The sequence below is a fragment of the Capra hircus genome, chromosome 21, assembly GCF_001704415.2.
Source record: "Capra hircus breed San Clemente chromosome 21, ASM170441v1, whole genome shotgun sequence".
NCBI classification, from domain to species: domain Eukaryota; kingdom Metazoa; phylum Chordata; class Mammalia; order Artiodactyla; family Bovidae; genus Capra; species Capra hircus.
Window position 1 is genome coordinate 25,875,878 of NC_030828.1, and position 287,039 is coordinate 26,162,916.

Genomic DNA, 287,039 nt, shown 5'->3' on the forward strand with positions numbered 1-287,039 from the left:
CTCTTCTTTTCACAGCTATTCGTAAGGCCTCCTCAGACAGCCATTTTGCCTTTTTGCATTTCTTTTCCATGAGGATGGTCTTGATCCCTGTCTCCTGTACAATGTCACGAACCTCTGTCCATAGTTCATCAGGCACTCTGTCTATCAGATCTAGTCCCTTAAGTCTATTTCTCACTTCCACTGTACAATCATAAGGGATTTGATTTAGGTCATACCTGAATGGTCTAGTGGTTTTCCCCCCTTTCTTCAATTTAAGTCTGAATTTGGCAATAAGGAGTTCATGATCTGAGCCACAGTCAGCTCTGCTTCTCCATCTTTGGCTGCAAAGAATATAATCAGTCTGATTTCGGTGTTGGCCATCTGGTGATGTCCATGTGTAGAGTCTTCTCTTGTGTTGTTGGAAGAGGGTGTTTGCTGTGACCAGTGTGTTCTCTTGGCAAAACTCTGTTAGCTTTTGTCCTGCTTCATTCTGTACTCCAAGGCCAAATTTGCCTGTTACTCCAGGTGTTTTCTTGACTTCCTACTTTTGCATTCCAGTCCCCTATAATGAAAAGCACATCTTTTTTGGGGTGTCAGTTCTGAAAGGTCTTGTAGGTCTTCATAGAACCGTTCAACTTCAGCTTCTTCAGCGTTACTAGTCAGGGCATAGACTTGGATTACTGTGATATTGAATGGCTTGCCTTGGAAAAGAACAGAGATCATTCTGTCGCTTTTGAGATTGCCTCCAAGTACTGCATTTCAGCCTCTATTGTTCACTATGATGGTTACTCCATTTCTTCTAAGGGATTCCTGCCCACAGTAGTAGATATAATGGTCATCTGAGTTAAATTCACTAATTCCAATCCATTTTAGTTCGCTGATTCCTAGAATGTCGACGTTCACTCTTGCCATCTCGTTTGACCAATTCCAATTTGTCTTGATTCATTATATGCAGAGTACATCATGAGAAATGCTGGACTGGAAGAAACACAAGCTGGAATCAAGATTGCTGGGAGAAATATCAATAACCTCAGATATGCAGATGACACCACCCTTATGGCAGAAAGTGAAGAGGAACTAAAAACCCTCTTGATGAAAGTGAAAGAGGAGAGTGAAAAAGTTGGCTTAAAGCTCAACATTCAGAAAACGAAGATCATGGCATCTGGTCCCATCACTTCACAGGAAATAGATGGGCAAACAGTGGAAACAGTGTCAGACTTTATTTTTTTGGGCTCCAAAAATCACTGCAGATGGTGACTGCAGCCATGACATTAAAAGACGCTTACTTCTTGGAAGGAAAGTTATGACCAACGTAAACAACGTATTCAAAAGCAGAAACATTATTTTGCCAACAAAGGTCCATGTAATCAAGGCTATGCTTTTTCAGTAGTCATGTATGGATGTGAGAGTTGGACTACAAAGAAAGCTGAGCGCTGAAGAATTGATGCTTTTGAACTGTGGTGTTGGAGAAGACTCTTGAGAGTCCCTTGGACTGCAAGGAGATCCAACCAGTCCATCCTAAAGGAGATCGGTCCTGGGTGTTCATTGGAAGGACTGATGTTGAAGCTGAAATTCCGATACTCTGGCCACCTGATGCGAAGAGCTGACTCGTTAGAAAAGACCCTGATGCTGGGAAAGATTGAAGGCAGGAGGAGAAGGGGATGTCAGGGGATGAGATGGGTGGATGGCATCACCGACTCAGCGGACATAGGTTTTGGTGAACTCCGGGAGTTGGTGATGGATAGGGAGGCCTGGCATGCTGCGGTTCATGGGATCGCAAAGAGTCTGACATGACTGAGCAACAGAACTGAACTGAACTCTTATATATCCATGCAAATTCTAGGAAAATGTCTGTTACAAAATACAAGACAAGGTCAGCCTAGAAAACTCTCACCAGGTCATTGCCCGCTGTCAACTACAAACTGGCCCTTGCCAAGGGCATCTGCCGTCTGCGGAGACTGAACCATGTCCTGATGCAACTCTTGACCTTTGATATGCCCTGGAGGGAGTTCAGGATGGAGAGTAAGGTACTCTGTGCTCCAGAGGAACTGGTGGAACAGGTCTTTCTAGATGGTTAGATATTTTCAGAAAGTCATTTGACCCCAGTCCTTGCATCTCTTCTAGAAAAGTACTAAGTCCTTTCATGGTGACATCAGCTCCTTGTGACTCCACAAAACCTCTTGTAAAATAAGTGCTTGATTGTGTGAACTCCACCTTCACCAAAATCATCTATATTGAACTTCCCCCACTGCCTCTGTGGAGCAGTCTCTCAGAGCCATCTGAGGTGCCATGTCCCAGGCTGCAGTCCTCATTTTGCTGCAAGTAAAACTTACCTGGCAATTCTCACATTGTGCACCTTTTTAGTCGACATCGCCTTCTGTTTCGGGTTGAGAGGGTTTTTTTTCTTTTTATTACCTATAGCTTAAATGAGATATAACTGACATACAACACTGCACAAATTTATGATGTGAAATGGGCTTCCCTGGTGGTTCAGTTGGTAAAGAATCCACCTGCAATGTAGGAGACCTGGGTTCTATCCCTGGCTCAGGAAGATCCCCTGGAGAAGGAAATGGCAACCCACTCCAGGATTCTTGCCTGAGAAATCCTATGTGCAGAGGAGCCTGATGGGTTATTGTCCACGGGGTTGCAAGTGTTGGACACAACTTAGTGACTAAACCACCACCAAGGTGTAAAATATGGTGATTTGTTACACGCATATATTATGAAATACTTATCATAATAGAGTTAGTTAATACCTCCACCACTTAGTGTACTTTTGTGTGTGTGTGGTAGGAATATTTAAGGTTTACTGTTTAGACAAATTTCAAGTTTATAACACAGTACTGTTAACTATGGCCCAGGGATTCCCAACCTAAAGCCCAGGGGTCCCCAACCTCTGGGATCTGATGCCTGCTGATCTGAGGTGGAGCTGATGCAATGATAGAAATAAAGTACACAATAAATGTAATGCACTTGAATCATCTCAAAACCGTGCTCCATACCTCTGACTGTGGAAAAGTTGTTTTCCACAGAACTGGTCCCAGCTTCCGAAAAGGTTGGGGACCACTGCTATGGCCAGGCTGTATGACCATGTGTTTTCATTGCAAAGCTTCTCACAATGGCATGATAGCTCCAGTGCGGGATGCCGTTGAAAGCAAGAGAGCATCTACATTTAGCACAGACGGTCAGAAGGAAGCCTCTAAGTAGGACAATGTGTGTGTACTAAGTCGCTTCAGTCATGTCTGACTCTTTGTGACCCTGTGGGCTATAGCCCTCCAGGCTCCTGTGTCCATGGATTCTCCAGGCAAGAACACTGGAGTGGGTTGTCATACCCTTCTCCAAGGATCTTCCCAACCCAAGGATCGGACCCATGTATCTTATGTCTCCTGCATTGGCACTAAACCATCCAATACATGGTTTAACTTTTGACTTATTTAAATATGAAGAGAAATCTAAGCACTCTTTGAGTGTCAACGATTCCAGCCTCATCAATTAGATACAACTATAGTAAACGCATCTGATAGCATTTAAGCTATCCTTTTTTCTTTTTGCCTAATTGTAAAGCGAGGGGCTAAAATCATTCGCTTTGATTTAGCCAATTTCCTACCGTCAAATGCTTGCCTGATGTGATTATGTTAATGTGCTAATTGAGTTTGATGTCCTTCATTGTACATGCTAGTTTCAGCAAAATAAGAAAGTAGTTCTGAAGTATGTTTTCTTTGACAGTGTTCTGGGATATAAATAGAACAAATGCCTTGTGAGAGCAGGAAATATTATCTTTGGGGTTGAGCTGGCTTAGGTATAATTTAATTTAAATAATTGAACATATTTATGAGGTGCAAGAGGCAAATTAAAAAAGAGCATTTGAGCTGTGTATTGTGCTTTTCCTTCACCGTTTGAGCTGCAATAACAGTGAGCATGCTGCTATGTGGGCCACAATGTTTTAGGGGGAACACAACCCGAGAATATTCTGCTTATGTGCCCCTCAAAGCCATCTTTTACTTGAATTTATATTGTGTTCTAATTTCTCCTGACTCAGCTTACACAGACATTTTTGTTAGCTTGCATGTTAATATTACTTCTGATTTTCATTTTGAAATCTCAGAAAAAGACCTGAGGCCCAGGTCTTGTCTGAGACAAGGAATATTTCTTAAAAGAGACTGAAAGAATCCATTGTTTTCATTTGCAAATAGTCTCGGGAGTAGAAAGAACTCAGGAATGCCAGGTCCCTGCTCCCAAGATCATCTCTATGGGCTTGGGGATTTTTCTGGTGTTGACTTAAAAAAATGTACAATGTGAGAGTTGTGAGTTAAGCTTTATTCCGGACAAAATGAGATTGATATCCCAGGAGAACAGCACCTTAGAAAGCTCTGAGAAACTGGTCCAGAGAGGCAGTGAAGGAGGTCAGCATAGATGTGATTTGGGTGAAGTGGGCGTACATGCAAGCTAACATGTATTTTTTGCAGGAGGTTATTGTTAGTCACAAGGAGCAGTAGTCACCATGAAGGATTTTAGTGCTTTTCTACATGTGAGGAGATACAAGAATCTGAAATCAGCTCCTGAAAATATATATCTAAACACTTGTCCTGCCAGTTTTCCCAGAGCACAGAGTGCCTCATTTCTGCTCTCCAGCCTGATTTTCTTTCCGGGGGTGCTGAAGGTCAGCAGCTGCAGTAGCACCTGATTTAATCCTTGTAGAGGTAGATGGCAAGTGCCAATTTATAGTTGACACTGGTTAACCTGTACTGCCTCAAGACAGAGCCAAACATCTGTGTGTGAGTACTCTGTATTAGAAGACCTGTAGGGCAAAGCAGGTGGAGACCATAGCATCGAAACCAGAGCTGTGAACAGTGTGGTGCGGACTGCCTAAGAGCTGATATGTGCAGTCAGACCTTGGATCTGTCTCTTACTCGCTTGGTGAGTTACTTAATCACCCTGAGCCTCTACTTACTTATCTGAACAATGGGAACAACACTGTATTTCATTGACACCATCAATTGTAAAATATATTTATTTATTTATCTATATATTTATTTATAATTGATTTGTGTACCACAGCAAAAATTACACACACATAAGAAACACTTGGGTTTTCACCATTTCCATAGGTGTGTGGCCGTGAGATGTTTCTATCAACATTTCAAAAACTACCCTGTGTGATACTGTAATAAGAGATGAATGTTTTTATATATTTGTTAAAACCCATAGAATACATACCACCAAGAGTGAACCATGATGTAAACTATGGACTTGGAGTGATTATGATGTATCAGTGTAGTCTCATCAATTGTTTTTGCTTTAAATGTTTATTTTTATTTATTTGGCTCTCCTGGGTCTTAGTCGAGGCAACGAATTCTTAGTTGCAGCATGAGGGACCCAGTTCTCTGACTAAGGATTGAACCCGAGCTCCTTGCATTGGAAGTGCAGGGTCTTAGTCACTGGACCACCAGGGCAGTCCCTAGACTCATCAGCTGTGACACAAGTATCACTTTGGAGTATGATGTTGATAGTGGGGAGGTTGCACTTGTGTGGGCTCTTTGTACTTTCTGCTCAATTTTGCTGTGACTCTTAAAACTGTTCCAAAATATATTCAGTCTACTAAAGAAAGAAGTGGAAACATTTCTAGATTAGAGGAAATGACAGAGACATGGCAACATGTGATCTTGCACTGGACAGAATTTTTTTTTTTCTATAAGGAACACTTTTCGGGTAATTGGGGAAAAATAAGTAGGGTGTGTGGCTTAGATAATTATTTAATCAGAGATAACGTCTCAATTTGAATAATTATAATGTGCTTATATAAGACAGAGTCCTTGTTCTTAGGAAATACACACTGAAGTACTCAGCAGGGCTTCCCAGGTGGCGCTAGTGGTAAAGAACCCACCTGCCAATGCAGAAGACTTAAGAGACGTGGGTTCGATCTTTGGGTCGGGAAGATCCCCTGGAGAAGGCAATGGTAACCCACTCCAGTACTCTTGCCTGGAAAATCCTGTGGACAGAGGAGCCTGGTAGGTTGCAGTCCACGGGGTCACTAAGAGTCGGACACGACTGAGCGACTTCACTTTCACTTTTCACTTTCCTGCATTGGAGAAGAAAATGGCAACCCACTCCAGTGTTCTTGCCTGGAGATTCCCAGGGATGGGGGAGCCTGGTGGGCCACAGTCAATGGGGTCACAAAGAATCGGACACGACTGAAGAGACTTAGCATGTATTCAGCAGAAAGGGCTGTCATGTCTCCAGTTATTCTCAAATGGTTCAGAAAGATAATGTGAAGATGTATACAGAGAGAGGAAGTGAGAAAGCAAGTACTGTGAAATGTTAACGATTGGGGTGAATGGCAGGTATCTCGGTGGTAAAGATTATCCACCTGCCAATGCAGGAGACATGGATTTGATCCCTGGGTCAGGAAGATCCCCTGGAAACAGAAACGGCAACCCACTCCAGTATTCTTGCCTGGAGAATTCCATGGACAGAGGAGCCTGTCCGGGCAATAGTCCATGGGGTTGAAAATGAGTCAGACACAGCTTAGTGATTAAACAACAACAACAGATACAACAAGCAGAGAGAACTGGAAAATTTCAAAGGTTCACCTCTAAATCATATACTAGATGGGTTTTCAAGTTCCCCTCTAGAAGTCTGTGACCATGATTAAAACAGGTAGATATTCAAAAGACCAAAAGCTAACCCCTCAATGAGGGAGACTAAACATTCCCAGGAGAAGGCAATGGCACCCCACTCCAGTACTCTTGCCTGGAAAATCCCATGGACGGAGGAGCCTGGTGGGCTGCAGTCCATGGGGTTGCTAAGAGTCGGACACGACTGAGCGACTTCACTTTCACTTTTCACTTTCATGCATTGGAGAAGGAAATGGCAACCCACTCCAGTGTTCTTGCCTGGAGAATCCCAGGGACGGGGAAGCCTGGTGGGCTGCCGTCTATGGGGTTGCACAGAGTCGGACACGACTGAAGCGACTTAGCAGTAAGCATTCCCAAAATAAATGTTCTTGAACAGAAACAGATTTCCCTTGAACACTGTGACCTACAGGAAAGGAAATTGTTGTCACCTGCCCTTTATTTGTGGTCATTTGCATGCTAATGGTTGAACAGTCACAGACCAGTTGGCTGGATAATGAGTTTGGTCTAGACATGTCGTATCAGAGGGACCACTGTGGATGCCAACAGAATTTCGAATATCACCCGGAAAGAGAGATTGATCATTAACTCTGTTAATTCACTGGGCATTTCTAAGCAAAAATTACCTCTGTAAATATGTAACATGTGAGAAGACCCAATGCACACAGTATTATCTGATAAAAACATCCAGAGAATCTGGTTATGCTGAAAAAGAAAATTGTCGTTTGTGAGGTGGTTTCCTAAATGGATTAACACAAACAGGAAAGTGATTATCTAACAAAATATTATTTTCACATGCTGAATTTCTTCATTTATAAGACCAAATAAAAAATGCCCTAGCTTGTGAAATAGTAGTGTCAGAGTGATGTGAGAGTCAGAAAGTGCTGTACATAGAAGGGGAGTTGTTATAATTCCTACTAGAAATGGAATTATTACAATCCTTCTCATGCACTGGGAAAAAAGGAAGACTTACATGGGCTTTCCTGGTGGCTCAGCTGGTAGAGAATCTGCCCACAATGTGGGAGACCTGGGTTGGATCCCTGGGTTGGGAGATCCCCTGGTGAAGGGAAAGGCTACCCACTCCAGTATTCTGGCCTAGAGAATTCCATGGATGGTCACAAAGAGTCGGATGTGACTGAGTGACTTTCACTTTCACTTCACTACATGGCATAGAGCATTGAGCTTTTGGGTGGAAGACCTTTTTTCATACTCATTTCCCTCTTGTTCTCCAAGAGTAACTGATGCAGCTTTTCATATGGATCAAAACTATAGCAGGAAATTAAAAATAAAAATCCAGCCTAGAGAAGTTAAAAAATAGAGGTTCTCTATCACTGGAAACGTGTGAGATGTTATAGATAGAAGCAACATTTCATTCTGTGTATCCTATCAAGGAGGGAATAGTAGGGAGGCATGGTGGATTACAGGCTCACTCATGTCTGATAAGATACTTAACCACTCTTTCCATGAATATTAGAATACTTCATAAAAAAAGAAAAAGAAAAATAGTCACTCAGTCATGTCTGACTCTTGTCAGCCCCACAGATTATAGTCCATCAGGCTCGTCTGTCCGTGCAATTCCCCAGGCAAGAATCCCGGAATGGGTAGCCACTCCTTTCTCCAGGGTATCTTCCCTACCCAGGGATTGAACCCAGGTCTCCTGCATTGCAGGCAGGTTCTTTACCACTTGAGCCACCAGCAAAGCCCCAGAATGCTCCCTAGGGGTCAGGATATGAACTCGGTATAAAAGGAAAAAAAAGATAAAGGCAGTAGCTCACAGCTTAATGAAGCAAAACATAAAAAATCAATCCCAGTGTAGAGAGATATGTGCTGAAGGAAACGAAGGAAACGGAGGGAAATGGAGCCCCTCCATGGGAGAAATCATGAAGTCACTGCTTTTAAGTGAGGAGGCAATAATGGTAAGAAGGTCATGGGTTGCTATTGTTGTTTAGTCACTAAGTCCAGTCTGACTCTTGGCAGCCCCATGGACTGTATAGCCTGCCAGACTCCCCTGCCCATGGGGTTTCCCAGGCAAGAATACTGGAGTAGGTTGCCATTTCCTTCTCCAGGGGATCTTCCCGACCTAAGGATCAAACCCATGTCTCCTGCCTTGGCAGGCAGATTCTTTACCACTGAGCCATTAGGAATGGGGGCAGGGTGGGGGGCAAAGGAAGCCTCCTGGTGTGTGTAGGAAATAACAAGTCCTGAACTTCACTAGAACGTAATTGTTGATGGGGAATGGAGATAAAGGTCCTTTCCAAAGGCTCAGCCCTTGGACTAATTGGTAAGTGCTTCTTTTGTTGCCTGCTATCTCACTTTCTGCATTTCTCTTTGTTAATTTTTTCCCCTTCTTTCATTTTCTTTCACTTTGCAGCAGCCATCTGTGCAAACGTCTTCCTAGCCATTCCATCCTTCTCTTGGAATGGTAGCCCCGTGCTCTTGAGCGCTGCTTCTTCATGGCTCCAGCCACAGGGCTTCATCAGGAGCCTCATTCTTCTTACATGATCAGGCCTCCTATCCCAAGAAGGGACAGTCAAAGTCACCTGCCTCATGGGCACAGCTGGCGTAGAGGCAGGCATCTGAGCCAGGGCCAGCCCCAGCCTCTCTTTGTTCATGGGGGCCACAGAGAGTTTCAAGAGTTTGAGGGCATCTCCCAAGAGATGAACATCTCCAGGGAGGAAGATTATGCCTTTCCTATACGGTCCAGTCACTGTCTGCAAACCCACTGAATCACAGCCACCCTGGGGGCCAAGTAACTCTGGCCCAAGCTAAGAGGAAGAGTTTCAGTCAGACTCAGGAGCAGAGTCTTAGGGTCCCAAGTTACAGCCAAGAGTAAATAATAAACTTCAAACCAGCATGTCTTATAGTTGCTTTTGTTGTTATTCTGTCAACAACCAGAAAAATCTTAGCGAAAATCTGTACTGCCGCTGTGATTTTTGTCAGTTTCTTCTTGAATTCCATTTCATATATATTTTTAATTGGAGTATAGTTCCCTTACAATGTTGTGTTAGGTCCTGCTGTACAACAATGTGAATCAGCTATACTTATACATACATCCCTTCCCTCCTGAGCCTCCTTCCCATCCCACCCCTCCAATTTCTTCTTGAATTTCTAGTAGCATCTGTTGTATACATTTTCATGCCATGTGTCTGCATTCCTGGCCTCTTGCCATCTTAAAGTTAAAAGAAGATAACAATTCCTGGGATGTTATGCATCATACAAAAGGAAGCCCTGTCTCTCATACCAAAGGGATACAAGCAGAGTCAAGGTGCTTGCTTTCCCCCACTCAGTCTTATCAGCATTGTGTCTGGCAACCCAAGTCATTTCTGGGAATACCATACCCAGAATCACATGCTGTGGGTCCCATGGGTCTCTGTGTGTGTGTGTGTGTTTTAATGCAAATCTCAGCTTCCAAAGCAAGAGCCTCATTTGGAATTTAAAAGAGTTCTAGGTTGTTTAACGTTTGAGTGGAATTCCTGAGCCTGTTAACTGGTCACAGTCTACTAGCTCTCATAATTAGCAAGAGACACTGTATTATGCAAACGCCACTCAGTATTCAACAATGACTAACTGCTCTGTTTCAGACTGTTTACTTAAGAGTGGGGTTTTCATCCACAATCAACGTTTCTGGGTAGTTCCTTATTTAACAATGAGAGACGAGAGAGAGGATGAGCACCCAAATTGCTCATTCCTCTACTACTTCCCAACAGCCTCCTCATTCCACCGCCACCCCCTCACCCCACATCCTGGCACTGCGGGTGACTTGGCTCCAAGTCTTATCTGGCTAGAAATACAGATCCATGGAACAGGATAGAAAGTCTAGGGGTAAACCCACGCACCTACGGTCACCTAATCTATGACAAAGGGCTTCTTTGCCTGGTAGCTCAGACAGTAAAGAACCTATAATGCAGGAGACCTGGGTTTAATCCTTGGGCCGGGAAGATCCTCTGGAGGAGGGCATGGAAACTCTAGTATTCTTACCTGGAGAATCCTATGGACAAAGGAGCCTGGCGGGCTACAGTCCATGAGGTCGCAAATAGTTGGACATGACTGAGCAACTTAGCATAGCACACACACAGCACAATCTATGACAAAGGAGGCGAATGCATACAATGGAGAAAAGACAGTCTTTTCAGTAAGTGGTGCTGGGAAAATTGGACTGCTACATGGAAAAGAATGGAATTAGAACACTCCTTAACAGCATACACAAAATTAAACTCCAAACAGATTAAAGACCTAAATGCAAGGCCAGATACTATAAAACTCTTAGAAGAAAATATAGGCAGAACACTCTGACAAAAATCATAGCAAGATCTTTTTTGATCCACTGCCTAGAGTGATGAAGAAAAAACATAAACAAATGGGGCCTAATTAAACTTGAAACCTTTTGCAGAGCAAAGAAAACCATGTAGAAAACAAAAAGACAACCCCTATAATGTGCACGGTGACTGCAACCATGAAATTAAAAGACGTTTGCTCCTTGCAAGAAAAGTTATGACAAACCTAGACGGCATATGAAAAAGCAGAGACATCACTTTGCCGACAAAGGTCCGTCTAGTCAAAGCCATGGTTTTTCCAGGAGTCACGTACGAACGTGAGAGGTGGACCATATTGAAGACCGAGTGCTGAAGAACTGATGGTTTTGAACTGTGGTATTGGAGAAGATTCTCCAGGGTCCCTCAGACTCAAACTAGTCAGTCCTAAAGGAAATCAACTCTGAGTATTCATTTGAAGGATTGTTGCTGAAGCTGAAGCTCCAACACTTTGGCCACCTGATGCGAAGAGCTGTCTCACTGGAGAAGACCTTGATGTTGGGAAAGATTGAGGGCAGGAGGAGAAGGGGATGACAGAGGATGGAATGGTTGGATGGCATCACTGACTGAATGGACATGAGTTTGAGCAAGTTCTGGGGGACAGTGAAGGACAGGGAAGCCTGGCATGCTACATGCAGTCCATGGGGTCTCAGAGAGCCGGATACAACTTTGCGACTGAACAACAACGACAAATTATGGGAGAAAATGTGTGCAAATGAAGCAACTAATAAGAGATTAATCTCCAAAATATACAGTTCATGCAGCTCAATAGAAAACAAAACAAAACACCAAATCTTATCTAGCTATCGAGCTGTGTGACCTCGGGAAAGTCAGTTCCCTGCCCTGAGTCTCAGTTCCCTCATCTGCGAACTCTGGGGGCTGAATTGGGTGATGCCAAAAGTCCCTTCCACCTGGAAGGTGTGGGGATTGGGGGAGAAGATAAAATGTCTCCTTCTTTGTTAAAATTCAAATATGTTTATTACTTACTAAAAACCACAGCACCACAGACTCCAAGCAGACTATGGGACACAAAGAGTCCCAGTGTCCTGTAGCCGTCCACATTCTAACTTTTATTGCCATGGACAAATGCAAGAAGGACTAAAGATATTTGAAAGTAACATTTTAGAAAAACGGGGAGAAGGCAACAGCACAATTAAGGTTTCCCCAGTGGCTCAGACAGTAAAGAATCCACCTGCAATGTAGGTGTTTGATCTCTGGGTCAGGAAGATCCCCTGGAGAAGGGAATAGCTACCCATTCCTGAATTCTTGCCTGGATAATTCCATGGATAGAGGAGACTATTGGGATACAGTCCATGAGGTCGCAAAGAGTCGGACATGACTGAGCGACTAACACTTTCATTTTTCACTTTTCAACAGCACAGTTGAATATATGTGTGTGTGCGAGCAAAACCGGTCATGTTCGCTACAATTTTAGTTTTTTAGGGAGACTATTAAAAATATGTTTGGAGATAATACCAAAATGAGCCACATGGAGGGGCTGACATGTGAATGCCAACGAGAGAAACTAGCTTACCTCTAAGGGCTGTGGGAAGTTGGAGAAGGGAAAGAGTTTGGTGGTAGCAAGGGTACAGTGATGCTAGGGGCTATGTGAAGATGCTCTTACAGAGCAGAGCCTAAAAAAGAATCATCTGGGCAGCAGAAGCATTTAAAATGGATTTTTACCTTGCTTGAGATGGAGTGAAAAATCTTCAATCAAGTATCTTTGTTGTTCTTGATTAGGCATTAGTCATGTCTGACTCTTTGTGACCCCGTGGACTGTAGCCCCCCCAATTCCTTTTTCTATGGGATTTTCCAGGCAAGAATACTGGAGTGGGTTGTTAATTCCTCCTTCAGGGGATCTTCCCGACCCAGGGACCAAACCTGTGTCTCCTGCATTGGCAGGTGGATTTTTACCACTGAGCCACCAAGGAGGCCGTGTGTATTTGTTAAGTGCATGGGGCTATTTGAGTGTGCTGCCATTTGGGAGGATGTGGAAGAGAGGCTGAGCTCTCATTTAACTGACGTTGGGAAAATCAGGCGCAGCGACTTGATACAAGGATGGGGTGGTCCCAGCTGATACCCAAGCTGTTCTCTCTCTATAGCTCATTATCTGTCTAGGCCTGGTCCACTTTTTTTTTTATTATTTTTTAATATTTATTAATTTATTTGGCCGCACCTGGTCTTATAGTTGTGGTACGTGGGATCTAGTTCCCTGACTGATCTCAGGTAACCTCGGCCTGCAGTGGTTTGAAGTGGGGCTTCAGTTCCCCACCAGAGGTTGAGATGGGGTCTTAGAGATAAGAAGACCTAGCCACTAGTGGTTAGTGACAGGCCCTTCGGCTTTGCGGAAAAGAGTTCCCACAGAGATAGAAAGTCGTGAAACCAGTATTTACTAGAGTACAGTTGGTATGGCTAGACACACAGGTGGGCTCAGTGAGAGAGTCATGCCCTGGTGGTAGTTTAAATCACTTTTAGGGGGTATTTCTTCCCGGTTTCCTCTGGTCAATCATTTAGATTTGCCTGATACTGAGTCTGTACTTGGTGTATCTCAGGATCCCTTCAGTGTTCGCGTGGGCATCTTTTAGCCAAGAGAGACTCTAGTGAAGAGGCCTATGGGTAGGTTGACATCACTTACTAGGGTGGCTGCTGCTGCTGCTGCTGCTAAGTCGCTTCAGTCGTGTCCGACTCTGTGCAACCCCATAGACGGCAGCTACGAGGCTCAGCCTACGAGGCTCCCCCATCCCTGGGATTCTCCAGGCAAGAACACTGGAACGGGTTGCCATTTCCTTCTCCAATGCATGAAAGTGAAAAGTGAAGTCGCTCAGTCATGTCCGACTCTTAGCGACCCCATGGACTGCAGCCTACCAGGCTTCTCTATCCATGAGATTTTCCAGGCAAGAGTACTGGAGTGGGGTGCCATTGCCTTCTCCGACTAGGGTGGCACCACCTCCCTTTTTGACCACCATGGAGCCTTTCTGTGCATATATAGTTGGGGAGGCCTCCTTAACTTTGAGAATGAGGACTATGTGGTCTTTTATGTCTTATTTGGGCAGGGCCCAGGGTCCTCCTTGGGCTTCCCAGGTGGTGCTAGTGGTAAAGAATCCGCCTGCCATTGCAGGAGACATAAAAGACTCAGGTTCGATCCCTGGGTTGGGAAGATTCTCTAGAGAAGGGCAAGGCAACCCACTCCAGTATTCTTGCCTGGAGAATCCCATGGACAGAAGAGCCTGGAGGGCTACAGTCCATGGGGTCACAAAGAGTTGGACACAACAGAAGTGACTTAGCAAGCACAGCCTTCTCTGTCATCTTGTTTTTGTGGAATTTCTGCTATTTTAAAAAAAATAATTTTTATTTGTTTATTTTTGGCTGGGCTGGGTCTTCCTTGCAGTACGTAGGCTTTCTCTAGTTGCAGTGAGCAGGGGCTACTCTCTAGCTGCAGTGCTTGAGCTTCTCATTGTGGTGGCTTCTCTTGTTGGGGAGCATGGGCTCTAGGGCATGCAAACTTCGGTGGCTAGGGCACGTAGGTTCAGTAGTTGTGGCTTCTCAGCTCTGGAGCACAGACTCAATAGTTGAGGCGCTAGGGCTTAGTTCCCCATGGTATGTGGGATCTTCCTGGATCAGGGATGGAACCCTGGGTCCCCTACATTGGCAGATGATTCTTTACCACTGAGCCACCAGGTAAGCCCCGGGATTTCTGCTATTATGGAGTTTCTGTCTATAGGGGAGAAACTGTTCAGTGTGGGGCCCCTCTATCTCCTGCCTCATGACCAAGGATGGAACCCAGGGGCACCCTGCATTGGGAGGTCAGAGTCTTAGCCACTGGACCACCAGGGAAGTCCCACCAGCCTGGCCCACCTTGGTGCTGGTTGCATTCATGCCCTAGTTTTCCCTTGAAGAGTCTTTCTTTCCACCTCTCCATATTCTGCTCATTTTTTCAGAATAGTGTGCATGTTCTTGATCACTTTGGCCTCTCTCTGCCCCCATTCATTCATTCACCAGTGACCACACTGAGCCCCAAGCAGCTGTGTGCTTCTGGAGTACAAACACCTTATTCTGCTGCCCTCATGGCCACCCAGACTAGAAGTCCAGGGAGGGCAGAGCCCCTGTGGCTCTCTTTCCATGGTCCACCCAATACATCGCCTTGTCCAGGCACACAGCAGACATTCAATTTCATGGAATCGATAAACAAATGAATATCATTAAGCGCCTATTAGTCAAATCAATAGCGACAAACACTCCCCTGGAAGACAATGCTGATTTGAAAATAACGTCCCAAGCATTTCTTCTCTACTCGCCCCCTCCCTCTCCACCAAGTGCTTCTTTGTAAGGATTTAAGATAGTCTGATGTTTTTGCAAACGTGTTCACATTAAGAGGCCGTCTTGCCCTTTGTGGGTCTCACCTGGGAGGGGTTCATTCTTCAGTGGAGCCTTCTCAGTGGGTGCCATCTCCTTCCTATGCGCAACCGTGCTGTCTGGCGAAGAAACAGCCCCTCCCAGCTCCCTATGGCTAACTTCACCAGGATATGCAAATAAAAGCTCTCAGAGACTCCTAAATTCTCAGGTGGTTGTGTAAAAGCTCCTGCAACAACTTTGGGTGATAACCAGTCACCGTGCAGAAAGGAAAGTCGAGCTGACAGCCTTTCTAAGGGCCGAATCCTGCACAGTTTCCCGGGTCGGTGCTCGCTGGGTGCCCTGGGCAGCTGTGCTTCCGTGCCCGTGGCCTTGGAGGAGCCGGGGACCTGAGGAGTCTCGGCCCTGGGAGCCGGGCGGCGCGGCGCCGGCTTGCTAAGTGGGCAGCGCGGGGGCGCCTTTGTTTCTCTCCATCTTCCCTCTGAATCTTAATGGGCGGCCCTCCACCCTCTCGGGCCCGGCCCCCTGGCCCAGGGACAGCGCCCCTTCGAGCTGCGTCCGGGACCCCCGGAATGGGGGTGGGCAGGGGGAGACTCGGACCCGGAGAGCGGGGAGGGGGCGCGCCTCCAGCCCGAGCCTGGGCACCTGCGCGGCCCCGAGGGGGCGGCCCCCGACTCGGGGGTCCGGCCGCCCGCCGCCCCAAGTCTCGCGGTGCTGCGGCCCGGCCCGGGGAGCGGCGGCCGGGCGCCCCCCGCGTGTGACAAAGGCTGAGGCCGGAGGAGGAGGCCGGGGAGGGGGCGGAGGCGACAGAGGCGGGGGCGCGGGCGGCCGGGCGGCGGGAGAGCGCGGAGCAGCGCCCGCCCGCGCCGTCCTTTGTGTGGAGGCGGAGGGGCGGCGGAGGGGCGGCGGCGGTGGCGCCTGGGCCTGCGCCGGCCGCGCTTGCCCCGGGGGGCGCCCGGCTCCGCGCCGCCCCCGCTCCGCGCCCCCGCCCGGCGCGCGCCCAGCCTCCCGAGCAAGATGGCAACCCCGGCGGCCGTCAACCCTCCGGGTGAGTAGCGGCCGCGGGCCCCGCCGCAACCCGCGGGCCCTGCCGGGGGACGGAGCGGGCCGGAGGGGCTGGGCGCGCCGAGCGCCCCCGGGGACGCGGCGCAGGGGAGCTCGACACCCCCATCCCCGGGTGGGGTGAGGGGGGGGCGCTGTCATTCTGCGCGGCAGCCTCAGCCTCAGCACCAGCTCCAGGATCTCCATCCCAGTCTCTGCCCATCCCGGTCTCGAGGATGCGTCCCCTCCGATCCGCGGGCGGCGCACGCCGGCCTCGCATCCCTGGGAACCAGCAGCGCCTGTCCGGGATCCCCTGAAGTTCCGAAAATACCCACCTTCGCCTTCCCTATCCAGCGCCTTTTTCTCTTCCGGCCCCGGCCCATGTAGCATCAGGCGTCAGCCGGTCCGGACGGGTAGGAGGGTACAGCGCTGACGAAGGGAAAAGTTCGGAGCCAGGATTCAACAGGGTGGAACTCCGGGACGGTCCCCTCAAGCTCTGGTCCTTTGATCCCCTGGCGACTAGCTACTGTGTGTCCCCATATTTAATGGACACACATGCACACAGCCTGTAGAAACAGCGTGGAGAAGCCCAGGCCAGTTCAACGTCCTCTGCTTTATAAGGCTGACCAGCTCCCAGGGTGCGGTCTATGATAACTATGCTTACTGGGCAGATTTCAAAAAAATGAGACGAGGTCCTGATCAAGTGGGAATAACGACATGGCTTGGAATAGTAGCAGAGAAATTCTATTGTGTTTGGAGAAATGCTCTACCTTGTGAATAGGACGGACGGAAAGGTGTCCGAGAATGGAAAGGCGGACAGCTGGGCTTTCTGCTACAAAGTTTTGGGTGCTGTGCAGTGACTGCTATGGCCGTGGTGTGGTGTTCGGCCCCTGTGGAGGTTGCCGGGGAGTCTGACAGAGGCCAGCCCTCGGGGAATTCCTGGTAGCCGGAGGTCGTAGGGTGGAGGCGGCGGGGGGTGAGGGGGGGCGAACACACGCAGTGTCTAGCAAAGAAAAAAAAAAAAAACCGAAAGGAAGATTCCCTTCCATCTGAAGTGGTAAGGCAAAGCTTTTGGAGACTGGGCACTTTAGAACTGGACTTTGAAGAGTTGGAACACAGACCCAGGTGCGAAAGCCACTTGCAGGTGGAAGGGATGGTGTGAGTCACGGCGGACTTACTCTGAGCTTGCGCAGATGCAGTGAGTGTTGGGGCTCTAAGCCCGAGAATTTCACACCGAGCGGTTTGGCAGTGACCAGACTTTCGAGTAGGAGGAGAAGGGGACAACAGAGGATGAGATGGTTGGATGACATTACCGACTCAATGGACATCAGTCTGAGCAAACTCCAGGAGATAGTGAAGGACAGGAAAGCCGGGCCTGGTGCAATTCATGGGGTCACAAAGAGTTGGACAGGACTGAACAACAACAACAAGGCTTTAGAGTGGACGGACTGAGGAGTATGGACTCCCTCATTCCACATTAAGAGTATTCTCTATGGTATTGCACACGGAAGTTACATGATCACAGTGCTTCTGGAAGATTAATTTGTTAGCTCAGGTTTGAGGTAACATAGGAATGAGGGAGCAAGACTGGAAACAGAGAGGCCGGGTTGAGATGAGGCAGGTGCTGGGGAGGAGAGACTTAGTGGTCCTGGCTTGGAACACAGAGAGGAAGGACAGTACTGTTGGGCAGGTGGAGGAGCTCAGACTTGCACCTCTTAGATTAGGGGGAAGCCTAAAGGAGACACAGACACAGAGGTGAGGGGCCTGAGTAGCTCCAAGGACAGAGGTTCCGTTTGCAGAAATAGGGAGTCTAGGAAGAAGAGATGAGTCTCCTGTCCAGATGCTGAGTTTGAAAACAGCTTTGCCTGTTTGCTTGTGATTGAAGCCTGCAAGTTTACCTGTTCAGCTACTTAAAGATCAATGTTAAGTTGATGGATTTAAATGTTATATTAGGAAAAGCAAAGGATGTTAAATGAGGATATTTTAGTCCAATATAGGTTTATAATGGAAATAGGAATAAAGTCAGAGGCAATGTACATTAATATATGTAGGCTGTGGGGTTTCCCCGCTCAACCCACTCAAGTATTCTTGCCTGGAGAATCCTGTGGACAGAGGAGCCTGGTGGGCCATGGTCCGTGGGATCCCAAAGAGTCAGACACGACTGAGCAGCTGAGCATGCACGTGTATACACACACACACACACACACACACACACACACACGGATACATACATACACAGCATAACATTGCTGTTTAATACATTTTGTGTATCACATTGTTCCGTGAGCCAAATGCAATAAATACAGGGCAACTGCCAGCCTTGGCCGTGCTGAGCACATGACTGCCTGTGCCTTAGACTTTGGAACACTTGAACTGTGCAAGTGCAGGGAGTTGTTTTTATTATTTATAAACAATAGATGGGGAAACAATGGAAACAGTGTCAGACTTTATTTTGGGGGGGCTCCAAAATCACTGCAGATGGTGATTGCAGCCATGAAATTAAAAGATGCTTACTCCTTGGAAGAAAAGTTATGACCAACCTAGATAGCATATTGAAAAGCAGAGACATTACTTTGCCAACAAAGGTCCGTCTAGTCAAGGATATGGTTTTTCCTGTGGTCATGTATGGATGTGAGAGTTGGACTGTGAAGAAAGCTGAGCGCCGAAGAATTGATGCTTTTGAACTGTGGTGTTGGAGAAGACTCTTGAGAGTCCCTTGGACTGCAAGGAGATCCAACCAGTCCATTCTGAAGGAGATCAGCCCTGGGATTTCTTTGGAAGGAATGATGCTAAAGCTGAAACTCCAGTACTTTGGCCACCTCATGTGAAGAGTTGACTCACTGGAAAAGACTCTGATGTTGGGAGGGATTGTGGGCAGGAGGAGAAGGGGACGACAGAGGATGAGATGGCTGGATGGCATCACTGACTCAATGGCCGTGAATCTGAGTGAACTCTGGGAGTTGGTGACGGACAGAGAGGCCTGGTGTGCTGCGATTCATGGGGTCGCAAAGAGTCGGACACGACTGAGTGACTGAACTGAACTGAATTGAGCTGAACTTGCTTGCTAGAGACAGTGGGTGTCTGTCTTTTCTCTGTTGGCAGTGATACCAGAGATACTGAGCATGATGAGATCTTCCCAAGGGAAAATTTCTTTAGGTGGCTAACTTTTCTCTTACTCACCCATCTTTTCTTTAAAAAAAGAAATTATTTGTTTGGCTGCGCCAGGTCTCAGTTGGGCACTGAGGATCTTAAGTCTTGTTGCAGCATGCGGGATCTTTAGTGGCGGCATGTGGGATCTAGTTCCCTAACCAGGGATCGAACCCTGGCCCCCTGCATTGGGGAGCACAGAGTCTTAGCCACTGGACCACCAGGGAAGTCCTTCACCTGCCTTTTCTCTGAATGACCCTCCGCGATAACCCTCAGGTCTGTGGAACAAGTTGTTTTTGCAACCCTGTGAATCTTGAACTTCTCTGGGGAAAGGGTGTATTTCCTAAGGGAGACAACTAAAGGTTAGAGCCCAGAGACAGGTTTCAGATTTCTCTGGCAATTTACAACCGAGAGAGGCAAGGTGCCTGAGCTGGGTACCCAGAGTCCACCTCTCCTAGGCACAAGTCACATGATGCTTCTTTGAATGCCCCCTCCTCCTTCCAGCTCACCTCTCTCTCCAGATGTTGTTTTGCCAAGAATAAGAGCTTAGTAAACACAAGTGGCCTGGGAGGCACCCGGTGTTTTTTCTGATGCTTATCTCTGTTCAGGGTACCAAGGTGACAGGCCATCACTTCCCCACCCCACCCACTTGTTCCTTTTTTTCCAGTTGAGCCCTGCAGACCAGCAGACCCATTTGCAGTGATGCTTGTCTGTGCTGTATGGTAGGGGCACTCTAGGGACCAGGTAATATGAAGTTGGAATCTTCCTAGTTTCGTGTATTCAGGAGATCTGAGCCAGGTTCACACTCTAACCATCTGCCCCTTCTAGGTGCCCTGTTTGGGTTTTGGATTCTACCAATTACTCAGAGAGGAGGAGTGGTCTTTGGAGCAGGATGGGTTTGGCCTCCCGCTCTTCTCATGGTGTCTGCCACCGTAGTCCGTGGGTTTAGCTCCCGTCTCCTGGGCCCCCTGACCCCTCCCTGCTGCTGCTGCTTGGTTGCTTGTTTGTCTCTGACAGTTTTTGACCCCATGGACTGTAGCCCACCAGGCTCCTCTGTCCATGGGATTCTCCAGGCAAGAATAATGGAGTGGGTTGCCATGCCTTCATCCAGGGGATCTTCCCAACCCAGGAATCAAGCTGTGTCTCCCGCTTTGGCAGGCAAGTGAGCCATTGGGGACCCCTCCCTACTTCTAGGTCATTTGCAGTCCCTGTCTTGGTTGCTGATACTATGGCAGTGGCTGATTCTTTTAAAATATATTATTGTTATTTTATTTTTGGCTGCACTAGGTCTTCATTGCCGGGTGGGGTCTTTCTCTAGTTGTGGCACCTGGGCTTAGTTGCTGCATGGCATGTGGGATCTTAGTTCCCCACCCAGGGATAAAACTCACGTACCCTGCACTGAAATTCTTAGATTCTTAACCACTGGACCTCCAGGGAAGTCCCATGTCTAGTGTCTTTACACACTGCATTTCATGGTATCTAGAAGACTGTTGATGGCAAGATCAGTTCAGTTCAATTCAGTCGCTCAGTCATGTCTGACTCTTCACGACCCCATGGACTGCAGCACGCCAGGCCTCCCTGTCCATCACCAAACTCCCAGAGCTTACTCAAACTCATGTTCATTGAGCCTGTGATGCAATCCAACCATCTCATCCTCTGACATCCCCTTTTCTTCCTGCCTTCAGTCCTTTCCAGCATCAGGGTTTTTCAAATGAGTCAGCTCTTCACATCAGGTGGCCAAAGTATTGGTGTTTCAGCTTCAACATCAGTCTTTCCAGTGAACACCCAGGACTGATCTCCTTTAGGATGGACTGGTTGGATCTCCTTGCAGTCCAAGGGACTCTCAAGAGTCTTCTCCAACAACACAGTTCAAAAGCATCAATTCTTCTGTGCTCAATTTTCTTTGTAGTCCAACTCTCACATCCATACATGACCACTGGAAAAACCATAGCTTTGACTAGACGGATCTTTTGTTGGCAGAGTAATGTTTCTGCTTTTTAATATGCTGTCTAGGTTGGTCATAACTTTCCTTCCAAGGAGTAAGCGTCTTTTAATTTCATGGCTGCAGTCACCATCTACAGTGATTTTGGAGTCCCAAAAAATAAAGTCAGCCACTGTTTCCATTGTTTCCCCATCTATTTGCCATGAAGTGATGGGACCAGATACCAAGATCTTCGTTTTCTGAATTTTGAGCTTTAAGCCAACTTTTTCACTCTCCTCTTTTACTTTCATCAAGAGGCTCTTTAGTTTTTTTTCACTTTCTGTCATAAGTGCGGTGTCATCTGCATATCTGAGGTTATTGATATTTCTCCCGGCAGTCTGGATTTCAGCTTGTGTTTCATCCAGCCCAGCGTTTCTCATGATATACTCTGCATATAAGTTACATAAGCAGGGTGACAGTATACAGCCCTGATGTACTCCTTTCCCAATTTGGAACCAATCTGTTATTCCATGTCCAGTTCTAACTGTTGCTTCTTGACCTGCATACAGATTTCTCAGGAGGCAGGTGAGGTGGTCTGGTATTCCCATCTCTTGAAGAACTTTCCACAGTTTGTTGTGATCCACATAATCAAAGGCTTTGGCATAGTCAATAAAGCAGAAGTAAATGTTTTTTTGGAACTCTCTCACTTTTTCAATGATTCAACGGATGTTAGCAATTTGATCTCTCGTTCCTCTGCCTTTTCTAAATCTACCTTGAACATCTGGAATTTCACAGTTCATGTACTGTTGAAGCCTGGCTTGGAGAATTTTGAGCATTACTTTGCTAGCGTGTGAGATGAGTGCAATTGTGTGGTAGTTTGAGCTTTCTTTGGCGTTGAATTTCTTTGGGATGATGGCAAGATACATCATTATTTTATGAGCTTCCAAGAAAGAAAACTAGCTAATTCAGCTCTGACATACTATCAATTGTTAAATGCTCCTCCATTTCAGTGATGTTTTAGACAATCACATTTAGAACCAGTGAAATACCATGCCTTAAGAAAAAGTCAGTTTTGCTTCCTGACCACTTGTAGGCAAAACAAATGGTCTTTTTTTTTTTCAATAAAAAATCTATATAAAGTGTACCCTTTCAGCATCTGTCAGGGAGCCTAGTGATGAACCAATACCCTTTTAGCTTCTGTCAAGAAACAGGAGTGATATCTGAAAAAGAGATATATTTATTTTTCCATCATGATTTATTGAGCAACTAGTATGTGTCAGTTGCTAGGTGCTGTGCTAGCTTGAAGTTGGGAAGAGCTGGGCTGGTTTGAGGATCCAGAAAAGCCCCGGGTGGCCAGAGGACAGTGGGTGAGTAGGGGTGATGGTGATGTGGGAGGTTGGAGAAGGGGGTAGAAGCCACTCATGGGAGGCATGGATCGGGATAAGGGGTTGAGATTTGATGCTAAGAGCAATAGAGAGCTTGGAGGGTCTTGAGCAGTGGAGGTACGTGGCACCACCTGCAGTGACTGCTGTATGGAGAGCGGACTGCACAGAGGCAAGAGGAGAAGCCAGCATCCCGTTAGAGCTTGTTTACATGGACAAGGGCGGCGGTGAGCATGGAGGGAAGCGGATGGAGCTGAGATCTATCTGGAGGCCAGACTGCTATGCTGAGCAGCTGCAGAGACACCAGTTATATTCTTGGCCACATTGCCTGCAGCAGCCCTTCTTTTGGGTTAGCACCATATATGGTGTGGGGTTGGGAGAAAGAACAGTTGAGGTTGACTCCTAACACTTGGGTGGTAGGAGATGATGGGGATATAGTGAGGTGCCTGTGGCCGTGAGGTGTCCATGAGGCTCCTGCACTTAGCACTGGGGTGGAGGTGCCTTGGAGACACTGTGGGGGAGCCGCTGGGAAGGCCATGGATTTGAGCAACCAGGGCTGGAGATGTAAGTGAAAAGTGGTGTTTGCCAGCCTCTCAGCAGCTTCTCTAAGCCCTTTCCTTGAGGGATGTGAGCTCCCCGAGAGTGGAACACCTGGGCCACATCCCCTGAGCCCCCCAGCGTCACCTCCATAACTGCCTCATCCTCGGCCTGTGCTGAGATCCGTGGGGAAGTCAGTTCTGTATCTTTTCCAGAACTACGACTCCAATGCGAGTGTCAGCTGAGTGCTGGGCTGTCCTTCGGAAAGGAGTGTGCAGTAGACTTGCCCGGGGTGGGGAGCTGAGGACGTCCTCATACAGAAGCAGGTAGAGCCGCTGTCACGCAGGTCAAGCTGGTGGACTAACTGCACACACAGAACTTGTTCAGTGAAGAAAAGCAGGGTCTCCCACTTCTTGTCAGGCCCTTTCCCACTTGAGGGCTTTAGCCTGTGCTGCTGTGTTCTCTTCTGAGGATGAAGAACTGCTCACCTGTCCTTCCTGCCGTCTCCTGCCCACTCCCCACACCTAACCATTTTCCCCCAGGCCACTCCTTTTGTTTCCTTCTGGTCTCAGCTTGAATTCTTACTCCATTGGAAGAGGTTCTCCGGATCCCTTTATCAGTGGCTCAGTGATAAAGAATCCGCCTGCCAATGCAGGAGACCGGGGTTCGATCCCTGGGTTGGCAAGATTCCTTGGAGAAGGAAATGGAAAGAAATCCCACTCCAGTATTCTCGCCTAGGAAATCCCTTGGACAGAGGAGCCTGGCGGGCTCCAGTCCATGGGGTCACAAAGAGTCAAACATGACTTAGCAACTAAACAACCACACCACCACCGCCGCAGAAGGAGAACAGGTCAGACTGGTAGCAGCCTGGGGACCAACTGGTGGTCTTGGAAGACCCGTATCCCCACCAGATTCCCTGTGGAAATCCCACAAGGTGCTCCCCTTCCCAGGCTTCTGCTCTGGGTATGAAACTGCTGCTCTGTCTTGTGTGACTACCAGCAGTCACGGATAAGGCCCCCTGGGCTGGTTCTCATTCACCTGCCTCCCCCACCCCGCCAACCCAGGGGTCGACACTGGTCTCAGGAAGGCGGCACTGAGGACTACTGGCTCTGCAGTGGGAAGCGAGGCCCTTTGCAGATAAGCAGAGCCTGCATGGTTTTCCAGACTGTGACAGTTGGGCCATTTTCCGGACAAATTCATAGAAAAGCAAAAATGTTCACCAGTAAGGAGTTCTTGATTTTGGACATCCGTGGGGCATTTTTTACTCCTTTGGTTATGTTGTGAGGGCAGCTGAACAGAGCCTGGAGGGGGTCTTCTCCCTGCACCCTTCTGAGGAATTCGCTTCTTTCTTCCCCATAATCACTTTTTCCCTGAATACAACAAGAAAGATAATGTGTGGATTATAAGAAATTTGGAAAATACACGAAAGTGTTAAGATAGTTCTCCTACCCACTATTAATATTTTTGCATATGTTGTTACAGACTTTAAAAAACATTAGAAATTAATACAAAATAGAATTTTAGTGTATATTACATATTGTATATGTTGGAATAAAATACACAGTTTGCCATTTCCTTCTCCAGGGGATCTTCCCGACCCAGGGATGGAACCCATGTCTCCTGCATTGGCAGGTGGATTCTTTACTGCTGAGCCACCAGGGAAGCATTTTATTCCTAGTTATTACCAGATGCTATTCTCTTTCTTATTTGAAGAGACTCTGACTAAGCCAAGTGGCAGAGCATCTAAGAACCCAGACATGGGGGCCCAGAGATGTGTCCATACAGTGCTTATGAGCTGCGGGGGGGCATTCCTGGTTGTCACAATACCAGGGTGGGTGGGAAGGTGGAGGGGAGGTGGCATCTTGGGAGTGGTGGCCAGGGATGCTGGCAAACAACCTCCAGAGCACAGGGCAGCTCCCACCACAAAGAATGATCCAGCCCTAAGGGTCACCAGTGGGAGGCTGGGAAACCCTCGTCTACAGGGACAGGACTTCTCCTGGGTCTCTGGGCAGTGGCCACTGGGAAAGGAACCTGAGAGTTACAAAGAGGCTGGCCCCCGAGGCCGCCACTTGAGAATAAGAAACCACGGTGGCTTTAGAAACAAGACGGTGCTTTTTGGAAAATTATGATATCCGCAGTGAAAGTGAATTTAAATGTGAAATAACAGAACTGCAGGATTTTTTTATTATTATTTTTAGAACAGCATTGCTCTTTCTATCACATCAGCAAGTTCGAAATGAGGCCTCGTCTGGGTTCATTAGCTGTAATTTGATATGCTTGATGGATTCCAAGCCCCCCAAAGAATGAAATGAATGAATGTGATCAAGGATCACAGCTGTGTTCTTTCTCTTTGAAAGCATTTCAGACCAGAAAACTTCTAACTCGGTTCAGCCAGCCTTCCCTGGGCACCCCTGTGCCCCCCTGTACCGGGTTCTGGGCGGGTAGAGAGATTCCGAGTGAAATAGGTTGGCTGCACTGTGTATGCAGCTGGTCTCCTCAACAGGCAGCATTGGGAGTCTCACGGCAATGACCGGTGGACTCTTACGGACAGCCGAGAATGGACCCCCACCAGCTCCTCCTGAAGGGCAGAGAGAGAGAGAGTTACAGGAATGGCTTAGAACAGGGGCCCCCAACCTCTGGGATCTAATGCCTAATGATCTGAGGTGGAGCTGATGTAATAATCATAGAAATAAGTGAGTGAAGTGAAAGTCGCTCATCGTGTCCTACTCTTTGCGACCCCATGGACTGTAGCCCACCAGGCTCCTCTGTCCATGGGATTTCCCAGGCAAGAATACTGGAGTGGGTTGCCATTCCCTTCTCCAGGGCATCTTTCTGACCCAGGGATTGAACCCAGGTCTCCTGCATTGCAGACGAATTATTTATTATCTGAGCCACCAAATGTAAGGCACTTCAATCATCCCCAAACCATTCCCTCTACCCCTCTCCCTGTCTGTAGAAAAATTGTCTTCCATGAATCCAGTTCCCGGTGCCAAAAAGTTTGGGGACCACTGGCTTGAGGGTGCACAGCTCATTTTAGCACCAGAGTGTATGCCTTTTCCTAACGTCAGCCTCACAAACCACAGGTCTCTATTTCCTGCTGCCCGCCCAGCATCTCCATCCACGTGTCCCCCTCATTTTGCCAAGCCAGTACCCCCTCCCCAGGTCCCCTGCAGCAGTGAATGGCATCACTCTCCATTTACTGGTCCAAGCCTGACATTAATTATTTTAATTGCTTATCCACCTAATTAAGCAAATATTAATTGAATGACAACTGTGCATGCACAGCAGTGTGCAAAGCCAGGCGTGGTCCCCACGCCCACAGAGATCCCTGCGGGGAGGACTGGTTTTTTATTAAAGAGTCATGAGCAGGAGGGTGTTATTAAAGTAAGTATTAGGGGAAAGAGGTGTCTTTGTATCCAGATGCAATAGGAAGCCATTGAAGTGTTGTGAGCAGGAGGCGAATTTTGAAAAGACCTCTCTGGCTGTTGAATCAGGCCTACAGGCTGAGGGCGTCCTTCCCCATGGTCCAGGGAGGGGACTGCAGAGGCCCTCTCTAGGTGGCAGTGGACATGGAGAGAAGCAGGTGAATCCCTGAGATGAAGCCAGCAGAACCAGATCAGAACCAGATGATGCATCAGATGGAGCTGATGAGCACAACAGTGGCCAGGTTTCTGATTCAGTCCCTGGAAAGTCAGGGTGCCATTTCCCAAGACAGAGGTTGTTGATGAAGTCCCAGTGTTTGCGGGTATTTTGGTGGAAGGGGCAGGGAGGTGATGGATTCAGTCCTGGACCTGTTGAGTCTAAGGCATCAAGAGTTCAAGGCATGTAGGTGGGGCTTTGCCAGAAACCCCAAGTTGCTTCATTTCGCTTAGAGCTGAGATTTTCTTTTTCACTGTAGGAGCCTCGATGTTAGGGGCTTCCCACGTGGTTCAGTGGTAAGGAATCTGCCTGCTAAAGCAGGAGACATGGGTCAGGAAGATCCCTTGGAGAAGGAAATGACAACCCACTCCAGTATTCTTGCCTGGGAAATCCCATGGACAGAGTAGCCTGGTGGGCTATAGTCCATGGGGTAGCAGAAGAGTCGGAAACAACTTAGCAATTAAACTACAACAACATCTCTAATATTATTGAATGAATGGATGGATGGGTGGTTTGGTCACCCAGTCTCCGACATTTAAAACCAATGCAAAGCAGCGTGACCGTGACAAGGTTCGTTTTTTTGTTTTTAGTAACTTTTATGCTGCAGTAATTACAGGCTTACAGTAAAGTCTTGAGAAGACTACAGAACTCCTGTGTTCCCATCATCTAGATTCCTTAAGTGTTAACATTCACGTTTGTTTCATCAGTTTCTTTAGGTTTTTTTCCTCTATTTTCTGAACAATTTAATACCTGGTAGACAAAAATGAAAATGAAAGTGTTAATTGCTCAGTCGAGTCTGACTCTTTTGTGACCCCGTGGACTGTAGCCCACCAGGCTTGTCTTTCCATGGAATTCTCCAGGCAAGAATACTAAAGGGGGTTGCCATTTCCTTCTCCAGGGGATCTTTCCAACCCAGGGATCGAACCTGGGCCTCATTTTAATTCTAAACACTTGAATGTGTGTAAACTGAAAATAAGTACATCCTTCTACAGAACTGCGATTTATGAGCAAGATCAGGAAGTTGGCATTCATATAACAGTATATTCTAAGCTGCAGACCTTATTCATATTTTACCAGTTGATCTTCATAGCCCAAACCATTTTCTTGGCTCTAGATTTAATCTAGGATGACAACTTATGATGCCTCTTTAGTCTCCTTTATTTGACTGCTCCTTTAATAACTGCTCTGGTTCCCCACGCCCGCCCCCACCACCCCCGCCACCCATAACAGTTTTACCGAGTACAAGCCAGTCACTTTGTAAAATATCCCACAATCTGGTTTTGTTTGACATTGCTGCATGATGACCTTGGGATTGTGCTTTTAAACTTGTCTGTTTTCAAGGACAGAACAAAAGTGATGTTATATCACAAGGCTGTTTTTAGCAGGCGTTACTTAAAAAGCAAGTCTCTGGGTTGGTGAGTCAAGGTCTTGTGCAGACAAGGCTAAGCAAAGGTGATCAGCGGTTCCAGATGCCCTTTCCTGTGTAGATGCAGAGAGTGTGTTAGCTGCTCAGTCATGTCTGACTCTTTGTGACCCCGTGGACTGTAGCCCGCCAGGCTCCTCTGTCCGTGGAATTCTCCAGGCAAGAATACTGGAGTGGGTAACCATTACCTTCTCCAGGGGGTCTTCCTGACCCAGGGATCAAATCTGGATCTCCTGCATTTCAGGCAGATTCTTTACCATCTGAGCCACCTGGGAAACCCTTCCCTGTGTGCTCGGCAAACTTCTGTGGGGTCTGTACACCATATATAGGCAGCTTCAGGTGTTCCTTGTCAAGTACAAGTCCCAGGTTTTTTTCTATTTTTTAAAGACTGTAAGGGTAACATTTTCCTAAATAAGTATCGACTTCATTTGACAAATAATTGTAATCTAACTGTGTAAGGATTATCATATCTCTAATAAAGTCAATAGGGAGTTGAAGAGTTTAATTACCAACTTTCCTGACATACAAATTGGAAAGCTTTTCAGGTAAGTTGCTCATGTGGAATTCCTGAAACGTGTTGCAATTAACAGATCTCCATTCAAACAGTAATTAGTGTATGATTTGACCTGTTCTTTGTGGCTGATGCGTATCTAGGGTTACATAGGTATTTGTGTTTATTTTAGGAAGTGAATTTGCTGCCTTTTTTTTTTTTTTGGCTGCGCTATGTATGGAATCCTCCACATCCTGCACTGAAAGTATGGAGTCTTAACCACTGGACCATGAAGGAAGTCTGCTGCTGCTTCTATGGTCCATTTAAAAACACATTTGCATTCACTGTAACTTCCTAAAGAAAGACCCAGTAAATCAGATTTGGGGGGTGAGTAATTTGCCTGCAGAAACTTGCTGAGTTTTTCCCAAGGCCCGAGAATTCCCCCTCCTTGCTCTCTCCTCTCTGCTCCCTTCCCTCTCCTGTCTGCTTCCTTCTTTCTTCCTCCCTCTGTCTCTTTCTCCTCCACCTCTTCCTTTCTTCCATTTGTCCTCCCTCCCTAGTCCTTCTCTCCCTCCCCACTCCCACTTCTCTTTCATCAAAGACCCAAAAGAACCAGACAGGGTGGAAATGTTCAGATCACCCCAGCAGTTCATGCTGGGTCATCTTGCTGCAGGTATGTAAAAACCCAGACTCTGACTGTGTGAGTGGTGACGATGTAAACACCATCTGCTGGGAGACGGTACAGGTGAGGGTCTCCGTCTTCCCATCTGTAAAATACGCTGAATTCTTGATCATGCACTGACTGTGCTGTGTGCTCAGAATTCAGAGATGAGGAGGACACTGCCCTCTGGGGTTGAGACAGGCCACGGCCTACCTGGTGTCCGTGGCTTGTGGGCTGGCTGGTTACCCCCTCGTTTCCACTGCTTCCTTACCTGTATAGTGGGGCTCCTCCCTGGGCTTTGATGAGAATTAGATGGTTCTACTTAAGAACTTTGGGGATGAGGCTTGGCACATGGTAAACACTGGCTCAGAAGGGCCTTTGCTCCTTGTCGGGACATGGAACACAGCACAGGGTTCAGGAGTGAAGGACAGCGTTCCAGCTGGGCGGGAAAAACTTGGGGAGCAAATAACCAAATGAGCTTATGAAAGAGATGGGGTTCTTGTGCAGTAGGCAGTCTGGGTTGCTGGGGCTCTTCTAAACATGTGGGTGTCATTCACTGTCCGTGCTCCAGTATTCCTCCTCCCAGGCTCAGGGCTGAGAAAGCCCTGGGAAGAAGGCCATCAGCCTTGGCGGCAGTCCCCGCCCCCGCCCTGCTGGACTCCAGCTTTCCCCTCCTGTTGTGCTGTGACTGTCCTTCCTGCCATCCCTCCCTGTTTGCTAGACTTCCTGCCCCCTGAGTGCAGACCAGTTCATAATGCCCTGTCACCCTCCTCTCTCCTCCCTCACTGGCACAGTAGGGTGGGGGGGAGGGTCCCACTACCCTAAGACGAGTCTCCCTCCTGCCCCCTCCATCCTCTAGACAGACTGTGATGGGCTCCCCACCCAGGAGGGTCCCCCGTTGAATGCCCAGGGCTGCTGCAATTGTAAACATTATACCTGGATGCCTGGAAGTTGCCGCTGCAGGCAGTGGCTTGGCACTCTCTCCCACCCTGTCTCCTTCCACCTCAAACCTGGCTTCACTGGGCCTCAGGCTGCATCTTAAGAGGTTTCAATTTCACAAACACTTTGTGGAAAGAATAGGCATTAAAACGTGTGTCTTTTTATATTTATTTGTTCATCTTCATATGTTCAACCGGTATTCATTAACTGTCTGCCTTTTATTAATCATGGTGCTTAAGTGCTGGGATTATCCTGGTTAGAAAGCACAGCACAGTCTGTGCCGTTGAGCATCCGCAGTCTCCATCCATAGTCTGCTAGCAGCCGTTCCTTCCCTTCCTTGGTCATTCAGGCTGGGTATTCTGGTCCTTTCCCAGAGCATAGGCGCTGTTGTGCCTATTGACCACTAGGTGGCGCGGTCACACAGGTAGCTCAGTCACTGGAATTAGACCTGCTTGTTAATACTCAGTGCTGGCTAGAACTAGCCTCTAGCCCAGTTCTAGAGGCTCTGCCCATAGGCGGTGGTCAAGTCGGAGGGAGGTTGGCCTGGCATTTGTATTTCTTTATTTTTAAAGAAAATTTAAAATTTATTTATTTGGCTCTGCCAGGTCTTAGTTGCAGCGCTCAGGATCTTTAGTTGCGGTGTGCAGGTTTTTAGTTGCAGTATGTGGGATCTAGTTCCCTGACCAGGGATGGAACCTGGGCTCCTTGTTCCAGTGGCTAGGACATCTGTTAGTAAGATGCAGACCTCCTGGCTTGATTCTCTATCTCTTCTCTCATTCCCTGGCTCCTTGATTGTTTTCTGTGTAGGGGGTATATTTCTTTAGAAAACAAACCTTCAGTCTCATTCCTTGGGAGAAATGTCGGCCCGTTGGCATTAGGGGTTAGAAGTTGGTTACCATTGAGGGGGTGGTGTTGGGAAGGTAGAGAGGATGAGGCATATGTCATTGTGCTGCCTTTAATTGGAAAACAGTGGCTTTTATTTTCTTTTTCTGTTTTGGACTGTGCTGCACGGCATGTGGGATCTGGCAGTTCCCCAGCCAGGGACTGAACCTGCTGCACTGGGAGCATGGAGTCTTAACCACTGGACCGCTAGGGAAGTCCCAGAAAATAATGGCTCACTTTTTCTTTTAAAAGATTTTCTAATTGGGTAAAACAACAGAAGCCAAACTATACCATTATGTACTACTATTTACAACTTGGAAAAAGTGATTTAAAGGTTTGAAAATAGAAGGACCAGCCTTGGTGTATCAGGCCAGTGCAGACAGAAAGAAAGCTGTGGTCACAATGTTAAAATCAGTCAAAATGAAACTATTGTCAAAACATCTAATGGTAAGAAGAAATTATTACCCTGTGATTTGTTGGTTTTGATCTTAATGCACCAAACAACATTTTATAATTGATATGAATTTCTTATCACTTGCAGTGAACACCCATCTTATTGCTTTATTTTTAGCCATCAAATTAAACCTGCCTTATCCCTTCCAGCTGGCTGTTGGAACATCCAGTTTCATGTTTCCTGGGGAATATGAGCCCCATCCTTGGTCATTTGTGACGCCTTTGGCCCTTACAGCACTCAGGAGATTTGGAAACAGGCTGCCTATTGTTTAGTTCAGGTGGGCCATCAGGAACTTACAGTGCCGAAAAATAAGCAAAATTAGGAAACTGGTGGATGAATTACTTATTTATTGTTAACGCGTAGTTTGACAGTCTTTGTTTCCTAATCCAGAAAACTGAGTCCCTTTATTGGGACCATTTATATGTACAGACTTATTTCTTCCACTTTTTTTCCTTTTTGTCCCACTTTTTCTTTTTCTCCCTCCCTCCTTTATTTTATTGGAGATGAGGGTCATATTTACCCTTCTGTTCTTTCTTGCTCTGCTAGTTTGGAGGTCATATATAGTATGCGTGTTAATTACCACTTTGGAAGCATGATTACGCACACTCAGCAGACTTTAGTAATACTGAATGGCCTAGCATCACTTCAGATCACCCCATGAAGCACATGCTAGTATTATTTACTTATAGTCAATACATAGTTATATTTATTCTGTGTTCATCACTCTCTTTGCTCAGTAAAGCAAAGAGAGTCCTCCTTGTGCCTGAGACCTTCCATTTGGGGTTACTTTGGTTTCCTTATCTGTAAAATGGAATAATAACAAATACCTACCTTCAGGAGCACGCGAGGTGAGCTGTTGAAATGAGACGATGGATGTAAGGTGCTTAGCGGTGTTTAGCGGTGTTTAGCGGTGTTTAGCGGTGTTTAGCGGTGTTTAGCGGTGTTTAGCGGTGTGCTGGACGGTGTGCTGGACGGTGTGCTGGACGGTGTGCTGGACGGTGTGCTGGACGGTGTGCTGGACGGTGTGCTGGACGGTGTGCTGGACGGTGTGCTGGACGGTGTGCTGGACGGTGTGCTGGACGGTGTGCTGGACGGTGTCTGTGCTCCGTATATGTTAGCTCTGCCTATCATTGGAGTCATTGTGGCTCCGAGGACCATTTCCACAGGGATCTGAGAAATGATTCGTAATGGATCTGAGCAATGGCAGCCTTGAGCAGTAAGCGTGGAAGCACACAGCAACTCCTAACACCAGGAACACAAACCTGTCAAAGCAGCGAGTCCCATGATCAGTTATGTCACATGTCCTTTTCAGTGTCTAGAGATAAACTCAGGGTTTTTTTTTTTTTTTTTTACTTATTTAAGCTATTAATAGATCTCCTAATGGTGAATTATCTGCATCTTCCTGGAATAAAAGGGACATGGTAACACTGCACGGTTCTTTTAATATTATTATTGTAAGATAATGCTGGATTTGATTTACTAAGATTTTATTTAGGGATTTTCCATCCATATTAACGAGTGAGGTGTTTTTGCAAATACAGAATTTGTAGTGTAGTTGGTGAAATGTGCTTGTCAAATAATTCATATATACAGATTACAAATATTCATTGTGTCTGTGAGAGAAGAAGGAGAAAGAGGGGAGGGAAAAGGAGAGAAGAAGGAGGAGGGGAAAAAAGAAAGACGGGGAAGATGAAGCAGGGGAGGAGGGGGGCAGGGGAAAGAGGAGAGTAGGAAGAAGAGGGAGAGGAGACACAGAGAAAAGGAAGTCACGATATATTTGTCAGGATTATTTCACTCTCAGAAGACATCCCAGAGACTTCCCCAGTGGTCCAGTGGTTAAGACTTCACCTTTTAGTTCAGGGGCTATGGGTTCGATCTCTGGTCAGGGACCTACGATCCCACATGCCTGGTAGCCAAAGAACCAAAACTATAAAACAGAAGCAGTATTGTAACAGATTCAATAAAGACATCAGAAATGATCCACATAAAAAAAAAATCTAAAAAAAAAAAGACAGCCCAATTCAAACCAAACAGTAATTGTTCCTAAAGTTAAGATAGCCAGGTGGGCATTTGGCTGCAGGTAAAGATCCAGAGGTGCTAGCACTGTACCCTTCATGCTGCGTATCTTCACTAGGTCCTCTCACCCTCCCTCCTGGTACTGGTTTTAACCTCAGGCAGAATCCCCCTAGTGCTGGTGATGTTACATCTCATCAGCGAAGCTCCAGCAGAAGTCAGATGACTTTGCTGAGCCAGGACCTCTTGCCAGGGCACGCAGTGCTCTGAACAGACCTGGGCATGTGCCCACCTTTGGGAAGGAGAGAGAAAGGCTCTCTGTCCAAAGGGAGTCTCCATCACAGCTTTAGATGTTTTATCTGGCCTCACCTTGTCTTGACTTTAACATATCTGGCTCTGTGTTTACAGGTCTTTTCTGTTTTTCCTTTTTGGCTGTGCTCCATCTGTATTGCAGCGCTTGGGCTTCGCAGTTGTGGCACTTGGGCTCTCTAGTTGAGGTGTATACATTTGGGTCCCACTTGAGCCACACAGACTATGAATGGAAGGGGGGACATACCTGAGATGTGGTTCTCAGCACTGTCACTGAAGTGAAGAAGGGGACGTCGGGACAGGCAGTACCGGACATTCTGGATTATCCCTAATTGATCAGGTGCTTTTGTGTGTCCCAGATTTCAGTTACTTCATTTGGCTTGCACAAAACTCCCATGAAGTTTGTGTAAAATACTGTCTAAAATATTTATTTATTTATTTTAGGCTGTGCTGGGTCTTCTTGCTGTGTGCAGGCTTTCTCTAGTTGTGGTAAGCAGGGGCTACACTCCTTGGTGGTGTGCGGGCTTCTCAATGCAGAGGCTTCTCTTGTTGCAAAGCACGGGCTCTAGGGTGATTGGGCTTCAGTAATTGCCCCATGGCATGTGGGATCTTCCCGGACCAGGGATCGAACCCATGTCCCCTCCATTGGCAGGCAGATTCTTACCCTCTGGACCAGCAGGGAAGCTCCCATGGAGTTTTATTTGATATCATCTTCCTCCCTGTATTTATGGAGGAGATGCTCAGAAGCGTTCCCGCTTCAGCAGGACGATTGAGTGGGACAGTCAGTCCTGAACGAGGACTCCTCTCCCTCAGTGGGGCTGCATCTCCAGTCAGGATGGCCCGTGCCTCCTCTTCCAGAGCATCCTCTCGGGCAAGCCACCACTTGTGTCCCTCGTGGCTTCACCACAGCATCGTCTCGTCTGTAACAGTCAGGTGAAATCTGCCTGCAGGCGGAAGACGAAATGCCTGTACCCTTACTGCTTCACTGTCACCTAGAACCTTTCCTTTTCAGTCGTCTGAGTCATAATTTTCCTTTGGTCGATTGATAAAGCAACTCTTACTTTCCCCCCACCAAACAGCCCTAAAAAAACCAAACAGGCCAACAAAGAATGGATTTGTAGAAGCTCACAAACTCAGGCTTCCAGGCACTGAAACCCAGAATCTCTGCCTCAGAGATGTGAGTGTGCAGCTCTCTGCCTGTGGTTGCTTCCAGGAGCCTGACGCGAACTTTGTCAAATTCCTTGTGAAAAGCAAATCTTATTTTGCAGCACAAAGTGCTCAAGTTGGAGAATCACATAAGACATACAGCAAATGAGTGGTTAAAGTAAAAATGTATCACAAAGGTATTTTCACAAAGTACCTGGGATTATTAATCCATATCTAGTTGCTCTTAACCAAAATTTGACACATTGGGTTTTTTTTTTTGCTTAGTAGTCAACATCGAGTTGCTCTTAACCAAAATTTGACACATTGGGTTTTTTTGCTTAATAGTATATTCTCTAGGGGACCCAGGCATCGAACCTGGGTCTCCTGCATTGCAGGCAGATTCTTTACTGTCTGAGCCACCAGGGATGTCCATTCAAGGTCTTCTTAGAGTAGCCTTGCTTCTGTCAAGATGAACATAAATGAAATAATCAAGATGAAGATGAACAGGTACTCAGAACAGGGACTTGAGCCTTTAAATAGCTCAAGACAAACAAGAATGTCCTTCCTGGGAGCCTGAAATGCTGTGTAGTCGTTGACTTTTTAAATGGATAGACTTCATGCTTCTGCACATGTGGCTCTCTGAATGGCTGTTTTAAACTCTGAAGTCCTAATGGGCACGTTTCTTTTCCACTCTTTCCCGTGAAGATGGCTAAATCAGTAGCATCTCTACAGGTTGACCCCTGAGGATCCTGGTCTTTGTTGTTTAGTTGCTCAGTCGTCTCTGACTCTTTGTGACCCCGTGGACTGTAGCCCTCCAGGCCCCTCTGTCCATGGAATTCTCCAGCCAAGAATACTGGAGTGGGTTGCCATTCTCTTCTCCAGGAAATCTTCCTGACTCAGGGATTGAACCAGGTCAAAGGTCTTCTGCATTGTTCTTTACCATCTGAGCCACCAGGTAAGCCCATGATCTCTATTTCAGGTTCCCTAGTCCATCCATGAGGCTCTGTTGAATTAAGTACTTTAGAACTGGAGGTTTATCATTTTATTGGTATATGTATAAAAGAGAAAAGATGAAAATGTGATTGATTGCCTCGCTCCTTCTGTGGCCAGGAAGGTAGATTCTTGAGGTCTGTGCTTCTTCTCAAGATAAATGTTGGTTTTTTATTGGTAGCTTCTAACAGCTCCTGGGTCATGCTGGTCTCCGTATTTCCTTTTTTTTTTTTTTAATTATTTTTCTTGTAGACCATTTTTTAAAAGGATTCCCAGGTGGCTCATTGGTAAAGAATATGCCTGCAATGTAGGCAGTATAGGAGACTCGGGTTCAATCCTTGGGTCTCAAAGATCCCCTGGAGAAATAAATGGCAACTCACTCCAGTATTCTTGCTGGGAAAATCCCATGGACAGAGGAGCCTGGCAGGCTACAGTCCATGGATTCACAAAGAGTAGAACCTGATTGAGTGACTGAGCAACTGAGCACTTTTTTTTAAAGTTTTTATTGAATTTGTTACGATATTGTTTCTGTTTTCTATTTTGGGGGTTTTTGGCTTTGAGGCATGTGGGGTCTTAGCTCTCCGATCAGGGGTCAAACCTGCACCTCCTGCATTGCAAGGTGAAGTCTTAACCACTGGACTGCCAGGAAAGTCCTCTTGTCCCCATATTTTCTACTTTGAGCATAGCTGGATAATAGAGTTGGGTTTTAGGATATCATCTTAGAGAAGACGTAAAACAGTGATCATAGGAGCACGAGGCTGCCACCAGAATTTAGTTCCTCTCAATTTTCTTTCAATCAGAGCAAAACCCAACTTCTTAATGGCGCCTTTCTCCCAAGGCTACTACATAGAAGGGGCAGGGCCAAGGAAAGAAAAGATTTGGTGAACACAAGGGTGTGGTCATCAGTCATTGGGTGATTTTCTCTCCGTCTTCACGAAGAGGAACAAAGTTTTCACTTCTCCTAACCTGGTTAAATTATCTTGTTTATTTTTTAAAAGAATATTTGTTTGGCTGTGCTGGGTCTTAGTTGTGGTTTGTGAGATCTTTAGTTGTGGCATGTGGGATCTAGTTCCTTGACCAGGGATTGAACCTGGACCCCCTGCATTGCGAGTGTTAGTCCCTGGAGCACCAGGGAAATCCCTAAATTATCTTGTTTAGAACACATTTCACAAATGAAAGGCATTCTTTTTGACACAGTGCTGTTGAACAGCTATCTTCGCTTGGGCTGTGATAACGAAATACTGTAGACTGGGTGGCTGCAACAGCAGAAATTCATTTTCTCACTATTTGGAGGTTGGGAAGCCCAAGGTCAAGATGACGGCCTGTTTGGTTCCTGACAACAGCTCACTTCCTGGCTTGCAGATGGCCATCTTCTTTCTGAGGCCTCACAGGCTGGGAGCAGAGAGACAGGGAGAGGAAGCTAGCTCTCTCCTATCTCTACTTAAAAAGAAACTAATTCCACCATGAGGGCTTCATCCTTACGACCTTATGACCTCCCAAAGACCCCACCTCCAAGTACTGTTCCATTAGGTTTTAGAGTTTCAACATGACTTCCAAAGGGACACCTTTCAATCCCTAGCATTAGCACAAAATTATTTTTAGGATATGCATGTGAACTTCATCAAGTCCGACTCTGCAACCCCCTGGACTGTAGGCCACAAGGCTCCTCTGTCCATGGCATGTTCCAGGCAAGAATACTAGAGTGGGTTGCAATTTCCTCCTCCAGGGGATCTTCCCGACCCAGGGATCCAACCCACGTCTCCTGTGTCTCCTGCATTGGCAGGTGGATTCTTTACCTACTGAGCCATCGAGAAGCTCATTGTAGTGATCCGTGTTTGGGGTGATAAGATCCTAGACTCCGGTGGAAAAAGTGAGAAGAGGACACCTGACCTGCAAGGTGGGGCTCTGTGGCTGTGGTTGTTCTGCTGAGACCTGAGCGTGTGTGCTTTGTGTCCCTGTCCGCCTATCTTCTGAGACATTTAAGAGTGACTTCTTGGTTCACCGCTCAAATTGATTCTGCATTGAACCACCCCACTCCATTCTCGTTTGTGGCAGTGACTGGTGGTACCTGATAGAAGACGGGTGCTCAGAAAACCCTAGCGGAAGGAAAACAGGGAGTTTTGAGCCTCAAGACTGAAAACAAGTGAGGTTCTGCTGATGCAAAGACTGGAAATCAGCTTACCAGATGGTCTGGGAAGGAAAAACGGAGTTCCATTTTAGACTGTGGAAGTGTGAATGAAAGTTGCTCAGTCGTGTCCTACTCTTTCCGATCCCATGGACTGTAGCCCGCCAGACTCCTCTGTCTATGGAATTCTCTAGGCAAGAATACTGGGTTGGGTTGCCATGCTCTTCTGCAGGGGACCTTCCTGACCCAGGGATTGGACCTGGGCGTCCTGCATTGCAGGCGTATTCTTTGTCATCTGAGCCACTGGGGAAGCCCTTGAAGCCCGGAGGCTGAGGTTAGCTGTGATGCTGCTGTGGTGGTGGGCTAGTTGCTAAGCTGTATCCAACTCTATGAGATCCCGTGGACTGTAGCCCGCCAGGCTCCTCTGTCCATAGGATCCCCCAGGCAAGAATACTGGAGTGGGTTGCCATTTCCTCGTCCAGGGGATTTTCCCGACCCAGGGTTTGAACCTGCGTCTCCTGCATTGCAGACAGATTCTTTACCACTGAGCCACCTCTATACATTATTGCCAAGTAGGTGAAGATCACATAGTCATACATCTTAGGAAGATAAAAGTCCTTTGTTTTAACCCTGTAGTCATGGCAGGGATCCCCAGGATGAAAGTGTGGCCCCATAGCACCCCGAGCCCTGCTTGGCACTCTCTTGATGACTTGATCATTTATAAGGCATTTAGACAGTCCCATCCTGTCTCATGGAACGTTCTCTGCTGCTCTTCAATTCTACTACAATTCCCCCTTATTCGTGAACCTGTCTTCTGAGGGATTGCAGTCTGCATCTATTAATAGCTTGGGTCTTCGCTGTTGCTCGCGGGCGGGAGCTACTCTCTAGTTATGGTGCATTGGCTTCTCGTTGCGGTGGCTTCTCTTGAGCACAGACTCAAGAGCATGGGCTCAATAGTTGTGGGGCTTCGTTGCCACTTGGCATGTAGGGTCTTCCCACAGCAGGGATCTAACATGTATTCCTTGCATTGGCAAGTGGATTCTTAACCACTGGACCACCAAGGAAGCCCCATATATCTTATCGGGAGATTTTCAACCTTAGCTCATCTAGAATGCCTGTGTACGTTTGAAACTGAATATTTGGAGAACAGTAAGTTCGTGTGGCATGCCTTGTCTTGGGATTGCTGTTACTATACTATCAATGTAGATATGATGATGACCCATGTGATCGTAGGGTCATTGATCACCCACAAGTTCAAGGATGCCAGAAATGATCCTGAAATAGGTATTTCACTGCTTCACTATTCAAAGGTTGAGCCATTCATTCAGAAGCCAGGGCCAGATGCTAGGGCAAATATTGTAAAGCTGAATTTCATCGGATCCCTGACATCTATGTCTGCCTCTAAGCTTTTGTATCCTGCCCTACCTACTAATGTACCCTGAGCATTTTCCTGTGGCATTATTCTTTAAAATCGTGATATTTAATGGCTGAGTGAGTTTTATCTGTGTGGGTGTTCCATAATTTATTAGCTTTTAACTTTACGTCAGATGTTTTAGTTCATTTGGTTTCTGTTCGACTTCAAACTGTATTTGGACAGTCAGCATGCATCTGAGTCATTCATTTTCCTCTTATCCTTCATATCCTTGGCCACCATGTCAAGGCCTTGGCAATAATCAAGAAGTGGCCTCTTTTGCTTTATACAGGAAGGTGTCTTGCATATTTGAAGACAGTTTCATGTCTCCTTCTGCCTCAAGGACTCTTCTTCAACCTGGGTTTTAAGCGAGGCTCCCTCTAAGACCTTCTCAGCGCAACCTGTCCATTGATTGACCCCGAGCCTGCAACCCGGGTGACCTGCCCTGTATTCTGCCCAACCCATGAGACCCACTTTCCTCTGATGGTCTCCGGCTGTTGATTTGACTCAAGCGTGAGATGATCCATGGTGGAGGCACCCCCTGGGGTTAAAGACAGGAGCCTTTGTTTGTCGTCTCCCAGAGGGGGCAGATTTGAGTGCTGAGTTCACACTCAACTGTCTTCCTCTAGAGTTGTTACCTTACCAGTGACCTCCCGACCTTTCTTCTGCCGTTATTGGTTACCTGTCTTCTCCCTGGGGCTCTGGGTTTTGCCCTTTTTATAATGTTCAAGGTGAGCTTGGACAGAGCAGCAATACAAGTGCTGACACCCTAGTAGACTCTGGTCAATGTCCGCATTCCGAAGGGCACAGCACGGCCCAGGCGGGCCAGGGAGCAGGGCTCTGCATAAGCAAGCATCATTAGCTGAGATGGGAGGCCATCTCCCAAGGCTGCCTTGGGAATGGTTCCAGTTCCCTAACACCAAACCTGCCTGCCAGCGAGAAGTGACTCAGGCCTGCAGCCAGGGCTCTGTGTCCAGGTGGGAGGCATCAGCTGATGGAGGCAGGACTGGCCTCTTCTTCTTCTCCTGGGTTCGTTGGCCATCTCTTACCCTGTCCAGCACCTCCTGCCCTGCTGCAGAGAGCACCTTCCCCACTCCCTCCCACCCCCCGCACTATTGCCTGTTTGTGGATGAAGGCTGCCTTACAGAGGATGTACAACAGGTTAAAGTCTAGAAAGGGCCTGGAGTTAGAGTTCCTTGCCTCTCACTCTGATGGCTTTTCTGTACATTGTTTTTGTTTTGTTTTGTTTTGTGGCCACACCTTGAGGCCTGCAGAATTGTCCCAGACCAGGGATTGAACCCATGCCCCCTCCATTGGAAGTGCAGTGTCTTTTAACCACTGAACTGCTAGGGAAGTAAGTCCCTTTTCTATGTTGAGCTGTGCTTAGTCACTCAGTCGTGTCTGACTCTTTGTGATCCCATGGACTGTAGCCTGCCAGGCTCTTCTGTCCATGGGGATTCTCCAGGCAAGAATACTGGAGTGGGTTGCCACACCCTCCTCTAGGGGAGCTCCCCATCTCAGGGATCAAACACAGGTCTCCCACATTGTAGGGAAGTTCTTTACTATCTGAGCAACCAGGGAGGCCCAAGAATACTGGAGTAGATAGCCTATCCCTTCTGCAGGGGATCTTCCCAATCCAGGAATTGAACCTGGGTCTCCTGCATTGCAGGTGGATTCTTTACCAGCTGAGACACCAGGGGAGCACCCCTTTTCTATACATTGTGCTATAAAAATCCCACCCTCCAGAGGATCTTTGGGAGTTCTGTGCCTTGCCTTCCTTCCAGAAGTGGAAGGGACCCTTTCTCCCTTGCTTGCTAGGAGGACTCCTTTTTGATCTCTCGCTGAAATATTTTGATAACAATCTAGAGATTTCAGTATAGACTGTGGTTGCACAAGAAATCCAAGTCACCAATTTTTCAGAACCTAAGCAGTTAACATTAGAAATTTTGCTGCAAATAAATTGATCAGTATGCAAGACAGTTGTCACGGCTGAATCATGGTCCACAGTTAAGGTAAACAGATCTGTGATGACATTTTCTGAGCGGAATACAAATGTAACTCATTTCCTCCCAGAGCTTTCTGACATTTCTTCTACACGGATAACAGATTCTCCCAAGAAGGTGTTGGTCACAAGGAAGAAAGATCTTTGTTTAATCCCTCTGTAAAGGTATGGCTGTGATATTTGATATGCTTTCTTTGAAAAAAAAATTGTTCTAAGAGAGATGAATAGTGGGCAGAGCATTTTTCTTTGGTTAGCTGCCCCTCACTCCCTCCCAATCGTGGGGGGAACCCTTTTGGGTTTTTGCTTATTTGAATGGTTATTAAAATATTACATTGTCGTATTGTGAAAGTTTGCATGTCATTAATCTTTTTTTTTTTTTGCAATGTGACAATCAAGGGATATTTTTCCTTATTTAGATTCATATGAAATAGTAGTGAGGGGAGACGAAACAGAATGTTTTTCCATTTTCTCACGTTCTTTTCATCTGTAATGCTCTCAAGTTTCACATTTTCCCCCAGGTTTTCGCTGCCTATACTGTGTTTTAGAAATTCTGTACACCGCCTCTGCATTTGAAATGTGAAATAGTCCTTAGCTAGATGCTGCATCGTAAGCCAGCTCTGTGTTCTGTGTTATGATGAAGCTTTCAAAAGCCTCAGCTTGTGCTGATGTTGAAATGAGCTGAAAACCTGCAGCTCTGGGTAAGGGTGGGCAGAGAGTCATTCCACTCCTGTATGTAACAGGAATCAGAGTTTCCTGGGGTGGGGGGGTGGATATTGGCATCTGGGGTGGGGTTGCTCTGGATAGAGCTGTGCATGTCTGTCTGTGCATTCGTCGTCGGCTACGACCAGAGATCCTGAGTGAGGAGCTATGCCGGCGGGTTGCATTTGAGCTGGGGTTTCATTCTAGATCCTGTTGGGAGTTGCATTTGGGAGAAAATACCTGAAAAGATGTGAACAAGAGGGCATGCCCCTCAAAGCAGGGGCGTGCGTGAGTCTGCTCAGAAATTATGGGGCAATAGAAGGAATCCATTGCAGAAAAGGTCATCTTTCACACCATGCTTCATTCCTTCCCGAAACATTTACAGTCCTTGGCCAGGATAGCGCAGGTGCAACCTCCTCCAGGAAGCCTTCTTGGATCTCCCTGGCCATACCCACCACCCAGGGTCCAGTCTTTTGCACAACTCACAGCTCTCAGTGTGAAATTACCCAGCTATGTGTCGTCACACTCAGGACTGAACTTGTCAGTGGCAGGATGGGGTCTTTTCATCTCCAGCTCTCCCACCTGAAGCACAGTTCCTGGCTCAAAATCAGAGCTTTGCAAATGCTGTTTGTAGTGGGTACAGGCCCTGTTTTCTTACAGCAGCTTCTGCATAAAGAAGGGATGTCCTGATTAACCCCATTTCTTAGTTGAAGAATAGATGGGGAAACTGAGTCTCATGGCAATGAAGCCAGAACTGGAAGCAGATGCCTCTTGAGTGCGGAGGAAGGTGTAGACGCTCATGTCTCCACTTTTCTCCAGAGTCCCCACATATCAAGTGCATGGAGTGGTTGATGTAAATATGCGACCGAACCAACCACATTTTTCTTCCTCCTCCAGAAATTTTTTGCCCTGTGCAGTCTCAGTGTAGGAGGATCAGGTGACCAAGGCTTTTTAGAATCTTCCTTTCTGGGCTCTGACGATGACACATCATGTATTCTGAGGCATTGACATCATCTCCTTCCTCCTGAACGCCCTCGTGGTGGCTCCATCATTCAAGCTCTGTCATCTTTCACCTGGACCATCGTGACCTTCATTCATTCACAGGCGAAGTGCAGGTACAAGAAGAATAAATCACCAGGGACCAGACCTAGAATGGGAGGGGCAGGGACTGGCCAAGGACAAGCTTCCTTGGAAAAGTGACGTTTGAGCTGAATCTGAATGAGTGTTCGGAGTTAGCTTGGTGAAGAGAGAACTTTCTGGCCACAGGACACAGCGCGTGCAAAGGCCCTGAGGTGGGAGGGAATGTGGTGTGTTCGTAAAACTGATGGGGCAGTGCGGCCAGAGCCCACGAGGCAGGCAGGAGAGGTGGATGGCAGTCTGACCACCCAGGGACTGGCTGGGAGCTCCACATTTGTGCTGAGAGCAGAGAGAAACTGCTGGGGGACAGAAAGAAGCAAAGGCTGGACCGGTCAGCTCCAGCTCCCCTGTGAATGATGCGGGGGAAGAATAGAAGCAGAAAGGCCAAGGGAGGAGGCCCTGCGACAGGCCAGCAGCAGAACCCAGGGACAGAGGGGCTGCGGGGACGTGACGGCACGCCTTGGTGGCTGGGTTTGGGAACTGCCGTTGAAGAGATGGTATTGATGCCACTGCCTGCGTGAGCTCACCTAGAGAGAGAGCAGAGCAGAGGGGGCTGTGGAAGCGCCTGGAGGCCTAGAGGAGGGGCAACTGGCTGAGAGGAGGAGGGGCCTGCGAGGCTGCAGGGAGAGGATGCGGCCCCTGGCAACCAGGAGAGTCTGGTGATGGAGTGGGCAGCCGCGCCCCGCAGAGAAGGGCAGGGGCAGAGACGAGACCCCCATGATGATGGCAGCTCCCTAGCAGCGTGACAGAGACACAGGCCTGATGGAGGGGGATTGAAAGGAGCCTGGGGGGTGAGGAGAGCCTGAGGGGCACGCGACGGGGAGCAGTGACTTGCCCCGTGTGACAACTCTTACTCTGACGAGTTCTTCATCTGCTTTTAGGGTCGATTTACATTTTGATATGTGGTGTTTTGGTCAGTAGGATGCGTTCATGTTTCTGTGGCACTCAAGCCTCTCAGTTTAAAAATTTATTTATATATTTAACTGCGCCGGGTCTTTGTTGTGGTGTGCAGGATCTTTAGTTTTTCTCCGTGTCCACGAGGAGGAAAGAAGTTTTCACTACTCCTACCCTGGTTACATTGTCTGTTTATTTGGCTGCACCGGGTTTTAGTTGCGGCACTTGGATCTTTAGTTGTGGCCTGGGCGCTCTTAGTTGCAGCCCATGGGATCTAGTTCCTCGACAAGGGATGGAACCTGGGCCCCTGCACTGGGAGCCTGGAATCTTAGCCACTACCCTGGACGTTCAGCAGGGGAGTCCCAAGCCTCTGGTTTTTCTTTTTTCAAGGTGCTGACCATGACCTCCATACACCTCTCAGTGGAGTTCCTTTGCCGGTGCCCGCTTGGGACGCCCAAAGAAAACGAGAGTGGAAAGGATGTAGATGGTTCACCCAGGATTTCTGGGCTCCCCTGCTGGGCTGTGTGAACCCTTTGAAGGCCGAGTAGAGCTGTGTAGGGCCGTGGGGTCCCAGGGCTGTGATAGGGGCACGTGCACCTCTTCAGGTGAGGCTCTCATGGTTGAGAGCATGGCGTCGCCAGGAGGGAGTCGTGTCCACATTGGTTCAGGGTGGAGGGTGCGTGGGTGAAGTCCTACAGGGACCTTGGGAGAGTGGAAGTTGGGGGCAGCCAGTGGACGTACTCTCGGGGCCTGTCTGCTGACCCTCCTCTGGGGTATGGGGCAGACCAGCCAGGTTAAAGGCAGAACTCTGGGCAGGAAGCTGGTGTAAGGTCAGTGAAGGACAAGAATCCCAGCTCAGGCTCCCTGGGCTGTGGCAGCCCCTCTTGGCCTCCCTTTGCACGGGCATCACCCTGGAGACACTTTGCGTGGGAGCTGCAGAGGAGTCAGTCGTATGGCCAACTCCCTTCTGTGGCCCCTGTCCCCTTTCCTGCACTCCTGTGAGACATAGCCATAAAAACCAAATTGCAGAAGTGATCTAATTCCTTACAGAAAGAAGTTATACTAAGTTTTGTTAGTGTCTATGTATATGTTACCTGGCTTCCCAAGTGGCACTAGTGATACGGAATCCGCCTGCCAGCAGAGGAGATGTGGGTTCGATCCCTGGTCCAGGAAGATCTCCTGGAGAAGAAGGAAGTGGCAACCCACTCCAGTGTTCTTGCCTGGGAAATCCCATGGACAGAGGAGCCTGGTGGGCTACAGTCCATGAGGTCGCAAAGAGTCAGACACAACTGAGTAACTGAGCATGTGCACGTGTGTGTTACTCAGAAAACGCTTAGACGTCCTTTTGTGCTCCAGACATTATGCTAAGTGCTTTACAGATGTTAGCTTTTTTAATCGTCATAGCAGTGTCGTGAGGAATTTACTGCTTATTATTATGGCCATTTTCTAGACAGAAGACTGAGGTATAGAGAAGCTAAGTTTTGCTCAAGGGTTCTGGAAAAGTACAGACACGCACACACAATATCTGCTTTAAAAAGCATTCTTGTCTTGGGGGGAAGTAAAAGGAGAAGAGGGACCATACCTTCTGCCAGGTATCTGACATAAGGGATCTTCCTTAAGCGCCACAGTAACTGTGGATAATGTGGGCCTTTTCGTTATTTATAGATGAGGAGTCTGTTGCTTAGGGGATGATGGCCGCAGGGCCATCTGCAGGGCCGCAGGGCACTCTGAGGCCACAGGGCATAACTTGCCTGTGGCCGCAGAGTGACCCCAAAGCATGGACACTTTCTGCACGTCACACCATGTCCACCTGGCTCTGTGATTTAGAGGCTGGATGTTACGATGCCTCCTGTTGCCCCCCCTCCCCTGCCTGGGAAAGGGTCTGCTGGCTGCCCAGCCTCTGCCTGGGCCCCTTGAGGAGGCGAGGGCCCTGCAGGGGTGGGACTGACCCATGAGAGCTCACTATCCCCCTTCACAGCCCTGTAGCTGGGGCATGGCACTGACTTCTCTCTGCCCCAACTCGCTCGCGTAAAATGGGCTGATTTATGCCTCTCTTGTAAGCTGGATGTAAAGCTCATGTGAAGAGATTAGAACAGAGGAAGCACCTAACGTAAATCTTTTAGGGAGATCTATGCCTGTTAGCTATAGGTATACATTTAGCCCCTCCTTTTGGGATTTCCTTCCCATTTTGGTCACCATAGAGCACTGAGAAGCTTCCTGCGCTGTACAGTAGGTTCTCATTAGCTATTGATTTCATACGCAGTGAAAGTAAAAGGGAAGTCTCTCAGTCGTGTCCAGTTCTTTGCGACCCCATGGACTGTAGCCTACCAGGGTCCTCCGTCCATGGGATTTTCCAGGCAAGAGTACTGGAGTGGGTTGCTATTTCCTCCTCCAGGGGATCTTCCTGACCCAGGGATTGAACCCGGCTCTCCTGCGTTGCAGGCAGACGCTTTACCGTCTGAGCCACCAGGGAAGCCCTAGTAAGTGTATATATGTTGATGTTTATCGTCATCATTAAGCCAACCCATTCCATTGTTGGACTCTTTTTATTAAAAAGTCATCCTCTTCCTTTGACTCGTTTGTGCACTGCTTCCAGCTCTCCAGCTGTATATGCTTTCCAATGTGTCTTACAGTGAAACCCTTTAAAAATATTTATTTCTCTATTTGTGGTCATTAAATTAACACATCATTTGATTATTGTTAAATTAGCACAAGTTATTTGGGAAAAAAATTCTAGTATATTCAAAAATAAAAAGAGCTTTTAGGAGAAAACAAAACCCACCTATAATTCCCACAACAAAAATAGCCAAGTTTAACACATTGGTGTACTTGTATCTGCCTTCCAGTCTTTTTCTGTACATATAGCAAGTACACACACACACACACACACACACACACACACACTGCCCTTGCATCCTCTTGTGTATGCATGCTCAGTTGCTTCAGTCATGTCTGACTCTTTGAGATCCCGTGGACTGTAGCCCACCAGGCTCCTCTGTCCATGGGATTCTCCAGGCAAGCATACAGGAGTGAGTTGCCATGCCCTCCTGCAGGGGATCTTCCGGACCCAGAGATGGAGTCCTCATACTCCTGTGGTTCCTGCATTGCGGGCAGGTTCTTTACCGCTGAGCCACCAGGTCAGCCCTTGTGAGGCATGGGTAATTTGATGTCTCTTGATGCATACTGCCAAGTCCTCCTACACAGAGGCTGTGTTCATGCACACCTCAGGGTATGACTGTGGCTAGGTCGTCACCTGTTAGGTATCTGATGATATTGCCTGTCTGCCAAGTGCTATAGTCAAGGTTCCACTTTACTTCCTTTTGAAGTGAAATTCAGAAACCCTGCACATCAATAGTGTACTCACAGGACTGCTTTCCATCTAATTGAATAGCTTTTTCTATTCCACTTAAAACCTTGCTCTGCCTTGGAGAGCCTCACCTCTGACACCAGGTGAGTGAACTTTCTCTGCTCACTTTTCCTGGATAGATGTCCTAGGAGCTTTGCTAACTTATATTCAAATCATATGGAGAAGTTGCCAGGTTTAGGGATCAGGTAGTCGCTTATCCAAAGAAGGCTAACCGCGGAACAGTTGGTAGATACGGATGTCGATTATAGATGAGAGAGATGTATTTTTTATATTTTTATTTGAATGTATTAAGAGTGGTTTTAAAAGACGTTAGAGAAAAGTTTAACCTTTCAAGTGAATTTTGGTCTCATTGATTGCATATTTCACTTGGTTTGTTTGGTATCTAAAACACTATGTTAGTTACCACAATGATATTTGGTAAAATGAGACATCCATTCCATGAATCAGTTAAGAAATAGGAAAGCAGCAGATTTCCTTGACGTCATAAAATGTGTTTGTCTTAAACCCGCAATTATATTCAAAGACCAAGCAAGTTTACTTACCATCACCATAATCATGATCATTTTAATCATTGCTGCTTGAGAGTTTTTTCCCTTCCCGAACACTGTTTGAGGCTCTTTATAAACATTATCCTGAATTTTTCAAGTGATCCTTTAAAGTAGATTATTATTAAGAAGTTTTTGGGTTGTAATTTTAAACCAGATATGTTTCACTGCAGAACCCAGTGGCCTTTCTATTCCCACTTACTGGTCATTGTTATCAAATATCTTGGAAACTCTGGCCAATGAAACAAGACTTGAAAAGAAATCAAACATTTAACTATTTAAAGTGAGAAAATAGTATTATTTGTAGCCCAAAGGCTTGGTAAAATTAGAAAATTCATAAGACTTAATGACAAATTATTAGAGCAAATGTGAAAATTTGGTGAAATGGCAGGACACATGGCAATGGCCCTAGAAACTCTTTATCCAGGAATTCAGATTTTGAAAGGATAATACATATACAGAACAGCAAGGGAAGGGAGGGCAGCACCTCTCTTAGCTGCTGGTCAAATCGGTTGACATCACTTGCGAAGAGTTACCGCAGCACAGTTGTCGTCATAGCTACTAAGCAATCAGAAAGTATCTGGGAAAGGTGATCTCATTCACGCTGGTAGCAGTGATCACAATACACTGTCACATCATAGTAACATCGTAAAGTAGAAATAAACTGGATGCTGGGACTTCCCTGGTGGGCCAGGGGCGAAGACTTTGAGCTCCCAGTGCAGGGGTCCCAGGTTTGATTCCTGGTCGGAGCTAGACCCCACGTTGCCACAAGTAAGAGTTTGCATGCTGCAACTCTAGATCCCATATGCTGCAACTAAGACCTGAAGCAGCCAAATCAATAAGCAAATAGAATGAAAGTGTTAAAGAAGTTAGTCATTATTTAAAAAAAAAAAAAAAAAAAACACCTTATGGGGAAAAGGAAGGACTAGAATAAATGAGGTTAGGACAGTTGGCCTTTTCTTCTGCTGTGGACTGAATTGTATCTTCCCAAAATTCGTTTGTTGAAGCCTTAACACCCCAGTTGACTGTTTTGAAGATAGAGCTTATGGCAGGTAGTTAAGGTTAAATGAGGTTATGAGGTCATGAGTCTAGTGCCCTAGGATTGGTGGCCTTATAAGAAGAGAAAATGTGACAACATGGAGGGAAGGTGGCAGTCTGCAGTCCAGCAAGAGGGTCCTTACTGCAGCCAGTTTGGCTGGCACCTTCATCTTGGACTTCCCATTCTCCAGACTGTGTGGAAATACATTTCTTTTGTTCAGGCTGCTCAGTGTATGGTATTTTGTTATGGCAACTGGAGCTGACCAATACATTTTAAACTCTACCTCTTAAGGCTTTATCTAGTGTTAAAAAATCTTTCAACCTAAAAAAGCAAGCAACAAATTTGGAGAAAGATTAAGTATTTTCAGAAAATTTGGCAAAGCTTCAGTATCTGTCATAAAAAGCATCTTACAACTAGATGAGAAAGAACACCTGAAACTTAGAAGAGAAGTGGATATAAGATATACAAATGCAGGGGGGTGGGGGGGCCCAAGAGGGAGGGGATATATGTATACCTGTGGCTGATTCATTTCATTGTACAGAAAAACTAATGCAACATTGTGAAGCAGTTATCCTTCCATCTAAAAAAATAAAGATAAAATAAAAAAATATACAAATGCAATTTACAAGAGAAAAGTAGAACTAGAATGAGCCACATTTTCTTAGAAATGCTTCTTGAAAATGAGAAAGAAATCTAAAACAGAGGGGATATGTGTATACATATAAGTGATTCAGTGTGCTCTACAGCAGAAATTTAACAATATTGTAAAGCAACTACATTCCAACAAAAACTAATTAAAAAAGAAATGCTTCTTGAGCTGGGGAGGGGGTAGTTTTGGCCATTGTGACGGGTGAGCCGACATCCATATGTATTGTTTGGGTAGCCCTCTTTGCTGGGGATGCGTTTGTGCCTCTCAGTCTTCAAATTCTGTTAATGTATTTGCTCCCTTGCTCCTCTCCCCCTAAAGCCACCATGCCCTGGCTTTATGACACACTCATGTCACATGTGAAGATTGCAGCCGGCTCAGCGTGTCTGTCAGGTGCCCTTCACGAAGCATACGCTTTCTCCCTGGTAGAAACTACTGTATCTACCTGCCAGCTCACATTTGGCATCTTGCACCACGCTGGGAGGGCACGAGAGTATACCCAGCGGGTGTTGATGGAGGCAAGCTGGTTGTGGACCTATCCTCACTGGCCCTTCTTCTGGGCCGATGAAACTTAATCATGGGAAATGGTCACTCAGAATAAGATGACAGCAAGTCTGGGCCCTCCCCGTGGCCCGGCCCCTGTTCCAGGGGACGCACCTCGGCAAGTCACTGAATCTCTCTTTCCTTGCATCCCTCATCTCTCTGAGGAAAGGACTGGACTTTCCAAACTCCTCTGCCCTTGCCCCATAGACAGGGTTTCTATGGAGCATTACAGTCCACAACTTTGTTTTCCCCACATAGAATGGGACAAATATCATCTTCTTTCCTAACTGCACATTGTCTTCCGTTTTCCACTCCTTCCTCCTCCTTGCCAACCTCTGAGCCAGAAGGTGACTGCAGGTGGGTCTTTCCAAGTCTGCAGACACAGGTGAAGATCTCTCACAGCTTGACATGTCCTTAGTTCAAAGGCAGGAACGAGGTAGTTGACTTTAAAAAACTAGAGTCACATGAAACATTATTTGTTCAGAAAGTGCATTTTAGGAATCTCCACATGGACTTCCCTAGTGGTCCAGTGGTTAAGAATATGCCTGCCAATGCAGGGAATACTGCATGGGTTCGATCCCTGATTTAGGAAGATCCCACACGCAGCAGACAGAGCAACTGAGCCCGTGCGCCAGAACTCCTGAGCCCGCCCGCAACAAGAGAAGCCTCTGCAGTGAGAGGCCCGCACACCGCAACAGAGTAGCCCCTGCTCGCTACAGCTGGAGGAAGCCTGTGAGCAGCAATGAAGACCCGGTGCAGCCCCCCAAATTAATTAATTAATTGATAAACATTAATTAGAGACCTTTATGGTATCTGGGATAGTCACAGTTAAATAAATGTCCTCCTATTAGGACTTCTCAGTCTATTTTGGGGGAACTTTGGAATCTTGGAGAAGGGAATAAGGGTGTGGCTTTTTCCTCGCCTGTTTGACCACGGAACCCTTTTCTTGGAAAATCTTAAGGGCCTGATGTTCTGTGGGACTTACTTTGGGAAGTGGTGACTTTTGTTTTTGCCCGTGTTTGCACGGGCAGTGACTCAGCCTTCAGTTTGAGGCCTTAATGGACTTAACCTGGTTTAGCCTCCGTTTCAGGAAAAAACACAAATTTCTTATCAGAAGCAGGCAGATGTCAGATTATGAGGTCGTTGCTGGTCGTACTGCCTAGCTGCCACAAATACAGTACAGTCACTGTCTACAGTGGAGAGGATTGCATTAGTTGAAAGAAAAGCCTGATAGCTCTCAAATTTGTGTGACTCCAGTGGAGTAGCTAAATTAAGATTGTGCCTGTTAGTACTGTGAGATTCTTCTTCAGAAGTTTCGAGGGGACTAGTTCAAGTTGACCTTAGAATATCTGTATTAAACACAATGTCTTTGGGCATAACTGAGGATCAGATGCCTCTGTGGTTTCTGGGAGGAGGCAGAGCTGTAACTTCTGAGCATCACCAGCATTCCTTCACTGACAAGGGTCCAGATTTTCATATTTATCCGAGACTGTCTTTCTGAAATGAGTTTTGTAGACTCTTGCTTCCCTTCTGCCCTGGATAAGAGTCGGGCTGAGAAAATCGAGCCCTGTGCAAGTCATTCACAAGAGCAATAAACAGGATCAGAGAGGCCACTGGAGGATTGCTCTTGCCATTTAATGGTCTGAGGACAGGGCGTCTGAGTTCACAAGCTTGCCACAAAGTGGGAAGGAGAAATTCTTTAACTGTGGTTTCTTTGAAATGTAGAATGCTGATCATTGCCTTAACAAGCTTCCAAAAGTTTCTAGCTGGTAAGAAATAATATATCATGGTAACGAAGCACAGGGAAGGCACTCTCATCTAATGACAGACCTACTTATGCTTTAAATTAAGATTTCTGCCTCGGAAGGCGTGGCTGTAGAGAGCCGCCATCACTGGCTTACCGTGCAGCCTGTTGTTGTTCAATCTCTAAGCTGTGTCTGACTCTTTGCGACCCCAGGGACTGCAGCACACCAGGGTTCCCTATCCTTCACTATCTCCCGGAGCTTGCTCAAACTCATGTCCTTTGAGTCGATGATGCCATCCAACATCGACTGTTGCCCACTTCTCCTCCTGCCCTCAATCTTTCTCCGCATCAGGGTCTTTCTAATGAGTTCACATCAGGTGGCCAAAGTATTGGAGCTTCAGTTTCAGCATCAGTCCTCCCAATGAATATTCAGGGTTGATTTCCTTTAGGACTAATTGGCTTGGTCTCCTTGCAGTCCAAGGGACTCTCAAGAGTCTTCTCTGGCACCACAACTCAAAAGCATCAGTTCTTCAGTGCTCAACCTCCTTTATGGTCCAGTTCTCACATCCATACATCCCTACTGGAAAAACCATAGCTTTGATGATATGGACCTTTGTCAGCAAAGAGATGTCTCTGCTTGTTAATACACTCTCTAGGTTTGTCATAGTTTTCCTTTCTTGTGGCCTGAGGGGGTGTTTTTAAGGCCCTGGGACCTCACGGTCCTCATCATGAATGGAGGGCCAGGAAGGACTCTATAGTCAGGGATTCTGAGTCCAAATTTAAGCGGGGAGCAGAGTTTCTGCTTGAACACAGATGCCCAGCGTGAGGTCGGAGCATCTGTGATGCTGCTGCAGGAGACTGGCTCTCTAGGTTTGCCCCAGTGGGCTACCAGTATTTGGGACCAGCAGTGGTTCTTTCCCTGTAAGCTTTTGCCATGTGCCTGAACTTCTGAACATCTTACCTGCCTCCAGGTGACAGGAAACAGGAGTTCTTTATGAATGCTGTTAGCTGTGAGAACTTTTTTTTTCCTACCCACCGAAACTAAATACAGGCATGCTGCCTGGCATGTTGTTTTCCAGAGGAGAAAGGCAGAGCCTGGACTAGGGAAGGGCTCAGTTGGGTCACATGACTAAGGAAGGGCCAGTACCCAGGTCCCCTGGTTCTCCTCCCAGGTGGTGCTTTTGCTCAGCTGGACAATTTTTCTGCTCATTCCTGGACTTCTCTGTCATTAACAAAACTTCTCTTTGCCGAATTACAGAAATGGCTTCAGACATCCCTGGCTCAGTGACGTTGCCCGTCGCCCCCATGGCGGCCACTGGACAGGTGAGGATGGCGGGGGCCATGCCTGCCCGAGGAGGAAAGCGGCGATCTGGGTAAGCCCCCTCGGCATTTCTGGGAACCGCGTTGGATATGCATTGCACAACATTCTTGACCTGTTAGGAAAATATTGTCTCTCCCTGTCCCAGAGAGTAAGAGCTCAGCAGTTTGCATCCTGTTTATTAGATTCCGCGGGATTCCTAACCAGGCATGTGATCGCCTCTAAGTGTTTTTGGGCCTCGGCACCCAGCTGGGGACTTCTGTTTGCTTGTCCTTGCTGTGAGAACGGCTCTGTAGTCCTGCTGGGCCTTGCTCCAGCCATCTCTCTCAGGGAGGGGACTCACCCATCCGCCCACCTGAGCCCACCAGCCAGAGGCAGCCCTGAGGGTCGAGCCTCAGCTCCTGTGGGCAGCAAGGATCCCTCTGGTGCTTTCTGTTCTTTGCTCTGGCTACCAGTCTTTGCCAGGTGCTGTGCAGGAATTCCTCTCAAAAAAAAAAAGAAAAGAAAAAACCTGGCTCTAGTCCAGGATCTAAAGGCTGGGCAGCTTCCACTGTAACCTACTCTGCTCGTAACGTTGGTAAGAGTGATCGGTTCTGGTGGGACCAGAAAGACCATCACTCTTGAGCCGATGGAACCCCAAACAGCGTCTACTCATGACGTACCACGTCTGAAGCTGAGTTACAGCCATCACAGGTCCCTGCAAGAAGAGCACAGTCTAAGAAGAGCACTGTCAGACTCTTGTTTATCAACCAGCTCCTTTTCTTCATTGAATCAACTTCATTTTCAATGAAATATTCGATATACAGAGTTTCTCACGTAGAGTCAGTTTGTCCTGTGAATGCATTTTCCCACAACACAGGTTCTCCCCAGGAAGACAAGGCTCCTAATTTGTAAAATGGTCCAGCATTTTAAACCCTAGAGTTTCCTCTTAACCACTGTAATTCTTAAAGGCGCCTGGGCTGGCCCCAGCAGGGGTGGAGGTGGGGGGCAGGTGTGTTTTGAGGATCTAGAATGGAATAGGGTAGGATGAAAAAGCGCCTTCAGTGTTATCATTTCAGGTGGTGAAAAGACTGCTGCCTGTGTGCTGGTCTTCAAAAGAGGGGCTAAGATTTTGGTGATTATGGAGGGGGTTATGGAGCCTGGTTCCCCACTTTCCTTTGGTTCAGCTCCCTCCCACCCCTAAATGCAGCCAGAGTTCCATATTTATGGTGGGACCCACTGAGCTGTTGTGATCAGTGGGGTGCTTGGGGCCACACTCCTCAGATCAGCCTGCCTCCAGGGCTTACTGCAAACCCAGATATCCTCCTTTAACCAGCTCTTCTTTCTAACTAGGTGCTAAGCTCAGTGGAGTCTGGGTTGTTAAAAGAATGCACTTGCTGTCAACATATCAGCTTACTGCATGTTTTTTTTTTTTAAAGAATCCAGGTCTTTAAAAAATTATTTTAAATGCCTTTGCTCTCTCACATCCATTCCCTGGGGACAGAGCCTCAGTGCAGGCCCAGTCCTTTTTAAGAAGCCGGCACAGGACTCTCTAATGCAGGAAGGTAGGGCTGGGCCAGGCACCAGGCAGAGGTTGGAGCCCAGTATTGCGGGGAGGGAAGTGGTCTGTGAGAGACTCTGCCAGGAGTCTGTGCCACTCCCTGCCCCCACTCTTGCAGGGTGTGTGCTAGGCTTCAGGGAACTGAGGCTACTCCCCTCCTCTGCCCCCGAGTTCCTGGCCCTGGCCTGACGTCTGGACCCTGACTTCTGCTGGCTCCCTGAGCTGATGATCGGACAGTGGACTCAGGCTTCTTTGTGAAGGAGTCCTCCCAGCTGCCCCGTTCCCTCCCAGATCACGTATACTCGGTGTGACTCTAGAGGTGGAAAAGGACCTTGGTGGGGTGAGACTGAGACACAGCCTAGAGCAGGGGTCCCCAACCTGCTGGGTCCCCCACGGTACTGGTCCGTGACCCGTTAGGAACTGGGCTGCAGAGCAGGAGGTGAGCAGCAGTGAGCAATGGAGTGAAGCTTCATCTATACTTGTAGCCACTCCGCATCACTCACATCACCACCTCAACTCCACCTCCTGTTGGATTGGCGGCGGCATTGGATTCTCATAGGAGCTCAAACTCTACAGTGAACTGCACATGCAAGGGTTCTGGGTTGCCTCACTCCTTATGAGAAGCATCCCGAAACCTTCCCCTGGCCCCCATCGGCGGAAAAATTGTCTTCCATGAAACTGATCCCCAAAAAGGTGCCAGAAAGGTTGGGAACTGCTGGCCTAGAGTTCTACTCCACTTAGAACCAAGGAAGCCCAACGCCAAGCAAAAATATCAGAGGTTCAACGGGATGAGCAGCAATTGCTGGCACACCCTCCCAAGCAGAAGGAGGAGGACGTACACCCCTGGAGGCAGATCAGGGAGCCAGCCGCCTCCCGGAGGCCTGTGCTTCATTTTCTTCATTCTTGGAGCCCTACACCTGCCTCCATTTCCCGCTTCAGAGGGAGCAGCCAGAAAACTGTGCTTCCTTCTGCTAAGCCCCTGGGACTCACGGGGGCAGCTCTGTGTCTCAGCCCTTTTCACAGGGAGGTTTCCAGAGTAATTCTTACCTCTGTATTGTTACACGTTTTGCTGAAATTCTGTGATGGAGGCCATCGCTGTTGTAGAGTAGCCACAGCAGTGATAAGGCTCCTCTGCTCTCAGCCCCCGTGCTTGTACCAAGGAGACCCCGATGGAAGTCACGTTCCTCAAATAGCGGGTCACCCCACTCGGGGTCCCCACCCGTGAACTGTGGCACATTTACACATGCTTCCCCGTCTCTGCCACCTTGCCCCCATCCTCCTTCTCTCCTAGAGTGTTTGGCACAGTTGGAGACACAGGGAGGGGGAGAAAAAGAGAGGAGAGGTGGGCTGTGTTGTTGTTCAGTCGCTCAGTCGTGTCCAACTCCTTGTGACCCCAGGGACCGCGGCATGCCTGGCTTCTCTGTCCTTCACTCTCTCCTGGAGTTGCCCAAACATATCCAGTATTCTTGCCTGAAAAATCCCGTGGACAGAGGAGCCAGGAGGGCTACCGTCCGTGGGGTTGCAGAAAGCTGGACATGACTGATGTGACAGCATGCTAGCGCACACGTCCATTGAGTCGGTGATGCCCCAGCCATCTCATCCTCTGTTGCCCCTTCTCCTTCTGCCTTCAGTCTTTCCCAGAATCCGGGTCTTTTCCAATAAGTTGGCTCTTCGCATCAGGTGGGCAAAGTCTTGGAGCTTCAGCTTCAGCATCAGTCCTTCCAGTGAATATCTAGGGTTGATTTCCTTTAGGACTGACTGGTTTGATCTCCTTGCTGTCCAAGAGGTGGGCTGTGGCAGGTGGAAAGGTCCTTCCTCCCGCTCCTCTTCCCTACCCAGGTCTTCCCACTCTGACTTGGTTATTCTGGTGGAGGAACTTGTCCCGATTCCCAGGATAACTACCCAGCCCTGGGGTTTCAGAGCCAAGTAGAACTGACCCCTAGCGGGTTTGGCTCCCCTGGCCACATGCCTGGCTGGCTGCCGAGGATCCTCTGGCCCGAATGTTCCCTCCACTCCCCTGACAGCCTCTCCAGTACACGTCTTAGCAAGCTCCGTGCTCTGCGGGCAGTGGGGACACGAGGTGAAGGTTCAGAAGTTTCAGATTCTTTGCAAAGTGATTCCACATGTGTGGGAGAAGGAAGCAGAAGCCAGTCACCTGGGCTGCATTTTTGTAGAGAACTCCCTGATCCCGGTGAGGGGGTGGGATGGGGCTGGGGGGCACCCACAGGGCACACTGGGTTCTTTTCAAAAGACAGGGGAGTGGGCTGTCATCAGGTTGTGCCCGCTCCGGAGTCAGCCCCTGTTGGGAAGGGGAGGTAAGGGTGGTGGGGACCAGGAGTCCTAGCCCCTTCCTGCTGCCTTGGAGTCAGATGCTGGGCTTCTAAAGCATCACCATTGAGGAGAATGATTTCCAAATCGAGTGCAGCCAGTACACCGGCGTCTCCCTGCAGCGTAAGCCCATGGCTCCTGGGATGTGGGGAGATGAAAGGCATATTACATAAGTACATGTTTCCCTTGGTTCGGATTTATGCAGTGGTGATGCTGTCATCTGGCCTTTGCTGGCACCCATGTCCCCTCTTCACCTTTTGTCAATAGCAGCTTCGAGCTGGCCCAGGGTTGCTCCTTTGCTGAGCTCTACAACCAGCCTAGCGGGCGCAGCCTGTCATCTTTTCTCATAAGAGCAAAAGTGGATTCTTTGATGACTCATAGTGGATGATGCATGATTATTATTACACAACCGCTGTGAGGCCGATTCACATTGCTCACTCTGAACCAGATGCAAGCTCAAAAGTGGCTTTCACGACTTTTTATTGAGGGTAGAAATCATGCTCAGAACAGGAAAGTGAGGCAAAAGGCATTTTCAGCCCACCTTTGGAGGACTCTTACCTCATCCACTGATGGTACCAAATTCTTCAAAGTGAACACAATAGGACTTAAAAGTCATATTTTGATTTCTCTCTTTTATTATCCAGATGCTGTGGTATAATAGAGATACATAAAAGATATAAAACAAGGATGATTTACTTGGCGTTTTTATAGCAGGAGAAATAAACAGAGCTATGGGAGTCATATTTAAAGTGGAGCATTTGAGTTGGTGGCAGAAGACCCAGAGGCAGGGTCTTGGCAAGGAGTCCTCCAAAAGATCCTTCTGTCCTCAGAAGTTGCAAGTTTTCTGTGTGGCTGATGAGCAGTTAGTCGTTTTGGGGTCACGTGAGTTACCCTGAGGGTCTGAACAGTCGTTTGTGTCCTGTTTTTTCTCCTGAGTTCACCCCTACATAATATGTTTCACAATTCCTACATGTGATTGCAGCTTATATGTGATCACACACCTGCATTGGTAGAAAGGTACAGATTTGTGGTCCCTGAATTTTCATAGAGAAGTCCTGCTTCCTCAGTTTTTAGCAGGCTTCAGAAAACTGCCTCCAGAGCATGGCACTCCGTCTCTTACACTCTGCTTGATTGGGTTGACGTGATCCAGACTGGGACCATTTACCGTAAGGCTCTCCTCTCTACCCGTCTACCGCTTGAGGATGGGGTAAGGAACTGAGCTGTCTTTATGAAAACGAGGGTGACGAATAGTTCTGGTTGGCCCGGGGCTTCTCCGGTTTCAGCACTGAAGTCCTGTACCCCCACGGATCCCCTCCTTCTGGGAAAATCAGGACGATGGGTCACCCTCAATACCCCAAAGATCCTGCAGGCTGAGGAGGGCCGGCTGATTAAAAAATGGCATCTTGCAGGAGCCAGATGATCACACTCCTATCAACTGGAGCTGAAAGGCATTTTAAAGATAACTGATCATCTCACACCCACTTGAGGTTTTTCTAAATGCTTGCATAAATCCATTGGAATTCTGAAAATGCAATTTCTTTTTCTTAACCACTGAGCTGTTTTTGACAGCCCAGGGGTGTTAAGTAACCTTTCTGTCTGCAGCAAGTCGCTCTTACCCATGATGAACACTAGGTGACAGTGTGGTTCTGCAGCGCTGCAGAAGCCCAGAGACAGGCTCTTTGGTGCTTTCTTCTCCCAGATGTCGGAGAAGGCAGTGGCGCCCCACTCCAGTACTCTTGCCTGGAAAATCCCATGGACGGAGGAGCCTGGAAGGCTGCAGTCCATGGGGTCGCTGAGGGTCAGACACAACTGAGCGACTTCACTTTCACTTTTCACTTTCATGCATTGGAAAAGGAAATGGCAACCCACTCCACTGTTCTTGCCTGGGGAATCCCAGGGACGAGGGAGTCTGGTGGGCTGCTGTCTATGGGGTCTCCCAGATGTAATTTTCAGGAAAGGTGAGACGAAGCCTTAGTAGCTAAGCAGCATATAGGTGACTTTCCTTCATTTAGAAAGTTGTGCGTTCAGCCTTCATTTTCCCACAACGTAGACAACTCTGCTGCTGCTGTTTGGTACCCTGTTACACACTCTGCATTGCGGGGGGTCCTTGTCTCTCTCTCCCAGGGATGTTTTAATTCTGTTTCTCCTTTCTTATAATTTTTCTTCGCTGCCTCCCCTCCTCTAATTGTGCGCAAGTATTTTTGGTATCGTTACCATCATCTCTTCAGTTACATAACTCCTTTTGTCCCTTTAGTCTGAATGCAAGCCCTCATGTCTGGAAACTGGGGGCTCTAGATGGGCATAAAACCCATCAGGTCATCTCAGATCAGAACTCTGGTCACACTGCTCATAAAACAAGATAAAAATAAACAAGTGATCGTAAAAAAAAGACAGTGTTCCTTTGCCCTGTGTCATCCTAGTCCTTTGGTTCCCCAAGTAAACCCAAAGCCTCGAGAGTTTACCTCTTTAGGGGCCTCTCCCATGTGCTTGTGGAGTGATAGCTCTTCCCTTGAAAGTTGGCCTGGGAGCCCCGAGCCCTCCCTATATCACCACTACCCCCTGCGCCCCAGCCTGAGAGCTGCGGGTGGGGTCATATCCCCCATGACGCCAGCAGCCGTGGCACCTGTAGTATGGTTCTGGAGCACACCCGCCATTCTTGTGGCAAGCTCCTGGCCACCAGGCAGGCTGGACTCCCTTCTGCCTGGGGTCCATGGGAACTGTGTCCCACTCAATCCATCAGGCCCCCTAAGAACAAGATGGGGAGTGCAGAATGCCTGAGACGTTCTTCCCCAAGGAAGCCTACTCCCCGTGAATGTCCGGGAGAGTCAAAACATCTGTACTGTTTCTATTTTGTTCCCAAAGACTCTGGGTACACCTCGTACTAATTAACTGTTCTGCCCTAACATCTTCAAGGAGTAAAATTAATTGACATTAGAGAGGGCTGCTTTGTTGTTTTTCTTTTTTTTTTTGAGAAGGAGAGTTTGGGATATCAGCTAAACAAATATCAGTCATAGCTTTTCTATGTTTGTTTGGAGAGACCCAGTAAAGTGGGAATCTGAGTATGTCTTGGGTGAGTTTCCATAAGCAGACGGCCATTCTGACTAGCTCAGGCACTAAACAACTGTATCTCCTCCCACGTCCATTTACTTGGACCCAGAGTTTATAGGGTAATGGCCTTAAATGCCTTTTCACTTAGACTCATCGAGGCCAGCCAAGTCGTCACATGGCACAACCAGCAGTGTGTCTTCTTTGCCTCTAAAGCTTCTTGTTTCCAAGCTCCCTGGAGCTCTCTCCATCTGTTAATATACCAGTAGATAGTCAAAGGAGGAAGTCCAGTGTTGATACACGACGTGGAGGGGTGCAGGTGTCCTCAGAGATGGTGGGGGATAAGGGGTGCTGACTTCTCCAGCGCGGCAGCCTGTAAAGGGTTCCTGAAGGGTCGAGTCAGTATTTCAGCACTGTGCAGAAGCCCTCAAGCGGGTGATTAATGACGCTGGTACCGTAGACCTTTCATTTTGCCTTTTCTTGTCCCAAACCTATTTGAGGACTGTGTAGAGATACTGTTTATTGCACTGTCAAGGGCTGGGATTGTTGGAGAGCAGTCTGACCAAATCAACCCCACTCTGAGGCAACAGCTCATATGTCCAGTTAAATGTTCTACTTCTAATGAACGCTCACTTGTGAACTTGACTTTTCCAGAATGGACTTTGATGATGAAGATGGCGAAGGTCCCAGCAAGTTTTCAAGGTGAGTTTCCTTTATGTTCCCTAGATTTAAAGAAGCCCAAACAACCAGTTATCACCTTATTGAAATGTACAGGGGTTTGAATGTCTTTTGTCATTGGAAAAGACCATTGCCTGTTACATGGCATGGGAGGGGAGTTTGGGGGGAGAATGGATATGTGTATATGTATGGCTGAGTCCCTTCTCTGTGCACCTAAAACTCACATTGTTAAATGGCTGTACTCCAATACAAAATAATTTTAAAAACTTTAAAAAAAATAAGAAAAAAGCCATTGCCTGTAGCTTGACCGCCTTGTCCTTCATTCTGTGCTTGGCTCAGGGACAGGTAACTCTTAGCAAAACCTGCCATATCCCAGCCTAGATTTTCAAAAGTTAAGTATTAACAAGTGATTGACTCTGTTAGCTTTTTAAATTAAACAGACTGCCAGTTTTAATGGATCCCTTTTTAAAAGACAGGCCTAGAGTTCAAGTTTAGAAAAACAATCAAGGTAAAGCCTCTTTTTCTACCATGGGAAATAAAAGAGAAATATGAGAAACCTGGGTGGCCCTGTTCTAGATGCAGAAAACTGGACCTTAAGTTCCTAGGAGCTATGTCACTCGCTGGCCACGTGACAGCATCTCCATCTAGGCTCTGCAGGGCTGTCTGGAGTGCAGACTGCCTTCCAGAAGGATGCTAGCCCGTGGGGGCTGTGATGGTAGGTGCATCACTTACATGAAGGGTGAGGCGTGCCCTGTCCCGTGGCTCTTTATTATTATTATTATTATCTTGTTTTAAGTTACGGGAGAAAATTTGGCAATGTTGAGAAAAAGAGCAAAGATCATTCCATCAATCTTAGCAAACTTCCCATCTACTTCTGTTTACTTATGAAAGGACCTGCCTTGACATTCCTCTCCCCTCCATCCCCCCACCCCCACCACTGCCCAAGAATTCCTAATTCTTGGTTGCTGATGAAATTGAAAACCTACCGTGGGTGATGGGTACCTTTCTCTGGTATGCACAGCCCACAGTTTGGACTGACAGCCTCAGTTATTTTATAAAAGTTTTTGAGGACTTCCCTGGTGGTCCAGAGGCTAAAACTTCACCTTCCAATGCAGGGGTGTGGGTTCAGTCCCTGGTCAGGGAGCTAAGATCCCGCATGCCTCGTGGTCAAAAAACCAAAACATAAAACAGAAGCAGGATTAGCAGTATTGTAACAAATTCAATAAAGGCTTTAAAAATGGCCCACATTAAAAAAAAAAAACAACAACAACAACCTTAAAAAAATTGTTTAGAAGAATGATGTCTGTATTGAACCTTGTACCCATGGCCTCCCCGTTTGCTCCTTCTCATGGAAGTCACTTTTGGTTGGGTTCCTTTTACCTGTATTATAGGTGTGAATTGAGCATCCTTTCCCCAAACCCAAGAGGAACAGGCACCTAGTTCCTATTCCTGGGCTTCCCCAGACTCTTCAGGTCCATGAAAGTCTCGACCTGGATTCACTTTCCTCCCTGAAAACTGAGTTCCATCCTCCACTCAGTTCCGGTGAGACAGGAGCGAGGAAGTGGAACCCTCTTTGATGTCTGATGACCCTTCTAATCAAATCAAGACACAGGTTTCAACAACAAGAGTATGTATTATTTTCCCCTGGGTGCAGACAGAACCCAAGCTTGGATGCCCACCTCTTTCGTAGGATACATATGAATAGCAGGGAGCACTGTGTTCCTGAAAGGAAGCTGGCCTGGGAAATAAGGGCACATGTCACCCCAGCTTGGTTTGTGCCAGCCTTACACAGCCTCCCTTTGTGAGGAAACAAAGCCTTGTGATTCCTCTGGATCAGTATTCCCCTGGAGACAACGTTCCATAGCGTGTTGACCTCAGGAAGCAACGGTTGCTGGGTCTCAGAAGAGAAGGAGGAAGAGAGAGATGAGGAGTGACATTGGCTTGACATGGAAGATCAGTGTCAGTGCTGAAATAACAGTGCAGGGACACAGAGCACTCATTGTCCGGGGTCCCACCAGGAAGAAACAGAAATCCTAGACTCTGCTATAAGCCTGCCCTTGAGTCAGGTTGTACATAAGTCAGGGTTCAAACCTGGACTTCTGTGAACCCCATCCTTCCCCCTCCCCACTCATGAAAAATAAGAGGGAAAGATGAGGTGAGCTTACAACATGTGTTGGTGCCGGTGGGAGCCTGGGGCCGCTTCAGTCTGACAGCAGAAGGGTTGATGGACCCGTCGGCTGCTGGGGACATCTGAGCTGCTCCCAGCTGGGGAGACCACTGAGTCCACCCCTGCCTTCGCTTTGCCAGCTGCGCTGGCCACCATCCAGAGGCAGGTCAGAGAGACTGCTGCAGGCTGTCTCCCTAGGCGGCAGGCATGGCATGCCTTGGGTCGGCTTCTGTTTCCTCCTCCTGTGTTCACAGTCAGCCGAGGGAGCCCTCAGGCCAGGTGTCGGAAGAGAGAGGGGCTAAGAGGCAGGCGTCTCGCCAGCAGAGTTTGCTGTCTCAGAACCCGGGCAGCATGCTGGGTCATGGTTTGTGTCACCCTGAGCTACCCTGGTGGCTCAGACGGTAAAGATACCCCCTGCAGTGCACGAGACATAGGAGACAGTTTGATCCCTGGGTCCAGAAGATCCCCTATAGGAGGGCATAGTAGCCCACTCTAGTATTCTTGCCTGGAGAATCCCATGGACAGAGGAGCTTGGTAGGCTACAGTCCGCGGGGTCACAAAGAGTCGGACACGACTGAGTGAACCAGTAGTAGTAGATGTGTGTGCAGCCAGCTTTCCCAGCTTCTCTTGAGGGTGGTCCCAAATTCAAATGTCCCACCTGCTATCAGAGGTCATGTCTCAATTTTGGATTTGGGGAATATGGTCACATTCACATAGGAGGTACATTGTAGCCAATTAGATTTGCTTCCTATGTTCTCACAGCAGGTCTCAGATGTTAAGCTGCTTGCAGACCACACAGATGTGCACATATGCATTTTTAAATAAATAAAAGAGGATTTATTTATATATGTGTGTGTGTGCTAAGTCTCTTCAGTCATGTCTGACTTTTCGACCCCACGGCTATAGCCCTTAAGGGATGGGATCCTCCAGGCAAGAATACTGGAGTGGGTTGCCATTTCCTCCCCCAAGGGATCTTCGCAACCCGGGGACTGAACCCATGTCTCTTGTCTCTTGCGTTGGCAGGTAGGTTCTTTACCACTATCGCCACCTGAGAAGCATATATATATATATATATATATCCCCTGCCTTGATCCAAAAAATCCTGATGGTGGCTTAAAAAGGGATTGCAAAAAGTTTTTTAAAAGCTTATTTATTTTATTTGGCTGTGATGGGTTTCACTGCTGTGGGCAGGCTTTTCTAGTTGCAGCCAGCAGGGACTACTCTGTTGTGATGCGTGGGCTTCTCATTGTGGTGGTTTCCTTTGTTGCCACCACCATGAGAGAAGGGCTTGTGGGCTCTAAGCATGCAGGCTTCAGTAGTTGTGGTGCATGGGTTTAGCTGCTCCGAGGCACGTGGGATCTCCCCAGACCAGGGGTTGAACGGGTGTCCCCTGTGTTGGCAGGCAGATTCTTAACCACCAGGGCAACCCCAAGTAACTTTTTGAAAAATGTTCAAAGTCTTAAAAAAATTACTCTTCCCCTAGAGCTAGCTGCTTCCAAACTTAATATTTTGCATGTTTTCTCTCTCCTGCTCGGTGACTATATTTGCTTCTTCTTTCTGCAGTTGTCGTCTTATAGCTGATCTTTGCTGATTTGTCAACAGATGTTTTACTTTCAGTTTCACCAGTTCTGGAGGAACTGTGTAGGGGTACTCAGCTGCTGGGCACATGTACACGCCTATGCACACGCAGTGGTGCACACACAATGCCAGGGCCAGAAATGCCCCGAGACTCGCTTCATCATCCCTGTCTCAGACTTCCCTCCCACGTGCAGGTGATGCTGCCCTGGGGGCTGTGACATGCAGGACAGGGCTCTGCTGACCACCGTGCTCCCCTCCCCACACACAAAGTCAAGGGCAACCTGAGGGGCAGAAGCCGGTCTGCAGGGGCCAAGGAGTAGACTGGGGGTGAGGAACCGAAGACCAGAGCGGACAGTTTATTGAGCAGTTTGTGTCCAGTTCAGTCACTGAGTGGCGTCCGATTCTTTATGACCCCATGCACTATAGCCTGCCAGGCTCCTCTGTCCATAGGATTTCCCAGGCAAGTATACTAGAGTGGGTTGGCATTTCCTCCTCCAGGGGATCTTCCCGACCCAGGGATCGAACCTGGGTTTCCTGTGGCTCCTGCATCGGCAGGCAGATTCTTCACTGCTGAGCCACATGTATTGTGTAGGGGTCATTAGAACAGAAGAGTGGACACATGAAATAGAGACATTCTTAAATGTTGGGTTTACTTTTTCTTTAATCTTTGGCCATGCTGGGTCTTCCTTGTGGTGCCCAGGCTTCTCTAGTCACGTGGGCTTTAGTTGCCCCATGGCATGAGGGATCTTAGTTCCCCGACCAGGGCTCAAACCCTGGTCCCCTGCATTGGAAGGCGGATTCTCAACCACTGGACCACCAGGGAAGTCCCTAAATTTGGAGTTTATATCTTAGGAACACGCAAGTGCTCACTCCCAAACCTTTCATTTTTGTTGCTATGTGCTATCACTCTGATTTTTTGCTGAGTTCCCACTCATTCTGCATCCTTTCTCGGAAGACTCAGAAGGTCTGGGAAGGAGTTCTCATACCTGTTGCTCTGAATTCAGCTACAGTGCATGGGGCCATCTGGAATCAAACCTGGAATCAAAAGACCTGGATGGGTTTTATTAGCCTCTTTTCCACCCCTTCCTTCACCCTTCACCTTTTGAGGACCGTCTCTGACCTTCCCAGGGTTCCACCTTTAATCTGTATGACTTTCAACTGTTCCCTTGGACATGGTCGAACCCAGTGGCATTAGTCCATAAGGGGTCGTGATATTTCGCAGGGTTTCGCCAGTGAACTGCTAACATTATCTAAAAGTAAAGCTATCCATGATAGGAAGGTTTCCACAGGATTTTTTCCTTTTTTATCACACCCATTTTGACATTTTCCTCTTGGTTTTATGCAGTATTTATGCTTGTGGACATTTTTTTTTCCTGTCTCTTTGGGTTATGATGGTATTTTCATCTTTCCCCCTGAATTTATCACCTGGTTTATTTAGAGCTTTGACCATCAAAACCCCATTGATAAGGGGGAAACATGCAATGTGGGCGTGTCCTTCATTTTCTTCCTGGCAGAAAAAAGAACAAGATTGTCATTTCACAGAATTCTCAGTGTGCGTCTTAGCTTAGAGAGCCAGGCATTTTGTTTCAAGGTGGGGGATGTTCAGAGTACTTCTCATGCAGAGAGGATGGCCAGGAGGGAGCAAGGATTACCCTCATCTCATCAGTCACCTTGTGGAGGACACCCTGACTTAGCCATGTGGATTCTGTTTAGAGTAAGGAGAATTTCAGCTGAGCCTTCTGACACTGCCGAATAAACACCCAGATGAGCACTCTCAGCCTTTCCAGACACTCTCCCTGCCTCGACAGCCTTCGTTCCCTTTTTTTTTTTTACTGTGATTTTTTTCTTTCCTTTTTTTAATTGGAATATAGTTGCTGCACAATGTGTTAGTTTCTGCTGTACAGCAAAGTAAGTCACTATACGTCTATCCCTTCTTTTTTGGGTTTCCTTCCCATTTCAGTCACCACAGAGCACTGAGTAGAGGTCCCTGAGCTATGCAGTAGGTTCTCATTGCTGCTGCTGCTGCGGCTAAGTCGCCTCAGTCCTGTCGGACTCTATCTGTTTTATACACAGTATCAATAGTGCATATGTGTCAATCCCAGTTTCCCAGTTCATGCCACTCCCCTCCTGCCTTGGTAATTAACAAACTTGGTAAGTTTGTTCTCTGCATCTGTGACTTGAATTCTGCTTTGCAAGTAAGTTCATCTCTACCATTTTTCTAGATTTCACTTGTAAGCAGCATTAGAGAACCTGCCTGTCAATGCAGGAGATATAGGAGATGTGGGTTTGATCTCCGGGTTGGGACAATCCCCTGGAGGAGGGCACAGCAGCCCACTCCAGCATTCTTGCCTGGAGAATCCCCATGGACAGAGGAGCCTGGCTGGCTACAGTCCGTAGCGTCACAAAGAATTGAACATGACTGAGCGACTTTGCAAGCACATACAACATTTGTTTTTCTCTTTCTGACTGTCTTCACTCTGTATGACAATCTCTAGGCCCATCCATGTCTCTGCAAATAGTACAGTTCTGCTCCTTTTTATGGCTGAGTAGTATTCCGCTGTATGTATGTACCACAGCTTTATCCATTCCTCTGTTGATGGACATTTAGGTTGCTTCCATGTCCTGGCTATTGTAAACAGTGTTGCAGCGAACATCAGGGTGCATATGTCCGTTAGAATTATGGTTTTCTCCAGGTGTATGTCCAGGAGTGGTACTGCTGGGTCATATATAGCTCTGTGGTTAGTTTTTTAAGGAAACTCCACAGTGTTCTCCATAGTGGCTTTGTCAGCCTTAGTTCTTATGAACCAGAGAAGTCTGGCAGAGCACCTGGGTGTAGTTCTCTGAGGAACAGTGTAGCCTGTGAGGAACCAAATTACCAGGGGAGATAGCTTGAGACAGTCTTGTCGTTTCGGTGGGCTAGAGCTGAGAGTAGGGCTGGAAGCTGTGGGATTAATGCTGCGTCGAGTGGAGACAGTCCTCTGCCATCAGGCCTGTCTGAGTCAGTGACGTCTTCACAGCTGTTTGACTCTCAAGTCGTCAGCTTCAATTCTGATGTCCTTCTCTCCTTGTTCAGCGACTCCAGTTCCTTCTGTTCTCCTGCAGAGGTTAACCTTTATGTGAAGTGACCTGCATCTCCTGCACTGCAGGCGGATTCTTTACCCGCTGAGCCACTGGGGAAGCCAACAGTCCTGCATAACCCCAGGCTTTGTGGGGAAGAGGGGATCGTTTCTGGAGGCATAAGTGGCCCCAAGCTGTGTCTGTAGAAGCTACCAGGCTTCTCTTCCCCGTCGAGCCTTAGGTGTCTCTGCCTGTCTGTCTCCCCAGTGTTCCAGCTCTGACTCTGGGACCAGACAACGCTCTGCTGGGGAGCTGAGTTCAAGTCCTGGTAAATCAGTCCCTCTCTGAGCCCCAGGGTCGTCCTCCACAAAGGACATTCCTGAAGACAGTGTGGGATGGACTTGGATCCCACTCTCTGGCTTCCCTTTGCAGACCTCCGGACACTGAGTTGGCAGAGAAGCCCGAGGCAGCGTGCAGCTGCAGCTCCTCCTCCTTGCCCTTGGCTTCCGCAGCTGTGTTCCCGGGCCAGGCGGTGGGCCCTCTGGTCCCAGCAGAGGGGGCACGGCTGATGCTGTGCTGTGTCCCCAGCGGTCACTGCTGCAGGGCCCCCGCCCTGGCGCCCATGTGCAGAGGGGCTCATTGTTTTATTGATGCTGCATGTGGGGCCCACGGAACTCAAATGCTAAGTTCACAGGCTGCCCCTGCAACTCCTCCAAGCAGGTCCCCGTCGCTCCGTACCCTGTGGAGGAGGTGGCTTTGGTCCTGGAGACACTTCCTTCTGTTTTCACAAGATGGCATTGTTCCTGTTTCTTGCCTCCATGACCCTTCAAAGGAACTATATATATATACATATTTCATTCAAAATGAAACCATATATATACATAATTTACATATATTTTAATATATTCAATAGCTATACTCACTTGTTTATCAGATCCTGTTGCTAGGTAATTTGCAGCTCTTCCTCATTTTGACCTTCTGTTGGTAACTCTTTCAGTCTCATTTCATGAAGCAGAGCGTTTTCTGCACTAGCCAGTCAATACCGTTTTAAACAGTTGTCCTCGTGTCTCGCTCAAGCCCCTGTTCTTGTGAGTTGGGTTGAATCAGCATGGTGATGAAATTGCTTTAGATCCATTTTAAGAATGTCACAAAGACTCTTTTTCAGATGTTTTACAAAACAAGTTGGTCTGTGGGTCTTTTGCAAATGGGATCAGAAGTAGGCATGCCCTAGTCCTGCCTTGGGGGGTCGCCGTGGTAACTAGCAGGAAGCGGGGAGGGAGGGGGCTTGGACTCTACCCTGTATATTTGGGGCATGCCTGAAGGAATGGAGAGGAAGGTCTGGGTCTGCGTTTTTAGGAATATCCGCAGGATCACAGCACACAGACTGAACTGAGGGCCTGTCTGCTCCTGCCCAAAGGCTTCACCCCAATTCCAGCCCTTTCTTTGATCCCACTGATGCTCTTCCTATAGTGCACCCCCTTTACCTACTGCCAGGTCAGGGCCAACTGCCTCTCAGCTCCTCCTCCACCCTCTCAGCCCCTGTCACCCCCAGGACCACCTCCTCCTCTCCTCCCTTACTCTCTCCTGTGGGCTTTACTTTCCATGTGCCTCTCAGAGCATTTGATCACTTCTGCCTTCATTTCCACTCTTCATGTTTTAATGTCCTGACCAAACGCTTCGCTCCTGTAGAACAGGAGCGGGACATTCCTTGGTTCCTTTGGCCTGTCCTCTCTGGGCACCTGGCTCAGTGCTTTCCGTACAGAGGTGCTCACCAGGCCTACCCAGGTCCACTCACTTCAGGCTTTTATTTTTTTAACATTGATTTACTTATACTTATTTGGCTGCACAGAGTTTTGGTTGTGGCACACAGGATTTTTAGTTGAGGCATGTGGGCTCTAGTTCCCGGACCAGGGATGGAACCTGGGCTCCCAACATTGGGAGTGCCGAGTCTTAGTCACTGGACCACCGGGGAAATTCCCTCACCACAGTCTCACTCCCGCCGTTTTGTTAGTGTGTTCATGTGAGACCTGCCCGCAATCAGGCCCACTTGGCATCTGCTCCTGGCCTGGAGGGCAGGGTGTGCAAAGTCCCATGAATGCCAGCAGTGTGTGAGGCAGCGTTGCCCAGGGCTCTTCCTTCCTTGCTCTCACCGTCACCCTCATGCTGTGAGCACCGTTGAAGCCCTAAATCCCGCCGCAGGCATGTGCTGTGTTTTTAGACAAGTCTTTTACCCCATGTGACAGCCTTGTCTCCGTGTCGTGGAACTGGCTTGGCTGTTACTCCCTGTCAAGCCTAGAGGTGATCATTTCGAGACAGAAACACTTTCCTGTCCCTTCTGTTCGTTTTTCATCTTAAACACGCCCCTGAGTGTCGCTTTCAGAATTCCTGGCAGTACTGGGATTTTTTAGTTGACTCCGTTGTTGGAGAGCAGGTACACATACTCTGTTACTAGGCTGTAGAAAATGCTCTGTCGAGCAGGGGCTTGTTCACAACGTGATGGGATGTGGGTCTGTGGCGTGGCTGTCTGCTTAGGGATGCCAGGAATGGTGAGGAGGCTAGACGTGTTTCTCATTGTGGGTCAAAGTAAACCATTTGTTCAAGTCGGTGGTAACTATTACGTTCAATGTGTGTGTGGATATTTGTGCAAGCCTAGCATTTGTGGGTGCACTTGGAAAGTGTGTTTGGTTCACTTTGGACACCTGAAGGGTCATGTCTTCAATCTTTATGCTTATTAAAAAGTATTAATACCTAGGTACATGGGAACAGTGAAAGCTTTGAGAACATATTCAGAGATGAGACTGCGGTATCTGTGGAAGTCTGTTCCCACCCCATGCCCTGAGACAGAAGCTTGCTAAGGTGTCCAGAAGCTGCTCTAAGATGTCTTCAAAGCATGAAGATTCCTTAAAAAAAGTAAAAATAGAACTGCCATATGACCCAGCAATCCCACTACTGGGCATGTACCCAGAGAAAACCGTAATTCAAAAATACATACACTCCCCAGTGCTCATTGCAGCACTATTTACAATAGCCAGGACGTGGAAACAAGCCAGACGTGCATTCACAGAGGAGTGGATAAAGAAGATTGGTACATATGTACAGTGGAACATTACTTGGTCATAAAAAGGAACAAAATTGGGTCACTTACAGAGATGTGGATGGATCTAGCCTGTATACAGAGTGAAGTCAGAGAAACAAATATGTATGAACACATATATGTGGAATCTAGAAAAATGGTACAGATGAGCCTATTTGCAGGGAAGGAATAGAGATGCAGACACAGAGAATGGGCATGTGGGGAGGTGGGACAAACTGAGAGAGCAGGACTGACATACATCCACTTCCTGTGTGAAACAGATGGCTGGTGGGAAGCTGCTGCATAGCACCTGGAGCTCAGCTTGGGGCTCTGTGATGACCTAGGGGGCGGGATGGGGGAGGGGTTGGGAGGCCCAAGAAGGAGGGGACATATGTATACATATGGCTGATTCACGTGGTTGTACAGCAGAAACGAACACCACATTGTAAAGCAACTATATACCCCACCGACACACACACACGAGGCATTGAGTGAGCCATCGCGAGTTCGTCTTTTGGCGACTTCGTGTGCCGTTTTACCCCATTTGATAGTAAGCCCTGGTCTGATCCGTCTCTCTTCCCCCACCCTGATCTCGTGCTTTCGGGAAGAGAGAACCACAGTGAGATCGAGAGGCGGCGGCGGAACAAGATGACTCAGTACATCACCGAGCTCTCGGACATGGTCCCCACGTGCAGTGCGCTGGCCCGGAAGCCCGACAAGCTCACCATCCTGCGCATGGCCGTCTCTCACATGAAGTCCATGCGGGGCACCGGGAACAAGTCCACGGACGGCGCCTACAAGCCTTCGTTCCTGACGGAACAGGTACCCGTTCACTCCTCGTCTGTGGTCCTTGCTCCCCTGGTAACCACATTCCTGGGAGGGCAGAGAGTGGCGGGAATGACTGTGTCACCAAGGTGAGATGAACTGCGTGGGGTGAAAGGCTGAGGTGGGGACGAAAGCAGAAACTTTCATCCCTATGCTTCGCTAGGAAACTGTCTTCTGGGGACTGTCTTTCTGAGTTTGCATCCTCTCCTTTTTTTCCCCCACCATGTACCTTAATAAGACAGGCTTCCCTGATGGCTCAGTGGTGAAGAACCGGCCTGCCAGTGCAGGAGATGCAGGTTTGATCCCTCAGTTGGGAAGGTCCCCTGGAGGAGAAAATGGCCACCCACTCCAGTATCCTTACCTGAAGAATCCCATGGTCAGCGGAGCCTGGCTGGCTATAGTCCATGGGATCGCAAAAGAGTCCGACACAACTGAGTGACTGAACAACAACCACCTTAGTAAGATATCACTCAAAGCAAAAAGAGATATTGTGCTTAGCACATGCTCACCCAGGAAAAAGGCAGCAAACCCAGTTCTTCTGTGCTAGACTAGCAGTGATGGTCATCATCATGATGAAAGTTTTGGTAGATGTCACAGCAATCATAGTGACAAGGACTTAACAGGCAGCACGTAGCCAGCCTCTGCCCTGAGCCCATTTGAAGTCATGTCCTTTCTGTGCAGGATTTCACTGAGTCCTTATTCTGGCTCCAGGAGGAAGCTGCTGTTATTCATCCCTGCTTTAGAGATGAAGAAGTGGAGGCTTCAAAAGTGTCTGCTGCTCAGTGGAGACCAGGAGTTGACACAGGGTGATCAGACCCCAGAACCATGTATTTTAACAGCTATCCTGGTCTTTGCAGAGTTGGAAACAGTGAACCCGAGAGGTGGCCTGTGGGAAGTATTGATATATTGTAATTTGACCATTCCACGCCCTGGAAGGCCTGTGTTCTGGGTCCTTGTTCTTCCCCATGCTGGTCAGACATTGTCAGCTTGTGTTCACTCATCTGTAGACAAACAGGAGCTTTCTGCCCTCCTGACCCTGAGGGCTTCTGCAGGATAAAGGGGACAATGGACTTGGTGCCGGCAGGGGGACGGGGAAGTGATGTGTCGTCAGGGACACAGGCAGGAAGAAGTGTTCAGGCTCGTCAGCGGCTGCCCGGGACAGAGTCAGCGCTGGCCTGCTGGGAGGGAGCCCCACATATGCGCAGAAAGAGAGCAGAGGAAGGGGTTCCACATGGGGAGACTTGGGAAACCGGTGAGAACAGAGCCTTGGAGGAAGGGGTGAGAAGGTGTGTCCAGAGACAGAATCGTGTGTTTTGCTGGAGTGAGGAATCTAAGCATTAGGTTTAGAAAAAGAGCAAGGAAAGAGGAGCTCACATGAATTCCTGTGTGGCAGTCTTTTTAGCAAGGGACTTTTGTCATCCCATTGCCCATGTGCTCTTCACCTCAAGGTGTGAAGAGGTGTGGCAGTGGGGTGACCCTCTCTGGGAGCCGTGGAACACTGTAGTCCAGGGCAGAATACCCAACCCATTTCCACCTCTGTAAAAGGGTTAAGGTTAACACAGCGATGGCTCCCACCTGGCAGGGTTGTGGAGACAGGTAAGGGAGGAAGCAGAGTAGAGTGTTTAACACGGGGCTGAAGTGGAATGAAGGATGACTAGCTGGTGAATAGTGTGAAAGTAGTGTTAATCGTTTAGTCATGTCGGACTCTGTAACCCCATGGACTATAGCCTACGAGACTCCTCTGTCCATGGAATTCTCCAGGAAAGAATGCTGGAGTGGGTTGCCATGCTCTCCTGTAGGGGATCTTCTCGACCCAGGGACTGAACCCACGGTCTCCTGCATTGGCAGGCGGGTTCTTTACCATCTGAACCACCAGGGAAGCCTAGCTGGCAGGTAAGCAGACAGAAATGCATTACGCACGTCCTGACCACTAGGGTTAGTAAAAGGCTTTTCCTCTACATTTCTTTAATCCTTATAACAAACCCTGTTGGGGTCCATATTTGACATTAATCTCTTTAAGTGACGAGGGATTAAAAACGTGGAGGGACTTTCCTGGTGGTCCAGTGGCTAAAGACTCTGTGCTCCCAATGCAGGGGGCCCAGATTTGATCCCTGGTCAGGGAACTAGATCCCGCATGCCCTAACTAAGAGTTTGCAGGCTACAACTGAAGATCCCACATGCCGCAACTAAGACCTGGTGCAGCCAAATTAATAAATATATTTTTAAAATGCTTTTTCAAAAAGAAAGAGAATGGAGAGAAGAGAGAAGGCAGTTATGTAGGTCACATGCATCCTCTCCCCCAATTCATCTCTCGGTTCCTTGGTAGGCTGTTGATGATGACAACAGCCACATATGTTAAGTACCTACTGTTCGCCAAGCCCTTACTGAGTCCTTCACATTCAAGATCTCATTTAACCTCACAAAATCTTCCCCCCGACCCCAAGAAAAAGGCATGAAAACAAAACAAAACAAAAACAGAAGCCAAAGATATTACGTCTGGAGCCCAGACTTGCACAGTGAAGTGGAAGAGCTGGAGCTGGTGGTCTCCTTTGACTCCACCATCTGTGTTTTTAGACCTTCCTGTTGGCTTAACTGGAGGATAGGGGCAAGGCTGCTTCTGGATTCAGGGCACAAGACCTTGGTCCTGAGTGGGGTGCTCCCAGAAGATGAAAACCAGAGGGGAGGGTGTAGAAAGAGGGGCTCGTAAGGAGGGTGAGCTCTGGCCCATAAGCCCTTCCCACAGTCCCTAAAAAGGGCTGAAACTGTGAAAATATAAATGGAGTCAACTTGTCCACTTCCTCTCCTTTGGAGACACAGAATTCTCTAATTTCCCAGACAACCTGTTTTATGTGTTACAGTCCTTCCTGTTGGGAAGACCATCTCAACACTGAAAATAAAACTGCTGACCCAGTCTTCTGAACTAAGTCATCATCAAGAGGGATGGCACAGCGGAAGTGCGAAGCAAGACAAAGGGGGAAAATAAACGTTTCTTTAAAAAATGATTGTATAGACCGCTTCCGCACCCAATTCCCAGGCAAAGGATGTTAGAGTTCTGACTCAGCCGAGGGCTCAGAGACCTCCCTGGATTCTGCTCATCAGCTGACTCACGTTTCCTGGTCTTTGAGCTTTTGGGCGCCCTCAGGTCGGGCACCAAGGGTGGGGCCGGTTGCTCCAGGCTCCACACAGGTGGCCATTTCTCTGTTACAGCAAGGCTCCCACCTACAATTTTTGTTGTTGTTTAGTCACCCAGTCGTTTCCAACTCTTTGTGACCCTATGGACTCCTCTGTGTCTGCCAGGCTCCTCTGTCCTTGGGGATTCTCCAGGCAAGGATACTAGAGCGGGTTGCCACTTCCTACTCCAGGGGATCTTCCCAACTCAGGGATCGAACCTGAGTCTCCTGCTTTGGCAGATGGATTCTTTACCACTTGAGCCACCAGGGAAGCCCACCTGCAGTTGCACAGAAGCAAGGCATTTGGGGCTTCCCAGGTGGCTCAGTGGCGAAGAATCCCCCTGCCAGTGCAGGAGGTGCAAGAGCTGTGGGTTCAGTCTGTGGACAGTCCATGGACAGAGGAGGCCTGCGGGCTACAATCCGTGGGGTCACAAAAGAGTCGGACACAATTTAGCAACTAAACAACAAAACAGCAGAGAATTCCCAGCAAGAATTGTTTGCCAACCGCTGACCAGAAGAATCCCATTTTTCTTTGGGGCCTGAGCAGTGTGCGAGGTGGATGAGAGCTGGCTGTGGACTCCGGCACATATGGAAGAGTCGGTCCCCAAGTCCTGCAAGGACGGAGCCCCTTGCGTTCAGCAGGAAAGGGGCCCTGAGCCTGACGGGGGAGACAGCTGCGCCTGGGCTGCCTGAAGGCACTGCAAAGAAAAGGCATCTCATTTGGACAGAGTTGATCCTGCCCACTCTGCATCCCTCTCGGGACGTTGAGGGCTTCCTGCCGCCCATTCATCCTTCCTGCCGGCACCAGCAGTCATGAGCTCTGTGAGTCAGCGTGACCCCAGGGCTGGCACAGCTAAACACTCTTCTCACCGCCAAGGGACACGAACAGTGTTGGTATCCCTGCCACCTCCTGGGATTACCCTGGGACTCTGTTGAGATGTCGGCTGTCACAGAGTTCTGGGAGTTTGGCAGACAGTGTAAAGTGGTGCCCTCACATCCACTGCCAGCATTCAGCTCAGACAGGAAGAGAAGAGGAGTGAGAGCGCTGGCAGCACGGCAGGCGGTGGCTGGGGAGACGCCTGGTGCCTTTCCTTCTCTCTCCCCACGTTCCCTTGGGCCTCCCCTCCCTTCCTGGATCATCTTGTGCTCCAGTGACATGACTGCAGTTTGAAAATGTAGGAGAGGTCATTCGCACCTCTGGGACCCAATACCTTCTGATTCCACTGGGCTGGGAATTTCCTCTTTCCTTAAGAGAGAGCAAGTTAAGGGACTTCCTTGGTGGTCCAGTGATAGAGACTTCGCCTTCTAATGCAGGGGCTGCGAGTTTGATCCCTGGGCAGGGAGCTAAGATGCCACATGCCTCATAGCCAAATAAAAGCATATTTTAAGAAATTCAGTGAAGACTTTTAAAAATGATCCACACTTTTTAAAAGATCATAAAAAAGAGGACTAGTTAAAGACAGTTAACTGTGTCTGGAGCAGCTGTATCTTAGAGCTTAGTATGAGCTTTCTGAACTTCTTTTAAAAAAATAACTTGCTCATTTATTTTTGGCTACACTGGGTCTTCGTTGCTGAGTGGACTTTCTCTAGTTGTGAACAGCAGGGAGTACTCTTCTTGTGTAGGGGCTTCTCACTGCAGTGGCTTCTCTTGTTAACGGAGCATGGGCGCTAGGCGCATGGGCTTCAGAGTTATGGCGCACAAGCTTAGTTGCTCCTTGGCATGTGAAACCTTCCTGGGCCAGGGATTGAACCCATGTCCCCTGCATTGGCAGTCAGATTCTTATCCTCCGTACCACCAGGGAAGTGTGCTTTGTGCACTTTTAAAGCTCATTTTCCAGAAAAAAAAGAGTTCCCCAAAGCATTTGTGTATCAGAATGAGCTTCTGAATGAAAGTTGAAGGTTGCTAATAAGACTGTTTACCTGGTTTGTCCATGTCGGGTCCTCATCGTGATCTTCTCTTCCCAGGAACTGAAGCATCTCATCCTTGAAGCGGCTGATGGGTTTTTGTTTGTAGTGGCAGCAGAGACGGGCAGAGTGATCTACGTGTCCGACTCTGTCACCCCTGTGCTGAATCAACCCCAGTCAGAGTGGTTCGGGAGCACCCTCTATGAGCAGGTGCATCCTGACGACGTGGAGAAGCTGAGAGAGCAGCTGTGCACCTCAGAAAACTCAATGACAGGTTAGTGTTGCTCTCTCCGAGGAGCTTTCTCCCTAGAGAAAGTCTTCTTTCCTTAAACATACCAAGGAATAACACTGGAACAAATATATTACCATATGTAAAATAGATAGCCTGTGGGAGTTTGATGATGATGAAGGGCACCCAAAGCTGGTGCTCTGTGACAGCCTGGAGGAATGGGGTGGGGAGGGAGGTTGCGGGGGGGTGTACAGAATAGAGGGGACGCAGGTATGCCTACGGCAGATTCACCCTGATGTATGGCAGAAACTATCACAATATTGTAAAGTAATTATCCTCCAGTTAAAATAAGTAAATTTTAAAAGTACTGGGAAGTTTGAGGTCAGAAAATGTTGCCTACAGGTGAAGGATATATTTGACTTAGCTTGTTTAATAGCTTCATTTATCCTGTAACATGTTAAAATTTCATTTTTAATGCATGATTTTTTTCCTATATTTTACCTCCAATTATGGGATGTTGCCACTAGGAGGCATTGTTGACACATTAGCCACAACCCACTCAAGTGTGTGATTATTTGTGAACCTAATCATAGGTGTTGATTTTCCAGGCCTTACTTATGGGAAATGAAATTTCTTATTGAGACATTTAAATACAGTTAGCTCTGCTATACCACAAAATAATGTGTTATAAAAATCACTGCAAGAAACAAAATCATGAAATAAAAACCACAGGGCTTGGGAGGGGAAAGTGGGCTAGCCATGACACTAAAAATTTGTCAGGGACAAAATGTTTAGATAAGAACAAAACTAGGAACCTAATAAAAATGAGAGCATTGTTTGACACATTAAGTGATTAAGAAATTTATGGCACTTGACCTTGAAACCCGACTTGAAGTTGACTTGTGTAGTAAGTGAGCATCAGAACTTGGGTGTTGGTGTGAAAATGGTCCAAGGACCATCGTATGAAGTCAGGCAGAAATCAAGCACTGAAACATAATACATGGATAGTTGTGGCTCATAACGCACGTGGTAAATCAGCGCAGCCTCTGTGTGCCACAGTGTGTACATTTTGTGAATTCCTGTGTGGCTCTATTCAGCTGGGTGCAGTTTCTGTGTTCATGTAGTACTTCTTACAGATAAAATCCAGAGTAAGCAAACACAAAATTCGCATTCTGATCAAACTGTCACCCAATGTATCTGTGGCACTGGAGCAGAATTGCATTTTTAAGTATTTTGTTTATTTATTGGGCGGTGTTGTGTCTTAGTTGCAGCATGTAGGTTCTTCGTTGTGTCATGCGGAATCTTCTGTTGCAGTGCACAGACTCTCTAGCTGTGGCTTGAAGGCTCAATAGTTGCAGCCCATGGGCTTAGTTGCTCTTTGGCCTGTGGGGTTTCAATTCCCCAACTAGGGAATGAACTGCCTGTGGGGTTTCAATTCCCCGACTAGGGAATGAACTCGTGTCCCCCTGCGTTGCAAGGCGGACTCTTCACTGCCGGACCACCTGGGTAGTCCCAAGATTTGCTTTTTCAAAAAAGCATTATAGTAGAGCCGATATACCATGATAGGGCTTCCCTGGTGGCTCAGACAGTAAAGAATCTGCCTGCAAAGCAGAAGACCCAGGTTTGATCCCTGGGTCTGGAAGATACTCTGGAGAAGAGAATGGCTACCCACTCCAGTATTCTTGCCTGGAGAATTCCATGGACAGCCGAGCCTGGGGGGGCTCTAGTCTATGAGGTTGCAAAGAGTTGGACGTGATTGAGCAACTAACACTTCATGCCATGAGCCCTCCGTTCTGCTTTACAACAGATCTGTTTGTGCAGCGTGTTCTTGCTGCCACACCGAGAGCCGCTGGAGTCTCATTTCCTTCTGTGTCTGCCTAAAGTACCTCCTTCAATGCTCGGCGCACAGTAGGTGTTCAGCAGAAGCCTGGTGAACAGTGAGGCAGTGCTTTTGTACTGTAGTAATCTGCTAGGGTTGACATAACGAAACACCACAGACTGGGTGGCTTAAACCACTGTCATTTATTTTCTCACAGTTTTGGAGGCTGGAAGTCCAAGATAAAGGTGTTGACAGGTTTGGTTTCTGGTAAGAGCTCTCTCCTGGGCTGCAGACATCCACCTTCTCACTCTGTGTTAGGGTTAGTTTCTCAGTTGCATCTGACTCTCTGCAGCCCCATGGCCTAGCGCTCCTCTAGGCCAGGCTCCTCTCTCTATGAGATTCTCCAGTGAGAATACTGGAGTGGGTTGCCATTCCCTTCTCCAAGGGATCTTCCCGACCCAAGGATCAAACCTGGGTCTCCTACGTTGCAGGTGGGTTTTTTACTGTTAGAGCCACCGGAGAAGCCCCTCCCTCCAAAGGGCCCAAATCTCTGGATAAGAGTCCCATGTCCAATCTTCTCACCACTCAGGATGATCTGGGTCTACACTATACTCCAGTAAACCAAACTACACCCCAATAAAATTAACTTTTAAAATGGTCTTAAAAAGCGACAGGAGTACCGCTGTTTCTGGACAGTAATAGTAATTTTCTCAGTGTGGTTACAGTGACGCACACAAAGGAGGAAGATAATGAAGGATTAAGGTATGTGGACAGTCTGCGATGTACGGGGATGAGCTCTCCGTATGCGTGAAACAACGGTGCCGAAACAGACTCAGAGAAAGACATGGTCTGCCATCGCACAGCTGGGACTGAGTGAGAGAACTCCCTACAGACAGCGTAGGGGACACACCTTGGGAAGTTAACGATCTTGGAAGGGATGTGAAAGGGGGAATACATCAGCCAGGAAGTGTTGGTTTGACAGCTGAAATCACCTTCCCTGAAAAGAGCTGTCTTTTTTTTCCCCGACTCCAGTATATGAACACAGGATGTGGCTTTATGAAAGCAGTCAGGAGACCCAGCTGGGGCAGTCAGTGGGTGGGGGAAGTGATGGTCAAAGGCAGGTCAGTTTCCGGATCAAGGGTTTAACAAACTAGCTCGCCAGAGTTGGGTGGACACTTCTGTCTGTGGGAAGTCTTAATGTGTATGGCAGTGTTGAAAGGGGCAGCGTGAACCACATTTGGAAAGAAAGGTCCCTGGAGTGGATGCTGGATGGTGGCCTTGGCAGCCAGAGCTGGTGTAGTGGAGTGAGTCCTCCAGGACACCAGAGAAGAGCCAGTGAACCCTGAGTGGCTGGGCTCCATGAGGTCGGGTGGAGAAGGGTGGTGAAGAGGACTGGGTCTCTTCTGGAACCAGAGAGTGTGCAATGCGAATCTCCCAGGACACACAACATAAAAGCGTATTGATCCAGTGCAGGAAGTTTGGGATAGCTCACAGCAGCCAGGCTGCCGCTGGCCTCAGGGTTTTGCTGGACCAAGGACTGGGAGGGAGCTGGGCTTCGTAGCCAACCAAAGCGCAGATGTAATGAAAACTAGTAATAAAAAGCCACAGGGATGATATGATGCCTTCAGTGATTGGACTAGGGTTTCTCAACCCTCCTGTCCTTAGGCATGGCGGGTTTCAGGCCCAGAGAGAGATGACATGGCCCATTGGATGGGGCATCAGGGTGGGAGGCAGGGTGTGGGGGCAAGGAGCCAGGCAAGGACTGCTGCGGGGGAGCTGGTTTAATCAGGGCAGCCTGGAACACTTGACCCAATGAAGTTCCCCTTCTCTGAGCCTCCCAGTCAGTAAAGAGTCCCTCTTCCATGCATAGGTTTTGCAGGGCGGCCTGGACTGAGCATGTGGGGCCTTGCATGTGCGTGGTGACCGGGGACAAGACACCGAATGACAGTGGGGCCTGCAGACGCCCATGCTGATTTGAGGATCCCAGAAAAACAATGCTTGCACAGAATTGCAGTCCTGGGGGTGGTGGAGATGAGGGAGTTCTTCTTTGTGGAATTAAAATTTTCCCCCTGGCTGGAGAAGTGGTGACAAAGAGTGGGAGGAAGATTCACAGAGTCTCCTTAGAATGGAAACCAGGCGTCATGGAATTGTTCAGTTGCTAAGTGGTGTCGGACTCTTTCTGACCCCATGGACTGCAGCACGCCAGCCTTCCCTGTCCTCCAGTATCTTGGAGTTTGCTCAGATTCATGTCCATTGAATTGGTGATGCCATCCAACCATCTCATGGAGTGGTATGGACCAATGCAATGATGTGACTTGTCTGTGAATAAAAGCTGGGGTTTATCCATGTGAGGAGGGGCTAGGGGAACCCTCACCTAGCAGCAGCAACGCTGCTCATAGAGAAAGTGCTGGGAGGGCCTTGGGAGCCCCTTGCTGGTTTGCACTCTGCGATCTTGGCTGGTTCCTTTCTTCTCTGCCTCTTGTTCTCCTTATCTCAGCCTAGGACATTGCTAGGCCCCTTCTAGCTCTATTCTGCCCTCTTGCCCAAGGCCCCGGTATAGAATCTAATCCACTGATTGGAGAAATGGTAGGAGGTTGGAGAAGAGGAACTAAAAGCTGCCACCAGGTTCCTGGCTCAGGGCCACACCCACAGGCCCCTCTGGGCCCCATTCCCATGAATGCTTCCTTGTAGGCTGTCACAGCCTGGAGGGCAGGATGGCAACATTGGCCCTGGAAACCCAAGAGCTATGCAGAACACAGGACATCAAAAGTAAGTGGGGAAATGTTTTCAGATATCTAAGAAAAAGTTAATTGAATCTTAGCTTTCCATGAAAATTAAAATTGTACTTAAAGTATTATTTTTAAATATTGTTTTAAAAATGCTACACAGAGACATGCATCGTGTAATAAGGGTGGAGTTTTCTGTCTCTGAACAGTTATATAAGTGGATTTTGAGTAGAAGGAAAAGAGGTCGAGAAATGACTGAAACTGTGTGCATGCCGAGTCTCTCAGTCGTGTCTGACTCTTTCTGACCCTGTGGACTGCAGCCTGCCAGGTTCCTCTTTCCATGAGATTCTCCAGGAGAGGGTTGCCATGACTTCCTCCAAGGGATCTTCCCAAGTCAGGGATTGAACCCACGTCTGTTTTGTCTCCTGCATTGGAGGGTGGGTTCTTTACCACTAGCGCCACCTGGGAAGCTTGGCTGAAACTGTAAAGGAATTCTCAATGGCTAGGATCCTATCAATTGAAATTGGATAGCCAGTAACCAGCAGATTTTGCACATGCAGCTTCTTAGGTTCGAATCAATAAAGTTCCCAAAGGGAAAAAGAAGAGCCATAGAGAAAGCATATTCATTCTCCAGGACTCGGATTGGCCGTAGCTTGAGGGGGATCCTGCTGAGGAATGTTTACTCACAAGAAGAACCCAGCTCCTTGTGAGAGCTTGTCTTGGTAGGAGGGTCAAAGGGATCTGTCATCTCATGCTGAGTGACTCTGGATGTAAACCTGGAAAATCTCTTGGCAAACAATGCCTGGGGGCTGGGGGCGGGCAGTGCTGAACTTTCCCTTTGCAGGGGTCATGGGGATGTTGAGGGTTCTGAGGCTAATGAGAGGGAACCAGTGCCTTTCTCCCAGAGACCTGAGTGCCAGTAGGAAAGAGCAGCCATGGAACTGGCCTGGTTCAAGTGACAGAAGATCAGCTCCAGGGGATTGAGTGAAAAAGGAAATTCATTGGCTCATGGAACTGAAAGGGATGTGTTGGCTTCAGGCTCAGAAGGATCCAGGTGATTTGAACCCTGCTAGCGAAAGCACAGTCAGTCTCTGTTATTCGCACATTCAGTGTTGATGAATTTGAGAGTAGCAAAATTTACTTGTAACCCCAACATCAATACCCACGAAGTGTTAGAGGTCATTTGAGGACTGGCACAGAGGCCAGGGTCACACGGGATAACACCTTGCCTTCTGGTCTCAGCCCTCATAACTAGAAACACGTGCTCTTATGTTTTGTCCTGTGATGTTTGGTCTCTTTGTGCTTTCTGTCGGTAATTTTGCTGTTTAACGCGACCCTCTAGAGCAGTGCTGAAGTCTCTCTAGTGTCCTTAAGCACAGGGCTGTAATGTACCCTCTGGAGAGAAGACATGTGTTGGATAAACCTCGTTCAGGCATGAGTCATAAGTGCTGTTGACTGTGAGTTCAGTGTTATGAATCAAAATATGTTAAAGAAAGTGTCTTTAAATAGCAACACAGAAAATAAGACTCTGCGTCCATTGATTAATAAGAGCGTTGTGACCAGAGGCTGGCGGGAGCCTAACCCTCAGTCTCCCTTAGGAGCAATGGCTCGGTGTTTGCTCACTCACTGTTTGCAGTGACTCCACAGAACAGAACTGCTGCGAATGGCGAGGATCAGCTGTGTGTCTTTCCTCCTAGCTTTGCTTGTTTTTAAAGCTTTATTGAGGCGCAATTGATATACCGAAGATTGCACATGTTAAATGTATACAATTTGATGAGTTTGGACTTAGGCCCACACCCATGATACCATTACCAGCTTCAAGGTATTAAACATAACCTTCACCTCCAAAACTGGAGAAGAGAATGGCTACCCACTCCAGTATTCTTGCCTGAAAAATCCCATGGACAGAGTAGCCCAAAAGGCTACAGTCCACAGGGCGGCAAAGTCAGTCAGACACAACTTAGTAACTGAACAACAAAGCTTTATAACACCAGCAGAAGTAGGTTGCCTTTTCAATACTTCCAGCAGAAATCCTAGGACTGGCTCTCCTGGATCAGTTTGGGCCACCTGCCTTGCCTAATTTCAGTGGCCAGGGAGGCTGAGCTGGCCTATGAGGCCAGCATCTCCACCCAAGAGTAGGGGACCCAAGAGTAGGGGAGATGTGATTTCCTGGAGGAAGTTAGTGCAGTCACTCAAAGGAAGAGGGGAATGCCGAGCAGGCAGTTGGTGCTGGCTGGGAGAGCCAGGCTCACGGTGATGCTCCTGGGGAGGGGTGGGTGTTCTCCCAGAGAATGGGGAGCACCTCCTCTTACTGGGAATGCTGGGGACACTGGGGTGACAGGACTCTGAGCTGAAGATGGAGCCAGTGTCAGGTATGAAGGAGGGCATACTTGGTCAGGTAGAAGTCTGATGGAGGGAGGGCCCCTCCATCAAAAATAATTATTATGGATCTCAGAGTGACCTGAGCCCCAGCTCACTGTGTGGAGGGAGAGCAACCAAGGAGAGGTCCCAGTGGTACCAGAGTCTGTGACTGTAACAGGATGCGCCTGAGGGGTGGGGCTCAGAGGGCCAGCAGTGCAGCCAGCTGCCCAGGAGAGCACAGAGGGGGCAAGCCCTTCTCTGTGTCTTACACCATGTAGCCCAAGACCCCTCCCATCCCCCAACCCTATCCCCCAACCCTGTCCCTGTGGGTACTGAAATCTGGACAGCCCTGGTCCTGGCTAGCAGACACTGGAGACTCCTGCTCAGTGACCTCGAGCACTGCACTGTGAAGTGCCTGGATCCATGGACTTGTCAGACTAGGTTTATCGGTCCCTTTCCCCACTTTGATTTTCTGTGGCTCTGTTTCTGCTTGGCTCTTCCTTCATTCAGAGAATTGGGTCAACCTTTTGGTTCAATATAAGAAAAAACTTTGCAGTTGTTAAAAGTGTCCAAAGGCAGAGAGTATAAGCAAGGCTGGATTATCTTTCTTCTTCCCTCCTTCCTTCTTTCTTTTCCTGTCTTCCCTTCTTTCCTTCCTCCTCTCCCTCCCTTCTTCCCTTTCTCTCTCTCCTCCTCCTCCTTCCCTTCCTTTCCTTCCCTTGTCTTCCTTCCTTCTTTCCTCTCTCCCTCTCTTTCTTTATCCCGTCATTACTTTTTAAAAGTCATGTATGTGGGACTTCCCTGGTGGTCCAGTGGTTAAGACTTCGCCTTCCAATGCAGGGAGTGCGGGTTCGATCCCTGGCCAGGGAGCCAAGATCCCACATGCCTTGTGGTCAAAAAATCAAAACATAGAACAGAAACAGTATTGTAACAAATTCAGTAAAGGCTTTAAAATTTAAATCATGTATTCATTCATTCATTCATTCAACAAATACTTGTTCTGCATGGTTGTAGAAAGCTCATCTTGGACACAGCCTCTCCTCTCATCACCGACAGGCGTTTCCAGCTGTTGTTGGATGAATGGACCCCCATTTCCTAACTGTTCCGAATGATTTGTGATAATCTGGGGCGAGCCCCAGCAGGGTTGCTCCCCAAAGGCGTTAGCCGGAAAGCTCCCGTGCGTGATTCACATGTCCCAATCAGCTGTGGTTAAGCTTCCCTATCCTCCCGAGAGCTTTGCCGAAGTCCAGAGATGCTTTCAGTCTTGGATCACCGGGTTTGGCCAGGCCGCGGTCGGGCCACAGGGAGCAGCTCCCCGGGAAGCCTGCTCAGCCAGCTCGGCTTGAGGACCTGTCATCACACCGCCCCTGGGAGGGGTTAGGATGCTTCATAGGCTCTGCAGTCTCCCTGCTCGTCTGCGGGAGGGGACGACGCCTGCGGGACTCAGTCTCGTTTCACTTTTCTTTTCTCACCCAACCCCAGCAGTGAACTATTCGTGCTGCTGCTGCTGCTAAGTCGCTTTAGTCGTGGCCGACTCTGTGCGACCCCATAGACGGCAGCCCACCAGGCTCCCCTGTCCCTGGGATTCTTCAGGCAAGAACACTGGAGTGGGTTGCCATTTCCCTCTCCAATGCATGAAAGTGAAAGTGAAGTTGCTATAGCAAACTCTTCTACCTTTTTAAATTAATTAATTAGCTAATTGATGTATTGTTTTTGGTTGTGCTGGGTCTTCCTTTCTGAGCACGGGGTTTTCTCTAGTTGAGACGACTGGGGGATGCTCCCTAGTTGTGGCGGCTTCTCTTTGTGGAGCACGGGCTCTAGAGCATGCAGTCTCTAGAGTGTTGTGGCACACAGGCTTAGTTGCTTCGGGGTGTGCGGAATCTTCCCGGACCAGAAGTCAAACGTGTCCCTGCATTGGCGGGCGGATTCCTAACCACTGGACCACCAGGAAAGCCCCTGTCTTACATTCGTGTAGCACGTTTCTACCCTATGTTAGTAGAAACGTGCTGCAGATTAGACCCAATCATGTGAGGAGAGGTGACCAGTACACCTGCCCAGGACTGGGGGAAGGTGTTGGCACTGGTACTTTATAAAAGCTTTCTGGTGACTCTGATGCACAGGTGGGCCTCAGAACCCTCACTCCTCTGGGCCTGAGTGCAGTTCTGTTCATGGAGCGAGGGCAGGGGGTGGTGGTGTTGAACTTATTTCACAGGTGAGGAGCATGGTGCTTGACATCACTGGGAGCTTCCCAGGACCACACAGCTGAGGCCCAGCAGCTCCTACAGACGGAGCTCGTCCTCAGTGTAGACAAAGCGTCTGTTTCTTCGGAGGCGTTGAGATACAAAGAAGCCTGGAAAGCCTTGGCCTGGCCTGATGCGGCACATACAGAGCAGTCCAACCCTGGCCTCTGGGCCCTGCTCAGAGGGAAGACAGGGCAGCAGTCCAGTTCAGGGCCGCATGAGTTGTAGATGGTGTCAGAGCTTTGCGACCACATTCAGATTCCCCAGGGGTCTCCAGGGTCCCCTGGTCTAGCACAGTGGTTCTCAAAGTGTGGTCCCTGGTCCAACTGTGTGAGCATCACTTGTGAACTTGTTAGAGATGTCAATTGTGGGCTGAACCCCAGACCTACTGAATCAGAGGCTCCGGGGGCCCAGTAATCTGTATTTTTTCCCACCCTCCACATCATTCTGATGCACGCTGAAATCTGAGAATCATTGGTTTCCGGAAACCATCCTGGAACTTGAGTTCAAACCACCCGAATTGAGTCCACCTCTATTTTGACCTTGTCAAGCTCTTTGATGTCTTGAGTTTAGCATTCCTCCTCAGAAAGATGGGGACACATGGTTTTATAAAGTGTCTTATGAACAATGAAGCTGAAGGCACATGTGTATTTGACCTTGGAAGGTAGACTCTAGTAAGATGTAGTAAGTGTGCTCTGTGAGACAGCAGCACCTTTGTCTCCTGGGAGCTTCTTAGAAATGCAGTCCTAGGCCCCATCCTGAGCCTGCCAACTCAGAGTCTGTTGGGTTGATCAAAAAGTTCATCTGGGTTTTTCTGTATGATGTTATGGAAAAACATGAACAAACCTTTTGGCCAACCTAATACATTTTAATGAAATGTCCAGGGGATTTATGTGCATAGTCCAGACTGAGAAGCCCAGAACTAAAGAATTCAGCAAGTTGTGGTTGGGGGCTTGCAGCAGCTGGGGTCAGGGGCATCCTCTGACTGCTAGGCATGGCTGGGTGCTGGCAGGAAGTGGTGGAATTGGCCCCAGCAACTTTTTTTTTTTTTAAGGCTTTTTTGATGTGGACCATTTTTTAAGTCTTTATTGAATTTGTTACAGCATTGTTTCTGTTTTATGTTTTGTTTTTTTGGTCCTGAGGCATGTGCGATCTTAGCTCCCTGAGCAGGGATTGAACTCACACCCCCTGCATTGGAATGCAGAGTCTTAACCATTGAACCACCAGGGAAGTCCTGGCCCCAGCAATTTCTGCTGACCAGCTTGGATTTGCCCAGCTCTTGGGTCCAAGGCCAGGCCTTCAGGGAGAGCAGCTGGAGGAGCAGCCTTTGGAGGTTTGCAGCCCTGGGGCCTCACTCAGTAATCCACACATGGCAGACTCTCCATCAGTGTGAGGAGGTTTGTGGGGTCGGTGGTTAGCATCCTCCACCGGGGAAGAGGAGGGGAGCAAGGAGATGAGGATGGCCTGTGAGGACCCGGGCTAGAGCAGAAGCAAACCCAGCTATGAATGACGCCACAGATGACAGCAGGCACGCCTGGGAAAAGAGCCAATGGTTGTCAGCATTGAGCCTCACCCACCGAGCCAGCTGGGCCTCCTTCATGACACTTTGCACGGGAGGGCGAGGACAAAATTGTGTCAGACTCAGCCACACAGTTGGGTCCTTCAGGGAAGAATGTCAGGCTGATAATTGGTCCCACAGGGGTCCCTGAACTAGGAAGTCCACCCCGGTGGTATCAGTTCTGGAGAAAGATGGTCTGTTTCCAAATGCCAATCATAAAGGTAACTTCATGAAAACCAGACTTGAAAATCTATAGCTTATTTTCCTTGGAATACCCAAACTTCATCTTTGGACTGATGCCAGACCCTGGAATCCTAAACATCTTCAGCAGTCTATCTGTTTGTTGCCATATTAGGTAACGTCAATACATGTGCCCCCTGCCAAGAAAAAAAAATCCCCACTTTATCCAAGTCAACTATGAGCACTGTTATAGCATTTCTGTTGTTTGAAATCAAAATAAAGTGTGTTAGTGGCAAGAAAACCATGTTTATTTAATTGCAGCTCCTTAGAAATTGCCCAATTGTGTAATAAACACTTAGGCCACTGGAAAAAGCGTTTAGAGTTGGGTCGCCAGAGGTGCTTGGTGCATGCACGTGAGAGTGAAATCTGAACCTCCCGGGCTGGCTGTTTTCAGGTCTTCCTAGTGCCTTTCCCACTGGAAACCACAGCCTGCTTAGATGTGTTACCCCAGATGTCTCTCTGGCGCCTGTTCAGTTCTTTCTCATTGTTAATATTTATACAACCTGCCTTGTTTTGCTTTCCTGTGTCCATAGCTTGCTGATGCTCCTCAAACATTGGTGTTTTTCTCTCCTGTTTATGGTGGAAGTTATTTCATGAATCTGGACAGGTTTCCAACTGGGTCTGCTGGGTTCATTATCACTGTGGTGTCACAGCAGATAAAGGGCTCGGGCAGTGTTTGCACATACATCCACATATTGTGGCTGGAGAGTCAACTTCTCTGCCAGCAGGGAGAACAGAGAGAGCTCCCCCAGCCCGCGTGTGTGCTCACCAGGGTGGCTGGAGGATGACGGGGGTGGGCATGGGGGTGAGGTGAGGCCCCTGGGGCTCATGGAAGGCTCCCTGCATGTGGAGTCGGATGCACCTGGCGACAGTCATGGTTCTTGAGCCTTTATTTTGGGGAGTGACTTAACCCTCCTGGGCTCAGTTCCTCACCTGTAGATACAGACCTACAGGACTGTGGTGAGGTTTGCACGACATGACACACGCATGCGTGCTAAGTCACTTCAGTCATGTCTGACTGTGACGCTATGGACTGTAGCCCGCCAGGCTCCTCTGTCTGTGGGATTCTCCAGGCAAGAATATTGGAGTGGGCTGTCATTCCCTTCTCCAGGGGATCTTCCTGACCCAGGGATCGAACCCGCATCTCTTATATTGCCCGCATGAGCAGGTCGGTTCTTGACTACTGGAGCCACCTGGGAAGCCTGACATGACACGTGGGATAGCATTAGTGATTGCATTTGAGAACTGGGGAGATTTCGTTCACTTTTTAAAAATTATTTACTCATTTTTGGCTGTGCTGGGTCTTTGCTGCTGCAAGTGGGCTTTTTCTGGTTGTGGCATGCAGGGCTACTCTCTAGTTGCGGTGCTCAGGCTTCTCATAGCAGTGGCTTCTCTTGCTGCAGAGCAGCAACTCCAGAGCACAGGCTCAGTAGTTGTGGCACAGGGATTTAATTGCCCTGAGCCATGTGGAATCTTCCCGGACCAGGGATTGAACCCACGTCCCCTGCGTTGGCAGGTGGATTCTTAACCACTGGACCGCCGTGGAAGTCCTCATTCACTTTTAAATAATTGAAAATTAGATTCAAACATCTATCTGAGTCAGTGGTTTTCCAGACTGTCTTGCTTGCTTTATTCCTCTTCCTGCCCCAGGAAGTGTCAGTTAGGATTTTGACACTGTTGGCAAGGGAAGGCAGGTAGACTGTGATCTTTATGAGTTTTGTCCAGCTCTGAAAGGATGGCTTCCTCCTCCCACCCTGTGCTCTAGATCATCTATTGCGCATTCAGGAGGAGGGGGTGTGAAGATGTGCATGCTCTCTTTCTCTCTTTGTTCTGCTGATTAATTCGTTCATCCAGCACGTATTTATTGAGTACCTACTCACTTTGTGCAAGATGCTGTGCTGAGTGTTGGGGATACATGTGTGATCTGTTGCTTCAGTCATGTCCCACTCTTTGCGACCCCAAGGTCTGTAGCCCACCAGGCTCCTCTGTCCATGGGATTCTCTGGGCAAGAATACTGGAATGGTTTGCCATGCCTTCCTCCAGGGAATCTTCCCAACCCAGGGATCGAGCTCGTGTCTCTTACATCTCCTTCAGTGGCAGGCGGGTTCTTTACCAGTAGCACCACCTGGGAAGCCCCACGAAACTGATGCAGTCTGTACCAGACTGACGCTCTCATGGGGGTTACAGTTCAGTGGGGAAGAGAAACAGCAAAGAAATGGTCACTCGCAACACACTATGACAAGTGTTAAGAAGGCAGAGGCCGGGGGTCAGGGAGAATGAATAATATAGGATCTGGATCATCGGGGCAGGCTGGAGTGGGCTCCTGTGAGTGTGTGAGGCCTTGGGAGACCTGGCAAGGAAGCTGAAGGCTACCCACGGAGAGGGTGGTGGAGGGTGAGGAGCATGGATACTTATTCCCAGAGCAGTACATACCCAGGTCACTGTAGGTCTTTAACCAGAAGAGTCCTGGCTTCCATATTGCTTCTGAGAAGCTCATTGCAGCTACAGAGTGGAGAACATGTAGGGAAGCCAGCCTGGGGTGTGGGAGGAGTCACGGTAATGAGGGTGTTGGAATTGTCCAGGGGAGGTGATGGAGGCAGGGGTTAGGATGGTGTCCTTGAGTTGCAGTCACAAATCACTGCAAACTGAGCAGCTTAAAACAACAGAAATTGACTGTCTCCCAGTTCTGGAGGTCAGGAGTCCAGAATCAGGATGTCAGCAGGGCTGAGTCCTTCTGTAAGCTATGAGGAGACTGTACCAGGCCTCTCTCCTGCTTCTGGTGGTGGCCAGCAATCCTGACATTCCTTGACTTGCAGACACGTCACTCCCATCTCTGCCTCCATCATCAAATGCTTGTATGTCTCCACGTCCACATTTCTTCTTCCTATAAGGATGCCGATTGTATTGAATTAGGAGTCTCCATGATAAGAGGATGACCTCATTTTAACTTGGTTATAGCTTGATTGGGCTTCCCCAGTGGCTCAGACAGTAAAGAATCTGCCTGCAATGCAGGAGACCTGGGTTCAATCCCTGGGTCTGGAAGATCCCCTGGAGAAGGAACTGGCAACCTACTCCAGTCTTCTTGCCTGGAGAATTCCATGGCAGAGGAGCCTGGTGGGCTACAGTCCATGGGGTCACAAAGAGTTGGACATGACTGAGCAACTAAACAACAACAACACAACAATACGTTTTCCATCCCATTATAAAAGCATGTGAATTAGACTTGAGAACTCTGAATCTTGCTTCACTCTGAGATTTCACCACATAAAAGAACCACTGGTGCATTTCTTTGAAACTAAGATCACCTCCTAAAGATCTGTTTTCTACAGGCCCATTTTTGTATCCTGGCTTTTCTTGAACCGAGGAACATCCAAGAAGTGCTTGAAACACAACCACTTTGTAAATACATTTTTAAAATTCCCAGCTCCTGAAACAGTGGTTCTCAAATCTCCATGCACATCAGAATTTCACTGGATATTTCAACAATTGTGATATCAGGTCTTCACCCCATTTCTCTGGATTCCACTGTGTCAAGCCCCGCATCTGTTTGTAAAAGCAATCCTGGTGATTTCAGCATGAACTAGATGCTGCACCCTGGGGCATCTCCTGCCGGCTAAAACCCCATCCAATCAAATAATACAGCCTCATCTGCTTTACACCAGGAGAGAGAGTTCAGCAAGATCAAACCCACAAGGAAACAAAATATTAAAAATGTAAGCAGTTAGCAACACCATTGGAAAATGAGCAACGCCAGCATTTTTGAACCTCTTTGCAAGAGTCTTGATTTCCTTTTATTTTTTAATGATTTTTTTTTTTTTTTTGGCTGCGCCAGGTCTTCATTGCTGAGCTCGGGCTGTATCTCGCTGTGGCAAGCAGGGTCTGCTTTGTATTTGTGGTATGTGGGCTTCTCAGTGCAGTGGCGTCTCTTCTCGCGGAGCACAGACTCTAGGTGAGCGGGCTTCAGTAGTTGCAGACATAGGCTCAGTAGTTGCGGCCGTGGACTTAGTTGCTCCAAGGCATGTGGAATCTTCCCAGACCAGAGGTGGAACCCGGGTCCCCTGCATTGGCAGGTGGATTCATATCCACTGGACCACCACAGAAGTATTTCTTAATGAAGTATCTTTTGTCCTAACTTTGTGTCTTTTTTCTTAAATGTATTTATTTGGCTGCAGGAGGTGTTAGTTGCATCATGCAGGATCTTTAGCTTTGGCATGTGAACTCTTAGTTGCCGCATATGGGATCTAGTTCCCTGACCAGGGATTGAAACCAGGCCCCCAGCACTGGGAGAATGGAGTCCTAACCACTAGACCATCTGGGGAGTCCCTTTTGTCCTAACTTTGATGCTCAAGAAATACAGACAAGGACCCTTTTCCCCCTCCATTGTATCAATATAAGAGGTAAATATAAAAAAAAATAACCCAGAGTAGCATTGTTTTTGGACAGATGAAATTATCTGGACTCATCGCTTCCTGCTGGTATGATTTCAGTTTCAGTAATATTCTCACGTGATGGTCATATTTTGTAATGCTTTGGTTAAAAATAACTCAATTGCAAAAACCCCAGTGTGATCAAGAAAATTAAAATAGTTTCCTTTCACTTCACTAAAAAAAAGAGACACATTCCCCTCTGAAAGGTTGTGACTCACGCCTAACGGTTAAAGAAAAATGCACGTTTAGCACTGATCTTTCCTGTTTATTGCTTGCTCAGGAGACGTTAATTGAGGAAAACATCTGCATACGGTTTTCCCGTTATTTTTGTAGATTCTTTTCTTATCCTCCAGTTTTCTCAGGCAGCCATCCGGGTTTCAGTTCTCTGCTCTCTGGTGATGACGTGAATTACTCTCCAGTGAGTAGCTGACAGTGTCATTCTTTAACCTTGAGTTGAAGGCTTATATGCTGGGGACCTAGAGTCACCAGAGGAGTGTGCTGTGTGGACCCCAGAAGTCACAAGGCCAACATTTCTCTGGGTCACACTGCGCCTTCCAGAACACACCTACTCTTTGAGGAGTGTCCACAGGGGCAGAGCTGATGGCCTTGGCAGTCAGTCCCACCGCTCTGGAATAATATTCTTGTGCTCAGCCAGTTTGGTCACCTCTGTGGTGGTGGTTTAGTTGCTATGTCGTGTCTGACTCTTTGTGACCCCACGGACAATAGCCTGCCAGGTTCCTCTATCCGTGGGATTCTCCAGGCAAGAATACTGGAGTGAGTAGCCATTTCCTTCTCCAGGGGATTTTCCCAACCCAGGGATTGAACCTGCGTCTACTGCATTGACAGGTGGGTTCTTTGCCACTGAGTCATCTGGGAAGCCCTAGGGCCTGGAGTGGCAAGCATTCCCTAGCCATGGGACTGACATGTGCAAAGGCCCTGTGGCACAGAAGCTGCTGTAGGGTTTGGGGAGGTGAATAAGGCCATGCAGTGTGAAGAGGGGAAAGACCAGGCCACGGTAGCCCTAGAGGACAGTTATGCACTAGAATTCAAAGCATGTGCAAGAAATGGTCCCTGAAAGCACATTCACATAATCTGTTCTTCATTTTTATGCCTTTTTTTTGCTCCAGGGAAGGAAATGGTTTCATTTGGAATCCAAGAATGAAGGGAACTAATGTATAGAGAGATGCTCTGTGAAGTAACTTCACAAATATTTCTCATTTAATCGTCATGACAAGATGTGGGTTTTGGAGTTTGGTTTTCTTTTTTTTTGCATATGGATATCCAGTTGTACTTTGGTCACCCGATGTGAAGAGCTGACTCATTGGAAAAGACCTTGATGCTGGGAAAGATTAAAGGCATGAGAAGAGGGTAACAGAGGATGAGATGGTTGGATGGCATCACCAGCTCAGTGGATATGAGTTTGAGCAAACTCCAAAAGATAGAGAAGGACAGGGAAGCCTGGCGTGCTATATAGTCCACGGGGTCGCAGAATTGGACTTGGCAGAGTGACTGAACAACAGCAATCCATTTGCTCTAGCACCTTTGTTGAGAAGACTGTCCCTTTTCTACTGAATTTTCATATAGTTTTTTTTTTAATGTGGGCCATTTTTAGTCTTTATTTAACTTGTCACTGTATTGTTTCTATTCTGTGTTGGTCTTCTCTGTCAACTCTGTTTTGCAGTTCCTGTGATGATCTGATGATTCCCGCAGAATGTTAGATGTTTGCTTGTCACACTCACCTCCTTTTTCTGTTTTTCCTATAACTTATGGGAAAATTTCTCAGTGGGTCCTTCTAATTCATCAACTGAGCTTTCAGCAAGGTCACTTTGTACTGCCTCCGCTTGAGTTTTCAATGCCGAAATCGTGTTTTTCATCTAAAACTAATCTTTGCTGGTCTCAGGTTGTTCCCTTTTTTATTTATAGAAGATCTCCTCAAATATCACTGAGATTTGGTATTCTGAAATATTGTTTTCTTTCTCAGAATGTGTTTCTTGGAGTGGCATGGTATCCTTCTAACTTTTCAGATCAACTTCCTTCCTTTTGGAGTATAATTTTTTCATCTTTTAACGATTTTCATCTATTAAGCTAACCTTGCCCACTCCCTCACCTTTTTAATCCTGGATTCCTAACATTTATTAAGACTTGAAATGATTCAAGTCACTGTATATTTCTTTGAAACTTTATATGTTTAGGTTGAGGGCCTGGCTATCTGGGAAGGGCTGAGGTTTTGCAGGCAGTGGCAGCTATGTGCACTGGGCAGCCGTAAGCTGGCAAGAGCGTCGCCCACTGCTCTAAACAAAATGCTGCCCCTTGGAAGCAGCCTCTCCTCTTTATGGGGTAGGTGGCTGCTGTAAGTCAAGGTAGTGTGAGAGCTCTGCCCTTGGCCTTTCTGGGTCCAGACCCTGGGCAACCTCTCCTCTGCTTTCTGACCCCCTGTCCCTTTCCTGCTTGCAAAATTTGTTGTTGGTCAGTCACTAAGTTGTGTCTAACTCTTTGCAACCCCATGGACTGCAGCACGCCAGGCTTCCCTGTCCTTCATTATCTCCCACAGTATGCTCAAACTCATGTCCATTGAATCGGTGATGTCATCCAACCATCTCATCCTGTCACCCCCTTCTCTTTCCGCCCTCAATCTTTCCAAGCATCAGGGTCTTTTCCATAGAGGCTTCTATTAGGGAACTCTTTCACGTCCTTCTCAGGCAGCCCATTCCTTTGCAATTGTTGGGCTACAAGACTGCTCATATCCATTCCCATCACATCCTTAGATGTACAGTTTCTTGCAGAAATCCCTCCATGTTTCTGATCCCTCCATGTTTCAAGGCCCCTTCCATTGTTTTTCTACATAGGTGCAATTTTCCCCTGCTACTTTTTTTTTTTTCCCTTAGGTTTTTTTTTTTTTTTTAATTTTTGTTGGTGTATGATTGCTTTACAATGTTATTTTGGTTTCTGCTGTACAGCAAAGTGAATCGGTTATATGTATACATATACATTCATGCATGCATGCTCAGTTGCCTCAGTTGTGTCCGACTCTTTTGAGACCCCATAGATGGTAGCCCACCAGGCTTCTTTGTTTTGGGGATTCTCCAGGCAAGAATACTGGAGTGGCTTGCCATTTCCTCCTCCAGGGGATTTTTCGGACCCAGGAATTGAACCCAGCATCTGCTGTATTGCAGGCAGATTCTTTATTACTGAAGCCCATACGTATACACATATGCCCTCTCTTTAGATTTCCTTCTTATTTAAGTCACCACAGATCGCTGAGTAGACTTCCCTGTGCTGTACAGTAAGTTCTCTTCAGTTATCTATTTTATACATAGTGATGCATATATGTCAATCCCAATCTCCCAATTCCTCCCACCACCACCCCCTTCCCCCTTGGTGTCCATACCTTTGTACCCTGCATCTGTGTCTCTATTTCTGCTTTGCAAATAAGATCATCTGTACCAGTTTTCTAGATTCCACATAAAAGTGACAGTTGTTTTTTTCTGACTTACTTCAATCTGTATGACAGCCTCTGGGTCCGTCCATGCTCCTTTTGTACTTCTCTCATCATTTCAGGAGCAAGTTTCAGGGCAGGTGATGCATGACCTGCATTTGCCTTCTTGAACTGCGTGTCAGCCTGGGCTCTGTTCACACCCCAGGCAGAACCTTCTCCAGCCAAGGACAGAGAGTAGGGTTAATCATTCCCCTTTGGGCTTGCATTTCTGGCATTTTTGTAGCATGATACCCTGAGAGGAATGTATTTCTTTAAATCACACTCCAGCATATTCCAAACAAGATGAGGAATTTGTACTTTGTCTGCAGATTAAATAGCAGAAGAGGTTCTGGCTGCAGGGGGGCTGAGGGGTGACGATTTTATAATGAATAGCAGAGCCTGGGCTGAGCACGAGGCACTCATGTGATTCATGTTCGGAATGCAAGCACTGGAGAAAGTGGTCAGGCTCTTGGTCTTTTCAGGGACTTCTGAGAACTGTTATTCGGGTGACTGAGGTTGATGTGGCTAGTCACTGGTGTGGAGCTCTGTGCTTTGGATTTACCCCAGATGTTCTGGTCTTGGGCTTGTTGTTGTTGTTGTTCAGTAGCTAAGTCGTGTCCAACTCTTTGAGACCCCATGGACTGCAGCATGCCAGGCTTCCCTGTCCTTCACTGTCTCCTGGAGCTTGCTCAAACTCTTGTCCATTGAGTCAATGATGCCATCCAGCCATCTTATCTGCTGTTGCTTCCTTTTCTTCCTGCCTTTGTTTTTTTCCCAGCATCAGGGTCCTTTCCAATGAGTCAGCTCTTCACATCAGGTAGCCAAAATATTGGAGCTTCAGCTTCAGCATCAGTCCTTCCAATGAATATTCAGGGTTGATTTCCTTAAAGATTGACTGGTTTGATCTCCTTGTTGTCCAGAGGATTCTCAAGAGTCGTCTCCAGCACCATAGTTCAAAGGCATCAATTCTTCAAGCACTCAGCCTTCTTTATGATCCAACTCTCACATCTGTACATGACTACGAGAAAAACCATAGCTTTGACTATGTGGACCTTTGTTGGAAAAATGATGTCTCTGCTTTTTAATATGCTGTCTAGGTTTTTCATAGCTTTTCTTCCAAGGAGTCTTAATTTCATGGCTGCAGTCACCATCTGCAGTGATTTTGGAGCCCAAGAAAATAAAGTCTGTCACTGTTTCCATTGTTTCCCCATCTATTTGCCATGAAGTGATGGGACCAGATGCCATGATCTTAGTTTTCTGAATGTTGAATTTTAAGCCAGCTTTTTTACTTTCCTCATTGCACACAGTGATTATCCCTTTGATGCCCTCCTTTTGCAGAGATGTCACCTACTCCCGCCTAGTTAGTGGCTCATTAGCACCTTCCCCAGATGGTGGAGTGGGGGGAAACAGAAAGACTGACATGAAAACCAGACTGCCTGGCAGAGAGGCTCCTTCTCGGTGTCTGCTCAGAGCCTCTTAGTTACTGCTCTCAGTCCTTTTTGCCAGCTCTAGTCAACGGTTCCCATGAGCCCTTTTTTTAATCTCCCCGTTTTACAGCTACAGGCTAGAGTTATAACCCAAACTCAGTCACTAGTTCCCTCAGTCCAGAAAAGCTAGAGGGCTCAGAGGATCGATGTTACCCCTCAAAACTATCTCTGCTCCAGAAAGCAGTCCACTCTGGGGCTGCCCAGGAGATGGTTCTGCTCAATGGACATTGTTCCTGTTGCCAGTTACTTCTCAGTGTTGATTTAGGAAAAAACAAAAAACACAACTTAAAGGTGAGAGTTATGTTTTATCCAAGGACCTTACTGAGGACTATGGCCTGGGAATCAGCGACTCAGATTGCTCTGAGGAACTCCTCCAAAGACATAAGGGGCGAGGCAAGATAATCAGGTGCTTCTGTGCTCAGGCACTAACTTGTGTCTGACTCTCTGTAACCCCATGGGCTGTAGCCCGCCAGGCTCCTCTGTCCGTGGGATTCTCCAAGCAAGAATACTGGAGTGGGTAGCCATTTCCTTCTCCAGGGGATCTTCTCAACCCAGGGATAGAACTTGCATCTCCTGCGTTGGTAGATGGATTCTTTACCACTGAGCCACCAGGGAAGCCCCGGATATATAGGAGTTTTTGCGAAAAACAAAAACAAATGCAGCCAGATAGTTGAACACGCAAACATTTTCATTAATCACAAAAAAACAGACATCTCAAAGATGTTAGTCCTTTCTTTGTATGGGAAGATGCAAGAGTCTTGGCTTAATGAAATCATTACCTCTGATCACATCTCCACTATCTGGGGCCAGTATCCTGTTTTTCTCCATCCTGAATCCCCTCAGGGCACACCATCAGGCGGCTGCAGATGCTGATGGCTTGATGGCAGGCAACATTTGTTGTTTACCTGAAAGACAGGCGACAATTTTCTGTCTACACCAGCCAGCTTTTTCGCTGCAGACTGAATGCTGTCTGGGGAGAGCTGAGGCCATGGATCCCCAAGTCTGGCGTCTCTCTCTCCCTGAGTGGCAGAGGTGGGCAACATCAGAGAGTCATGCTCGCCTTACAAGTTTTTTGCTTCTGAAATTGAAATGATTGTTATTCTTGCACTTAAAGTACAAATCATATGAGTTTCCCCAGGCAGTTCTGGGGCAGTTAGAAGGTTTGCTTTTTCAGTATGATGTGGCCTTTGCAAAGCATGTTCAGTATCTGTTGCCAGCAACATCAGAGCATGGGTGGGTCTGTACGAAGCACATTTCCTAAAATCTGGCAACTCTGGCTCCTCTGCCTCTGTGTGAGAGATGGCGGAACAATCCTGAAGGCTGGGCTTCTCTGTTCGCTCCTCTTCATGCCTTCCTGGCCCCTATGGCTGGGCCTCAGCCTCTCACATTGAGGTCCATCCGGACAGGACTGCAGCCCTTTTGCAGCCCCTCAGTCCACTATCCCTGGGCTTGGGGCATCCCACCTCTCCAGCTCCACCTCTCTGGACCTCCAGGGCTCCTCTTCACACCGCCTCTTCCAGGAAGCTTCCCTTGATACGCCTTGGTGCTCTCTAACATGAAGCACTCTCTGCTCTGTGCTGCCCTTGCATTGTCTGTCTGCCTTGTCTGGACTGTTCCTCCTTAGTTGAGTCGGTTGAGTAGCTGGATGAGAATGGTGTCTTGTCTCCCCCTAACTGTGAGCCTGCTGAAACCTGCACTTGGAAGTTTCCATCAAGTGGAGCCGATTTGTAGATTCCTGCTCTCTGTGAGCTTCTAGGTGTTCATGCGCTTTCATGCACCTTCTGTTGACAATATTATTTTGACAAAAAACTACTGTGTGGTTTATTTCCACTTTTGGGTAATTGGGCTGCCTTTTGTAGTCCATTCCTGTCCCAAACTCATTGGATGGCTACCGCCCTCCTCTCCTCTCCTTCTGTGAGTTGTGAACACTGGATGTGATGTGGGAGAGCCTGCCCAGTACATGGTCTCGATGGGCAGCGTGTAACTCTAGCTGGGTAGAATGGCTCCCTTGGTTGCTGCCATTAAACCTGTGTCCTTTCTCATAAAACACCTTCCAGAGTCAAGTGGCAGTGTTCCCAGTAGATAAATAGCTCTGAATGGGCTAGTGTGACACTCACAGCCTGCCATTTACTGGAGAAGTGGGTTTGAAGGAGATACAGCTTTGATCCCTGGGTCAGGAAGATTCCCTGTGGGAGGAAATGGCAACCTGTCCCAGTATTCTTGCGTGGGAAATGCGGACTTCCTTGGTGGTTCAAAAGGTAAAGAATCCACCTGCAGTGCAGGAGATACAAGAGACAGGGTTCTATCCCTGGGTTGGGAAAAGCCCCTGGAGAAGGAAATGGCAACCCACTCCAGTATTCTTACCTGGAGAATGCTACAGACAGAGGAGCCTGGTGGACTACAGTCCATGGGGTCGCAAAGAGTCAGATATGGCTGAGCACCTGCACATCCAAAGCTTTGTTCTCAACCATTCCCTGAGCTGTAGGGGATTCCTGGAGGAATAAGAAAGTGTCCCTTGTGACTTCCCTGGTGGTCCAGTGGTTAGGACTTCTCCTGCCAAAGCAGGGGGTGCAGGTTTGATCCCTGTTCTGGGAGCTGAGTCGGACATGACTGAGCGCACATACACACGGAAGCTAAGATTCCCCACATGCCTTGCAGTCAAAAAACCAAAACATTAAACAGAAGCTATGTTGGAGCAAATTCAATAAAGACTTTCAAAATGATCCACATTAAAAAAAAAAAAAGTCCCTGTCCTGAGAAGCCTGAAGGCTGTCATCACTAGTAAATGATTGCATGTGGATTTGAAAGAGTAAAGCAGTGTTACAGATGAGATAATTATGAATGTATTCTTGATGAGAAAAAAAAATGTGGAAAAGAAAAGTCTTCTTTCCAAAGCAAGAATTTTAGAGATGAGGGGAAAGGGAAGCACTCTCTGATACATTTCCTCTCGTAGCTTCAGCTTCATGTTCATCTCCAAGCATCTGCAACATCAGACCCCTGAGTGTGTCGGGCAGTGCTTCTGGGTGGCGTTAACCTGGTATCGTTCGGAGCAGAGCAGCAGGAACCCAGGCAGCCACTCCTCCCGGGCCCCCAGAGGCTTCTCTAGAGAGAGCTTTCTCACTCTCCTTTCCCAAACCCGAATGAGCTTTTACTCTTTGTGAACCTGTCCCACTGAACCATGAACTGCATGCTAGCCCACCCTATTCTCTGAGAGGCTCTTGGAGAACTGCCCTCTGTTCCTAAAGACAAATGGAAACCTAGTTTTTAAAGGAATCTCCACGCTGTTCTCCATAGTGGCCGTTTACATTCTCATCAACAGTGCAGGAGGGTTCCCTTTTCTCCACATCCTCTCCAGCATTTATTGTTTGTAGACTTTTTGACGACGGCTATTCTCGCTGGTGTGAGGTGATACCTCATTGTAGTTTTGATTTGCATTTCTCTAGTAATGGGCAAGTTGAGCATCTTTTCATGTGTTTATTGACCATCTCTACCATATGACCCAGCAATCCCACTGTTGGGCATATACCCTGAGATCACAATTCTAAAAGACGCGTGTACCCCAATGTTCACTGCAGCACTATTTATAATAGCCAGGACATGGAAGCAACTAGATGTCCATCGGCAGATGAATGGATAAAGAAGCTGTAGGGCATATATACAGTGGATTATTACTCAGCCATAAAAAGAAACAAATTTGAGTGAGTTGTAGTGAGGTAGATGAACCTAGAGCCTTATAAGAGGCAAAGTAGTCAGAAAGAAATAAATATCATATATTAAGGCATGTATATGGACTCTAGAAAAATGGTACTGATAAACCTAGTAGAGAGAGACTTGTGGATACAGTGGGGAAGGTAAGGGCAGGACAAACTGAGAGAGTAACATTGATATATATACACTATCATGTGTAAAACAGATAGCTAGTGGGAAGTTTCTAAATAATAGAGGGAGCCCAGCCCAGTGCTCTGCGATGACCTAGAGGGGTATGGTGAGGGGAGGAGAGGGAGGCTCAGGAGGGAAGGCGTATATGGAGATATATATAATGTGACTGATTCATGTTGCTGTCAGGCAGAAACCAACACAAAATAGTAAAGCAATTTTCCACCAATTAAAAAAAAAGGGAAACCTGTCCAGGAGCAGAGGAGCCAGAGCGTGGGACCGGAGGGCTAGGTAGCTTCAAATGTAGCCAAGTTTCTCCGTCTTCCTAGGTAGGGTAGGATCCGTCTCTCACCCTGATTTCTTCTGAGGTCACCTGTAAAGAGAGACCATATGTATGGAGTCTGTCATCCAAACATGGACACTTTGAGAGTGAAAAGAGACCCCACTAATAACCATGCTGGGTCATTAGGCAAAAGCTGGTATGTGCAGGTGTGGTCATTCTAACCACACCTGCCCTGTGGGGTACTGCCCCTTCCAGAACTCCATCCAAATACAGATGTAAATCCCTTCCAGTGGTGTCCTTGGGATGACTGAGATGGGCTAGCATGATCTACAGGTCTCTAAAACCAGAAGGAAGAGCTGAAAAGCAGTAAACACATGATAAGAATTACAAGGGGGAAAAAAACTGGCATTTTCCCAGTCTACGTTTCTGATCCTGAAACAGCTACTGGCTAGCTACCATCCCCTGCAGGTGGCTGACCTCCTGTCCCCTCACTGCCCATCTGCTTCTGCTTGGTGGGTGCTATCTTGTTTTCTGCTGAGGGAAGTATGCTGTGAAGAGCACAGACTTTAGATCAGATCCTGACTCCCTACTCCCCTGTGATGAGGCCCATCTTGGCTGGGTTTTTCAGTATCTTTGGGCTTCAGTTTCCCCATGGGAACAATGCAGTCCTCCCAGGGGCTAGCAAGAAGAGGATGTTGTTGTGGGTCTCTGCCCAGGGTGCCAGGAATAAAGGGCTGCATTGTTTATAGAGAATTACAAAACACATGTAGAGAATGGACTTGTGGACTCAAGGCAGGAAGGAGAGGGTGGGATGAAATGAGAGAGAGGCACTGACATATATACACTGCTAGGTATGAAGTAGCCAGCTAGTGGGAAGCTGCTGGGATACTGTCACACAGGGAGCTCAGCTCGGTGCTCTGTGATGACCTGGAGGAATGGGATGGCGTGGCTCAAGAGGAAGGGGATACATGTATGCATATCGCTGATTCATGTTGTTTTATAGCAGAAACTATAGCAACATTGTAAAGAAATTTTATTGGAGGAGGGTGGGATAAAGCCTAGTAAAAGTTAATGGCTGTTTGTGATCACCCTGTATCAGCAGTTCTTGATAATATCAGTGGTTAAATATTTCTCTACTCTGAGGCTGATGGCTCCCAACACTCTTCTCCCCAGTCTAACTTGGTACACCACTATGGCCTAATTCTTCAGATTGTGATGTAGATCAAACAAATAATGCACAGAAAACACTTAATAATATTTTATGATGATAACCGGCCCTTAGTGAAATCCTCTAAAAGTTAATCCTTTGTCCTTCCTTTTCTTTCCAAAGTCAGAGATGGTTGTATTGATCTGGACTATTTGGTTGCAAGCTTTAGTTGTGTCCGACTTTTTGCGACTCTATGGACTGTAGCCCTCCAGGCTACTCTGTCCATGGGATTCTCCAGGCCAGTGACAGAAATTAAAATTGAACTAGTTTAAGCATTAAAAGAGGGAACTTTCTGGCACCAGTGATTTGAACACTGGGAGGATACTCTTTCACTGTTTTATGTTTTCATTGCTTTCTTAGAATCAGCTTCATTGTCTTAGATCCAATTCTCCATGAAGTTGGACTCACTACTGCTGAAAAAATCATATTCAGATTCCTAAAGAAAAAGAGGAGTGGTAGAAGTGGTCATATTTTGCCTTTGGAGGATTCTGATTGACGTGGCTGGATCATGTGCTAGTCTTCCGGCCAATCACTAAGGAAGGAGAAGTGAGGTATGGTGATTGGTCCAGCTTGTGTCAGGTTGCCCTGCCCTCACCCAATCACTATGGGCATAAGGTGGATGAGGTGCTAGGATTGACCTAGCTTGTGTCATTTGCTCAGTCCTCAGCCAGTCACCATGGACATAGGGTGGATGAGGTACTATGATTGGTTCAACTTGTGTTAGGTACCCAACACTCAACCCAATCATTGTAGCCTGGGAGATGGGATCTTATAAGATGACCGCTTCTTGTTTGACTTTCATAATAATGGAATATAATACTTGTTAGTTGCTCAATCATGTCCAACTCTTTGTAATCCCGTAGACAGTAGCCCGCCAGGCTCCTCTGTCCATGGAATTCTCCAGGCAAGAATACTGGAGTGGGTTGTCATTCCCTTCTCCAGGAGATCTTTCTAACCCAGGGATTGAACCCAGGTCTCTCGCACTGTAGGCAGATTCTTACCCATCTGAGCTACCAGGGAAGCCAATAATGGAATAGCACAAGGTAACCAACAAGGACCTACTGTATGGCATAGGGAACTCGACCCAATATTCTATGGTAAAACCTATATGAGGCAAGAGTGTTAAAAAGAATGAATATATGTATATGTGTATGTATAACGGATGGACTTCCCAGGTGGTGCTAGTGGTAAAGAACACACCTGCCAGTACAGGAGATGTAAGAGACCTGGGTTTGTCCCTGAGACAGGAAGATCCCCTGGAGAAGGAAATGGCAACCCACTCCAGTATTCTTGCCTGGAAAATCCCATGGACAGAGGAGCCTGGCGGGCTATATATAGTCCGTGGGGTCACAAAGAATTGGATACAACTGAGGAGATTGACCATGTATAGCTGAATCACTTTGCTGTACATACACCTGAAACGAACACAACGTTGTAAATCAACTACAATAAAATAAAACTGTTTTTTTTTTTAAGAGAATAGTACAAAAGCATTGTGGTGGAGGAAGTTCTGGGTAGGTGGAGAAACAGATGTCCTTGGTAACTCTACTGCCCAGAGACCCTCCTCTTCTAGTTTGAGAGGAAAATAGTTTGGCTACAGCTTGAGTGCTGAAGAAGAATCTTGAGGGTTCCTTGGAAAACAAGGAGATCAAGCCAGTCAATCCTAAAGGAAATCAATCTTGACTATTCATTGGAAGGACCTGAAGCTGAAGTCCCAATACCTTGGCCACCTAATGTGAAGAGCTGACTCATTGGAAAAGATCCTGATGCTGGGAAAGATTGAAGGCAGGTGGAGAAGGGGGTGGCAGAGGATGAGATGGTTGGATGGCATCACCGATTCAATGGACATAAGTTTGAGCAAACTCCAGGAGATGGTGAAGGACAGCGAAGTCTGGTGTGCTGCAGTCCAAGGGGCCGCAAAGAGTCGGACGTGATACGACTGAATGACTGAACAACAATAGCAACAGCTTGAGAATTGGTATATTTGTACCCTTTAGCTGTGTCAACACCTGGTAGAGCTAGTGAACTGTGAAGAAGATGCATCCGCCTCAGCGGCAGAAGGGCGGCTCTCTCCCAGGCTCCAGAGATGCAGATCACGGTCTGGAGCAGGCCTCGGTGCACACTGCTTAGATTCCTGTGTTGTGGAGGTGGGGTGGGGGGTGGTGTGTGTTCCTGTGTGCACAGCTGCTCTCCTGGCTGGGCTCAGCCTCTTGAGAATGAGGACACATTGTCACTGGAACAGCAACAGAAGTCTCTTCCAGCCCCTGGCTCCCCTTTCAGGGGCCACACATTTTTGGAACAACATCAAATGTTGTCCATCATGGAGCCATCACTGTGCTTTGGTTGCTAATCATTTTCTCTTGTTTTCCTCCCTTTTAAACCAAGATAAGATGTTTCCAGTTTTCTTAAGGATTCTTTTGATGAAATAATTCTAATTTATATTTGTATTTCTGTGGTAGCCTGGGGAGCTGTTTTATGAGCACAAAGCTTTCTTTTGTGATCTTATCCAAGACAAACTTAGGATCCTTCTTTGTTTCAAAAAGTTACTACCGACCAAAATAGTACTTAAAAAATCAGCTTACTGAAAACAATTATAGAAGGGCCCTCTGCCCATAGAAAAGGCTACTCTCTTGTTGGAATCGTTATAATCATTGCTCTTCTAATGTAGGAGTCAGCAAATGTTTTTTTTTGTAAAGGATCAGATAGGAAATATTTTTGGCTTTGTGAGCCATGTATTTATTCTCTTTCACAATTAATTACTCAATTCTGCCTTCATAGCCTGGAAGCAACCATAGGCAGTAAATAAGTGAATGGCCAGGGCTGCGTTCCTATAAATATTTAAAAACCAGAGACTGAGCCAGCTGTGGGTCATAGGTCAGAGTTTGCCAACTCTTGTTCTAAAGCATCTTTTCTTTTTAACTGTCTTTGAAAAATTGTAGTTAAAATCTGAGATGCGTCATAATTCTTTCCATTCCATGGAATGGAAACACTGAATATTGGTCAATGTGTTGACCACAGGGTTCACTAGGAGCTGGTATTAAGAGCCTTAAAATTTTTTTCATTTGATGCAGTAATTCCATTTTCAGGAACGTGTCCTAAGATGATATGGCTATTTTTTCCTATATAGTTATTTACCACTGCATATTTGCTGTGGAAAACCTAGGAATGACTTAATGTCCAATAATAAATTCTCTACTCAAAATAATACCACAGAGCCTTTCAAATAACATTGATGATTAAATCCTTATGAGTTTATATTGTAATATAAAGTGGAAAAATATACACCATGAAACCTCATTTAGTCAAAAGAAATGAGCAGACACGCATAGAAAAAAGATTGACAGAAAATATGCCTAAGTGTTGATATTGGATTGGTCAAAAACGTGCTTCAGGTTTTCCTGTACAATGTGATGGAAAAATCTGAACGAACTTTCTGGTAACTCAATAGTTTATAAGAGAGGAAGATTATCTGGGCTTTAACTGTATGTATGGTTGCTTGATTTTTTTTTTTTTAAAGATCACTTTAGTTTTAGAGGCTTTCCTGGTGGCTCAGACAGTAAAGAATATGCCTGCAATGTGGGAGACTCAGGTTCAATCCCTGGGTCGGGAAGACACCCTGGAGAAGGGAAAGGCAACCCACTCCAGTATTCTTGCCTGAAGAATTCCATGCACAGAGGAGCCTGGTGGGCTACAGTTCATGGGGTCGCAAAGAGTGACTAACACTTTAGTTTTATAATTTAAAACAATTTAATTTTAAGGAAAAAAGGAGTTCTTCAGCCTTTTAGCCTGAGACAGTGTTGTGTGCATTATTCTAGAACCTTCCTTAGTGAAGCCAAGAGGCAGGGGCTGGGCCAACTCTAAGAGAGCTTCTCAGACCTTTGCTCTGTATTTCAACACAGTTATCTTAAAGCTCACGAAGTGGCTGCCTGGAGCCTGCCAGTCACTTATATTCTAATTCTCAAAGGAGGTTATGGAGCTCCTCTGTTTAAGTCTTTGAATCCCCACAGAACCGTCAAAGCAGGCAAATCTGATGCTGTTTCCAGTGAAGGAGACCAAACACAGAGAAAGGAGGTGACCTGCTCCTCTCCCACACTTGCACACACAGGAGCTGTGACTCCTATTGTTGCTGCCCTGTTCACTTTGAAGTACCAAACCCAGACAGTATGTTAAAAAGCAAAGCCATCACTTTGCTGACAAAGGTTCATGTAGTCAAGTCTATAGTCTCTCCAGTAGTCATGCATAGTTGTGATAACTGGGCCATAAAGAAGGCTGAGTGCTGAAGAACTGGTGCTTTTGAACTGTGGGGCTGGAGAAGACTCTTGAGAGTCCCTTGGACAGCAAGGAGATCAAACTAGTCAATCTTAAGTGAAATAAACCCTGAATACTCATTGGATGGACTGATGCTAAAGCTGAAACTCCAGTATTTTGGCCACCTGATGTGAAGAGCTGACTCATAGGAAAAGATCCTGATGCTGGGAAAGATTGAAGGCAGAAAGAGAAGAGGGCAACAGAGGACGAGATGGTTGGATGGTATCATCAATTCAACTGACATGAGTTTGAGCAAGTTCCAGGAGATGGTGAGGGACAGGGAAGCCTGGTGTGCTGCAGTCCGTGGAATCACAAAGAATTGGACATGACTGAGTGACTGAACAACAACTTCAGATTTGGGCTATGTCATCAAATCTCTCCCAGATTTGGGCTGTGTCATGAACAGTTCTCTTTCGTACATTGAATTCAGACAAAATACCTGCTTCCATAGCTGCCTGTTATGTGGAACATTTCTGGGCTTCTTTGGCAAAGGGGCCATTGTGTAATGTGAGCCCTCTACCCTGGTGACCAGCTTAGAGAAAAGCTTGTGGCTTTTGCCCTAAAAGAAGGAAGCTGATCGGGTGGGAGGCTTTGGGCACTGGACTGACTGCGTTCACAGAATGATGAAGCCAGAGAGCCAGAGTGAAGGGACTAGTGGATGTGGGAGTTGTGGTCCAGAAGGGGATATCTGAATGTAAAGCCTCAGAGGGAGCAGTTGTGGATGCCTGTGAGTTCCACAAAGTGGTGGTGGGTGTACTGTGCCATGGAGTGGGGGAGCATGCTCAGAGTTGAGGAGGGCAAGGACAGAGGCAGGGAGGTTGGGTGGATCCTTCACATGAATGCTGAGCCCATCCATGGTGGTAGCAGGTCTTGGGGGCAAACAGAAAGAGTATGAGTGGTGTGCTGATGTCTAAAATGAAAGAAGAGAGTGACCCTGAGGTTGGAAGACTACAGAGACCATAAGGGCTTGTGGGTGGATGAGGGTGACCTTTTGCATCTGGGAGGAGCCAGGGTTATGTGAGAGGAGTGCTGACTTGGAAGGGCTCTGGATGCTCAGGAAGATGGCAGACCTGCCTCTGAGCCCGTAACGCACAGGATATGGGAGAACAGGTTTCTTCTGAGTAGTGATGCCACCAAGGAAGGAGAAGGTCAGGCTTTCTGAAAGGAGTTGAGGATGTAACAGTTGTTTATTTCAGAGTGGACGTTCCAGAGGGCACCCTGGAGGAGATTAGGGAGGAGAGGAGCAGGGGACTGGGATGGCGGGAATGAGGACAAAGAGGAGAAGTGACCGGAGTGGCCAGGAGCTTAGGCACTGGCTGCAGGAAAGCAGGATGGGATTCATGGTGGGATCAGCCAGTGATGGCATTGACAAGGAGGGAGTCCTCCTGACCCAGTGGATGAGGTTGGGGGTGGGAAGAGATTCTGGAAAGGGTGGCCTGGTTGATGGTGCTTCTTAGGGACCCACTGGGGACCTGCCCTAGAAATCCAGACCCCTGGTTCAAGACAGAACCGAGGTTCCTGTGGGTCAGGAAAGAAGTAAAAGAAGTGTGTGTGTGTGTGTGTGTGTGTGTGTGTATGTGTGCGCGCACACGTGTGCACGTGTGTGTGCTCAGTCATATCTAACTCTTTGTGATCTCATGGACAGTAGCCCACCAGGCTTCTCTCTCCATGGGATTCTCCAGGCAAAAATACTGGAGTGGGTTGCCATTTCCTACTCCAGGGGATCTTTCCAACCCAGGGATCAAACCTGTGTCTCTTGTGTCTCCTGCCTTGGCAGCTGGGTTCTTTACCACTTGTGCCACCTGGGAAGAGCAGTATAAATAGTAGCTATGTCTCCATATTCTGGGGAACCCTATCATAAGTAAACCCAATTCCCAGATGTCCATGGGATAGGGAGTGATTCTCAGTCTATGATGCTGGGACTCACTGCCCAGGGCCAGGGGTTGGTCTCATACCTCCATACATCTTCCCTGCTATTAAATCTGTCAAAAATCTAGTTTCCATAAGCCCTTCAGGAACACACCTACTGCAGAAAGTAGGCATGCTTTCCATTCCTAAGGAACCTGGAAAGGGGGTTCATTGTGCCAGAGGAAATTGTAGAAGCTCACAGAGAAATAAACTCCGAAGGAGTCATCCCTCAGGGTCATGACAGCAGACCGTGGAAGTGTGTGTTCTCATTTCCTCATGTTCCAGGTCTCATATGCTTCGCAGCTGTGATTTATTTTCAGAGCACACTTTGGAATTTGACAGACTCTCAAGCTGGCCTTCTTCTCGGCTGAAGCCGTTTGCCATTTGGTAGATGACAAGGCCAGTGACAATTTCCACTAAAACAGCCATGAAAAGAAGACATCTGATAGACAGGTGTCAAACCTGGGATGCAGGTAGCACTGAATCGCTGACAGACGCCGAGGGTCGCCACTGCATGGGAAGTGCCAGAGTCTGTCCCACCCCCGACCAGCAGACCGAGAGCTGGGCCCCCGATGGGCTTGAATTCTGGGGTACATGTCCTGCTTAAAGATGTGTGGCTTTGTAGTGGGCATGATGTAATTGCTGGTGTTTAGAGAGCTGAGCGCCCCATACCCTACAGAGCCCTGGTCCACGTGGAGTTTGAAGGCTGCAGGGTCCCAGCTGCTGCAGCAGAAGGTAATGGGGATAGAGAGCTGATCCTGCCATTCAAAGCCCCTGCTGCCTCTTCTCTGCTTGGGGCAGTGTGAGCCATTTTGGCTAGGGGGTGCCTTCTTCAAGGACCTTTTGATTTCAAGTGATAGAAACCCATTCAGGGACTTCCCTGGTGGTCCAACGGCTGGGACTTTGACTTCCACTGAGGTAGAGGGTGGTGTGGGGTGGTATGGGTTTGATCCCTGGTTGGGGAGCTGGGATTGCACATGTCTCATGGTCAAAGGACCAAAAAGCTTGGAGCAGAAGGGTTATCATGGTAGATTCAATGAAAGAAAAAAGTGTTAGTTGCTTGGTCGTGTGCAACTCTTTGTGACCCCATGTTCTGTAGCCCACCAGGCTCCTCTGTCCATGGGATTCTCTAGGCAAGAATACTGGAGCAGATAGCCGTTTCCTCCTCCAGGGGTTCTTCCCGACCCAGGGGTTGAACCCTTCTCTCCTGCAGTTCCTGCATTGGCAGGTGGATTCTTTACCACTGAACTGTCTGGGAAGCCCCATACTAGCATGTTACTTAATGCCAATTGTGTTAAACAGTCCTTTTGTGGATTGGTAAAAATGACTCAGTCCAACTAGCATATATAGTCCTGCCTCAGAGCCTATGCAGGACCTGACACAGAAAGCAAAATCCACAGAGGCTCAAATCTATGAAATGGGGTACTATCTCTTACATAAAATCGCATAGCATTTGTGCATATCCTTGGCTGTGCCTCACATCACATAGGGTCTTAGCTCCCCAATCAGAGATCAAACCTTTGCACCCTGCAGTGGAAGCTTAGAGTCTTACCCACTGGACTGCTAGAGAAGTCCCCCTCCTGTACACTTTAATTCATTTCTTGATTACTTGTAACGGCTATATGTAATAACAGTATAAATGTATGTGTGTGTGTACTGGGTCACTTCAGTCATGTCCAACTCGTTGGGAGGAAGGAAGGAAGAAAGGGAGTGAGGAAAGAAGGGAAGAAGGAAGAAACAGATATGAAGCTCTACATGAAGAACCTAGAAAAGATTTCCCAGAGGCTGCGCTGTATGAGGTGGTCCTGAAGGATAAGTTCACCAGGACAACAGCTTGTGTGGAACAGGGAGAGAATTTCTGGCAGGAATGACCACATCTGCAAATGTGAGAGGGCACAGGGCACTTAGAGAAACACCTGCCTGCTAAGGGCTCTGATGAGGCCACGGTCCCCAGAGCTGCTCCCTCTGCCGTGTGGAAGTCTCTAACCACATCTGGTTACTGAGCACCCAAAATGGGGCTAGTCGGAATTGAAATGTGCTGCTCTTGTAAAATACACACCTGTTTCAAAGTTATAGTATGAGAAAAAGCGACATAGCCCATTAATAATTTTTGCATGAATTACATGTTGAAAGGATAATATTTGGGGTATATTTTTAGAAGTAATTTTACCCGTTTCTTTTAACTTTTTAAAAACTGCTTCTGCTAGAACATTTAAAATTACATAGGTGGCTCTTAGCATGTTTCTCTTGGACAGGAGACTCGGAAGTGTAGGGGAAATGAGGTTGAGTGGCAGACAGGGACCAAAGACTCTCTAAGGAGCTCCTGTAAGCAGTGCAGTCTTTAAATTTTTTATTTTATGTTGGAGTACAGTTGTTTTTCAATGTTGTATTAGTTTCAGATGTACAGCAACGTGATTTAGTTACACATGTATCTGGGCTGCTCTGGTGGTGCAACAGTAAAGAATCACCTGTCAATGTAGGAGACATAGCAGATACAAGTTCTACTCCTGAGTCGGGAAGACCCTGTAGAGTAGGAAATGGCAACCCACTCCAGTATTCTTGCCTGGAAAACTCCATGGGCAGAAGAGCCTGGCAGGCTACAGTCCATTGCAGAGTTGGTTATGAGTGAGCAGCCAAACAACAAATACATATATCTGTTCTTTTTCAGATTCCTTTCTCTGTAGGCTGTTACAGAATATTGAGTAGAGCTCCCTGTGCTTTACGGTAGGGATACATGAAGAGGTCGGGATATATACACCACGATATGGAGCTTCTCTGATGGCTCAGATGGTAAAGAATCACGTACAATGCAAGAGACCCAGGGTCGATCCCTGGGTTGGGAAGATCCCCTGGAGAAGGGAGTGACAGCTCACCCCAGTACTCTTGCCTGGAGAACCCCATGGACAGAGGAGCCTGGTGGGCTACAGTCCATGGGGTCTCAAAGAGTTGGACATGATGGAGTGGCTAATACACACACACACCATATAAAATAAATAATCAACAGGGACCTTCATCTAGCAATGCAGTTTTCAGCCAAGAGGTGCACAGTCAGATATGTATTGTCTAAACAGCCATCAACCATGTGAAAGGTGAATCAAGGAGATAGGATGCTGAGGGCTGGAAGTGAGACTCCCTTGAGGAATAAATGATGAGCCAAACAAGATGGCAAGACTGAGTGTGCAGGAGGTGAGGTGAAATGACATTTAGAATTCTGACTCTGATTGTTGTTGGCTGGAGATGCTTTAGCTGGTGTTTGGGTGGGGTTGATGCTGCCTTTGAGGTGTGCAGTCATCCACTGGTGGTTTAGATCTTGGTGCTGGAGGTGTAGATGTAGCTTCGTTAGGGTAGAGGTGACCCTCAAAACCTTGGAGTGGCTAAAATCACATAGGACAGTGGTCTCCAACCTTTTTGGCAACAGGGACCAATTTCATGGAAGACAGTTTTTCCGCAGACTGGGGAGGGGTGGAAGGATGGTTTCGGGATGATTTAAATACATTACATTTCTTGTACACTTTATTTCTGACCTGATGCTGCTGCTGATCTGACTGGAGGGACCAGTCCATGGCCCAAAGGTTGGGGACTCCTGGCAGAAGGGAAACATAGAACAAGAAGAGAAGATGGCTGAGGTTGGAGCCTCTGGGAGAGGAAGGAGCCTCTGGGGGAGGCGAGTGGAGAGTGTTGTCAGAAGCCAAGGGGAGGGAGGATTTTCAAGAATCATTGTGCCTCAGCAAAAGCAGTCAGATAAGTCAAAGGGAAAGCACGTTTTGGATTTAGCAATAAGAATGTCGTTAGTGACCTTGGTGAACGCCGTTTCCATGAAGACAAAGCTGAACTGGGGGGACTTGTGATGGAATTGGACAAAGCAGAGACGGCGGGTGTGGACCACTCTTTGAGAAAACAAAGCGTTAGGATTGTGTGGATTTCATTGCTTTAAGAATGTTGGGAATTCCAAGAAACAATTTGCATGGCCCCATGTGTTTTCACTTGGAGAGCTCTCCCCTCACCTGCACCCCACAATCAAAGACAGAGGTTCATGCAAATGTCTTTCCTCTCTCTCTGTCTCTGTCTCAGGCCGGATCTTGGACCTGAAGACCGGGACAGTCAAGAAAGAAGGGCAGCAGTCATCCATGAGGATGTGCATGGGTTCCCGGAGGTCCTTCATCTGCAGGATGAGGTCTGTTTGGGGCAGCAGTGGGCTGGGGCTCTGGTGGGGCTACTCCCTTCCCCCTGCTGCTGAGCATCCTGGGGGGCTCTCAGATCACACCTTCACCCTGGTGATGTCACCTCCTGACTGCAGCCCCACGTCACCTCCTTCTTGGTCTGTTTCACCTGTAAATGGAGAAGAGGAGTCGGCAGTTGGACATAGAATTCTGGAATTCATGGGAGAGCTTGGGGCTGAAGATACAGAGTTGAGGGTTGACATCAGTGAGATTGGAAAAGACCCTGATACTGAGGGCAGGAGGAGAAGGGGGCAACAAAGGATGAGATGGTTGGATGGCATCACAGACTCCTTGGATGTGAGTTTGAGCAAACTCCGGGAGATGGTGAAGGACAGGGAAGCCTGGCGTGCTGCAGTCCATGGGGTTACAAAGAATCAGACACAACTGGGCAACCTAACAGCTGCACAGACTGTCTTCTCTCTGTTCAGCCGGCAGGGAGAAGCTGAGTGGCTCAGACTCACATGCATTAGTGTCCAACCAGGGACAAAATGCATCAGTTAGTGCAGTCCAGCACAGCAAGGGCTTTCCTCAGTGCTTTGGCCAGTAGAGTAAATGCCCGTCCTAGCTAGATGGACATTCAGTGTAGCACAGCAAGGTGGATTCTTCATTGTGCCATCTAAGATGTTGCCTTGTGCATAAATTTATTGGAAGCATGAAGTATTCCATTCCTAAGTAGCCTCCAATGCCCTTATTTAATTAATTTATTTTTCTGTGCTGGGTCTTAGTTATAGCACGCAGGATATTTGATCTTCATTGTAGCATGCGGAATCTTTAGTTGCAGCATGCAAACTATTAATTGAGGCATGTGGGATTTAGTTTCCTGACTAGGGATTGACCCCAGGCCCCCTGCATTGGGAACACAGAGTCTTAGCCACTGGACCACCAGGGAAGTCTCTCTAATACCATTACCGTGCTGTGCTTAGTTGCTTAGTCGTCTCCAATTCTTTACAACCCCATGGACTAGAGCCTGAATTTTCCAGGCAGGAACACTGGAGTGGGTTGCCGTTTCCTCCTCCATGAGATCTTCCCGACCCAGGGATCGAACCCCGGTCTCCTGCATTGGCAGGCAGATTCTTTACCACTGTGCCACCTGGGAAGCCCTCCAATACCATTATCACTGACCTATCGACCAGAACCAGGTGGTCCCCTCCCTGCCCTGGTACCTTTGGGTTGCTTTTCCCAGTGCCACACCCACACTACCTGGATTTACCTGTGAGGCAAGGAGCACTGCCATCTGCTGAGAGCATGGCCTTCCCCTCCAAACAAAGCAGCTCAATTTCAGGAATACACTGGGCACAGCCTGCCAGAGGGCAGAGGGCTGTGCCAGCATCCCTAGGCGGCTACCTCTTGGATGGATCCTGCTATGAAAATATGCCCATTCTGGCAGCTGTCCCAGGCCTCAGAGTGTAATTGGACTCTTGTCTTTGCTGCACTGAATACTGAGGCATTGAGGACATCATCTACTGTGAAGCTGGGAAATGGAAGTGCGAACTGAGAACACAGGTCAGAGGCTGGCCACAGTGCAGGCTGTGGATGCTTGGAGCCTGGGATGCAGAGACAGTTATGGAGCAGGGAGGCAGAAAAGACGCTGCTTAAAAGGGCAATGGGACACCTTACACCCCCTGCCTCCCAGAGAAGGACCCATAGAAAGATCTGATTCCAGACTCGTCCTCCTCCTGTCCCAAGTTTGTCCGTTGCCATCCGCAGGCTCACAGTGGTCTGCTCATTCCTAGTGCCAGAACATTGCTGGAGAGGAGGGACTTTCTACACTGTGAATCTGAAGCCTGAGAAGATGATTCTGTTTGTCAACTGGCAACATCTGTTTTGAGTTGATGCCTCTGCTCGGGCCTGAAGAGACACTGTAGCTGTCATCACCACCCTTCCCTTGTTCCCTGAAAGCCCCCAGATTACACTGAAATGATCTGCAGGGTGGAGCATGGCCAAGGTCCTCCAAGTGTCTGTCCATAGTTCTCTGGCTTCTGGGCTGGACCGGAGACCATCTACCTGTGCACTGAAGAATGGGTCCCCTCCCTTGTCTTCGGTGATGATAGGAATTCATAGACATGCAGCCCTGCTTCTGCACTTTGGAAAGAAATTAGCTATACAGCTCACCTGAGTAAGTGTGGTCGCATTAGATAAGGTCCATATACTTGCCTTGAGAGTTGCTTGGATTGCAAGGAGGTCAAACCAGTCAGTCCTAAAGGAAATCAACCCTGAATATTTGTTGGAAGAACTGATGCTAAAACTGAAGCTTTAGTACTTTGGTCACCTGTTGCAGAGAGACAACTCATTGGGAAAGACCCTGATGCTGGGAAAGACTGAGGGCAGGAGGAGAAGGGGCCGGCAGAGGATGAGGTGGTTGGATAACATTGCTGACTCAATGGACATGAGTTTGATCAAACTTCAGGAGATAGTGAAGGACAGGAAGGCCTGGTGTGCTGCAGTCCAAAGAGGGTCGCAAAGAGTCAGACATGACTGAGTGACCGAACAACAACAAATATACTTGCCTGCAGCGCTGTGGGGTTTATATGCTTGGCTGGCTCTTCACTCGTTCTAATGTGTTTCTCACATCTTAGGTGTGGAAATGCTCCTTTGGACCATCTTCCTCTAAACAGACTAACTACCATGAGGAAGAGGTTCAGGTCAGTAGGCCTTTCAGTTTTTATCTTTATTTTTAAAAATATTTATTTATTCGGCTGTGCTGGGTCTTAGATGTGGCACATGGGATCTTTAGTTGCAGCACGTGGGATCTAGTTTCCTGACCAAGGATCGAATCTGGGCCCCCTGCACTGGGAGCACAGAGTACTAGTCACTGGACCACCAGGAAAGCCCCAGTAGGCATGATGGATGTTTTGGGGCTACGCCAGTAGATAGCTTCAATGCACTAAGCTAAGGAATAGCTGAACTTAAAGGCAAGCTTAGCTGTAGAAAGCACCAAGAGACTCACACATCAGAGTTACTGTGGCTCAGCTGAGAAAGGTGTTGGGTGGATTTATTTTGGACATGCATACTATCAGGGAGGAGGGAAAGGGGGATGGTGGGAAGTGAAGATGCAGAAACGCAAGGTCAACAGGTGAACCCAGAAGCTTAGGTACTAAAGGACTCATGGGCATCCTTGCCTCACCCCCAGGTGCTAAAAGCCAGCTCATGATGTTCTTTCTCTAGGAATGGCCTTGGCCCTGTGAAGGAAGGAGAAGCCCAGTATGCTGTGGTCCACTGCACAGGCTACATCAAGGCTTGGCCGCCAGCAGGTAAGGAGAACCTGCATCTTCATTCCCAGGGGATTGAATGCTGGTTCATATCACCATGGTATCCTGTTAGATATGCATTCTTACAGAAAGAGACTGGAAAATACTCTTATTTTCCATTGCAGTTAGAATGTAATGGTCTTTGTAATGGAAAAAAGTCTTGCTACTTGAAACAAAGGTTTTTAAAAGAGCAATCCTGCACAGGTGATTGGCGCCTCACAAATCCTTTCTGTGATCTGTCACTGAGAGCACTCTGGAAAGTCAGAGGGACATTTGAAATGATAATTGTATTCAAGTCACTAGAGAAATGCAAATCAAAACACAATGATGAAATACCTCTCACACTCACTAGTATGGTTAAAATAGACAATAATGCGTGTTGGTAAGGGTTTGGAGCAACTGGAACCCTCATCCTTTGCTTGTAGGGGTGTAAAATGAAGCAGCTGCTTTGGAAAACAGTCTGGAAGCTCCTCAAAATGTTGAGCCTAGAGTTGCCGTATGACTCAGCAGTTTCACTCCAAGGTATATACTCAAGAGAACTGAAAGCATATGTTCACAAAGAAAATTGTACCTGAATGTTCATAGCAACATTATTCATGGTGGCCAAAATGTGGAATCAAATTACATGTGTACATTTATGGATAAATAAAAAGTGGTATACCCATATGATAGCTTCAATGCACTAAGCTAAGCTAATAATAATTCAGCAATAAAAAGCAGTGAAGGAGAAGGAAAGGGTGGGACAAATTGAGAGAGTAGCATTGATATATACATTAATACAATACCATGTGTAAAATAGCTAGCTAGTAGAAAGCTGCTATATAGCACAAGGAGCTCAATTCAGTATTCTGTGATGACCTAGAAGGGTGTGATGGCGGGAGTGGGAGGCAGGCTCAAGAGGGAGGGGGGTTATATGTATACTTGGAGCTGATTCACACTGTTTACAGAAGAAACTTATGCAACACTGTAAAGAAATTGACTGGCAGATGCCAGGGCTGGAGAGGGGAGAAAAAAAGCAATGAAGTACAGATTGATGCTATAATATGGGTGAACCTTGAAAACATCATGCTAAGTAAAAGAAAGTTAGACACAAAAGGCCACATTACAGTTCCATGTATGTGAAACATCCAGAATAGGCAAATCCATTGAAACAAAAAGTAGATTTGCGGTCTCCAGGTTCTGGGGGGAGAGGAAAGTTGGGAGTGACTGCTAATGGTTTGTTGTTGTTGTTGTTCAGTTGCTAAGTCATGTCCTACTCTGTAACCCCATGAATTGCAGTATGCCAAGCCCCTCTGTCCTCCACTATCTACCGGAGTTTGCTCAAATTCCTGTCCATTGAGTCGGTGATGCCATCCAGTCATCTCATCTTCTGCCGCCCCCTTCTCTTTTTGCCTTCAATCTTTCCCAGCACAGGGTCTTTTCCAGTGAGTAGGGTCTTCTCGTCAGGTGGCCAAAGAATTGGATCTTCAGCTTCAGCATCAGTTCTTTCAATGAATATTCAGGGTTGTGTTTCCTTCTGAGGTGACAAAAATGTTCTAAATTTAGATAGTAGTAATAGCTGTACAACTGTGCAAATCTACTAAAACCCACTGAATTGTATTCTTTAAGGTGGCAAATTTTATAGTATGTGACTATTTTATTTTGCCTTAATTATATTCCTTCTCTGATGCTCTTCCTTCCTTTGTGGAGATCTGAGTTTCTGATCTATATCATTTCCTTCTTCATGAAGACCTTGTTTTTAACATTCCTTGCAGGACAACTCTGCTGGTGATAAATTCTCACCATTTTTGTTTTTCATAGAAAGTTATTATTTCTCCTTCACACTTGGAGGACAGTTTCACTGGATATAGAATTTTAGGTTGGTGGCTATTTTCTTTCCACACTTTAAATATTCACTTCACTTTCTTGTTTGCATGGTTTCTGATGAGAAGTCTATATGATTCTTATCCTCATTTTTCTGTATGTAGTGTGGGACTTTTTTTCTGGCTTCTTTCAAGATTTTTCTTTGTTTTTGCATTTTTGAAGTTTGAATATGATAGTATAATTTGTTTAGTTTTTGTGGGATTTTTTGGTTATTATTGTTGCTGTTTTTTAAGTCCCTGAATTGTGTCCAACTCTTTGCAACCCCATGGACTGTAGCCCACTAGGCTCCCCTGTCCATGGGATTGATTCTCTAGGCAAGACTACTAGAGTGGGTTGCCATCTCCTTCTCCAGGGGATCGCTCCAACTCGGGGACTGAACCCGCATCTCCTTCTTGGCAGATGGATTCTTTACCACTGAGCCACCAGGGAAGCCCCATTGATTATTTGTACTGGTTGGTATTTTTTCTGAGCTTCTTGGGTCTGTGGTTTGGGGTCCGTCATTAATTTTGGAAAATTCTTGGACATTATTTCTTCAATTATTTCTTTTGTTTCATTCTCTTCTCCTTTTGGTATTCCAATTACATGTATATCTTTTGAAACTGGACTACAGTTTGGGGGTATTCTGTTCTTGGCTTTTTACTCTTTTTTGTCTTTGCATTTCAGTTTTGGAAATGCCAGTTGCTATATCTGCAAGCTCACTGATCCTTTTCTTGACTATGTCCAGTCTACTGATGAGACTGTCAAAGGCACTGTTTTCTGTTACAGTGTTTTTTTGTTTTTCTACCATTTCCTTTTTACTCTTTCTTAGAGTTTCCATCTCTCTGTTTACATTACCCATATGTTCTTTATTTTATCTACTTCTTCCACTAGTGCTTTGAACATATTAATCATAGTTATTTTAAATTCCCAGCCTAGTCATTTCAAAATCCATGTCGTATATGAGTCTGGTTCTGATTTTTAATTGTCTCTTTGAGCTATGTTTGTTCCTGCCTTTTAGCATATCTTGTAAATCTTTGTTGAAATCCAAGTGTGATATATCAGGTAATAAGAACTGAGGTAAATAGGTCTGTACTGTGAGGTTTTGTATTAATCTTGCAATAAGTTGGCAATGTTTAATGTATGAGATATAGATAGACAGATATCAATATATCAGTTTTATGGTATATCTTATTTGTATATGTTTTTCTACTTAGACCATGCTCATGCCTATGCTCAGTTGCTCAGTCCTGTCCTACTCTTTTCGACCCTATGGATGGTAGCCCACCAGGCTCCTCTGTCCATGGAGTTTTCCAGGCAAGAGTACTAGAATGGGTTGCCATTCCCTTCTCCAGGAGATCTTCCCAGCCCAGTGATAGAATCTGCATCTCTTGTGTATCCTGTATTGGCAGGCAGATTCTTTACTACTCCACCACCTAGGAAGCCCATACTTAGATCATAATGCATAAAATCAGGTGTTGCTTGCCTTAAGTTTGGGCTCAAGGACAGAAACTCAGAAGGAAGTGATTCATTTACAGTGTCCAGAGCTTGGACCTTAGCTTTGTGAATCCATAGTCTTGACCATGCTGCACAACTCTTCAGACCCAGGGTTCTTAGAGAGAGTCCTCCAAAGCTGACGTGTTAATCAGGTACAACTCTGTGATGCCCTGGGGCTTCCTCATCACTGGCGTGGATGCCCATGGCTATTGTCCAGAAAATCTATGAGGTTTGAAAGTACTTGAGACAACAGATTTGTGCTGGAAGGTTGTTTGATGAGAAGCAAAGAAGAGCAAAGGGCTGTGGGCAGCCTGGTGAAAGACTTCTAGCCATGGCTCACTGGGACACGTGATGGCCTCATCCATGCCATCTGCTGAGCAAGGCTCTGGGACACTAGACAGAGACCCAGCCCTTGGGGAATGCAAAGATGTGTTGGTGGGGGACAAGCAGGTACACAGATGACTCCAGGAGAGTGTGGGCAGGAAGTCAGCCCTGTGGATGGTGGCGGGGTCCTTCACCTGCCCCAGCGTCAGGAGAGGCTCCCCAGATGAGACTCTGTAGAAAGCTACCCCAGTCCTGCCAAATTCAGCCTCTGGACCAGCAGATCATCTCCTTCTTGATGCTTTCCTCATTTGAATTCATCGTCCTTATTATACCAGGCAACCTTCTCTTCCCATTTCTGGCCTCAAAGTGCTCTTTTTCTACCATTTTATTTGACTGCCATGCCTGCCTATCACAGGAAAGGAGGCTGAGGACCAAGGTGCAGGCAGGTGACAGCATCCAGAGAGTCTGCTAGGAGGATTCAGGGCAAGACTTCCCTGGTGGTCCAGTGATTAAGATTCCACTCTTCCAATGCAGGGGACGTGGGTTCGACCCTTGGTTGGGGAGCTAAGATTCCACTTGTCATGTAGCCAAAAAAGAAAAATTCTAAAAAAGTGATTCAGAGCCAGCTTTTCTGGAGTCCTGTGGAGTTCTATACATGAGAGAGCTGAAGGGTACAGGCTAACAGGGCGGAAGGAGTTGTGAGGCATTAAATCTCCAACAACCGCCCTTGAAACTTTGCCACATAAGAAACAGTTGAAGGAGCTGGGAGTGTTTATCTTGGAGAAAGCAAGACATGATTTTTGTCTTCAAGTATTTGAGGGGGTGTCATATGAAGGAGGAATTAAACTTACTTAGGATAGTTCCAGAGGGCACAATTTGGACCAAAAGGCGGATTTTCACTGAATAGGAAGAAATGAGCAAAAGCTCTGAACAGGGTGTTACATACATTTACAAATATGAATACACACACATGGCAAGCATCTGGAAGGAATTCGGCCTCCTGTTCATCAGAACTGCAAGTTAAAATAATTTTATACCATCTTCTCTTACCTATCAAGTAGCAAAAAATTTATAAGACAAAATACATAGTATTGGGAAGGCTCAGGAAAATGGACACTTTTGTGCTCTGCTGTGCCTCTGTGCTCAGTCGATTCAGTCACGTCCGGCTGTTTGCAGCCCTGTGGGCTGTAGCCCGCCAGGCTGCTCTGTGCATGGAATTCCCAGGCAGGAATACTGGAGTGGGCTGCCATGCCCTCCCCAGGGGATCTTCCTGACCCAGGGATCGAACCTGTGTCTCATTAAGTTTCCTGCATGGCAGGCGGATTCTGTACCCACCTGGGAAGGTCAATGTTCTGCTGATGGGAATTTAAATCAGTACAAACCTTCTGTAAAATAACTTGAGAGTATGTATTAAATGCCTTAAAATGTGCAATCAATATATAGGAATTAATCGGAGATGTGTGTATTGTATGGTTAAATATTGTTGTGAAAACCTTGAATTGTTTTAAATTTCAAAGTCTAAATATTGTAAATATCTAAATTTCAACGATAAAGAATTGGCTAAAACTAGCATGTAATGTCTATATGATAGGATACTGTGCTGTGTGCTATGCTTAGTTGCTTTAGTCGTGACTAGCATCCAAGTCTATGCCCCAACCAGTAACGCTGAAGAAGCTGAAGTTGAACGGTTTTATGAAGACCTACAAGACCTTTTAGAACTAACACCCAAAAAGGATGTCCTTTTCATTATAGGGAACTGCAATGCAAAAGTAGGAAGTCAAGAAACACCTGGAGTAACAGGCAAATTTGACCTTGGAATGCGGAATGAAGCAGGGCAAAGACTAATAGAGTTTTGCCAAGAAAATGCACTGGTCATAGCAAACACCCTCTTCCAACAACACAAGAGAAGACTCTACACATGGACATCACCAGATGGTCAACACCAAAATCAGATTGATTATATTCTTTGCAGCCAAAGATGGAGAAGCTCTATACAGTCAACAAAAACAAGACCAGGAGCTGACTGTGGCTCAGATCATGAACTCCTTATTACCACATTCAGACTCAAATTGAAGAAAGTAGGGAAAACCACTAGACCATTCAGGTATGACCTAAATCAAATCCCTTATGATTATACAGTGGAAGTGAGAAATAGATTTAAGGGCCTAGATCTGATAGATAGAGTGCCTGATGAACTATGGAATGAGGTTCGTGACATTGTACAGGAGACAGGGATCAAGACGATCCCCATGGAAAAGAAATGCAAAAAAAGCAAAATGGCTGTCTGGGGAGGCCTTGCAAATAGCTGTGAAAAGAAGAGAAGCGAAAAGCAAAGGAGAAAAGGAAAGATATACACATCTGAATGCAGAGTTCCAAAGAATAGCAAGACGAGATAAGAAAGCCTTCTTCAGTGATCAATGCAAAGAAATAGAGGAAAACAACAGAATGGGAAAGAGTAGAGATCTCTTCAAGAAAATTAGAGATACCAAGGGAACATTTCATGGAAAGATGGGCTCGATAAAGGACAGAAATGGTATGGACCTAACAGAAGGAGAAGATATTAAGACGAGGTGGCAAGAATACACAGAAGAACTGTACAAAAACGATCTTCACGACCCAGATAATCACAATGGTGTGATCACTCATCTAGAGCCAGACATCCTGGAATGTGAAGTCAAGTGGGCCTTAGAAATCATCACTAGGAACAAAGCTAGTGGAGGTGATGGAATTCCAGTTAAGCTATTTCAAATCCTGAAAGATGATGCTGTGAAAGTGCTGCATTCAATATGCCAGCAAATTTGGAAAACTCAGCAGTGGCCACAGGACTGGAAAAGGTCAGTTTTCATTCCAATCCCAAAGAAAGGCAATGCCAAAGAATGCTCAAACTACCGCACAATTGCAATCCTCTCACATGCTAGTAAAGTAATGCTCAAAATTCTCCAAGCCAGGCTTCAGCAATATGTGAACTGTAAACTTCCTGATGTTCAAGCTGGTTTTAGAAAAGGCAGAGAAACCAGAGATCAAATTGCCAACATCTTCTGGATCATGGAAAAAGCAAGAGAGTTCCAGAAAAACATCTATTTCTGCTTTATTGACTATGCCAAAGCCTTTGACTGTGTGGATCACAAGAAACTGTGGAAAATTCTTCAAGAGATGGGAATACCAGACCACCTGACCTTCCTCTTGAGAAATCTGTATGCAGGTCAAGAAGCAACAGTTAGAACTGGACATGAAACAACAGACTGGTTCCAAATAGGAAAAGGAGTATGTCAAGGCTGTATATTGTCACCCTGCTTATTTACCTTATATGCAGAGTACATCATGAGAAACGCTGGGCTGGAAGAAACGCAAGCTGGAATCAAGATTGCCAGGAGAAATATCAATAACCTCAGATATGCAGATGACACCACCCTTATGGCAGAAAGTGAAGGGGAGTTAAAAAGCCTCTTGATGAAAGTGAAAGAGGAGAGTGAAAAAGTTGGCTTAAAGCTCAACATTCAGAGAACGAAGATCATGGCATCTGGTCCCATCACTTCATGGGAAATAGATGGGGAAACAGTGGAATCAGTGTCAGACTTTATTTTGGGGGCTCCAAAATCACTGCAGATGGTGACTGCAGCCATGAAATTAAAAGATGCTTACTCCTTGGAAGAAAAGTTATGACCAACCTGGATAGTATATTCAAAAGCAGAGACATTACTTTGCCGACTAAGGTCCGTCTAGTCAAGGCTATGGTCATGTATGGATGTGAGAGTTGGACTGTGAAAAAAGCTGAGTGCTGAAGAATTTATGCTTTTGAACTGTGGTGTTGGAGAAGACTCTTGAGAGTCCCTTGGACTGCAAGGAGATCCAACCAGTCCATTCTGAAGGAGATCAGCCCTGGGATTTCTTTGGAAGGAATGATGCTAAAGCTGAAACTCCAGTACTTTGGCCACCTCATGCAAAGAGTTGACTCATTGGAAAAGACTCTGATGCTGGAAGGGATTGGGGGCAGGAGGAGAAGGGGACGACCAGAGGATGAGATGGCTGGATGGCATCACTGAGTCGATGGACGTGAGTCTGAGTGAACTCCAGGAGTTGGTGATGGACAGGGAGGCCTGGTGTGCTGCGATTCATGGGGTCGCAAAGAGTCGGACACAACTGAGTGACTGAACTGAACTGAACTGAACTGAACTCTTTGTAACTCTATGAACCGTAGCCCACCAGGCTCCTCTGTCTTGGGGATTCTCCAGGCAAGAATACTGGAGTCGGTTGCCATGCCTTCCTCCATCGTATCTTCCAAACCCAGGGATGGAACCCTGGTCTTCTGCATCTCAGGCGGAGTCTTTCCCGTCTGAGCCTCCAGGGAAGCCATGATGGGATACTAGACCACCATTGAGCAGGCGTGCTTTCAGAAGGCACTTGAGAATGGAGCATGAGACTCCCCTCGTGGTCTAGAGACTAAGATCCTGCTCCCAGTGCAGGGGGCCTGGGTTCAATCTCTGGTCAGGGAACTAGGTTCCACATGCTACAGCTAGGAATTCACGTGCTGCAGTTAAAAGATTCTATATGCCAAAATGATAAAGATCTAAGATCCACATGCCATAGCCAAAAAAACAAATAAATCTTAAAAAGAAAAAGAGTGAAGCAAAGTGCTAAGAAGTATTAAAAAGAATGACTGACAGATTATGCAATCATGATCCCAGTTTTATTTTTAGATTGAGTGAATGGTGTATCTATGTGTTGAAAATTTGTGCATAGAATAGTAATCATATTTCTGTGTAGTTGACTGTTGGTTACTTTTTTCTTCTGTCTTCAGTCTTGCATTTTCCAAATTTTTACATGACTTTCATCATCAGAGAAAATGGCATTTTTAGACAATCAAGCAGAATTTTCTAAACAGCATTTCATACCACTGGATTGAGTGGTTTGCTATGAATTCAGAAATTGTGTCTTTTTTTTTTTTTTTTTTTTTTTGGTTTGGTTGTTGTACTTAGTGGCTGTGTTTCTATAAAGATGGAAGTTCTGGAAGTTAAGCTTGTATGCACACATGACGATTCAGTCATACCTCCAGCATCCTGAATTGATATATATCTTGTTCCATGGCTGTTAATACTGTTTCTTGATTAATAACTCCATTCTTTTTTCTATTTAAACTTTTTTTTAATGTATTGGAATATAGCCAACTAACAATGTTGTGATAGTTTCAGGTGCACAGCAGAGTAACTCAGCTATTGTTATACTTGTACCCATTCTCCCCCAAACTCCTCTCCCATCCAGGCTGCCACATAACATTTTACAGAATTCTCTGTGCTATACTACTCTAGGTCCTTGTTGGTTATCCATTTTAGACATAGTGTGGATTATATTTACTTGATTCATAACTCCATTCATTACACATATCTCACACTATTTTGCACTTACATTTCAAGCTCTCAAGACCAAATGCATGCTTCATTTTCTCAACCCAGTGGTGAGCTCAGACCTGGCACGTAAAATGTATTACACTACACACAGTCTCCAGGAGATTGTGATGGACAGGGAAGCCTGGTGTGCTGCAGTCCAGGGGGTCACAAAGAGTCGGACATGACTGTGTAACTGAACAAGAACAGACCAGATGGGTGGATGGATGTGTGAAAGGAAAGAAGAAAAGAGTCTGCCTCAATTTTAAAAAAAAAGTTGTTAACCTAAGGGGAATGGGTTTTGAAAGAATTCTTTGCCAGAATTTCCAAAGATGTTTATAGAATCCACTTTCCCAGAAATCTTCTGAGATGGCACAGACAGTCATCTGACACAGATGAGGTGGCTGGAATGAGGTCATTGGCACACTTACTCTATAATAAGGTCATGGTACCGGAGCACTGGAACAGCCACTCATTTGATGCTTGAATGATGCCTTGTAAATGTCCATGAGGAATGCTGTCCCTACTTGCTCATGGGCTCAAACTCCTTAATTATAAACAGTGACTTGGTCAGGAGGTATGAAGGTGCCTCAGCACCAAAGTTGCTCAGAATACCTACAGGTGACCTTAGCAGTCTCTAAAGGTGAGTAGAAGCAGTAGAGTTTGTGAGGCAAGCAAGGACCTTATGAATAATTCTTTGATAGCCCACTGGCAACACTTGTGCTTATTTCTGCACCAACAAGTTGTGCAGGCAAACTTTTACCTGGTACCTGTTGACTCCATCGAAAACACAGACGTCCCCCAAAATTCTGCTGTATTCCAGAAACCCTTTCTATTACACAGTGACTTTCCCAATTAGCCTCATAGCATTGCATACTCTGTGCAAGTGAAATGTTTGTTGCTCAGTCGTATCCGACTCTTTTCAACCCCATGGACTGTAGCCTACCAGGCTCCTCTCTCCATGGACTTCTCCAGGCAAGAATTCTGGAGTGGGTTGTCATTGCCTTCTCCAGGGGATCTTCTGACTCAGGGATTGAACCCGGGTGTCCCCCACTGCAGGCCAATTCTTTACCATCTGAACCACCAAGTATACTGTGTAAGCTTCATTTAAAATATTTGAGCTAGGGACTTCCCTGGTGGTCCAGTGCTTAAGAATCTGTGCTTCCACTGCATGGGGCACAGATTCCATCCCTGGTTGGGGAACTAAGATTCTGGCATGCTACATGGTGCAGCTAAAAAAAAAAAATCTGGTGTATGACTAAAGAAAAAACAGAGTTCTACAGCTGCTCTGTCTAATCCTTCCTTCTAAAGAAGTCAGTATTCTGTGTTCAACATAGCAAAGGAGACATCACCCTTGGTGCAGAAGAGATCACCCACGGCAGGTTGCATTTTCCAGTTTGTGAGGTATGCTCAGAGTCCAGGGGTAGCTTTGAAATTCTGAAGATGGGAATTGCCTCCAACCTATGGTCACTGCCCCAGCGCCTTGCATTTTTCAGATTGGCATCCTGCTTTGAGCCAAACTCCATGTCTATCACAGGGACCTCTCCTCTACTCATCATCATCTGATGTGCTTGTTCATCACCACAGAGTAATCCGTGGAAAATGTCTGATTAACTGGCTGTGTGTCTGCACAGGAGAGCCAGGATCTGCCCTGGTGGAGGGGGTGTACTTGACTAAGATCAGGTTACCTCCCTCTGGGACCATCCTGATCAGGAAGAGGCTTGGTTCTTGGCAGCCTCTGGTGCTTTCTCATTGGCGAGGCTGATGCTTTCCTTCACAATGCTGCTGGACTTTCAGTAAGCCTCGGCCACAGCATGCCAGAGGCCTGAGGTTATTTCGGGGTTTTGGCTAGAATCTGCAGTGGTCAGACCAGTGTTGCCGCTTCGCCAGACAGCTCAGCCCCACCATGAGCTCATCCACAACAGCCCCACGCTTCTCACAGTTTGCTGGTTGAACACAGTGTGTGTTTTTTTCCCGTTCATTTGAAAGTCTCCAAAGGCTGCTCTTCTGTGTGGAAGCCATGCACCCACAAGGCTGGATTCCTTCCTCTCACCAACGCTCAGCCATTCTGTCCTGTCCAAGCTGGACATATTGATGTTTGATATTCTGGCTGGACATCAGAGCCATGACCTTAACTTGTGAGATGGATCATTGGCCACCTCTTCCGTCCTCCTCATTCTCAGGCAGAGCAAAGCCACTCTTCCATTTCTTTTAGTGGATACTTTCTGAGCACCAGCCATGGGCCAGTTACTTTCCTAGTTCCTGGGGACCCTAGGGGGAGTCTGATATAGCACCTGCCCTTTAGGAGCTCACAGTGTGGACTTCCCTTGTGGTCCATTGCTTAAGAATCCGCCTGCCAATGCAGGGGACACTGGTTCGATCCCTGGTCTGAGAAGGTCCCACATGTCCTGGGGTAATTAAGCCTGTGCATCACAACTACTGAAGCCTGTGCTCTACAACAAGAGAAACCACTGCAATGAGAAGCCTATGCTCCACAAGAGCGTGACCCCACCTCACAGCTGCTGTATAAAGCCTGCACACAGCAATGAAGACCCAGCACAGCCAAAATAAGTAAACAAGTTAATAGTTAAACTAAAAGAAGTCACAGCACAGTGGAGGAGACAGTTAGGCATGTAGGTCATTGCAAAGCCCTAGATCAAGGGTCACACAGAGGACTCATGAGAGAAGCACATGGACAAGAGATCCCATCTACTGGAAGTGTCAAGGTTGTCTGCTCTCTCCTACGCTCTGTGGCCAAGCCTCGCTGAAAGCCTAATAGGTGGAGAGTAACGTTTGAGCTGAAACATGAACATAAAGGAGTTTTCTAGGTGGAAACAGTTGCTTTCTAGGCATACAGAGTTGAGTTGGTGAGTGTAGAGGAAGTATGTAATGATCACAGTCTTCAGAGTGCTCACAATGTGCGAATCACTGTGCCAAGGACTCTGTGCATTGTGCTTCAGTGTTTGTGAAAGTGTTTGGTCACTCAGTTGTGTCTGACTCTTTGCAACCTGATGGACTATAACCTGCTTCTGTAGGCTTCTCTGTTTGTGGGATTTTCCAGGAAAGAATACTGAAGTGGGTTGCCTTGCCCTTCTCCAGGGCATCTTGCCAAACTGGGGATCGAACCCAGGTCTCCTACATTGCAGGCAGATTCTTTAACATCTGAGCCACCAGGGAAGCCCACTTCAGTGTTCCCAACAACTCTCATAAGGTCCAGGCATTGTAATTACCTCCATCCTGCAGGTGACATGCTGGAGGGTCAGCATAGCAACTTAATCAGCCCAGTTCACACCGTTAGTAAGCAGCCAAGTCTGGGAATGAATCTAGGCCTTACTGATTCTCTGATGTCGGGGAGAAGAGAGGTTGCTGCCTTGGGAATGGTGTGTGATTAACTGTGGCTGGAGGGAGTGTGGCCGGACAGGTGGGTAGAATCAGATCCTGGAGGCGAGGCCTTGTATGCTAAGCCTGGGGGTTTGGACCCTCCTCTGCTCTCTATGGAGTGTTACTAAAAGCCACTGTAAGTTCTTAAAGATCATTCTAGAAGTTGGATTGAAGTGAGAGGAGGGGCAAAGATAGGCTTGACGGTGGGGGGCCCATAGAGGGCTGACTCAGGAGAAACTGTGAGGCCTGAACGAAGGCAGTGGCCATGCAGGTGGAGAGGTACATGTTGAGTGTACGGACAGCGGGGAGATGTGAGCTGATGGGAGAAAACGGGTAAGGGCTGGGCCATGCTGGGTACACAGCTGGTGGGTGAGGAGGCTGGAGTTCAACCCCTTGGAGGCCATACCGCAGAGTCCATGTGTTTTAAGAACTATGAGAGATGGCCTACTCCACCGCTGCCAATTAATGTGTAAATAACATGGGACTTTGGATCTGCAATTTAGATTTTAGATATGTTGTTGTTGTTGTTGTTCAGTCGCTCAGTCATGTCTGACTCTTTGTGACCCCATGAACTGCAGCATGTCGTCATTATTTTATATTATTCATCTGTCTTTCAAGAAACAGGTTTGCCATTTGCAGTCAAATCCAGGACTCTGTTACTGACAATTCTTCCATCTTCCTGGTTTACTTGCTCACCTCTTCTGGCTTCTGGACTTTGTTTCCTCCATATCTGATATCACGTCTCAGTGCCAGGTGGGCCCTTTCAGTTTGCAGACTTAAGCCCGTCCTGTGTGCATGCTCAGTTGCTGAGTGTATCTGATTCTTTGCAAACCCTTGGACTATAGCCTGCCAGGTTCCTCTGTCCATGGGATTCTCCAGGCAAGAATACTCGAGTGGGTTGCCATTTCTCCCTCCAGTGGATTTTCCTGACTCAGGGATCAAACCCACATCTTCTGCCTTGGCAGGCAGATTCTTTACCACCTGGAAGGGTCGTTCCCTCAAGACTTACCCCCATTCTTGCCACTGTCAAGCCGAAGCAGTTCTGAGCTTGTAGTTTGGTCTTGCTGGGGTCCCTTCCACAGCCTCCCTTATCCTTCATGTGTAGCTTCCTCAGCACTTCCCTTCACCCCATCTTGCCCAAACAGTCCTCCCTGGTTTCTGGTATTGAGATGTTCATCTCTCATCTCAGACTCTGGGAGTTTCCACAGTAACTTGGGAGGGACAGGTAGTTACTCATGTGGTCTCAGGTTGCTCTTTTGACGTCAAAGCACCTGTTGTACTTCTAAGCTCTCCTTTGTAAAGTGGAAGAGCTAGGTCTTTAAGGTCACCTGAAATGCAAAACACCTATAAGTCAGCATTTCCTAAAGTGTGTCCTGAGATCTCAGTCTCAGAGATACTTCATAAAGAAAGGAGTCCCTGGTCAATAATTAGGGTACCTTTCTCTCTCTTAGAGACTCATACTCTGAAGTTCTATGTTTCCTGAGCATGCCTACAATGATGACACTTTTTTGTCTTTGTTTAAATGATGTTTCCCAAATGTGTTTGGCCAGAGAATCGTTTTTTTCCCCTAAAACTTTTTACTGTCTCCCAGAGAATACTTTGGAAACATGCTATGAACAAGTGGCTGTTTTTTCCCCCTGTGTTTGGTGGAATGCAAAAAAAAAAAAAAAAAAAAGGTCTTAATTCTCATGTGAAGATGTGAGTCCCAGAATAGACTCCACCCAGCATTATTGAAAAACAACCCAACTTTCCGTGAGTCTTTGCACAGGGTTAATGCAACCCTTTAGTTAAACATGAAGAAGGCTTTCTGGCCAACAACTCTAAGTTTCATCTGAGACAGCAGTCTCCAGTTACATTTCACTTGTGTGTTGTTTGTATGACTTAGGGGTTTATTTAGACCTGGCGTTAGTGGAGCGTGTTTCCAAAGAAAAGGTAATTGAATGTGGGGCAATACGGGCTTGTGAAACCAATTAGGAAATCATTGAGATCTGTTTAAATGGCTGGAATTATTCCGTTCCTATTAAAAACCACTTTGAGAAATGCTGAGGTTCCTGCCAGGAAGCATTCCCTCCTGACACCATCCCTGCCAGCCCTGGCATCCAGCCTTGGCCACCCGCCCTTCCTCAAAGCAGCCTGTTCTTTTCTCTGTTGTAACACTAACCACCTGGCATGGTAATGCTCTGGTTCTCTGCTTCCCCCACCTGCTGGCAACTCCTTGAGAGCAGGAGCTGGTGGCATGCACGCTGAATCCCTTACTGTCAGGCACTTAACAGGTGATCAACAGGTATGTCAAACTGATCCCATGGCCAAACTCTGAGCTGATGTTGGGCCGAGAAAGTTAGAGTCAAAAAGAACCTTCAGCATTACCCCAAGCCAGCCCCTCCTCTCCATAGAGGGGGAATCTAAAATCCTGTAAGACTCCGCATCTCAGCTGACCCCAGCACTTCTCCCCTCCCCTTGACTACAGCCTAGACCCTGCAGGGGAAACCTGCAGCCAGGCAGAGTTCAGATGCCAAGAGGCCAGCTCAGGAATGGGATGATTCTGTGTCTATTGACTAGTGCCGGGGAAGCCTTCACCAGCATCATAGCAAAAACTAGAGCTGGGCATATTGAGCCCCATCTGCCAGTTGTTGTTATTGTTCAGTTGCTAAGTCATGTCTGACTCTGCGACCCCACTGGCCCTGAAATTGGTGACCATTGGGGAGCCTTTGAGGTGTTTTGGAAAAGGAGCTTGAAATATGGTCGAGGCTGTGCTTTGGCGAAATGGAAAGGAGCGATAGCACAGGAAGAGGTGGGCCAAGGAGGGAACATGGTTGGAGTGCGTGCTAGAAGAGATGTTTGAGTACCTGTAACAGGGAAGATGGTTGGAGTGCGTGCTAGAAGAGGGGATGTTTGAGCTCCTGTAACAGGGAAGATGGTTGGAGTGCGTGCTACCAGAGGGGATGTTTGAGCACCTGTAACAGGGAAGATGGTTGGAGTGCATGCTAGAAGAGGAGATGTTTGAGCTCCTGTAACAGGGAAGATGGTTGGAGTGCGTGCTAGAAGAGGAGATGTTTGAGCTCCTGTAACAGGGAAGATGGTTGCAGTGCGTGCTAGAAGAGGAGATGTTTGAGCTCCTGTAACAGGGAAGACGGTTGGAGTGCGTACTAGAAGAGGAGATGTTTGAGCTCCTGTAACAGGGAAGACGGTTGGAGTGCGTGCTAGAAGAGGAGATGTTTGAGCACCTGTAACAGGGAAGATGGTTGGGGTGCGTGCTAGAAGAGGGGATGTTTGAGCTCCTGTAACAGGGAAGACGGTTTGAGTGCGTGCTAGAAGAGGAGATGTTTGAGCTCCTGTAACAGGGAAGATGGTTGGAGTGCGTGCTAGAAGAGGAGATGTTTGAGCACCTGTAACAGGGAAGATGGTTGGAGTGTGTGCTAGAAGAGGAGATGTTTGAGCACCTGTAAGAGGAGGGTCAGGCTCACCCTGTGGTTCAGGAAGAATACGCCTGTGCAGGAGTGCAGGAGATGCTGGTTCGATCCCTGGGTTGGAAAGACCCCCTGAAGGCAGGCATGGCAACTCATTCCAGTGTTCTTGCCTAGAGAATGCCATGGACAGAGGAGCCTGGCAGGCTACAGTCCATAGCATCGCAAAGAGTCGGACACAACTAAAGCAACTGAGCGTGCACGCAACAGTAGGGTTGTGTGAAGGTGGTGTCTGGAAGGGTCCAGTGTCCGTGACCAGGGGCTGTTGGAGAAAGGAACATCCTCTCCTGGGGAGGGGGTCACAGTCAGGGAGATGGAGGCACCCAGATCGCAGAGCCCATGAGATGCAGACAGCCAAGGATGCCAGTCTTCGACTACAAAGGATGAAGTTCCCGAGGATCACGTAGAAGGAGGTTATTTGGGAGCTGGTTACTTTGAGACAAGTTACTTTGAGCAAGGCCAGGTGGAGGCTGGTCTTCATTGGAAAGGAATGTGGAGCAGAAAGCAGCAAGACACTGATGGTGGTGAGAAATGACAGCAGAATCAGGATGTGAGTTAAGTTACTGGGGGACTGACTACAATGCGTGGTGAGTTGTCATCATGACAGAACTCTTGGTGCTAGCCAGTGCCCAGCCTGCCCAAGACAGAAGTATTGCGACCAGAAGCTGGAAAGACAGTGTAGCCCCAGAGCAGGGATGGGTGACAGGTGGGCTGTTGGACACAGCCCTACCTTTTAGATGCAAGTTCTGCACCAGTGAGGATTTATAGCTTCTAGGAGCTAGAAATGGGGGAGAAGCAATCAGTGAAGCATGCCATTTATTTCTGAACTTTGTATGTGCCTGGATGCTAAGTCCCTTCAGTCATGTCTGACTCTGTGTGACACCATGGACTGTAGCCCACCAGGCAACTCTGTTTGTGGGGATTCTCCAGGCAAGAATACTGCAGTGGGTTGCCATGCCCTTCTCCAGGGCATCTTCCCGATCCAGGGATTGAACCTGAGTCTCCTACTTTGCCAGGAAGATTCTTTACCATCTGAGCCTGAACTTTCTATAACTGAAAGCTAAAGATAGCAGGGAAGAGCCACAGCTAAGCCACCAAGAGAATGAGAGGGTCAGTCTGCTGAGCTTCCTTTGGAAAACAGTCCACTGCTTTCCAATGACATCCCTCTTCTGTCAGGGGGAGATAATAGGGACTCAAGAGTCTCGAGGTGGGCAGGAAAACTAGGGGAGCCTTGTGGCCCATTCCTCTCTATACCCCTGGTGAGACTCAGGCTTGGAAAGGGCAGTCCTTGTGCCCCCTAATTTCTTTTTTCCTGACATCCTGCTGGACCCCAGTGTGGCTTTATTGTTACAGGCCCTTAGCCCTTTGTTTATAGATGACGCCTTTCTGGAAATGAAGGTCTATCTTCTGAGTCCAAGTTTATACAAGAAATACTCATTTACAGCCTTCCCTTAAGGCACAAGAAGATGGCGTGTTAATTTTCATGATTCAATGACAGTTAATTTGGAAATAAATGTTGCATCTCTGCCAAATATTAGACAGTTAAACATCCAGCATCATCATGTGCATTTTCCCTCAATTTGGTAATTAGGAGCAGGATTCTAAAGGCTGGATTTAAGTACAACATGTTCATGTTTCTGACATGGTTGGAGAATGAGGTGTGAACTGGGAAAATTCCCCAGGTGTATGAAGCCCATCTTTTAAAATACAAACATCACAGGCCAGCCTTTTTCCTTAATCATATTTTATTATTATTACTATGAAACAGCCTATCTTATTAAATTTAGAAGTCTATAAAACGTTTAAAAATAAAATTAACCTAAAACCCATTTTATTTATTTATTTATTTTTTAATTTTTACTTTATTTTACTTTACAATACTGTATTGGTTTTGCCATACATTGACATGAATCCACCACGGGTGTATACAAGCTCCCAATCCTGAATCCCCCTCCCACCTCCCACCCCATATCATCTCTGGATCATCCCCATGCACCAGCCCCAAGCATCCTGTATCCTGCATCGAACATAGACTGGCACTTCATTTCTTACATGATAGTATACATGTTTCAATGCCATTCTCCCAAATCATCCCACCCTCTCCCTCTCCCTCAGAGTCCAAAAGTCCATTCTATACAGATGTATAAAACCCATTTTTTAACAGATTTTTTTGTTGCAAACCTTTTTTAAAGTCTTTATTGAATTTGTTACAATATTGCTTCTGTTTTTATGTTTTGGATTTTTGGCCATGAGGCATGTGGGATCTTAGTTTTCCAACCAGGGAATCAAATCCACACCCCCTTGAATTGGAAATCAAAGTCTTAACCACTGGACTGCTGGGGAAGTCCACTGAAAACCCATTTGAAAAAAATTTTAATGTATTCTGAAGTAAAAGAGAAGTCTCCCTTTCCACCCTGGTTCTATTCTGCTGCTGCTGCTGCTAAGTCGCTTCAGTCGTGTCCAATTCTGTGTGACCCCATAGACAGGGGCCCACTGTCTCTGGGATTCTCCAGGCAAGAACACTGGAGTGGGTTCTATTCTAGACATTTTAAACTTTTCATGGGCATCATAAATGTTTCCAAGTTAGTACTTAAACGGCGCAATCCCTGGTAGCTCAGACGGTAAAGTGTCTGCCTACAATGCCAAAGACCCAGGTTTGATCCCTGGATCAGGAAGATCCCCTGGAGAAGGAAATGGCAACCCACTCCAGTGTTCTTGCCTAGAAAATCCCATAGACTGAGGAGCCTGATAGGCTACAGTCTATGGGGTCGCAAAGAGTCGGACACGACTGAGTGACTTCGTTTTCACCTACTTAATTCTTTTAAATGACTGCATAGTATTCCATCAGCTGCTCCCCAAACTGGAATATTAAAATGGTTTTCAGGGACTTCTCTGACAGTCCAATTGTTGAGACCACCTTCTAATGCAAGGAGCACAGCTTCAATCCTTAGTCAGGGAACTAAGATCCTACATACTGAAAGGTATGACCAAAAATTGAAAATAAATCAAAAAAATTTTTTGAAGATTGTTTTCAGTTTGGGGCTCTTGCAAAGAGTACCATAGTGGATGTCCTTGCACATGATTCTTTTCCCATGAGCACTTCCGTTTCTGCAGGATGGTCTCAGAAGTGGAATGAGATGATGCAAGTACATTTTAATAGATGTTATCAAATTACCTTACAAGGCAGATTGCAAGTGGGTCCATTTTTCCCCTCTCCTCCCAACTCTGAATGTTTTCATTCTTTTGTAAGTTTTGCCAATCTGAGAAGTATTTTGGGGGGGTGAGGGGAGATGATGTATTTTAAATTGGATGTCTTCATCAGTGAAATCGAGTATCTTTCTGGATATATCGACTATCTGTACTTTACTGTGAGTTGCTTGTCCATGGTATATATGCACATTTTCCTGTGGAGTGATTTGTGCTTTCCTTATTTACTTGTCCAGATGTTAGTTGCTCAGTCATAGCCGACTCTCTGTGACCCCATGGGCTGTAGTCCTCCAGACTCCCCTGTCCTTGGGATTCTGCAGGCAAGACTACTGCAGTGGGTTACCATTACTTGTAGGGTGTCTTTATAATATTATGAATATTACACTTTTGTCTACTGTATGTTGCAAATCTTTTCTTCCAGGCTATTGTTTCTCTTCTCGTTTTGTTTGTATTATCTTTCATCGCACAGAATTTCTCATCTGCTTACATAAGGGGCCCAGAACATGCTCTTGTCTTTTCCCCTAATAATTCAGAGTTGGCTTGACAAAAGTCTAGAGCTGGATGAGAATTGAAAAGATAATTCAAAGGTGTCCTCAGGGTTTTTCAGCTCACTGCTGTCTCCCTGTGGCTATTGTTTTTTTGTGTGTGGGTTGTTGTTTGTTCCTTTTTATGCTCCGTAAGGATTCCCTGTCTTCAAATTCACCTGCTGGTAAATAACTTCATTCTTTCCAGGTGTCTCTTTTTATACTGTGCTGTCCAGTCACAGATTTCTGGTTCTCATCCTTTCTGGTCTAAACCAGGGGTCTCCAACCTCTGGGATCTAAAGCCTGATCATCTGAGGTGGAGCTGATTGATGTCCCAGGTGGTGTAGTGGTGAAGAATCCGCCTGCAAACGCAGGAGATACAGGTTCAATCCCTGGGTTGGGAAGATCCTTGAAGGAAGAAATGACAACCCACTCCAGTATTCTTGCCTGGGAAATCCCATGGACAGAGGAGCCTGGCGGGCCACAGTCCATGGGATCACAAACAGTTGGACATAACAGCACGCATGCCATGCCATCCTTCATGGTATAGACCAGGGGTCCCCAACCTCTGGAATCTAATGCTTGATGATCTGGGGTGTAGCTGATGTAATACTAATACACATAAAGTGCACAATAAATGCAATGGACTTGAATCATCCTGAAACCATCCCCACTGCCTTCCATGAAAAAATTGTCTTCCACAAAACTGATCCCCATTGCCAAAAAGATTGAGGTCTACTGGTCTAGACCAGTAGTAACTTGTTGGTACCATGGGCAGAAGGAATGAAATAGACTGTGAGAGGGGCTGACAGCCTTTCCTGAGAGTGAAGTGCCCAGACTGTAGTGAATGACCTTTGAGATCTCTGTTAGGGCTAGTAGAGACCTTGTTCTGGTTTGCTGAGGCTGATAAATATAAATTTGTTCATGGAGGAAGTGGCTTTTGTAGGCTTTTTTCTTACTTATTTGGTGCCTTGGCCTTGACTGCATGGGACTCAGAACTGTGATGCTGTAAAGGAACTGTGCTAGACTTGTTAAGACACCTCCTTCCCCTGACACATCCCCAGAGACATCTTTCTCTGGCCAACGCTGGTCCCACCAGACACAGAGACACACCCGACTCTGATGAACCCTTGGCTATAAAGCCTTCAGGAGTATTCTGCCAACAACTTCCCAGCCAAGAGGTGTGTCACATGGTACTTCTTGTTATAGATATTTTGCATCTGTTTGTCTCTGCTGCTTATGACAGGACCAGATCATATGCATTGCTGTATTATTTAAGCTACTGAGCACAGGGCTTAGATCATAGAGGGGCCCCAGTGAGTGTTTGCTGACTGAGTTTCTCTTTCATCTCCTGCTCATGCACCCTGCAGAACCTACCTAGAAGGAACCCAGGTTTGCTAATACCACTATTTAACACTGTTATTTAGTCATTGCTATGGAAAGAATTTGTGAACGTTTATAATAAAACACTAAGCTAAGAAAACAGAAGCAGCAAACAGGTTTTATGTTATGGCCTGCTTTGATGAACTGTTTTGTGTCTGCTTCAGTAACTGGTCTGGTGGTCCAGTGGTTAAAACTCCAGGTTAGAGTAGGACTTCCCTGGTGGCTCAGAGGTTAAAGCGTCTGCCTCTGATGTGGGAGACACTGGTTCGATCCCTGGGTTGGGAAGATCCCCTGGAGAAGGAAATGGTAACCCACTCCAGTATTCTTGCCTAGAGAATCCCGTGGACAGAGAAGCCTGGTAGGCTACATAGGTCCACGGGGTCGCAAAGAGTTGGACACGACTGAGCTACTTCACTTTCACTTTCACTTTCAGTAACTGGTGGGAGGGACGTCCCTGGTGGTCCAGTGGTACAAGATCCACCTTGCAAATCAGAGGACAAGGGTTTAATCCCTGGGAACTAAGATCCCACATGTCTCAGAGCAACTAAGTTCACACACAGCAAGTACTGAGCTACCTGCTCTGGAGCCCACTTGCCACAACTAGAGAGGCTGTGCATCACATCAGAAGATCCCACATGTGACTAAGACCTGATGCAGCCGAATGAATGAATGAATAGATGGATAAAATAACTTGGAGGGGGGAAATATGCCATTATATATTAGTGATTAGTGATGCTTGTCTTGGGTACAGAAAGGGGGTGTCTCAGTTCACATGTTAGATCTGTGTCATGGCTAACCTATATGTTAAAAAATGAACACATAGAACATTCACAGAGGTGTTATGAGTTGGAATGAGTTCCCTACAGAATTCATGGGTTGAAGCCCAGTATTTCACAATGTGACCTTATTTGGCAGTAGAGCCCTTGCAGATGTAATTAAGTTAAGATGAGATCATACTGGTGTTGTGTGGGTCCCTAATCCAGAACGACTTATGTCCTTATGAAAGGGTAAACCAGCTACTACCTTTGTGCAAAGAAACCTATCTTTGAAGGGTGGAAATCAAAATTAAACTCTCATTACAGACTATTTTGTAATTAACAACTATGGCCCCATTCCATATCAAGACTTCATGAATGTGACCAAAACACTGCTTATAGGAAAGCTGTGGTTTGAAGTGCTTTTCTTATTAAATGTGGGAAAACTAGGATTTGCCTTATGAATTAGGAATTTAACTTACGAAAATAGAATTTATTTAACTTACAAAAATAGCATAACAAAATAACATGAGCAAACTAAAAGGATAGAATTAATGAACAAATATAAATGAAAAAGATTAAATTAGAAAACAAAATTATTATACTGTTGATAATAGTTATTTATCAAGATTGGTAAAAGAAAACCTATAGGGGTGGGATGGGATGGAGAAGATGGGAAGGAGGCTCAGGAGGGAGGGGATATATGTGTACATATATGGCTGATGCATGCTGTTGTACAGCAGAAACTAACACAACATTGTAAAGTAATTATACTTCAACTGTAAATAAATCAGTTCAGTTCAGTTCAGTTGTTCACTCAACTCTGACTCTTCGCACCCCATGGACTGGAGCATGCCAGGCCTCCCTGTCCATCAGCAACTCCCAGAGTTTACTCAAATTCATCTGCACTGAGTCGTGATGCCATCCAACCATTTCATCCTCTGTCATCCCCTTCTCCTCTTGCCCTCAATCTTTCCCAGCATCAGGGTCTTTGCAAATGAGTCAGCTCTTTGCATCAGGTGGCCAAAGTATTGGAGTTTCAGCTTTACCATCAGTCCTTCCAATGAACACCCAGGACTGATCTCCTTTAGGATGGACTGGTTGGATCTCCTTTCAGTCCAAGGGACTCTCAAGAGTCTTCTCCAACACCACAGTTCAAAAGCATCAATTCTTCAGCACTCAGCTTTCTTTATAGTCCAACTCGTATTCATACATGACTACTGGAAAAACCATAGCTTTGACTAGATGGATCTTTGTTGGCAAAGTAATGTCTCTGCTTTTTAATATGCTGTCTACGTTGATCATAACTTTGCTTCCAAGGAGCAAGCGTCTTTTAAATTTCATGGCTGCAGTCACCATCTGCAGTGATTTTGGAGCCCCCAAAAATAAAGTCTTTCAGTTTCCACTGTTTCCCCATCTATTTCCCATGAAGTGATGGCACTGGATGCTGTGATCTTAGTTTTCTGAACGTTGAGTTTTAAGCCAACTTTTTCACTCTCCTCTTTCACTTTCATCAAAAGGCTGTTTGGTTCTTCTTTGCTTTCTGCCATAAGGGTGGTGTCATCTGCATATCTGAGGTTATTGATATTTCTCCCGGCAATCTTGATTCTAGCTTATGCTTCATCCAGTTCAGCATTTCTCATGATGTACTCCGCATGTAAGTTAAATAAACAAGGTTACCATATACAGCCTTGATGTACTCCTTTCCCGATTCTGAACTAGTCTGCTGTTCCTTGTCCAGCTATAACTGTTGCTTCTTGACCTGTATACAGATTTCCCAGGGAGCAGGTCAGGTGGTCTTGTGTTCCCACTTCTTTAAGAATTTTCCATAGTTTGTTATGGTCCACGCAGTCAAAGACTTTGGCATAGCCATTAAAGCAGAAGTAGATGTTTTTCTTGAACTCTCTTGCTTTTTCGATGATCTAGTGGATGTTGGCAATTTGATCTCTGGTTCCTCTGCCTTTTCTAAATCCAGCTTGAACATCTGGAAGTTCACGGTTCACCTACTGTTGAAGCCTGGCTTGGAGAATTTTGAGCATTACTTTGCTAGTGTGTGAGATGAGTAAATAAATAAAGACTGGTAAAAGAGAAAACTTCTAATAAGTCTAATCCTTATTTTTTAAAAAAGAAAATAAATGCATGTTAATGGTAAAGAGATTTATCAAAGAAAGTTTAAAACCTTATAAACATATTGTGCATAATTTAAATTTATACATGTTAAAATCTTTGGGAAGAAAGTTAATTTCTGGGAAAATTGAATCAAAGAAAGGTTTTGTTTTTTTTTTAATGAGAGGAAATAAAAACTAGGCAATTACTTGAAAAAGCTATTTTTTCAAGAACAAAGAACAGCTCTCCCAGTGGTGCCAGGCCTCAAGATTTTATGAGCAAATTATTTAAACACTTACAAAGCATAGGAAGACAGCAAGTGTTTGGCTTTGTTTCATAAAGTTCCCAAAACTTTAATACAAAACCTGACAAGGGCACTTCTAAAAGGAAAACAATGAACCCAACTTCATTTATGAACATACAGGTGCTAAATACAACATTAGCATATCAAACTATGTATTTATTAATTACAAGACTACTTGAATGGTTTAATATTAAGAGATCTTTTAATATAATTAATTAATGGAGGGGAGTGAATTAATTTTATCTATTAATGTTTTTAAATAAGTGTTTATAAACCAATAATAGAAATATGTTTTCTTAGTGCAGACAATACAAATATCTGAAACAGTAATCAATATCTTACAGACTGGTGAAATATTAGAAGGGTTTTTATCAAAATGAAGAATATAAGAGGAATGTTCACTACTACCTCTATTAATCAGCATTTGTGTTGGAATTTTTACTCCAGGCACTAAAATAAGAAAAAGAAGTAAAGCATAATTACTTGAAAGGGAGAAAAGAAAGAAAAGTATAGAATTAACATTACTTGCAGATAATATGATTACCTAAAATATAAATCAAATCTAAAAATATTTTAGAGAATTGGGTACAAAGCCATTTATAAAACACTAATAAAATCAGTAACACATTGGAAAATAAAATGTGAAAAGAATACTCATCTATAAAAATAGCAACACTTTATATATAAAAAACTATAAAACACTGATGAAAGAAATCAAAGATGACATGATAGAAGGAGAAATATATCATGTTCATGGATCGGAAGAATCAGTATAGTGACAATGAGTATACTACCCAAAGCAATCTGTAGATTCAATGCAATCCCTATCAAGCTACCAACGGTATTTTTCACAGAACTAGAACAAATTATTTCACAATTTGTATGGAAATACAGAACACCTCAAATAACCAAAGCAATCTTGAGAAAGAAGAATGGAACTGGAGGAATCAACCTGCCTAACTTCAGACTATACTACAAAGAAACAGTCATCAAGACAGTATGGTACTGGCACAAAGACAGAACTATAGATCAGTGGATCAAAATAAAAAGCCCAGATATAAATCCACACCCCTGTGGACACCTTATCTTTGACAAAGGAGGCGAGAATATACAGTGGAGAAAAGAGAATCTCTTTAAGAAGATGACACCACTCTTCTGGCAGAACGTGAAGAAGAGCTAAAGAGCCTTTTGATGAAAGTGAAAGAGGAGAGTGAAAAGTTGGCTTAAAGCTCAACCATTCAGAAAACTAAGATCATGGTATCCGGTCCCATCACTTCATGGCAAATAAATGGGGAAACAGTGGAAACAATGGCTGACTTTATTTTGGGGGGCTGCAAAATCACTGCAGATGGTGATTGCAGCTGTGAAATTAAAAGACTCTTACTCCTTGGAAGGAAAGTTATGACCAACCTAGACAGCATATTAAAAAGCAGAGACATTACTTTGCCAACAAAGATCCGTCTAGTCAAAGCTATGGTTTTTCCAGTAGTCATGTATGGATATGAGTTGGACTATAAAGAAAGCTGAGTGCTGAAGAATTGATGCTTTTGAACTGTGGTGTTGGAGAAGACTCTTGAGAGTCCCTTAGACTGCAAGGAGATCCAACCAGTCCATCCTAAAGGAGATCAGTCCTGGGTGTTCATTGGAAGGACTGATGCTGAAGCTGAAACTCCAATATTTTGGCCACCTGATGCAAAGCTCTGACTCATTTGCAAAGACCCTGATGCTGGGAAAGATTGAGGGCAAGAGGAGAAGGGGATGACAGAGGATGAGATGGTTGGATGGCATCACCGACTTGATAGACGTGAGTTTGAGTAAGCTCTGGGAGTTGGTGATGGACAGGGAGGCCTGTTGTGCTGCAGTTCATGGGGTCATAGTCAGACACGACTGAGTGACTGAGCTGAACTGAACTGAATTTAACAGGTGGTGCTGGGAAAACTCGTCAAACACTTGTCAAAGAATGAAATTAGAACACATTTTAACACCATACACAAAAAATAAACTCAAATGGATTAAAAATATAAATGTAAGACCAGAAAATATAAAACTCCTAGAGAAAAACATAGGCAAAACACTCTCTGACATGAATCACGGCAGGATCCTCTATGACCCATCTCCCAGAGTAATGGAAATAAAAGCAAAATTAAACAAATGGGACCTAATTAAACTTAAAAGTTTCTGAACAACAAAGAAAACTGTAAGCAAGGTGAAAAGACAGCCTTCAGAATGGGAGAAGATGAAGGCAAACAAAGCAACTGACAGAATTAATCTCAAAATTACACAAGCAGCTCAGGCAGCTCAATTCCAGAAAAATAAGCAACCGAATTAAAAAATGAGCCAAAGAACTAAACAGACATTTCTCCAAAGAAGACATACAGATGGCTAACACATGAAAAGATGCTCAACAACACTCATTATCAGAGAAATGCAAATCAAAACCCAATGAGGTACCATCTCACGCTGGTCAGAATGGCTGCTAACCAAAAGTCTACACACAATAAATGCTGGAGAGGGTGTGGAGAAAAGGGAACCCTCTTACACTGTTGGTGGGAATGCAAACTAGTACAGCCACTATGGAGAACAATGTGGAGATTCCTTAAAAAACTGGAAATAGAACTACCGTATGACCCAGCAATCCCACTGCTGGGCATACACACCGAGGAAACCAGAATTGAAAGAGACACGTGTACCCCAGTGTTCATCACAGCACTATTTACAATAGCCAGGATATAGAAGCAACCTAGATGTCCATTGGCAGATGAATGAATAAGAAAGCTGTGGTATATACACACAATGGAATATTACTCAGCTATTAAAAAGAATGCATTTGAGTCAGTCCTAATGACATGGATGAAACTGGCCTATTATACAGAGTGAAGTAAGTCAGGAAGGAAAACACCAATACAGTATATTAACGCATATATATGGAATTTAGAAAGATGGTAATGATGACCCTATATGTGAGACAGCAGAAGAGACACAGAGATAAAGCATAGTCTTTTGGACTCTGTGGGAGAAGGGGAGGGTGGGATGATTTGAGAGAACAGCACTGAAACACGTATATTACCATATGTGAAATAGATCACCAGTCCAGGTTCAATGCATGAGACAGGGCTCTCAGGGCCGGGGCACTGGGACGACCCTGAGGGATGGGATTGGGAGGGAGGTGGGTGGGGGGTTCAGGATGGGGGACACATGTACACCCATGGCTGATTCATGTCAATGTATGGCAAAAACCACTACAGTATAGTAATTAGCCTCCAATTAAAATAAATTAATTTTAAAAATAGCAACACTTTAAAATGCATGTTAGTAACCTTAACATGAAATGTAAAATGTTTCTTAAACTACAAAATAATATTGAGGGATATGAATGTAACTAATATGTGAATTATGTATGAATATAGCTAAGTGGAGAGTTGTGTATTCTTTGATATAAAGGCTTAGTATTACAAAGATTTCAGTTTTTTCTAAACCAATCTATACATTTAATACAATTTTAATAACTGTCCCAGTGGAATTTCTTTTAAAAGAAAGTTAATTCTGAAATTTGTGTAGTTCACTAAATATAAAAGTAGCTAATAAAATTTTCATTAACAGTACTTGGGAGTAATTGCCTTATGATATGTGAAAATATCTTTTAAAGCCTAACTAATTAAGATGTGATCAATGAACTGTCTAAATCCAATTACTGAACAAACATAAAAGACTTAAAACAGACACAAGTAGAAATGTGGTGTTTGCCAGTCAGAATGGCTGCAATCCAAAAGTCTTCAAGCAATAAATGCTGGAGAGGGTGTGGAGAAAAGGGAACCCTCTTACACTGTTGGTAGGAATGCAAACTAGTACAGCCACTATGGAGAACAGTGTGGAGATTCCTTAAAAAATTGCAAATAGAACTGCCTTATGACCCAGCAATCCCACTGCTGGGCATACACACTGAGGAAACCAGAAGTGAAAGAGACACGTGTACCCCAATGTTCATCGCAACACTGTTTATAATAGCCAGGACATGGAAACAACCTAGATGTCCATCAGCAGATGAATGGATAAGAAAGCTGTGGTACATATACACAATGGAGTATTACTCAGCCATTAAAAAGAATGCATTTGAATCATTTCTAATGAGGTGGATGAAACTGGAGCCTATTATACAGAGTGAAGTAAGCCAGAAAGAAAAACACCAATACAGTATACTAACACATATATATGGAATTTAGAAAGATGGTAATGATAACCCTGTATGCGAGAGAGCAAAAGAGACACAGATGTATAGAACGGACTTTTGGACTCTGTGGGAGAGGGAGAGGGTGGGATGATTTGGGAGAATGGCATTGAAACATGTATACTATCATGTAAGAAACGAATCACCAGTCTATGTTCGATACAGGATACAGGATGCTTGGGGCTGGTGCATGGGGAAGATCCAGAGAGATGATATGGGGTGGGAGGTGGGAGGGGGGTTCAGGATTGGGAACTCATGTACACCCATGGTGGATTCATGTCAATGTATGGCAAAACCAATACAGTATTGTAAAGCAAAATAAAGTAAAAATAAAAAAAAGAAAAAGAAATGTGGTATTTGATGAGGGAAGCATTTTCAAAAGGAAAAAGGAGTGCGCAGTTTGAGGACAACTGATCATTTGTAAAACTATGAGATACAGCATATCAAAAATTTCAGATTTATTAAAGGTAAATGTGAAACTATAAAGTGCTATATGAAAATATGAGTGAATATTTTACGTGATCTTGGGGCAGAGATTGTACTTTTCAAAGAATGACCCCCAAAGGCAAAAACCAGAGTTGAAACTGACAGTTTTGATGATCTGTACTTTAATAATGCTGTAGAAATAAATGAAGAAAACACTTTAAAGGAAAGAAAAACATAAAAAATAACTTACATGAGACCCACATATATTCTTTAAAAAAAAAAAAAACTATTTTGTATTGAGTATAGCCAGTTAACAGTGTATTGATAGTTTCAGGTGGACTGCAGAGGGACTCAGCCATACGTATACATGTATTCATTCTCCCCCAAACTTCCCTCCCATCCAGACTGCCAAATAACACTGAGCAGAGTTCCCTGTGCTGTACACAGTAGTTCTTGTTGGTTATCCGTTTTAAATACGGCAGTGTTCACATGCCCATTCCAAACTCCCTATCTCTTCCCCCATCCTTCCCCCTGCCCCAGCCACCATAAGCTCATTCTTTAAGTCTGTGAGAGACCCACCTATATTCTTAATACATCACAAAACTTTTTAAATAAATGAGGAAAAAACCCACAAACAGAACTTTTGTATTGCAAAATTGTGTGCAGGCTGTCCATAAAAGACCAAATGGAAAACAAATATATGTTCAAAGAAAAGCAAGTATAACTAATAATAAAATACCATGTATACTCTCTGAGATGGCAGTTTCATTCCTAGGATTTATATGCTAAAGAAATCATTGATATGCTCTAAGATGCTATGTAGAAGGATGCATGGGATTGTATTTCTTGTGCGTGTGAAAAACTGGGGGAAAATAAAATGCACTAGTATCAGAGAGATGGGGTTACAGAAATCACAGCACAGCCATACAGAGGAAAGATGAAAACACATAAATGTTTCTCAGTAAGCTGAAAAGTTTCCAAAGCAGGTTATAAAACAATATAAGAAAAAAAAGATATTTTATTACACACATATACACACAGTAAAGGACATAAGGATTGTACTGTAATCAAGGTTAATTTTAATGTTTATCTTTTTATTTATCTATAGTTTTCTAGGGTCTTTCCTGAGATCCAGTGGTTTACTCTGTGTGTCCACTGCAGGGGACATGGGTTCTGTCCCCATATCTATCCCCATGGTGTGGCCAAAATAAAAAATGGTATCATATAGTCTTCTAAATTTGCTTCAAAAAGACTGGCCAGAAATATACAAGACATCATTTTTTTATATTCTTTTGGTAGGTAGCTTTTTACTCCCCTTATTTATACCCCCTTTTTTTCAAAATATTTTTTATATACCAGCTGCATTGAAATATAATTCATGTATCACAAAGTGTACAAATTAAAATGTACCATTCAGTGGTTTGGAGTGTATTCACATAGTTTTACAACTATATCATTGCAGTTAGTTTTAAAATACATTCGTTATCCCAGAAAGAAATTGCACACCTATTAGCAGTTAGCAGTTACTCCTGTTTCCCCCCAAATCCTAGACAACCACTAATCTACTTGTTTGATTTTACGGAATCGCCTGTTCTGGACATTTCACATAAATAGACTCATGTAATATGTGACTTTCTGTGATGGACTTCTTTCACTTAGCATGATATTGTCAAGATTTATCCATATTGTAACAGGTGTCAGTATTTTCTTTTTTATTGCCCAATAATATACTAGTATCTGGATCTGCCACATTTTGTTTATTCATTCATCTCTTAACAGATATCATGGTTGTTTCCACTTTGGGGCTGTTGTTGCTGTGAACATCTATGTCCACATGGACATATGTTAGTGGACATATGTTTTCATTTCTCTCGGGTGCACACCTAGGAGTGGAATTTCTGGGGTATATGGTAGCTCAATGTTTAGCCCTTTGAGGAACTGCCAGATCGTTTTCCAAACCGACTGCACCATTTTACATTCCCACCAGCAGTATATGATGGTTTGTTTCTCCGCATCTTCACCAGCACTTGTTATTGCATTTTTAAAAAATTGTAGCCCATCCTAATGGATATGAAGTACTCTCATTATGGTAGTGACTTGCATTTCCCTGATGACTAACGATGTTGAGTATCTTTCCATATGCTTACTAACCATTTGTATACTGAATGTATACAAATGTTCACATCCTTTGCCCTTTTGTTAATTGGGGCTATATTTGTCTTTTTATTGATGAGTACTAACCGTCAAAACCATTTTAAAAGATCATCTGTTACTTGAGAATATTACCCAAACGTTTGGAAAATAGAGAACGTCCAGATATCTGGATGATAATCTGGAGATTACACATCACTTCCCTGTCAGAGGCTTTTGGTCAGAAAAGCATGTGAGAGCTTGATCCTGAATCCTTTCCGCCAGCTGGTGCCAGAGCCCACCCCTGCCTTCCTGTGGTCACCCACAGCCTCCTCCGGACCCTGGTAGTCTGAGCAGTGATGATCACAGCTTCCTTGGCCCTAGGGTCCCTACAGCTGCTCGTGGGCTTGTGTCAGAGCCACCTATGCAAATATTCAGCCCCAGTGTTTCAGGCGCCAGCCCTTCCATGGGAAAACTGAGCCCAGCATCCTGAGGAGAACCTTGAGACAGGCACATAAATAAATTTCTTTAAGGAAGTTTGGGTTTACTGAAGAATTTTCTGGATATTTCACAAACACTTAATTGGCTCTCATTCACAACTAAAGATTACCTGCCTACATTAAGACCAAAACTATTTATTTAATAAGTTACAACTTTCCACTTCATTTCTGCAAAGCCAAATTCAGTTTAGTTCAGTTCAGTCACTCAGTCCTGTCTGACTCTTTGCAACCCCATGAATCACAGCACGCCAGGCCTCCCTGTCCATCACCAACTCCCGGAGTTCACTCAGACTCACGTCCATCGAGTCAGTGATGCCATCCAGCCGTCTCATCCTCTGTCATCCCCTTCTCCTGCTGCCCTCAGTCCCTCTCGTAACATAATTTTAGCTGGTGTATTAAAATGCATCCTTACAAAGGAGCCAATTTATACACTTCAGTTCAGTTCAGTCACTCAGTCATGTCCAACTCTTTGTGACCCCCATGGACTGTAGCACTCCAGGCTTCCCTGTCCATCACCAACTCCCGGAGCTTGCTCAAACTCACGTCCATCGAATTGGTGATGCCATCCAACCATCTCATCCTTTGTCATCCCCTTCTCCTCCTGCCTTCAATCTTTCCCAGCATCAGAGTCTTTTCCAGTGAGGCAGTTCTTCCCATCAGGTGGCCCAAGTATTGGAGCTTCAACTTCAGAATCAGTTCTTCCAATGAATATTCAGGACTGATTTCCTTTAGGATTGACTGGTTTGATCTTGCAGTCCAAGGGATTAAGAGTCGTCTCCAACACCACAGTTCAAAAGCATGAATTCTTCTGCACTCAGACTTCTTTATAGTCCAACTATCACATCCATACATGACTACTGGAAAAACCATAGCTTTGACTAGATAGACCTTTGTCAGCAAAGTTATGTCTTTACTTTCTAGGTTGCTCTAGATGCTGTCTAGGTCAGTCATGGTTTTTCTTCCAAGGAGCATCTTCTCATTTCAAGGCTCTGGTCACCAACTGCAGTGATTTTGGAGCCCAAGAAAATAAAGTCTGTCACTGTTTTTATTGTTTCCCCATCTATTTGCCACGAAGAGATGGGACCGGATGCCATGATCTTTGATTTTTGAATGTTAAGTTTTAAGTCAGCTTTTTCACTTTCCTCTTTCACTTTTATCAAGAGGCTATTTAGTTCCTCTTTGCTTTCTGCCATAAGGGTGGTGTCATCTGCATATCTGAGATTATTGATATTTCTCCCAGCAATCTTGATTTCAGCTTGTCCAGCCAGCATTTAGCATAATGTACTCTTTATACACTTTCTAATATATATTATACATATATATATATATGTGATGTACTTTTTATACACTTAAAGGAATTGTATCTTTGGCTCCCGTTAAGTCTTCTTCTCTGCACGTCTAGGCTGATGCACCTTCTTTTTTTTTGATTTTTAAAATAACATTTGTTTCTTTATCAACTGCACCACGTAGCCTGTGGGATCTTGGTTCCTCGGCCAGAGACTGAACACAGCTCCCCGCACTGGAAGGCAGAGTCTTATCTGGACCACCGGAGAATTCCTGATGCAGCTTCTAATTGAGACATTTTATTTTGATGATAAAACAGGGCTTCCCAGATGGCCCTAGTGGTAGAGACCCTGCCTGCCAATGTAGGAGATGTAAGAGATGCAGGTTCGATCTCTGGACTGGGGAGATGCTCTGGAGGAGGGCATGGCAACCCACTCCAGTATTCTTGCCTGGAGAATCCCATGGACAGAGGAGTCTGGTGGCCTACGGTTCATGGGGTCACAAAGAGTCGGACGTGACTAAAGCGACTTAGCACACACACTTGCATTTTGTTGATAAAACCACCACCATTTTATTAGACTCAGATTCTGTGGGCTAGGGGTGGAGACAGGGTGCAATATGGATGACCTGCCTCTGCTCCACAATGTCTGGGGCTCATTGTCTAGAAGCCAGAGAGCATCACTTCCACTTATTTCATTGATCAAAGTAGTCTCAAGGAAATCGAACTTCAAGTCTTGATAGAAGGTACATAAAGAGCATGTGTGACTACTTTTTAAAATATACAAAAGCTCTCACTGAACACTGGTGGGGTGAAGAATGAATCAGCAAATGAACTGTTGAATTTTTTCAACTCCTCCATCCATGGTATTTTCTAGGCAAGAGTACTGGAGTGGGTTGCCATTTCCTTCTCCAGGAAATGAGCAAAGGACTGGTTAATTCATTGACTGATCCCACAGGCTACGTGGTGCAGTTGATAAAGAAAAAAATGTAATTATTTTAAAAATTAAAAAAAAAAGAAGGTGCATCAGCCTAGACGTGCAGAGAAGAAGACTTAACGGGAGCCAAAGATACAAGTCCTTTAAGTGTATAAAAAGTACGTCATATATATATATATATAAAATATATATTAGAAAGTGTATAAAGAGTACATTATGCTAAATGCATTATGCTAAAGGCAGATGGTCTCAGGGATCAGCCAGTGACAGCCTCGCCCTGCAGAATCCCTCCTTCCACAGGGTAGAACAGAAAAACATGATTTTTTCATCCTGACTGGATTCAAGGATTCTTCCCACCACTCACTGTCTCCTCTGCCTCCTGTTCTGGACTGTAGCATAGCACCTTCATCCTTAGTGTGGCAAAAGTGTATCTGAACCCACTGTTCTCTTTGTCCACAAATACACTGTGCATGCGTGCTCAGTCGCCTAATTCATGTCCAAATCTTTGCGACCCCATGGACTGTGGCCCACCAGGCTCCTCTGTCCATGGGATTTCCCAAGCAAGAATACTGGAATAGGTTGCTGTGCTCTCCTCTAGGGCATCTTCCCAACCCAGGGGATCGAACCTGTGTCTCCTGCATCTCCTGAATCGGCAGGTGGATTCTTTACCACTGAGCCACTGGGGAACCCCACAAATATACCTGCTACCAGCAGTTGGGGAGTAAAGTCAGGGAAGTGAAAAAGAAGCTGATATTTGGGTCTTGGGCTGAGGGAGGTTCCCCACCGTCCTCTCATTCAAGCCTCACAGCATGCGATGGACTATATCATACCCTTTTGGACCTCAGTTTTAATGCAGGCTGAGATGGAGCTTGGCTCAGTGGTGAAGAATCTGCCTGCCAATGCAGGAGATCCAAGAGACGCAGGTTTAATCGCTAGGTCAGGAAGATCCCCTGAAGAAGAAAATGGCAACCCACTCCATAATTTGAAGTGTCCGTATATACTTCTTACCAAACTTTCCCTTAAAACCAAGCGTTTTAGCCAAGTTTTGCGAATTTATACATGAATAATTTGTTTCATCTTCCTTCAGTTTTCAGCATCTTCCATAGATGCTGATGATAATGTGCCATGAAATTATCAAGAGGGACTTCTCTGGTGGTTCAGTGGTTAAGACTTCACCTTCCAGTGCAGGAGGTGCAGGTTCGATCCCTGGTCAGGGAGCTAAGATCGGACAGGCTGCAATGAGCAGTTCGAATTCTTCAACTAAAAAAGATCCCATGTGAAAGATCCTGCGTGCCTCAGGGCCAAAACATAAAATAGAAGCAATAGTGCAACAGATTCAATAAAGACTTTAAAATGGTCCACACCAAAAAAAAAAAAAAATCTTAGAAAAACAAATTATCAAAAGACATCAAGCAGAGAGCTGAGCAGGAAATGAGCAAGTGAAAGTGAAGTCGCTCAGTCGTGTCCAACTCTTTGTGACCCCATGGACACCAGGCTCCTCTGTCCACGGTATTTTCTAGGCAAGAGTACTGGAGTGGGTTGCCATTTCCTTCTCCAGGAAATGAGCAAAGGACTGGTTAATTCATTGACTGACTTCCTAGACCCTGCAGGGTCCACAGTGGATCTACATTTTTGATCATGTAAGTAAAATGGACACCTGTACATCTTTTCAAGTCACCCTGGACATGTTGCTGACTCTGGCATCTTTCATTTCAGGAATGACTATACCTGAAGAAGATGCCGATGTGGGACAAGGCAGTAAATATTGCCTGGTGGCAATTGGACGACTCCAGGTAAGAAGGAGGTCACTGCCTTTTTAATCTCCAAGGAGGGCTTGCTATTGCAGGGAGCAAGAGTCTGTGGTCTGGATGACTTTTTCCATCTCCCGTGTGCTCAGCATTGTTGAGTTCCATGTCTTACCTTACGGAAAAGATGAGGCTGAATCTGGGAGAAGAATGGGGAGACTGTGACCTGTAAGCGGCAGAGTTCTCACTTCAATGAGAGTCTGTGTCAGCCCATCCTGATATGCACCAGTTATTGCAAAGTTGAGCTCTGCTCACATCACACCCATTTTTTTAAGATTGAAGTATAGTGAATTAACAATTTCATGTTTGTTTCTGCTATACAGCAAAGTGAATCAGCTCTATGTATAGAAATATCCCCTCTTCTTTAGGTTTCCTTCCCGTCACCACAGAGCATTGAGTAGACTTCCTTTTGCTGGACAGTAGGTTCTCATTAGTGATCTATTTTATACATAGTACTGAGCTGCCTAGGTGGTGCTAGTGGTCAAGAACCCGCCTGCCAGTGAGGGAGACACAAGAGATGTGGGTCTGATCCCTGGGTGGAGAAGATCTCCTGGAGGAGGGCATGGCAGCCCACTCCAGTATTCTTGCCTGGAGAATCTCATGGTCAGAGGAGCCTGGTGGGCTATAGTCCATAGGGTCGTAAAGAGTCAGACATGACTGAAGCGATTTAGCACATCAATAATATATATATGTCAATCCCAGTTTCCCAATGCATTACACCCCACTTGGTGTCCATAAGTTTGTTGTCTACTTCTGTCTCTATTTCTGTTTTGCAAATAAGTTCATCTATACCACTTTTCTGGATTCTACGTATTTGTTTTTGTTTAGTCGCTGAGTCGTGTCCAACTCTTTGTGACTCCATGGACTGCAGCACACCAGGCTCCTCTGCCCCTCATTATCTCTCAGAGTTTGTTCAAATTCATATCCATTGAGTTGGTGATGCTATCCAGCCATCTCAACCTCTGTTGTCCCCTTCTCCTCCTGCCCCCAATCCCTCCCAGCATCAGGGTCTTTCCAATGAGTTGACTCTTTGCATCAGGTGGCCAAAATATTGGAGCTTCAGCTTCAGCATCAGTCCTTCCAATTGATATTCAGGGTTGATTTCCTTTAGGATTGACTTCTTGGATCTCCTTGCTGTCCTAGAGATTCTCAAGAGTCTTTTCCCAGCACCACAGTTCGAAAGCATCCACAAAGAAGTGATATTGTATATATATTTTTCTAATTATTTTCCATTGTAGGTTATTACAGATACTGAATATAGTTCCCTGTACTATATATTGGGGCTTCCCTTGTACTATATATACAGTCAGTACTTGTTGTTTCACACCCATGTCTAGTCACTGTGAGTGTTTCCCTGTGGTCTGCAGGATAAAGCACCCACTCACCTTACAACCCTGTCTCCTCCCTCCCATCTCTCATGCCTTATTCCCAAACCACATCTTCCCCTTTCCACAAGCCTGCCATGCACATGCCCACCATTGTGGACATCCACAGGCTGTTACTTCTGCTTGTTGTTAAAGGAAGCTCCTTAAACAGGAGAACTCCTTCTCCTCTTGTTTACTTCTGTTTCCTCATCTTTCAAGATCCATTGAAACGACTCCCTTATCTGCTTAGTCAAAGTGAATCACTCGCCTCCCTACTCCCCCAGCATTGAGTTTACATGTCAGTTAAGTTTCTTCCTTATCTGTTTTCATATAGTTAGTTGAGAGTAAAGCCCTTCCTTGCAGACTCCTCAAGGGCAGGAAATGTGTCTTTTTCATCTTTTGAGAATTAGATATTCTGAATAATGTATTAATGCATAAATCCCACCGGCTTGATGTCTGGCGCACCCAGTAGCCACTAAGTCTTTCTTCCTGTGGCATTGAGGGCCTTCCAGGTTCTGATGGTGAGGCCGTAGTAGATGTAGTTCAGAGAACACTGATACTGCATGTCTGTGGCTTCCTGGATCTCACCATTTTCAGACAGATGAATAAGCTGTTTCATTAACACATGATAAGCATTGTTTATTCATTGCAAACAGGGAAAGAAAGAATACTTGAGTGAATTCAGTTCACAAATGTAGAATTTCCAAACAGTGTAATCAGTTCCTTAGACTTCTTTGGACTTCCTTGGTGGCTCAATGGTAAAGAATCCGCCTGCCAATGCAGGAGAAGTGGATTCAATCCCTGGTCCCTAAAGATCCCATGGAGAAGGAAATGGCTACCCGCTCCAGTATTCTTGCCTGGGAAAGCCCATGGACAGAGGAGCATGGTGGACTCCAGTCCATGGGGTCGCAAAAGAAGCTCAGAAGTGTAGAGAAAGTGGTCCACTGTTCCAGTTAGGCCAAAGTATGACCAGGGCAGTTTCAAACATTTTATTTTTAAAATTAATTTTAAGTCCCTTGGACTGCAAGGAGATCCAACCAGTTCATCCTAAAGGAGATCAGTCCTGGGTGTTCACTGGAAGGATTGATGCTAAAGCTGAAACTCCAATACTTTGGCCACCTCATGTGAAGAGTTGACTCATTGGAAAAGACTCTGATGCTGGGAGGGATTGGGGGCAGGAGGAGAAGGGGATGACAGAGGATGAGATGGCTGGATGGCATCACCAACTCGATGGACATGAGTTTGAGTGAACTCCGGGAGTTGATGATGGCCAGGGAGGCCTGGCATGCTACAATTCATGGGGTCACAAAGAGTCGGACACAACTGAGCAACTGAACTGAACTGAACTGATGGTTGCTTTCAGGTAACGTTGTGTTAGTTTTGCTGTACAGCAAAGTGAATCAGCTACACATATACATATATCTCCTCCTTTTTAGATTTCCTTACTGTTTAGGTCATCACAGAGCAGTGAGTATCATTTCCTGTGCTATACAATTCTCATTAGTTATCTATTGTATACATAGTATGAATAGTGTATAAGTGTCAGTCCCAATGTCCCAATCCATCCCACTCTCCCTTCCCTGCCTTGATATCCGTATGTTTGTTCTCTACATCTGTGTCACTATTTCTGTTTTGCTAGAAAGCGTATCTGTACCATTTTTCTAGATTCCACAGATAAGCGATATTATATAGTATTTGTTCTTCTCTTTCTGACTTACTTCACTCTGTATAACAGTCTCTAGGTCCATCCACCTCCCTAAATGGTACAATTTCATTCCTTTTTATGGCTGAGTAATATTTTGTTGTATACATGTACCATATCTTCTTTATTCATTCCTCTGTTAATGGACATTTAGCGTCCATGTCCCCGCTATCATAAATAGTGCTGCAGTGGACAGTGGGATGCATGTATCTTTTTAAAAAATTTATTTTAATTGAAGGCTAAGTACTTTACAATACTGTGGTGGTTTTTGCCATACATTCACATGAATCAGCCATGGGTGTACATGTGTTCCTCATCCTGACCCTCCCTCCCCATACCATCCCTCAGGGTCATCCCAGTGCACCAGCCCTGAGCACCCTGTCTCATGCATCAAACCTGGACTGGTGATCTATTTCACATATGATAATATACATGTTTCAATGCTATTCTCTCAGATCATCCCACCCTTGCCTTCTCCCACAGAGTCCAAAAGTCTGTTCTTTACATCTGTGTCTCTTTTGCTGTCTCACATATAGGGTCATCGTTACACCATCTTTCTAAATTCCATATATGTGTGTCAATATACTGTATTGGTGTTTTTCTTTCTGACTTACTTCACTCTGTATAATAGGCTCCAGTTTCATCCACCTCATTAGAACTGATTCAAATGCATTCTTTTTAATGGCTGAGTAATACTCCATTGTGTGTATGTACCACAACTTTCTTATTCATTCATCTGCCGATGGATATCTAGATTGCTTCCATGTCCTGGCTATTGTAAACAGTGCTGTGATGAACATTGGGGTACACGTGTCTCTTTCAATTCTGGTTTCCTCAGTGTGTATGCCCAGCAGTAGGATTGCTGGGTCATATGGCAGTTCTATTTCCAGTTTTTTAAGGAATCTCCACACTGTTCTCCATAGTGGCTGTACTAGTTTGCATTCCCACCAACAGTGTAAGAGGGTTCCCTTTTCTCCACACCCTCTCTAGCATTTATTGTGTGTAGACTTTTGGATAGCAGCCATTCTGACTGGCGTGAGATGGTACCTCATTGTGGTTTTGATTTGCATTTCTCTGATAATGAGAGATGTTGAGCATCTTTTCATGTGTTTGTTAGCCATCTGTATGTCTTCTTTAGAGAAATGTCTGTTTAGTCCTTTGGCTTATTTTTTGATTGGGTTGCTTATTTTTCTGGAATTGAGCTGCAGGTGTTGCTTGTATGTTTTTGATAATAATTCTTTGTCAGTTGCTTCATTGGCTATTATTTTCTCCCATTCTGAAAGCTGTCTTTTCACCTTGCTTACAGTTTCCTTCATTGTGCAGAAGCTTTTAAATTTAATTAGGTCCCATTTGTTTAATTTTGCTTTTATTTCCATTACTCTGGCAGTTGGGTCATTGAGGATCCTGCTATGATTTATGTCAGAGAGTGTTTTGCCTATGTTTTCCTCTAGGAGTTTTATATTTTCTGGTCTTACATTTAGTTCTTAATCCATCTTGAGTTTATTTTTGTGTATGGTGTTAGAAAGTGTCCTAGTTTCATTCTTTGACAAGAGGTTGACCAGTTTTCCCAGCACCACTTGTTAAAGAGATTGTCTTTTCTCCATTGTATATTCTTGCCTCCTTTGTCAAAGATAAAGTTTCCATAGGTGAGTGGATATATCTCTGGGCTTTCTATTTTGTTCCACTGATCTATGTTTCTGTCTTTGTGCCAGTACCATACTGTCTTGATGACTGTTTCTTTGTAGTATAGTCTGAAGTCAGGCAGGTTGATTTCTCCAGTTCCATTCTTCTTTTTCAAGATTGCTTTGGCTATTTGAGGTACTTTGTATTTCCATACAAATTGTGGAATTATTTGTTCTAGTTCTCTGAAAAATACTGTTGGTATCTTGATAAGTATTGCATTAAATCTATAGATTGCTTTGAGTAGTATACTCATTTTCACTATATTGATTCTTCCAGTCTCTGATATTTCTTCATCTATTTGTGTCATCTTTGATATCTTTCATCAGTGTTTTATAGTTTTCTGTATATAGGTCTTTTGTTTCTTTTGGTAGATTTATTCCTAAGTATTTTTTTCTTTTCGTTGCAATGGTGAATGGAATTGTTTCCTTAATTTCTTTTTCTGTTTTCTCATTCTTAGTGTATAGGAATGCAAGGGGTTTCTGTGTGTTAATTTTATATCCTGAGACTTTACTGCATTCATTGATTAGCTTTAGGAATCTTCTGGTGGAGTCTTTAGGGTTTTCTATGTAGCAGATCATGTCATCCCTAAACAGTGAGAGTTTTACTTCTTTTCCAATCTGGATTCCTTTTATTTCTTTTTCTTCTCTGATTGCTGTGGCTAAAACTTCTAAAACTATGTTGAATAATAGTGGTGAAAGTGGGCACCCTTGTCTTGTTCCTGACTTTAGGGGAAATGCTTTCAATTTTTCACCATTGAGGATAATGTTTGCTGTGGGTTTATCATATATGGCTTTTATTATGTTGAGGTATGTTCCTTCTATGCATGCTTTCTGGAGGATTTTTATCATAAATGGATGATGAATTTTGTCAGAGGCATTCTGTGCATCTGTTGAAATAATCATATGGTTTTTAATCTTTCAAATTGTGAATGCAGTATATCACATTGATTGATTTGTGAATTTTGAAGAATCCTTGCATCCCTGGGATAAAGCCCACTTGGTCATGATGTATAATCTTTTTAATATGTTGTTGGATTCTGTTTGCTAGAATTTTGTTAAGGATTTTTGCATCTGTGTTCATCAGTGATATTGGCCTGTGGTTTTCTTTTTTTGTGGCATCTTTGTCTGGTTTTGATATTAGGTGATTGTGGCCTAATAGAATGAGTTTGGAAGTTTACCTTCCTCTGCAATTTTCTGCAAGAGTTTGAGTAGGATAGGTGTTAGCTCTTCTCTAAATTTTTGGTAGAATTCATCTGTGAAGCCATCAGGTCCTGGGCTTTTGTTTGTTGGAAGATTTCTGATTACAGTTTTGATTTCTGTGCTTGTGATGAGTCTGTTAAGATTTTCTATTTCTTCCTGGTTCAGTTTTGGAAAGTTATACTTTTCTAAGAATTTGTCCATTTCTTCCAAGTTGTCCATTTTATTGGCATATCATTGCTGATCGTAGTCTCTTATAATCCTTTGTATTTCTGTGTTGTCTGTTGTGACTTCTCCGTTTTCATTTCTAATTCTGTTGATTTGATTCTTCTCCCTTTTTTTCTTGATGAGTCTGGCCAATGGTTTGTCTATTTTATTTATCTTCTCAAAGAACCGGCTTTTAGCTTCGTTGATTTTGGCTATGATCTCCTTTGTTGCTTTTGCATTTATTTCTGCCCTAATTTTTATGATTTCTTTCCTTCTACTGACCCTGGGGTGCTTCATTTCTTCCTTTTCTAGTTGCTTTACATATAGAGTTAGGTTATTTATTTGATTTATCTCCTATTTCTTGAGGTAGGCTTGTATTGCTGTGAACCTTCCCCTTAGTACTGCTTTTACTGAGTGCCATAGATTTGGGGTTGTTGTGTTTCATTTTCATTCGTTTCTATGCATATTTTGATTTCTCTTTTGATTTCTTCTGTGATTTGTTGGCTGTTCAGAAGTGTGTTGTTTAGCCTCCTTATATTTGTATTTTTAATAGTTTTTTTTCCTTTTCAGTTCAGTTCAGTCGCTCAGTTGTGTCCGACTCTTTGTGACCCCATGAATTGCAGCATGCCAGGCCTCCCTGGCCATCACCAACTCCCAGAGTTCACTCAAACTCATGTCCATCGAGTTGGTGATGCCATCCAGCCATCTCATCTTCTGTCATCCCCTTCTCCACCTGCCCCCAATCCCTCCCAGCATCAGAGTCTTTTCCAAGGAGTCAACTCTTCGCATGAGGTGGCCAAAGTATTGGAGTTTCAGCTTTAGCGTCAGTCCTTCCGATGAACACCCACCCAGGACTGATCTCCTTTAGGATGGACAGGTTGGATCTCCTTGCAGTCCAAGGGACTCTCAAGAGTCTTCTCCAACACCACAGTTCAAAAGCATCAATTCTTCAGTGCTCAGCTTTCTTCACAGTCCAACTCTCACATCCATACATGACCACTGGAAAAACTGTAGCCTTGACTAGACAGACCTTTGTTGGCAAAGTAATGTCTCTGCTTTTGAATATGCTATCTAGGTTGGTCATAACTTTCCTTCCAAGGAGTAAGCATCTTTTAATTTTATGGCTGCAATCACCATCTGCAGTGATTTTGGAGCCCCCAAAAATAAAGTCTGACACTGTTTCCACTGTTTCCCCATCTATTTGCCGTGAAGTGATGGGACCAGATGCCATGATCTTAGTTTTCTGAATGTTGAGCTTTAAGCCAACTTTTCCACTTTACTCTTTCACTTTCAACAAGAGGTTTTTTAGTTCCTCTTCACTTTCTGCCGTAAGAGTGGTGTCGTCTGCATACCTAAGGTTATTGATATTTCTCCCAGCAATCTTGATTCCAGCTTGTTCTTCTTCCACCTCAGTGTTTCCTGTAGTTGACATCTAATCTTACTGCATTGTGATCAGAAAAGATTCTTGAGATGATTTCAATTTTTCTGAATTTACCAAGGCTAGATTTATGGCCCAGGATGTGATCTATCCTGGAGAAGGTTCCGTGTGCACTTGAGAAAAAGGTGAAATTCATTGTTTTAGGGTGAAATGTCCTATAGATATCAATTAGGTCTAACCGGTCCATTGTATCATTTATAGTTTGTGTTTCCTTGCTAATTTTCTGTTTAGTTGATCTATCCATAGGTGTGAATGGGGTATTAAAGTCTCCCACTATTATTGTGTTACTGTTAATTTCCCCTTTCATACTGGTTAGCATTTGCCTTACATATTGCAGTGCTCCTATGTTGGGTGCATATATATTTATAATTGTTATGTCTTCTTCTTGGATTTATCCTTTGATCATTATGTAGTGTCCTTTGTCTCTTTTCACAGCCTTTGTTTCAAAGTCTATTTTATCTGATATGAGTATTGCTACTCCTGCTTTCTTTTGGTCTCCATTTGCGTGAAATATCTTTTTCCAGCCCTTCACTTTCAGTCTATATCTGTCCCTTGGTTTGAAGTGGGTCTCTTGTAGACAGCATATAGAGGGGTCTTGCTTTTGTATCCATTCAGCCAGTCTTTGTCTTTTGGTAGGGGCATTCAACCCATTTATATTAAAGGTAATTATTTATAAATATGATCCTGTTGCCATTTGCTTTGTTGTTTTGGGTTCGAGTTTATAAACCTTTCCTGGGTTTCCTGTCTAGAGAAGATCCTTTAGTATTTGTTGATGAGCTGGTTTGGTGGTGCTGAATTCTCTCAGCTTTTGCGTGTCTGTAAAGCTTTTGATTTCTCCTTCATATTTGAATGAGATCCTTGCTGGGTACAGTAATCGGGGTTGTAGGTTTTCCTCTTTCATCACTTTAAGTATTTCCTGCCATTCCCTTCTGGCCTGAAGAGTTTCTATAGAAAGGTCAGCTGTTATCCTTATGGGGATCCCCTTGTGAGTTATTTGTTGTTTTCCCCTTGCTGCTTTTAATATTTGTTCTTTGTGTTTGATCTTTGTTAATTTGATTAATATGTGTCTTGGGGTGTTTCGTCTTGGGTTTATCCTGTTTGGGACTCTCTGGGTTTCTTGGACTTGGGTGGCTATTTCCTTTCCCATTTTAGGGAAGTTTTCAACTATTATCTCCTCAAGTATTTTCTCATGGACTTTCTTTTTGTCTTCTTCTGGGTCTCCTATGATTCGAATGTTGGGGTGTTTAACATTGTCCCAGAGGTTTCTGAGGTTGTCCTCATTTCTTTTAATTCTTTTTTCTTTTATCCTCTCTGCTTCATTTATTTCCACCATTCTGTCTTCCACCTCACTTATCCTATCTTCTGCCTCTGTTATTCTACTGTTGATTCCCTCCAGAGTGCTTTTGATCTCAGTTATTGTATTATTCATTATTGATTGACTTTAGTATTTCTTCTAGGTCCTTGTTAAACTTTTTTTGCATCTTCTCAATCCTTATCTCCAGACTATGTATCTATAACTCCATTTTGTTTTCAAGATTTGGATCATTTTTACTATCATTATTCTCAATTCTTTTTCAGGTAGACTCCCTATCTCCTCCTCTTCTGTTTGGTTTGGTGGGCTTTTATCATGTCCCTTTACCTGCTGAATATTTCTCTGCCTTTTCATCTTGTTTAGGTTGCTGTGTTTGGGGTGGCCTTTCTGTATGCTGGAAGTTTGTGGTTCCTCTTTATTGTGGAGTTTCCTCCCTGTGGATGGGGTTGGAGGAGTGGCTTGTCAAGGCTTTCTGGTTAGGGAAGCTTGCGTTGGTGTTCTGGTGGATGGAGCTGGATCTCTTCTCTCTGGAGTGCAGTGAAGTGTCCAGTAGTGAGTTTTGAGGTATCTATGGGTTTTGTGTGACTTTTGGCCGTCTGTATTTTTGTGCTCAGGGTTATGTACCTGCATTGTTGGAGAGTTAGCTTGATATGTCTTGCTCTGAAACTTGTTGGCTCTTGGGTGGAACTTGGTTTCAATGTAGGTATGGAGGCTTTTGGATGAGCTCTTGTCAATTAATGTTCCCTGGAGTCAGGAGTTTTCTGGTGTTCTCAAGTTTTGGATTTAAGCCTCCTGTCTCTGGCTTTCAGTCTTATTCTTACAGTAGCCTCAAGACTTCTCCATCCATATAGCACCAATGATAAAACATCTAGGTTAATGGTGAAAAGATTCACCACAGTGAGGGACACCCAGAGAGGTTCACAGTTACATAGAGAAGAGAAGAGGGAGGAGGGAAATAGAGGTGACCAGGAGGAGAACAGGGGGAATCAAAAGGGGAGAGAGCAATCTAGCCGGTAATCCATTCCCTATTTGCTCTCCACTGCATGTGTCTTTTGAATTATGGTTTTCTCAGGGTATATGCCCAGGAGTGGGATTCCTGGGTCATACAGTAGTTTTAGTTTTAGTTTTTTTAAGGAACCTCCCTACTGTTCTCTATAGTGTTTGCACCAATTTACATTCCCACCAACAATGTAGGAGGGTTCCCTTTTCTCCACACTCTCTCCTGCATTTATTGTCAAACATTTTGAACTCATTGTACTCATGACCTGGAAGGATCTGTGAAACTAAATCCACGTGGATTGTTCTCTAACTCAGTCCCCATCACTGTCTCTGTCTGTGTTAAAACTGCCTCCCTGTGGATTTCTCCATTCCAGGTGACCAGCTCTCCTGTGTGCATGGACATGAGTGGGATGTCAGTGCCCACGGAATTCTTATCACGGCATAACTCTGATGGGATCATCACGTTTGTGGACCCAAGGTGCATCAGTGTGATTGGCTACCAGCCTCAGGTAGGTGGTTTTGAGCTCATAGAGTCAGCTGGAGATTTAGTTTTATTTAAAATGTACCTGGGCTTCCCTGGTGGCTCAGATGGTAAAGAATCTGCTTGCACTGCAGGACACCTGGGTTCAATCCCTGGGTTAAGAAGATCCCCTGGAGAAGGGCATGGCAACCCAATCCAGTATTCTTCCCTGAAGAATCCCATGGAGAAGACCCTGGCAGGCTACAGACGATGGGGTCACAAAGAGTTGGACATGACTGATCGATTAACACTTTCACTTTCAAAATTCACCTACCTCATTTGTTAAAGATATAATACAGTGACGATACAGGGGAAAACAGCATAAAAATCCATCTCCTTGCCTGGGTAATGGCCTTCCAAAGCAAAAAAGGTTATTGTATGCAACTGCACTGCTTAAAATTAACTCAATTTTTTGTGCTAACCATTTTGTTTAATCTAGCTCTAGATTTTTCTCAAACTAGAATTAAGATGTTCTATGAAAAAGAGACTCTCTTATCAATTAATTTTGATGAATACCAAATAGGAAATCTCCTTAGAAACTTTAAAAGTATATTCATGTGAAAGACCCTGAAATGTCTTAAAGATGTTCCCTGAATTTTGTCTCACCATTGTTTCTCAAATGTATATGGATCCTCTTTTTACAGGAGACACATTTTCAAGGTCTTTTTTTTTTTTAAGTGAAAAACACAAAAATCACAAAAAATATCAAAAGTCAGGAGTTCAGTTCAGTTCAGTTCAGTCGCTCAGTTGTGTCTGACTCTTTGTGACCCCATGAATCGCAGCACACCAGGCCTCCCTGTCCATCACCAACTCCCGGAGTTCACTCAGACTCACGTCCATCGAGTCAGTGATGCCATCCAGCCATCTCATCCTCTGTTGTCCCCTTCTCCTCCTGCCCCCAATACCTCCCAGTGTCAGAGTCTTTTCCAGTGAGTCAACTCTTCGCATGAGGTGGCCAAAGTACTAGAGTTTCAGCTTTAGCATCATTCCTTCCAAAAAAATCCCAGGGCTGATCTCCTTCAGAATGGACTGGTTGGATCTCCTTGCAGTCCAAGGGACTCTCAAGAGTCTTCTTCAACACCACAGTTCAAAAGCATCAATTCTTCAGCGCTCAGCCTTCTTCACAGTCCAACTCTCACATCCATACATGACCACTGGGAAAACCATAGCTTTGACTAGACGGACCTTAGTCGGCAACGTAATATCTCTGCTTTTGAATATGCTGTCTAGGTTGGTCATAACTTTTCTTCCAAGGAGTAAGCGTCTTTTAATTTCATGGTTGCAGTCACCATCTGCAGTGATTTTGGAGCCCCCAAAAATAAAGTCTGACACTGTTCCCACTGTTTCCCCATATATTTCCCATGAAGTGATGGGACCGGATGCCATGATCTTCATTTTCTGAATGTTGAGCTTTAAGCCAACTTTTTCACTCTCCACTTTCACTTTCATCAAGAGGCTTTTTAGTTCCTCTTCACTTTCTGCCTTAAGGATGGTGTCATCTGCATATCTGAGGTTATTGATATTTCTCCCGGCAATCTTGATTTCAGCTTGTGTTTCTTCCAATCCAGCGTTTCTCATGATGCACTCTGCATATAAGTTAAATAAGCAGGGTGACAATATACAGCCTTGATGTACTCCTTTTCCTATTTGGAACCAGTCTGTTGTTTCATGTCCAGTTCAAACTGTTGCTTCCTGACCTGCATACAGATTTCTCAAGAGGCAGGTCAGGTGGTCTGGTATTCCCATCTCTTTCAGAATTTTCCACAGTATATTGTGATCCACACAGTCAAAGGCTTTGGCATAGTCAATAAAGCAGAAATAGATGTTTTTCTGGAACTCTCTTGCTTTTTCCATCATCCAGTGCATGTTGGCAATTTGATCTCTGGTTTCTCTGCCTTTTCTAAAACCAGCTTGAACATCAGGAAGTTCACGGTTCATGTATTGCTGAAGCCTGGCTTGGAGAGATTGTTCCAAATTAAGATAAACCAAAGAGATAAAATAACAGTATGCAATATAAAAGCCTTCCTTGGGTCCTCAGCCTGAAGATGTATAGCTATAAAGGACAACTGGGAGACAAGTGAGGAAATGTTAATGTTAGGTGATTTTATCAAATAATTATTGATTTTTAAGGTATAATATGATACATTATGGATTTGTAAGAAAATGTCATTTATATGGGGCTTCCCTGGTAGCAGAGATGCTAAAAATTCTGCCTGCCATGCAGGAGACCCTGGTTCAATTCCCTGGATCAGGAAGATCCACTGGAGAAGGGAATAGCAATCTACTCCACTGTTGTTGCCTAGAAAATTCCATGGATAGACCATGGGGTCACAAAAAGACACATATTTCATATATGAGGAGCGTCGTGATTCCTGCTAATTGTTTTCAAATGATTCAACAAAAAATTAAATATATAAACATATTTTAAATATAATTTAAAATAAGATATATAAATATATTTTAGATATATTTGTGCATAGGTATGATATTTCATTTGTATTTACTTTTATGTTTCTTATATATTTATAGTTGCATATATATGCAAGAAAGAGAAAAAGGCAAATGTGGCAGAATACTGACAGTTGATGAATCCAGTTAAAACGACCCACAGGTGTGAATTACACTGCCCTTTCAACTTTTCTGTAGATTTAAATTTCTTCCAATATAAAAAGCATTTGAACAAACAAGAAAGAAGAGAAAGAATCTTTGTTCTGAGAAACAGAGTTTGGGTGACATTGATGGGGGGTTTTTTAATTACGTGTCTATTTTATAACTAGAAACAGACTAAATTGAAATATGGGAACCATTCATTGAATTCTTCATCTCTAGACTGATGTAACCCTCAGAATTCTGGGATGGAATGAAGGGGAAAATTAATCTCTTTCCAAATTCACTGTTACCTCTGATGACTTCTCTTTCCAGCCTGATTCATTTATCCGCCGGCCACCTTCCATGGGCATCTGGATCTAGGTGTTTCTTGGCACAGATAAGAGTCCTTTCCCCTGCCAGCATTAGCACCCACTGAGGCCATTTGCTGATTTGGGTTGTGATCGATGACTTTGTTGAAACTCTTTGCTGCTGAAGATACTTCCAACTGGACCAGTTTCCTATAACCCATTTGCTTTTGGATGGTTTCTCTCATTCCAGTTGGTTTCACTGCAAAACACTTTTGTTTGGGGTTAATGCTGGGTCCTTTGAATAAAACATAGATGAACGAAGGTAGGTAGTCAACAGACTTAACAACTTCAGTTATTTTATGATAACTGCTTTTCTCCAGGCACAAGAGAGCTGCAGTTCCCCCCATTTAAACAATTCCAGGTTTCATAGGCTACACATCCATCTTCATGCTACCACTTGTGTTCTTTTTATGTTTATTAAAATGTTTATTAGAGCTCGACTGTACAGTCTGTCTTTCCAAGGCAAACAGAAATAAAATTGCATTCTGAAGCTGCTGCTCTAGTTCCTTAGCAAAATTAGAAGTCCGTACTGAACATGCCAGAGGCACTGAGGATGGGGCACCAGATGCCAGCTCCTTCATCACGCAAGGAAAACATTTCCATCCACTTTTTTCCCCCTTATGATGGTGTGCGCTAAAGGAGATGAGTTGAAGGGGATGTATGTGAACACTCTTGTCTAACAGTGATATATAAACAATGAAACGTGGGGTTGGGGAGTATTAAAGCTTGTCTCTCTCTCTTTAGGATCTTCTAGGAAAGGACATTTTGGAGTTCTGCCACTCCGAGGATCAGAGCCATCTTCGGGAGAGTTTCCAGCAGGTACCATGAATGTTCATTTCCAGCTGATGTGGAAACTGGGTACACATGGATGTGGTCCTTCCATGTGCCAGGCAAGCAGCAGGGACCCCCTCTCCAAGGCGTCAGAGGCCCCTGGAATGAAGGAGCTCGCAGTCCAGTGGGGAGGGCAGGCCATCAGTGAGGAATTTCTGTGTCTTGAGAGAAGAGCAGAAGAGGACAAGGTTGACAGGGTGAGGAACAGTCTCTGAGGGGAGGCAACAATCGGGATGGGTCTTAACAGATGAGCAGAGAAGAAATGACAGAACATTCTAGACAAGGGGCCAGCACCAGAGATGCAAAGAAGAGCACAGCCTGTTGGGAGAGTTTTAAGTAGTTCCTCATGGCTACAGCGACACTGGCCGCCTTGTCGGGAGGAGGTGGGCAGTGGTCAAAGAAGAGGCCGATGAGGCCAGATTCTGAAGGGCCTCATGTGCCATCACCGGGAACTTAAATTCTCTCCTGAGTCGTTTAAGTGAGGATTCCCTTGAGGATTTGAAGTGGAGCGATGTTTTGAAAAACCCAGGTATGGCAGCCCAGGTGTGTGGAAGAGACAAGGATGCGAAATAAATGGAACAAAAGACAAATCAGAAGGCTGCTTCGGTTGCCCTGGTGATGAGACAGAACTGGGGCAGGAGCAGCAGAGGAGGTGGTTGCTGGGTAGCGATGCTGACAATGTGAACAGAGACAGTGAAGGAGAGAGAAGGACCGAGGGTGACCGCGGAGGTCTGAGAGAAAGGCCACTATGCTCACTGCATCCAGAGCGTTGTTAGAATTAGACGCTGTTTACTGAGCACCTACTTTGTGCCAGGCAGTGTGGAAGCCCCTTTTGCACACACTGCTTTCCTGAAACTTCACAACAGTCACAGGAGTGGGTGTTATCATCCTCATGCTACAGGCGAGTCAAGTGAAGCTTCGTGAAGGAATTCCATAAGGTCACGTGGGTAGGGAGTGAGAGAAGCAGGACTGTCACTGCGGACCTGCCCCCTCTTGAGTATGGGTCCACCTGGGAGCAGAGAGAGAGCCAGTTCCTCGAAAGGTTCCAAGGACTCGCTTCAGCCCCTGCAGGGAAAAGGATGGGTAATGTTACAGAAGAAGGGCCTTTGAATTGCTTTTTAAGAGGGAATCATGGCTTGTCATTCATCTGAGAGAATAAGTCCTTGACATTCTGCTTTGCAAGTGGATCAGAATGAGTGCCTCCGACACTGAGCTCTCCTGTGAAAGGCATGGAGCTGTCTGCATGCACAGACCTAGGGCTCCAGTTATGCCACATCTGTGCATGCAGATCACATGACCTGACTTGTGCCCTGATGCTCTGTTCTTCCCAAATAGCACCAGCTCCTGGTTGCTTTTCCACCCGTTAGACTGCTTTGTTGTCCATCCTTCGTCTCTGCCTGCATCTCCAAGCCGTGATACTCTGGGGCTCTGTTCCTGGCGCCTTCTCTCCTTCTCTCTAGTATCCGGGTGATTTTACCTACTGGATGAGTTCAGTCCATATCATCACCTGTGGATGTGCAGATGCCTAGCCCACACCTGCACTTGAGTGCCCACGAACCTTCCAACACGGTGCTCCACTCTCATCTCACAGCCCCCAGTCTCCTTTGTACCACTGGTCTTCTGGATACAAAGGTCAGAAACCAAGAAAAAGTCTTCATTCTTCCCTTGATCTCTCCCATCTTGCCCAATCGGTCCTCCTGACTCCAGCCCCCCTCAAAGGACACCAGTAACCTGCCCTCTTCTCCCTCTCTTGTTCTTACTGACCTTGCCCAGGCCACCCGCCCATGTATTTTGAGTGTTGCAATAGCTTCCTTGGGCTTCCCAGGCGGCTCAGTGGCAAAGAATCTGCCTGCCAATGCAGGAGACATGAGTTTGATCCCTGGGTTGGAAAGATCCACTGGAGAAGGAAATGGAAATGCACTCCAGTTGTCTTGCCTGGGAAATCCCGTGGACAGAGGAGCCTGACAGGCTGTAGTCCATGGAATCGCACTCAGACACAACTTAGCAACTGAACAACAATGGACCCTTCGTCACACATATTTTATCCTGTATAATCCTCGACCCTTCACAATATCTAATCATTCCTACTTTTTGCAGTGAAAACCAGGACTTAGAGAGGTTTAGTCACTTGCTCCAAGTCACACAGCAAGGTGATAACAGAACTGGAATCAGAGCCTGCCTCCTTCCGAAGTGTCCACCTCCATCCCCAAACTCCCCACACAGACCTCTCCATCTGACAGCACCTCAGAGATTTTAAACTGCTGACACTATCAGAACCTGATTAGTTTGGAAAAGAAAGAGGAGTAAAACATCGATCCCACCCCAGGATTCTGCTTAAGTAACCCTCGCTCTGAGAGCAGCCACCTCATTCCTGGGGCAGGAGGTGAAACCAAAGCAGCCCCACCCGATAGCCAGCAGCCAGGGTGGGTCACCTGGCTCAGCAGGCAGCAACCAGCAGCCACACAGACACGCTGAAGAGCCAGGCCAGGGCTCCTTGCCTGTGTTCATTGGGTTCCAGCCACCAGCGGTCAGGGTGGAGGACAAATGTTGATAAAAGGAAGTGACTTATTTTTGCAAAAAACACAGAGGAGGCTATGTGAGTTCAGAGCAAGTCCTTGAACTCTGGATTTAAACAGACATTTTGAATGACCCAGATATGAAACTTTAGTGTGGGATCGCGAGTTTGTGAGGAATTTGTGGTTGGTGGGATGACAGCATGCCAGACGGGGCCCCAGTGGGGTGGGAATCCCGAGTCTGCTCTGGACTCTGATGCCCTCTCTGGATCCCAGATGACCTGGATGTCAGATGGAAGAGTGGGACCCAGGGAGATTAAGGCAGGCTCCTCCTTCTCTCTGCTCAGATGTCTTCCACAGTGATGATGGTGGTGATGGTGGTAGTGGTGGTGAGTAAAGGTGTTTGCAGGAACAGCTGGGCTGAGCTGGCTTTATACCTGGCCTTGGTGGTCTCGAGTACTAGCATCATACCTGAATAAAGCACAGGTGAATGCACCAGCCTTGTCTCCAGGCCTGGACTGTGACACCTCCACTGCCTTACATGCGTGGTCCCACCCACATAGCACCTTAGGTCTCCCCACGCCTAGACATGTGCTCATCTGCGCCCTCTGCCCCAGGGAAACCCTCTCCAAAGCTTTGTTATTGTTCAGTCACTCAGTCGTGTCCGACTCTTTGCAACCCCATGGACTGCAGCATGCCAGGGTTCCCTGTCCTTTACTATCTCCCAGTTTGCTCAAACTCATGTCCATGGAGTTGGTGATGCCATCCAACCATCTCATCCTCTGTCACCTACTTCTGCCCTCAATCTTTCCCAGCATCAAGAGTCTTTGACAATGAGTCAGTTCTTCGCATCATGGGGCCAGAGTACTGGAGTTTCAGTTTCAGCCAGAGCTTTACCAGCCAGCATGTCACCCAAACCCACCTCCCTCCAGGAACCCTTTCTGGATCCTGAGAAAGCCTGTCCTTGACTTCCTGGTAACCCATGGCACCTGATCCTATGTTTCTGTCGTGTTTGCTCTCCGAGTTACAGTTACCCACACGCCCACCCCTCCTGTGCTGGTGAGAGGCTCTCTGGGGATGACACAACGGTTCTGTCTCAGCTCTAGCGCGTCGGGGAAAGACAGAGGTCAGGTAGACGTGGGGTCCCATCCTGCCTCTGCTCCTCCTCAGTCATGAGGCTTTGGCAGGAGAGTTCCCTATTTTCGTTGTTGTTCAGTCGCTCAGTCAGGTCCAACTCCTTGTGACCCCATGAACTGCATATAGCACACCAGGCTTCCCCGTGCTTCACTGTCTCCCTTAGTTTGCTCAGACTCATGTCCATTGAGTCGACGATGCCATTCAAGTGCCCTATGTTATATCCTTTTTAGTTCTCTAATACTTCAGAGATCCTTGGCCAGATGCAATGGAAGCTAATTGCTTCTTGGGACTTTCCTGGTGGTCCAGTGGTTAAGACTCTGAGCTTCCAATGCGTGGGACCCGGGTTTCATCCCTGGTCAGGGAACTAGATCCCACATGCCACAACTAAGACCCAGCACAGTCAAATAAATAAATAAAAAGAAACTAACCTTTCCTTTCATGGTGCCCAATGGGCAGAATCAGATTTCTATCCCATGAGAATGGGATGAATGGGGCTCTTTTCATTTCCAAGCTGAAGACAGCAGGCCTTTAATTTTGAGATTAATCTCCTCTGTCACAAGGCTTTGGCAGGAGAGTTCCGTCCTTTGTGGTTCAGCTTCCAGATACACCAGGCACTGTTGTGAGAACCACGGGAGGTGACACGCACAAGATATTTGTAAGTCAGCCTCCAGCAGGTGCAAGGCTGGGCTCCCTCCTGCCCTTGCTCTTTACCCATGGCTCTAGGGGCCAAGGGGCTTCCTTGGTGGCTTAGATGGTATAAAGAATCTGCCTGCAATGCAGAAGACGCGGGTTCAATCCCGGAGTCAGGAAGATCCCCTAGAAAAGGAAATGGCAACCCACTCCAGTATTCGTGTCTGGAGAATCTCATGGACAGAGGAACCTGGCGGGCTACAGTCCATGGGGTCACAAAAAGTCAGACATGACTGAGCGACTAACAGCAGGGGCTGAGCTCTCACACAGGCGGTGCCTGAGAGTGTGTGTTCCATGGAGTCAAAAAATTTCACACCATCTCAGGCATCCTGGTTAGAGGAAGCAGGAAAAGGCACCATCCTCAAGCTTCAGAACACAGTAGATATAGTCTCACCTCGGGGGCGCTGCCTGCATCCCAGGTGCTTTGTGCAGATTCAGAGAATCCCCTGGAAAACGGCCCTGAAGGGCACATGGCCTTGACCTCTGGCCGGCTTCCTGTTGAGGCTGCAGTTTTGCTAGCGGGCACCCCTGGGCGTCCTGGCCTGGCCTCCCCCCACCACACTGAAGTGTTGAGTCGGCTCAGGAAATGCACTTGAGGCACTTAACTCTCTGCCGGGTCCTGGGCTGAGGGTGCAGGCTCTCGGCGACCATGGGGTCCCTGACCCTGGCTGCTGCTGACGTTCAACCAGAATAAAGTACAAGTGCCAAGGGTTAGAGGCAAGGACCCGGGTCCCAGTTCTTATCTCTGGTCACATTGTGATCCTCAGTCAGGAGGCTGGTTGCCTCCCAGTCCCAGGATCTGGGATGAGCAGACCGGGAGGGGGCGCTCTTGTTCCCCTTGCTTTGTCCTGGAGGCATCATCACACCCAGTCCTGAACCCACCAGCCTTCTGTATCCTTTCTCCTCCTTTCCTGATTCAGCTGAGAACTGCCCCTGGTGTCACCTTCTGCACCTGCACCCTGCCATCCAGTTTCAGCATCTTGGGGTTTCTGCATGTGATAGATTGTGTGTGTGCATAAAGCTGGAAAGCCAGCTATGTGTCCCCTGAAGCATACTCATGGTTTGGAAATAAGATTTTGGTTCCTGTCCCAGGTTTTCTACCTAAGTTGTCTGATCTCGGACAACTTATTTTATTTCTGTGATGCTCAGCATTATCTTTGTAAATAGTAAAAGCCCACCTCTTCAAGTTCCTGTGAGGGATTACATTGAGAAATATCTCGGAAACTGTACTGCAACATAAAAGTCATAATAGAGGAGCTTCCCTGGCAATCCAGTGGTTAAGATTCCCACTGCAGGCGGCATCCCTGGTCAGGGGACTAAAATCTCGTATGCCTCATTGAGGGGGCCACAAAAAAGTAGTAATAGATAATGCATAGAAATTTGTTATTTTATTGTATCTCCTCCCAGAGAGTATATTTAATCCAATCTGCAGTGTTAAATGGAGTTTAAGAATTTCTTAATGTGAAGCATGAAGAAATAAACCCGCGAGTACAACGTCACTACGTACCTGAGTTAACTGCATCAGGGCGTGGGCACCAAGCTCAGAGTGCCCTGGTAGCCAAGGCAAAAAGGGAAACCCTCCAGCTTACAGAGTTTTCGTGGTCTGATTTCTAAAAGCTAAAATGTTCTGATATAAAATGGGCTTTGAAGGGGTAGGTGGAACAAATTGGGAGAGTAGCATTGACGTATATCCACTACCATGTGTGAAACAGCTAGTGAATGGGAAGGTGCTGTATAGCACACGGAGCTCAGCTTGGTGCCCTGTGATGACCTAGACGGGCGGGATGGGGAGTGAGAGGGAGGGAGGCTCAAGAGGGGACGGGGTGTATGTTTATGTACAGCTGGTTCACGTTGCTGTACAGCAGAAACTAACACAACATTGTAAAGCAATTATATGCCAGTATTTTAAAAAGGGCATTGGCTAATTGGTTTCTCACAGGGTGGTGGCAGAACGACCCAAGTGCAGGGTCCCATCTCAAGGGGGAGTGGACCGAGCTTCCCCTGAGGGTGACCGCCCTCCCTCCGTGCCTGTCTGTGGCCACGATGCTCCCGTTCTGGGCTCCCGCTGGCCCCCGCCAAGCCTGCACTGCTTGCTGCCTCCCCGCTCTGTCTGGCACCTTCCTTCCTCCCGCTGACTTCCTTCTCCAAATGTTTGCTCAGGTGGTGAAGCTGAAAGGCCAAGTGCTGTCGGTCATGTATCGGTTCCGCACCAAGAACCGCGAGTGGGTGTTGATCCGCACCAGCAGCTTCACCTTCCAGAACCCTTATTCCGATGAGATAGAGTACATCATCTGCACCAACACCAACGTCAAGTATGTACCCGCCCGCCCCTCCCCAGGTCCCAGCCAGCGCTAGTGTTCCGTGACGCTCTCCTCCCTGCAGGCTCTGGCTCTGCCGGCAGCTGCAGATCCCTGCAGGAGACTAAGGAGCAGGAGGAGGCAACACTGGCCCCTCTTCACTATCTCCTCCCGGATCCCCCTTCTCAAGCCCTCCTGATTGGGAGCCCTCAGTGCTGACTGATGACCCTGGTGGTACCCCCTCTCCATCACACGGTTGGTTGGTTCAAGATGCTCTGGTTTCCATGATCTCCTCCCCGAGTGCAGAGCCCAGCAGAGTGGAGCTGGGGGCTTCCCTGGGGCTCCCTGCTGTGCCAGCTGCAGCCGGGAGGTGGAGGAGTGAGGCTGAGCCTCTTGGCAGTTCTGGGGCATGGGGGCCAGGCAGCACAGGGGTCACAGGGCTTCTTGGCTGTCCAGTCACTGACGCAGTCCTCTGAGATCCCTGCTGGCTTTGCTGCTGTACCCTACGTGTGTTAACACACAGACCTGAGCTCCAGTCGTGGCCCCCAGATTCCCTGCTGTGTGACCTTGACTGTGTCCCTTCATCTCTCAGCCTTCATTCCCCATCGGTGGAAGGGGTGATAACAACTCTCTCTCAGGTTTCCCAGAGGGTTTGATGAGGTCGGGCTTCTAGATACAGGCAGGTCATGCCTCCTCTCTGGACTAATTCTTGAGGAAATATCAGCAGGCCAAAGAACCAACATGGACAAAGGCAGAATGATTTCCACAGGCACGGGAGCACATGGAAGCCATGCCCAGTTTTTGGGGTGGGGGGCGCGCAGTCTGCAGGGCGTGAGACAAGCTTACATGGTGGGAACTGTGCCCATGCGTCCCCGTGTCTCCGGTCAGTGGCACTGCTGCCCTCCACTTTCCCAGGTTCCACACTAAGCCGTGGAGTCTGTCCCCACCCTGGCCACCTCCCCGTCCTCATCTATGACCACCCCCCTCCCCAGACACCAGCACCTCCAGGCCGTCACTGTGAGTGACCTCCTGGCTTGCCCAGAGCTCTCCATTGCCATCGCAGGCTCCCTGAGTTTGGTGGTTCCCTTCTGGGTCCCCGGAAGCAGCCTCCTTTCTAGCACCACCCTGAGTGTCTCAGCTTTGGCCCTGCTGCTGGACCACAAGGCACAGAGCTGGACAGATGGGTCCATACAAGACCCTCAGAGGACTGGTGACCTGGGCTTCAGTCCCAGCTCCCACCTGGGCAAGTCAGCTGCTCTTTCGAAGCCTCAGTTGCTCACCTGTAAAATGGGGAGAATGACAGAACCCACCCACCCACCCACCCCCCCTTGGATCCTCAGTGTAGATGGTGCTGTTTGCATCTCTCTGGTGGAGCAGCAGCCCTGGGCAGTGGGATGGGGGGTCTCCAGTGGTCATTACTGACTTAATGGAGGCAGCTGCATCCTCCCTGCCACGGGGCACAGCTGCACGGCAGTTTCTTGGCTTGTTCTCTACCAGTTCCATCAGATTGGCTAAGCACGTGCTTGTTTCTAACTCTGGGCACATTGTATTGTCTTCCAGTGAACAGGGAAGCCGGGGCCGTCTATGTGAACCCCTCCTTGTTCATGTGGGTCTGTCTAGTCCCCTCCTCTCCTGCTCTGCTGGCGGCCAGCCAGGGCGAGGCCACCCCTCCAGGACCGAGCCCTCCACTTTCCTTCTAGCTCCTGGTACCTCCTGTCTCCCATGGGCGGTACTCACCCAGTCGCGCTGCAGGTTTCCTCCAGAGGCCCCCACCTGGGGACATGCCTCCTGATATTAGAAAACCCCTCTGTTGCCACCCTGCTTGCTTCCCCCCCTGCCCTGCCACGTGTTTGTATTGGACGCCCTCACTGTTCATCTCTCCTTGACCCCCGAGAACCTGGTGTGGTACCAGCTCTGCTAACTTGCTCTCACAGAAGCCACCAGGGACCCCCATCAATAACCTGTTCTCACTGGTCATTTTTCCCTGTCAGGCCATCTCCTCTCTCTTTACATCTTACCCCTTGACTGACCTGATGCTCTGATTCTTTTTACACCTCCTTCTCCTAGTCAAGACTTTCAGTGGTAAGAATAGCGGGAGTAAATCTAGTTAAGTTGTAGATCCACTAATGCAAAAAGGTAACTTTTTTTTTTTTTGCTGGGCCTGTGCCATGTGGGATCTTATTTCCCTGACCAGGGATTGAACCTGCACCCCCTTGACCACAGTGGAAGCATAGAGTCTTAACCACTGGACCACCAGGCAAGTCCCATATCTTTATTATTTTTTAATATCTGACTGTGTCTAGTCACTGCTTGGTAAACTCAGTCCAGTGAAGGTATTTTTGCCTCTCCCACTCTTCCCGACTTGGGCAGGAGAGGGAGCAGAGTGGTGCCTGTTAGTGCTGGGCCTGTGTCCTGCCCTGGCCTTGGAGAAAATGACGAAGCTCGAGAAACAGGAGGAAGAGTGAGATACGCAGGGTGTAGAATCTCGAAGCTCCTTCTTTGTTCAGCAGTCAGGGGTGCAGAGGTGAGACACAGGCCAGACCTGCAGGGGCTTCTAGGAGGAAGTAACAGGTGGGCTCATTGACGTGGAGCTGGGTTTGGGCAGTGGGAGCCCCAGGGGATAAGGCTGAACTGAACAAGAGAGTAGGTCTGCTCAGCATCTGTTCAAACTGCAGCTCATCTGCAGGCTCACCTCACCTGTCCCAGCCCCACCAGCTACCTGTGCCCAAAGCTATGGAGATGGGCCAGCCTGCCACCATGCCAGGCCCCGGGCGGCATCCTAGAACGTCCACCGTTTTGGTGCCAGTGTATTAACCAGCTCTTAGTGATGGCTACCTCCTCCTGTGATCCCGCCCCTCCTCTCTTCTGTTCACCCTGTCTGCCTTCCACCCCACACCTGGGCTCTCTCCTGGTCCTCGCTCTGCGTGTGTGATGCCTGGTGTCCATGGCCTGATCCAGGGAACCTCGGACGGTGTGGTGGAAGCAGCCCGCCTATCACTGAAGCCACTTACATGCAGGCCGCGCTCAGCAGTAGAGAGCAGGGTCCCAGGCTGGGGATTGGCAGAGTCCTCTGGATTTGGGGCAGAAGAACAGACTGAAGCTCCCCTTTTGGGGGTTTTTGGCTGTCTTATATTTACGACTGTTCTTTTGTTTGTTTGGTTCTCTGCATCTTCGTTGCTCTGCACGGGCTTTCTTTAGTTGTGGTGTGCAGGCTTCTTATTGCAGTGGCTTCCCTTGGTACAGAGCACGAGCTCCAGAACTCAAGCTTCAGTAGTTGTGGCACACAGGCTTAGGTGCTCGGAGGCATGTGAGATCTTCCCAGACCCCTGTCTGGGGATTGAAACTGTGTCCTCTGCGTTGGCAGGTGGATTCTTAACCACTGGACCACTGGGGAAGTCCTCACCATGCTTCATTCACTTCCAACATGAATACAAGCTTCAGCACTCACAGTTGCATGCTTTGTTGTGACGCAACACAATGGATGGTCACTGAGCACCTGTGCCAGGCGTCCAGTACTCTCAGGATGCCTCTGCTCTGGTCCCTGCCACCCCAGGTGTCTCCCATCACATGGAGAGCGTGAGAAGTGAGTGGCAGGAGGGAGGAAACACAGGAGGGAGTAAAAGGCCACAAGGAGGGCACAGGGGAGGCAAAGAATCAACAACTTACACCCAGGGCCTCTGAGAACGCATCCCTAGCAGATAGTGTCACAGAGGGGCCTGGAAGGAAAGGAAAGCTCCCTCCTCCTAAAAGCAGCCACAGGCAGAGGCTCTGACCTATTTTCCTGGAAGTCAGGCATCACGGACAAAACAGAACACTCTGTCCCGGGGGTGTCCTTACATCTCTTCTCAGAACGATCACTACCCGCAGCTCACTGAGACTGGACAGAGTGAGGAGCCCCCCACCCCCCACACACACATACACAGACTCACAGCAGAGGCTGATTTAAGGGCCTCTGGGTGAGGATGTAGCAAATGTTGCCTGTGGACAGCAGAGGGCAGTGACAGCCATCGTGTGAACAGTCCGGCTTCCGGTTTGTACCTGACTGTCCTCGCCAGCAATAGGCAGACTTGTTGTGGAAAGGTTCTTTGATGCTCTCTGCCTGTGGGGGAAAGGGAGAATTGCAAACCCTGTTGCATTCTGTCCGGAGCATCCAAAAGAAACATCCCAGGGAAACAGAGTGTGAATGGTTAGCATTGGAAGCTGCTGAAAGGGAGGCCTCTTTGTCCCCTGCTTGTCTGTTTTCCTGTCACGTCGAGGCAGGAAAAGGGAAAGTCCAGAAAACACAGGCTCCCGTTTTACATGCTGGAGGCCCAGCTTTGAAAAGTGCCCGTGTCGATGTCGGGGATGGACACCGTCAGGGAGACACACTGTGGGCTGCCGCTGAGCAGGAGTCATTTGCACAACCCAGGCCCTGTGCCTCCCTATGCTCCCCCCTCCTTAATGGGGGATGGAAAGCGTTCCTGTGCATCTGCTGGGGCTGAGCACGCACCCTCCTGTGCGACCACCCCTTACAGAGTCACTGTGTGTCTACATGACCACAGCTACATGTTGTGCTGGTGTGTATGTGTGTCCCTGAAACTCCACGGTCCCCATGTCTTCCGGGATGGCTTCCTGGTGGGCCCAGCCCACCTGGCCACTGGTTGGCAGGATGTGTGAGCAGAGAGTAAAAGGAAGCAAAGAAAACCTACAGGGAAGGTGTCATTCCTGGTCTGTGCAGAGTTTAGAGTCAGGAAGGAGCCGAAACACCTTGTCAAATCACCAAGCCCCATCTTATCTTGGGTCCACCTCTCGTCCACCTGCAGCAGACAGCTGGCAGAGAGCTGGGGCCCGCAGATTCTGTCTGGGGTCCTCTCTGGCCCACTTCCTCCTCCTCTGCCTCTGCCTCCATCAAGGCTTCGCCATCTCCCGGGTGACCATCCATCATCCCCGCTGGCTGGTGCTCCCTGCCTTCCATCTGGCCCTGGAAGCATCTCTCTAAAACCGCACTCAGGCTGCTCCCTGTCCTGGATCATACCAGTTCCGAACCCTTTCACAGGCACCCAGAGCCCTTCGCAGGGGGCATGCAGATGGTGCTCGATCCATGGGGGTGGGGGGCAGGATATTATTATCCTTGCTCTGGTCAGCTGAGCTTGCCCACCCCCTGGCCCCCGCCACCCTGATGGCTGTGAGCTGGATTCCTGTTACTCCCAGGGGTACGATAGCAGGCTGCCCCCGACTGCCCCCTTAATGGCTGGTTGCTCACTTACTCTGGCTGAGTAAAAACCTCTGTCCTGGGAGCATCAGAGATAATTGACAGCATCTGCCAGCATGCTGCACCTCCTGATGCAGAGAGGCCACTCTGACAGGAAGCCCGTGCTTGATGTGTCTGTTTGCTGATCATTAGCTCTGGGCCCCAGCTAATGGGTGGTGGGCGGGGGCAGCAGTCTGTGGAACGGGATCCGGTTCCCTCCCGTGTGCTATCGGTCAGCTTTCAGCCCAGCCACCGTGTTTCTCCCTCTCTGGAATTTGCAAGCACACCAAGGTTTATTTTCATTCCATTGCCATGAAATGTCCGAGAAAGCTCCTCGGACCGCTTCTCAGGATGGGGCAGCCCGCGGGTCAGCACTTCTTCCCCACACGCTCAGCTGCGGAAGTGGAAACCAAAGGCCCAGACTGAGCATCTCATGTCCAGACCACAGGGACAGTGAGGTTGGCATCCTGGATCTTTGCCAGCCAGGCCTGAGACTTTGTTTTCTTTCTACATCCCAGAGAAAGTCACTGTCTGTGGTCTTAGAGCCCCCAGAGCTCAACAGAGCAGAGAGCAGACACCCGATGTAACACCTCTGGCTCTGATCACGTCTGGTCATGCTTCTGTGCTAACTAAAGCCCTCGCCCTCCTCCATGCATCACAGACACACCCCAGGGCGCAGAGCTGGGCAAGTGGAAAGGGCTGGGTTTCTGCCCTGTTCACCCCACGCACCAGGCCCCCCGGCACAGCAGCACAGCTGCTCACTCATCAAGATTCTGTGCTTGGGCTGGACACCAGGGCTGCACCACGAGGTAGGAGTGGTCCTTGTTTCCTGGAAAACCTCTTCTGTGTTCAGGGTTGAGCGTCTGAAAGCTTATGAAAGGAAGAAGGCGGTGGTCCATGGATTCCTGCCCTGGAGAGGAGCTCACTGCTACAAAAATTCTACAAAAATCCCAAAGCACAGAGTTTTGTTTTCTCCTGCCTGGTGGCTCAGGATGGTGTCTTGGGCTCACAGCTCTTGGGATGGGACATGTAGAAAGGTGGTTCCTGTACACCTTTCGGATGGAGTTCAGGGGCTGATGCCAGACACACTTGGTTTTGAATCCTCGGTTTGCCGTACTGACCAGTGTCACCCTGGGCACATCACTGAACTCTCTGAGCCTTAATTTCTTTATCTGTAAAATGGGTCGTTTTTCAGAGATGTGAAAACGTTGATGAGGTTCTGGCTCTGAGTACCGCACTTGGATTTTAGAGGGCATGCCAATGAGAGATGAGGGTGCCCACAGGATGTAAATCAAAGTAAAACAGCAAAGCTGTCAAGTCAGAATCATAAAATACAAAAAGTTGTCATTTTTCAATAGATGATTTTATCAATTCTTTAAAATGTTTTTGAAATGTCCTTTTTTTTTGGAAATTATTTTTAGTGCTCCTGTTTCCTGGTGTTGCTGGGCTTAGGCTGCCTGGTGGGCAGTCACATGGTGCTGGTTTTATTGTTAAGCTTTTCTCCAGGCTCTGATGCCAAGGTTGGGAGATATACTGTGGGCTTCCATGATGGCTCAGTGGTAAAGATTCCATCTGTCAGTGCAGGAGACACTGGTTCCATCCCTGGGTAGGGAAGATCCCCTGGAGAAGGAAATGGGAACCCACTCCAGTATTCTTGCCTGGAGAATCCCATGGATAGAGGAGCCTGGCGGGCTACAGTCCACGGGGTCACAAAGACTCAGACACGACTGAGAGACTAACACTTTCACACTTTTCACTTTCAGATAGAAAGTCCTCCCTTCTTCCTGTGTTGTGATCCCTAACTCAGCATACTGCCATTGTTTTTACCAACTTATCTGTCTGCCCCTGGAGGCTGTCAACTCCCCAAGGCCAGAGACCACATAGGTTCTGGGTTATCTTTTCTCTCCAGTGCCTGGCAGACACTTGGCATAGGTAGCTCAGCACACTTCACTGAAGACATGGCTCACCTGGGCTTAGTACTTTTTCTTTCTTTTTCTTTTTTCTGGCTGCACTTGGAGGCATATGGGATCTTACTTCCGACTCTATGCGACCCCGTAGACGGCAGCCCACCAGGCTCCCCTGTCCCTGCATTGAAAGCTTGGTGTCTTAACCATTAAGCCACCAGGGAAGTCCTGCTGGGCTTAGTTTTAAATAAACTATTCACTGGGTCTTCCAACTGGGTGGGGTCCTCTTTTAAGATGTCTTCCCTTGTGGGGGACATACATGCTAGGGCCCCTGATTAAAAGGCATGGCTGGAGGAATGAAGTGTTCAGATTGTACACCTCTGAATGCTGAGGAAAAGAGTTGAGAACCACAATTCAAGTTATTTTGTATTTATCCAAAGCAGAATTGGAACTCAAACTGGGAGGCGTAGAGAGGTGCGTGCATGCTAAGTCGCTTCAGTTGTCTCCAACTCTTGCAAACCCATGGATTGCAGCCTGCCAGGCTCCTCGGTCCGTGAGATTTCCCAGGCAAGATACTGGAGTGGGTAGCCAGTCCCTCCTCCAGGGGATTTTCCCAATCTAGCGATTGAACCCGGGTCTCCTGCATTGGCAGGCAGATTCTTCACTGTCTAAGCCACCTGGGAGTTTTAAACATAAAGGGCGTTTTAAATATCTCTACCCCTAGGTCTGTGTGCTTACAGTGTGAGGCTAACGTGGTCCATATGAATGCAGACTCTGAGCAGAAAGGGCAGGGTGAATACCAGCATCTTTGCCCTCCCCCGGACCCAATCACACCACTCTCCGGGGAGCCCTCCAGGTCCTCAGATGCTGATTCAGGTTGCGACTGTTCAGCAGCGGCCCCTCTGCAGGGACCTGCTCCCTGACTGAGCTGGTCCACAGCTGCGCATCCTCTCCAGGGAGGGCCTCACAGGCTCTCCTCCATACATCTCAGGCCGCAAGTGAAGAGGGCAGGGGATCTGTGAGCCGTTGTCCTGCCTGCCACCTTCCTGTCCAGGGAGTGGCCAGGGATGACAAAGGGACACCCTAGCATCATCCATACGTTCATAGTGAAAATGAACACAGAAAGTCTTTCCAGTTAATGCAAACACTTGAGATATTTTTTTTCCATGTTCCAAATCTCACTCACCCACACAGGACATAACATTTGTAGTTGTAATCACAGCATCCGCAACGTTTGGTGCTGAACTTTTCCGCACACTCTTGTCACGCCTTGTGGTGGTTCCAGTCTTCACTGCGGCCACCGCTGCTAACCGTGTTTACTCAGCAAATGAATAGATGTGGTTTACAAAGCCGCTCCCCTGTCACAGCCAGCTGTGCGGGGACAGCTCTTGTTTCCTGCCCTTGATTCATTTCCTTAGCACAGCCCCTGCTGCAGGGCGACCACCTGCAAGGCTGTGACCGCAGCCGCCCCTTCTGATGTGGCCACCGTCCTGTTTTCCGAGAAGACTGCATCCACACAGGCTTCTCTTGCGGGTGTGAGCGGGATAGTTTCAGTACCATGCCAGCACGCTAAGCACTCTTTACCAACTTAGCAGGTGAAAAATTGTACTTTGGGGTTATTTTAATTTGTGCTTATTTTGCTTATTTTAATGGTGAAAATATTTCCCTAACTACTTGCTCATTATATGTGTGTGTGTGTGTATATATATATATATATACACATATACATATACATATATACATATATATTTTATGTATTTTTGTTGTTTAGTCGTGAAGCCATGTCTGACCCTTTTGCCACCCCATGGACTGTAGCCCTCTAGGCTCCTCTGTCCATGGGCTTTCCCAGCAAGAAAACCCATTTCCTTCTCTAGGAGATCTTCCTAACCCAGGGATCAAACCTGTGTCTCTTGCGTGTCATGTGTTAGCAGACAGGTTCTTTACCAGCTGAGCCACCAGGGAAACAAATGCAACTATACTCAATAAAACTGACTTTTTGAAAAAACCCACTTATTTCCTAAATATTGACAACCTAAGCTGGGTTTGACTGGGTCAGGAAGACCTACCCCACCCCAGAAGAGGAAATGGCAACACTCCAGTATTCTTGCCTGGAGAATCCCATGGACAGAGGTACCTGGCAGGCTACAGTCCACGGGGTTGCAAAGAGTCAGACACCACTGATCGACTAACACTTTCACTTTCCAACTTAAAATATAAGACTTGGAGCCTTGATTTGGAACATGAAGAAATAAAATCAATCAAAACTGAAAACGATTTAGAGATCCAACAGGTGTTACCCGCTGTGCCACTGGGGAGCAAGGGACATTCAGGCTCCACCCTGTCACCCCCACGTCTATTTTTCCTGACTCTCTGCTGACCCCTTGTTTCACAGGCAGCTCCAGCAGCAGCAGGCAGAGCTGGAAGTGCACCAGAGAGACGGGCTGTCATCGTACGACTTGTCCCAGGTGAATTTCTGGAAAACTCTTTCTCAGTTAGAACTGTCTCCAACCAAAGGACTGCAGACTAAATCCCCTCAGCCCAGCAGGTGCTGTTGCTCCCTCCACCCACACTGCAGAAAGCATTTTGGCCCCCATAGAGTGTGTGTGTGCAGTGGAGGTCTACTGTGACTCTCCCATGCAGAGCTGAGCCATGCCAAGTGTAGAACAGAAGCCTTGCGAGCTGTGGGCAGCCAGTACGGTAAGTCCCCTCCATGCGAAGTTCAGGCTGTGAGCTTTCAAAGATGCAAATGTGGCTTTGCATATCCAATCACAGGAGTGAGTTCTCGTGTCTGGCGTACACTGTCATGTGCGTACAGCCTGTATAAATGGTTGTGCTCGTGTGTATTTTACTGTACAGTACTATATAGAGGACAGCAGTGCAGTGTCTTTTTCAAGCCCAGGGTGTCGGGAAGCAAGCATGAGAGTAGTGATGATGTAGCTGGTGCTCCTGTTACTTTTTAAGGTACTGTACTGTAAGATTAAAAATGTTCTCTTAATCTTTTTGTGTTCATTTTTTGGTGCAGATATGTGTGAAAAGTATTATAAACCTATGAGAGTAATGTACTATATAGCCGAGTGTGTTAGTTGGGCACCTAGGCTAACTTTGTCGGTCTTGCAAACAAATTGGTCTTGTGAACATGCTCTCGAAATGGAACTGGTTCGTATGTAAGGGACTTACTGGTACTGAGATCCAGAGGCTAGGTGGGAACTTGGAGACCACCCAACTCTGAACCTTGTCAGTTCTGCAGCCTCCATGCTGCCCCTCCCACCTTTAATCTGCACCCCGATGTTCTCAGGGGACCTCTTCCTGGCCATCTCCTCAGGCCCCCCTCCTTCCCTTCTCCTTTCTTCTCTTCTCACTGCTTCTGGCCTTAGAGAAGCTGACGCTTGTGTTGGTACTTGGCGTCTCTCTCCAATTAAACTTGATGTTCACTTTCCCTGATGCTTAGACTAAGTTGATCATTTTTATTTCTCTCTCTCCAAGTGGAACTCCAGTCAGCCTTCTGTGACCCCTTGTTCACACCCACACCTGTATATCTAGGCTTTCACATATACAAAAGCTCCCTGCCCTACCCAGCACCCCAGCCTGAGATGCCAGCGATTCTGAGGGAGAGGGATCTGGTGTGTCTGCTCTGCCCCTCACACCCAGGGATGCTGTTGTGTTTTCATGTGCAAACAGGTGCCTGTCCCCAACCTACCAGCCGGAGTTCATGATGCAGGGAAGTCCGTGGAGAAGGCAGATGCGATCTTTTCCCAGGAAAGAGATCCGCGGTTTGCCGAAATGTTTGCAGGAATCAGTGCATGTAAGTTCCCAAAGAGTGCTGACTTGGTGAGATGGTGGGGTTTATAGTTGCCACCAGCCAGCTGGAGGCAGCCACCCTTGAGGGTGAATTTACAGCGACTACTGCAGTGTGTAAAAGGGACACCAAATTCAGGGGTCCTAATGAGTCCTCTCTATTCTCAAACTCGCCTCTCATTTACCTGTTACCTGGGGCAACCACCTGACATCTCATGGGCCTCTGACATCTCATCTTCAAAATTTGAGGACTTGGAGTAAATGAGCTTTGTTGATCATGGTACAGTTTAGTATTATCAAGCCAAAGACATGTCCCTATTTTTTAAAAAAATCTTAATCTCTAATGTAGAGAGGACCATATTTGAAAATAAAAATATGCATAAAAAAGAAAATAAAAATGATCCAGTATCCTACTACCTAGATTTAATCTTTTTTAACTTTTTAAAGCTTGTCCTTTTTGTCTTTCTACACATTGTTGTTCAGTTGCTAAGTTGTGTCTGACTCTTTGCAATCTCATGGGCTGCAGCACACCAGGCTTCCCTGTCCTTCACTATCTCCCAGAGTTTGCTCAAACTCATGTCCATTGAGTCAGTGATGCCATCCAACCATCTCATCCTCCATCTCCTGCTTCTCCTGGCCTCAACCTTTCCCGGCATCAGGGACTTTTCCAGTGTGTCGGCTCTTCATATCAGGTGGCCAAAGTATTGGAGCTTCAGTTTCAACACCAGTCCTTCCAATAGATATTCAGGGTTGCTTTTCTTTAGGGTTGACTGGCTTGATCTTCTTGATGTTCAAGGCCAAACAACTAACATGGAGGGAGCACAGCGCCCCCCTGACCCTGCAGGAGGAGACAGTTGGGTTAAAGATTTACTGAGCATGATCCTGCCCACTAGAGCAAGACCATTTTCTACACATATGAATTCTTTTTATATACAGAATTGAGCTCATACTGTTTGGTAGCTTACTTTTTCACGTGTCTATTACAAACATCTTTCTAGGTTATTAAATAATCTGCCTTGTTATTGCCTGCATAGCGTTCCATTGTATGAGTGTTCATAAGTCACCCTTTGCGGTGGTCACCAGAGCATCCGCCTGTGTTAGTGTCGCTATTAGAGAAGGTGGTACCATTCATGGGACTTCCCTGATGTCCAGTGGTTAGGGCTCTGTGCTTGCACGACAAGGGTTGCAGGTTCAATCCCTGGTCAGGGAACTAATCCCTACTTGCTGCATGGTGCAGCCAAAAAAGTAAATAAATAATAAAACAATATAAGAAATTTTATAAAGAAATAAAATGGTGCTGTCCAAAGTTCAGGTGTCACATGGAACCCACCCACTCAGACTGCCACAGAGATTAACAACACATAAAACTTGGAAATGTTGCTGTCAATTCCAAAATTCAGGAAAACAGATTCTATTTTCATGTGATCAGCGAAATACAGCACAACTGGGATGAGTTTAGGGAGATACTAGCTGACTCATGCCACAGAATCGCGGGGAATGCAGTAAAGGGGCGGGACCCCCAGGACCATCCTCCCAGGACCAAGGAGCGGGGCAGCGTGGCCTCGCAGAGGACAGAGGCCCTAAGCAGATCCAGTCCCCCTGCTGTCAGCTCGTGGGGTGGAAGACCCAGCCCTGTTCCCACGCTGCCGGGAACCGGATGCTAGGAAAGCAGGAAGCTGCCTGAACTGGTGGCTCAGACGGTAGAGATTCCACCTGCAATGCAGGAGACCTGGGTTTGATCCCTGCATTGAAAAGATCCCCTGGAGGAGGGCATGGCAACCCACTCCAGCATTCTTGCCTGGAGAACCCCATGGACAGAGGCGCCTTGGCGGTCTATAGTTCATGGGGTCACAAAGAGCCGGACACGACTGACCGACTAAGCACAGCACAGCCTGAGCTGAGGGCAGCAGGTGCCAGCGCAGCCCAGCGTCTGGCTCAGAGCAGAGGACAGACCTGTTGGCACGACTCGAGAGCTCCCTGCTGGTGCTCCCCCTCCTCCCCATCGCCAGTCATCCGCATGTGCCAGCTGCCCACAACAGTATTTCTTCCACTTTCATGGAGAGATGTGGTTTCATCCAGCAGGAGGAAACAATCCCACATCTCACTGGTTCCTCTTCCTCTCGGATAATCCTGAAATATTTGGCCACACCCACAGCATTTCTGGGAAATCCATTTGAAATTTTAATATTATACAGATATAGACATCTTCCCATAGAGATGACAAAATAGAAAAAAAAAGTTAACAGAAAAGGGAAAAAAAGAGGAAAGAAAATAAGTAATCTCAAATTTTTTCCACCAACCAAGCTGGTTTCCTATATATATGAAAAAGCAACAGAGAGTTGGTTCAGTGGTTAAGAATCTGCCTTTCCATGCAGGGGACATGGGTTTGATCCCTGGTCAGGGAACTAAGATCCCACACACAACGGAGCAGCTAAGCCCACGTACTAGAAATACTGAGCCCTCACACTCCAGAGTTTGTGCTCCACAATAAGAGAAGCCCTAGTCCCTCAGCTAGAGAAAAAACCCACACATCACAAGGAAGACAAAAAAAGAAAAAAAAAGGAACAGAAGGACCTTCTCAGATATGTGCCATCTACTTACACTTCCTGGAAAAAATCGCTTGCAGAAGTCATTGTGAAATGAATTAAAATACAGTACCCAAGATTGGAAACGATAGGTTGGAAAAGTAGGAGCATTGAAAAAGTGAAACTAGTGACATGTAGAATTAATATAAAAATTGCTAGAAGATACAAAAGATATTTAAAAAATAAAAACCCAAGTCAAATCAGTTCAGCAAAAGTACATACTTTGGGTGAGGGTACTAGGAACAGAAATTTCTCATCAGTCTATGCTATTTTTATCTCTGACATTTACAAAGATATATGACTTCAAGTATTAAAAACATAACTACTAATGAATGATTTTTTAAAAAAAGAAAGGAAAGAGATCTCACTTCCAAATCATTTCCAAGAAAAGACAAGGACATTTTTAGCAACTTGCAAAATACTCAGAAGAAAAATAAAGTGAAATAGAAACTATGAATAGCACGAGTAGTGCAATAAGTTGATGTCCAAGGGCTCCTGATTTCTAATTCTGGAATGGTATGCCCCCAAAATATGATATTACCATAACAAAGTGAAACCATTTAACCTGAGAGAGTAGATGGTGATGATGCTCCAAAACCAAGGAGGAAAGCAGAGGTGTTGACCTTGCTGCACAAAGAAAAGTTAGAGCATTCAGTGGGGAAACAAGCTTATTTTATATAGATAAAAGGTGGAACCTAAAAATGAAGATACATCATGAACATTGAAATGTGAAATCCAAAAATAGTTTGAAACACAAGAGATCCTGATAAAGCCAAATTGCAGTGGAAGATTTCAATATGCCTTTCTTCATCTCTAACAACTCATGTAGCTCAAAGTAGTAAGAAAGATATAGAAGATTTAAAATTATGCACACACACATATATATATATAATTTTATGTGCATGCGTGCTCAATTGTGTCTGACTCTTTGTGACCCCATGGACGATAGCCCACTAGATTCCTCTGTCCATGGGATTTCCCAGACAAGAATACTGGAGTGGATTGTCATTTCCTCCTCCAGGGGATCTTCCCCACCCAGGGATCGAACCCACGTCTTCTAATTGGCAGGCAGATTTTTTACCACTGAGCCACCAGAGAAGCCCCTGTGATTTTACAGACATATGTAATTTTGTACCCCACAAACATCCTGGAGCATTGAGAAAAATAAATGTTTCTTATTTAACCAACAACCAAAAATCTTAAATACATGAGAAAAAAAAATGGCTTGTTTATAGTCAAGAAAAATTCAAAAGTCTCTCTTACTCCTGCAACTTTTATTTATTTTTTGGCAACCCCATGTGGCTTGCAGGATCTTAGTTCCCTGACCAGGGATCAAATCTGTGCCCCCAGCAGTGGGAGCATAGAATTTAACCACTGGACCCCCAGGGGAGTCCCCCTCCTGCAACTTTTAGCCTCGTCTCTTTCTCTCCAAGATCCAAGGCCTTGTGATTAGGTTAGAAATACACACGCAAGAGTCCGATCTCTTTCCATCCTGTAGGGATTTCCCATTGAGCAACATCATCATCACAGCAAAAAGACAATGGAGCAGTAAAACTGCGCAGTGCCTCCGTGTTTTTAAAAACATCATGGAGGTTTGTTGACACGTGTGGGAGATTTAGCCATGGTCCCTTTAGCCCAATCCCTGGGCCCCAAGTCCTGGATCCTGAGTGTCCATCACTGCTCATGGTCACCCAGGGAAGGATCTGCCTGCTCTGCCCACCTCCCCACCCGCAAGCCAGAGACAGGTGCAGATGTGGGGTCTGTCCAGGCACAGAATAGCTGCCATGTAACTCATCTGCATCTCCTTTATTCTGGTATCTCACTGCAAGTGGAGATGTTAGAGATTATAGGAATAAGATGCAAATGGAGTCTTTGAGCCTCTGGGGAAATGGAAGGGTGCTTTGGGGGAGCCCTGGGTCCCTCAATTACAAGAGAGAGTGAGAGAGCTCCCATCCTCACTGCTGTTTCTCAAACTACCACACTCTTGCTCATGTCAGATCTAAAGGCCCAGCTGGGGTCTGAGCCCATTTCTTTAGCCTCTCTGTGTGGGTACTCGGGGCTCCCTGCCCTGGAGTCTGTAGGGCGGGAACTCCTCCAGGGTGACCCTTGCTCTCCTTTTCCCAGCGGAGAAGAAGATGATGAGCTCAGCTTCTGCGGCAGGAACACAGCAGATCTACTCCCAAGGAAGCCCGTTCCCTGCTGGACACTCGGGAAAAGCCTTCAGGTACAAGCTGGGAGTGCAGGGCATGGGGCAGTGGTGGGCAAGAGGGCAGAAAGAGGCCCCTACTCAGTGAAGCCCTGGGTCTCAGAGTCGAACTCTGTGTAGAGCAAATACTGCCAGCCTCACTTAGTGCTTACCCATTCAAATGCCCGGGCTTCCCAGATGGCTCAGTGGTAAAGAACCTACCTGCCAGTGCAGGAGATGTGGGTTCAATCCCTGGTCAGGAAGATCCCCTGGAGAAGGAAGTGGCACCCCACTGCAGTATTCTTGCCTGGAGAATCCCATGGACAGAGGAGCCTGGCGGGCTGCAGTCCATGGGGTCGCAGAGAGTCAGAGATGACTGAGCACACACACACACATTGGTATGCCAGGGCCAGGCTGAGGGGTCCGGGAGCTCCCGTTCTGACCTGCAAGCCCTTGATGAGCCACCATAAGTACAAAGTGTCGGTTACTCTTTCTTGGATGTGAAAGGTGCCAGCCACTGTGTTTGCAGAGGTGCCTGCCATGGAGAAGGGAGTGAGGTGGCTGTAGCCAGGACAGACCTAGGGACACCTGACAAGGCAGCAGAAAGTACCCTGTCCCTGGGTTTCTAGAGGCCACCCCTAACTCCAAGGAGGAGAGGACCACTCCATCATGCCTGGGGTCTCAGCCTAAAGGGCTGCTCCTGGGAGGCATAAGTCGGATGTTGTGCTTCCGGGGGTTGATTCTTAGCATCAGGGGTCTCTTGTAAGTCACTGAGGAAGCCAGCAACACCACCAGGGATGGGGCCTGGCTCCAGGGGCTCCCAGGGCAGCAGGAGCAGGGGTTGGGGAGCTCGACTAGGACACAGACACCTTCAGGGAGGGTGGTGGGCACTTGTGTGAGCCATCGGGTACCCCCAGACCCACTAGGAGAAGCATCTCAGACCTGTGCCTGGTGGAACGGGGCTCCCGAGGCAGCCCAGCCTGTGGCTGACTCGGCCAGAGCTGAATGTCCAGTTGAGAATCAGGCAGGGACCAAGACTGGGCAGGTGGACCAGCCACCCCAGGGAGAGGTCCCAGCTGGGATGGCCCCCACCAAGGGTCAGTGGACCGACCTCAGGGGAGGCAGCAGGTGGTCAGCAGCTGCGCCGTGAGACATCAACCCCTGAGGTCATGGAGTAGCTCTGCCAGCCCCGCAGCTGGGCTGTAGTAGATGGTGACTTGTTCTCAGTCTCTGGGGAGCTCTGTCCTGGAGCAGCTACTCTCGTCTGGGGATGGGAGGACAAGATGGTGGCCCCCTGTGAGCTGCCCCTGAGACATAATCCCTGCTGCTTGCCTGGCTCTGCGGAGCACTGGCCAAGGCTCCAGGCCCTTCCCCTGCTGCTGGTTACTCACCCACTCAGCACATGGCGAGCTGCTGTAGTTCCATGCCAGGCCTGCCTAGGCCTGTGTTCATCGAGTCCTTGTAACACTTGCTGCTTCCCCCTCTCCCTCCCCGCCCCCTGCCATCTGGACAGAGGGCAGCCAGGATGGAGCAGAGGCCAGAGGTGAGGAGGGCTAGCCAGGCACAGCATGGTGGGGGCAGGGGTGGGGGGAGGCTCAGAAGCAAAAAATCAGATGGCCACCTGCTGCAAGGGTAGGTACACAGGCATCAGGATTGTGCTGAGCGGAGTCCAGGGACAGGAGACACGGGGACTCCTGGAGTCTGGGAGGAAAAGAATGAAATGAATACATGAGTCTTTTTCTACTGTGCTCGACTTGGGAGTTTGGACCCATCACTGGGACGACTCAAGCCCCAGAAGAGGGGCTTGAGGAAACGAGGTCCTGGAGAAAGTTTGTGATGACAGGGGTGTCAGGGGTGGAGAGGAGAAGTGAGGCTGCAGGCAGGTGCTTAGAACAGATGGTCCAGCCGGAGATGCTGAGTCTGCACCAGCTGTTGTCACTGAAACAGAAGAGGGGGGGCCAGTCCCCTTGTGGAGCCTGGCATTGGGGAGGGTCTCACTAGATCACCGGTCTATAGAACGAATGGGTTAATTAGTTAAAAGAGTGCCACCAAGCTGTAAGCTTGTAGGATGGCTAGTTTCCTGTACATCTGCAGGGCCTGAGCTGGATTGAGTGGGAAGGGACATGGGATGAGTGGCACTGAGCCCTTGGCAGGATGGCACAGCTGTGGCTGCACATCCCTAAGTTTGTCCCCCACCCGAGTCCTGCTGTGGTCCCACGGGCCCTGTGCACCTATCCTGGGGTCCACAGCACTCCTGCCAGCTATCCAGTCAGTACTGTGAGGGCAGCCAGGGCCAAGGGATGGAGGAGACCCCCGCCACCCCAATAGAGAACAGTGATCAGAAGAGGCTCCAAGGTCACTTACACACATCAAGAGGGAGACGGGAAAGGAGCCCTGTGTTAAGTGAGGAAGGGATCTCGGGAGAGAAGTTCCTCTTGATCACGGTTCGTGCAGGAATTTCTGTGTGGCTGTGCTGTGTCTTCATTGTGGCACTCTGGTGTCTTAGCTGTGGCACACAGGCTTAGTTGCCCCTGGGCACGTGGGATCTTAGTTCCCGGCCAGGGATGGGACCTGAGCCCCCTGTGTTGGAAGGTGGAGTCTTACCGCTGGATCACCAGGAAAGTCCCATGGTGCTCTTTCTTCCTTTGCAGCTCTGCCGTGGTGCACGTGCCTGGAGTGAACGACATCCAGTCCTCATCCTCAACAAGTCAGAACATGTCCCAGATATCCAGGCAGCTCAACCAGAGTCAGGTGGCCTGGACAGGAAGCCGGCCGCCCTTTCCAGGACAGGTATGGGCGTCAGCAAGGGCGTTGCCCCAGGTCCCCAGAGGGCGCAGAGCACCTGAGCTGTGCTCTCTGGGGATCCTGGCTCTGAGAACAGGTCAGCGTATGGAGCTGGAGCTGACCGCCTCAACCACGGCCGGGCTCCTAGGAGCACGGGGCAAAGGGTACTTTGAGAACCAGGTGCCCATCAGTGGTACCAGATCTGGTTTCACAGCCTTTTCTCCCAACTGGAGGCAGCTCTGGGGAACCCAGGGGAGGGGACGGGCACTCAGAGACCCTCCCTCAGGAGCAAGCCCCTCACCACTCAGGACCTCGGTTCCCTTGGCCCAGGAGTACATGAGGACATCAACCTGGGGACGCGCCTGGCTCCCTGTCTTCACTGTGGGAACATCTGTATCCTGGCTGGTAGAGTCCTTGCCAAGGTCCCCTAAGCGGAAGGCAGAGGACTTAGATCACTGAATCCCTGGAGGGCAATTTCAACCAGACCCTGAAGATCCAGGACCTGAGTCCTGTTTCTTGGGCCAGCACACGTTGGCCTGATCCTGGGCATCGCACCCAGCAGGCCAGGAGGCCACTGGAGTCACTATCAGCCCAGAGCAGGGCTGCCAGTGCAGACTGGACCTGCACGAGACAGTGACCAACCGGGGCCATGGCGGGTGGGGGAGGGGGCCTGCTGGTGATGCTGGCCCTCTCTTCGCTTTGTCCTGATTGTAGCAAATCCCCTCGCAGTCCAGCAAGACTCAGTCTTCTCCCTTTGGGATCGGAACGAGCCACACATATCCCGCAGACCCCTCGTCCTACAGCCCTCTCTCCAGTCCGGCTACCTCCTCGCCCAGCGGGAACGCCTACTCCAGCCTGGCCAACAGGACTCCAGGCTTCGGTAGGTGGGGACGGAGGGGAAGAATTCCTGGGAGAGCCGGTTAAGATGATTTCTGAACATTCTGGGTTTGGGGCTCTGAGCCCTAGGCTCTCAAAACCCTGGTACCAGGTCTGGAGATTTCCAAATTCTCTTCTCTCTGGCCATCAGGAGGCCAGTGGTGTCCCTAAGAGACTTGCTGCCTAGACCTTGGCTTTGTAGATTGACTTTATCATTGTCAAGGCTCTGGGTCTCCTGTGATGTCATCTGAGTTCTATTTTAACCATTTATGGCCCTTGGCAAGGACTGTTAGATGAACCAAAAAAACCCTGTACAGTAAGTCCCCTACTTATGAATGAATTCTGTTCCAAGAGTGCATTAGTAAGTCCAACAATGTTAGCCTAGATATCCAACTAACACAACTGGCTATATAGTATAGTACTGCCACAGATTTATAATACTTTCCACACAAATAATACATAAAAAAAAGCAAGCATTTTTAATCTTACGGTTCTGTACCTTGAAAAGTACAGTAGTGCAGTACAATAGCTGGGCATCTTCGCATCTTTGAAAGTTTTTATATAGGGAACTTACTGTGATCTTGTTTCAAAAAGCTGAGGAAGTATGGGTCGTAGGGATGATGCATTGCGTCAATAAATTGTGTAAATGATAAACATCATAAAATTCTCTCTCTCTTTAATATTACAAGAGGGATCCTATCCCATGGAAGAACACCTTGCTTAGCTTTGTTTGCACAACTTCAGGCCCTAAAGGGTTAACCGTCTGCTCCCTCTGGTGGACTTCCCAGGAGCCCCTGCCACTGCTCACCTTGCGGGTGTTTAAATGACCCACTCCGCATGTCTGCCAGGGTCTGAGTCCCACGTCACAGAGCAGGAACTCAGAAGGGATCCTGGTGCCGGCAAGAAGCCTGAGCTGGTGTTCAGCTGCAAGAAGCTGAACCTTCTTGCAGGGCTGTCTGTGGAGACAGTCATGCTCAGGGGGCATTTCCTTTGCAGAATGGATCATTCTCAGGCAAGTGTGAAGCAGAGTCCAAACACCTGAGTTTCCATTTGAGCTGCAAGTGTCCTTTTAGGGCTATGTCAGCTTTAGGAAGCATGCGGTGCCTTGCCCCGGCCCACACCTGAGTTGTCAGCTGCCCCCACCCCCTGTCCAACCCCACCGCTAATAGCAGCACTTCTGGCCCTGCAGCCCCAAGTCTGGGGGTTGGGCCAGCATTTCTCAACCCTGTATCTGTCCCTCCCCCTCGGATTCAGGTGTCTCTCTGCATGAATCCCATAGACTTGTAGCAGGCTCTCACACTCAGCCTTTAAATATCCTTGCCAGATGATTCAGTGAGTTTAGAAGCACAGCCCCCTGCTTCAGGAAGGAGAGGCCCTTCCTGAAAGGCAGCTGCTTTCAAGCCAGCCAGGAGCTCAACTTAGACCCACCCTGAAGTTGGAGGTCCCTGGTTCCCAGGAGGGCCCCCTGCTCGCTGCGTGTGGAGAGACACCTCCCCCACCACCGATCTCAGCACACTCGGCATGCAGGCACCTAGTCCTTCCTGGGAGCACAGGGCCCACTGGGCACTGACCAACTCGCTGGCTCTCCTGATGCCAGGCCCTGTGCTGAGCCCTTGGAGGAGACTCGGCTCTGACCGGGTAGAAGGTCACAGTGCAGACACCGAGGCAGGGGAGACAGACAGGTACAGGGAGGCGGGCAAGCCAATGCTGGAGGTGCAGCAGCCAAGTCTGTTGGAAGCAAGTGGGGGAGTCAGGAGAGGCTCCCAGGAGAGTCAGCATTCCCCCTGGTATGGCCTAGAAGCATCTCAAGGCGGCCTTAACAAGAAATGAGGGGACGCCACCCCTTGCCCCAGCACTAGAGCCTTTAGCTCTGTGCCTCTGTCTGGTCTCCACTTACCAAATGCTGGGCTCTGAAGTGCAAATGGAGGTGGAACAGGAAGGACAGAGCCAGGGCCTGAGGCTGCCGCACAACTCGCTGACCAAGAGCAGGACTGCACAAACGGGGCTCCAGGCTGAGCAGCCACTGTTACAGCTGCCATGTAGCTAGCTTACTTCGGATGATGATAATATTGTAATAATTATGATAGCAGCTCACTCATACCACATACTTACTTTGTGCTCAACGCTTTACACACTTGAATTTATTTAAAGCTCGTGGAGGGCTTCCCAGGTGGTGCTAGTGGTAAAGAACCCACCCGCCTGCCATTGCAGGAGACATAAGAGAAACAAATTCGCTCCCTGAGTTGGGAAGATCCCCTGGAGTAGGAAATGACAACCCATCCAGTTTTCTTGCCTGGGAAGCCCCGTGGGCAGAGCAGCCTGGCAGGCTACAGTCCACAGGGTAACAAAGACTAAGGCACGACTTAGCGACTGAGCATGCACACACATATGCCTTCTGAGGTGGCCCGTGCCCTGCCTGTGAGTGTGTCTCTCTAAAAAGGTCTACTTCTTACCTATCAGAAAAGAAAGAAATGTCTCTAGACGTTGCCAAATGTCCCTTCAGGATGGGGGCTAAGGGCAAAATCACCCATGCCTGAGAACCACTGAGCTAAACCCAACCACTTAGGACCTCTGAATGGGACTTCAGGTAAACCTTGAGTCTTAGGGCACTTTCCAAATCAAATGAATCTCACCAAAATTATTAGCTAGCAAAAGCTGAAAAGAGAACATTGAGTGCCAACAATTTTTTTAAGAAGGTTGTCATCCCCTTTGTCTACAGTCTAGAAATTGACAAGCCCCCCAAGATTCCGACTCTTGTTGTGAAAGCCCACCCAGTCGGCCCAGATGGTAGCAACCTCCTCATATATTCTGCTTGGAATCCCCGGGCTGGCAGGTGGCCCGGGCATCCAGCCAGGGGATACAGCAGCCTCAGTCTTATGCAGGCGGCCCGCATGGCATGAGAAGCACGACATGGCTGGAACCCACGGTTACGGTTGGCAGTCACACACGTGGCTTTTGGATCGATGAGGCAACATGAGGATTTTGATTACCACTGGGGCTTTTTCCAGAAAGAGGCTTGTAGGTACATATCCTGGGAGCAGGCCACAAACATGCCCTGTTTATGGTCTGTGGTACTGGTCAGTCGGGGCCAGGGTTTAGTCTAAGACCCCACAGGGCTGTATCATCCTGGGGAGGTTATGTTGTAGTTATTGCTCATTCTTTAATGAGAGAGGTCACTGATGCAACCTCAGAAAAAAAGTCAGGAGCAGAGACTGCATGGAGGGCTTTCCCCTTTAACTGTCCCACCACATGACGGGTGAGGTCATCTTCTAGATCGTCAGTGGGTATAACTTCCTCCAGGAAGATGCAGATGGAGTTAAGTCTCACAGCCCTGTCCTTTCAATTGCCTGTGCTTCCCTTATAGGCAGTCCTAACAGTTTCAATTGGGCTTCGCTGCTGGCTCAGCAGTACAGAATCCACCTGCCATGCAGGAGGCCTGGATTCAATCCCTGAGTTGGGAAGATCCCCTGGAGGAGCAAATGGCAGCCCACTCCAGTATTCTTGCCTGGGAAATCCCATGGACAGAGGAGACTGGCAGGCTACAGTCCATGGCATTGCAGACTCGGACACGACTGAGCGACTAAACAAACAACAATTCCAGTTGCCTAGTTACTCATCTGTCTTTCTCAATGAATTGGGCCATTGCAACCCCCTGTGTCCCCAGCCACTGCTCAGGGTCGGGTACACAGCATTCACTAGGAAAACTGTTTATCAAATGAATGCACATGGGCTTCAGCATCAGATGCTATGCTATGCTAAGTCGCTTCAGTCGTGTCCGACCCTCAGCGACCTCGTGGACTGCACGAGGCAGCCCACCAGGCTCCCCCGTCCCTGGGATTCTCCAGGCAAGAACCCTGGAGTGGTTGCCATTTCCTTCTCCAATGCCTGAAAGTGAAAAGTGAAAGTGAAGTCGCTCAGTCGTGTCCAACCCTCAGCGACCTCGTGGACTGCAGCCTACCAGGGTCCTCCATCAGATAGATCTCGGTTCAAACCCTGGCTCTGGTATTTATAAGCTAAATGAGTTGGGCATGTTTCCTGACATCTTTGAGCCCCAGTCCCTTCATCTGAAAAACGTGGAAGATGGACTCATCTCTTAGAGTGAAGAAGAAATTAAAGAATGTCTAAAAAGTATCCCGAAGGATGCCTAGCACCTAGTCAGTACTCCAAAAACAGCAAGCCTTCTCCCTGCTTCCTTAGCTATAGCTTATGCTGTTTCTAAAGCAAACCAGTTCTTCCCTGGTGGTCCAGTGGTTAAGACTCCACGTGCCCAGTGCAGGGAGCATGGGCTTGATCCCTGATTGAGGAGCTAAGATCTCCCGTGCCACGCAGCAGGGTCATAAATAAATAGGCATACCCTATCACAGTGTCAACTGTTTAGTCATCATGTTGTACTTTACATCCCTATAAAAATAAAAAAAATGAATAAAGCAAACCAGTTAATTAATTTTTTTTCTATTGCACGCAGTTAAGAAAAGCACTTCCCTTCCCAGAAGTTTAAGAATTTTTTTCTGAAATCTTGTCTTGTTCATGAATACAACCACCCCCAGACACAAGTTGGGGAAGCTAGTCTTCCTCTAATCCTTCCCCTCCACCCTCCTCCCCTGGCTCTGGCTGTCACCAAGGAAGACTGATGAGAAGATGGGTATTAGCTTCATTATAAGTTGGTGATATCCAGGAAGCCTCCAATGGGAACAGAAGTGGTGTATAGAGTGTTCTTTTTCTTCCTCCTTTGCTCCTCTTTCCTTCCTTCATTCTTGCCTTCAGCAGATACTTTTTTTCTTTTTTTTTTTTTGGCTGTGTAGGATCTTAGTTGTGGCATGTGGGATCTAGTTCCCTGACCAGGGATTGAACCTGGACCCCCTGCATTGGGAATGCAGACTCTTAGCCACTGGACTACCAGGGAAGTCCCAGCAGATACTTCTGCTTTATTCCAGGCACTGTACTCAGTGAGGCCTGGAACAGACATTTTAATAGATAAGGTCCCTGGCTTTACGTTATTCACATCTGGGGATAAGTTATCTTAGTGTGATGGGCACCATCCTGAGAGACAATGTAAGTGCCACAGGCCAGCTGAGGAGAGAGCATGGAGTCAGTCATTCAAGGTCACATTCGATCAGGCCTCTGAGCATGAGTAGAATCCTGCAGGCACAGAGCAGGGGGAGGACGCACACACCAGAGAGAACACAGGTACGGTGGCACCAATGAGGACAGCCCTCATGGTCTGCACCAGCCCCACCTTCAGCAGAGGTGCCTGTGTCCATCATCCTCTGTCCCAGCAGCAGATGGCCCAGCTCGTGCTCAACCTCAGGGCCTCCAGGATGGGGTGGGTATCTGACCAGTGGGGCTCCCATCACTGCTCCAGCTGGGGCTGCTGCACATTTCATCTTTTTTTAAGCATTTTTATTTATTTTATTTATTTATTTATTGCTATGCTGTGTCTGTTGCCGCATGTGGGCTTTCTCTAATTGGAGCAAGCAGGGGCTACTCTTTAGTTGCAATGCACAGGCTTCTCATTGCAGTGGCTTCTCTCGTTTTGGAGCACAGTCTCTAATGTGCACGGGCTTCAGTGGTTGTGGGCCTGTGGCATGGGGGATCTTCCCGGACCAGGGATCAAAGCCGGTTCCCCTGTACTAGCAGGCAGATTCTTAACCACTGGACACCCAGGGAAGTCCTACGCATTTAATATTGCTACAGTTTTGAACCAGGACTGTTCTAGATTGTTCTATTCACAAATCACGGCAACCCACTCCAGTGTTCTTGCCTGGGAGAGCCTATGGACAGAGGAGCCTGGCAGGCTACAGTTCATGGGGTCGCCAGAGTCAGACATGACTTAGCAACTAAACCACCACCATTCCCAAATCGGGCCAGGGGACATGATTCTCTGAAAAAGTTGTCCCTGGCCCATGGAATATCATGAAAAAGTGTTCGGGAAAGGCATTTCAGCAAAGCCAGATGCATTTGTTTAAACAACAGAATCCTGCATGCACAGTAGATTTAACTCCTTCTTGTGTGCAATAGGGAATTGTATCCTTACCTGAGTTCCTGGATCCCTTTACCAACTGTGGTCATGCGCAGCTTGAAAGGTACCATGGTGAACCACTCAAGGGAGTATATGTTTTATTAAAGCCCTTCATGTCTCAGGCAATAGGTGAGATGTGAAAGAGAAAGAGATTGACTCTTCCCTTTGAACACCATCTAACCTTCCACCCGAGATGAACCCAGTGACTACTCATCAGGCAGGGAGTGGGGTCGCCCATGGTCAGAACAACTGTTGAAGAACAAGTAGGGCCAAGATGGGACCTGTTCTGCTATCCAGAGCTGGACAGTGAGCCCATCACCTCCAAAATGTCATTGAATGGTTTGGAACAAGGAAAAGTGCCTGCAGGTTTTAATATGCCTTAGGATAAACCAATGCTGGTAGAGTTATGTTTTATTTGATGGGACTGGGCTTCCCTGGTGGTTCAATGATAAAGAATCCTCCTGGCAATGCAGGAGACCAGGGTTGGATCCCTGGGTTGAGAAGATACCCTAGAGTAGGAAATGGCAACGCACTCCAGTATTCTTGCCTGGAAAATTCCATGGACAGAGGAGCCTAGCAGGCTACAGTCCATGGGGTCGCAAAGAGTCAGACATGACTGAGCATTCATAGGATTTAGGACTTCAAGCCTGTGAGGCAGCATCTCAAGTAACCCTGAGAGAATTGCTCAGAGGAGGCGAGGGGAGAAGCCAGGTGATATAGAAGTTTTGCAACAAAGGGCAGGTAGTCTGAACATCGAAAGATTATTGTTAAAGAAGACCAGGTTAAGGAATTTAGCACTTTTCCATGTATGGAAAGATACAAGAGTCTGGGCTCACTGAAATCATTCCTTTGATATACACCTCACCTATCTGGGGCCAGCATCCTGTGTTTTCACATCCTGAGTTTCCTCAAGGCTCCCAGTAGGGAGTGGCTGCAGACCGATGGCTGCTGGATGGCAGGTATTTTCTTCCTCGGTTCCCTCGGGGCTCATCAGCTCCCCATCCGTGGTGTCTGCAATTGCTGATGACTGTGACATCCTTGTTTATTGATATGGCAGGAAATATTCCCTTTCTTGCCCCCTTGGGTTAATCTTTAAAATGTTTTAGGCAAAATTCTGCTCTTTTTTCTAAGTTTTGTTTTTCCACCAGGTATTTTTTGTAAATTGTGGACAGAAGCAAGGTCGCTCTTGTTCACAAATTAATCTGGCAATTCCCACAGAGACCTATCTCCTTGTCTAAGCTGTACCCAAATGCCTTTCCTCTCAAACTAGTGGTGCTGAGAAACATTCTGCTAAAGAGACGGGCAGAAAGAGCCATGGCTCTTGGCCCCCATGGAAGGACCCTCATGGAATGCCATGTGCGGCTTCAGCTGAGTTACCCAGAAGGCAGTGAGGCTGGTGGAGGTCAAGTTTTGCTGAGAGAGGCTCTTCTACTGGCAGGACAGGGTTCCTTTAAAGAGCAGCCTGTGAGCTGGGGTATCTGGAGTGGCAGAGACTGCACATCTAGGAGATGGCTTCTCTCGGCCACAGACATGCCTCCAGCAGTGATCATGAAGCACTGAGGGCTGTAAGACTTTACCCTGGCAGGTGCGCTCGGGGAGAACCACCCTCACTGCCCAGTACCCGCACCATCTGGCAGAGAGCTCCTGTTTCTGTTTCACCCACCCAGCTCTCGGGTGCCAAACCAGCTTCTCATCTGTCAGCCAGCATGAGGCAGAGGGAGATAGCGAGCACTGTCAGCCCGCTCTGGATGGAGTGCGGGGGTCCTCTGGGCTGTAGTGGTTCTTGGGTCTTCTGAAGTCATTGGCTGGCTTTTAAAGGAAGTGTCCTCTACGTCGGATCTTTCAGCTGAGAGCGGACAGAGTAGCGGGCAGTTCCAAGGGCGGCCCTCGGAGGTTTGGTCGCAGTGGCAAAGCCAGCACCACGGACAGCAGAGCGGTGAGCCGCACTCCCACCAGCAGCCCGGTCAGACTGAAGTGTTCCAGGTAAATCAGCGAGCACCGCCTTCTCGTAGGTACCCGCGCCTTCTCTCTGCTTCCTTTCCCCCTTGGTCTCTGCCTCCCTGCTGTAGCACCGACTGCTGATAGAGATTGTGAGTTCTGGCCCCTCCCGGGAAGGTCGTAGCCCCGACTCCTGGGGCTCCAGAAGGAGAAAGAGGCGAGGCTCCCTTCTCGAGCCCCACTCACGTATTGCTGATTGAAGCTGCCTGGGCGCCTTGCAAGTCCTCCGTTGTTTGATCCAGCTGTCCTCAACTATTTTGGCACCAGGAACCAGTTTTGTGGAAGACGGTTTTTCCACAGATAGTGGGAGGGGATGGTTTCGGAATGATTTAAGTGCATTACATTTATCATGCATTTTATTTCTATTGTTATTACATCAGCTCCACCTCAGATCATCAGGCTTTAGATCCCGGAGATTGGGGACCCCCGGTTTGAGCCATTCCCTAAGTGTGCAGCAGTAACAGATATCGCTGGCATACCACAAGGCAGGACTCAGCCCCCTTGGGTGTCAGAGCCCCACTTTCAGCCAGGAAAGTTCTCACTGGGAAGAGGCTCTAAATGGGAGTGTGTCCCATCCACCCCACCAGGTCTTCATGAGGGAGAAACCCCCGATAACAAGAGCCCCAAATGCCTTCTGTCACATTCCAGAGCCTGCCCCACAAGGCATAGCTGGAGCAAGGCGCACCCGGGACCCACAGGACTATAAAGCTCTCATGGGCGAGCTCTCCATTTATCCCACCCTCACCCCAAGTTGGGGCTTCCCTAGTGGCTCAGTGGAAAAGAATTCGCCTGCCAATGCAAGCGACGCGAGTTTGATCCCTGGGTCAGGAAGATCTGTTGGAGGAGGAAATGGCAACCCACTCCAATATTCTTGCCTGGGAAATGCTGTGGACAGAGAGCCTGGCAGGCCACACTCCATGGGGTCACAAAGAGCCGGACATGACTTAGTGACTAAACAGCAGCAACGCCTCAAGCTCCTTTCCCACCAGTTCAAGCAGCACCTTCACAGGCAAAGTTGTAGAACCCAGGTCCCCAAAGAGACAGAATCCTTTTATACTTGCAGAGAGGTGCCTCACCCAGGCCCTCACCTGACCACCCATGACCCTTGATCACTATCCCCCCATCCTCCATCCATCATTCTGAGAGCCCTGGCCCATCCTTGTGCCTCACAGTCACCATGTAAAGCAGATTTCCCTAACCTGGCTCTTCATGGTCATGATGCTGAAAGGAATTTTTGGTCAAATACACTTGTGAGACATGAGTAAACAGTTGTTCAGTTTCTTTTTTTAAAAATTATGATATAATTGCTTTACAATGTTGTGTTAATTTCTGATGTACAACAAAGTGAATCCACCATATGTTCGCATGTACCTCCTTCCTCTTGAGCCTCCCTCCCAGCTGCCATCCCACTGCCTTAGGTCTTCACAGAGCACTGAGCTGAGCTTCCGTGCCATGTGGCAGCTTCCCACTAGCTCTGTTTTACGCGTGGTGGTGCGTATCGGTCAGCGCTGTCTCAGTTTGTCCCGTCTTCTCCTTCCCCTGCTCCGCCGGGGCACCTGTTCTCCACATCTGCATCTCCATTCCTGCCCTGCGGATAGGCTCGTCTGTACGACTACAGGACTCACCAGAGCTTTTATGTACTAATGATGACTGAGGGTTTACAGAAGGGCAACAGAGTACACCTCGTTTCCCAAACTCATTTGTCTGCAGAATTCTTTTCTCCCACAGTGTCTCGTGGGCCAAGAATTGGACACAGCACACTTTGGGGAAATTGCCATAAAGGATTGAAATATAGCTCTGCCCATTTTCTGGATGGGTAGTCTGAGTCCCAGAGAACTTGAAGGACTCGTGAAAGGTGAAGTCTCACCCCACAGGGATTTGGCCTTGTCCTTGATGTACACAGTGAAGACGGACCACTCAGCTCTCCTTACGCGCAGCCCTCCTGCCCTCCCCTGCATTGCAGTGCTGTTGTGTCTTGATTGTCGGTTGGGTGTATAACTTGCTTGGAACCAAACTGGTACCAGTGGGCCTCTTGTCCACCCTGTGTCCTGGCTAGGCTTTAAATAGACAGAGCTTCCTGCTGCAATGACATCTCTCCCAGGACAACAAAGCTACCCAGGGTCTCTGACATTGGAGGAACCCAGCAGAGCATGGTGGGGGCGGAGAGGGAGGGTACGTGTTCCCAGGCTGCCCTGTTGGAGAGATGCCGTGAGGGTGGCGGGCAGGCTGGGCTCCTGGGGCGTGCCGCTGCCCGGGAGAATGAGGGATGAGCCGACTCCCCTGCGCTCTTTTCCTCTCTCCTGCAGGACATGCTGCCCATGCCCGGAGATCCAACCCAGGGGACCGGCAACTATAACATTGAAGATTTTGCCGACCTGGGCATGTTCCCGCCGTTTTCGGAGTAGCTGCGGGCAAAGCCAGGCTTCACAGAGCAGTGTCCCCCCTGCTGTGATGTCGACGCCATCGTGAACGGGGGGCCCCCATTGCCCTGCTTGTCCTGTGGCAGGACCCCCCCCATCAGAAGACACCTCATTCCCCCCTGCCTCCACCATGTTCCCCCTGCCACCGTCACATTGCTCAGCTTCTAACCCTCAGCAGTGGCTGCTCTGCCACCAAACAGGAGCCTGGTAGACGTTGGGGGTGGGTTTATTTATTGTATTTTACTTGTGTGTGCTTGGGAGGCTGACCCACTGGGTTCCTAAAATCTGGTTGTGAATAATCTCCTATCGGACAGTTTGTCTATGAAAAGTTCACTTACAGCCCAGAGAGCCCAAGCAGCATACCCAGGCCTGCCCTGGAAGCTGGAATCTGGTTTCTCCTGGCTTTTAACTTCTGTGTCCGTGTGGGGCTCAGGGAGTAGTGGGGAGAGAGGGCACACGGCCTGTGTTCTCAGAGCTGGAGGTGAGCAGCCGGGGACCCCCAGGTGGACGCCGGCTCCTCTGTCTCCTGGCTCAGCCACATCCGTCCGTCCATGTTGCCATGAGACGTGTACTTTGTGCCGCGTGATGTGAATCCTTGTCCTGATGGATGTGTTGTGCCTGTGTCTGTCGTGTGTGGCAAGAGCGAGTGTCTAGAATCCAGGGTGAGTGGCGGAGGTGGAGCCCGGCCAAGCTGAGGAGGACACCCTGACCAGAGGGAGCCAGGCCCGGGGCCTGGGCGCCAGGCAGACAGGCTGAACTGAGCAGGTGGGCCCTCGACCGCGATGCCAGGAGTGCTGGCCCAGAGCTGCTTCCTCTGCTAGGTCAGTTCTTCGGTCCAGGCGGGGGACAGCGGCTTCTCAGGAGGGGCAGAGGGTGGGTCTTCGAGGGAGAGGACTTGGGCTCCAGTTCTGGTTTTGCCACACACCCCCCACCCCAGGGCCTTGAATCCCTCAGTTTTTCTCAAGACAGAGTGAGAGCTGACTTCTAGAAGCTTGCCTAGCTAACTTCTGAGCCCCTGGTCCCTGGCTTGCTGTCTCAGATCTGAGATGATTCCCCACTTTTACTTACCACCACTCCATCCCGTGCCCTTTACAGTAAGGAAAGAAACTCCTGTGTCCTCTTCTTTTCCCTATGGTCTCCCTCCTGTCTTGCCTCCCCATCCCATCAGCTCACCAACACCCATAGGGAACCACGCTACCTACCCGTGGCCACCTCGCGGCAGACAGAGGAGCCCATGCCCCCTGCAGGCGCTGGCTCGGAGCAATCCTTGTACCCCTCCTCCCGGGGTTCTGAGGGGCCCGGTGGAGTGGAGTGCTTCTAGGCTACCTGAGCCGGGAGTGAGCCCCATCTGCAGGAAGGAGCCACGTGGAGAGTGTTTGCTCTCATCCTCTGAAAACTCTGCATCAACCCCAGCACTGGCCAGCATCCAGAGCGGATGGGCGTTCATTCTGGCCTGGGAGGCTCCAGCTGTTAAAGTCCAGCATTGTTCACGAGCTTACCCTTGGCTGGTAGCCAGCTTTGTGTGATCCCAGGTCATGGGCTCTAAATTAGAACTGACCTGACAGTTTCTAGAGTGGCTTTTAATCTTCGTGTATATAGTGGCGATTGGATTTGGGGTTTAGATGCACAGGATGTCATTTTTAACCTTTAGAAGCCTTTTGGTTCCTGGGAAAATGGCAGGTGACTGAACGTCCCCCGACCCTGACAGAACCAAGACCCAGAAGGGGCCTCCCGTGGGTGTGCCCCGCCCCTGGGGTCACCTCTGCCCCCTCTGCAGCCTTGAACTTGTCCCAGATGGTAGACTTAATTATTTCCCAAGAAGAGGCACCAAAATAGCTTTTGGATCAAAGAATGGGTTCTCGGTGAAATGAACAGACTTCTTGTGACTTTGAGCCTATAAGTTTGAAAGTCTGAGGGGGGAGGTGTGTTTGTCTCTTCTGGTTTTGGAGGGAGTTTGGGGGTTTTCTGAGGCCCACACACTGATTGGCATGCTGACTGGGAGCCTGCCACCCACCCAGGCTTTACTGGGTGCTGAGGGGATGCAGAAGGACAGAGGAGAACAATCCTGCCCCTGGGACCTTTCATCTACTTACGCAGTGTCTAGGATGAGGACCTCTCAGCTCTTAGTCCTAGTAGGCAAGGATTCGTGAGCGAATGGAAGCCAGATGTAATGGGGGAGCAGCATAACTAGACAGCCCCAACCTGACTTCCCTGGTGGTCCAGTGGTTAAGACTCTGAGCCTTCACTTCTGGGGCCTGAATTCGATCCCTGGTCGGGGAACTAAGATCCTACACACAGCACAGTGTGGCCAAAGTAAATAAATAAATAAGCCCACCTGCCCCTCCAGCTGTGTCCCAGGAGCCCTGGAGGGGCGTGTGGTGCAGTGTGACTGGCAGTCTGAGTGTTGTTTCCTGTCTTCCCCATTCCATGCTTTGATTGTGAGTGTTAGAAGCCACCATGTGGCCACTCAGAAAACAGGGAGCACCCAGAGGACCACATGTCTGAGGGATTCTTCCCCCCACCCCCCCCACACAGAAGGAATTTTGAGACGAATGAGCATGAAGTCCTAGAGAGCCTAGTAATGCCAGTTTGTAGAAGCCCCTCCCTCTGGTCCTGCCCAGCCAGGAAGCCAGGCTGCCCATGGACCCTGCGTCAGCATGGCCTTCAGCTCAACTTCCTTTCCTACTGGAGATGGACGAAAAGCTGGATTGGGAAGGGGAACAGCACTGGGACTTTGGCTCCAGGACTCTCTTCCTCGTTCACACCTCATCTTGCATCTCCCAGGCCTTCCAGTGGCTTCCTTTGGCTGAGCAAGCAGAAGGCTCTTCCCCAAAAAGAGCCATGTGGTGGCTGCCTGAACCATTGGTGAGCAGACAGACACAGCCACGCTGAGGCTTGGCCAAGGCTGGGTTAGTGACTGTGACGGTGGCTACAGGGGTTCTAGAACATTCTGCCTCTATACCCCTCCCACTGGCTTCATCTTTAGTTTTGGTTTCAGGGAGCAACAGAGCCATCACAGACACCCGCATTCTTCTCTGCATCCCAGTTGATCAAATTCACCGTTTTGTTGTTTCGTGAAAGCCTGTTGCAATGAGAATACTGATAGCTGATGGGACTGACGTTGAAGAGCATGACTCTCCTGAGTCCATAGGAGACTGTCCCCCAGACCAGCCACTGTCAGTGGTGTGACCAGGCTCAGTCTAGAGATGAGTCAGGCCCCAGGAAAGTGACCATGTTCCCTTCCCTCTACGTCAGCACCTGGGCTAGCAGATGAGCCCTGAATCTCTACCCCCGGTGCCCCCCACCGACGTACCTGCTCCCTAACATTTATGGCATAAGCAGGACCATGCTGGTCACTTAACAGCCATAGCCAGTCATGAGTCAGGGTGGAAATGCTCCTTCTTTTACTGGGAAGTACGGGTTTGATCGTTAAGTCGCTGTGTCCCGACTTGCCAGGGACAACCCAACTTGTCCATTCAGCCCTCTCTCCTGGCCACATCCTCATCTTGGGTATGAAGGGATCTGACTGTCCTTTTCCTCGCTGCCTGGGGGCTGGAGCAGCTTGAGAGGCATCTTGCTGGAATACCGGCACCTCTTCATGCTTAGGTAGGTGTGCCTGGGTCTTGGGGCCAAAGACCGTGGAGCCGTGACCATGAGGGTGGAAAGAGGGAGGTTTTTTGGGAACGAGGCAGCCTGCTTCTGGTTAACAATCTCGTTTTCCTCCAAAAACAAGAGAATTCCCAGATGAGCTTCAGAGGACAGTTTCAGCACTTAATCGTTTCTCTTTTAACCTTTCTTCTTATGAATGTGAACCGTGCTGTGGATGAATCATTTGTATTTCTTGAATGTTCTCTATGACTAACAGTTATTAAGTCAGTTGTGTATATGTGTAACTAATGGAACTGCCTTTTAAAATTTCATTACAATAAAAATGACTTTGCTCTGAACACTGAATAGCCCAGGCCAGCTTTGTCACTGAGCGATTCATAGAACCTGCTCTTGAAGTTGGGTAGATGCTCTCATATTACTCTTCCTAAGGGCTGTGTTTTGTTGTCCCCAGGAAAGAGTGTAGAAAGCATGTATGCTTAAGAGCGACTCTGTCAGGGGATCTGCATCATAAAATTTTAAAAGAAGCTAATAATTCTCAGCTTTGTGTGTTAGGCAAGGCTCTCTGGAAAGCTCTTTGCAAATGCTATTTTTGTGACCATTATTAAACTCTGCGATGTGGATATTACTCCTGGTTTATAGATTCAGAAACTGGGACTCAGAGAAGTTAAGTGACTTATCTAAGAACACAAAAGGTTGATCTTAGGTCTCATTACAAAACCTTGTACCTGTTGTACTCTTCAGACACTATTTCTTTCTTAAATTCTCCCAGGGACTTTCCTGGAAGTCCAATGGTGGTCCCATGTTTAAGACTTCACCTTACAATGCAAGGGGTGCAGGTTCCATCCCTGGTTGGGGAACTAAGATCCCACATGCCTTGTGGCCAAAAATCAAAATATAAAATAGCAAGTATTGTAGCAAATTCAATAAAAACTTTTTTAAATGGCCTATATTTTTCTTTTAAAAGAAGATGTGGGATTGGCATAAAGAAAACTAGATCAGTAGAACACCACAAAGAATCTGAACGTACGCACATGTTCAGAAAGGAGAATATTTGGTATGTGCACCGCTGAAGCAAGCCAAAGCTGTTATTTACAAGAGTCAGCATTACAAATCACAGGACCAGACAGACTTCCAATAAATGGTGCCAGGGAAAAGCACATGGGAAAAGAAGCAACTGTACCCTTATCTTACACAATGTACAAAAGATAAATTCCCCACAGATGAAAACATCCGAGTGTTGAAAAGCAATATATGTAAAATCTTTAGAAAAAAATCTGGGAAAGTATATTGATGAAATCAGTTAGGAAGGAGATTTTAAACTGGGCACAAAGACCACAAACCATATAGAAATTTTTAAAAAGTTTTGTTTGAGGTCACTAAAAAATAATCAGCTTAAAGAAATGGACCAGACAGCCAATAAACTGGTAGAAATATTTGCAGTGTGTGTACCTAACAGAGTGGTATTCACATCGAGAGAGGCTATTCTGAATATAAGGATTCATAAAAATGAATGAAAAATACAGCTCAGCAGATTAGTGACCAGAGGCTTCCCTGGTGGTCCAGTTGTTAGGACGTTGCCTTCCGTGCAGGGGGTGCAGGCTCAGTCCTTGGTCCGGGAGCTCACGTCCCTAGAAACCGAAACATAAAGCAGAAACACGATTGTAACAAATTCAGTAAATACTTTAAAAATGGTCCATGTCAAAAAAACAAAAAGAATTGTTTTTAACAGGTAAATGATCAGAGTTTGAATTGCCAGTTCATAGAAACTCAGTGGCATTAGATGTGTGAGAAAAGACTGAACCCCCCTAGTAATGAAAGGAAATGCAAAATTGAAGCAAGACAAGGTCTTATCACTCAGATGTACCAGGTCTGATAACTCAACTGTTTTGACATATGGGGAAACAGGACAGACACTCTGGGAAGGGTTACACAATATCCCGACACGTCAAAGATGTAAAAACCCTATGACTCAGTGAATCCAAGTGTCTGTCCTAGGAAACCTCCCGCATGTGTGCGACAAGGCAGGTGAAAGGACACCTACTGCACTGCCAGTTGTAGTGAAAAACTGGGAACCTGTCTAAGCATCCTTTAGTAAAGAAATGACTCAACTGATTGATGTAGGCCCACAAAATGTGGGTGCCACACTTAAAATGATTTTGTAGAAGTGTGCGCACGTTCTAAAAACTTACTATTACATTCAAAAGATTGTACATATTTTATAACTCAAGGCAATAATTACGTATCGTGTTTCTGCATAAGTAGATATGCAGCAAACATTTTTTAAAACGAATCTCCTGGACGGATAGGTACAACTGTGAATACAGAGAGGAAGAGTGGACAGAGTGACTTGTGTGGTTGAATTCCTTAAAGCAGATTAAGGCCGAGGAAAGAAAGAGGTGTTGATTGAAATAAAGAGAGATACATGGTATTTGTTTTCCTCTTTTTTGTTTTTCTGTTTTCTCTTACTTCCCTCTGCGTGAGAGTCTGTAAGTCCATGCATGTCTCTACAAATGACCCAGTTTTGTTCCTTTTAATGGCTGAGTGATACTCCATTGGGCATATGTACCATATCTTCTTTATACATTCATCTGGAGAAAAAGTGTCTGAAGCAGTTACGGCAAAATGTTAAACAGCTACTTCATCTTGGTGATGAGCTTATGGTATACTTTTCTCAAATTTGCTGTATAGTCAAAAAAGTGTTAGTCACTCAGTCATGTCCAACTCTATGCGTCCCCATAGACTGTAGCCTACCAGGCTCCTCTGTTCATTGGATTTCCCAGGCAAGAATACTGAAGTGGGTTGCCATTTCCTTCTCCACAGATCTTCCTGACCCAGGAATGTTCCATTGCGTTGATATAAAATTCTGTGTGCATTTATATTCATGAAAGATGAAACTCTAGTAACCTATCTCCACATGATAGACCCTCAAGTGAATTTACCTTTTATGTAATTTTTTTAAATATTTTTTTGCTTACTTGAGTGCACCCCATCTTAGTTGCAACATCTAGTTCCCTGAAAAGGGAATTGAACCTGGGCCCCCTGCATTGGGAGCTCAGAGTCTAAGCCACTGGACCACCAGGGAAGTCCCTATCCTTGTAACTTTTAATGTTATTTGTTTTACAAAGAACGTGTATTACTTACAAAGTCTTGAAAAATAATGAAAAGCAAATCACTTGTCAGAATAAGAAAATAAATGACTTAGCCACACTACCTTGAAATCATTGGATCCCTCGTTGAGGAATTAAGATCCTGCATGCTACATAGCGAGGGCCTAATAATTTGTTTGAACCTTGAAACTTTGAACTTAAAAAGGAAAAAAAGAAAGAGCCATAGCTGGACACAGCTCTGTCAGACCAGGCAGAGCAGGAATTGCCAGGTAAGTTCAGAGAAGAAATAGTGAAAAAGGCCCAAACAGTTGCCAGGACATGGCTTCACCTGCATCCTCCCTTTCATTTCTCCCCCAGCAATAGACAACTAGATAAAAATACACTCTCATCATAGATAGAGCAATAGTAATTCTTTGCCTGATGTTACTAATGATGTACACTCATTATTTTTAAGAGTATAGCATATAGAAAAGCATAAAGAATAAAAGATTGTATTCTGATTCAGGTTACTGATGAGGGGCCCAATGAACAGTGAAAGGCGATGGGGATGAAGCACAGGGGTGTGGAAGCGTGAGGCTGCTCAGATTGGGAGGGGGAATAAAGCAAGAAGAGCATCGGCCGGGTTCTCACGGTGCTCCCTCCACTTCCAAGACCCACCTCCCAGCCTCCGCTCCCAACAGCTCCTTATCTTCCTCTGGGAGGAAAACAAGGTCATCTCCCTGTTAACCATGTTGAAGCCCAACAGTTATGAAGTTAATTCTCCCGCAAACCCTCTCAAGCGTGCTCTTTCCATAAACACGTGCTGCGCACAGGGCTGGAGCTACACAGTGAAGACGCAACCCCACCCCTAGAATATGAGGTTCCTAACTTCCGGCTCCTGGGGGAAGGATGGAGGAAGGGATAGTTAGGGAGTTTGGGATGCTATATTTAAACTGGATAACCAACAAGGACCTACCGTACAGCACAGGGAACTCTGCTCAGTGTCAGGCAGCAGCCTGGGTGGGAAAGGGGTTTAGGGAAGAATGGATGCATGTGTATGTATGGCTGAGTCCCTTTGCTGTGCGCCTGAAACTATCACAACTTTGATAATCAGCTATACCCTAGTACAAAATAAAAAGTTCTAAAAAATGCATTAGAAATTTGTTTAAAACCTTGATATGAAATATCTGAAATTATTGTCATATTTGTGATGGGATGTTTTATAATTACTGCTCTAACTTTATCTTCGTCTCATCCAATGTCAACACGACCGACGCGACTTAGCAGCCGCAGGAGCAGCAGGCACTTGATAGGGCTTCCCAGGTGTCTCAGTGGTAAAGAATCCACCTGCAAATGCAGGAGACATGGGTTCCATCCCTGGGTTGTGACAATCCCTTGGTGAAGGAAATGGCTACCCACTCCAGTATTCTTGCCTGGAAAATCCCATGGACAGAGGAGCCTGGTATACTACAGTCCATGGGGTTGCAAAGAGTCAGACACCACTTAGCGACTAAACAACAACAGCAATAAGGCACTTAATGTGTTTGAATTAACAAATGATATTATTTAGTTGTTATGATTGAATGACATTATTGAATGTCATTCATGCATGACAAATGTCATTTTAAAATGCCCATTTTGATTGCTAATATGAAGTAAAAAATTCTATTGTGGTTATATTAATAAAAGGAAATCTTTGCATGAAGAAATAAAGCAAAATGGATAACCGACAAGGTCCTACTGTAGAGCCCAGGGAATTCTGCTCAATGTTATGTGGCAGCCTGGATGCGAAAGGAGTTTGGGAGAGAACGGATACATGTATATGTATGGCTGAGTCCCTTTGCTGTGCACCTGAAACTGTCACAAAATTGTCAATTGGTTATACTCCAATGTAAAATATAGGTGCTAAGGGTTTAGGTGGGGAGCACCCACCCTGCAGATGGACAAGGGGAGGTTGGTTGGGGGAAGAACTCAGAAGGCTGTGATTCACATGACTTTGCCAACAGGTCCCAACAGATGGGGCCCATCAGAAGCAGAGCCTCCCCACCGGGCGCCCAGCTTGTTGGCTCAGCTTTTGCAGAAAGTGCTTAATGGGTTCCCGTCTCCAAGCCCAAGACCCTTATAAATCATGAAATAGGTACGCCGCCCCTCAGCAGGACACTGGATTAAAATGCCTGGAATGCAGTTGGCCTCTGGTTCTACAGCCCAGCTCTTAATTCTTCCCACACATTTCACTTAAGACTCAAATAAAAATGCCAAAAACAAAGAAACGTGACCTGGCGCTGACAGGGAAAAGAAAAAACACTTCATCACAGCGGTTTATCAGTGTGTGAGCCCTGCCATTCCACCAGGGCCCTTGACAGCAAAAGCCGTGCTGGCTCATGCTTCTCGTGGCGTCTCCACATCCCTAGAGGGCCGCCATGTCTTCATCGTGGCCACACTGGGGCGCAAGCTGGACCCACAGGACTGAGCCCCATCGTGATGGCATCACACATGGGTTACTGGGAACTTTGGTGAGCCATCAGACTCCCAGCCAGTCTTCTGAGACCTGCCTTTGGAAGCCATGGAAGGTCACCTTGTCACATCAACTCAGCGAGCAGCCAGGACCCCGAACACTAATAAGATGCTAGAAACCTTGGAGTTATGTTTTCTTAGGTTCACTTCCCACTGGCAGAATGAGGTGTTAATGTGCTTCCAAGTCACCACGTAAGGGGGTGGGGAGGAGACTTTTGTCTTAGGCATGGGTGCTCACACACTTCCTGTGTGGCCTCTTCCAGGGGCCAGCTCCCTGGAAGGTGGGACAGAAGAGAGAAGTGATCCAGGGTGTGGTCCTGGGGAGGCTTTCAGTGGGGGCTTCTTCAGGCTTTCTGTTCACCAGTCTCCGTGCAATACATCGGACAGTACATGAAACTCAGTGAATGGTCTATAAATGATAAGCAATTCCTTTGCTGGACAGCTGAAACTAACACAACATTGTAAATCAACTCAACTCCAATATAAAATAAAAATTAATTTTCTCTGGAAAAACTATAAGAAATTCATTTGCTCTAAGTCACAAGCATTGGACAGAGGAGGCAGAGGCAGGTTCCTCGATTGTCCAGGTCCACAGTGAGTTCATCACAACTGCTGGCAGCTTGAGAGGTTTCTGGATAGGTCTCAGACCCTGTGTCCGAGCCAGGGATGGGTGTACACACTTGTATTGTCATTCCTGTCTGCCTCAGGGAGATGGAACGCATGGAGAGCAGAGAGCTGGGATGAGACGCGGTTAGCACTGGGTCATGATGAAAACTGGCTGAGCTCAAGTGAGAGGGATGGGCTGGGGTTGGGGGCAAAGGGAAAGAGGACCAAGATCAGGAGGACTGGGGAAGTAAGAGCTTCAACTCTGGAATCTTCGAGCTTTGCCCCTGACTTTGAGTGGGTCTCCTACAATTTTGTGGGTATGTGGTCAGGGAGAAAGTGTGAGGAGGTGCGAAGAGTAGTAAGTGAGGGGTGGCATTTAGCCTAATCTGAACCAGAATCAACAAGGATTTCTAAAAGACAACATACAGGAAACATTTGAGAACCCAAGGGTGAAGGCACTTCCTGTTGCCTGAGAAGACAGCTTCATGATGCTGGAGCTAGGTGATAGAGAAATGGCATGTTCCAAACAGACAGCCTGAAGATAAAGAAGAAAGGGCAGAGGTGGTGGTCCAGTGGCTAAGAATCCACTCTCCAGTGCAGGGGGTATGGGTTCGATCCCTGGTCTGGGAGCTAAGATCCCACATGCCTTGTGGCCAAAAAACCAAAAGATTAAAAAAAAAAAAGACGCAGTATTGTAACATGCTCAATAAAGACTTTGAAAATGGTCCCCATTAAAAAAAGATGAAGAAGAAAAAGTTAAAGTAATGGGAGAGAGACAGGAAGTCAAGCTGTGTGGCAATGGCCAAGATGGGAATGTTGGTTCTCAGTGTGCCCAGGGTCTTCCGATCCTGGAGATGGCCTGATGTCCAAAGGAACTGAACCCCAACATGACTTCAGACCTTCTAAGCAGACTACAGAGATCCCTGGGACTCTGTTATTCTGCTGGGGAGAAAAAAGTGGCTGCCCAGGGATCTCCATCCAGGTTCACACACCCCAGCTCTCAGCTTTCACTTTAAGGCACCAGAATCTGGGTCTCCTTATTGAAGGGCTGTCCTCAGCCTGCTGGATTCTACTTTGCAGAAGCATACAGAGCCCAAGGGCCTCAGATCTTTACATCTGCCAAGGTCAGCCCTTTACCAGTGATCAGTGACAGTCCTATAACAAATACTACACTGCAGCAAAGAATGGGGACAGCCACACTTCATGTTCCTGTCAGAAAAACAAGCAATTCAAAAATATTTTTAAAGCTATGCCTGCAAAGAATTTCACCTTTCCTTTTCAATAAAAATAAATCTTAACTTATGCAGCTCAATTCCAGAAAAATAAATGACCCAATCAAAAAATGGGCCAAAGAACTAAATAGACATTTCTCCAAAGAAGACATATGGATGGCTAACAAACACATGAAAAGATGCTCAACATCACTCATTATCAGAGAAATGCAAATCAAGACCACAATGAGGTACCATTTCACACCAGTCAGAATGGCTGCAATCCAAAAGTCTACAAGCAGTAAATGCTGGAGAGGGTGTGGATAAAAGGAAACCCTCTTACACTGTTGGTGGGAATGCAAACTAGTACAGCCACTATGGAGAACAGTGTGGAGATTCCTTTAAAAAACTGTAAATAGAACTGCCTTATGACCCAGCAATCCCACTGCTGGGCATACACACTGAGGAAACCAGAATTGAAAGAGACACATGTACCCCAATGTTCATCACAGCACTGTTTATAATAGCCAGGACATGGAAACAACCTGGATGTCCATCAGCAGACGAATGGATAAGAAAGCTGTGGTACATATACACAGTGGAGTATTACTCAGCCATTAAAAAGAATACATTTGAATCAGTTCTAATGAGGTGGATGAAACTGGAGCCTATTATACAGAGTGAAGTAAGCCAGAAAGAAAAACACCAATACAGTATACTAACACATATATATGGAATTTAGAAAGATGGTAATGATAACCCTGTATGCGAGACAGCAAAAGAGACACAGATATATAGAACAGACTTTTGGACTCTCAGGGAGAGGGAGAGGGTGGGATGATTTGGGAGAATGGCATTGAAACATGTATACTATCATGTAAGAAACAAATCGCCAGTCTAGGTTTGATACAGGATACAGGATGCTTGGGGCTGGTGCACTGGGATGACCCAGAGAGATGATACAGGGAGGGTGGTGGGAGGGGGGTTCAGGATTGAGAACTTATGTACACCCGTGGCAGATTCATGTCAATGTATGGCAAAACCAATACAGTATTGTAAAGTAAAAAAAAAAAATTAATAAGTAAAAAATAAAGAGCAAAAAAATAAATAAATCTTAAATTTTAGAAATATTTGATAGTGTAAATGTGGAAAGGACTTGGTCTACAAAGGAACCTGTTTTTCAGAACTTCCCTTTTGGTCTAGTGGTTGAGAATCTGCCTGCCAGCGCAGGGGACACTGGTTTGATCCCTGGTCTGGGAGCTAAGATCCACATGCCGTGGCCCAGGTGCCACAACTACTGAAACCCACACACCCCAGAGCCTATGCTCTGCAACAAGAAGCCATCGCAATGAGAAGCCGGCACACTGCAACCAGAGAGGAGCCCCTGCTCACTGCACACAGCAACCAAGACCCGACCCAGTGCAGCCAAAACTAAATTGACTGATTAATTAAAAAACAAGAATGAGGAAGAAAGTGGTCATCTAAAAAAAAAAAAAAAAGGCAAAAAAAAAAGGTCTATTTTCCCCAGGACTAGGGAAATCTACTCATCCTGGTTGATCTGAGACTTTCCCCTTTTTAGCAGTGAAAGTCCTATGTCCCAGAAATGAAGAAAACCAGGACATCTGGTCACCTACCCAGGACCTCAACATTTCCTGACAAAGACAGAACCCCTGAAGAGGAAGGAAGATGCTGACTGGGTTTCATGGAGCCACAGAAGTTTAATGCTGGAGGGAATTTCAGTAATAGACGAGGAAAAGGGAGTTCCAAAGTTTATTCTGTTTATTCTGTTTCCCAGAAGCGTGGGCAATAGAGGAAACTTCTCTCAGCCTGAATCTTCTAGATGAACGAGTCCAAAAATCACACCCACAAGGAGCCCATGAGAAGCTGGTGACTAGGTGGCGCAGTGGTAAAGAACCCACCTGCCAATGCTGGAGACACAAGAGATGAGGGCTCGATCCCTGGGTGGGGAAGATCCCCTGGAGGAGGGCACAGCAACCCACCCCAGTATTCTTGCCTGGAGAATCCCATGGACAGAGGAGCCTGGCAGGCTACAGTCCATGGGGTCACAAAGAGTGAGGCACGACTGAAGCAAAACATTGTTCTTCTCTCCGTCACATTCAGCGTGACAGGTGAATGGAGAATGACCCTTCCACTTTGACCTGAAAAAGGCTGACCAGGTCATATGTGCACATTCTATCCGAGTCCGCCTCATAAAGGGAGTAGCAGCTGAACACAAATTTGGCTGGGCAGTTTGGCTCACAGACGAAAACCCTGAGTTTTTTAGTTTTTTTTAATTTTTATTTTAATGTCTTTTATAACTGTTTTTTAAGGTTCTCATCAGTTATCTATTTTACAATAGTGTATATATGCACAGTATCAACAGTGTATATATGTCAATCCCAATCTCCCAATTCATCGCACCCAACCCTGAGTTTTTGAGGTTGAATTTCTGAGAAGGGGCTTCCCTGGTGGCTCAGAGGGTAAAGAATCTGCCTGCAGTGTAGAAGGCCTGGGTTCCATCCCTGGGTCAGGGGCATCCCCTGGAGAAGGCAATGGCAACCCACTCCTGTATTCTTGCCTGGAGAATCCTCTGGGCAGGGGAGCCTGGCTGGCTATAGTCTATGGGGTCGCAAAGAGTCGGACATGACTAAGAAACAGAGCAGGTAGGCAGGACGATCAACCCGTGACATAAGGCAAAGGGTGGGCGGAGAGTTCCACTTGCCTGGTCTTCCACCAGAACACGCAGGAATGCAGACTTGCTGTCTCAGACATGTGATGGTTCAAACGGAATATCCAGAAGTGCCTGAAGCAACACAGAACATCCCTGCTACCAACACGGCAGCCAAGGAAAGCACGTCGGGTCCTGAAGAAGCACTTGGACAAGCAGAGACAACAGCTGCGTGAGCTGGAATGACTGGTGGATCTGATGCGGAAACAGCAGGCCCAGGAGTGATGTCAAACAGCTGGGCATCCTCAGTGCCAGATGGTGATCATCCTGGACTCCCACTGCCAGACAGTACTGACCAAGCACGAGGGTTCTGCCTCTTCCCTGAGACCCTCCTTTCAAGCACGTCCATCTGCCACCACTGCCACACCACTGTTGCACAGATCTAGAAGACGTGTGCTGAAGCTGAAGCTCCAATACTTTGGTCACCTGATCAGAAGAGCCAACTCATTGTGAAAGACCCTGATGCTGGGAAACATTGAAGGCAGGAGGAGAAGGGGACAACAGAGGATGAGATGGTTGGATGGCATCACCAACTCAATAGGCATGAGTTTGAGCACGCTCTGGGAGATGGTGAAGGACAGGAAAGCCTGGCGTGCTGCAGTCCATGAAGTCGGAAAAGAGTCGGACATGACTGAGCAATTGAACAACAACAACGAAGAAGATGTAGTGCTTACAGAAGCCTCGGGACAGCTGACCCCAATCCCCAGGGCACAGACTCCTCACCCCAGCAGGAGGGAGGGTAGGGAAGGTCTCCAGCAGAGAGGCGGTTCTCAGGATGCTGAGAATTAACTGCACTCTCTCTAGGAATAGAGTGGACTCACTGAGAAATGAAAGATGGAAGGGAAGACGATTTCTGCAGAGGCAGCTCCCAGCTCTCTAATTTTTTGTGTGTGTAATTTATAAAATAATTTGTTATTTATTATTTTTAAAAGTTACTACTTATTTATTATTTTTCTTCTGGTTGTGCTGGATCTTTGTCAAGCCTGTGTACAGCCTTTCTCTAGTTGTGGCACTCAGGCTTCCATTGTTGCAGAGCACAGGCTTAGTTGCCTCATAGTACGCGGGATCTTACCTCCCTGATCAGAATTGGAACCTGCATCCCCTGCATTGGAAGGCGGATTCCCAACCACTGGACCACGAGGGAAGTTCCCCAGCTCTGTAATTTGTTGGGACAAAAGGAAGGCAGAAATTATGGCAAGGTTGAAACAGGGCAGTGGAGACCCCTGACAGGACAGGAGCAAATGGCACAAGCCCCTAAAACCAGGACTGTCTCTTCTTGCCCAGCCATCTCCATCAGAGAAGGTAGTGTGGGAGAAAAAATAATCATGTACCACAGAGAGGAAGACCAACTGTTCTCAAAAATGTGAATCCACATGTTTTGATTTTCTTTAAAAATAGCATCTCTTTATTTTATTTATTTGTTTTGGCCACTCCACGGAGTGTTCAGGATCTTAGTTCCCCAACCAAGAATTGAACCTGGGCCCCCTGCACTGGGGGCTCAGAGTCTTAACCATCGAATCACCAGAGAAGTCCCTGAATCTACATGGTTTGAGACTAACAAATAGGTTCACTGACAAAGGTTAGGGATATTTGTTGTTTTTTTTTTTCTTTGTTTTGTTTTGCATTAGAAACATTGCATTCTTATCTTTCTGAAATCTTTTTTCCTAGGAGGCCAAGATTATGCTCCAGAAATACCCTAGATTGGATAGAGGCCTAGGATGCAGTATGGGTATATTCATTCCTCTCTGTATCTCTACCTTCCAACACAATGTCTGGAAAAGTGATCAAGCATGTTTTTAGATGGGTTGAATATGAGGAAATACATCCAAGGGCCATGATAAATTTGCCCACTGAGGTACCATACCCTCCATCTGTATTCACCTCCTTGGCCTGGAAATAATGGTGACATACTCACAAAAACAGAGACTACAGGGGGTTGACCTAAACTTGCAATTACAACTCTGAATTTTAGGGGGTTATCATTCATGCAAAAGGGTGGAACGTATCCCAGAGAAATTCCCAGTGGAGCCTGGAGATTCCTAGATGATTATGGATCAATGGCAAACGTTGAGTAGGAAGAAGTTCAAGGGAGGGGCTGGATGTCCGCATGGTGATCTCTGGACGGTGGCTCATCTCCAGTGCCTTTAGTGCCTGCTGCCTGACCCAGCCTCTTTGAGTCTGATGAGATGCTCAGTCCTGGGATCTTCCAGGAGGGACCCCACACAGGAGCGCCTGGGATAGGCAGGGCCTGGACCCGGAAGTGTTGCTCAGAGACTCAGTCTGTGTGTGGGTCTGTAAAGCACAGACTGTTGCTCCTATTTATTTACATTATGTGTACTTTTTGCTTCCATATGGGCCTATCTGATTTGCGTTGGGATCTGAAGAGTACAAGAAGAGAGGAGCACAGTTTTGGGAGGAACAGTCAGACGGTGAGTCTAATTGAGCTTAGAAAGAGGGGAATCCACTCAGATTTCAGAGATAAGGTCCTTTATCCTTCATCTGGGTTTTCCTGGTGGCTCAGACAGTAAAGAATCTGCTGCATTGCAGGAGGCCAGGCTTTGATCCCTGAGTGAGAAAGATCCCCTGGAGAAGGGAATGGCTACCCACTCCAGTATTCCTGCCTGGAGAACCCCATGGACAGAGTAGCCTGGTAAGCTACAGTCCTTGGTGTCAATGGTCCTTTATCAATAGTAGAGGGTATTTGGGGAAAGCTAGGTCACAGCTACCATGCTGAGTCTGAGGCTCAGAGCATCTGTGGAGATGAGATCAGCGTGGTGGGGTAGAGTGTGATGTATGTGTGGACAGGGTTCAGCTCCAGTTCAGATACACACAATCTCCAGCTGCCATGTTTGCGTTTCTCAGCATCAGTGATGTCTGTGAAGGTGCTTCTATCATGGGGTGAACAAAGGGTGGAAAATGGTATTTCCAACTCAAACAAGATGAAGATGGAGGTATTCTGGAGCAACATAGGAGATGTCCATGCTGACATAAGATACCAAGAGGACCCCAGATAGTAAGACCCATACCCATTCCAGGCATGGGTCAAAGGCAAAAGCAACTGTGCAAGAAGCATGGAGCTAGAGAACACTGCCTTTTCTGAATGGGTACACCAGCCAATGCTATCTTACCTCTTTTTCTGTTCATAAAGAAATACAAAAATACAGGAGGGAGTGTGTTTTAGGAGGAGGATTATTCTGGAAAGAGGATGGTGATTACATTTGTTGAAATTCTTCCAGTGACACGTGTTGCATTTTTCAAGTGGAGATAAAATTCACATAGCATGTTCCATTGTCCAATGAGGTAGTTTCAGCCTATAAACAAGGTTGTGCAACCATCGTGACTAAGTCCAGAACATTTCATCACCCCATAAGGAAACCCCATACCCCTCCTCTTCCCCTCCTCCCTTCAACCCCTGCAGCCACTAATCTCCTTTCTGTCTGGATGGATTTGCTTGTTCTGTACATTTCATATAAATGGAATCCTACTGAATGCGGCCTTTCGTGTCTGGCTTCTGTCATTTAGCCATAAGGGTTTCAAAGTTCATCCATGTTGTGGCGTGTATCAGTACTTTAATCCCTTTTATTGCCAAATAACATTCCTTTGTATTAACATGCCACTTCATTCTCTTAACAGCCTTTCGAAAAGCAAACTTCTTTAATTTTACTCAAGTCCCAGTGATTAATCTTTGTTTTTGTGGACGTGCTTTTGCTGTTCCTAAGCTAAGAAATCTCTAACTCAGGATCACCATGGCTACCTCTGTGGTTTTCTACTAGATATTTTATCATTTTTTAAAGATACTTTAAACCAAGATTTAATTTTTAATTTTTAAAATTTATTTATTTCCAGCTGAGCTGGGTCCTCGTTACTGTGTCCTCGTCTCTATCTTCTGCGTGGGCTTCTCACTGGGGCAGCTTCCCTGGCCGCAGTGCACAGGCTCCAGGGCGTGTGGGCCTGTAGCTGTGGCTCCTGGGCTCTAGAGCATAGGCTGAGGAGTTGTTGGTCCGCAGCGCGTGGGATCTTCCCAGATCGGGGATGGAACACATGTCTCCTGCACTGGCAGATGAATTCTTTACCACTGAGCCACCTGGGAAGCCCTGATATTTTGTCACTTTAAGTTTTATCTTATTCTTGGGTACTCTCTCTTCATATGTGTTGCTTCAAGGGGTTTATTTCATCTTTGTTTTTTGTTTCATTTTTCTAATTTTGGAGGAGGGCAACGTTCTCAGCTCCGTGAGACTGGGGATCTCTGTTAGTTCACTGATCTCCCCTACAGCTGGGAACATTACCTGTCACACAGTGGATACATGATGTTTGATAAATGAATTAATTATTCCTAAATTTCCCTCTCCCATTTGCCAGAAGTAGCTCTGCTTCCTCGTCCTACTGGGTGAGAACTTCTACTTCACATTCTTCTTCCTACACAATGGACTGCATTGTCCTAGGTGTGAGCCACCCTCCCGTTCCTCGAGTTTGTAATGACAGAAAGGCCTACAGAAGGAACATATCCAGGGACCTCCCTGGTGGTCCAGTGATTAAGAACCCGCCTTCCAGTGCAGAAGATATGAGTTCAGTCCCTGGTCAGGGAATTAAGATCTCACATGCCACCAGGCTACTGATTCCTTGCCCTGCAGAGCCTGTGCTCTGCAACAAGAGAGGCCCACATGCCACAGCAAGGGCCCGGTGTGGCCAAAATTTAAAAAGAAGAAAGAACCTATCCAAATTACTAAGAGAGAAAAGACATTAGAATGCATATCAAAAATGCTTTCCACACTACTTTAGGCATTGTGGTTGTTGCAACAGAAGATTTATTTGATTCAGATTATTTTAGAGTTATAAGGGAAGCCTTTCCTATCAACTGTATGAAGCCTTTACATATCGGGGAATTAGGTAAAGTAAAACTACAGTGAGACATCATTCCCATACATCAGAATGGCTGAAATGAAAAACAGTGACAACACGAGACACTGGCGAGGATGTGGAGAAGACAGATGGCTCAAACATTGCTGGTGAGGATGCAAAAGAGTACAGCCACTCTGAAAAGTAGTTTGGCAACTCCTTTCAAAACTAAAGAAGTGGACTTACCATACAACTCGGTAATGGCCCTCTTGGGGATTTATCTTAGGAAAAGGGAGACTTATTTTTCACTCAAGAAATTGTAAACATTTTAAAAAATTGTCAGTGAATGCTCATAACAGCTTGTAGCACAGGGGGAAAAAGAAGCTAAAGTTAACTTAAAGTTAACCTTTAAAATGTATTTCAATATGCAGTACATGCTAAGTTGCTTTAGTTGTGTCTGATTTTTGTGACCCTATGTGCAGTACATACAGACAAATACTACTTGATTCTACTTATACGAGGTACCTAGAACAGTCAAATTCATAGTCAGAAAATACATTGGTAGATGCCAGGGGAAGGAGGGGAGGGGGAAAAGGGAGTTAGGGGTTAATGGGGACAGAGCTTCAGTTCAGGAAGGTGGAAAATTCAGGAGATGGATGATGGTGAGAGCTGCACAACAGTGGACTGTACTTAGTGCTACTGAACTGTGCAGTTAAATATGGTTAAAATAGTATGTTTTACATCATGTGACTTTTACCACAATAAAAAGATATTTTAAAAAAATAACAGACTATTGATTCATGTAATAGCTTGGGTGAGCTTTGAGAAAAGCCATTCTCAAAAGGATACACGCTACTTGATTCCATTAATGTGAAAGTCATCATGAAATAACATCATTACAGAGACAGAGAGGGGATTAGTGGTTGCCAGGGGCTAAGGAGGGACAGATGGGTGTGGGTAGAGAAGGTAACATGAGAGGGCCTTGTGGAGATGTTACAATATCTGCACTGTGGTGGTGGTTCTGCAAGGCTACACACACACACACACGTCTTGCATAAAGCTAAACACACATGCACACACATACAAGTGAATATAGAACTGGTAATATCTGAATAATTTCTGTGGATGGCACCAATGTCAATTTCATGGGTTTGCAGTCATCTAAGCTGTGAAAGGGGCTTCCCTGGTGGCTCAACAGTAAAGAATCCACTTGCCAATGCAGGAGACACAGGAGACCTGGGTCCGATCCCTGGGTCAGGAAGATCCCCTGGAAGAGGGCGTGGCAACCCACTTCAGTGTTCTTGCCTGGAGAATTCCATGGACAGAGGAGGCTGATGGGCTACAGTCCATGAAGTCACAAAGAGCTGGATACGACTGAAGTGATGGAACTGCACATGCAAGCTACAAAAGAGGGAAACAAGGGGGCAGAGAAGACAGGAAAAGGATGCCTGGGACTTCCCTGTGCATTTCTCCACAGCCTCCTATGAAGCTATCATTATTTCAAAATAATTTTTTTAAATGAGTCTTTCATTTCAGTTCAGTTCGGTTCAGTTCAGTCGCTCAGTCATGTCTGACTCTTTGCAACCCCATGAATTGCAGCACACCAGGCCTCCCTGTCCATCACCAACTCCCGGAGTTCACCCAAACTCATGTGCACTGAGTCAATGATGCCATCCAGCCATCTCATCCTCTGTCGTCCCCTTCTCCTCCTGCCCCCAATCCCTCCCAGCATCAGAGTCTTTTCCAATGAGTCAACTCTTTACATGAGGTGGCCAAAGTACTGGAGTTTCAGCTTTAGCATCATTCCTTCCAAAGAAAACCCAGGCTTGATCTCCTTTAGAATGGACTGGTTGGATCTCCTTGCAGTCCAAGGGACTCTCAAGAGTCTTCTCCGACACCACAGTTCAAAAGCATCAATTCTTCGGTGCTCAGCTTTCTTCACAATGCAACTGTCACATCCATACATGACCATAGCCTTGACTAGACGGACCTTTGTTGGCAAAGTAATGTCTCTGCTTTTGAATATGCTATCTAGGTTGGTCATAACTTTTCTTCCAAGGAGTAAGTGTCTTTTAATTTCATGGCTGCAATCACCATCTGCAGTGATTTTGGAGCCCCAAAAAATAAAGTCTGACACTGTTTCCACTGTTCCCCCATCTATTTGCCATGAAGTGATGGGACCAGATGCCATGATCTTCGTTTTCTGAATGTTGAGCTTTAAGCCAACTTTTTCACTCTCCTCTTTCACTTTCATCAAGAGGGTTTTTCGTTCCTCTTCACTTTCTGCCATAAGGGTAGTGTCATCTGCATATCTGAGGTTATTGATATTTCTCCTGGCAATCTTGATTCCAGCTTGTGCTTCTTCCAGCCCAGTGTTTCTCAGGATGTACTCTGCATATTTAAGTACAGTATATTTCTAAATTACAAAATGTTTTTCCAGTTAAGCCGATATGAACTTGTGTCCAACCTTCAAGAAAGCCAAAAGGGAACCATATTTTTTTTTAACAGACATGTATTAAGGAAGTACCATCAGCAGTGTCAAATGACATAGCTGTCAAGTAATATCCGGCCTGGAAAGTGTTCATTGACCTTGGAGCTTAGGAGTCACTGGGGACCCAGCCAGAGCAAGGCCAGTGGTGTAGCCAAGGCAGGATCCAGGTGCCCTTTCTGTGAAGACTAGCCCCCAAGGGCACAGACTCCAGGAAAAGAGAGGTCCCCAGACCTCAATCACAAGGCAACACCCAGCTTTCAGAAAAACTCAGTGAATGAAACAAGCATCTAGTTGACCTGATGGTTTTGGGCAGAGCCGGCAGGTGAGGTTGTGAGGTCCAGAGGTCCTGGGAGCACGCAGAGAGCCAGGGGGCAGGGAGATGGGAGGCCCTGATGGACACTTTTTATTGTACAGGCACATGTTCAAGGTCATTTAAGGACTGTAACTGGAGTACTCACCCGGGCTGCCTCGTGCCAGCTGTACATGCCGGCCTTAGACGAGTCTTAAGAATAAAAGATGGGACCTATGTGTGCTGTCCTTCCTCCACTAAGTGGTCATTATTGATCTTGGGGATACAGCGTTGGTCTCATGAGGCTGGAAAAGACAGTTGCGAGTTTCTGTCATTCAGTCATAGACCCTCAGCCACACAGAGCCATGTGCAGACCTTCTGATCCATTCTCTCAGAAGCTGGGAATTTATTACATCAAATTTACTCAACATAAGGAAGTTAAACCCACAGAATTCTTTATTTCAGTTATATTTCTGTATTAAGTAATGATTTAAGATTAAACTATGAATATTTCATTCCCTTTGTCCTCTCCTGCCCTTCCCAGCCTCCACTCAGGGAGCAGGAAGAGCCCCTATCTTGGGAACAGAAAGCACCTCTTTAAAAAGTATTTATTTATTTGGCTGTGTTATGTCTTAGCTGCGTCATGCAGAGTCTTCCTATTGCAGTGTGTGGGCCCAGTAGTTTCAGTGGGTTGGCTTAGATGCTCTGTGGCACATGGGGCCTTTGATCTACAACCCGGGATCTCCTGCTTTGCAAGGTGGATTCTTAATCATTGGAACAACAGGAAACTCCCAGAAAGCACCTTTAAAAAGAGAGATTATATATAGACGCAGAGAAAATACTGAAGAGACTTTGCAAGATTCAGCCTGTACTAAAAGTTTGAAAGCATTTTCTAGACATACTAGGATCTAGACACAAAAAACGCGAAGCCAGGATTGGAGAGCTGAGGGGAGTTTTTACTTCCCTTTAGGCACAGAAGACTCATGGTGGCCTAATAATGATCTGTTTGCCTGTAAGTGTTCCGAATATGTCACCTCCAAATATGCCATTTTGGGATAGTGATTGTTTTTAATTAAAGATATTTGAGAAACAGCCAGTGCAGGATGCGCAATCTGACCCTGTTTCGCCCCCTGAAAGCAGAAGATAAATCTCGCATGAAATTGCCCTCCAATTCCTGTCTGGGAAATCCCCTGGGCAGAGGAGCCTGATGGGCTACAGTCTATGAGGTCTCGAAAGAGTCGGACATGACTTAGCCACTAAACAACAACAACCAGGAGGGTAGAAGGCAACCTTATCACCAGAGACAGGGAGTTAAGGGCTGAAAAGGCTGTAGAAAAATATCTTGTTACTTTTTTGTCATCTTACTATACTGAGCCCCAGTTATTTTTCTGTCAATTCTTCACAAATGTTTCTTTTTTAAGACTTTATTTTATTTTTAATTGGAGAATAATTACTTTACAATATTGTGATGGTTTCTGCAATATATCAACATGAATCAGCCATAGGTATACATGTTTTTTTAATCTGAAAGGGATAAACCTGTTCTGGTCACTTCTTTGAGTTTCATATTTAGTGGGACTCCTGTTTATCTTATATTAATCTGTCTTTTTACTACAAGTTTGGGAGCCAAGTGCTCATTTAAAACAGGAAAGTGAAAGTGCTATTCACTTCTGTTGTGTCCAACTCTTTGCAACCCCTGGACTGTAGCCCTCCAGGCTCCTCTGTCTATGGGATTTCCCAGGCAACAATACTGGAGTGGGTTGCCTTTTCCTCCTCGAGGGGATCTTCCAGATCCAGGGATTGAATCTACATCTCCTAAGGCTCCTGCATTGCAGATGGATTCTTTACCACTGAGCAACCAGAGAAGTCCATCCTGGTCAATATCAGCACCCAGTGTCTGATCCTGAATCAATACAACACGCAGTATCTGATCCCAGGTCACTACTAACCCCCAGTGTCCAATCCTGGGTTTGCCCACAGCAGAAAGTGGCAAGGTCAGAGGATGTCACCAACAAGAGAAGTAGCCCCTGCTAATGTCTAGGGATCAAGACTTCTCTTAATCCCCTAGAAATTAGACCACCTTCAGGGAGCTGAAAAGTGGAGCAAAAGTGAAAGAAGAGTCCCAGATTTAATTCCAAAGGTACTAACTTTTAAAGCAGAGTTGAGTGAAAGAAAAAGTTTCCTACCATCTACAGAACTAACCTGAGTCCAGTCACAGAAAAATAAAGTTGTATTGACACACAAGAGAGGTGGGGCTCTACCTTGTTGCCATGCCTCCAGGACAGCAGGGGAAACTCGAACAGGAGGGACTGTTTGGCAGCCACAGAAATCATCTCCATGAAGAGGCTGGAGTAGCCTGACTGAATGTGGGCATAGCCTTGACAGAAGCAAAGAACTTAAAATGTGTCTGTTTGTTTTTGGATGCAGTGCTGTGTGGCTTTGTGTGGATGGGGAATTAAAGAATTTGGTGGTAAAGAATCCACCTGCTAACGCAGGAGATCTGGGTTCAAGCCCTGGTCCGGGAAGATCCCACATGCATCAGAGCAACTAAGCCTGTGTGCCACAGCTACCGAGCCTGTGCTCTGAAGCCCAGAAGCTGCAACCACTCGGTCTACATGCTACACCTACTTAAACCCAGATCCCTAGAGCCCATGCTCCACAGCAAGAGAAGCCACTGCAAAGAGAAACTCGAGCACGGCAACTAGGGAATAGCTCCCGCTCACTGCGACTAGAGAAAAGCCCGCAGAGCAACGAAGATCCAGCACAGCCAAAAATAATGGAATCAGAAAAGAAAAAGGAACACCAGCTTTCTGGGATTTCCTAGAAGGGAGATGCTAAGCTCAAAGTGTGTCTTTAGGGAAAAGAGATGTGCTGTGTTAGTCACTCAGTCATGTCCCACTATTTGCGGCCCCATGGGCTATAGCTCGACAGGCTCTTCTGTCCATGGGGTTCTCCAAGCAAGAGTACTGGAGTGGGTTGCCATTCCCTTCTCCAGGGGATCTTCCTGAGCCAGGGATCGAACCCAGGTCTCTCGCATTGCAGGCAGACCCTTTACTGTGTGAGCCACCAGCGGAGCGCAGGGAAAAGAGGCAGGGGTCCTAAACCGACGGTGGGAGTGTCTCTCTCTTTCAAGCAGCCCCACTACTGAACAGACTACTGGATGCCCCCTCAGATGTACAGCCTTTGAGGAAATCTGTCTCAGTGTTTGACCACCAAGCTAGAGCGATGCCGGTGTCCCCCGGGAGCCCCCACAGACCTGTCCAGGAGGTGTGAGGTCCCATCTGGGAAGTAGGGAAAGCAAGGCTGGACTTAGACACCTGCTTCTCCCTCTATGTCTCACAACCAGATGAACAGCACAGCATCCTCCGCCAGGTGGTTGATAGAAAGGCGTATCCTCCTCCAAGGATGTGTGTGTTTGTCTCTGTGTGTGTGTGTGCATACAGCAGGGGGCTGGAGCTTGTGAAGCAGAGAACCACCGCCTTCCACCTCCCCACCCCATTTTGTAGACTGCTGCCCTTCTTTTAAAGCCAACCCAGCTATGAGCGGGAGCTTGCTGACGCCTATGGCTCCATTGCTGGAAAGAGAAAAGACGAGCGTTCTTGTTACCGTATTCAGCAAGACTAGAATTGCCTCTCAGCCCATGTTGACTAGATAAATCATACCATCATATTGGTCACCCCTCTGGGCCGACCTGAGATCCTCTCACCCAACCCCTAACTCGTATTCATCACTAGGTCAGCCTCTGAAAGACTCTGGATTTTCTCTGAAGTCCCGGGTACATATTGTAGCTGCTATGCAGTGTGGCCCTACTTGTTTGGTTTATTATTCTTTAAGAGTCCTGGAGGTCAAAAATCCAAACCTAGTCTCACTGTGCTCTAAAACTAAGGTGTCTGCAACTGGCTCTCTTCAGGTGGTTCTGGGAGAAATTCCTTTCCTTTCCATTTCCAGCTTCCTCGGGCTGCCTGCACTCCTTCACTCAAGACCCCTCCCTCCAATAACTCCAGCCTTTTCTTTTCACAGTCAAGCATCTTCAACTACCAATTCCAATCCTCCCGCCTCCCTTATATAGGGTTCGTGACTCCCTTGGTCCACCCAGATAATCCAGGGTCATCTCCCATCTCAAGATTCTTAATTTCATCCAATCCGTAAGGTCCCTTTTACCATATAAAGTTCCAGGATGCAGGCATAAGCACGTGGACCTCTTTGGGAGGCATTGTCCAGCCTACCACACCTCCCAAGGGTACTAGAGTCTCATTCAATCAGAAGTGCCGTGGTTCTCAAAAGGCAGCTGTGTTGGGACTTCCCTGGTGGTCCAGTGGTTAGGACTTCTTCCAATGCAGGAGGTGCGGATTTGATCCCTGGTCAGGGAGCTAAGATGCCACATGCCTCCTGGCCAAAAAACAGAAACAATATATAGTGAATTCAATAAAGACTATAAAAATGGTCCACACCAAAAAAACTTTTTAAAAAAGCAGTCATGTTACAATATGGTCTGTTCTCAAGAGTTGCCTCGCAACACACCAAGAGCCCTGGACTGTCAGGAGCCCTGCATTTGAGCCTTTAGGGTGTTTTCTACTCCACATTCTCATCCTTTGGTGTTCCTGGGTATTAATATAAAAGGCAGTAACATGGGACTTCCCTAATGGTTCCACGGTAAAGAACCTGTCTGCCAATGCAGGAGACATAAGAGACACGGATTCCATCCTGGAATCAGGAAGATCCCCTGGAGGAGGAAATAGCAACCCACTCCAGTATCTTGCCTGGAGAATTCTATGGACAGAGGAGCCCGGTAGGCTACAGTTCATGAGGTCACAAAGGGTTGGACATGACTTATTGACTCAACAACAACAACCATCCAAGGCTGCTGTGCAGATGCCTGGAGATGACGCATGCGGGCAACGCTCCCCATGCACCTGGGAAATCTGCCTCCTGTCCTTCATGCGCCCCTCCCGACTTAACACGTCCTGCTCTCTCGTGCCTGTGACGCCTACAAGTGCTGAATTTGACCATGATGAAGTCGGCTCGGTGACAGGAACCATTTTTCCTCTGCTGGCAGAATTCAGTGAGGCCTCTGCGATTCAAAATGCAAATGACTCACATCCTGATGGATGTGCAGCATAATTCAAGCATGTCTGGGTTCCCTGTCACTGTCAAGGTTGGTGGAAACTCCCTTTTAACAGATATACACACACCCTCACGTACATTCACCACCCAGGATACTAGGGTCTACTGATACAACTTCCTGCTAAGTCAACAAACATTGAGTGACCCTGGTCCCTACCATGAGGACATGACCCAGGCAGATAGATGGTGGGGACCCCAAAGGAAAGAAGTGGTCACCACTGTCCCGGCGCCTCTGCAGCCTCTCAGCACCTCCCAGCCCAGGCTCCCGCCCTCTAGCTGGTCTTCCACACTGTGGCTCACAAAGTATCTGTTTAAAAGTGTGAATCTGGGGCTTCCCTGGTAGTCCAGTGGTTAAGAATCCTCCTGCCAACACAGGGGACGCAGGTTCATTGCCTGGTCTGGGAAGATCCCACATGCCACCGAGCAGCTAAGCCCATGTGCCACAGCTCCTGAGCCTGTGCTCTAGGGCCCTAAAGCTGCAACTACTGAAGCCCGCACGCCCTGGAGCCCATGCTCCGCAACAAGAGAAGCCACCGCTCGTCATAACTTGAGAAAGCCCATGCTCAGCAACGGAGAACCAGCACAGCCAAACAAATAATAAAAATTAATTAATTTAGAAAAGATTAACATCCAAATCTGATTGACACTTCTCTTCCTAAAACCCTGTATGGCTCCCCCCTGGCAGAATCCGTGCTTTGGCACATGGCCTTCAAGCTCTGCCTTAAGGCCCAGCCTACCCGTCACTCCAGCTTCATTGTCCGCTGTTGCTTCCCTCATCCACTGGCCTCCACCTGGCTGCTCCTGCAGCCTGTCTCTGGCCCCCTTGCCTTTGACTTTGCAGCAACTTTGTTTTTGATGCCCAAGTCCTTAACTAACGTTCCTTCCAAATTTAGCTCAGGCCTGACCCCTCCAGGAAGACTTCTCTGGGCCCCTGGCCTGATGAGGCGTTCCTACCCCCAGGCTCATATCTGCGGCAGGGGCCACTTTGCATGGAACAGCTGTGGGTATTTCTCAACAGATGGTCCTCTTAAGGACAGTGGCTGCCCTGCTCACTTCCGTATCTCCAAAGCCTCATACAGTGCCCAGCACCCAGTAGGAGAAGAGGATTAGAATGAATTCAACTGGGACTTCCATGGTGGTCCCACAAGACTCCCAGTGCAGGGGGCCAGGGTCAACCCCTGGCCAGGAAACTAGATCCCACATGCGACAGCTAACCGAAACCAAGAAGATCCTTCATGCCACAATTAAAAATGCTTCATGCATGCCACAAGGAAGATGGAAGATCCTGAGTGCTGCAACTAACACCCGGCACAGCTGAATAAATAAGGGACTTCCCAGGTGGCTCAGTGGATAAAGAATCCACCTGTAATGCAGGAGACACAGGAGACCCAGGGTTGATCCCTGGGTCAGGAAGATCCCCTGGAAGAGGGCATGGCAACCCACTCCAACATTCTTGCCTGGGAAATCCCATGGACAGAGGAGCCTAGTGGGCTACAGTCTATGGGGTCACAGTCAGACACAACTGAGCAACTGAGCAAGCACACACTGGTGGTCCAGTGGTTAAGACTTCCCCTTCCAACGAAGAGGGTTTGGATTCGATCCCCGGTCAGGGAGCAAAAATCCCATACCCTTGTGGCCAAAAAACCAAAGCATAAAGTAGAGGCAATATTGTAACAAATTCAATAAAGACTTTAAAAATGGTCCACATTAAAAAAAAAACTTTAAAATAAACTAATAATTTATGAATAAGCAAACAAATAAAATGAATTCAAGAAATGTTCATCCCAGCTGAAGATGTTAAGCTACCCTGTTTTGTGCTCTTTTCAAAGTGGCTCAGCTCCCAGTGTCGGTAAAGCTGCCCGTTGATGCTGCAGTTTATAAAAATCTCCCTTGGTGGCAGTAAACCATTAAACCAGCAAGTCCAGCACTTTAGAAACTCCCAGAAAAGGACAAATGTGACAGAAGCTCGCATTCATTACTCACCACCAACATTTGTTTTTCCACCAGATGTGATTCTTGATTAATGCTTTTGTAAAACATTTGGGAAAAATAGAAGAAAACAATTAATGTGATGTTCTCTGATTCCCATATCCCTGTCTACCATCATCAGCAATATATTACCCTCAGGCATCTGGTGAGCATCTCTCCTCCTGCTCAACCCTTTGGAGTTGCGGGGAGAGATTCAACAACCCCAGTTGAAGCAACCATGTCGATGAGTGACACATTGATGTCACTGACCCCAGGAAGATGGTGACACAGAACAGTCACCATCTCCTGCCTGAAGGCTGACGTGTGATCCAAGAGAGCTATTTTATTTATTTCTTCATTTCCTCCATTCCCTGCCCTCACATGATTTGGGGGAAAAAAATTTTTTTCCAACCAAGATTTGGACTCCACTGATATAGAAGGCAATCACAACTGACGAAGATTTCTTGTAATAATTGTTCAACACCAGTTACCTCTGGTTGCCACTAAATGTGCTGTCATTTTCCCCTAACAGGATCTCGGTTTCATAATGACCAGCCTCACACTTTACAGATGTGGGAGCTGAGTGAGACTCATCTTAACTTTTTATTTATTTATTTTTGGTTGCGCTGGGTCTCTGTTGCTGTTCAGAGGCTTTTCTCTAGTTGTGGTGCAAGGCCTTCTCATTGCAGTGGTTTCTCTTGTTGCGGAGCACAGGCTCTAGGGTGTGCCGGCTCAGTAACTGTTGCCACTGGTTTAGCTGCCCCACAGCTTGTGGGATCTTCCCACCTGTGCCCCTTGCTTAGGCGGGCGAATTCTTAACCACTGGACCACCAGGAACGTCCCTCATCTTAATCATTGACCAGAGACGTATTACTATGTGTCTTGTTATTCAAACATTTCTGGCCAGAGACTTATGAATCTGCCAGAGAGAGACACTACTAATATCACTACAGGAAGCTGTTAGAGCTTCAGATTGATCTAGTGTTCATTATGCAACATGTGATTGTCATAATCACTCACATTTTATTACATTAGGTTTTTGTTCCAACCTTGTGTATATCATCAGTGTAAAATTTCAAAAATGATGCATCCTGAAATTTTGACTGAAGAAGTTTTTCATGATTTTATACTTTCTCTGATTGTCCGAGTGATATATATACTAGCATCTCAGAAGATGATAGTTCTTCAGAACATAGTTCTAATTCAGATGACGTGAATATTAGACCAATAAAAAGACAAAAAACCTTAGTGATTGATTCTGATACAGAAAGTAAACATGAAACACTGTACTGGAGAAGGCTCCTTTGCATCAATCCTTTGCTTTGGGTTGAAGACAACATTTCATGAAAATTAGAAGGCTTTACAGGTGTGTCAGGTATAACTATTGAATGTAATAACCTGCAAATTGCTAGTGAAATAACAGAATTAATTTGGGGGCCAGCCAAAATAAAAACCACCATAGGCGTTATTTTCTGCAAAAATCCCCCAGTCAACAATGAGTTTAACTTTACCAAATTACTCAGTCAGTAAGTGACTGAGCCTGAGGCTTGACCTTAGGACAGCTCTGACACCAAAGTCCGTGCTCTGAGCTCCTGCCTTCAGTGTGTGTGTGTGTGTGTGTGTGTGTGTGTGTGTGTGTGTGTGGGCAGTCACTAAGTGGAGTCTGACTCTTTCCGACCCCATGGACTGTAGCTCACCAGGCTCCTCTGTCCTTGGAATTTTCCAGACAAGAATGTTGGAATGGGTTGCCATTTCCTACTCCAGGAGATCTTCCTGACCCACGGATCGAATCCACGTCTCATACATTGGCAGGCAGATTCTTTACCGCTGTGTCACCTGGGAGACATTCAGTGTCTGAGGGGTCAAACTCTGCCCCCAAATCCATGAGTTCTGATTCCGACAATCCTAGCAGCCAGAGGTCATTGGACCCACCACTCTCTTATCACTCACATAATTTCTGCTAAAGCAGTGAACTCATTGCCTCCCAAGGTGGTCGGTTGGGTTCTGCTCAGCAAACATTGTGAGGTGAGCCTTCCCCATGCAAGTTCAAAGCTATTATCCCTCCACCCATTCACAGTAGTTTGACTCTGGGACCTCATAGAACCACCTTTTGCAGGACGGCCCGTGGGATATCTGGAGACATTAATCCCTTTCTTAGGGTCTATCAGGACACAGAATGGAGCCCAGGGACTGTCCAAGGGGCCAGCACAGAAGTTGAATTGAGAGAGGGGACTGATCTTGAAGAGGTTATTGGCACTCAGAATTGCTGGAATGACACGTAAGGTCTTCCCAAATTCTCCATCTGCCAAACGGAGCCGAACTTAGACTTCTTCTGCCCTGGAGATGAGGACAGCAATGGCTGCTGCCGTAAGAGCCGTCCAGAGGCACACCGAGTGACAAGGAAGGGCCGTAGCAGGGTGAGATGATGCAGCGGCAGGGCAGTCACCAGGCCTGGCCCGTCCCTCACGGCATCCAAGGGCCCCCTTGTGGAAACACAGTGGCCAGATCTAAGGAGTGATTCCCAAGCCCTAATCCTGTCTGACCAGCTGGGCTCCCCATCTTAGATGGGATGGTTGTGACTTGCCTCTCCTCTGTTCCTTTCTCGTCTTTTGCTACTGCAGTCTCTGAAAAAGGGTTGAATCCTGGGGCTTCCCTGGTGGCTCATGGTAAAGAATCCACCTGCCAATGCAGGAGACACCATTTCAATCCCTGATCCAGGAAGATCCCACATGCTGTGGGGCAACTAAACCTGTGCACCACGACGGCTGAGCCTGTGCTCTGGAGGCTAGTAGCCCCAACTCCTGAGCCATGAGCCATAGCTACTGAAGCCTGCCCACCCTCAACAAGAGAAGCCACCAAAATGAGAAAAGTACCCCGAACACCACAGTGAACGGTAGGCCCCAATTACCACAACTAGAGAAAGCTCCCAAAGTCGATGATGAATGGCATCAACAACTCAATGGACATGAGTCTGAGCAAACTCCAGGAGATGGTGAAGGACAGGGAAGCCTGGCGTGCTGCAGTCCATGGCATTGTAAAGAGTTGGACAAGACTGAGGGACTGAACAGCAACAACAGAGAAACCCCTTTCAGCAACGAAGACCAAGCAGAGCCATAATATATAAATAAATAAAATCATTTTAAAAAGCAACTGGATATGAGGATAGCAGACTTTCTCTGCAGAGGGCCAGAGAGTAAATATTTTAGGCTCCTGTGGGCCATAGAGTCTCTGATACTACTCAGCTCTTCTAACACAATAAGAAAGCAGACACAGACACAGGCACAGGCCAGTGGATGTGGTGGTATGCAGCAAAACTTTTATTTTAGACACTGAAAATTTAATTGTATACCATTTGAATGTCAAGAATATTACTTAATTTTTTTTCAAATATTTAAAAATCACTTGAAGCTTGCCAGTCATCCAAAAATAGGCAGGGGTCCTATTTGGCCCAGAGCCCATAGTTTTCTGACCCTTGGTCTAGAATGTTTACTGATGCCAGGTGTCAACTGGGGTGAGAGACTCTGGACCATAGGATTTCCCAAGGGCTTTGACCCAGGACTCTGAACTTGAGCCATGTGCAGTTATATCCCGATGACTCTTCTGGAAATAATGTGGATCCTGGCTCCGCGTGGATCCTCCCCTGCAGCTTCTCTGCCCAGGGCTGTGCCAAGTCCAACATCAAGTGCCTCGTCACATCCGTTTGCGTCTTCACTTTATGGTGTCACTCCTTGGAAGGCTTGGCCTGCACAAGAGGAATACTTGACAACTGCCTGGAGCTTTGGCTCATTGCTGAAAAGGGGCCTGAGGGAAGAAAGATGATCAAGAGGAAACGTGAAGGCTTCGGGACATAGTAGTTTGACAGGAAAGCAGGCACTTGGGGAAGCAGGAATGAACAAAGGTTTGGGGTAGGCCACTGAGTGGATCAGCTGAGTTGCTTCATTCATGTCCAACTCTTTGCTACCACATGAAGTGTTACCCTACAGGCTCCTCTGTCCATGGGATTCTCCAGGCAAGAATACTGGAGTGGGTTGCCATACCCTCCTCCCGCGGGATCTTTTTAACCCAGAGATCGAACCCGGGTCTCATTATGTCTCCTTCACTGGCAGGCAGGTTCTTTACCACTTGCGACACTTGGGAAGCTCCAGTCAGTGGAGGATTCAGTACTTATTCTTCCTGGAGCTGAACATTTCTATTTTCCCATCATAAAAACATTTCTTAAACTTGATGTACCTTTTTTTGGGTGCTGTGATGAGAGAGTTTCTAGTAAAAAAAAAAAAAAAACAGCTAATTTTAGTATCTTCCGTTGTTTGTAGCAAGTTGTTTTCTTAATCTGAACTTGGGGGTTTTGAGTTCCGTTAAATATTGTTATTTCTGTTAAATCCTTTGTTTGTCTTAGGAAAGTCCCAGGGCTCTCATTCCCGTTTGCGTGTTGACTTGCTCGCCAAAACCACTGTGTTCAGTTCTGTTCTGTCCTGTTCTCTGTGACACCTGGGGAAATGAAGGCCACATGGTTAGAATGGAAGTAGCAGGACCAGAGTCAGAGGACAGAGGCTATCACTAACCAACAGGTCAAAGGACTCACCTTCTATGTTCATTGCTCCTTGCCCCAGGAACGGGCATAAAACTCCCCAGGCACTGTGTCGTGAAGGTGGGTGAGAGGTACAGAGTAGACACAAGAGTCAGGTCTTACCGCTCACAGGAAAAGTCCAAGGTAGAATAAGTCTCCTACATACAAACCTTCAAGCTGCAAATTCTCAAAGATGCTAATATGCATCACTGGATCATTTTTTCAAGAGGGTAGATAGAATTGAATCCAGCAAGGAATCAGAACCTGTGCCATCAATATCAGGCATGAGTGACATCTCAGCTTGCCCTCCATCTCCTGTTGCTGACGAACCTTCCGCTCCACCATCTCCCACCTCCTCTCCCTCCTCCAGTCAGTAACTCTTCTTGCCTGTTCACTCGATGCCAGCCCCTGTGTGCCAGCTGTTGTACTGTACTCCTGTACTTCTCAAGGTCCTGTACTGTAAGATTAAAAATATTTCCTTTATTTGTTGTGTTTGATTTTATATGTATTATTTGTGTGAAAAGTATTATCAACTTATTACAGTACGGTACTATATAGCAGATTGTGTTATTGGGTAACTAGGCTGACTTTGTTGGACTTAGAAACAAACTGGACTTACGAACACACTCCCAGAATGGAACTTGTTTGTATGTAGGGAACTTACTGTACTTTTGCCAGTCAAGTTCTGACCCACTCCCCAAGGAAGGAAATGAGACATTTCCAAGTGGTCAGCAGAGTGATTACGTGAACCACATGTTGAAGCCATTGTAAATATCTATTAGTTCACAGATTATGGGACATGTTGATGGGTTCTGAGAACATATGATTTCACTTATGTGACGTATCAAGTGTAATCAAATTAATAAAGACAGAAAGTAGGGTAGAGGTGACTAGGGCCTGGAGGAAGAGGAGACCAGGCAGTCAGTGTTTATTGGAGACATAGTTTCACTTTGGGAAGATCAAGTTCTGAATATGGACGCTGATGACAGCAAAGTGAGTCAAAGTGAGTTTAATGCCACTTAAAAATGAATAAAATGGCAAATTTTATGTCTATTTTACCACAATGAAAAAGTTACCCATTCACAAAAGAAATACAGGGCTTCCCTGGTGGCTCAGTGGTAAAGAATCTGCCTACCAATGCAGGAGACACAGGTTCAATCCCCTGTCTGGGAAGATCCCATAGGCCAAGGAACAACTACACCCATGCGCCAAAACTACTGAGTCTGTGCTCTAGAGCCCAGTAGCCACAACTACTGAAGCCAGCATGCCCTAGAGCCCATGTTCCACAACAAGAGAAGCCACTGCAATGAGAAGCCCGCACGCGGAAATAAAGAGTAGCTCCCGCTCACTGCAAGTAGAGAAAAACCCACACAGCAATGAAGACCTAGCACAGCCAAAAATAAATAAAATTATTTTTTTTAATGTAAAACATACACTCCAAAACCTATAAAACATTGTTCAAAGAAATTCTAGAAGACCTAATAAGTGGAAAGACATCCCATGTTCTCGGACTGTAGGACTCAGTTCTGTTAAGCTGCTGCTAAGTCGTGTCTGACTCTTTGTGACCCCATAGACAGCAGCCCACCAGGCTCCTCAGTCCATGGGATTCTCCAGGCAAGAATACTGGAGTGGGTTGCCATTTCCTTCTCCCAGTTCTGTTTAGATGGCAATACAAATAGAGCTACAGATTCAATGCAATCCCTCTCAAAATTCCTCTTAGTTTCTTTGCAGACATTGACAAGCTGATTCTAAAATATATATGGAAGGCAGTTCCCTGGTGTTCTAGTGGTTAGGATTCTGGGCTTTCACTGCTAGAGCCCAGGTTCAATCCCTGGTCAGGGAACCGAGATCTTGCAAGTCTTGCTGCATGGCTATATACACATATATGGAAATTCAAGGGACTCAAATTAGTTAAACTTTCTTTAAAAGAAAACATAAAATTGGAGGACTCATACTTCCTAATTTCAAACTTACTGCAAAAATGTAATTACAGAGACTTTCCTAAGGGTCCAGTGGCTAAGACTCTGCACTATCAATGCAGGGGGCGTGAGTGATATGCCTGATCTAGGAACTAGATCCTGCACACCACAACTAAGACCCAGACACAGTCAAAGAAGTAGAGATATATATAGTTATATATATATATATAAAGCTACAATTATAGAGAAGCCAATGTGATGGCAGTATAAGGTTAGACGTATAGATCAATAGGATTGAGCTGAAAGCTCAGAAATAAACCTCACATTTAAAGTCAATTGATTTTCCACAAGAGTGCCAAGACCATTCAATGGAGAATGAATAGTGTTTTCAACAAAATGGTTTTGGACAACTGTATATCCATGTGCAAAAGAAAAACGTTGGACGCACTACCTCATATGGGGTATGAGTTAGGGGGTCCAACTTCATGTGCAAAATTTAACTTCAGTTCAAATAAAGTAAAAATTAAACTTTAAAAAAAATAATAAAATAAAAAAATAAACTGAAGAGTGTTTTTAAAGCTATAAAATTTTAAAAAAAATTCAGTTCAGTTCAGTCGCTCAGTTGTGTCCGACTCCTTGCAACCCCATGAATTGCAGCATGCCAGGCCTCCCTGTCCATCACCAACTCCCGGAGTTCACTCAGATTCACATCCATCGAGTCAGTGATGCCATCCAGCCATCTCATCCTCTGTCTTCCCCTTCTCCTCCTGCCCCCAGTCCCTCCCAGCATCAGAGTCTTTTCCAATGAGTCAACTCTTTACATGAGGTGGCCAAAGTACTGGAGTTTCAGCTTTAGCATCATTCCTTCCAAAGAAATCCCAGGGCTGATCTCCTTCAGAATGGACTGGTTGGATCTCCTTGCAGTCCAAGGGACTCTCAAGAGTCTTCTCCAACACCACAGTTCAAAAACATCAATTCTTCAGCACTCAGCTTTCTTCACAGTCCAACTCTCACATCCATACATGACCACTGGAAAAACCATAGCCTTGACTAGATGGACCTTTGTTGGCTGAATAAATGTCTCTGCTTTTAAATATGCTATCTAGGTTGGTCATAACTTTCCTTCCAAGGAGCAAGCGTCTTTTAATTTCATGGCTGCAATCACCATCTGCAGTGATTTTGGAGCCCCCCAAAATAGTCTGACATGGTTTCCACTGTTCCCCCATCTATTTGCCATGAAGTGATGGGACCAGATGCCATGATCTTCATTTTCTGAATGTTGAGCTTTAAGCCAACTTTTTCACTCTCCTCTTTCACTTTCATCAAGAGGGTTTTTAGTTCCTCTTCACTTTCTGCCATAAGGGTGGTGTCATCTGCATATCTTAGGTTACTGATATTTCTCCCGGCAATCTTGATTCCAGCTTGTGTTTCTTCCAGCCCAGCGTTTCTCATGATGTACTCTGCATAGAAGTTAAATAAGCAGGATCACAATATACAGCCTTGATGTACTCCTTTTCCTATTTAGAACCATAACTTAACATGGATCAAAAGATTAAATGTAAGAACTAAAATAAAACGCCAGACACTGCTGGTGGGATTATAAAATGGTGCAAACACTTAGGAAAACTGCTGGGCAGCTCCTCAAAAGACAGACAGCAATTCCACTCTTATGAATATACTCAAGGGAAACACAAAGATGTATTCACACAGAAACTTGTAAAATAATATTCATAGCTGTGCTATTCTTAGTCACTCAGTCGTGTCCGTCTCTTTGCCACCCCATGGACTATAGCCCGCCAGGCTCCTCTGTCCATGGGGATTCTTGAGGCAAGAATACTAGAATGGGTAGCCTACCCCTTCTCCAGGGGATCTTCCCAACCCAGGAATCGAACCAGGGTCTCCTGTATTGCAGGTGGATTCTTTACCAGCTGAGCTACCAGGGAAGCCTAATATTCATAGCAGCATTATAGCCAAAAGTGGAAACAACTCAACTATCAAGCAACCGATGAATGAATAAGGAAAATCATGTGATATATCTATACGATAGAATATCGAAAGTGAAAGTTGCTTAATCGTGTCTGACTCTTTGTGACCGCATGGACTATACAGTCCATGGAATTCTCCAGGCCAGAATACAGGAATGGGTAGCCTTTCCCTTTTCCAGGGGATCTTCCCAACCCAGGGATCAAACCCAGGTCTCCCACATTGCAAGCAGGTTCTTTGCCAGCTGAGCCACAAGGGAAGCCCAAGAATACTGGAGTGGGTAGCCTATCCCTTCTTCAGCAGATCTTCCCAAGCCAGGAATCACACTGGGATCTCCTGCATTACAGGCAGATTCTTTACCAACTAAGCTAACGGAAGCCTGATAGAATATTATTCAATCATAAATAAAAGAGGAAGGACTACAAGGAGATCAAACCGGTCAATTCTAAAGGAAATCAGTCTTGAATATTCATTGGAAGGACTGAAGCTGCAACTCCAATACTTTGGTCACCTGATGTGAAGAACTGACTCATTGGAAAAGACCCTGATACTGGGAAACATTGAAGGCAGGAAGAGAAGAACACGACAGAGGATGAGATGGTTGGATGGCTTCACTGACTCAATGGAAATGAATTTGAGCAAGCTCCAGGAGTTGGTGATGGACAGGGAGGCCTGGTGTGCTACAGTCCATGGGGTTGCAAACAGTCGGACACAACTGAGCGACTAAACTGAACTGAACTGATTCAAGTTACAGCATGGATAAAACTAAAAAAACATTATTTTAACTCTTTTGTATTCTAAATAAAAAGGACCACATATGTTTTATTTCAGTTGCATAAAATACATTAAATAGACAAGTTTAGAGAGACAAAGGTGATCTGTGGTTGGCTAAGGCTGAGGGGAAGTGCCTGCTAATTGCTGCCATTTCTTTTTAGGGGGATAAAAAAGTTGCAAAATTGATTGTGGTGATGATGGCACAACTTTATGAATATACTAAAACCATTGAATTGTGTATTCTAAATGGATGACTTTTATAGTATATGAATGGTATCTCAAAAAAACCATTACAAAAAAAAATCCATAATCATCGTTAGTCTTTATGGCCTTTCCCCCACATATTTTATTAAACACATTTATTTATTGATTTTTGGCCACACCCTGTGTATTATGTGGAATCCTAGCTCATACCATAAGGTGTAAAGGGTGTAGTGCCCATCACAGGGATCCTTGGGAGGCTGGGGTTCTCTGTTCCTCCCACACAGCTCCCTAGATGCTCTACTGGTCTCCCCAGACTACTGGTTTTTCCAGTAAGTCACATACAGATATGAGAGGTGGACCATAAAGAAGGCTGAGCACCAAAGAATTGATGCTTTTGAGTTGTGGTGCTAGAGAAGACTCTTGAAAGTCCCCTTGGATGGCAAGGAGATCAAATCAGTCCATCCTAAAGGAAATCAACCCTGAATATTCATTGAAAGGACTGATGTTGAAGCTGAAGCTCCAATTCTCTGTCTACCTGATGCAAAGAGCCAACTCATTGGAAAAGACCTTGATGCTGGTAGATCGAAGACAAAGGAGAAGGGCATGGCAGAGAATGAGATGGCTGGATGGCATCACCGACTCAGTGGACATGAGTTTGGGCAAACTCTAGGAGATAGTGAAGGACAGGGAAGCCTAGTGTGCTGCAGTCCATGGGGTCCCAAAAATGGAACATGACTGAGCAACTGAACAACAAGATGCTCCACAGATGCCTCAGAAGCAGTGGGGACAGGGTAGCAGGTGCCAGCTTTAGTCCATTTTTGCTTCTCTGAGTCACACAACAGTGAATGTTTGTTACTCACTGTCACTGAGCTCAGTACTTTATGGTGAACCTGGTCACTTACATCTTCATCAGTCCCACATGATAGACATGGTCTTCGCTTTACAGATGAGAAAATGGAGGAAGTTTGCATCGTTGTCTGAGGGTACAGAGAAATCTGTCACTAACCCCTGCCTTCTCAGGTCACACTGTGAAATGTGGGAAACCCAGAGATAAGGCTCCATCTGATTTTGAGATTCTGTGGTGTACATCCTGCATCTTGTGGGCAAACATCCATTGAAACCCTGCTTTGCTCACAGCAGGTCCTGTGTATGGCTGTTGTAGGCAGATGGGTAATATTGAATACAAGATCCCTGTCTTTAGGAAGGTCACTGCTCGCTTAGTCTCTTAGAGAATAAATGCAGCTTCATTTTGCCTATTTCTTTTTTTTTTTTTTGATTGCACAGCATATGGGATCCTAGTTCCCTGACCAGAGATCAAACTCATGCCTTTGCTTTAGAAGCACAGAGTCTTTAACCACTGGACCTCCAAAGAAGTCTCTTGCCTATCTCTCACCTGATGAAACCTCCTTGTCCTTTTTTAATCTATTGTAGCAGAAACCTTGATAAGCTTTTCTTACACCTCTTCACAGGCCAACGGTAAAATGCCTCTGACTTCCCCTAGTCTTTGGACAAGGAGGGCTAAGGGAGCCATCTACCTATGTCTAGGCTCAGTCTTCATTCCTTTGGATGCCAGCCCCTCCCCACCGATGGTCAGTCTCCATGGTGACGGGGTAGGCACTTGAAACTGCCCCCAGGGAGCTGGTAATGGCTTTGCTTCTTGCTCCCCGCCCCCTATCCACTTACCCTTGGCCCTGGGAGCAGGAGGGTGAGTGGTGATGGGGGAGGGCTGTAAGGATTCACAGTCTGCTTCTGGGGCTGCAGAACTCCCAGGGCATATTCAAGGTAGAAGCACTGTACTGAAGCATCAGACATTCACTGTGCTTGCTGTCCTCTGGGTGGGAACTGCTATCTGTAAGAAATTAAGACAGACTGGCTTCAACCAAACCCAGCCCATTCTGAGGAAGGAAGTTAACCAGGAACTGACGCTGGTGTATTTTTAATCAAAGTGTGGTTCTCTGACCAGCAACAGTAGTGTCTTCCGGGAACTTGTAAGAGGGGCAATTCTTTCCCCCCAACACCCTCCTCCCAAGGTAGACCTACTAAGTCAGAAGCTGAGAGTGGGGCAGACACAGTGAAATCATTTGGTGTCATTTCAGGGGGCCTCCAGAGAGCTCTGGTACCATCGTCATCATTTATGTCTCAGCACAGAAAAGAATTCAGTAAGAGACAAAATGATAGATAAAAAGTGGTTTATTAGAATAGGACACTTGTGAGGTTTATAGGCAGACAAACGAGAAATGCCACACCCTGGGAACATACTGGACTGGGCTAGTTTTATAATGAAAGGAAAAGTGGAGCAGATGAAGAGAACTCCTTTGTCTTTCTTGAGTAGACGCCATGCTTCCATCATCACTCCTCCTCCAGGTTGGGCAGGCAAGTTTTCTTGTCCCTACAGATCAAGCTAGGTCCACAAATTACTGTTTTTCATGTGTGCAAAGAGCGTGTCCTAGGGATCATTAACTTGCTGAGCTCACTGGGCAGGATGTGGGGCTCACACCACCCTTGTTTTACTGTTTGGGGGCGTGTCTCCTGCTTCTGCTGCATGGTTTTGTTGCTAAGCAAGCCTGCTTGGTTCTGTGGTTAAGCAAACCTGCTTTCTTTAGTAATCATTAATTTACAGGTATCCCATATTTATTCTACTTATAATCCCCTGTGCTAAGTCCATTCTGAAGGAGATCAACCCTGGGATTTCTTTGGAAGGAATGATGCTAAAGCTGAAACTCCAGTACTTTGGCCACCTCATGCGAAGAGTTGACTCATTGGAAAAGACTTTGATGCTGGGAGGGATTGGGGGCAGGAGAAGAAGGGAACGACAGAGGATGAGATGGCTGGATGGCATCACTGACTCGATGAATGCAAGTCTGAGTGAACTCCGGGAGTTGGTGATGGACAGGGAGGCCTGGCGTGCTGCGATTCATGGGGTTGCAAAGAGTAGGACACGACTGAGCTACTGAACTGAACTGAATTGAACTGAAGTCACTTCAGTCATGTCTGACTCTGCGACTTGATGGACTATAGCCCACCAGGCTCCTTTGTCCATGGGTTTCTCCAGGCAAGAATACTGGAGTGAGTTGCCATTCCCTTTTCTACTGACCCAGGGATCCAGCCCAGGTCTACCTGCATTGCAGGCAGGTTCTTTACCCCTGACAGGGGAAGTCCCCATAAACCCCTGGTGGGGTTAACTATTTAATCCCTACTTTGTCCCTTTATTCTGTCCCTATCACAGTAGTCTGTGTTTCATCAAGCCCCCCATATGATCCCAAAGTATGTTAAAATTTGAGAGCTGTTGTTCTAAAGCAGTGGAATTCAAATTTATCTGCACTTTGGACTCAACTGGAAGCTTCAAAGGGGGCTTCCCAGGCTGCCTGTAGTGCAAGAGATGAAGTAGACAAGGGTTCGATCCTGGAGAAGAAAATGGCAGCCCACTCCAGGATTCTTGCCTGCAGAATCCCATGGGCAAAAGAACCTGGTGGGCTACAGTCCATGGGGTCACAAGAGTAAGACATGACTGAGCATGCAGCATGTAGACACGCCCGTCCCCGTAGAGGGCTGCAGCCAGCTTGTACCAGCTTGCAGGATCTGGATACAGGGAGTTGATTACAAAAGCACTGAAAAGGCCAGAGAAGCAGAAAAATAAGTGGAATGAGCTCTACAGGAGAGAGCTGACAGGGAGCAGGTGCTGGAGTCTGGGATCTAGACAGTCCTGAGTGGCAGCTTGCACCCCTACCACTGCCAACACTTTGGTGTTCCAGGAAGTCAACGCCTACATTCCTGCCACATCACGGCAACCTGAACTGGAATGCAGGAGTCCAGGCTCCCCACTGCTGCTGCAGGAACAACAGCTAGGAAAGCCTCCTAGTGTCCCCCAGGCCAGCATCTAAATGCATTGTGTAGGGCCCAGCCTCCCTTCACAGAAGGGAGTGCATGGAGGAATGGAAACGGGGCTGAGTGCCAAAATGACCAGCACAGAATGAATGGGGGAGACTCTCATGACCTAAGGTACTTAAACAGGAAAATACAGTAAGTTCCTTATACACGAACCTTCAAGCTGCAAACTCTCAAAGATTCGAATGTGAGTTCACATGTCCAATCACGTAAGTTAGTTCACGTGTCTGGCATACATTGCCATGTGCTTGCATCCTCTACAAGTGGTTGTGATGTAGGAGATAGGTGGACTCCAGGTTAGACAGTTACAACTAGCCTCCTGTTTGCATTTTTGGGGGCACGAAGAAGTGGGCTTCAGGCTGGACACTTAGAACTGTTAGCATTTCTTGAGACAAGAGATAAGTGGGCTCCAGTTAAGGCATTTACAATCAGCCTCCTGTTTGCCCTCTGAAATGAAAGTAGCAGAAACAAGGTTAATAGCCGATGTTTGTCTCTTGTAAACACCTTAAGAAAATAGTCATGGTAAGAGTCAAGGTAACAGTCATGGTAATAGTCAAGGTAATAGTCATGGTAATAGTCATGGTAATAGTCAAGGTAATAGTCATGGTAATAGTCATGGTAAGGACAAAGAGGCAAATCCTGTTTGAGTAAAGGATGAAGGGATCTCCATTCCTCCATTCTGGGGACAAGGAAGACATTATACATGTGCAGAAAATGGCTCCTTGTGGATCAAATGTCAGGGGACAATGCCAGGCTGTAATGAGTCTTTTTCCTCCCAGAAACCTTCACTTCAAATCCATCTTGGCTGAGGGGTGCATATGTGCCCAGGGGAGGATCCCAGGGTAGGTCAGGTGTAGAAAAGAAACTGGACAATTGGTCTGCAGGAAGACAATGACCCAAAGAACAGATGTATTAGATGACTTGACCACCTCTTTACTGTGCTCCTCTTCACTAGGGGGACACCCCATACCCTTCTCTCCACGTGTGCCAGCTGCCTTGCTTCTGTCTTAACTAAACAAACCATTTCTCTGTGTATTCTCCTACTTGTTCTTGTGCTATGTCTGTAATAATAAACTTTGTACCTGCATTTATAGTTTCTGCCTCTGTGATAAGTGCATTATTCACTGGAGGCAAAATCTAGGGGAAAATAGCTTCTAGCCTCTAATCACTGCAGGCCTGGTAGCTAGGATTTCTGGCTCTTCAGGTTATCCAGGTTCAACTCCCAGACAGGGAATTAACATCTCACTTCATACCACTTCTCACTACTGCCTCGCTGAGATCAGTTGTGTTTGTGTGTACTTTACTGTACAGTCGTGCATAGTACACAACAGCATAGCATCTTTATTTCAAGCCCAGCATGTCTGGAAGCAAACATAAAAGCTGCGCTGGTGTAACCAGTCCTGCTGTACTTTTCAAGGTGCTGTACTGTAAGATTAAAAATGTTTTCTTGGGACTTCCCTGGCAATTCAGTGGTTCAGTTCAGTTCAGTCACTCAGTTGTGTCTGACTCTGTGACCCCGTGAATTGCAACAGGCCAGGCATCCCTGTCCATCATCAACTCCTCGAGTTCACCCAAAGTCATGTCTATCGAGTCGATGATACCATCCAGTCATCTCATTCTCTGTCGACACTTTCTCCTCCTGCCTCCAATCCCTCCCAGCATCAGAGACTTTTCCAATGAGTCAACTCTTCGCATGAGGTGGCCAAAGTATTGGAGTTTCACCTCCAACATCAGTCCTCCCAATGAACACCCAGGACTGATCTCCTTTAGGATGGACTTGGTTCTTCTTGCAGTCCAAGGGACTCTCAAGAGTCTTCTCCAACACCACAGTTCAAAAGCATCAATTCTTCGGTGCTCAGCTTTCTTCACAGTCCAACTCTCACATCCATACATGACTACTGGAAAAACCATAGCCTTGACTAGATGGACCTTTGTTGGCAAAGTAATGTCTCTGCTTTTTAATACGCTATTTAGGTTGGTCATAACTTTCCTTCCAAAGAGTAAGCATCTTTTAATTTCATGGCTGCAATCACCATCTGCAGTGATTTTGGAGCCCCCAAAAATAAAGTCTGACACTGTTCCCACTGTTTCCCCATCTATTTGCGATGAAGTGATGGGACCAGATGGCATGATCTTCGTTTTCTGAATGTTGAGCTTTAAGCCAACTTTTTCACTCTCCACTTTCACTTTCATCAAGAGGCTTTTTAGTTCCTCTTCACTTCCTGCCGTAAGAATGGTGTCATCTGCATATCTGAGGTTACTGATATTTCTCCCGGCAATCTTGATTCCAGCTTGTGCTTCTTCTAGCCCAGCGTTTCTCATGATGTACTCTGCATAGAAGTTAAATAAGCAGGGTGACAATATACAGCCTTGACGCACTCCTTTTCCTATTTGGAACCAGTCTGTTGTTCCATGTCCAGTTCTAACTGTTGCTTCCTGACCTGCATACAGGTTTCTCAAGAGACAGGTCAGATGGTCTGGTATTCCCATCTCTTTCAGAATTTTCCACAGTTTATTGTGATCCACACAACCAAAGGCTTTGGCATAGTCAATAAAGCAAAAATAGATGTTTTTCTGGGACTCTCTTGCTTTTTCAATAACCCAGCGGGTGTTGGCAATTTGATCTCTGGTTCCTCTGCCTTTTCTAAAACCAGCTTGAACATTTGGAAGTTCACAGTTCACGTATTCCTGAAGCCTGGCTTGGAGAATTTTGAGCATTACTTTACTAGTGTGTGAGATGAGCGCAATTGTGCAGTAGTTTAAGCATTCTTTAGCATTTCCTTTCTTTGAGATTGGAATGAACACTGACCTTTTCCAGTCCTGTGGGCACTGTTGAGTTTTCCAAATTTGCTGGCATATTGAGTGCAGCACTTTCACAGCATCATCTTTCAGGATTTGAAATAGCTCAACTGGAATTCTGGAGAAGGCAATGGCAACCCACTCCAGTACTCTTGCCTGGAAAATCCCATGGATAGAGGAGCCTGGAAGGCTGCAGCCCATGGGGTCACACAGAGTTGGACACAACCGAAGTGACTTAGCAGCAGCAGCAACTGGAATTCCATCACCTCCACTAGTTTTGTTCAGAGTGATGCTTTCTAAGGCTTACTTGACTTTACATTCCAGGATGTCTGGCTCTAGGTGAATAATCACACAGTAATCATGATTATCTGGGTCATGAAAATCTTTTTTGTACAGTTATTCTGTGTATTCTTGCCACCTCTTCTTAATATCTTCTGCTTCTGTTAGGTCCATACCATTTCTGTCCTTTATCGAGCCCATCTTTGCATGAAATGTTCCCTTGGTATCTCTAATTTTCTTGAAGAGATCTCTAGTCTTTCCCATTCTGTTGTTTTCCTCTATTTCTTTGCACTGATCACTGAAGTAGTGGCTGCACTGAGTAGCGGCTGCACTGAGTAGCGGCTGCATGGCGCAGAAGCTACTCCAAATTCAAGGTCAGGAGGGGTGACAGTGAAGAGATATCCCTCGTCCAAGGTAAGGAGCAGAGGCTGTGCTTTGCTGGAGCAGCTGTGAAGAGATACCCCATGTCCAAGGTAAGAGAAACCCAAGTAAGATGGTAGGTGTTGTGAGAGGGCATCAAAGGGCAGACACACTGAAACCATAATCACAGAAAACTAGCCAATCTGATCACATAGACCACAGCCTTGTCTAACTCAATGAAACTAAGCCATGTTGTGTGGGACCACCCAAGACATACAGGTCATGGTGGAGAGGTCTGACAGAATGTGGTCCACTGGAGAAGGGAATGGCAAACCACTTCAGTATTCTTGCCTTGAGAACCCCGTGAACAGTATGAAAAGGCAAAATGGTAGGATACTGAAAGAGGAACTCCCCAGGTTGGTAGGTGCCCAATATGCTACTGGAGATCAGTGGAGAAATAACTCCAGAAAGAATGAAGGGTTTGAGCCAAAGCAAAAACAATACTCAGCTGTGGATGTGACTGGTGATAGAAGCAAGGTTCGATGCTGTAAAGAGCAATATTGCATAGGAACCTGGAATGTCAGGTCCATGAATCAGGGCAAATTGGAAGTGGTCAAACAGGAGATGGCAAGAATGAACATCAACATTCCAGGAATCAGCGAACTAAAATGGACTGGAATGGGTGAATTTAACTCAGTAGATTATATCTACTACTGTGGGCAGGAATCCCTTAGAAGAAATGGAGTAACCATCATGGTCAACAAAAGAGTCTGAAATGCAGTACTTGGATGCAATCTCAAAAATGACACAATGATCTCTGTTCATTTCCAAGGCAAACCATTCAATATCACAGTAATCCAAGTCTATGCCCCAACCAGTAATGCTGAAGATGAACAGTTCTATGAAGACCTACAAGACCTTTTAGAACTAACACCCAAAAAAGATGTCCTTTTCATTATAGGGGACTGCAATGCAAAAGTAGGAAGTCAGGAAACACCTGGAGTAACAGGCAAATTTGGCTTTGGAGTACAGAATGAAGCAGGACAAAGGCTAATAGAGTTTTGCCAAGAGAACACACTGGTCATAGCAAACACCCTCTTCCAACAACACAAGAGAAGACTCTACACATGGACATCACCAGATGGTCAACACCGAAATCAGATTGATTATATTCCTTGCAGCCAAAGATGGAAAAGCTCTATACAGTCAGCAGAAACAAGACCAAGAGCTGACTGTGGCTCAGGTCATGAACTCCTTATTGCCAAATTCAGACTTAAATTGAAGAAAGTGGGGAAAACCACTAGACCATTCAGGTATGACCTAAATGGTTATGATTATACAGTGGAAGTGAGAAATAAATTTAAGGGCCTAGATCTGATAGACAGAGTGCCTGATGAACTATAGACGGAGGTTCATGACATTGTGCAGGAGACAGGGATCAAGACCATCCCCATGGAAAAGAAATGCAAAAAAGCAAAATGGCTATCTGAGAAGGCCTTGGAAATAGTTGTAAAGAGAAGAGAAGCAGAAAGCAAAGGAGAAAAGGAAAGATATTCCCATCTGAATGCAGAGTTCCAAAGAATTGAGTGGTTAGGACTCTTCATTCCCAACGTAGGGTTCATGGGTTCAATCCCTGGTCAGGGAACTAAGATCCCGAATGCCGCATGGTGTGACCAAATAAAAATTTAATTTTAAAAAAAGTTTTCTTCAGTTTTTGTGTTTGTTTTTCATGTGTTATTTGTGTGAAAATTATTATAAGCCTATGGCAGTACAGTACTATTAATATATAGCTGACTGTGTTAGTTGGGTACCGAGGCTAAGTTTGTTGGACTTAACAAACAAATTGGACTTATGATTTCTCTCTCTCAGAATGAGACTTGTTTATATGTAGGGGACTGACTGTGTCTCAACTGCACCCCAGGCAGCGTATCAGCTCGCAGTGAATTTGTCTCACAGAAACAGAGTTGTTTGTCCATTCTCTTATTCACTCATGCATCCACAAGCATGTTCATTTAGTTATTCGTTAATCCAGCAAAAATCCAGCCAACAGTGAGTGACGGAAGCGTCCCTCCTTCCCTCTTTTACACCCTACTGACTCCAAGTTTCTGTATGGGCTTTGAGGATTCCCTGTAACCATTTGTCCTGCACAGAAAGTGGAGCCAAGAGCAACAGGGGAATGGGTGAGGACACCCTGCCAGGCACCTCTCAAAAGCTCACAAAGCTGGTGCTGTGATTCCTCCTGTTTTGCCACTGCTCTTGGTTCGCTGTGTTAGCGCAAGTATGTGCCTGACACACAGTGATGCCAAGCACACCAAGCACACCAAAATATCAGAGTTTGGGGCAGGGAAAGGTTTATTGCAGGGCCATGCAAGGAGATGGATGCTTGCAAGCTCAGTCCTTCATGCCCTAAAAAGCCCCAAGCTCTCTGAAGTGTTTCAACAAAGCACTTTTAAAATCCACTGAGGCAGGGGGGTCAAAGGGTCTGTGATCAGGTTATGCACAATTCTCTGATTGATGGTGAGCTAACATGGGGGTCACAGGAGTGAACTTAGGTTCCAAGAGGCCTGGGGCTGTGTGCTCAGGGTCTTCAAGTAGTTAGCATCTTCCATTTGGTTGGGGGGTTTCACATCTGCAGAACATCTCAGGAAATTTGCATCAAATACTATTTGTATCCCTGGAGAAGGGCAAGGCAACCTACTCCAGTATCCTTGCCTGGAGAGTACCCACAGACAGAGGAACCTAGTGGGCTACAGTCCGTGGGGTCGCAAAGAGTCAGCTATAACTGAGTGACTGAGGGACTAAACACTGTATGTGTCAAATACTACAGAGAGGAGCTAAAGCAGAGGATATGGGGAAAGGCCTGTCCTGGGAAGGCCCCAGAGGGTCCCACTTGGTTACAAGTTTACCCCCAGGAGAGCAAAGAGAGCTTTCACATCAGTCTTTCTATTAAAAAGGCAGAAGCATACCTTCTCCTTGAGGGAGTGGGCCTTTCTCTGGCACTGAATTCTAAATAAAATCTGTTGAGTGGAGCTTTCTAAGACAAACTGGCCAGGCAAAGTCCATTTGACCACTTCCAGTGGGGGCATCAGAAAGAAGCCCAGGGACCAACTGGAGTCCTCTGTGTCGAGAGTACCGGCTCCCACAGGCACTTGGGAGTTTGGGGGAAGAGCATGTATTCTGGGGGGTGGGTATCTGTGATGAGATGAGGCCCCCTGGTGCCCTCCAACCTCAGCTTTTGCTGATCACAACCACCTAGCAGAGCCACCCTTGGGTTGGTATAAGCAGAGGGTGCATCCACCGGGGAGGGTCACTGTCTTGCTGAGTTGTCTCCTGCTTCCCATCGAAGCCTGCTGGGGGAGGGGAGGCTGATGATGGTGGGAAATGGCCCTCACCCTCACCCAAGCCAATCCCCCCTTTCAAAAATCACCCTTCCAACTCCTCTGGCAAGAGCCTTACAGAGAATCAGGGAAGCCTCTGTGTGAGTTGATCAGGGACAGTCTGAGGGGAGGAACGAAAGTACCTGAGGACAAGGATGCCCTGCAGGCTACAGTGTTGCTGTTGTTCAGTTGCTCAGTTGTGTCTGACCCTTTGTGACCCCTTGGACTGCAGCATGCCAGGCTTCCCTGTCCTTCACTATCTATCTCCTGGAGTTTGCTCAAACTTACATCCATCGAGTCAGTGATGTCATCCAACTATCTCATCCTCCGTCATCCCCTTCTCCTCCTGTCCTCAATCTCTCCCAGCATCTGGGTCTTTTCCACCGACTCTTTGCATCAGGTGGCCAAAGGGTTAAAGCTTCATCTTCAGCATCAGTCCTTCCAGTGAATATTCAGGCTTGATTTCCTTTAGGATTTATCTCCTTGCATTTGAAAAGACTCTCAAGAATCTTCTCCAGCACAACTTGAAAAAATCAGTTCTTTGGTGCTCAGTTTTCTTTACAGTCCAACTCTCACATCTGTCCGTGACTACTGGAAAAGCCATAGCTTTGGCTATACAGACCTTTGTTGGCAAAGTGATGTCTCTGCTTCTTAATACACTGTCTGGGCTTGTCATAGCTTTTCTTCCAAGGAGCAGGTCACGGTGGCCCCAGTGAATAGATGTGGCAGTTCCAGAGAGGAGATTCTGGTGCAGCTGAACAGGTCTTGGTGAGCCACCCTGGGTGGGGTGGGCATGGAAACGAGAGGACATGTGAGGTTGAGTCTCCAGGAGAAAGCAAAAGACAGGAAAAGGAATTTGACATGAAGGATAAACAAAGTGAATAAGCAATACATAGAGTAAGAGGTGACAGATAAAAATTGGCACTTGTCACGGGCACGTGCCATCTACTTCTACAAGGGTTAAATCACGTGATGCTGTGGCTTCTGACTTTTAACACCCCCTGGAAGGAGTTCTGGGTGAAGAGCAGGAAGAGGAACTCTGTGTTTTGGGAAAAATGGGCAGAACAGGCCTTTGAATAGTTGAATATTTTCAGAAGCTGATTTTTATGAGCCTTAGGAGTTAGAAGGGCTTCAGTTTAGGTGTGTACAAGAGACAAACACTGGCTATTTACCCTGTTTTTGCTGTTATTTCCATTTTGGAGGGCAAAGAGGAGGCTGACTGTAAATTCCTCAACTGGAGCCCACCTATCTCTCGTTTCAGGAAATGCAAACTGGAAACAAGTTATAAGTGTCCAGCCTGAAGCCCACTTCTTTGTGTCCCATGACATGCAAAAAGAAGGGCAGTTGTAAATGTCTAAACTAGAGCCCATCTAACTCCTACCTCAAGCCCAATTTATGTATCTTCTCAGATCTAAAATCCTTCATAGTGATGACTGCTCCTCAGGACTAGCAGAAACCTTCTATAAATATATGTGCTTGATTGCATGTATTCCCCCTTCACCAAAGGGCTTCCCAGGTGGCGCACTGGTAAAGAATCCACCTGCTAATGCAGAAGGTACAAGAGATGCAGGCTCGATCCCTGGCTCGGGAAGTTCCCCTGGAGAAGGAAATGGCTACCCACTCCAGCATTCTTGCCTGGGAAATCCCATGGGCAGAGGAGCCTGGTGGGCTACAGTCTATGGTGTTGCAAACAGTCAGACATGATTTAGCAACTAAACAGCAGCAACCTGTAGGAGAAACCATGGTGTCTCCACCCAGAGGGATGAAAGGCTGGTCGGCACATTTCTACCGTTCTTGGCTATGATGTTCTGTGGCCAGAGTGACCTAGATGCAGAGGCTCAGCAGGAAGAGGAAAGCCATCATCGCATGCAACTTGACGTTCTCATGGCAGGAAGTCAGTAAGTTATATTAGAATTCTCTAGAGGTCAAGTTGACAGTCTCATTGTGTTTTGTAGAGATAGCAAGGGAAATATTTCATTTCCTGTTTGGTATGTGTCATTTTGCCATCTGGAGCTGACATTGACTTAGTGGAATCGACCTTGATGGAGTCGTCTTCCAAACCCAAGAGGCCAATAGCCTATTAGAAGGCACCTGATGATCAGCCCGTGAAAGGAAGAGCATCTCAGTGACCATGAAGCCGATCACATATGGAGGCACCTGTCAGCACTAGGAATGAACCGAACCGTTCTCATGGTGGGAACTACCAGAGGGCCGTAAACGTGGATAGATGGGTGATGAAATCCAGGTGAGCTGCGTCTCAAGGACACTGGGCCCTTGGGTCTTACCCTTCTGTATGCTACTTATTAATATTTTTTTTTTGGCCAAGTAGCATGTGAGATCTTAGCTTCCCAACCAGGGACTGAACCCCTGTCCCCTGCTTTGGAAGCTGGGAGTTTTAACTTTTGGACTATCAGGTAAGTCCCTGTATGCTGCTTATTGATCCATCCTTCTATTTGCTGCTTAACAGAGCTGGAGCAGAGACTCTGCCAACTCCATTTCTTGGATGCACTTGCCAGAGGGAGTCCTTTTAGAATTTGCCAAAAAAGAAGCATTAGAGAGAAACTGAAGAGAGGGAAGGGGAAGAGGGACACCCCCCCCCCCGTTTTTCCCTGTTCTTGGCCGAATTGCTCCAGCACAGCATCTCTGGGTGTCCCCCAGGACCAGACACCTGTGGAATGCCAGGTCTGGAGTGAATATAAAGGTATTTATTTAAGAAGGTCTAGAATGTCATCCAAAATATGTTCAGCAGCTTCTGAAAGAAGACGAGGGTGAATACTATCACAGTGGGCAAGAACAAGGCCAGAAAGCCAGGTTCCTCCCTGGTTATGGAGGATGAAGCATTCGGAGACAATTCAAGGAGAAAAAGCTACAAGCTGTTAAAATGAAACATAATACAACCATGCACATACACAAATGTTCAACTCCACCAGTAATTAAAAAAAAAAAAATGGAACAAAGAATCAATAGTGAAATGCCATCTTCTACTTGTGTAGACAGTTTAATGTAGATGATAAACATTGATTCTCAGGAAATAATTATTGTTAGGCACAAAATAAATTATGTAGTGGCTTCTCTACTGATATGTTATTTATGACAGTGAAAAAGGTAAGACTATATACCTAATAGAATGGTGTTAGTCAATTATTGTAACTTGACAATATGAAATACTATTTTGACATTTAAAGGTCTAAATCATACATTTAGAGTATATGAAATGTACTATGTAGGCTAAGTCTACTATATAGAATAGTACCTTTCAAATGTCTAAGTTAAAATAATCCTGTAAATAAGAATCTATTGACATATAAAAATGCTTGCAGAATAACATTACTTAATAAAATAGAAAAAGCAAAGTTAATAACAAGTAGTATAGGGCTTTTTCTGTCAGTCCAGTTGTTAAGACTTCGCCTTCCAATGCAGGGGGTTTAGGTTCGATCCCTGGTCAGAGAGCTATGATCCCACATGCCTTATGGCCAAAGAACCAGAATATAAACAACAGAACCAACATTGTAAAAATTAAATAAAGACTTTAAAAATGGTCCACATCAAAAAAACAAACGTTCACTATGATCCCATTGAGCTAAATACATGCGTGTATGTGTATGCATGTAAAAGAAATTTCTTTAGAGGGAAATTTTTCAAAGTCCTCTTGCCCAAGTCCCACCCCAAACCAATCAAATCATGATAATAATTTATTGGGGGACTTCCCTGGTGGCCAATGCAGGGGACATGGATTCGATCCCTGGTCTTGGAACTAGATCCCATAAGCCATGGTCCAACTAAGCCCATGCACCACAACTACTGAGCCTGAGCTCTGGAGCCCACAAGCTGCAACTACTGGAGCCCACTTGCCTAAAGCCCGTGCTCTGCAACTACAGAGTAGCCCTGCCCACCACAACTAGAAAAAGCCCTAGTGCAGCAACGAAGACCCAGTGCAGCCAAAAATAAAAACAGCAAATTTTTTTTTAAAGTACTTAGTGGTACTCAGACCTCAGTAACACCTCAGGAGATTACCACGTAGTCAGGATTGCAAAACAGTGCTGTAAACACACCTTGTCTTAATCTACGCACTCTTCTCTATACCTCTAAAATTAAAAGTGCTATTTCAGTTTTTTTATTAAATTGGTTTGATTTAATTAATTTCATCAAAATTTGGTTCCTTCTGATTGAATTTATTCTTTTCTAATTTAATTTTTGATGAATTCCATTGGATCCCAGTTGATTTTTTTTCTGTGTGTGAACATTTGGTCTTTAGGAAAACAGACAGTTCTCATGGGACAGGCTTGTGGCAGAGAAGTTTGGAGCACTTTGCTGGGTCGAGGTGTCTGGAATGTCTCTATAGCCATCCTGACCTCACCTGGGTAAGCCATTTTCCCCACTCCCCATCTGAAGAACAAACTGTCTATCTCTGTTTATTCCACCATGCTTTTTTTAAATTTTTATTTTATGTTTTGGCAGTGCCACACAGCACCCGGGATCTTAGTTTCCCAACTAGGGATCGAATCTGTGCCCCCTGCATTAAAAGTGTAGAGTCTTAACTTTCGGACCAGCAGGGAAATTCCCACCACCAAGCTTTTTTTAAAGGAGTAAGGGGTCAGGTGGATCACAGCATAGCCAAGGGGTCTGAGCTGTCTAGTGGACTCTCACCTTTGCAAGGAGGTAGATCCAAATGTTTTCAAACATAAAAAATGGCATTGAACACCTCAGCAAATTCAACATGTAGGGCCAACAGTAGGGTGGAAGCCTCCTGAAGAGCCCCATCCGGCTCCACCCAGCTTGGTCCAACTTCCGGGACCCCTCCCATCACTCAGGGTCTGTCTGGACTTACCACCTGCTGCCTGTCTGTGTTTCCATGGAGACTCTGTTGCTAAAGGGGAGGAAAATGAATTTTCTCTCTACTCTTCTAGGTTCTGTGGCTGACATCCTGTATGCAGTAAAATATTAACAAGGGAAAAGAAATTTAATAACGTAAATATACACCTTGTGTATGGGTTTCCCTGGTGGCTCAGTGGTAAAGAATCCTCTTGCCAGTGAGGGTTCCCTCTCTAGGTCAGAAAGATCCAGAGAAGGAAATGGCAACCCACTCTAGTATTCTTGCCTGGAGAATTCCATGGACAGAGGAGCCTCGTGGGCTGCAGTCTATGGGGTCAAAAAAAGCCAGACACGGCTGAACGACTGAACAACAACAACAATATGAGCCCCACATTCTGTCCAATGAGCTCAGTAAGTTAATGATCCCTGGGACATGCTTTCTGCACACATAAAAAACAATAATTTGTGGACTCAGCTTGACCATGTAGGGACAAGAAAACTCTCCTGCCCATCCTGGAGGAGGAGCTGATGACGAAAATGTGATGTCTACTCAAGAAAGACAAAGAAGTTCTTTTCCCCCTCTCCATCTTTTTCTCTGATTATAAAACTGTAGCCCAATAAATTCTCAGGGCATAGCATTTCTCACCTAACTGCCTGTAAACCTCACAAGCGTCCTATTCTAATAAATCACTTCTTATCCATCACCTTTCTCTTGCTGAATTCTTTTCTGTGCTTAGACATAAAGGACTAGGGTACCAGAGCTCTTTGGAACCCCCTAAAGGACACCTAATGGTTTCTGAGTTTGAGAAATACTTGTCCTTCCTGGGAACTTGTTAGAAGTATCAACTACTGAGTCTCACTTCAGGCTTAGGAATTAGTGACTCAAGTATTTTTTAACATACTCTCCAGATGATTCTTGGAGTGAAAAAATGGGAGAACTGCTGTTTCTTTTTTTTTTTTAATCAAGCACATAGCAGTTCTTTTTTATTGGAGTGTACTTGTTTTACAATGTGATGCTACTGTCTTCTGTACAGCTATGTGAATCAGCTATATGCATCCATATATCCCATCCTTTTTGGATTTCCTTCCCCTGCTGTTTGAAAACAATGGTCTTAAAACCTTACTGTTCAGTAGAACTGGTAAGGGAGACTTAGTTTGAAAACAGTACTGAAGCTTAGGCCTCAGAAGGTGATCCCCATTCAGTCGCTCGAAGTGAGGTCCAGTCATTGGTTATTTTTGTTTTGTTTTGTTTTGTTTTTTTAAGTTTTCCTGGTGATTCTAATGCCACCAGGTCAGAAAATCTTGGTTTTAAAATTTTTTAATTGAAGGATAATTACAATATTGTGTTGGTTCCTGCCATACATCATCATGGATCAGCCATGGGTATGTATACGTATGTCCCCTCCCTCTAGAGCCTCCCTCCCACCACTCACCACATCCCACCCCTCTAGATTGTCGCAGAGCCCTGGTTTGAGTTCCCTGAGACATATGAAAACCTTAGTTTTAAAAAGAAAGGTGGTCTTGAGCAGAATCCTCTAGAAGGAGCATGGACACACACACACACACACACACACACAGATACATACACACACACACACACACACACACACACACACACAGCAGGAGCTCCAGCTGGCCCAGCAGAGTTGCAGCATCTTTAATGTTTATAACGCAATTAAATTCATGTCTTTCGTTAGTGACCTTTGGTTAGGTTGAATCACTTCCTTTGGAAATAAGAGAAAATGCCTCCATTGTTTTTAACAAGGTCTCTTCATCTTTGAAAACATTTTACGAAACGACTTTTGTCCGATTTGGAAGCCTCCAACTTTCTCTAGATTTTGTCTCTACTGACCTAAGCAGACAACCACATAATGTCATTGGGAAAATGCTTGCTTTAATGGGGATATTTTTTACATCAGAGTTGCAAGTGCTCTTCAACTTCAGCCACTGTGATCCACCCACCCTGCCCCTACCCCATTTTATGGCGGGGATGCTGAGACCCAGAGAGCCTCCAGATATCTCGTTGGGAGTGAACAGAACATTCACAGCTGAGCTGGGAGCAGGGCCAAGCCCTTGCCACCCACCCCAGGTTTATTTTTTCCAGATGACACTATATGGGCAGTAAACATTTCACTGGAACTTTCCCTAGTGCAATCGGAAAGTGCAGGGCCTCTGGGCGTCAGCATGCCCAGGTTCGAATCCTAGCTCAACTAGATGCCAGCTGTGAGAATTTTAACAAGTGACTTCCTCTCTCTATGCTTCAGTTTCCTCATCTGTAAAATGGGGATTGGGACTTCCCTGGTGGTCCAGTGGTTGAGAATCTGCCTGCCAATGCAGGGGGACATGAGTTTGATCCCCCATCCGGGAAGATCCCACATGCTGTGGAGCAACTAAGCCTGTGAGCCACAACTATTGAGCATGTGTTTAGAGCCGCTGCAGCTACTGCCCCTACCCTAGAGCCCATCTCAGCAACAAGAGAAGCCACTGCAATGAGAAGCCTCTACACTGCAGCTAGAGAGTAGCCCCCACTTGCTGCAGCTAGAGAAAGCCCTTGCAGCAACAAAGACCCAGGACAGCCAAAAATAATAAATCAATAAATTTTACTGGGGATGCACAGAGTTCTTGTGGGAATTGAAGGTAAGGCACACAGAATGAGCTTGCGTGTAAGTAAGCGACAGTCCTTCCCATGGTCCATGAGGTGCTTTGCCCCATTGTTTCTGCACCAGCTTCCAGCCCTTCTCTCACTTTGGCCTTACGTCCCCCTCCCGGCGCTCCGTTTCTCTGTCCTGGGGGTCTGTGTGCTAAGCCAAAAAGCCTGGACCCTCACACCCCAATAGTGGGAAATGCTGCTTAGTAAAGTGAGTAGGTAGAAGTTTGGGATCCGAGAGTAGAGGAGGGCGCCTGAAATGAGGATTTTTGAGTACTCTTTTTCGGAGCACAGACATATTGGTATACCCAGGCCATCAGCAAACCTTGCCAACTGGGCTGCTTGGGATGATGACCTTGGTCCAGGAGAAGCTTGAGCCCTTTCAACAGTGATCCAAGCATTCTCCAACATCAGAGACTTGGCCTGGAGCATGGAGACTGCTGCAGCCGTGGTTTGGCCCCTGATGGGCCATATGACATCTGGCTGGACATTGGGCTTCTCTGACCCATTCTTCCCCTTGGCCCAGCAGGTATAGATGGCTTCCACCGGTTATACAGTGCTATGACCTTGTTGCAACTGATCCTCACAATGACTGGTAGTGGGGGCAGATATTGTTACCCCATGTGATGAAAGGAGAAGCCGACTCTCAGGAAAACTTGCCCAAGGTTGTGGTGTAATACAAGGAAGAGGCACAGAAGAAGCAGCCCCCAGCCACCCAGTGCCACCCTGTTTTCTTATGTCCACCTCCATGGGCTGACCTCATGCCCCCTGCTCTCCCCCTCACCATCCTGGCCAACCAGCCTGGGCTTCTTTCCTCAGTCTTTCCTTTGCCATGGAAGCTTACCTTTTTTCTCTACCAGGGCCTAGTTTAAGGCTAGACTTGAAAAAAAAATTTTGTTGAATATAGATAGTTGATTTAAAATGTTGTGTTGGTATAAGGCAATATATATTGTTCCAATACTTTGGCCACCTAATGCAAAGAGTTGACTCATTGGAAAAGACCCTGATGCTGGGAAATATGGCAGGAGGAGAAGGGGGCAACAGAGGATGAGATGGTTGGATGACATCACCGACTCAATGGATATGAGTTTGAGCAAACGCTGGGAGATAGTGAAAGACAAGGAAGCCTGGAGTGCTGCAGTCCATGGAATTGCAAAGAGCTGGACATGACTTAGCCACTTACAAGATATTAACCCTATGATAGTAGGCCCTGTTTGTTCTCTATTTTATAAATAGTAGTGTGTATATTTTTAATCCCAGACTCTGATTTATCCCCCAACCCAATTTCCCTTTCAGAAACCACAAGTTTATTTTCTATGTCTGTGAGTCTAGTTCTGTTTTACAAATAAGTTCATTTGTATCTAAGGTTTAGATTCCACAAATGTGAATATTTGTCTGTCAGACTTACTTCACTTGGTATCTTGATCTCTAGTTGCATATATATTACTGAACATGGCATTATTTCATTCTTTTTTATGGCTGAGTAGTATTCCATTGTCGGAGAAGGCAATGGCACCCCACTCCAGTACTCTTGTCTGGCAAATCCCATGAATGGAGGAGCCTTGTGGGCTGCAGTCCATGGGGTCTGGAAGAGTCGGACATGGCTGAGCGACTTCCCTTTCACTTTTCACTTTCATGCATTGGAGAAAGAAATGGCAACCCACTCCAGTGTTCTTGCCTGGAAAATCCCAGGGATGGGGGAGCCTGGTGGGCTGCCGTCTATGGGGTCGCACAGAGTCGGACATGACTGAAGTGACTTAGCAGCAGCAGTATTCCATTGTATATATGTCCTACATCTTATTTATACATTCATCTGTCAATGGACATTTAGGTTGCTTCCATGTCTTGGCTGTTGTAAATAGTGCTGCTATGGACATACGGGTGCGAGTATCTTTTCAATGTATAGTTTTCTCTGGATATACGCCCAGGAGTGGGATTACTGGATCACATGGTAGCGCTATTTTTAGTTTTTTAAATGAGGCTAGACTTTAGACAAAGTGATCCAGTCTGGCCCACAATGGGTTCATGCTTTACCACTGTCGGGAAACTAAACAAATATTTAGCAAGACTTCCTCAGACGAAATGTCAGTCCGGAAGAGAATGACTGACTCATGCATGACAGAGGCTTCCGGTACCTTGGCAGGTCAGAGAGACAGCTGCTGCTGTTGATGGAGCTGGCCCCTGGAGGGTGGAAGGGACACGGAACTAAGGACGAACTGAGAGGCTAACCATCGGGCGTACTGCACTCCACTTTCTGACCTCAGCTTCTCCGTCTGTACCGAAGGTGAATCTAGGTGCTGGCTGACGCAACATGCGGCTCCGGTGTTCCCATCCTCCTTAACATCTCAACACACATTGCTGTGGGTCTGTGTATTCATAGGATATGCTGGTGTTTCCCCCTCCACTTCCCTACCTCCCTTATGAGGAATTACAAGTTCCCCAAAAAATCTCCAACCCCACTGTCTCTCTTCCAATAGCTTTGACACACTTCAGGCCTTTCCAACTTCACCCAGGCTTTCACCATCCTGTTTGCATCTTGCAGACAGAGAAACTAGAAACAGGAAAGCAAAATGTTGGATTCAGAGTCTTTCCTGGTGGTCCAATGGTTGAGAATCCAACTTGCAATATAGGAGACATCGGTTCAATCCCTAGTCGGGGAACTAAGATCCCACATGCTGTGGGGCAACTGAGCCTGAGCTCTCTGGAGCAAAGATCCTGTTTGCTACAACTAAGAAATGAAGCAGCCAAAAATAAATAAATACTTTTTAAAATAATTGTTGGCTTCATCAAATAAAACTTTAGTAGCATTTGGCTGTCAGACTTGTGGAGTGAGTACAAAGTGGGTGGGATCTTGTTCTCTCCTTCAAGGCCCCAGATTAAGAGACAGTCAGCAGTGGAGCCAGATGAGGGCCACTGGAGGGGAGGAACCAAGAACCAGAGGGTTTTGGAGGAAGGAACTTTGCTCAGTGTGGAGACACCCAGCCAGTCAGGAGCTGGCAGAGTCTATCCTGAGTGGCAGGTCCAGTAAGGAAGGAAAAGTGGGTCACTGTGGAGTGTTGGTCTTCCTTTTCATTTATTGTACAAACAAATAAAGCAGCAACAATAGAAATCAGGGGGAAAAAAAATAAAACAACCACTATTTTTTCCCCTTAACACATCAGATGTTTCTATTTTTCCAAGTCCTTTTCCAGGCCCTGGTGACATTTATACAAAAATGCTTTGTTGCACTAAACACAGCAGGGCCTGACTCTGAACTCAGCTGTTCCCACTCAGCCTCACATACGAGCACGCTTCCATGTTGCTACACAAACTTCACCAGTTTAATAGCTGCACCGTGCATCACTGGATGCTTTCGTCAATGCCTCCAACAATAGATGAGTTGTACGGTTTCCTGAAGCTAGAGCAATTATTAATGGGATTCAAAAGGTTTACTCACTTATTCAACACTGAACTTCATGTTATATTTTTCTCATTTCCTTGATAATTTGGAAGGTGAAATATGTATCAATTCTTTTATTGTCAGATTGTATCTCCTTGTGAACCAACTACTGCAAGAAGGTTAAATTATCTCACTTCTTCATACAGAGAAGGAGAAATGCGGTATGACATCCCTTATTTGTAGAATCTTAAAAGAAATGATACAAATGTAAGACAAAAAGAGACTCACAGACTTAGAGAAAGAACTTACGGTTGCATGTGTCCGACTCTTTGCAGCCCCATGGACTGTAGCCCGCCAGGCTCCTCTTTCCATAGGATTCTCAAGGCAAGAATACTGGAGCTGGTTTGCCAGTCCATTCTCTCCAGGGAATCTTTGCCTGTACACACTGCTATATTTAAAATGGGTAGCCAACAAGGACATCAAGGAACTCGCTCAATGTCATGTGGCAGCCTGGATGGAAGGGGAGTTTGGAGGAGAATGGATACATGTACATGTATGGCTGAATCCCTTTTCTGTCCACCTGAGACTATCACAACATTGTTAATTGGTGATACTCCAATACAAAATAAAGTTTAAAAAAATATTATCTCACTTCTGTGAATGAAAAATGTTGCTGCCAAATCAGTAAAGAAATAATGTTGTAGCCATCCATTCATCACATTATAATGGCCCCAACAGTGGGCCCTGAGGGGACTCGGGAGGAGAAAATACAGGATGCTGGCCCCAGACAGTTAGGATGCATATAAAAGGAATGATTTTCAGTGAGCCTACTCTCATCTTCCCATACATGCTCCTGCTAAGTTGCTTCAGTGATGCCCAACTCTTTGCCACCCTATGGACGTAGCCCTCCACGCTCCTCTGTCCATAGGATTCTCCAGGCGAGGATAACGGAGTGGGTTGCCATTTCTTTCTCCATCCCATAAGTAGAACAGTGCTAAATTCGTTAGCTTGAGAGGGCTGGTTTCTTTAATTAGCGATAATCTCTCTCTCTCTCTTTTTTTTTTAACCCATAATGGGAACATGATTAACCTAACAATATAAAATAATTACATACAATTTGGTGGGTCAAGCAGAATGATGGGGTAAGTGGAAGTGCATGCATTCACATGTTTTCATCTGCTCAGCCAGTCTATGTCTTTTGGTTGGAGTATTTAATTTATTTACATTCAAAGCGAAAGTGAAAGTGAAGTTGCTTAGTAGCGTCCAACTCTTCAACCCCATGGACTGTAACCCACCAGATTCCTCCATCCATGGAATTTTCCAGGCAAGAGTACTGGAGGGTTGTCATTTCCTTCTCCAATTTACATTTAAGTTAATTATCAATATTTATGATCCTATTACCATTTTCTTAATTTGGGGGGTTTATTTTCTGTGGGTAGGGCTTTTCCTTCTCTTGTTTTCTGCCTAGAGAAGTTCTTTCAGCATTTGTTGTGAAGCTGGTTTGGTGGAATTCTCTTAATTTTTGCTTGTCTGGAAATCTTTTGATATTCCGACTACCTGGTCTTTGTTGCAAAAACTCCTATGTATCCTGGCTCCTCCCTTGCCTCTTTGGAGCAGAACCTCAGATTGTTCTCAGAGTCCTGCATCTCCTTGGCTTTCAGTTCAGTTCAGTCGCTCAGTTGTATCTGACTCTTTGTGACCCCATGAATCGCAGCATGCCAGGCCTCCCTGTCCATCACCAACTCTTGGAATTTACCCAAACTCATGTGCATCGAGTCAGTGATGCCATCCAGCCATCTCATCCTCTATCATTCCCTTCTCCTCCTGCCCCCAATCCCTCCCAGCATTAGGGTCTTTTCCAATGAGTCAGCTCTTTGCATGAGGTGGCCAAAGTATTGGAATTTCAGCTTCAGCATCAGTCCTTCCAATGAATACACAGGACTGATCTCCTTTAGGATGGACTGGGTGGATCTCCTTGCAGTCCAAGGGACTCTCAAGAGTCTTCTCTAACACCACATTTCAAAAGCATCAATTCTTCGGTGCTCAGCTTTCTTCACAGTCCAACTCTCACATCCATACATGACTACTGGAGAAACCACAGAGCTGACTAGATGGACCTGTGTTGGCAAAGTAATGTCTCTGCTTTTTAATATCCTTGGCTTTAAGTCCTTAAAATTTCCACCAAATAAAACATAACACTCAACATTTAGGTTGTGCTTTTTTTTTTTTTCAGTTGACAGTTTGTCATCCCAACACCCTCTGCTTTATACGTAGAGAAACAGGGCCTCTGAGCATTTAAATAAGTTGCCCAGGGACTTTCCTTGTGGTCCGGTGGTTAAGACTCCGCCTTCCAACACAGGGGGTGCAGTTCGATCCCTGGTCGGGGAACTAAGATCCCACATGTCTCATGGCCAAAGAACCAAAACATATAACAGAATGATATTGCAACACATTCAGTAAAGACTTAAAGGAAAAGAAAATTGCCCAAATGACACAGGGCATGAGGGGCTGAGACAGCTGGCCGCAGAACCTGGAATTGCCTTGCTCCATGAGGAGCTGGAGGCTGATGGGAAGTTGAATCATGGACACTGGAGATCAGCTTTTCTTAATTTTCAAATTCGGTCACTTGCTGACTCTTCGTGCACTGACATCATCCTCACAACGTCTGTGGCTTCTGGAGCTGGAGAATTTTGCTTCTTGGGAGGCCCCTGAGAGCCTCTGTCACCCTGAGTGTAGGTGACACCATCGGCTGGTGACCACACAGGTGCCAGTAATGAGCGAGTGGCTGTGCCCACATACAGGTGCCCTGTCTTGCCGCTTCCTCAAGCTTATCAGCCAAGGTGCTGCAGACCCTAGCAAGCACAGGTCAGGTGGGGAGGGACTGGCGTTGTGTTCTAGACAGGGTTTGACCGAGAGGAGTGTGTGCACTGTGTCTGTCTGGGTGTGTATACTGGGGCAGGTGATGCCTCCAGGCCTGGTGCTGGGCAGCCAACCCTCTCATCCCACTGCATCTGGACCAAACACTGAGCATCAGTTCAGATGGAGGCTCCTGCAAACATGGCCTGTCAGTCCCCACATAGTGTCTCCCTGGGCTGTTGGGCAGCCTCCAGCTTCCTGCCTGGGTACAGCACCCTGGTTGATAAGCTTGAGTACATAGGGTATCCTGTTATAAAAACTGAATTTATCATCTCTCTGCATGCATGCTAAGTCATTTCAGTCATGTCCAGTTCTTTGGCATTCTATGGACTGTAGCCCACCAGGCTCCTCTGTCCTTGGGGATTCTCCGGGCAAGAATCATCTCTCTAGATTTAACTAATTATAGCAATTTTAAGGTTGACTTCTGAATTTTTAATTTTATATTGCTTATTTATTATAGAGGCACAATAAATATAGTCTCTCTTTTTTCTTGTGTTGTTTCTTCTTAGTTCCCTACAGTCTTTTTTTTTTTTTAATTTTTGGCCTCGCTGGGTCTTTGTTGTTGCATACAGGCTCTCTCTAGTTGTAGTGCTTGGGCTTCTTATAGTGGTGGCTTCTCTTGTTGAGGAGCCCAGGCTCTAGAGTGCAGGCTTAATAGCTGTGATGCACGGGCTTAGTTTCTCTGGGGCTTGTGGGATCTTCCCGGATCAGGGATTGAACCTGTGTCCCCAACATTGCAAGGCAGATTCTTAACCACTGGGCCACCAGGGAAGTATATTTTCTATTTTAAAAAGTGTAACAAAGCACTCTACAGGTAACCCTCACAAGGTCCCTGGTGGCGGGTGAGTGTGGCTACTCAGAGCTGGTTTATCTTCTCTCGCCTTTGGGTTCTGTGCTACTGGTAATGAAAATTAAAGCCACATTGCCTTTTAAATATTCATTTATTTATTTATTTATTTATTTATGATCTCACCTGCAGGGCTTGTGGGATCTCAGTTACCCAAGCAGGGATCAAACTCAAGGATCCTGCATAGGAAGCATAGAATCTTAACCACTGGACCTCCAGGGAAGTCCCACATCACCTTTTTTTAAGCCACTGAAAGCCTAGAGTGAGTTCCATTGTTGTCCAGCCACTCAGTTGTGTCTGACTCTTTGCGACCCCATGGACAGCAGCAGCACGTCAGGCTTCCCTGTCTTTCATCATCTCCCAGAGTTTGCTCAAACTCATGTCCAATGAGTTGGTGATGCCATCCAACCATTTCATCCTCTGTTGTCGCCTTCTCCTCTTGCCTTCAATCTCTCCCAGGATCAGGGTCTTTTCCAAAGAGTGAGTTCAGAGGGGAATGATAAGGAGGGCGAGGGGCCCCAAAGAGTCTCCTCTCTGAGCTCAGAGGAGACACAGACCACGGAGGACCTACCGGGACAGTGAGAACCACCCTGCAGGGCTCTGCCAGGCCAGACAGATGTTTGGACGTCCTCAGGGGCCAGTGCAGGGCATCCAGGGGCCCCTTGTGAAGCAGTAGCACTGGCCAGGGGGTTGGAATTGGGGACAGGACTCAAAACGCTTGAACTGAATGAGAAATGCATGCTGGGGAGTTTGCACCCTCAGGATAAGGCAGAGGGTGGCTGAGCCAGCTCCCCTTAGGTGCTGTTCTGCTAGAGATTCTGTGCCTGGATGAGAATGTTGTCAAAAGGATGTCACCCTGGGTCAAGAAGATCCCCTGGAGGTCATGGCAACCCAATCCAGTATTCTTGCCTGGAAAATCCCCTGGATGGAAGAGCCTGGCAGGCTACAGTGCATGGGGTTGCAAAGAGTCGGACACAACTAAATAGCAAAACAACATAAGCAAAAGTGCCTGGGGTGGCGGCCCTGCCTGGGATAATTTGCGATCCACACGGTTTTCACGACCTTCTCCAGGTTTTCTCCCTTCATCCTCCAGGGGACAGAATAGGAATGAGTAATTGCATCTGACTCCACTATGACCTCAACTGGCACATCTTCTCAAGAAGACTTTTGTCTGCTGACTGCCCTTCAGGGGAGTGTGTTTATATTTATGTCTCGTTTATTCTCCTCCTCAGTGGGTTGTGGTTTTCCGGGAGAGAAGTACATTTCGCTTTAGGATAAAATGGAAAATCCGATTGTTCAATACTCAATAAATCCCATTTCCTCTCCTTTTTTTTTTTTTTTTTCTTTTGAAAGATGAGCTGTTCAGGCACGTGAGGGATGATGACTGCTTGAGAAATACAAGGTTTCCGGTATTGGTGCCTGGTCACTTTTTGTGGTATCTTGGCCTTTTCATTTTAGTGACATGAATCTTCTCTGCCCTTAGGTTCATCTCACCAGAGCATCCGTCTGTGTTCATTGAGCACTCAGATTTTTACTGACAGGCCCCAGCATGCACTTTGTCACTTTCCACTCACGTGCCTTCTGCTTTGGAAATATTGGATTATGTTAGCAGCTTCCAGAGATGCTGTGCTCCTCCCAGGTCTTCACACGTGCTTCTGGCATTGCAAAGAATGCTTTATTTTCATTACCTACCTGGACCACTCCTCTGCATCCTTTAAGCATGAGGATAGGATATTCCTGCTGGCACAGTGGATAAGAATAGGCCGGCCAATGAAAGGGACGTGGGTCCTCATTCCTAGTCCAGGAAGATGCCACCTGTGCACCACAACTATTGGAGTCCAAGAGCCCTAACACTCGAGTGCCACACTAACACTCGAGAAGCCCGGGCACCTAGACCTGTGCTCTGCAACAAGAGAAGCCGCCGACAGCACAGAATCTGCCCCCAATTCCCGAGACCTGAGTTCGATCCTTAGGTGGGGAGTACTCCCTGGAGAAGGCAATGGCAACCCACTGCTGTATTATTGCCTGAGAAATCCCATGGACAGAGGAGCCTGGGGGGCTACAGTCCATGCGATCCCAAAGAGTTGGACACAACTGAGTGATTTTCCCTTTTTCACTTCCACAAAGGTCAAACATACACCAGCTTTCAAAGACTTAGTAGAAATAGAAGACTGTGAAACATTTCAGTCATGATTTCAATGTCGATTGTCTGTTTATGGTTGAGATGCCTTACTCTCACTGCCGTAGACATGGGTTCAATCCCAGGTCAGAGAAGCTCCACATACCATGCAGTGTGGCCAAAAAAAGTGGATATATGTACGTGTATAACTGATTCACTTTGCTGTACGCCTGAAACTAACAAAACATTATAAATCAACCATACTTCAATAAAACATTTTTCTAAAAAGATTTCTTATTTGATCCCCATTGTCTCTTAACGAGGCATTTCTCCTTCCTCCCTCCCTCCCTCCCTCCTGACACCAGCTTCTTGTATCTCATTCCATCTGAGAATCTGACCTGCCCACTGTCTTCCCTGTCACTCCTCCCATATTCATGAAGTCCCCTTGGCTCTCTGCCTTCCTCTCCACCCTCACTCCTGCCTTCGTCCTTGGTGACTCCAGCATCTAAGCTTCTTACCTCCAACCCAGCGCAGCCCTTCTCTCCCCATTATCACCCTCCTGCCTAGGACTGCTTAAATCATTTCAAGCATCTTGCTCTCCTTTCAACTTACTTTCTATAACCCCCCAATCTAATAATTCTTTGACCTGAATCCCTCAATTCCTCTCCCTCTTTTCCCCATTAAAATTCCAAAATCCCTTTCTTCCCTCATATCTTTGTGGGTCATTATCACAATCTATCCTTTAAAATATCTTCAGTTCCCTTGTTCTTCCTTCCTCTGTCATCATTCCCTGGCAAAACTCCCATTCCGGTGGATTCCACCCCCTGGTTTTCCTTGTCCTTGCTCCCGATGCCCTGAATGTCACTGGAGGAAAGCTCACAATCTAGATGTCTGCTCCACTTTGCTTATTGGTTTATCTGGTTGCCCTAGGTCTTTGTTGCTGCGCTCAGGCTTTCTCTAGCTGAGGTGTTCGCGGGCTACTCTAGTTGCCGTACCCAGGCTTTTCACTGCGGTGGCTTCTTTTGTTGCTGAGCCTGGGTGGGGGCTTCAGTAGTTATGGTGCACGAGCTTAGTTGCCCTGCAGTATGTGGGATCTTCCCGGACCAGGGATCAAACCTGTGCCCCCAAGAATTGTCAGGCAGATTCTTATCCTTTGGACCACCAAGGAAGCCTGACCAGTTCACTTTAAAAGTCATAACCGCAAGCTGGAACGGGCAGGCAACACCCCGTGGCAAGTCCTTTTTTTCTTTTAAGTAAATCAGCTTTTCTCTTCCTCAAGATGACAATTTTATTAAGTCAGGCTACTTCCCCCTCCATGTGCATCTGAGGACCAGATGTCCACTGAGAGGCTGTGTCTTCCCTTAGTACTGTTTTCAGGACCACCCGTGAGTGTCCCTGTGGGGACAGCAGTCTGTTTTGGGCTAGAACCAACATGCGGAGCTGATTGATTCATGCATGACCCAACCATCGGTTTTTCCTTCCTCCCTCAGCTATGAGTAGAGAACCTCCTTCAGGACGCTGTGGGTGAGAGCTAATGCCTTGACGCATCATCTCAGGACTTCCCTGGTGCTTCAGTGGCTGGCACTCTGTGCTTCCACTGCAGGTGGCAGAGGTTCGATTCCTGGTCAGGGAACTAAGATCCCACATGCCGTGTGGTGTGGCCAAAAAATACCAATAATAAATAAAATGCAATAATTTTAAAAAAATCTTAAAGAAAGAAATGCATCATCTCAGTACAGCACAGAGATTATAGCCAATATCTTATAATAAATTTAAATGGAGTATAATCAGTAAAAGAGCTTCTCTGGTGGCTCAGACAGTAAAGAATCTACCTGCATATGCAGGAAACACAGGTGCAGTCCCTGGGTTGGGAAGAAAGGAATGGCTGGAGAAGGGAACGGCTACTCACTCCAGTATTCTTGCCTGGAGAATTCCATGGACAGAGGAGCCTGGTGAGCTACAGCCCACGGGGTTGTGAAGAGCATTGAATCAGTATGTTGTACACCCGAAATAATATAATACTGTAATCCAACTATACTGCAATAGAAAGAAAGGCATAAAAGAAGACAGGAAGAAAGAAAGGAATGAAGGAAGAAAAAGGAAGGGAGGAAGACAGCATTTCAGATCGTGGCTAGACCTACTGAAACAATGTACGTGCTAAGTTGTATTGGACTCTTTGAGACCCTGTGGACTGTAGCCCACCAGACTTCTTTGTCCATGGGATTCTCCAGGCAAGAATACTGGAGTGTGTAGCCATTTCCTCCCTCAGGGGATCTTCCCAACCCAGGGATTGAACCAGAGTCTCCTGCATTGCAGGCTGATTCTTTGCCACAGAGCCACTTGGGAATTTGAAACAGAAGCCACCTTATAATAGGATCCCCCAGGTGAGTCCAGTACACACCAAAGTTTGAGAAGCAGTTATATAAAACATGCTATTCTGCTTTTAGAGTAAAAGAAAGCAATCCATTTTTATTATGGAGGGCTGTTGATAATGGCAGGAATTGTGACTTCAAGTTGGTAGCCTTTATGTTTTCATTAAATTACTATTATATATCTGCAATGCTATTTTCTCAATTTTATTGTGACTGTATTTCTGAATGGTTATGAACTCTCTATTTATACACTTGATTGAAAAGTCTCTGGAGAAACAGTTCTAAATCTCTTTCCATTCCTTTCTCTCCAGCTTTAAATGGTACTGACCCTCTGTTTGGGCTTCCCAGGTGGTGGTGCTAGTGGTAAAGAATCTGGCTGCTAATGCAAGAGATATAAGAGGGCTGGTTCCATCCCTGGGTTGGGAAAACCCCTGGAGGAGGGCATGGCAACTCACTCCAGTATTCTTTTCAATTTTTTTTTTTTTTCACTTTTTAATTGAAGGATAATTGCTTTACAAAATTTTGTTTTCTGTCAAACCTTACTCCAGTGTTCTTGCGTGGAGAATACCATGAACAGAGGAGCCTGGCGAGCTACAGTCCTTGGGGCCACAGTCAGACACGGCTGAAGCAACTTAGCACACACACATGAGCCTCTGTTTAACAAAATGAAGCTTTGTTTTTCACATTCAGTCAGCAGACTTCCTGAGGATTTACACTGTGAGTGATGTGGGAGGGTGAGATGGGGAATAAAAAACTACTGACATAGTTCCTGTTTTCAGGGGGCTTACAGTTTGTAGCAGAAAGCTAATACACCCATCCAAGCAGCCACAGAACAAAGGAGAATGTGGGTCATGGAATGAGAATGCTTAGACAAAGTGTCCTGTGATTCAGAGATGGGAGTGGTCACTTCCTGCTCCTGGGGTGGAGGGAAGCTGTTTTTATAGGAGAGGACACAGACACAGTAGCTGATGGGGCTTTAATCATTAGGGTGATGCTGATGTGTCTTAATTAAGAGATTTGGTTGTCAGGGGCAGAAACTCAACCCACTTCCTCATTAAGGCAGAAAAGGAGATTTTTGGCACATGGAATGCACAGATTTTTAAAATTTCATTTTTATTTATTTATCTGTTTTTGGCTGTGCTGGGTTGTCGTAGCTGTGTGCAGGCAGAAAGCAGGGTTTCCTCTTCGCTGTGGAGTTCTGGCTTTGTCACTGTGGTGACTTCCCTTGTTGTGGAGCACGAGCTCTAGGTGCAGGACAACCTTAAGGCATGAGGGCCATTCAAAATCTGTTGTTTTACATACTTAAAAAAAAAAAAAGTCTTTATTAAATTTGTTACAATACTGCTTCTGTTTTACGCCTTTGTTTCTTTGGTCACAACTTCTCTGCATCAAACACTGAGCGGGCACCTCCTGCAGTGGAAGGTGAAGTCTTAACCGCTGGACTGCCAGGAAAGTCCCTCAAAATTTGGTCTTAAATCAATTTTCTCGGGGAGGGCCGAGCCACACAGCTTGAGGGATCTTAGTTCCTCAACTAGGGATTGAAAGCAGGTGCCCTGCAGTGGAAGCTCAGTCTTAACCACTGAAACACCAAGGAAGTCCCAAGCTTCTTTCCATTTGTACCCACTTGGGTCTATACATCAGATATTTATTCTTCTATACTTCTGCCTATGCTGCTTCTCCTATATGAACATATTGGCCGAATTCTACAATTTTGAACTTAAAACCAACCTCCTTTCCTAAAATAGTCCCTCCCTTCCCCAGCAGCGCTCATTCTTCTAGGTGCTATCTTACACACCCTTGGAGTTCGACACTTGTAACACCACTCAGGGATGACCTTTTCACATTTGCATCCTCTGACCCCCACACAGAAACCCAGTTGCAATCACAATGAGTGTTTACCCTGTACCTAAAATAATGATTAAATGTCTCGATGAATTTGAAAGCTATGACACAAAGTAGGCTGTCTTGATTATAAGGGATCCCCAAACTCCCATTCTGCCAACTATTGAAGATAAAGTTTGATATAATCAGATGCTGTGAGAGGACACTCTGTTCTAACACCACCCATCCAGCTTTCCCAGAGCCCTGATGTGGTTCTCCCTTTGACTGATCCCTGAATCCTGCTCTCTGCCATCCATGCCCGCGGAGTCCAAATTCTAGCCCTTGGAACATCTGAAAAGTACAATCAGACTTCCCAAGTTGGCCCTCGTGATTTGTTCTTCAGACTCAATATCGAGCATTCTTTCAAGAGCTCTTTAGAAGGCAGGGTGTGAGGCTGTGAGTGTGCTTCGGCCTGTCTGGAGCAATCTGGGTATGTGGCTCCAAAATGGCACGTAGCACCCAGGTGTGGTCGGACTGGGACAAGGACGTCGACAAGGAAAGAGCAAGAATAATCACCAGTGGTACTGAGGGCACAGTTGAGATTTCGTTCACGTGCTGTGGTTAGTCATAGCAGTGTTCAGCAGCCCATGACCAAGAATGGGACAGGTGTTTGTGTTTATCCAGGGCTGGAGACTGGCAAGGACGGAGTCCTTGGACAGAAGAGGACTCCCTGGTGGTCCAGTGATTAGGTCTCTGAGGGGACAGGCTTAGTCCCTGGTTGGGGAGCTAAGATTCCACAAGCCATATGGCATGGCTGAAAAAAAGGTGGATTTGTTCAGGCTTTCCTCTCTACATTCTCAGCACAGTTCAGTTCAGTTCAGTTGCTCAGTCGTGTTCGACTCTTTGCGACCCCATGAATCGCGGCACACCAGGCCTCCCCGTCCATCAGCATCTCCCAGAGTTCACTCAGACTCACGTCCATCGAGTCCGTGATGCCATCCAGCCATCTCGTCCTGGGTCGTCCCCTTCTCCTCCTGCCCCCAGTCTCTCCCAGCATCTATTTCTCCTCCTTATTTGGCACAGCAAGTGATAAGACACCTTCCACATTATTTTCCTTACAATATGTCGCTTAAAATTGGATGCATTCATGATCCCTTTAACAGAGACTGCACAAGAGGACATAATAAACTTTGTCTCCTCAGACTTTCAGAACTGAAGTGGAGTTTCTAAGTCATCTATGACTAGGGCTCTTCTGCAAGTGTGTGAGAATCAGGCTCCCAGGTTGGGTGCCATGAAGGATAGGAATGGGCCTTCTAGACCTCTACTCTCAGGTGGAAGAATATGGGGGGTGGGGACTGGCATGCATATGTAAACCCTCCCTTACTAGATTGACCATTTCAAAGAAAAAGAATGGTGATAATTAAAGCAGGAGTAATTTGTTCATCATAAAGGAAAAATGTCTGACTATCAGAGTCTTTAAACAACATCACAACAAAGCCAAACATTGACCGTCTTTGAAAAAGCAAACTGCACCTGACTAGGAAATAATGCCCCTCAAGAGGGTGAGACCACTACATATGTCACAGGGACAGTATGACCAGATCAGAGGGCTTTTGAATGAATTTAGAAGAAGAGGGAGATGGAGTTTCTGGCGGTCTAGTGGTTAGGAATCCACGCTTTCATCACAGAGGGCTCAAGGAAATAAAATCCTACAAGCTCTGTGGTGTGGCCAAAAAAATAAATCAATGATAATTTTAAAAAAAGAAGAAGAGGGAGACAAAAACAGAAAACCAGTGAAAGCAGTTACTGTGGAAGACAGGTTCACGTATACAGAAAGAGCCATGTGATTTACATGAGACTATTATTTGAAAGATTTTACGTGGTATTGGAGAAGACTCTTGAGAGTCCCTTGGACAGAAAGAAAATCAAACCAGTCATTCCTAAAGGAAATCAATTCTGAATATTCATTGGAAGGACGGTTGTTGAAGCTGAAGCTCCAATACTTTGGCCACCTGATGCAAAGAGCTGACTCATTGCAAGAGACCCTGATGCTGGGCAAGATTGAGGGCAGAAGGAGAAGGGGGCAACAGAGGATGAGATGATTGGATGGAATCACTGACTCGATGGACATGAGTCTGAGAAAACTCCAGGAGATGGTGAAGGACAGGGAAGCCTGGCGTGCTGCAGTTCATAAGGTTGCAAAGAATTGGAAATGAGCTAGCAACGGAACAACAATCGCTAAGTTATGTCCAGTTCTTGTGACCCCACGGACTGTTACCTGCCAGGTTCCTTTGTCCATGGAATTTCCCAGGCAAAAACACTGGAATGGGTTAATATTTCCTTCCCCAGGGGATCTTCCCAGCCCAGGGATTGAACCTGAATCTCTAACGTCTAATGCCTAAAGAGTAGGCAGACTCTTTACCACTGAGCCACCTGGGAAGACTCGATATGGATCACAGTGGAGTGTAATAAATGCAACCTTGCAAGAACAGGGTGATTTGGTGTGACAGGAACTCAAGATAGGAATATGAAGATTCAAAAGCATATACACTTTTTAATTGACCGTTTATATGGGAAATTGGACTAGTGCTACAGACTCACAGAGCATGACCATAGACTGAGGGCCAGGAACTGCACCGGGCCCTGGAGATAGGATGATATTTGAGACAAACAGGGTTCCCACCCTCTTGGAGGTTCCAGGCTAGTGGGGCTGAAGGTAGAGAGGGTAGCGTATTTAAGGAATTGAAAGTAGATTCTCATGAGGTAGGGCATGATTAGAGACAACATTAGAGAAGATAAAGAACTCAAAGGCCATATGAAGGAGTTTAGACCTTACTCTCAAGCTAGAAGGCAAGGAGCTGCTACAGTCTCAGCCCCAGAGATGGCATCTTCCACCAAACTGTGAGCAGGCTCCCAGCTACTAACCTCATCTTCCTGAGATCCTAGATGGTTGACATCTGCCAGGAGGGTCACAGCCTGAGATCAGCTCTCCAGAGGAAACCTACAGCGGTGCTCTCGCAGCTCACATGGGAAACCGAGTGGTTGGGACTAGGGAGGTGATTAAGATGCTCGGCCCACCTGGGACAGTGCACTCACCAAGCACCTGGTTGCCTGAGCTGCTCTGACCTGGGAAGGGCAAAAACCACACACCCAACCCACAGAGACTGAACCAGACTGTATCTGAGAGTCTCCTGTGGAGGTACAGGTCAGCAGTGGCTACTGCAAGGGCTCTGGGTGCAGCAGACCTGGGTATGGCATAAGCCCTCTTGGAGGAGGTCAACATTAACCCCACCATCGAACCACTGAACTAACACAGGACTGACTCTTGGAGGGCATACACAAAACCTTGTGCACACCAGGACCCAGGAGAAAGGAGCAGTGATGCCACAAGAGGCTGGCCCAGAATGCCCACGAGTGTCCAGGAGTCTCCAGCGGAGGTGTGGGTCGGCAGTGGCCTGCTTCAGGGTCGGGGGCACTGAGTGTTGCAGTTGTGCCTGGGCCCTTTTGAAGGAGGTTGCCATTATCTTCATTACCTCCGTCATAGTTTGGCCTCAGGTCAAGCAACAGGGAGGGAACACAGCCCCACCCATCAACAGCAAATTGGACTAAAGATTTGCTGAGCATGGCCCGTAATCCAAGTCTATGCCCCAACCAGTAATGCTGAAGAAGCTGAAGTTGAACGGTTTTATGAAGACCTACAAGACCTTTTAGAACTAACACCCAAAATAGATGTCCTTTTCATTATAGGGGACTGGAATGCAAAAGTAGGAAGTCAAGAAACACCTGGAGTAACAGGCAAATTTGGCCTTGGAATGTGGAATGAAGCAGGGCAAAGACTAATAGAGTTTTGCCAAGAAAATGCACTGGTCATAGCAAACACCCTCTTCCAACAACACAAGAGAAGACTCTACACATGGACATCACCAGATGGTCAACATCGAAATCAGACTGATTATATTCTTTGCAGCCAAAGATGGAGAAGCTCTATACAGTCAACAAAAACAAGACCAGGAGCTGACTGTGGCTCAGATCATGAACTACTTATTGCCAAATTCAGAATGAAATTGAAGAAAGTAGGGAAAACCGCTACACCATTCAGGTATGACCTAAATCAAATCCCTTATGATTATACAGTGGAAGTGAGAAATAGATTTAAGGGCCTAGATCTGATCGATAGAGTGCCTGATGAACTATGGAATGAGATTCATGACATTGTACAGGAGACAGGGATCAAGACCATCCCCATGGAAAAGAAATGCAAAAAAGCAAAATGGCTGTCTGGGGAGGCCTTACAAATAGCTGCGAAAAAAGAGAAGTGAAAAGCAAAGGAGAAAAGGAAAGATATAAGCATCTGAATGCAGAGTTCCAAAGAATAGCAAGAAGAGATAAGAAAGTCTTCTTCAGCGATCAACGCAAAGAAATAGAGGAAAAGAACAGAATGGGAAAGACTAGAGATCTCTTCAAGAAAATTAGAGATACCAAGGGAACATTTCATGCAAAGATGGGCTCAATAAAGGACAGAAATGGTATGGACCTAACAGAAGCAGAAGATATTAAGAAGAGGTGGCAAGAATACACAGAAGAACTGTACAAAAAAGATCTTCACGACCAAGATAATCACGATGGTGTGATCACTCATCTAGAGCCAGACATCCTGGAATGTGAAGTCAAGTGGGCCTTAGAAAGCATCACTCTGAACAAAGCTAGTGGAGGTGATGGGATTCCAGTGGAGCTATTTCAAATCCTTGAAAGATGATGCTGTGACAGTGCTGCACTCAATATGCTAGCACATTTGGAAAACTCAGCAGTGGCCACAGGACTGGAAAAGGTCAGTTTTCATTCCAATCCCAAAGAAAGGCAATGCCAAAGAATGTTCCAACTACCACACAATTGCACTCATCTCACATGCTAGTAAAGTAATGTACAAAATTCTCTAAGCCAGGCTTCAACAATATGTGAACCGTGAACTTTCTGATGTTCAAGCTGGTTTTAGAAAAGGCAAAGGCACCAGAGACCAAATTGCCAACATCTGCTGGATCATGGAAAAAGCAAGAGAGTTCCAGAAAAACATCTATTTCTGCTTTCTTGACTATGCCAAAGCCTTTGACTGTGTGGACCATAAGAAACTGTGGAAAATTCTGAAAGAGATGGGAATACCAGACCACCTGACCTGCCTCTTGAGAAATCTGTATGCAGGTCAGGAAGTAACAGTTAGAACTGGACATGGAAGAACAGACAGGTTCCAAATAGGAAAAGGAGTGTGTCAAGGCTGTATATTGTCACCCTGCTTATTTAACTTATATGTACGTCATGAGAAACGCTGGACTGGAAGAAACACAAGCTGGAATCAAGATTGCCAGGAGAAATATCAATAACCTCAGATATGCAGATGACACCACCTTTATGGCAGAAAGTGAAGAGGAACTAAAAAGCCTCTTGATGAAAGTGAAAGAGGAGAGTGAAAAAGTTGGCTTAAAGCTCAACATTCAGAGAACGAAGATCATGGCATCTGGTCCCATCACTTCATGGCAAATAGATGGGGAAACATTGGAAACAGTGTCAGACTTTATTTTGGGGGGCTCCAAAATCACTGCAGATGGTGATTGCAGCCGTGAAATTAAAAGACGCTTACTCCTTGGAAGAAAAGTTATGACCAACCTAGATAGCATATTCAAAAGCAGAGACATTACTTTGCCAACAAAGGTCTGTCTAGTCAAGGCTATGGTTTTTCCAGTAGTCATGTATGGATGTGAGAGTTGGACTGTGAAGAGGGCTGAGCACTGAAGAATTGATGCTTTTGAACTGTGTTGTTGGAGAAGACTCTTGAGAGTCCCTTGGACTGCAAGGACATCCAACCAGTCCATTCTGAAGGAGATTAGCCCTGGGATTTCTTTGGAAGGAATGATGCTAAAGCTGAAACTCCAGTACTTTGGCCACCTCATGTGAAGTGTTGACTCATTGGAAAAGACTCTGATGCTGGGAGGGATTGGGGGCAGGAGGAGAAGGGGAAGACAGAGGATGAGATGGCTGGATGGCATCACTGACTTGATGGACGTGAGTCTGAGTGAATTCCAGGAGTTGGTGATGGACAGGGAGGCCTGGCGTGCTGCGATTCATGGGGTCGCAAGGAGTCAGACATGACTGAGGGACTGAACTGAACTGAGCATGGCCCCGTCCATCAGAACAAGATCCAGTTTCCCCGTCAGTCATCTCTCCCATCAGGAAGCTTTCATAAGCCTCTTATCCTTATTTATAGGAGGGCAGACAGAATGAAAATCACAGTCACAGAACACTTTCCAAACTGATCACACTGACCACAGCCTTGTCTAGCTCAGTGAAACTATGAGCCATGCCATGGAGGGCCACCCAAGACAGACAGGTCATGGTGGAGAGTTCTGACAAAACGTGGTCCATTGGAGAAGGGAATGGCAAACCATTTCACTATCTTGCCTTGACAACCGCATGAACAGTATGAAAAGGCAAAAAGGTGCTTGGCTGTAGCACCATCTTTTGAGAAACCTCTGCACCATGAGAGCAAAGTGGAGGAAGAAGAAAATGCGCAGGCTGAAGCGCAAAAGAAGAAAGACGAGGCAGAGGTCCAAGTAAACTTGCATCCCGTGGAAGCCACAGAAGCAGAATCAAGGGAAGCCAGAGGCCAGGGACGCTAGTACAAATTGTGGACTGCATGCCTGCTATCTAGAACTTCTCAATGGATCTGGAACATCTATGGCCATTCTGATTGCCTTGACCACCTTTGAGAGACCTACCTTGCTCATATCAAAGCTGTCCCTTTTGGTCCTTTGCCCTGGACCTGTGATAACTATAGACTAGTTCTCTTCTCAGTTGTGGCTGAATGTAACGTGTACAATAAATCATCTATTTTGCTGTCTTAGCTGAAGAAAAAAACAGAAAAGGCAAAAAGGTGTGACACTGAAAGATGAATTCCTCAAGTCAGTAGGAGCCCAATATGCTGCTGGAGATGAGTGGAGAAATAACTTCAGGAAGGATGAAGAGACGGAGCCAAAGCAAAAACAACACCCAGTTGTAGTTGTGACGGGTGATGGAAACCAAGTCCTATGCTGTAAAGAGCAATTTTGCATAGGAACCTGGAATGTTAGATCCATGAATCAATGCAAATTGAAAGTGGTCAAACAGGAGATGACAAGAGTGAACGTCGACATTTTAGGAATCAGTAAACTAAAATGGACTGGAATGGGTGAATTTAACTCAGATGAGCATTATATCTACCACTGTGGGCAAGAATCCCTTAGAAGAAACAGAGTAGCCATCACAGTCAACCAAAGAGTCTGAAATGCAGTACTTGGATGCAATCTCAAAAAGACAGAATGATCTCTGTTCACTTTCAAGGCAAACCATTCAATATCACAATAATCCAAGTCTATGCCCTGACCAGTAGTGTTGAAGAAGCTGAAGCTGAATTGTTTTACGAAGACCTACAAGACCTCCTAGAACTAACACTCCAAAAAGATATCCTTTTCATTATAGAGGACTGGAATACAAAAGTAGGAAGTCAAGAGCTACCTGGAGTAAAAGGCAAATTTGGCTCTGGAGTACAAAATGAAGCAGGTCAAAGGCTAACAAAGTTTTGCCAAGAGAATGCACTGGTCATAGCAAACACCCTCTTCCAACAACACAAGAGAAGACTCTACACATGGACATCACCAGATGGTCAATACTAAAATCAGATTGATTATATTCTTTGCAGCCAAAGATGGAGAAGCTCTAAAACAGTCAACGAAAACAAGACCGGGAGCTGACTGTGACTCAGATCATGAACTCCTTATTGCCAAATTCTGACTTAAATTGAAGAAAGTAAGGAAAACCACTAGACCATTTAGGTATGACCTAAATCAAATCCCTTACGATTATACAGTGGAAATGACAAATAGATTCAAGGGATTAGATCTGATAGACGAGTACCCGAAGAACTATAAACAGAAGTTCATGACGTTGTACAGGAGGCAGTGATCAAGACCATCCCCAAGAAAAAGAAATGCAAAAAGGCAAAATGGTTGTTTGAGGAGGCCCTACAAATAGCTGACAAAAGAAGAGAAGCTAAAGGCAAAGGAGAAAAGGAAAGATATACCCATCTGAATGCAGAGTTCCAAAGAATAGCAAGGAGAGATAAGAAAGCCTTCCTCAGCGATCAAGGTAAAGAAATAGAGGAAAACAATAAAATGGAAAAGACTAGAGATCTCTTCAAGAAAATCAGAGATACCAAGGGAACATATCATGCAAAGATGGGCACAATAAAGGACAGAAATGGTATGGACCTAATAGAAGCAGAAGATATTAAGAAGAGGTGACAAGAATATGTAGAAGAACTATACAAAAAAGATCTTCATGACCCAGATAACCACGATGGTGTGATCACTCACCTAGAGCCAGACATCCTGGAATGCAAAGTCAAGTGGGCCTTAGGAAGCATCACTACGAACAAAGCTAGTAGAGGTGATGGAATTCCAGTTAAGCTGTTTCAAATCCTAAAAGATGATGCTGTGAAAGTGCTGCACTCAATATGCCAGCAAATTTGGAAAACTCAGCAGTGGCCACAGGACTGGAAAAGGTCAGTTTTCATTCTAATCCCAAGGAAAGGCAATGCCAAAGAATGCTCAAACTACTGCACAATTGCACTCATCACACACGCTAGCAAAGTAATGCCCCAAATTCTCCAAGCCAGGCTTCAATAGTACATGACCTTGAACTTCCAGATGTTCAGGATGGATTTAGAAAAGGCAGAAGAACCAGAGATAAAATTGCCAACATCCATTAGATCATCGAAAAAGCAAGAGAGTTCCAGAAAAATATGTATTTCTGCTTCATTGACTGCACCAAAGCCTTTGACTGTGTGGATCACAATAAACTGTGGAAAATTCTTCAAGAGATGGGAATACCAGACCACCTGACCTGCTTCCTGAGAAATCTGTATGCAGGCCAAGAAGCAACAGTTAGAACTGGACTTGTAACAACAGACTGGTTCCTAATAGGGAAAGGAGTACATCAACGCTATATATTGTCACCTTTCTTATTTAACTTACGTGCAAAGTACATCATGTGAAATGCCAGGCTGCATAAAGCACAAGCTGGAATCAAGATTGCCAGGAGAAATATCAATAACCTCAGAGATGCAGATGCACCATCCTTATGGTAGAAAGTGAAGAACAGCTAAAGAGCCTTTGGATGAAAGTGAAAGAGGAGAGTGAAAAAGTTGGCTTAAAACTCAACATTCAGAAAACTAAGATCACAGCATCCAGTGCCATCACTTCATGGAAAATAGATGGGGAAACAATGGAAACAGTGAGAGACTTTCCTTTTTGGGCTCGAAAATGACTGCAGATGGTGACTGCAGCCATGAAATTAAAAGATGATTGCTCCTTGGAAGAAAAGCTATGATCAAGCTAGATAGCAGGCTAAAAAGCAGAGACATTACTTTAAAAACAAAGGTCTGTGTAGTCAAAGCTATGTTTTTTCCAGTAGTCATGTATGGATGTGAGAGTTGGACTATAAAGAAAGCAGAGTGCTGAAGAATTGATACTTTTGAACTGTGGTGTTGGAGAAGACTCTTAGAACCTTAAACACCAAGGAGATCCACCCAGTCAATCCTAAAAGAAATCAGTCCTGAATATTCATTGGAAGGATTGATGCTGAAGCTGAAACTCCAATACTTTCGCCACCTGATGTGAAGAACCGACTCACTGGAAAAAACTGATTCTGGGAAAGATTGAAGGTGAGAGGAGAAGGGGACAAGAGAGGATGTGATGGTTGGATGGCATCACTGATGCAATGGACATTAGTTTGAGTAGGCTGCCGGAGTTGGTGATGGACAGGGAAACCTGGCATGCTGCAGTCCTTGGGGTTGCAAAGCGTTAGACACGACTGACCGCCTGAACTAAACTGAACTCATGTCAAGGGGATATCACCAAAAGTTCAAAGCAGGGATATGACATGATCAAATTTTATATGGGACAAGAAATGAAGCAGAGGCTAGAAGCTGAGATGGCAGCTAGGCAAGAAAGGATTATAGCCTGGGTTCACAAGCTGGAATCAAGATTGCCAGAAGAAATATCAATAACCTCAGATATGCAGATGATGCCATCCTTATGGCAGAAAATGAAGAAGAACTAAAAAGCCTCTTGATGAGAGTGAAAGAGGAGGGTGAAAAAGTTGGCTTAAAACTCAACATTCAGAAAATGAAGATCATGGGATCTGGTCCCATCACTTCATGGCAAATAGATGGGAAAACAGTGTCAGGCTTTATTTTTTTGGTCTCCAAAATCACTGCAGATGGTGACTGCAGCCATGAAATTAAAAGATGCTTACTCCTTGGAAGGAAAGTTATGACCAACCTAGATAGCATATTCGAAAGCAGAGACATTACTTTGCCGACTAAGGTCTGTCTAGTCAAGGCTATGGTTTTTCCTGTGGTCATGTATGGATGTCAGAGTTGGACTGTGAAGAAAGCTGAGCACCAAAGAATTGATGGTTCTGAACTGTGGTGTTGGAGAAGACTCTTGAGAGTCCCTTGGACTGCAAGGAGATCCAAACAGTCCATTCTGAAGGAGATCAGTCCTGGGATTTTTTTGGAAGGAATGATGCTAAAGCTGAAACTCTAGTACTTTGGCCACCTCATGTGAAGAGTTGACTCATTGGAAAAGACTCTGATGCTGGGAGGGATTGAGGGCAGGAGGAGAAGGGGAAGACAGAGGATGAGATGGCTGGATGGCATCACTGACTCGATGGATGTGAGTCTGAGTGAACTCTGGGAGTTGGTGATGGACAGGGAGGCCTGGTGTGCTGCGATTCATGGGGTCGCAAAGAGTCGGACACAACTGAGCAACTGAACTGAACTGAACTAAGGTGGGGCTAGTGAGAAATTAGATTCGGCAATACCCAGGTCAGTTACAAATAGAAAGTGAAAAAGAAGAAGGAATCAAAGAAAATACATAATTTCTGGCTCTGGCTTCTTGCCTGTGCCATTCACGATGTTGAGAATATAAGAGGAGTACTGGCTCAGTGGAGTGGGGGCCTGGGGAAAAACTGAGCTCAGTTGTGGACACGTTGACTGGAAAGGCTCTATGGATCAATCAGATGGAGATGTTTGGAAGGCAAGGGAAAGAGCAGTTTAAAGATGTGAGGTGAGCAGTGGACTAGTGTTCAAGACTATCCAGAGAGAAAGAAGCTGCCAGAATGATAGTATGCATTTGCCTATGTCTGTGAAAGAGAATTGGAAGCAGATTGCACAGTAGGGACCTTTTTAAAAAAAGTTCTGTTTTGGCTGTGTTGTCTTAGTTGCAGCATGAAGGAACTTTAGTTGCAATGCACCTCTCTAACTGTGGCACACAGGCTTCAGAGCACTCAAGTTCAGTTCCCCACCCCCCACCATCTGGGATCTTAGTTTCCTGACCAGGAACTAAACCTGGGACCTTTGCACTGCAGGGCAGATTCTTAACCTCTGGACCACCACGGAAGTCTCAAGTAGGTACCTATTTTAATATTAATTCTATTCATACTCATTCCACAACATTTTTTGCTTTAATTTTTAAAAATTTTATTAATTTATTTCTTTATTTTTGCACCATGCCAGCATGTGAGAACTTTCCCAGGGATCAAACCTGTGCCCTTGCAGTAAGAGCACAGATTGTTAACCACCGGACCACCAGGGAAGTCCCAACCTTTCTGTTCTTTTCTTTCTTTTTTTTTTTTTTAATAAATAAATCTATAAGGGTTCAGTGTTCTGGAGGTTTTAGTCTGCCAAATTAAGAACATAATTGCCTTCTTGGGGGACATTGCAGACATCAAGAGCTAAACGGAGAATGGGGATGTCTATCAGTATTTCAACGAAAGTTGATATCATTATTATAAATATTGGTGTCCCAGTTATTGATGGAGAAATGATGGACCTTAAAAGTGTATATCCCTGGCTCTTTATTTTTCTTTCTCTTCTACTCAGGTTGGGGAAAATCTTTTCCTAGCATTTTCACTCACATAGATTTTCAGAGACCCAAGAAACTGCAGACGATCTAGCCTCTCTCTCTTTTTTTTCAGTTGCAGCATCCTAACCACTGGACCATCAGGGAAGTCCCTCCAGTCTCTCTTAGAACTGCCAATTGGTGATAAGTTCACATGCTGTAAAGACAAGACACAGAGCTCGGGTCAAGAAATTCTCTTGACGTATCAAGACTCTTAAGAATGCATCTCATGGTCTCCTGGGTTTAAGCTGTATCTCAGAAATTAGTGGCATGCAAATTATTTGACTTGGCTGTTTGCACGAAATGTCCTTGCCATACTTCAGGGCATACCAGATACAATCATACCATAATTACAGGGGAGCTCTGGGGACTGGCTTCAATTAACCAAGCTGCTTCTCAGTTATCATTATATTATCCATATTTATAGCATTTGACATTTCCACAGTGCTCTTTAATCATATTGCATGTGGGTTGCCTTAATCTAAATCTTTCCGCATACTTGGGATGCTGGCTGTTCCTGTTCTCTGTATCTTCCAGATGGAGAAAGTAGGCAAGGACCAGTATCCAGTGATAGAACCAGAGAGCTGCAGCCTCAGGTCTTCTGGGCAGGCCAGTGGTGGTTATGCATTTATTCTGAACTTCAGAGGCCTGCTGGATAAGGTCGGGTAGGTCAGTGGGATGATAAGACACTGAACTAAAGGCAAAGACACTGTCTTTATTTTTAAAATACTGATTTCTATGTATGTATTTGATCGTGGTGGGTCTCTGTTGCTGCAGACTGGCTTTCTCTAGTTGGGGCGAGCAGGGGCTCTGCTCTAGCTTCAGTGCACAGACTCCTCATCGCTGTGGCCTTTCTTGTAGCAGAGCGTGGGCTCTAGTGCGTAGGCTTCGGGAGTTGTAGTACATGGGCTCAGTGTGTGGTTCAGAGGCTCTAGAATACAGGCCCAGTGGTTGCGGCACACGGGCTTCCTTGCTCCATGGCACGCAGGATTTTCCCAGACCAGGGGTGGAACTGGTGTCTCTTGCATTCCAAGGCAGATTCTTAACCACCGGACCACCAGGGAAGCCCAAAGACATGGTCTTTAGTCCAAAGGTCTGAGGACTGGACTTGCCTGGAGCAATGCGATCTTTAAAGCTGAGTGTCCTAGCAACCACTGTTCTATCAAGACAAGAGTTGTAGGGTTTCTGCTACTGCCAAATTGAGTTAACTCCAACTTCTGTGGGTCTAAAGGTTCTCTAGTCTCTCTTGGTTGGACAGTTTAGCTTGGGCAGGGCAGAGAGGGTTGTCTGAAATGGAGATACCAAATATAGGACCCCACCCTCTTCTGCTTGCTGCTTCCTCCCATAGCTTGAGCCTGGACTCTAACTGCAGAGATTCTGACAAAGTCTTCTATCTGTTCATGAACGGATAACATTATCACTCCGATCTGCATGCAGCAGCCCCACAGAAAACATCGACACTACTCACAGCACACAGTTGTCACATGGAGTTTGACGTGCATACTTTTGCATGTAGATCTATGATTGTCTTTGGCCAGTTTCCTCCAGATCCATCTAGAAATGACTTCCCTCTGTCATTCCACATCAGATTCACAAAGAAGACAACCACTCCTCTCAACTCTCCAGCATTTCTCTCTTTCACTGTAAATCACAAATCTCTCATCTAAGTTTATGGATATAGAAATCATTTGATTACAGGGATGAATTTGTTAGAAAGATTTTTTTGCACTGAATGTGAAACCAAATGAATGTTAAAGTGAGTGATTTCCCCACACACCCCCCCCCCGATTTATTTAACATTATGCTTAAGTTTTGTTTTCTCTCACTAGATGAGTAATTTTAAAGAAGAATAACCTGTCTGAGATTCCTTCCTAAAGCTCAGTGTTTGATCAGGCACTACAGGCTCATTTTATAAAGGCATTACTCAGTCAAGTGTTTTTTTTTTTCAGTGAATGGCTTTCCCAGAACCTAACCAGGTCCTCACTTGACCTATAGTCATACATTGTCACACACTCCAAGGCCATGTTCCAAACCTCAGCATTCTTTATTTTCTTTATTTTTAATTGGAGGATAATTGCTTTACAATGTTGTTTTGGTTTCTGCTGTACAATAAGGTGAATCAGCTATAAGTATACATATATCCCCTCCCTCGAGTCTCCATCCCACCCCCAGCTTTCCTTGTTAACCCATTGAATCCTTTGGAGGAAGATAACCACCAGCAAAACTTACTGACCAGCTGAAGAACTCCTTCAACCCGTCTATTCATGACCTCACACTCTTCACGTAAATACATTTCCTCTCTCATTTACAGCTGATCTTGCAGGTGAAATATCCTTGGTCAAGCCTGGTCCTCTCTTTGTGTTCTTGATTCTCCTCTGCACTCAACCTCCTTTTCTAGTAGTCATGTACGGATGTGAGAGTTGGACCATTAAGAAGGCTGAGCGCCGAAGAATTGATGCTTTTGAACTGTGGTGTTGGAGAAGACTCTTGAGAGTCCCCTGGACTGCAAGGAAATCAAACCAAGCACTCCTAAAGGAAATCGGTGCTGAATATTCATTGGAAGGACTGTTGTTGAAGCTGAAGCTCCAATACTTTGGCCACCTGATGTGAAGAGCTAACTCATTGGAAAAGACCCTGCTGCTGGAAAAGATTGAAGGTAGGAGAAGAAGGGGACAACAGAGGATGAGATGGTTGGATGGTATCACCGACTTGATGGACATAA

At 46.4% G+C, this 287,039-nt stretch overlaps 1 protein-coding gene and 1 non-coding gene across 6 annotated transcripts; one reads left to right on the plus strand and one right to left on the minus strand.

Annotated features, from left to right (window-relative positions):
• On the plus strand, positions 16,234 to 206,759 carry ARNT2 (aryl hydrocarbon receptor nuclear translocator 2). Of its 5 annotated transcripts, none has more exons than XM_018066310.1 (19): positions 16,234 to 16,319; positions 53,656 to 53,770; positions 61,283 to 61,330; positions 71,790 to 72,003; positions 77,142 to 77,355; positions 113,297 to 113,399; positions 116,022 to 116,087; positions 116,611 to 116,696; positions 152,075 to 152,151; positions 162,439 to 162,573; positions 166,286 to 166,360; positions 172,873 to 173,024; positions 182,536 to 182,608; positions 183,822 to 183,945; positions 188,648 to 188,747; positions 191,360 to 191,498; positions 192,207 to 192,372; positions 200,234 to 200,395; positions 202,692 to 206,759. In XM_018066310.1, the coding sequence occupies exons 1-19, from the start codon at positions 16,289 to 16,291 to the stop codon at positions 202,739 to 202,741; spliced, it is 2,130 nt and encodes a 709-aa protein (XP_017921799.1). In that variant the 5' UTR covers positions 16,234 to 16,288; the 3' UTR covers positions 202,742 to 206,759. The 5 variants fall into 5 exon arrangements, with proteins under 5 accessions (XP_017921799.1, XP_017921797.1, XP_017921798.1 ...); XM_018066308.1 differs by having other exon boundaries at positions 200,234 to 200,370; XM_018066309.1 differs by having other exon boundaries at positions 192,222 to 192,372; positions 200,234 to 200,370.
• On the minus strand, positions 197,199 to 197,271 carry TRNAG-CCC. Its single transcript has one exon. It is a non-coding gene; the product is annotated as a tRNA-Gly (tRNA).

Coding starts and splice junctions, on each gene's coding strand:
- ARNT2 (XM_018066308.1), top strand. CDS start 16,289: ATGGCAACCCCGGCGGCCGTCAACCCTCCGG. Junction 16,320..53,655: donor GGCGGCCGTCAACCCTCCGG/GTGAGTAGCGGC, acceptor GCCGAATTACAG/AAATGGCTTCAGACATCCCT. Junction 188,748..191,359: donor CACTCGGGAAAAGCCTTCAG/GTACAAGCTGGG, acceptor CTTCCTTTGCAG/CTCTGCCGTGGTGCACGTGC.